The 288,358-nt window shown below is 40.0% G+C and overlaps 1 protein-coding gene across 1 annotated transcript; it reads right to left on the reverse strand.

Moving 5' to 3' along the window:
* Positions 1–32,417: 32,417 nt before the first annotated feature.
* Positions 32,418–181,902, reverse strand: SLC35F1 (solute carrier family 35 member F1). Its single transcript, XM_053973294.1, has 8 exons — positions 181,796–181,902; positions 130,103–130,278; positions 81,393–81,520; positions 68,623–68,782; positions 63,180–63,336; positions 58,877–58,929; positions 54,185–54,339; positions 32,418–36,503 (listed from the first exon to the last, which is right to left on the reverse strand). Exons 1-8 carry the CDS (start codon positions 181,900–181,902, stop codon positions 36,279–36,281), a joined length of 1,161 nt encoding a protein of 386 aa, XP_053829269.1. The 3' UTR covers positions 32,418–36,278.
* Between the last annotated feature and the right edge of the window lie 106,456 nt (positions 181,903–288,358).

Raw genomic sequence — 288,358 nt, forward strand, 5'->3', positions numbered from 1 at the left:
CCTGTGTCTCTTACTCTATTTTAGGGTCCAGTCTTTAGTTGTGGCAGATGAAGAATTCTATCCCTGTTATAAGCTAGACTTCCTGCACTCCCCATCTAAATGGTGTCTGGTGCACCTCAGCAGCAGCAGAGGCTCCCATGCATCAGTGATTCCTCATGGTGCAGGAGCATCATGAAGACAAGGGTTTGGCCTCAGTGCAGGCAGGTGACACCACTCATCTTAGTCCAACAGCCACAGTGAAAATACTCCTCAGCCATGACCCAAAGATTTTTATTACTACTTAGTAATGCTTTTCCTAAGCATTGGCACCCTTCCTCTGACTCCATGCCCTTGCAATACAACTGAGCGCAGCCAAGCCTGAGTGCACATCCCACGTCTCACTGCTGCCATCCTCCCCGGTGCCTGCCAGGCCCTGGGGGTGCACACCAGTGTGACCATTACCTCTGCTGTACCCACTACAGGAGCTATGGGGAGAAAGAAAGGAACATTTGACTCGATCTGGCTTGAGCCAAGGAGTGGAAAAAAGCTGTGTGAGCCCTCAATTCCCATACTTGGCACAGACAAACTGAAAGCAAGGGTTGAAACCAATCCTGACTTAAATCCCTGTGCATTTTGCTCTCATGCACCTTTTTCTTGTCCTATCAATCACTCTTCCCATCACTTGACATTTTGCTAGCTAATGAAAAATATGTCTGGCCTTCTCCCAAGGCAGACTCAACAGCACAACCCTTTCCATTTACCATATGCAGAGGGAAAAGGTGACACTCATTTTAGAAACATCCAAGTGTCTCTGGCTGAAGTGTCCCTTCACAGAAGGGTAACCTTGAGGAGAACACCTTTTATTGGCCAATCTAGCCATGAACTGCATCTTCAAAATGGAGATTTTTATTTTTGAATGCTTTCAGTTCAGCATTCAGCATGGCACTCTTCACTGTGCTGCCCAGCAAGAGTCTGTCCTGACTGCAGACCACACTTCTACCACTGCTTGTTAAAATGGTGTCAATACTGACCAGGAAGAAGAAAAATTCCTCAGTAAGTGAACTATCAAGTTATTGCAAAACAGAACCTGGAGAAATGACTATTAAGTCTTGAAGACTCATGTCAATTTGTTAGCATGTAAGCATCTGTAACTAACATGATCTTTATGAGCTGGTGGTACTGCTCTTTCAATCACTACTACAAAGTTTCTTTAAAGCAAAACAAACTAAATTAGACTGGAGAAAAATGTTGAAGAGTACTACTAATAAAATACTGGATTGGATTCAAGAGGAAATAAATCAAATTCACCTGAGGAATAAAGACTATCCAGTCATGCCAAGACAATCCTGCGCAGTACAGATTCCTCATTCAAGATGCAGGCAGTACATTTCTAACGAGCAGATCCTGTTCTTTCACCAAAGGGAGAATGGAGAAGCCTACAGACATTTCAACAAACACATCACCAACACAGATATTGCTGGTTCAGTGCATGTCAGAATTGCTCATGCCTTGGTGCCTCAGTATGGCTCATGGAGAGCTTTGAAGCACAAGGGACCTTCTTGAGATGTCCTCTGTTCAGGGAGTTGTCACCCGCAAATGAGCACACTTCAGGACAGAAAGGGAGATTAAACAAAGGGAAGAAAACCCCAAAACACCCAATTTCAAGAGGAACCTTGAAAATTAAAAACCTGGATATTATAAGTCTGATGTTTGGAAAACCCCAGACTAAGGCTGAATGTCTATATGTAGCTTCCTTTCTGCCTGGCAATTTTCTTTGAGTACCCAGTAAAAGTGTTCAGAGTCCTGGACTTTGCAGTAAGAAAAAGAGGGATTGGATCATCCCAATGGCTTTTATTGTTTTTACTTAGTCTTAGTTTTCTGTTTTTAGAATTTCATTTCTTCTATTAGTTCTCCCATCTCCTTTCTTACCTGATTTTGGAATTTTAGTGGGAAAAATTTTGGCAAATTTTGGTCCTTTTCACTGTATCTCATTTCATCTCAGTACATTTGGTTGTAGTCAGTCCATTTGCAAATTTTCTGTGATTTTTAAATTGAATTTCATTTGATCATATCTCCTTGCCAGAGAGTTTGTTCCACTTTGTTGTTACTTGTCCAATTTGGAAGAATTTCCTGTCAGAAAAGGGAATGAAATCTTGCCATTTCAATGAGGATCAGTTGGGATCACCTTTTATCTTGAGTGAACATTTCTCTTTATTAGGGATTTATAACCAGTCACAGTTTAATCACCAACAACATTTACCCTACCAATGGGCACATCAGTTACTTCATAAATTTGGGAAGAAATTTGGTTCCCCCACCCGCTATTCTCTTTCTCTTGCAAAGACAAGAAAAAGTGTTTAAACCCAGTCTTTTGTCTTTATTTATCTCCATAACAACAGCTGGAAACTTATTTACCCTGGCAGCAGAGGGGGGTGCAGGGTGCAGCTGGCCAGGCTGGTGTGCCCTGTGCAGCTCCCAGGCACCTGCTTGTGTCTGATGCAGAGAGGGGATACACAACTAAAGCTTTTTCATGGTGACAGAAAATCAGCACTTCAGGCTGGGAATTTCTCTTGGTTGAAGATGGGCAACACAAAAAGTTAGTATATTTCACTAAATCATATATAGGAGAATGGTCCCATCTCAGTCCTCCATGAGGTGCAGTAGCTTCTAGAGATGTTTGGCATCAACTACCATCCATTCCCACCACACACACCACAACCTGTTTTCTGCAAGCGTCTTCAGGGACTGCTATTGTTTAGCAGTGCTGTAAAAAAAAAAGAATCCACATTTAATTGCAGCAGGCTATTTATAAACCTGTACTTTCAAAGCCAGGTGCGCAGCAAAACAAATTATGGTGGTCACTGCTTGTTCCTGGGAGGGTTCAGTCTCTCCTACATTACACTTCTGCAGACAAATACTGGAAAGAAAGCCACACCAGCCTCGGGAGACCTTGGAGACGGCAGGAGCTGAACATCCCACCTATGACTTCTGCAGCTTCTCCTCATGCTGCCCTATTCCCCATTGTCCCAGCCATCCTGCCCACCCCTGGGCTGAAGGGCAGAGCCCAAGTCCCCATCACTCCACCCACACCACCAATGGGCTCTAGGAGACCTGGTTCTGGCAACAGCCTGCCTTTTAGTTTTTGTCAGGAGGGAGTGCAAGAAGGGAAGAGAAGCAGCTTGTGAGGGGTAAGCACAGCTCATACACATTAGTATAGCGAACAGCATTTCTCCCTCACTCAATTTTTGACCCCTCTGATGAGGCAGGGGATGAAGAAGGATGATGAAGGACAGAAAGTTGTTCCTTCCATGGGGGCAAACACAATGCTTTCTCTAAAAAAAAAAAAAAAAAAAAAAAAAAAATTTCAACATTTGTGCAGGATGACCCAAATTTCTCTTTTAAAATATGCATGAAGCTTTAATCTTGTTCTTTCCCCTGACATATCATTTAAATTCAGAGCAATGAAGGTGTCTATATCCTGGCAGACACTCAGCCCATTTCACTTCAAGTATTCATAAAATATTTCACACACTAAGGATGGCTGACACTACAAAGAGCAATTCCTACATAACTCTAGAAGGCATGATGATAGCATTGACATTTGTATATTATTTGGCAATAATCTTTTTTTACTGCCAGGGCAGAAAATGATAAAAGGAAAAAAATAGTATCAAACACGAATACAAACAAGTTCATGTGAAGTGCCTAAGCCTTCACCCTGTAAGCTACTGACACAATATAATCTGTGTGTTTGCTCTACACATTCGTGACTGACATTTCTCTTTTTCAGGCACCACTTGACTAACCCTACTGGGGTCGCACTAGCCCAACACTGCCTGTCTCAAATCACCACCAAAGCCACAGAAAGAACTTGCCATAAGATAAGCCACAGCGGGACCATGAGATAAGCACAGAAGGGAGGAATTTGCAAGAGGAAGGTGCTGATTCCAGGCCTGATGGTGAGATCTGAGGTGAGAACATGAGGCTCTCCATCACTCCTCATAGCTTTCAGGAACTCTTAAATTTTTCCACGTACTACACACATTACCTGGGCAGCATCCACATTTTTAAAGCAGAGGAGAGAGGAGCTCTGAACTGGTATGACTGTCTTGACAGGTCTAAATCCAGTCCATCCAGGCCCCATAACCATGATCAAAAAGGCATCTGAAATCCATTAATTAAAAATCTGCTCTCTTGCATCAGTGCCATTGAAATGCAAATCTCAGCAAAACATGGAGGCTAAACTGATGATTTCCCCTCTCAATGACACAATGATGCCATTCTTAGAGAACAATTTGTTTGACACAATGCACCCAGGCTCTGGAGACCTCAAAATCTACCAGTGCTTAAGCTTATGAATGTTAAAATTGTCACATCAAAACATGAGAAATTAATTGCTACTAACTGCAGGACTTGTCTGATGTACTCAATTTAAATATCATTAATTGCTCATTTAAGAAAGTTTTATGTGGGGCACCATTGTAGCAACACCTTTATGATGTCAAATATTCTCAAGAGCTTCAGTAAAAAACACACCACTGCTGAAATAATGTTTGGGACAGCACAGAATTCGTGAGATGGGATAATCTTAAACCTAATTTCCAGTCCAAACAGAACCAGAAATAGCCAACTATTTCATTTTTCAACGCATGACACCAAAAGCTGAAATGTCTGAATTGCTAAATATCAGCATTTCAAAAAGTCCACTGCAAATAAGAATAAAAAATCTGGCATAGATAATACATTTACAATTGTAATATATTATTTACAAATACGTAACCTAAGTGCATGTATATGTGCACATATATAAGTAATTATGTAGGCATAAAAATGTCTAATTTAAAAAAAAAAAACAAACCAACAAACCAACCACTTGGGACATGATTTAGAGATTCCTGGCAAAAAATATAAATATGCTTCAGTACCTGTACAAAAAGCACATTCCAATTTGATCTTTGATCATTCTGTATTTATCTATATGCTTATATCTAATAGACTTTTTCTTATTTTAAGGACAGGATTTCTAAAGTTCTTGAGTTTCTCCAATGCAAGTTCTTTGCACTTTATCTTACAGAGGACTGAACTACATGAATCAAAAAACTGAGAACAAGGGCCCTAACCCAGTGTGCTTCTTATCAGTTTGGGCCTTGGAGTTTCAATAAGCTATTAAAGTGTTAGGAAGCACCACAATGTGTCCTACAAGCAGGTTTCTGCTTGACCTAATGCTCACAGTCACTTTTTGTGAGGACAGGGATGAAGCAAACAGATATCAGTAATTCCAACCTTTCAGAAACAACCTGCCACAGCAACAGAGAGCTTCTGGGTGGAACTCTGACCATGCGAAAGAAATACAGAACAAGACCAGTGAAAAGTTGCCACGGAGTTCCCAGCCTACACCACCTCTGTTCCAAGAAAAATAGTACAGCTGTCAATCTCTGACTGATGACATCTCACATCAGAAGCACAGTGTAATTCTTTAAATTCTACTTCAAAACTTCTGGGACTTTTTTTGACTTCTGAAAAGCAGGAAGTAGATCAGGGCAAATTCACCTGTGGAGTAAACCTATTTATTTCACTCGATTTAGATTAGATATGAAATTGGTTCCTACTAGGATTTTAAATTATGATTAGATTTGAAATGTCACTATCAGGCTTCAGAAAAGCGAGTAGAAAGGAAGTGGTGCTGAGCCACCTGGAGAGCAGCCATCTGTCTTCCTGAAAGAAAATCATTAAATTCTTCGACCAGAAACCTATCAAGGTAGAAGACTTCTAACAGAAGGACTTCTAAACTTCTGGGTGTCATACTTTCTCTCCCTGAGAGTGGCAGGACTTGCCAAATTTCATTCTGGCCAGCATACAAAAGTTGGACTGTGTGTCCAAAGATCTGTGGCATCTGTATAAGACCTGTAACAGCCACTGCTTGGAGGAGGGCAGTAATTTCTCTCTTCAGTGCTGCAGCTGGCTGAAAAGTTTGTGACACCATTCCAGCTGTTCAGCAGCTCTCCAGGTAGTATAAAATGTGAAGAGGTTCTTGTGGCTTGAACAACTAAAGCCCTGACACCAACCTTTGTCCAGTCTCAGCCAGGTAGCTCTCACCACTCCAGTGGTGCTCATCAGCGGCACTGGTGGGAAGGAAATGCAGTTTTGACTTATTTAGAAAGTTGCTCAGCATGATCTAGACTTCTTTGCATTGTAAATGAATCATTGTGGGGAGGAGGAAAATATTAAGACCTAGTGACTGTCTCCCTGAACCTTGTCTGGAAACATGTTCTACTTTAACAGCAAACAAAAACAATGATAAATCTTTAAAAAATTGATAAAACTCCTACCTTTAAAGCCTTATGAAACCACTACACACCCTAAGCTTTTCTGACAGGCAGTATTGGAAACCTGATTTCAGCAACTCCTTTGACAAAAATCAAAATTAATTGCTTTTCTTGTGCCAGCAGACTGTTACAGTTCCCTCCCACACTGATGAAGATTAGAGGTGCTTTGGTGTGGATACCTCCCCCAGGTGATGTCATTGTGGATTTGTGCTAAGCTCCATGTTTCATTAGCAGTGCCCAGCCTCACTCGCAGCACTAAATACTCCAGTGCCCAGCCATGATCCACCTTCCCTTTCCCACAAAAGGGCAGTGTGTGCTGCACAGCAGGTTAATGAACTGTGGATTCAGATCTAAGCTTACTCACAGCTGGCTTGTGAGCAACAACAGAGATGCTTTTCTTGCCTGAATTCTATTTTAACCTTGAAGAGTGCTGTTCAGTGGGTGCATCTTCTCCGAGTGCTGCGTGGATGGTAACGAAATGTTTTGGAGGCACAAATGCCCCAGAAGGCCCCCAGTGCAAAATGGATTGTCTGGGAAAGAGTGCACAGTGGGCATGTGGGAATGCTGGGAGAATAGCAGTAAAAGGGGAAACACTGTTCCATCAAAGTTTGGGTGAGTAAGTTCTCAAAACATATTTAGGGACTGACAAATTACAGGATCAATATTTGGGCCAGAGGTTTTTAAAAATTACTTCAAAGTTTTTCTAATTTGGCCCTCATAAAAATGAAAGCTTTCCCATAACTCATGATAGGAGAAAATTTTGAGGTTAGTGCTTAGATCTCTTTTGAAACAGCTTAGTGGTGTTTTGAAACAGTCCAGCAATGATATCTGGTACACTGAAACAGTATTATCACACTCTCTCAAAGAGAGTTATGAGGTAGGTAAGAGCAGGGATAAATTAATATCTGGAGTATTATGCAGCATTCCAGGGTGGCAAGGAGAGCAGTGGAAAAGTTAAAATCAAATCCACAGACAAAAGACTCATTCTACCTCATTACACTTAAATTTAAAGGGTTAGAATAACAATATTTACCCAAAGAGTCAATCTTGTCAGTAAAATACAGTAAAATAAAAAACCTTATCGCCTCCTCTAGGCATTTGCTTCTAAAAGCAGGAAACCTGGCTATATGTGTCTTTGTTCTTTCTGGCCAAGAAAAGAGTCTCTGATTAGTCTAGCAAACAGGAAGAAAAGTACAGACCTGTCCTAAGAAGAAAATTAGAAGATGCTAGGTCAAGTTAAAGAAATCTTTTATCCAAGTGCAAGACAGAAGTTCGTATTGCACCTGGGTATGAAACACCATGTAGGCAGTTTCTGTTTGCTTTTAATCTGATCAATTTTCATCTTTCACTTTGGAGTCTCAAAGCCATTATTAAATTTCAGACAGGGTGCTAATCACTGGAAGCAAGCACCTGTGAACTTTTTTCCCCAAAAGAGATCAGAAAGAAGCACAGAGAAGGCTAGAAGTTGAGATGTATTAGTCTTTCCAGTGGCAGCCTTATCCAGAAGATGTCACCAAAGCACAAGTAGTGCTCATAATCCCTAGAACAATGAACATAAATGGAAGGACTTCGGACTTATACAAAACCCACTGAAAAATCAAGAAGGATGTTGAGAGAACACCTCAAAATGTGTGATAACTGACCCCAAGTCACAGCAAAAACCAGGTGGCTGGGCAAGGTGAAACCAGTGCCTGGAGTAAAGGCTCTCAGTGCTTTAGAGAGCTTATTCTAGATTGGCAGCAATGTGAACACTGCTGCAACCTCAAGCAGATCAGCAATTACCAGATGATATCTGAGAGGTTTAATATCATTTCACTTCTTTGTGACAGCTGAGCGCAGGTATGAGCCAGCATGACTCATCCTGATTAATGCACCGTGGCTCAAAGCAGATCCTATTGCGGGAAAAAGTTCAACATAAAGAACACAGACCAGGACATCAGCCAGGAGGAATTGTCCTGAGTCTTGAGCTTCATGTTTAAGGGTTTTCTTGATCCTCTCTGGTAGCAGGAGATGAGCTGCATTCCATCACTTTTATCCTTCTCTAAGAAGAAACCAAAACAAATCCACCTGATAATGGTAAAATCCACAGGTGCTCTAGGACTGACAGTGTGTTGGAGTGCATCACCACCTGAGTACCTCTCTCCACAGACCTCCCTGACAAACGTGTTCTAGGAGCAATTAGAGCATGAATAACCCAGCTTTTAAACTCAACAGACCTCTATCCAGATCTTGTTTATGACTGCCCAATTTACACCATTTTGAACAGAGGGTTAAAAGTGAGACTTGCTTCAGTGGTATTTGCGCTATTATGGGAAAAGATTTTGTAAGAGGTACTCCTAGGAAATTGTGCATAATAGTTACATAGTATGAGAAATCACATTCTCTTATCATTTGGCAGGTTTAGCCTTATTTCTAGGAAACAGGCTAATGGAAATAGTGTCCTTTCAGATTCTGTATTCATCAAAACAATGTAATGAGACCAGGTCTACACTAAAAAGTAATCAGAAGGTATATCTATATGGATTTCCAGTGTTCTGAAGCAAACTGTAGTCTAAATAAATTTTGTTATATGCATCTATACTATATATATATACACACACACACTTTAGCAACAATCCATATCCATAATTAGATTTTCAGTCTACCCAATGCTGTAAGGAAGTCTTCCATAAAAATTAATGCTACTTTAAAGTCTGTACATCTAGCCCCTGCATCAAAAACATTTTTCAGTTTCTAAAAATTTACAAAAAATAAATCAACAAGGAATGAGGCAAAAAGAGAACTTCTTTAAAAGCAGAATTAATTTGGGTTTCAAAAAATGAATAGCATGCTTCTTGGCTGAAGGAATTCAAATTACAGAGAGGGATCTTAAAAAAAAATCAATTCGTGGCATCTAGCCTTGCTGCTCATGTCTGAACAATCAAGCCACTGCTTCGTTTCAGACAAAAAGAAACAGTTTTCTTAACAATCTCAGAAAGTTAAAAAACACAGCAACAGAAGAAGAGGTTTAGTTGCATGCACATGCTTAAAGCAGTAACAAAACTCCTTTTCTACTGCTGTATCAGATCCCAAGTCATGACAAACAGACAAAATCAGCATCTTAGACACCATATAGTCTTGAAGTGCCCTACAGGGTTTAGTCTCAACAAGGTAAGAGGGTCTGGGAGTTAAAAGCACTCCTGGGAGAAGTTAGCTGTCTGGTGATTCTCCAGTCTTGTGGTAAGGACCTGCCTGCTTCAGAGAATCCTTTCCAGAAAGCTACTCTGATTTGCCTCTCTCTGAAAAAAAGGGATTTGCTTTCTATTTCTCTAAGTGAGAATAAGCAGAAATGGAAGGAGTGGAGCAAGTTGATTTTTCTAGCATAAGCTAAAACTGGATATCAGGTCTGGTTATGAATAAAGATCCTTCTCTTTGTCACACATTAAGAAGGTCATAAAGCTTTGCATAAGGGTAAATTGACATCAAAAGCAATTCCTGATTAGACATCATTTGGGAGATTAGGCAATGTAAAGAGGCATCCAGCCTTTCTGTGTAGAGCAAAATCAGAATTTCAGCCTCTGGGAATCTCTGTCTGCAGGTCTACCAGGCAATAACTCACTGGAAAAGCACAGACTTTTTTATGACAACAATCCTCCTCCATTACATAAACTCATTTCTTGCTCTCTTTGTCATAAACTAAAAGAGGATGCTTAGCAATAAACACTCACAATTCTCATTTATTTTCTGCTGTTTGTGCAAAACCTCCCTTGTTACACATAGACCTGGGCAACTAGGATGATTAAGGAGTAAGATGATATTAACCAGGCAGATCCAGCATGATTCAACTAGGTAACTGAGGAGATATTTACAGTTTTCAATTTGAATAAAATTTCATTGTATACTTCTGTGAGCAAGGATACCTACAGAAAAATTAAAACAAGTCAAGTGATGCTGAAATCCACTTTTCCCTCTTTTGGTAATTTGCAAGTAGATCCAGAGCCTATTCTGTGTAGACATCACAGATAGTAGACCCCAAGAATAACTTTTTTTTAAGTACTTCCAAATGCAGCTGGGAGCTATGAAACTACGTGCAACTGCAAAGTCCCATTTTATTTCACATGCTGATCAATTACTCTACTGCATTTTCAACCTGTGCTTAGCAGAGTTTGCAGGTTGTCACACATATAACAATTAAAAAGAAGTCCTAATTAAGAGAAAATTATTAGTTCTTTACAGCCAGTTTTATATTCTGTTCTATGCTATTGTCTATATTCCTAGAGGATATGACATTACATACTGCTCCTTTATGATGTTTTATCATACATAGCTGCTTGTTCAGATTTCTCATAGTCTAAGGAGTTTGTACAGTCTTGGAGTTTCTGTAGCTGGTGTAGCCACAGGACAGACTGCTTAAAAATGGCATGGGAAATGGAAGTAAATAAGTGTACCTTTGATTTAACTCAGAGCCTTCCTTCTTGAGGAGGATGCATTGGAGCTGATCTCAGTTTCTTTTCTGAGTGCAATTGAAATCTCATTGCAGGCAACAAAAGAGACACTTTAGTTCAGAAGCCACACTATCATGGTGATGGTGATCTACTGCCAAATTTGGCACTGGTGCCAGGAACAGAGATTTGAGCTGACACTAAGTCACAATGCCTTTTAAATTAATTTGGCATCAAACATCAGGAAGGTTTGTCATCACTTTCACAAGTACAGCAGTCTGATAGACACAGTAAAGGCTGTGGCATTTTTCTCTGTCAACCTGGCTTCTCAGTGTTCATTTTTTCAAACATACCTCCATTATCTATGTTGCTCCATTGGAGCTCTTGGAGGGTGCAGAGACAGTTCCTACTCAAAACACAGTGGGTATGAGACTGGGTGAGCTCTGCCTCCTGGTCCTGGCTGTACAGTGTGCTCCCTTAGCTGAGACATCATAGCAGTGATCAGAAATAGCAGAACTGAGGGTGATATGAGAAGAATCTGTCTTTCGCTGGTGAAGAACATTGGCCATGTCTCTGATGAGATGTGGCTCTGACAATTGTCACCCCAGCAGCAGTAGCACACCCCAGCAGTACTTCTTACTCCAGCCTTTTGTCCCTAAATCAGGAATTTCTCGGGGACAGGTAGGTATTTTCTCTCAAAGTGCAGCGAGGAAAAAGAATTCTGAGCAGCACCATAACTAATTAGAGACTACTATTAGGAAAAATGGAAAAGAAGGTTAACTGAGTTCCTGTGACCATTCAGGTGCTTAAGGAGTGGTAATTAGGATAGGCTGTGGATAACTCACAGGCTTAACCTGAAGTATATAGTTAAGTACATGACTGCATGGAAGCCTGTATTGTCAGCCACTGAGACACTGGAGCATTTTGGTATTTAAAACATTTTGTGGTACAGAATCCTGTCTACTAAAAACTGGAGTTTTTATGGGTCGGAACCCATAATTTATAAGCAAATTTATGAAAAAATTTATTTGCTTTATAAGCAAAACAATGAAGAAATTTAGATTTCCATAATTTTCTCTTAGCATGAGTGTAGGATGGTTTGAAATAAATCATGGTAAGCAGGAACATACTAGACAACCTATAGACTTTGACATCTCAACTTACACATCTGTCTTTTAAAAAAACCAAACAATGAAGCAGAAATATGCATGATTGTTACTTTTTTATTTGGTAAATGACAGCATCGTTTCATATAAAACAGATAAAGAACCATGCTGATCAGCCACCCACACACTTTCCTTAAAGCTCTCATGAATTGGATCAACATTTAGAAAGCACAGCAAGTACTGGCATTTAAGTGATATTATACAAACAGTCAAGCTGTGATAGTGAATGCATACCCAACCCTTGTACATTAGCTTCCCTATGCGCACACAATGTTATGAAACACCACTCAGAAATACAGGAATATGATTTTCATGGGAATTTCACAATTAGAAATCACCTCTTCCTTTACATACATGAGCAAGACAGTTAAGCTCCCCCTCTCCCCAGCACCAGCTATTCATGGAGCTGCTCCCTCATCCTGTCTCTGATTACACAGTTGTGCTCCAAGCCCACCATCTGCATCTTCCAATGCAAAAAGCTGGCCCCAAGCTCCTGTGCATAGTCTGCTTGGTCCTTCCACACCTGAATTTAAACTGAATTCAATCCTGACATAACTTGGGAATAGCTACAGCTGTTGCCATGCTGTATCCCTGCCTCCGCCAAGGTTCATTTCTTTTTAGGTGATATCCTCTGCTTATAGAAAATGACAAATTAAATACTATAAATGCTTTGTAGGATTTGCTCAACACCAAAACATAGAGTTGCCATTTCATTCTTTTTCATATAAAAGGCAGCTGCATGAAAACAAGCTTGTGTTAGTTTTGTATTCCAGGTATCTCCAGAGCCACTGTCGGTTTCTTTTTCTGCTGATCTGGCTCTTGTTTAAAGTTTGTGCAGTGTTTACATTCTTCTACACTGTTTTTAAATGTAGTTTTAGCTTGAAACACATACATACACACAAACTCAGCTTTTAGGCTAGTTGAGATGCATTGTTATCCTTTGCAAGAACCTCAAGTGTTTAATGTTTACCCTTTTTATTGCCAATTCCTCTTTAGCACCAGTCTGATCTTCTCCATTCGATGGGATGTTGTGGAAGTGAAGGGGAGGAGGTTTTGCCTTGAATTTTCAGTAAAGATTAAATTTAGTAAGTCATTGTGATATTGTTACTGGTCCAGCTGGACCTCTCCGAGCCAGCGTGGGTAACCCTTGTGAGATGCATTGCCCAGGAGTGTGAGCTGGCTTGCCTGCTTCTGAAGCACCCCAAGGAGGGCACAATCTTCCCAAGAAGTCACTTCATGCCTGGCCCAAAACCTGAGCAGCAAAGCATAACACACACACACCAGCATTAGCATATGCAATCAACTTGAGTCTTCAGCTCCCTCATATTTCAAAGCTGGGATACTCACCCTAAAAAACTGGACCTACTGCAATTGTTTGAGTGGTCAGCTTCCCACTGACATCCTTGTGCTCCCCTCTGGAACACATTGGCTCCTAATACAAGGTAACTACCGGGCTTTTCAGTGAAATCAACCTTACTTTCAGTTTGCATCCCAGCATCATGAGCATCAGAGCTGTTGTTGAGCTGTTATTCTGATTTCTTTGATCTGTATTGTTTGCCTGCATAACCGAGAGACAGGCAAACACATGCTTGGTGAATGAGCAATTGCAACATACAACTTTTTTTTTTTTTATTCCTTCAGGGAATGCCATGGCATGAAGCAAGTTCTTTGTAGCCCTTCATGCCTCCAGGATGTGGGAATAGCACAACCTTGGCTGGCTGAGGAAGGAAGATGAACCCGCCTGATGCTGAGGCTGGGAGGAGAATGCCCAGGACTGCAAGGCTTCCCAGGGGACAGAAGGAACCCCCTCTCCACACTCCCCAAGGGTGGCCAGTGGGTCTGAGCAAGAATATTTTTGCTCCCCAACACCCAAAGAGGTGCACAAAGTCTTACATGTCTTACAAAACACATCTCATGGGAGTTAGGGAATGGCTGTGGCCATGGCACATTCTCTCTTTAAACAGAGGTGGTGATGCCTTCAGTGGGACACCAGATCCTATCATCTGCACTCAGGGCAACATCCATCCACTCATTAGGTGACCCAACAGGTTTGATCTACTTGGGCTAAGCAGGGACCATGCAATTCCTTTTGCTCAGAAGCTGAATTTAAAGTAGAGTTTAAAATTTGCAGACCCAGAAAATTGATCTTAAAAACCACTCAGCTCTGTGAAGAGCTCATAAACCTAAAATTAAAGCTTTAAAATAAATGCAAAAGCCATCATCTACCGCATTATGTTTCTCAGTTATACCAATTTAAAATTTTCACACCAAGATAATCCGAGTAGCCCAATTCCATGTCGGTAATATCACCTACACTAACACCCTGCAAGCACAGCAGCAAACTCTCCCAGGCAGGAGGCCAGGTGCCAGCACCAGCCACTGAACTTGAAATCAATTTTGTCTCTCAAGTGTAACTTTATTCTTGTACTCCATGAATATATCACTGTGTTCAGGGACAGCTATACACACATTTCCAGAGATAAGTAAGATGAAACCACTGACTTAATAAATCCATTTTTATAGACATACTGTACTTCTGTGCAGCTGTGTAACATGGAGTGGGACTGAAGCAAAGTACTGCAAAGCAGGAAGAAAGAAAAGATGAGGAGATCTTTAAGATCTTTTAGAGTTTCTCTGAAAAGGAAATCTCATTTCTATCATGTGAGCTTTATTATCTCATTGAGGGGTTGCTTTGAGGGTTTTAACCAGTGCTGCCTGAAGGGGATGGCTACAGGCTTCATTTCTCATCTGTCCCCTTTGCAGGTAAACCATTATTTGCATCCCTGGTTCTTCCATGTCACAAAAGTTTAGATTTACCTTCTTCAAAGTGTCCTAAGATAAGCTGAACTTGGAATAAGTACTCTTTGCAGCTTCCACAAATAGGGGAAATGACATTATCCTCCTCTGAGTTAATAGATGTAACTAATTGCTTCTAATACTGAACAATGGCATATAAATTCACTTAAATATTTACTTGGAATTGAAAAAGAAGACAATAAGGAATTAAAACAATTTTCAGAATTAAGATAAGAAGCCAGAAGGTACTACTCAGGTGGAAGCAGGCTGAGGTATCTGCATTTATTTTAAAAACTAGCAAAATGGGAACTGCGAGTTTAACATAACACTGAAGTAGTGGAAAATGCCCGCTTGCAGTCTTCTGTTTACAGTCACGCTGTTAATAATCTGAACACCGCTTTTCCCCCCCATATTAGACATTTTCTAATTCACCACGAGAGTTGGTTAATGGCTCCCTCTAACCCTGGGGTCACACATCCCAGCTCGAGATCATGCTTTCAGCAGAGGCATCCCCCACACGAGGCAGATCCCTCAGCATTTGCTGTGACCATTTGATGCTTTTAGAGCAAGCAGAGGCGTTGTTCAGGCAGAGGTGCTGTGGCCATCCTGCTCTAATGGCGCCGTTATCTGGCACCGTGCCTGGCATCTTTTGATGCCTCGTTATCTTGTAAAAGCAGAGCAGCCGCACACGTGGTGCAGTTTTTCCAATGAACAAGTCACAAGACTTTCAGAGGTACAACTGGTGAAAGGCTGTTGAAATGCTCTTAGAATTATAATGACAACTTATCAATGCTTGGAACAAAATCATCCTTTTACTGATTAATTTGCAGGCTCCAGGAAGAGTGTTTGCTTGTGAAATCTCTTCTGTTTTTTTAGTGTAATTTTTTCTTTATTTTCTACTGGTGGTCTCTAAATGAGGGATCTTAATTACAGCAGAGTGCAGACTCTTCTCAATTTAGCTTGTTATCAGATAGCTTTCTTGGGAGACTAACAGATAAGAGCAAAGCATGACTTTTCTCACCAAATAACAACTGCTTTGACATGCACAGTTTGAGAGATAAACTGCCTGTGCATGTCATCATCTGCAGACCTGTGATCTGCCCAGCGGGTAGCCAAGTCTAAAATGTGGGTGTCAGCCCTCCTGTGACCATGCAGAAAAGGAAGCTCTTTAGGTATCTTCAGCTGAGTGGATATTACTTCATGTGAGAGCTGGTAATAAAGGAGAACTCTACATAAAACTGCACCCAGCTTTTATCCGCAAGGAAAAGGGAGAGTCTGTATTTCAACCAGTAGCCATCAATTAGAGATCCCTTACTCAGTGCAGCTCAACCTCAGGAAAAAAATAAGGTCTGACTTGTGCTGCTTGTTAGCAGATGCTCAGCTGATGGACTACTACCTCTAAAAATCACATGCTAAACAAAAAGACATGATGAGCAGAGAACACTCAATATTAGATAAATTTACACAAGGAAAAGAACTTTTCTGACAGGCCTGAGTCACACTGTCTGAGGACAAACAACTCCACGTCTTTTCCAAATAATCTGCAACACAGCTTGCTTCAAGCAGAGGAATGACACAGAGGGTGCCACTGTCACCACGTCTGGCTGTAAGTCCTTCAGAAGTCACAGTGATACCCTCCCTGGCTTTGAACTCTGGATGTTGAAAGCCAGAGTGAACTTCACACTTCAGGGTGCTGGACAGCAGGCAATTTTCATATGCATTTAACCCAAGAGGTACAACAACAGGATTTATATATGGTAATTAAAGGGTCCTCTATGGTAAACCAAAAAATGCCCAGAAACCACTCCTCTCTGTTCAAAACCCAGGATAGGGAGTTGTTGCAGAAGAACTCCCTTGTTAGAAAAATCCTGTATGCTGAGACCTGGCCAGTGCCCAGGCTTGTTCTATTTGCAAACAAATCATTGACAGAAGGAAAGGACACAATGACATGTTTCTTGGAAGTCAGATTAGAGTCCAGGAGCACTGAACCAACATTTGCCTTGGCTGGAAGAGGAGGCGTGCCCTAAAGACAAGTTGCCAAGTTTTATCTGGGGCACTCGTGTCCTGCTAGGGGAAGACCTTCAGGCCCACACTTTATGACAACACCATGGTGGCCATGAGGTTATCAGAAGTTTCTTGTTTTCAGGAGTGCTTTTCTCTCCAGGTCTGGCTACAAGGCAGGGTGAGGGCTGGCAAGAGATCATAGCATCTAGAGGAACTCACTTCTTTGAGGAAAGAAGCCCAGGACACAGTTTGCCAGCCTTTTGAAAATGCATTTCTAGAGCGGGACAGAAAGCAGTTTGCACTGTCTCCCCAGGACAGGGATGAGCATGTCTCAGTGTTGAAACCTTTGGATCACTCACTGCTCTGGTTACAACTTTCCACCTTTTACCGTATCTGAATCTGAAATCATCTCTCATCTTCACTTGTCCTTCCAGTTACAAATATTGAACCTTATATTGTGGTTTCTTTGCAGAATACACTCTGCTTACTGAACATTATTTATCAATGGTAAATTGTCTGCAGATGCCCAATATGTGATTATGAAAGATTAAGCAGTATGGGTGCAGCTTGCAGAATCCCAAATACCAATGCTGATGATGCACACAGTCATGGTTTACCATTGAAGAGGGCACATCAATAATGCAGCTGGTACTACTCAAAAATTCTCTGGTAATTAACAAATCCTGGAAATATCTTGGAAGTTTTGGAAAAAAAAAATCTCTAAAGATCTTTCTTGATGATATCGTTCCCTAAATTTAAAGGTTTCTTTAATTTCTAAATTCCCACAAATCTTAAATAAAGTCAGCGTCTTTCTCAAAATCCAAACCTTGTCACTAAGACTTGAATAACACTCTCAAAAAAAAAAAATCTCCACTCATATATAAAAATAAGCAAGCAAGCAACTCTTCCATCTCTAGGATGAAGGACAGGAGTTTCTCCCTAACTGGTTTGAACATTATCTTTCCTGGCAGCCACGTAGCATGGGAAGCACAACCAGTGCTGCTTTGTGCTGAGCTCTGCAGCAGGTGTGTTTTGACCCACTGCTCACCTTCCACTGGTTTCTTTGACATTTTGGCCAAGTGGATTTTATGGAGTTGTCTGCAGCTTTTTTTTTTTTTTTTTTTTTTTTTCTGCCTCCCTCCTCCTTTACCTTCCTTATGCAGCCTTTGAAAAGGCTATGATAGAATGATGCCATACTGGTAACAACTGTTCTGTGGTTGTTAGCTGTAGTGAGCTCTTTCATCTCAAACTTGTTTCAAAGAACTGAGGTACATATTGATTAAGAACATAAATTGTACACTCTCATTTGAACACTGACTGTGCAGTTGAGAAGACAAAGGATGTACTTTATATAGTGAAGATTGATTTTGTTTGCTCACACTACAAAATACTTCACTCAGAAGGATGTCTTGCCAGTACCAGTAGGATACTTAGACTTTTAGTCCCATTAGATCAGGCACTGGCTTCTTTCTAAAGAGAGAATGTTGGAAGAGTCCAGAATGAAAGGACTCAGGTGTGTAGTTCCAGAAGCAGCTCCACATGTTGGACAGATTCTTACTAGAGTCTTTTTCTTTTTAGTGATAATTGACCTCAATTAACTGCAAGAGTTTTCCAACTTGGTAAAACCCAGAAAGAGTGAGGTAGCATTACTAATGCAGGAAGGCAAATATTACATTAGGATATGAAATACGGTGAGCACCATACTCATAATCCGAAAATCACAGCTCAGTGCTGACTTCCAATGAGATTTTGTAATTATGCCAGAAGAGGCTTCCCCAACAAGGGAGTAAAAACCTGAGCTGTTTATCATTTACTAATGCATTCTACAACAGTTAGAGACAGCTTCTTCAAAATCTAATATTGCCATATCTATTTTGACAGCTGTAATCTTAGGTAAACAACACTGAACATAATGTGATTAGCAGTTATAATTTCTGTTTGATGTGAATGTAATAGCCCTAATTCAAATCTAAACCAGAAAATGAGGAACTGTGAAATTTTCACCCTGACAGCCCTGGAAATAAAGTTAAAGAGGCAACCCATCTCCATGGTAGGAACTGTCTAGGGCTCCTGAGACTGGATCACTTGAACCTCAAGAAATACCACTTCCAATAAGGCCAATATAAGCATCTAATATAAATTTGACTGTAAATTACAAAAGGCGCCTGTGTTAACACAATAATGAATTTTTTTACACCGCATTAATTAGCATAGAAAGAACTGTATTTCCCAAGTAACAAATGTGTTATTATTGCCAAGCACCACTATTGGAAATCAGAAACATCAGGTAGGTTATTGACAGTGTGGTCTAATCAAAAATATTTTCTTATTCTTTCTTTCATTCCAATTTCTATTTTTGATGGTTTTTCTTGTGTTGCTTTAAACAACCTACCTAAGTAATGCAGCTTCTTCATCATGTTTTTGGAAACCATTCTAATTTGATAGGTAATAATTACAAATTTACCTGAAGGCTAATTTTTTTGCAAATTAGTTTACTGCTGCTGTTTTCAGAATCTCTCCCCTCTTTGACAGTCAAGCCTTTCAGACACAGTTATGGGCAGATAATGTTATATTACCTACTTGTATAAAGACTTTTTTTTTCACAGAATCAATTTTTCTACATTTTAGACATTCCTGACAATCCCTCAGAACTTCTTACTCTTCCTGCAATTACACAAATTTTCCAGAATCAGTTCTTTATAAGTCAGAGATCAGAGCCCAGTCTTAGTACAGTAGTAAATAAACCAGCCCTGGCTGAACTTTTCCTAATCACAGAAGGCAGCACACATCTGAGGAAGACAAAAACCTTTTCAGAGATTTTTTTATTAGTATTCTTTTTCCAAAGTGAATAACATTTTCCCTCCCTGTTTTTTCAAACAATCTGAAGTTAAAGAGCAAATTTTACTCTCTGAAAGAAGTAGTTGCTATTGGAGAGTGAAATAAAATAAGCTCAAAAACTGAACGATGTGTACTGGAAAAGAAGATAAAAGGTATATGCAGAGGTTTTCCAGTGGTCTTTGATTCATTATGCATGTAATATAAGATTGTAGATAGAAGTTCAACCCTCAACTTCAGAGGTCCTGTGAGAGCATCAGCAAAAGATAACTCCTCCATGTTCTGAATATGCACTGGGGGAAAGTGACAGTAATGGCTATGACAAATTGTTATCTGAGGAGACTGTAAAAAAACCTGACTCAGGACAAAAGCCCTACACAACCCTGCAAGATACTCTGTACACATAGGATAAATTAATCTTTATTTAATAAAGTCAAGCAGACAGCTCCACTAACACCTCATTCCTACATGTCAGTCATTGACCTTTGCAGCAAGCCACAAGCATAGTTAATTAAAATAAAAAGAGCAGCATAAAAATTTAGGAAGAATTCCACTGAGAGCTCAGGGAGCAGATGTGATGTTCTCGCTCCTGCCACTGTTCCCAGAGCTCACTCTTGCTAACAGTGGTATGCATGTGCCTACAACTTCTGCATTGCACATTGTGTCCAGTTCCTTCTCTTGCTTGTAGGGGCTCATTGTACTGTGCTTTGCATATCCCATTCCCTGTGACTCAGGAGCACTTGGAATATGATATGTGGAAACCACAGCCAGAGAAAACTGGTGCATCCCACATCTTACATTGGTGTGCAGTTGATGTGTAGGAAGGGCATAAATGCAGCCAAAGTCCTTCTGACTCCCAGGTCAGATGTAGCCTCTATACTTTCCACAGCTTCTTCCCTTCCATCTCTTTTTCCACAGCAGGCATCCCTTCTCTCCTCCTGTTGTTGTTCCTGCCCCTTCATAAACAGCTTTGTGGTGTTTAAAGTGTCCATGCTGAGCATGTGGGCTGCCACACATCCTTGCATGACTGCAGTGAAGGAAGGGAGATCCATATACACACACTCTTTTGTATAAAGAATATACTTATCTTACAAGAACCAGGTTAAAAGCTGCACAGGAGACCTTGCATCACATATAAATGCAAGAGGCTACATTTTCAAGAGGTGCTGCGTAGGTCTCAGGTTTTCATACAACACTTAAAATCAGTCAGTCTTTTGACACTTATCAAATGTCAGTTGTCAGAAAGGCTCTAGCCAGAAATGATTCTGCATCTCAGTATTTCAGTTTTTTGTTGCATTTCTATTAAAACCAAGTCATGTCTATAGGGCACGAAGGCACTCGTTCATGAACTTCTTAAGGAACAAATCCTCTGTTTGAATAATTGCAAATGAAAAGTTAAATCCTGAAATTCAATTGCAATCTGAGTTTTCACTGCAGGCCACTATGTCCTAATAACCTAAACATTAGAAAAATGGAAAATCTACATAGCAATATAATCTCCATGGAGAAAGAAAACTCCAGATTCAGAATAAGTGCTTTTCTCTTAATACTGAGCACAACTTATTGGAATTTGTAATCCCCCATTGTAACCCTATGTTAATTATTTTGACAGAATGAATAGTGTTTTCAAGCCATATAATTTTGATATTAAAACAAAACTATTCAACAACTGCAACAAACAGAAAGCAGATGAAAAGCCACCATTTGATTTCATAGTGAAGAATGGTGTACTCTCAGCCGCTGTGAGGTAAACAATTAGAAGTGAACAGACATTAATGCAGATTTAACCCTCACTTGCCTGCCTTTAATCACAGGCAATGTGAAAATGCTTCAGGCTGAACAGCTGATGGAGAGAAGACTACAGAATGCTTTAATTAACCCACAATAATGTCCTCAAACTACATGCTTTCCCAAAGTGAGGTAAGGAAATTAATAGATATTACAGTAAGGGAACTGAAAGCTATTGTTTCATAGCAGAAGCAAGAAAAATGTTTTGGATGGAGTAACTGCAAGAAATTTAAAAACTCAGTGTTGCTGTAGAAAATAGCCAAAGAGTAACTGCACAGTAACAGCCCCACATATTATGGCAATTTCTCCCTTTTTGTTGTTTGTTTGTTTGTTTTTGTTTTGGTTTTTTGTGGTTTTTTTGTTGTGGTTTTTTGTCTGTTTTGGTTTATTGTTTGGGGGTTTTTTTGTTTGTTTTTTTTTGTTTGTTTGTTTTTTTTTGTTTGTTTTATTTTTAAACCCCAAGCTGTTAGTTTGGGTAGAAATAGAGAGTTCTGGAAGAGACATAAACATGAAGAAATTTCCTGTATTAACGACTTTTGTTTTTTAACTGTTGGAGTCTAAAATGAAGATGTTTTATTGCTGTTGGGACTGGAACCCAATTCTTTCACTGTTTCAAAACCAATGCAGATAGCTGTAAGTTTGTTGTTTGTTAGTTTGAATTTGTAACCCCCAAATCAGTCTAGTAGAAAGGGGCAGAGAGTACTCTAAACTGATTAGGTGAAGGTGTAAAGGACTTGTGATGCAAGAGACCTTAAATGCTTATGCTTTTAATATTTCACTTATTTTTTGCTGTTGTGTTAATAGCAGGAACTTCACTAAAGGTTTGAACTTCAGTACAAGGTAAGGGTAAAATAATCAGGTCTTAAGACCTGATGCAAACAAAATTCTTCTAAGTCTTGGAACATTTAGAACTAAGGCACACAGGAATGAGGGCTTTAAATGATCTTTCAATCACTATGCTTTTCATATCTTGAAATGCATACTGATATGTATTGATATTGATATATAATATATATTGATTGATCTTTCCATCAATATGCTTTTCATATCTAAAGAGCAATATTAGAAGTTTTGGGTCTGAGAGGAAGACTGTACTGTCCTTGGAGAAGGACAGCTTAAGGAAGCCAAGGTGGAGAGAGACCCAGAATATATATTTTCCACCAAAGGCAGCAATCAAATGATTTGTTTATTGTGGAAAATAATGTCAGAACCAGACTTTGTTGGAGGGAATGGGGGAGTAACCCCGCACAGAACAGGACACTGGGTAAGGAACATCTTCCTCTTTGCCGGGAACGAATGCCTGTGATACAAAGTTCTCTTTTTTTTGGTGGCACTTACTTTGTCTATTTGAAACAATACAGCAAAAAACTTCACCGATTTGAAACAAAACAGTCAAAAAAGGCAGTTCGTGGGGGACCCATCCTCTGCTCAGCACTAAGAGTATGGTCCTCTTCTCCAGGCAGACTCAGTGTTGTGCAACTCCTGTATACAAGAGATACCAAGCACTTCATTTTCAAACTAGCTATCTACATAAATGCCTCTCTGCTTTTATATTTCAGGAAAGAAAAAAAATAGTTGTATTGGAAAATTGTAAAACAAATGTTATAATTATTTCTGCTCAATATATAACTTCCAGCATTTCAACTTTCTTGGCTGTGGTGATTTTTTTCATGTTCATGTTTCCATCTTCCAATTTTTTATAGGTCTTTGCAACAGGGGAAGTATAATCCAGTCATGTAAAAACCCAAACAGAAAGGAAGCTCTGTACATCTGGTTTATGTCCTATGGTTTAAATATTCATAGACCAGCAAAGGGCTAAATGACCAAAATAAATTATCATAATTGCAAAATTCAGCTCTATTTCTCCATTCAGACTTTAGGTACAGAAATATTTGTAGCAGAAATACCAAGATTTTTCTGAATGTGTCAGCCCATGTGAGGGCACCAGAAGAAAATGAAGGGTTAAAACAACAGGACACAGCACTCAATAACCAAGTACACAGACACACACAGAGCAGTCAGTCTTGTAAACACAGAGAAATGTGTTGCTGTCGGGATACAGGTCTTCTCATCTATGTATAAACAAAATGATGGCAACAAGGCTGCATCACATGTGCTATTCCCACTCCTCTCACACAACCAGAAATCAAGTTACAGCCAGAAAGACAATCAAAATAAAGGCAATTGGTAGCAACAGTGCCTAAGACAAGATAAACAAGGTTCAGAGGCAAAAGCTGATCCCATAGTCATTGTTGAGTTCTCAGAGGCACATCAAGGCTATCCAGAAATGAGTTTTATTTCTTGAGAGATCTGTTGAGGAAACTGAAATCCTAGTTTTTGGTGTTGCTCTGTTACGATTGTGGGCAGCTTGTGAACATCTGGGTGTGAATAAGTGCAGCCCATGAGACAGTGAGTGAGACTGGTGACAGTTTTTATTTAAGGTACTTACACAGACTTCTCTTCCATTAATTTACTACAGGATTTCAAGTACTAGAGGATTGCTCAATTTGAAAGGAAATAAATGACTAGCTTCCTTTAAAAAGAGCCCCAAAACAACATCCATTTGTCTGATGCCAGTTGAATACACAACACTTCAGTGATACACAGCGAAGAGCCACTGCTGCTGGAGACATTTGTGCTAATTACTTTCCCCCTTTCTTATCTGCAGTGGAAGTGAAAAAGAAGTGGAATTGATCACTTAAATGCTGTGCCCAAAGAACAACCTTTAAGGAGAAACTACCTTAATTAAAACAAGATGAGCAGCAGCACTTCAGGACAAAGCTGCACAGCCATCAAACAGCGGCTTCAGGACTGCAGAGTTTGCAGTAATTAAGAACAGAGATGAGCAGCTCCAGTGGGAAGAGCCTGAGCAAGGCTTAAGTCACATTGTCCCCCACAAAATGATGTTAGTGAGACACACAGACAGTTTAGTCTGGACAAACAAAGCTGATCAGCACTTGAGAGAAAGGATTGGGAGTATTAACTTGGCAGACAGTATATGAACAAGTTTACTCATGGACAAGATGCAGAAGGAAGAGAGAAAGTGACCAAGAATTTAAATTCTCCCAGATTCAGAGGCGAGCTGAAGGAAGAACAATTAAGAGCATTCAGAGGATAAGTTGTAAAGCTGAGATGGGTCAAACCAGAAAGACAGATTTCTAGATCTCAGGGGAGCATACAACTGCTGGGCTGATAGATTTTCAAGGTGTGTGCCAGTTAAATCAGAGATGTGTTCACAAAGATCTTCCCAAGGGCTGAGCAAGAGCCATCCTGAAGCTTCAGCAACATTTGGCAGCTGGGAAGAAGGCAAGGGGATTTGCTACTGCCCAGCAAACATTTGCACACCATACCTCCAGAAAAGGTCAGCATTTGAAGCTGTTATCAGTAGTTTCCTGTAGAAGTTCTTCTAGGTGTACAGATGCCTGAAGGCATCGTCCATCAGGGGATTGAAATGGGATGGAGGCATCCAAAATGAGAGAGCTCATTTAAAGAGAAATATTACTTGAAAGCTCAAGAGAGCAATGCATTTCAAGAATAATTTGTCTGTGCATATTTGCCACAGTTCTCTTTTATGCTTAAATGTAGAATCTATCAGGTTGCTCCTATTTTTAAATACAACACACAGAACACCATATATTCATTGGAGAAATGGGTATAAATGTGGAAATGTCAGTAAGAGCAATACAGCACTTTTAGCATTAGTTTGTACCTCAACAGCATGTTTAAATTTTAAAGCCTATGTCATTTAAAATAAAGAAAAGGACAAATATATTTCAAATACTTACTCCCTTTGACATTTTCAGTTGTGTCCTTTAGGGGCTTTTAAAAGTGTAGGACTTTCAAATCTCAAGTATATTCCAAGCAGAGATGTAAATATACAGAAAAAAAAAAAAAATGGTTGTTAAATCATGGCAGGTTAAATTATTAAATCATCTCAGTGACAAGACCCAGAAACAAGACTTGGCCCTGCCATCACCCAGAATTAAAACTGATCACTTGCATCAGCAAAAAGATGTATGAAGGCCAAATAGGGACACTACAAATGCCACCCAAAAGATACATGGAGCAGCACTTTATATACAGCTCTGCAAGCATAATAGAAGCATTCAGCTCTAGTTATGTGTTTCTCCATGTGAAAATTCAAAGTCTTAGCCTTTATAAGAAACAAAGAAAATATTTTCTCTCTTGAAGCCCTGCTGGAAAGCCCAAACATCTGCAGAATGCAAATCAGCACCACCTGCTGCAGCCTCATCAGGCTGAAAAAAAATCTGCTTATCTCTAGATAATATAAATACAAATAGTTGTATGTTAAACTGATAAAGTGAAAATCACTTTTGCATATAGAAAAGCCAGGTTCAGGTCACCAGCTGTATGCAAGAGCCCTACAGAAAGATTTGTTCTGTGGGGCTGTGAATAAAGGCCATTGCCTCAGAACTGCTGCAGCTCCCAAGGAAGATGTGTTATCCCAGCAGGTGCTATTGCAACCTGAGGACAGTTCTGCATAAACATCTCCCTTTGGTGATTACACTTTCTGCCCTCTTCAGTGGATGGTGAGATCATCTGGGTCATTTTCTGTGCACCACACCTTTCATTTTAATGGAAATCAGAATGCCCGAGCATTTCAGCTGCACTATTTTTTCAAAATGCATTAGTGACATTTGCTGATTGGAGTAGTTCTTGGTTAGTGGCTAAAAGCTTTTGTTCACTGTGCTCTAATATGTTTTCCTTCACTCTTTTTTCTTTATTTGCATTATCAAATATGAGCATCCTTAGGCTCTGGTGTTAAACACTCTGATGCATCACTAGGCAAATGGAGAGGAACAGATCAGAGCAATTGAGGCTTTACTGCTTTATGAACTCACAATTATAGAGTTTAAGCCATCATACAAGATGCTCAGAGAGCCCCAACAGTTTTTTTTCCCTTTATTTCTCTCCCCCCATCTTTTCTCCTTCCTGATAAATGAGCAGTGAAAGAAGTGACATGTTTATTTCCTAGCTCTGATGCAAGCAAAGTATGAGGCAAGCAGGGGAGAAAACTCTGAGCATAAGATCTGTGAGTTGTTTTTGTTCAGAAATGTTGATGTAACAGGACTGATTTATTTTATAAGTCTTAAAATTCTTCCAAACAAAATATTTTAAAATAATCAACAGAAGGTCCCTGGCATTTCTCATTAGATTAAAGTGTCAGTGTAAAACTCCAGACCCTGCTCTTACACTACCTCAAACACACTTAGCAATTGCCATTCAGCTTGTGCAAAAAACAGTCAGAACACAGCCAGTATCAACACTGGGAAATACATTAAAAAAACAAACTAGGATGGGTTATTTTCTCTCTGCTCCGACAAATTAACCATCTTTCATGTTCAGAGATTGCAAACTCCCCATGCAGCAATAATGTATGAGGATACATTGATAGACTTTTTAAAAGTCAGTGTGGTGTGGCGGCTATTTGGGGGAAAAAAAACCCCAAAAAGTACGATAACAGCAATATCTTGTCTGACAACAAAAATGAAGCCCTTTTTCACACTATTGTTCTTGCTTGAAGAGTTTTTCTTCCATCTTGAATATCTGGGCATGGCTGATCATTAATGGGCTTTAGCAGTGTCTGCTTTAGGTTCACACACCCAACACGAGCACCCCAAGGTGCAGCTCCTAAGGAGAAGCCGCCTATTCTATTTTCACTGTGCTGTCAAAGCACATCTCCCTTGCAGACCCTGGTGATCAGGAGGAGAACTAAAGCCTTGGACTTGGCAGTGTTTTGGCAGCAGATGAGGTGATGAACCCCTCTCCCACTCACCTCTAACCTCTTAAATAACCCTGGGTTCAGGCCATGGTCCCCCTATCCCAGCCTTTCTTTCCTTCACAACTCATGCTCCGTCTCCATCCCAAAAGACTTCCCTCTGTTTCTCTCCCTTTGTCCAAAATCACCACTTTCCTCTCTTTCCCATTGCCACATCTTTATCTTTCACAACTGTGAGTCTTCTCCCTCAGAAGGGATATAGGAGACTGGACCTGGCCTTGCAGACACCTTCCTGCTTAGGACACTTCCATGTGAGCAGGGTGTAAGGTGAATTTCATGTGACTGAAAATCTTTTGGGCTGCCAAAGCCTTTCTTTGGCTTTTCTGTATCTGCATTTTGCTGCAAGTCTCAAATGCTGATGTGGAAAAAGTGTCCTGGCACCATGTAAGGGCAAAAAGAATGGAAAACTCACATGGAAAATGCACAAGTTTAAATGGGAGTGCTATGGTATTTTTTAATGAATGTGTAACTGCTCCCTGGTATTTCACGATGCGCACACAGAGCGAAATCTATCAGTATTCCCTTGCCATAATGAAACACTCGTGCTGTAGCTGACAGGGATGTTTACCCCTCTACAGCAGCAGAGAGAAGCCTTTGCTAGTGCAGCTGCTGCAATTACTTTCTTCAGATCAGCAGCTTACCACAGTAACTCCAATTAAAGTAAACCTGTGAGAGGTGCCAGGCTGCTGGCTCTGCAGACCATGGCCCTGTATCTAGCAACTAAATCTGAACTCAAGTAGCTGTAGCAGGACAAGCTTTCTTGTGCTGTCTTGAGCACACATCTTTCCTCTTACACCCAGGGGAAATAAAAGGAGCTCAGCTGAATCTCTCCATCATCTCACAGAAATGAAAGTCTGTGGTAGAAGTGAAGATTGAGGTCTGGGGCTAAGGACTCACAGTCCTCCTCCCAGCCTGTGAAGACAAATGGCCAGTTCAGCCACAGCTCATGTTTGCACCAAATGTAGTTCAAAGGAGGCATTTGTACAAGGAGAAAGAGAAGCAGTTATACTTTGGATAAACACTTCCCTTTATTTTTCTCTCTTTTCTTATATTTTTAGTGGACTTAAGCACTTCCTTGGTCAGACCAGATGCAGAGAAGCTGGAGAGGAAAACATGAGCTGCAGGAGAAGAAGCCAATCTCTGTATATGTAAATGGATCATCAATGCCATCTCTGTTAATAATTTAAATAATTACAAGCTAGAGAGACATTTTGCTTTTTATGTTTGTCTTTTCCATGAGGACAGAATGATGTAGATTACCTTCACTTGCTCAATCCAAATAATACAACTGCTTTTGTTGCTGACTTGTTAAAGCCAATGACCTGAAGGGTACCTGTAGCTCATCCTCCACCAGCCACTCTTCTTTCACCTTCACTGTAAATCAAATGGCAGGCAAATGCACATAGTTTTTTGAATCTCTGGTGATTGGTTTCATACCATACTGGTATGCCATTGCCTGAATATCATATACTAGAAAAGCAAGCATTTTATTTTATTTTTAATAAATACATCCAGGTGTAATGGAGTGGGGCTGGAATCTGACATTTGTACAGAAACTGAAAGAATATTCAGAATAAACTGTTCAAATATTCTGTGACCAGTAGCCTTCGTGTTGAGGCCAGGAGCCCCTTTGGCTGGACTACACCAGCAGTAAAATGTTTGTATGCAAGGTCAGTGAGTAGGCAGAGGACTCATATATGGGCCAGACTGGGAGGGAGAGGCAGGATAGCTAAGGACCTCAAAGCTGTGAATGAATTAATTTAGGTCAGTGATTCAGAAAGGAGTGTGAGTAACTTAGACCAAAAAGGTGGAGATGAGCTTAGTAGTTGTTTTGGCCGCATGGAGATTGGTGGATGGTGACCTGGGGAAAAAGACTGTCAGACAAACTGGATAACGGAGAAGTAGGAAGTTAAGTGCTATCCTCCTCTTTTAATAGATACCTATTTCACTTTAAATCCCTGTTTGCTTTTGTTGTATGTTGTATTAAAGCTCAAGGCTAAAATAAAGACTCAAATTTTGTATTTTCCAAATGCTTCGTTGGCTGGTGTAGCAATACACATCATCCAAAGAGGTGGTGTCACCTGAGGATTCAAAGTCAAAGCAGGTCCTGCAGCACCAATGTTTCTAGTCAACTTAGTTACTAAATCAATCCTGCTGCAACAGTTTTAAATGAACAAAATTGTGGGTACAGTTTTGTGGGTACTCTCCTTTCTGTTTAATTACAGTATAGGCTCGCAGACAGTGTATGGGGACATAAAGACTCATAAAATATGTGGCTGCATACGTGTGTGACCCATTTAGCATCTAGAAATCTCTTTAATGCCAAGAACTACATTAGATAGTTCAAGCCACTGCTCACAGTGAGTCACATAATGAGGTTCTTCAGATTATTGTTGTCATTAGCCCATTCCCTTCCCCCTTCTCACTTAGGAAGTTCATTTAGGCAAGCAGTCATTTTAAGAACATGCAAATGCTGATTGCTGATTTCTACGGATCTGGCAAGCAGCCAGGCTTCTGTGATGCTGGCTACTATAGGCAGTGGGAAGTTAAATATGCATGACCTCACATAATGTTGATCCATGGGCTGGCAGGCATTCTGCACGTGTAAAAATCCCAGCTATTCTGCATGCAAAGTGTCTCTGGTGTTTCATTGAATCACTTTGTGCTTCAGCGCTCAGTGATCAGGTAAATTCAGCACATGTTCATTATCTTTCTCTGCTTTGGTAAGGTCTAGAATAAAAAAAGTCATCATTTAATCGTGGTAAATCCAATATTTTACTCCTGAAAAGCATATACATATTGCACATGGGAAGGAGGAGCTGAATTCATACTGACAACTTTGCAGTTATGTTAAAATATGATGAGGTTGCTGCTATCAAGATGCAGGGAATAAAATGCAATAGTTAATATAAATAATGTATTTAGCAGTAAGGAATTAATAATGCATTATTAAGATCAGGGTAGCACTAGGAAATTGCCTGAGGACATCAAACACAATAAAGAGTCACAAAAAAAGTCAACTATAGCTCAAGGTTATAAATCAGAATCTAAGTAGAATACAATTTATAAATCTAATAAAATCAGCTTCACCTAGTCTCAACCTAAAAATATTTGTATAGCATGTAGGGCTGACAATATCTGTATTTTTAAAGAGATTCCATACATTAGACTATCAATAAAGGGCCAATTTTTTACCTCATGAATACCACAGGAACTTGGGGCATAATTTCCAATTAAAAATGGAACTTCTAGGATAAGGAAAAAAAAATACCCCCAAATAATAGCAAATGTATGGTTTCACAGCAGAAAGGACTGCTGACTTTTCCCTTCAGACCTCAAGATTTGCTTTGAGCCAGTTTCTTTCCTCCACCTGGTTGCTGTATCATAGCAGTGGTAGCAGTGGCTCTTCCTCGTGGAGGGAAATGCCTCTGTGAGAGGCAGCACAATGGTAGTGGTTCCTCCCTGCACCCAGCCAAGTGACATCACTGGGATCATGGGGCACCTGTGGTGTTTTCTAAGGCTGTGGAAGGTGCACTGAGCATCAGAGTGATGTGGCCTGAAGAAACACTGTGGGCCTTTTAGTGAAACTGCAATACCACCAGTGCAAGTCATCTGAGGGTTACCACTGGCTTTTTGTGGCCAATTTGTAGGGTTTTGTCTCCTGTTGGTGGCTCACAGCCAGACCATGACTGATTAGTGATCCCAGCCCTGTAGAATTAATATCTTCCATATAGCAGGATTTTTAATAATAAATACCACAGTGCATGAACCTACACTTCAAACAGGAGAAGTAGGATGACAAGGGCAATGCACTACTCCAATATTGTCATTATTGCTACATTGCTGGCATTTGGTATCCACTTTGCAATTGCTGAGGGAACAGGTCAATGGCTGTGCAAGCAGAGGTGCTCCCTTTCACAACGGTTTGGCTTAGTTATTGTTTATTTGACAATTATTGTGTCTATAATTGCAGAGCAGGCATAACAAAACTTTTCTAACTGTAAAAGTGCTGCTTCCTTGTTTGTATGACACAACATATTGCTGCTAAGCATTCAGCTTTGGGTTTGTAATGTTTTGGAGAACTAGTTCTAAATAAACAAAAACAAAGGAAGACTGGCAGCTTTAAGCTGATTGAGTGTCCTTCAGTGTTAAAACGTGTTTTATTTAAGAACAGAAAGATTCATTAATGTCTATTTATGATCTATTTTTAGTTAATTCCATGCAATTACTATTCATATGACTCAAGCACCCAGGCTGAATTCTAGCCAGGCAATAAAAGGATAATTTTGTAATGCCAGAGAGTCTCTTGAGAAGATTTGGAGGAAAATGCAAATCAAGTGTTAGTATGATAAAGCCATGCACACTAACTCAGTTTCTGGAGCTCTGTATAACTTAGGAGACATTCACAGTGGAATATCAGACATCAACCAGCACATGGGCGCAGCACTACTGGCTTTGTAACATCTGGGCTCTGTGCAGTTGCAGTGCAGGGAGTGGCTGGAAATGAGCTCACCATTCTCCATTCCCTTTTATACTCCCTGCAGTGAAGTATGTGAGAAATACTGCCACAAAGTTTCCCAGGGAGACATCAGGCAAAGAGGGGTGGAGAGGCTTAGAAGGGAATGAATACATGTTTATAAAATGCCTTGCTCTCACACACTAAGGATCTTCCTTTCCTGTCCATGTGAACTTTCAATGAGTCAAAGCCTTATTTTCTTTCTTATCCTAATTCTGCTCCTCCTGACACTCCTTTTCCCCCAGTGTCTAAACTTTGTCTCCATCCTTTCTTCTCAGGACAGCTGGGTGTAGTGCTGCAGCGTAGGGCAGCCTGGGAGGGAGGGCTGGGAAAGGCAGCTGCAGGCACTCCGTAACCTCTGCCAGTGAAGCCTTCAATACCATGCACTTGTCAGATTAATTCTACACTGATTAATTTCCCCAGATTAATTCTAGACTAATTAATATTTTCTGGAAAGCAGTGGAGAGAGTGGTTTTGTCTCCAAATGAGGGCAGTGGCTATCAGGATACCAGAGCTAGCCCTAGGGAAATGACAGGTTAAGACAGAGGGTATGCAGGAGTACTCTTATCCTTCTGGACGAGTGCTCTGGGGCCAGGCAAGATACTTGAGGATGCCTGATGGCATCTATTCTTAGACACCTTGGAAAGAGTTCTGGGTTAACACCTCACAAGGGAAAGAAGCCTTAAGCACAGCAAAAAACTATTCCCTGCAATTCAAGATTTACACTTCTGAAAAATCCTTTTAGGCTAAGATAGCAGAAAGGAACAGTCAATAAACTAACCCTGCTTTCATAAAGCATTTATTTTTTTTTTTTATTTGAAAACATTATACAGGCATTACATTGCCACAGCCAGTCCATATAGGTGCATGCAAATATCAAAATGGAGAAAGATTTATTCAGCTTCTCAATGCAGGATTTGGGGTTGGGATTTTGTTTGCCTGGTTTTGGTTCATATTTCCATCTGCGGTGTCAAGATTAGTGTGCTTTATTATGGCATTTAACAATAAAATCCTACCCATGGGGTAAAATTTATATTTGTAGCTAGCTCAAGAATACTAAATGGTTTTCAAAAAAAAAAAAAAAAAAAAAAAGAAAAGGAAACGATACTACACGCTTGTCAAAATGTTAATAGCACAAGTTAGCAATCTCTACACTATACATGGAAACTTCTTATGACACAGTGGTGCAAAACTTTCAATTGCTTGGTCTATCGTTGTGTGTTTCGAAACTTTATAGCTGGAACAAAGACCAGGTCTGTCTCCCAGTGAGGGTTTTCATCTGGTATCAGAAAATTACATCAGTCTTGCTAAGGGCTGCCCAGAGCCAGCAGTATCAGAGAGTTTCAGTTTGTTCAGGCAAGGAGCTATGCAGAGCTAGAGACGTCCTACGCAACACGGAGAGTAGCTGCCGTTAGATAGCTGAGCCTTTGCTGGTGCTCACTGAGGGCTCCAACTGCAGAACACAAGCAGGCAGAAGGAATGATTTCCTCCACTGAACCTCAGTTTTTCAGTCAACACAGTTATTTGTAAAGCTATACTACTGTTTTCCTTCGAGATCCATCCAGGACTAGCGCACTGGTGTTAATCCGAGCATCCACCTTGTTTATGGGGAAACACAGACAGCGAAATAGCCCTGCTTTGCACATCCAACTCCTCCTGCATGAGAAGCACAGGGGATGGTGGCTGGTCACAGAGTGCTCACTGAAACATTCATAACTTATTCCAGTACAACAGAGCCTTTTAGAATCGCCTGGTGGCACCTCTCAGCTACCCATGGATTGCAACCCCTTGTAAGGAGAAACTCCCAGCCCTGTGACCTGGCCAGGAGCTGCCTCCTGCCCAGCTGTTTTGCAGAAGACTCTAACAAACATCTACAAGTTAGTGTCAGAAAAATGAGGAGGGGGAGGCCGAAGGACTACAAACATTTGGCTTAAAAATAAATACAAATAAGGAAATTAATCAAAACAGTTATGCAAAAAGAAGGAACTGTAAACATGAAACACACACGCAGACGATCCTCAAGGTTCTCAGACCAACACAGGGACTAATGCTCAGAGAAAGGTATTTAATTGGTACAAAAGGTAGCAAAAAAGACTGAGATGACACATGCCCACCAGTGTGCCTCTGGGTACCTGAGAGAGCCATGATTGTAATCAGACCCCTTCTCCTGGGGAATGTACGAAATTCACCTTAAGTCAAAGCTCTCACAGGGCTTGACCCAAGGATCCTACCCTGAAGTGTCAGATGATCTTTCTTGTGTGTTTTTATTTTTTTGATTTAGACTTTCCTTAATATCCCCAGAATACAGACTCTGTTTTTCTGCAGGAATCTAGTGGGGTTTTTTTTGTGGTTTTTTTAATCCTCAATAGTTTAAGAAAAAAAAAAGTTCAGAAACATGAGTGCTAAAAAGATTAAAAAACTGGAAGGGAGAAAAAAAAAAAAAAAAAACAGCAGGGGAAAAAAAATCATACATTTGTTAGTTTAGTACCAAGGCATCTTAACCAAAACTTCTGGGCTAGTTTTGGTTAGTTTTGGGCATGATTTGGCAATACTGCAGAACCTTCCCTTATGTGCTGCAGGGTTGTGGCACACAGCCTAAACACAGTGGGAAAGAAATCACCTCTTCTCCACAGTAAGAATAAGATACAGCATACTTCTGCTGTTCAAGAGCATTTTGACATTTGCTACTTCATGTCTGTTATGCATATATAAACTTCTCTCAGTCTGCTTCAGGGAAGTTCTTTCTGTATTAAAGCAGAACAGGACTATAAAAAATGAATGTTACCTCAGCGGAAATTCATCCTGCTTGGTTGAACTGTGTGACCTTTCTAATCTCCAATGTATAGATGGACTTTTTTCTTCTTTTTTATATAGAAATAGGTAAGTTGTATTTTTCAAACATGAAGGCCTACATTTTTGCTTGAAACAGTCTTTTTCAGAAGAATAACATTCAAATCAAATTCACCTCCTATGCCCACAGGCAAAATATTCATCAACTATGCCGTAAACTCCATTTTCAAATATGATGAATGAATACACACTTTTACAGCACTGGTATGTGCTTCTTAAACTCCTTCTTTCTGAAGATCCTGAAGCGTTTTAAAATAACTTGGTCCCACAGCACCTCTGTGAGGTAGGTAAAATGTCATTATTTCCATATATACTGATTGGAAAACTCAGTCACACAGAAGGTAAGTTATGCCCAAGGATTCATGCAAAGATGTGGCATGATTGGTGAATAAAACCAAGATCTCTCCTAGATTCCTCACCTACTGTTAGACACAGGAACACCTCGTCTTCCTTAATTATAAATTACAATAAGATAAAATATATTGAAACAATGATTTTCTTGTACTGCGCTCTCAGAAGAGCAAATATACAGGTAAAGATGGATTTTTCATGGTGGTGACTAAGACTTTCCCCATTCTGGTAAGGCTCCTGAGGCAGAAGTACAGTTGTATACAGAAGTGTGGAGCAGACCCTTACTATTTTCACACGTCCCCAGGAATGCAAGAAAACTGCTGAATTCTTCTGCTTGCTTCACAGTTAATGAAAAATAATTGGCTGCACCCTGCCAGTAAAATGCCTTTGTGCTACTGCGGCAACACCAGCAGATGGTCCAGTCTTTCTGCTTGTGAAATCCTCCCTTAATCTTCCTGATTTTGGTGAAAAACTGACACATTTCTAAATAGCTATTGTTAGAATAATGAACCATGGGAGACTAAGCAAACTGGAAGAGCAGAAGGCACCCTCAATGCACTGAGTATCTAAAATGAGTGCCCTGATCCACATGATATGTCATCTTTCCGTGGAGAGGTACAATACATAGGAAACTAGAAAATGTATTTTTCTTTCTACAGGTTAAAATTTTAAAAGTAAGAAATCTGTGTTGAGTCACGACTACAGAGAAATTGACTCCCTGTCACCTGATGCAGAACCTTGGCCACTGGGAAATCTGCCATGGATCATAGAGAGGTCAATGCTTGAGTACTTCACTTCTGCAAATATAGAAAGGCTAAAATGCTCGCCTTATACCTATTCCTAGAATAGAGACAGATATTGTAAGTTGTCCCTTCTCTGGATTCATGGATCAGATTACCTAGAAAGGGCAACTAGACAGATAGCACAGAAGAACTCATTGTATTTCCCTTACCAAATCCAAGGTGCTAGCAAAAATGTGTCAGGGTGTTGTTACCACGACTAACCCATCTGTTTTGCGCAAACAAATTTTAGAGAGAAATTAACAGTGACTGCACAAAGTGTATTTGCTGTAAAAAGGTGTTTTTACCACAACTGGTGTGGCTTAGGCATAATATCACTCTGTGTGTGTAAAACACCCTTCTGTGAATTTCTTTTTTGTAATTTCATCTTATGTATTGAATATCTTTCACAGGTAGTGTGACATTAACTGATTCCTACACAGCAGTTTGTATTGCAAACATGCTGCTCATTTCATAAACGAGGGACTGGCATCTCCTTGCGAGGAACACCCTGGAACAATTGATTTGTGTTTGTATGAGCTTTCCTTATTTGCTACCTTGCAGCTCACCAGTGTAACTGCACCCGGTAAATACCTTTCTCTATGTACAATACAGAGATAATGGATATACGAGCTCCACTGTCAATAGGTGATCAACAGCCCTGGGTTTAAGCAACCCTAACGTGAGGCTCCTCTTCTGTCTCCTGCCCCAGGCTGGTGTATGTCACCGAAGGCTCCATCTGGCTGGTGGTTGGGAGGTCTACAACAGGTCCAGAGGGGTTTCGGAACTGCTTGTACACCCGAGGATCCTGGGCTACGTAGGTGGATGTGGAGGAGTAGAGCATCAGCCCAACAAGGATCGTGAAGAATGACAACAAGTAAAGTCCTGAAAACTGAGCAGAAATAACAGGAGAGTCATTAGACACAGCATCAATTACCCTAAGTTCATGAAGACCCAAAGACAGGGTTAGGCACAGATCCTTGTTTTGGCATGCACTGCAGAGAACAAGCTCCCAATCATTTGGATGTTGGATTTTTATGGGAATGGCTCTTTGAAAGTTGATTTACTCCCACCAATTCCCCTGTCCTCCGTAACCAAGAGCTAACTAGTGCCTTCCCCTGGGCCAGGCATGTTAAGTATTGACTATCTGGGACTTGGGAAAGATGAGTTTTGGTCACAGATCCAAAGCTGATTTTTTTCATCCTTTTAGACAAGCCAGCTACTCCTCCAAGTCCATGTTTCTCCAGCTCCATTGTGAGGTACCATCATCTACCCTTGTCAGACAGGTAGTGGACAAATCTGAAGTTAGTTGCAGCTAAACCACATGTCTGTGAAGTTAACATCGTGATGGAAAATATAAAAATATAATTAAATAATAATTTCAATAAGAATTAAAAAATATATATATACACTTGAAAATGTATTTTAATAAAGGCACTTTAAAACTGTCTGCAGCATCTCTTGCTTGTGAACAGAAAGCAGGTGCTAGAAGATCTAATGTGAGTTTGGACAGGATAAACTTCACCTGTGAAATGTGCTCTGGGTCAACATCATGAGGTTTGAAAGTACACACAGAGGGCAGTTAACTGAAAGCTCAAGTATACATTTTGGCACACAGCTTCACTAGATCAGAGATCAGCCTGAATTTTTTGACATATACAGACTTGTGTCTGAACTAAAAATACAACACAAAGAACATTTCTGGCAACTCGTTAGCCCTTGCAGATAAAGCTAGAGGCAAAGACAGGGTTTCAAAAGCACAGACCATTGGGTACTAGCTTTAGATACTAAAGGTTCTGGCCACAGGGGACACAAAAATGGCTTTTAGCCCATATGACTTGTCTGCCGATCCTACAAGTCTGCCGAGACTACAAGTTATTTCTTCATGCATGCTGTGTGTGAGAAACCATGAAGGACAAATTGCATAGCCACCTTGTTGAGGATATAAATGATTTGTATTCAGTGGAACTTCCAGAAGTGCCCGTATTCTGCAGCAGGCAGGAATCTGTACCTGAACACCATCAACTACTAGCAACCTGCTATTAGCTGCTCCATGAGATACTTCAGGATTTTATGTAAAGGCATCTGCAAGTCTGTTAATCCTGACTGACTCTGTTTTAATGGATGCCCCATTTGTTTTCTCTGGATCACCTTAGCACAGCACAAAATAGACAGAATGGACTATATTATCTTGGAAATTTTTGAGCAGTTCTGCTTTTTATGCTTAAAGAAATTATCATTGTGGAGAAAATACATTTTACTTAGGCTAAATTTGTAGTGATGTTAATTTGTTACTGCTTCATAAACCTCCAAAACCTCCATCCAACCTCCTGCCTGAGGAAGCATTTGGACTTTTTACAGAACCCTCAGTATCTCCTGAAAGCTTTGGTCATATAACCCATAGTGATATGTCTGTGCGTGTGTTTCCCACATCCATTATGAATGTTTTACAGGGAAAATAGCATAATGGGGAAAGGTTTTAAAGCATGTTAGAAGGATTAGAGGGTAGGAAGAGTTTTGCTTTTCATCAGCTTTCAATTGTTTTTTAACATGTATGTCACCAGGCCCTCATGTGTTGTCTGGCAGCACAATTTGATGAAACCACCCAGCTGTCCCAGAGTCACAGAGACACTGTTGAGCCTCACCCAGCATCTGCTGTAAGATTCCTTCCATGTGACACAGCTCTGATAGGACTGTTTAAGCTTAGATCTCCCCCATGTGGCAATCAAACACAAGTCAATAATTTCAAACTTCTGATTGATTTTTCCCCCTCAATTTTCAGTACAATTTTGTTCTCAGCACTTTCTTCCCCTCTTTCACTTTGTATTTGAACTTGAGCATCACTTGGCAGCAGTGAAGCTGACTAAGCTCAAGAAAATCTCAGGAGCCAAATGCATCTAGTTCCCCATCCCTAGTTTCCCACTGTCCTTCATTCCCACCTTATGCTTGAATTTCTCACCCAGCCAGCCAATTGGCTTGGCCCTGCATAGCCAGAGTGCCAGCCAGATCCGTGACTGCCTTGTGTCCTGCTGTGAGGAATCTGTGGGGCTTCCAGAAGCTAAATGTGCTTTTTTTTCTTGTTCTAGGAGCTGCCCAGACAAAATCAACTCATTTTTGCTTTGGCTCATGGCTCCAGCTCTACCATATCCCCTTTCTCCTGGCCACACCTCTCATTCCTCTCTCAGGGGCTTCCTGCCAGTTCTTTAGGCTGACAATATTCTTTCCATGGTATTGTCCTCCCTCGTGGCAGCTCTCCAGTCTGGGAGAAAGGATTTGAGCATAGCTTGGGGAAATCTAAGCAAAGGTCTGTGAAACATTCATCTTTGGTATCTGTGCACAGCTAACTGAAAGAGACCTGGACTCTGACAGTCCTATGACAATTCTTTCCTTTTTACCTTCCTTAGAAACAAGGTTTCATTTGTGCAACAGCTCTGTGCAACACTGAAGTAAAAGGGTAGTTAGTGAGGTTAATATAGGAATATATACTGAAGTACATGGCAAATCTCTGTTTTTTGTCAATACCCTGTCAGGCTGATCCAAACCCCTTTGAAATAAATGGGTGTTTTCCTCCTATTAAAACAGCAGTGAATCAATCAGTGCAAAGGGAAGATGCAGACTTAGTTCCCAAAATACAAAATTTGCTGTTCACTGTACTATTCTACTCAGACTCCAGCTGAAACCTGCAATTTATGGAAGATAAGATTTCCAGGCACACTTCACTGCTATGTAGGTTTTGGAGGTTTTTTAAATCTTCATCTGCAAACCTCATCTACTGAGATTTGCTATTAATAGACAGGAAAAAAAAAAAAAAAAAAAAAAACCACCACATTCAAAACCAGAAAGAGCCATTCCTAAGAAACGAAGTGAGGGAGGATCACTTTTCATTGTCATTCTCTATGCAACTGCAGTACCAAGATGTAGGTTCTTGGGAAGTATGTAATTCCTGTCTCTAAAAAAGCTACTTGAGAATGATATTGTGCTTCATTTTACTGAATAATCTCTTTCTACAGAAATATATTTCCTCTAAGAAATAATATTTTTTAAATATACAGATTTCTATGCCTCTCCAAATCCTTCCCTCCATGCTGAGCAGGATAACTGTAAGTTGTTCAAAGAGTAACATGGTGAAGAGAAACTGGTTAGCTCAAATTAGCTAATGAGTGTCACACACCCTAAACAGACTAAAAGTCAGCTCATGTTTCTGTATCATTAAACAGTTTTACTATGGATTTCGTATGTACATTTATAAGTACATATGTATTACATATGTAAACTTGCTCATCCATGAAGCTTATTGAGAGACCAGCTGACTTTGTGGTGGGGTCAATGATCTAACAGTCTTGAGTCCCTGGATTTGATTTTCAACCTGTGAATTTATTTTGTGAATCACAATGATTTCAGATCATCCTCAGTTTCTTACCCATTTAAAAGAGATAATAACACTTGGTTATTGAATAAAGATGAGTTTACAGAATAAAAATGGGGAATAGAGATCCTCTGAGGAGAAGGCAGAGAGCTCCTTTGCAGGGAAAGTGCCTTACTTACAATATTTCAGATTTCATCACTGACATGCAAAGCATCTGCCAAAGCTTTTTTGCCAGTCAAATCAGATAGTTAAATCAGCTGTGATCTGATCATGTCTGCTCTGCTCTGACTCGGTGTGTCTATAAATGCTTCCCCAATCAATAGTATTCAATATGGATCATACAATGATAATTGTAAATGTTAAAAAATTATGAAAACACACAAAAAAAAATCTTCTCTAGACACCATTTTGTGTCTGTGGTAAAAATAGCCTACATTAAACTAACATTTCAACATGTAAAAGGTGCCTGTCTTTGGTGCCTGTCAATTTGAAGATAAACACACAAAACAAAACCTAGACAAATATAACGATAACATGCTTAACAAGATTTGGTCAGCCTATCAAAACAAGCACAGATTCTGGTGCATGAACATTTCTGGTATTTATCTGAGTTGTTCATTAGGAACCCAGTACTTGAATGGATCTGTTCAGTCAGGTTCAGCAGATGAGCTTATGGAACCTGGTGGCTTGGCTGCAGGAATAGGGGTCTCATGCCAGAATGTGCAACTGCAGAGCCCCATCAGGAAAACCACTGCAGCAGCAAGGTCCAGCTGATCACAGCAAATATAAGGTGAAATTACTCTTTCTGTTATCTATGCACAAAGTCCATGATGTTAAAAAAGAAAAGAAGCCAAACATATCTGCAGTGCTACATACAAGTGTAGAGGAAGTTCACAAAACAAAATTTAGCTTATATATATAGCATTTTTATTGCAAGCAAATCAAAATTTTGAGTAAGTCAAGCATAACAAAGTTCTTAAAATAGAGAAGATGAGTATAAAGTCACCTGGAAATTTAGTATTTTTAAAAATCCAGAATAAACTATTAAACCTTTCAAAATTTACTCCCTACTAGTTTTTATCTTCTACTTTTTAATGTCTGTCCACGTGAAACTTGTCTTTCATATACCTTGAAATCACTACGGGTAAAACGTTTCTACTGTTTTCTCTTGAGACTCATGCTTTAAAGTAATCCACTTGGAAAGGTGGGAGAAAAGGAAGCTTCTCAATGGGGAAAGGAGTGCATCTGATTTCATTGTCTTGAACAGTGATTAGACAGTAACAGGAGAAGAAAAAAATAGAAAGAAAAACTATTTAGAAGGTATTAGATTCATGCCTTGGTCTGGAGAGAACAAGCCATTCTTCAGTACACAGGTCATGAATTTAGAAGGGAAAACCCAAAGAAAAATGCATGGAAAAATCACATGGAAGAATCAGCATGTAAAAATCTCCTCTAGGAAAGGCTGTGCTGACTGACTCCTGCTGAGGGAATCTGCAGACAAGTAGTTCTGGCTGTCACAGATGTCCATGTCCCTGTTACCACTGACACCACGGCAAGACAGTATCCAGAGTGACAAAATGAGACAGATGTGAGTCTACAGAAAAGCCCACACACACAAAGAAATTAAACGATTTGCTAATTTTGGGTTTTCGCTCAGCCATCATGATAATGATCTTGAACATTATTGCAATGGTTATGAAAATGCTAATTCTGTTTTACTCAGTCCATTGAACTGGAAATAGTTGCAGGAGCAGACTATTTGAGCTGCAGCGCTCCAGCACTCCATTTGTATTTCAAAACAGCAACCACACACTGAATCTCTTGGTAGGTAGCATGAACCCCAGCTCCTAGCCTATAGCAACTCAACTGCGCTTTTCAAGTCTTTAAAAAGGTTTTTTTGTTAAAGTACTAACTGGAAATTTATAATTGTCATGTTTCACATATTCAGTGATAAAGTATGAAATGGAATAACTACCTTTTTCTCTACCTCATCTGGCAGTTCTTCACATTTTGGTATAAATGAATAAAGAAATCAGGTCCATTAATTCAAGTTTTAGATCTCATAGAAAAGTAACCTCCTCAGAATCATACTGATGAAGAGGGGTAAAAATGTACGTATCAGGTGGAATTCATCTAGCTCCATATTTCTGCTGGCACAATCCATGCTCTCCAGACAGGGAGCTCTCCTTCCCATCAGTGGGTCTGTGCAGTGCAGTGAACTCTGCTTTCCAGACTAATTCAGTTTGTAGCATACGCTGCACAGCCCATCAAAGCTAGGGCCAATAGGTGTTCTTTCACTGACTTATGGCTTTTTCCCCTGAGTAATTTCACACATGAATACCTGAGCACGCTGAGTGAAGGGAGTTAAAACCAAATTTCTCTCATTATCTTTTATATAGCAAACAGACATTTCCACTCTGTTTGATAAATTGATCGAGAGGCTGAGCTTCTTTCCACAATTTTCTATTTTCGCCTCCAACATAGCAAATTAAGCTCACTGTGACCAAGTGCAGAAGTTGCACTGTGGGATGCACACACTCTGCAGCCAGCAGCAGTACCAGAAGGCTGAGGGCTCTGAGAGCTAGGAATTCACACAGTGCTTTCACTTGCGTGGCTGGATGCTACAGCCATATTACTTTATTAATAGTAACAGGAGCCAGCATCCTAGTCATAGCTCGCAGTGCTCTTTGGTGACGGCCTTGGATCACATCCATGAGGATCTGACTGAGTCTGTCTTGGATCAGCTCTGTGACTTAAACTACTGCTGACTATTTTCATCCCAGCCTACGAGGAAGATACCTCTTTGGGATTCAGAGCTTGATCTGCTCGTCAGCAGAAACTGAAGCAACCGCCAAGAGTGAAACACCGAATTTTGTAATCCCAAATGGCACCACACACCAGAAGGGTTGCATGAGTTTTCCAGACTGCATTGAAACAGAAAAAACAAATCCACCTGAACCTTTATGTGTCCTGCCAGATCTCCCGGTTTTTAAGAAATCTCCAAAGGGACCCAAACCACGTTGGTATGGTTTAGAGCGCCCTCCCTGCTCATCAACTGCAGAAGCTGGAATGTCTAAGCAGAAATGTTGGTTCTCTTGCTGAGAAAGGCACCAAGGGGCGCTGGACAGCTTCGGTAGTGATAACTTCTGGACAGCAAGTCGGTCCACTACCAGCAGGGTTGCATTATCTTCACACTTTAATGACCTCCAGCTATTTCTTAGGTAAATCATGAGGATAAAGTCTTAAGTGATGACTTAAAGCCATATCTTACCCTCTGAACACAGGTGGGATGAAAAGTGAAGTGTGTAGCTAGTTACTGCACATCTTTGATCATCACTGAATGAAGGAGGTTTGTCTCAACACATCACTCATGCCAGCAGAACCCAAAGCAAGAAGTTTCTGGTTTGCCTAAGTGACAATGAAAACCTGACACTGCCCTTGTTTCCATTTGGTGAAAACAAAGAAGCCAAAGGAGGTTTTTCCTGTCATTTCATGCATGGCAGGAAGGCCATATTTCTCAAATCCTGATGCTTGCTTGCACCCTCAATATGACCTAACTGAGATGAAATGCTGTCCATTACTATGGCTTATGCTGAATTGCAAATGTTGCATAGAATCCATGATGACAAGGAACCAGATGACACATTTTCTGTATTTTCCAGTTGATTCTCTTCTACTGTTAGCATGTTTTACTCCATGTAAAACATACTGATCTATTCTTTCTGTCATACAGCAGCACCCTCTTTTTCAGTCCTTGAATGATATTTGCTGGTGGGCACAGTTTAACTGGGAAGACAGTGGTCAGTGGGAAACACCTAAGCTTTCTTACCTTTCAGATGCTGAGGTTATCTATAAGGGAGAAAAATGAGGAGGGTTTACTGGAAAACTGTCACCATGAATTCTATTAAAATTTAGGAAACTTAATAGATTTCCTGGAATTCATAGGTAGAATGAAACAATCTTATGAAGAAAACTAATAGCATTTTGGGAAAAATCTCTGAGCTTGACATAGGAGCTGTAAGGCAAATACTGATTTTGCACAAAGCTGCATGATTTCGTGCTTCTCAAATGGCATCCTTAGAAAAAATTAATAATAGCCTGTCCTCTCTAAATACATGCCTGATAGGGCAAAATGTTTGTGTGAAATGGCTTGTCTTCGTTTCCTGAGTGCCAGGAGAGATGGGAACGCTGCTTTCTCTTCTCTTTCCCTTTGTTGCCTCTGACATCAGACGTAGAGAAAAAAGGAGCCTGTGTTCAGTACCCCTGCTGTACCAGCAGTCTGTCTAATTAAAAAGTGCAAGGTAGAGTGAATCCTGCAATCTGTTTTAATCTTATCTATGTAGGAAAGAGATTTTTATGTGTAGTTAAAACACTTCTATTACATTTCTCTAATTTCCTGTGAGCATCCTTACTATGGCATAAGGGGGCTTCATTTCTGGTTATTTTATACCAATTACTTGGCAAGAAAGTGGTAAAGGACCTATCCTTTCAGATATTCTTAATACAAAAAGGAGGACCAAAACAGAAAAGCTTATAAAATCAATTTTCCCTCCCCACTTTTACCTTTCAGTATTCTTTGTTGGTTTGCTCTATCAGCTGCCAGTTGCCACGTGTCTCTTTGGGTTTGTGTGCAAGTATTTAATATAGCAGCAGCTGTCTGCTGTAACTGATTCGCTATTACTGTACATGAGGCTAATTGTGCTCAGTGTGTTCAAAACCACAGTTACAATAACTGATTCATCTTGGATTCTTTGTTTATATTTTTCTCCTGAATCTAACAATACATTCCAGTAGAAATTCCTTCCCAAACTGTGTTCTTTTCTCCTGGCAATGCAAATGGAGAGCACTCCTACCCTGAGAAACAAGGACTATGCATCTGCAGCTACTCTTACCATGAGTGACCACACCAGCTGTCTGGAGGGAGTGTGACATGGCTGTTTCATGTCAGGGTTCTCTGTAGTGTGACACATTTGCTGCTGGCAATGATAGGCCAAACTTCAGGAGCTTCAAGAGCTCTCAACTGAGTTGACTCTCAAGGCAGGTGCCTTGAGGGAATCAGAAAGGAGAGCATGTCCTAAGCTGTCGAGTCCAACCCCTCATTACTTCTTGCAATCAGATGACATATTCCATGTCAAATCCCCCTCATGCAAGCATTATTAAGGATTTTTTCACTTCCCACTAACCTATTTGAAATTATCCTGGAAACTCCCTGCTATGATAGCCAAAAAATCCCCCTAATTTCTATACATTCTCAGTTTCCACTCATATATTCTCGTATCATTAAATCAAATAATTCTCATTTTCTCCCTGTGAATTTATAGATTAATTCATATATGTTAAGGTTCCATAGTCCGTCCCAGCCCACCAAAGCTATGTTACATACAATAAAGATTTTTTTAGGGGTCTGCATATTCAGTACATTGTTAGGGGCCATATGGTTACTCTGTCAAGGCTTTGGAGCACATAAGAGAGAAGCTTTTTTGGTGCTCTTGAGCTGACAGAAAAAAACCCTATAGCTACAGATAGAAAAGTGCTGTCCCTGAGATGGTAAGTTGTCCTGTCCTATAGCATTAGCACTTCTCCATGAATACCAGAAATACCTAGACAGACTCGTTTGGAAACAGCTTTGTCACAACCGTGCTCAAATTCTTCCCATCTGTTGCCACAGACACTGCCTCGCACTTTGTGCTTCACAGCATTTCTCAATGTCAGCCAGTTCTAGTTGCCTGATTATTCTAATTCTTCTTCCTATTGAGGGTGCCAAATCTATTACTACAGTCACTACACAAGACTGGTCTTCAGACCAACTCTTTGGGACCTCCATCACTGAGTTCCTTCGAGCATGCTGTTTCTCTCTCAGCACATTGCCTTGTCCTTTATCCTCCTTAGCCAGTTTCTCACCTGGGTTCCAATCTTTACATCACTAATCCTGTTCTTTAGCTTAACTAAACATTAGCTTAACACATTTTCTGTGCTGCACTGTACTAAAGCCTTGCACATTAGATCTACCATTTGCCTTTTCCCAATAAAAATCTGTTAAATTATCGGACAGACATCAGATTTATAGACAGGATTATCTGTCTTGTGTGAACAAGCTTGCATTGCATCCAATTTTCCATTTATCTCCATGTTCCTAATTATGTCTACTTCCAATTTTATTGCCTACTCCATATCAAATTTGAAGTATTCAGATTACTGTGTTCTGTTTCTACTTCTGACATAGATATTTCCATTTCTATTAAAGATGGTGAATTGTCTTCACATTAACTCTCATCCTTACTGAATATGACAGAAGGTCCCAATTTTGTTTTGGCGCCAAGTGAAAGGTTGTTCAATTTTTGCCTCCACTGTCCTTGCACAGCAAAACTATTTCTTCTCTTAATAATACAAGAATTTTTTGCTGCTTGTTTCACTTTCTTCTTCATTGCCAAGCTTGGTTTATCTTTTACAGTAATTAGACTTCACTCCTTCCCTTTTTCTCCTTCTCTTTTTTACCTTTTAGGTTTTTTTGTGATTCCTTGTTTTCTGTTTATTTCTAACAATTTTTTAAACAGATGGTTTGTCCAGGTGCATCTGGAGTACTCCCCTACAAGTTGTCCTCTTGTACTTACGGTATAAAATTCAGATTAGTATAAGTTAAAGCTATTAAAAATCTCCTTCAGATCCATTATGAGCCTTTTTAACAGTGTTCTTTGCTAAACTTAACTCATGTAGGTGGTGGGAATAATTCCAGAAGTTTAGTCCAGCTAATAAAATTGCTCATCAGGAGTGCTGATGTCAAGCATCTATCCCATATCATGGCTTTGAAAGCTTCCAGTTTAGTGGGAAGGGGGAGTTTAGACAAAAAGAAGATGCTTTTGTAGATGTTATAGAAGCTAATAAAATACTCCACTGCTTAGATTGAAAGCATGTAAAAGTGATGCTTTCTAACTGATGTTTTGTTTGTGTGTTGATCCATTCCTGCATTCTGGTAAGAAAGAGAAGCTGATGTGGATGCTTTAACCCGGTATGTCAGTAGCATTCACTGATTTGGCTGGTAGGAGGCACAATTGGAATGAGCACTTCAATCCATTTGTATACCAAAACAGATTTTATGTGTATTCCTTTCTGGCAGCTTGTAGACCATAGCATGATGTGTAGGCCATACATAATTCTCTGCATACTTCCTAAATATTCTACCTTCTTTTCTGGTCACTTCTTGAAACAAAGTTTACTCAGTTCTATAACAAATCTCCAAATTTATAATGAAATTATTGCATTTAACCCTTAGCATTTTCTTTCAAAGATGATTCTGTCTACATCTCTGAGGAACTTCTAGTCTTTGTTTCCCTATGCAAAGGTGAAAATAGCATTCAATTAAAAAAAAAATCATAATTTCAAAATCTTGTAGATTTTCAGTAGATGAACCTTGTTTAAGTTTTTGAATGCAACTGCTGCCTTGCTAATTCATGACTTTTTTTTTTTGGCTTTCTCTCCTGGGTTGCAAATTATTGCTGAGATATGTAACTCAACACATTCATTGTACTCCCTTGTCTTCAAAAATATGCTTGTCTTGGGAAATGCTGAGGTTTTTATTTATGCTGATTTTTTCCTCCACAAGTAATTACAAAATTTAGCCTCTTGGTCTTTGCTTTCATATTCATTGAGCATCATTTAGAAAAAGTATGTTGTCAGTAAGATCCATCTCTTTAGATAGGATGACTTCATTATGCTTTTTCTGTCTGCACTTTTTCCTGTGACAAAGAAAAAGATTGTTATTTGCTACAATATTTTTTGCTCTCTGCAGTTTGCAATCCATTTGCTGGTTCTTTGATATTATGCATCTTTATTCCTGCGATCCCCCAGCTTTCCTTTTCCAGCCCATATTCACCAGCACCTTTAAAATCAATATGGTTTTGTTGAAGATTTATCATTCAAGAGTTAATTCCAGTAACAGGAAGAGTTCCCCTAATACGTTTGAGCTCTCATACTAGGTAGGAATTAAAAGCTATTTACTTCCTTCAGATTGTAAAAACTACGCTTCACAATGTACTCTTCTGGTACACTTAAGAGATCTCTGAACAATTCCCTAATAATTTCTTCACTAGTTCCATAAATTTTACATTTTAACACTTGAGGTATGCCACTAAGAGATAGAAAGATGTGATTCAGAAGTAACCCACAATAAAAAGGCATGGTGTTTGTTTTGGAGTATTCCAAGACCAAGATGTATTCTTAGCATTTCTGTTTTGATAATTAGGCATTTTCAACAAAAATGTGTTTTCCTTCAAATCAGCTTCAAATCAGTTCTGTTGTGTGCAGTCTTTTAACATGAGACCAAATGAAAAATCCCAAGATAAAAGCATTGAAAACAAGCTAAAAAACTTTACATTTATGATGAGCTAGTATCTGAAAAATATATTTGAAATCAAAGCTTTTATCATAACTTCTGCAATATGAATGCCACATCATTTAGACCCTTCTTGATGCCTTCCAAAGAGAGAGTATCCATGTTTCACTATTCATGCTCTGCAACTAATGAATCTATTGCAAGATAGCACTGTGAAAGGAAGACATCCTTTTACAAATGCAGTATTTTGAAAAAGCTTCCATATCCATGCTGTGTTGTTAAAAATCTGTCAGACTGTGCAACATCTTGGTGGGAGGCACTTTGTTTTCCAGCTTCTACTCTCTTCTGTCATTTTACTTCATAGGTTTTTTAATGTATGCCATCCTGCACCATCTCAAAAAGGGTGAGTGGATGGGGCCCTTTCTGTCACAGCAATTCATGTGACCAAAGACACACTTAACTCTTTTCCACCTCAAGGCAGCTCTTTAAATATAGATACCTAATTATTTTCTAATTGACTAGAATTTGGAGGAAATTCAAATAGCTAACCAATGAAATAAATAAATTTAAAGAAATTTGAAAACTATGCTGCTTAGATGAAAGGCATGTAAACAGTACAGCTTCATGGGAGCAGAGCTGTTGAGAGGGACTCCCACTGCAAGAAATTTAGTACTTTGGAAAAGAAAAGGAAACATGAACATAGTTTTTTTTTTTTTTTTTCACATTACCAATGACATAAAGAATTAACTAGCAATATGACTTACCCTCATTATTATCACAGGCTTAGAAGTATTCACAAGGATAAAAGCCCTGTGTGATTAAATTCCATTAAAAGAGAAAGTTTATGGATCAAGCAGCTTGTATACCCAATTTCATCAGGAAAATGCCTTTAAGTATATGACTGAGAAAGTGATAGTGTAGAAAACAGCTTTTTAGCCTGCACTGCCTGCTTCCCTAGAAATAATGATGCACCACTGACAGCACCACTGACAACACCACTGTCAAAGTTTAAAATAGGTGGGTGTTAGCTCCCTAACAAGTGCAAGCAAAGAATAGGATCTTAGTGACTTCAGCTTATACTTTCAGGGAAGTTCAAAAAAAAGGGTGAGAATATAAACTGAAGTATTTTCTCAGTTAGGTCAGAGGTCTCAGAAAAGTTTCTCAGATGTTTATGAATGGCTGCCAAATAAAAATCAAAGTAATAAACAATTCTCCCACAAACCAAACCAATTTTATTTAACTCCTGCTATCAAACCACAGATTTTTCATCCATCATGCCCCAAGAAAATCCAGGACTGCCTGAAGCATATAGAGTCAAGGTCAAAAAGAAAGGTTTAATCTGCATAATCATGAAACTGTGAATTTTTTTAAAGATTATTCCTTGAGTGGCAGGCTTTCCTAATTTAGGAAAATGAAATGTAGCACACCAAGGACAGCAGAAAAATTCACACTGGCTTCATTCAATACATATTTCTAGCAAGGGTCAAATTTTCATTACAGTGAAGACTATGTAAATCCCAAATTCACAGGCATTGCTCAGGATCTATGCTAACAACAAAAAAAAAAAAACAAAAAAAAAAAAAAAACAAAAAAAAAAACAAAAAAAAAAACCAGGAACCCCCTTCCCCCAGCCTTCACCCTCTCTTCTCCACCTGGAAAAAACCCAGTCTTCATGGCTTGTTTCTTGATGCAATGGGAAGATTCTCTTCCCCTTGGATGGATACTTTTAGAATTACATTGAAAAGTGATTTTTAGAAACATCACTTAGTATCAGCAAATGAGGTTTCAGCTAGCATAATTTCAGATTTCTGATCCTGGAAGGTTTTGAGTATCATGTTTATCTGTCTATCCAAGTCTTTTGTCACAGATACTCTCTGAGATTCTAAATCAAGATACATGACTTCCCTGATTCACTATGAAATACATGCATTTTCTTCATTTGGAAATTGCTACTATATCCAGAAATTCTGAATTTTTATAGCTGTATCTTGGATAAAGTCATGAATGAATTTGCCAAGGCATAATGTAATTGTTTGTACTTGGCTTGCTAGGTAATGATATAATATAGTGTGACTCAACCTGCTGGTCCAGAACACAATCAGTATTCATGCTCTAGCTGCTGGAAAGTATAAAATAAACTGCTTAGATTATTTAGTGAGAACCTAATTTGCTTAGAATGACTAAAGACAACATAGAGCTTACAAAGAAAAGTAACAAGTCTAAAAGTTCACACAACAAAAGAGCTAAGGCCAAGACTAAAATGTAAAAAAATACTCCTACAAAAAAAATGCCCCCATATTTATATAAAAGTTCTAACTCTGTGCACCACTCATTTTCATGTATCCATAACAAAGAATAGCCAAGGACAGTCCTGTTACTTGTGCTAAAAAAGAAGGTAAAATGAGAACAAACCAGCTAGGAAGGTTTTGAAGATAAAAATTGTATAACACATCTCAATATGGTGAGAATTAAAAAAAAAAAAAAAAAAAAAGAAGATATGGTTTTGTATACTTAAATGCTAAGGCAATAGTGGATATTCAGCTAGCAAAGAGGCCAGACACATTTCTCCATCCACTGGAATATTTGAAATAAATTTTTGATTACAGAAGAACTAAAAAGACATCTTTTATTTGGGGGATTCAAGAACTTTTAAGAATGATGCATTACAATCTAGTAATCTATCTCCAATTGAAAGCGATATATTTTTACATTTTAATACAATAAAATCTTGGAAAATTAACATCTTGAATTACACATATATCATTAGAATTGTGTCATGTTAACAGGCTGAATTTCCAGCTTCCATTGGCCTGGAAAGTGTTCAGTGTGCTAAGAAGATGCCTGCATGTGGGGTAAGACTGGAGATGCAGCTGTTTATAAACTCACTCATGTCCTGCGTGCAATGATGTTGCAAGGCTGTATTATATAAAAATGAAATGCTAATAAATCAAAACATTTCAAAGACAATCTTCTCTTCAGTTTGGTTTCAAAAGCTCTAAATTTCAAAAGCTCAGTTAAACTAATTTCCTGCATTTTCCATGGATTTTCATAGATCTACTGCTATAAGTGCAATAAACCTGTCTGGTGACAAAAGTAGCAGCATAGGGAAAAATCACAACTGTTTTTGAAAGCCTCATAAAGTGGTATTCTGCAAGGGACTCTAAATCACTCAGTTGATCGTACTTGAGCATAAACCCATTTGCTTCCTAGTGAAGTGGGGCTGTGCCCATTGCTCAGTGCAGAAAAAAGCAGAAGGAGCTGCAGGAGATGTACAGCTGGGCTAGGAACAAAACAGCACTTTAAAAGCTAGGAAACAAGCAAGTGTACACAGTCCTAGGAGGGGAATTAATTCAGATCACTTCATGCCAACATATTAGACTTCATTATTGAATGCAAGTCACACATTTCACAGTTCCGCTTCCTCAGATAAAATGATACATGATAGCAAACCATAAAGAAAAGGAGGAGTTCATCTGACTACGACTAAAAACATGGTAACTAAAGATGAAACCAAATAACTAAGTGGACTTTTAAATCTACATGATTTTTGCATATAGTCTCTCTCTTCAAATTTCATCTGCAATGTTAGTTTGAAGTGTGTGAAAGGAGACACTGACAGCTTGAGAAATTGATGCTGCATTTCAGGTAAAGGGCCTTTCAAAAAGCCCTTATAAAGGTCTTCTCCTTTTCAACACTTCAGCTGGGAAGAAGAAAGGAGAGACATGTGAGTTGTATGGAGTGCAGGATGAAAATAAATTACAAAAGAAATGCAGTGATGAAAAATGCCAGTGCTGTTTTCCTATCTATGAGGTAACTGTCTTCCTGGAGAAACAGAGTAAAAAGCATTGTACCAAGTGCTGGAGGAACCAGGACCTCGAGCTGAAGGGGCTGGCTCAGGGAAGATAAAATCCAACCAGGTGAGGTGCAGAGAACAGCTTGCTCTGATTAGTGAACTAAGGGCTGAGAGACAATATGATGCCTCTCTATTGATGTACCAATGGAGTAAAATGCCATGGAGATGGGCATTCTTGCTGCTAATGGATACTCTTTGTAGAAAGATGAATGGACCAAAACCAGGCACAAGTAAATTTATGCTGGAAATAAGGAGGTTTGTGACTGTCAGAGATGTAATGTTCTGAAAGTCTTCCAAGGACAGCAGTGGAGGTAAAAAACCCGGGTAGGTTTAAGTAATTGTCTGGTAAGTGTTTATGAAAGCAACAGCATGATACATACAGTAACCACAGGAGGACGAGACTTTCAGTTTTCTAATAATTAGAGCAAGGGGTAGAGGGGACCATCAGTTACTTCAGATGTGGACCTCAACCAGTTTACCAGGACACAGATGGATGCTTTCAACCATAAAACCTTTCCCTTCTGAGCCTTCTACTCTTGAGCACTTTTTCCATACAGTTCTTGGAGGGACACAAAGATGCCATTATGGATGGGAGCTGACATGCACTTACTGTAGAAAGATGGGGGTCAGTAAAACTGAAAAGTCTGCCTTCCTGGCTCTGCTAATGTATCCAACAATTCGACACAGGGAAGAAATTAAACCTTTAACTTACCTTTTAGCTTTCAAGTGTCCGAACTTTAAAGTTTGTGTTTGCAAAATTGCTTTTTTTGTTAGGTTTGAGCAATGCTGAGCACAGAGCTGTTCACCCTCTGCTTCCTTTTGAGTCTTTCCCTCTATTGGAGTTTGATTTTTCTAGTACACCACCACCACTGTTTTCAGAATAACATTTGTCTTCCACTGTGTAATTTAGTAATTTTTTTTTAGAAACAGTGGACTAACACCACTAAATGTATTTGTCTGTGTGTATCAAGTAATATAATTTACAGGAGATAGTTTTCAGATAACACCTAATGTCAAACACTTTGGGTTCGAAGTATGAGGCAGAAAGAAGGAGACATGGTATCACCATGAGACAGAGCTGCAAAGCAGCTGACAACCCCTACATTGTGTTTTCAGTCAAATTTTTGTTTCTAGTCTTGCTTTTCTTGTGCCTGCAAAATTCTCAAAGCCACAAAATCAAATTAAAAGACAGTGACAACTTTGTGTTGAACTCTGAATATTTGAACTTTCACTGTCACATTCAGAGTCATGCAGGTACTATTACTGTAACGAAATCTTATTTAAGTTGATTAGATATTCAGAATTTTAAGGCTTTCTTTCACCTAACACTTCTAACACAATTTGGCTATCAAGTAACCTGCCTCCTATGAATAAATGATGGTAGAAAGCAATTGCTTCCAGCACTGCAATGTTATTTTCACAGGATGGACACTGGCAGGGGATACTTGTGGATAATGAAGCACCATTCCTCGTAACTGGAGGTCAAATGTGGTCCTGTACCACATGGTGTTTTAAATATTAGGGGACCTAGGAGGTCAAAGTTTAACTTCAACACAAATATGCTGCACATTTTGACATTTACAATAAGAGGCAAGCCACTGGTATGGCCAAGAGAAAGGTGCAATTTATGAACAATTTAATTATGAATTCAGAATCAGTATGAATGAAACAACCTTGTTCCCAGGCAAAAAATGTCTGTGGGAATTTTGGAAGAGTCTTTCCCTTCATGCTGCCACCTTAGGTCTGTTCACAGCAGTTGAAAATAACCTTTGAAAGGTAAGATGAAATTAATGATACAGTGGCTGATAAAACTTGCAACAAAAAGACCAAATGAGCTCTCTTAGAAAATAAGAAATCATAAAATAAAATTGGTTTTAGTGTAGGAAGCCTGAAGTAAAAAATCAGCTTGCACTTTTACCTTTTAGATCTAGCAAAGCTTGGCAGCTTCTTTTGTTTCCTCATTCTTAGCTGACGTTTCTTGAGGCATACTGCTATTACCCAAACACATCTCTCATTTCCACATACCTTGTAGTGGAAGAGGAATAATCCACAGAAGAGGCTGTACAGGTCAGCCGTGAGCAAGGAGAGGTTGACGGCAGTAGCACTGGTTTTCTTTATGACCACTGGCATAAAGCTGTAGAGGCCAAACATACAGGCACTAAAGCCAACGTACAGCAAGCCTGCAGAAGAGAAACAAGAAGCAAAGTGACCTTACAGCCTGCAGAAATGACTCTGTTGAGAGGAAGAAGGTTGTGTTTTTAGGAAAAGAAAGAATAATGCTTTTTCGAAGAAAAATTCTAATTAATAATATACACGTATGTAGAGAGTGAAAACCATATCAACACTGGGCATGAAGTCCTTTGGGATCTTCCTAATAGCAGAGTTGTTTCAAATTGGTGTCTTATACTACCAGTGACTACCTCATGTCCAACATAGATTTGGACATAATGATGCATTTGAATATATCAAATCTAGCTCTGCAGGAGCTGAATGTTCCCAGCACCAAGCGAGTTCAGCTGAGTGGGATGGACACAGTATTTTCTGGGAATGGACCCAAAATATGAATGCAAAATTATTTGCAGAGGAGTTAATGAGCAAATGGATGAATGCATGAGGACAGCACTCAGAGGTCCTAGTGTCAGAGGTCCTAGTCCTATTTTGCCACTAAAACTGACAAATCACTTCACAGTTTTGCACCTCTGTTCCTCTACTCCTTTTTTTCTGCCTTCCTCAATAAAACTTTTGTGAGCTGAAGTTCTTTCCTGCTACATATTTACAAAGTGCCTCACACAAATTAGATTGTTACACACTAATAGAATAAAAATACATTACAGTGAAAATCTAAATTAATTTAAAAACCTAAATAACTTATAGGGAAAGAATTCATTGCTTCAGTTATTGCTTGATAAATCCCAAGGCAAATTAATCAATATGAAGTTTAAAAAACCAGCAAACACTTTACTCATCTATTCTCATGCAGATGATATTTCTTAGGCTGCCATATGCTGCAGAATTCCCAGCTGATATGTGCATAAGCCTAAATTTAGACTCATGCCAGCTCTTCAGAACATGTTATTGACTAAAAGTTTTAGAAAATCTGATTGCCAACGTCCTGAAAGGGATTATAAAAGATAAAAAAAAGGGCATATAATGGCCATATATCTGCATGTGGATCCATTTAGTTAAAAAATCTTTAGAAAAGCTGTCTAAAGGACAAAATCAGCTGTGACAGATTGGTTCCTTTGGAAGCATATGAACTGAAGTGTACATGCAACTGAAAAAGATGTAGCAGACACAAACTATCAGCATCCATACATGTTATGGCATGATAAGGAATTTGAATTTATATCCAGAATATAGACAATCATGGTAAAAATTGCTTTTACCCATAGGTAGCAAATTTATAAGCTGTACACTGTATATTGGTAAAAGAACTAAGTTTTAGGCAGTGCTTGAAAGCTGCTGTATTTAAACTCTGTGACTCTTCTGTAGTGGGCAAATGATTGCACCATATGGAGTGTAGTTTTGGTCAGTGGGAAATTATTTTGCATACAGGAGCATTAATCCAGCTTTTCTTCCAAGCTTAAGAATAACAAGTCAGGCACTAAAGCCATTCTGGATCAGAAGTCAGCATTGTCAAAGTACAGTCTGCAAATCACCAGCTGGTCCACCAAGCTTCTGGTTGTCTGGATTTAACACAGCTTTGCTGGTTTATGCACTCAACTTACAGTATAATTTTATGGTACTGCCTTGGTGTTCATGTTATTTGACAGTCAGCTTCACAGGTTGCTTTTCCAAAGGGCATTTCAGTTCCAGGGGAAAATTGCTTAAACTGCAGCTGTCCTAGCAGAGGTGAATATAAAGTGGCATTTCATTTACAGCTTCAAAATGTATGTAATATCCACCAGCTGGGTGGCATTTAGTGGTGACAATAAACAAGTGAAATTAACATCATATGATTTTCAAATATTGCTTCTTAAAGGGCCAATTTTGAGACTGAAAATATATTTTAAGTCAACAGCTTGTAGCCTCAGCCTCCTCAGGTACCCATGCAGTGCAAATAGCAGCCTTGGGAATTGCCTCTGGTGCTGCAATCCCAGCAGACTCCAGAACCTCTCTGGGCAACCTGCTCTGATGCCTGCCTGCCCTCAGTGTGGAGAAGATTTTCCTTATATCCAGTCTGAATCTGTCATTTGAGCTTCTGTCTGTTGTCTCTCATCCTCCTGCCATGCACCTCTGTGAGGACCCCGGCTCTGTCCTTTTGGTAACCTCCTTGTAGGTAACTTCTTTTCCACAGGCTGAACGAGCCCCAGTCCCTCAGTATTTCTCCTTTTCTCTTTACACTTGGTGTCTTCACACAAATGGGCAGGATCTGTCCCTAGGGACCACTCCAACACAGCCCAAGTAGGACAGAGACCAACATGACTTAAGAACTTCTGGTCTTGTTCCTGAAGAAGCTGGTGGAATGTTGCATGATGCAATGATGCACAAATGTTGCCTTTGTGCTTTTACTCCAAAAGCAAATGTTTAATTGGCATGAAATTGAATCAGTTATGATCTTCCATACTGCCTTGGAATAAAGACCATTCAGAAATATTCAAACCCCCAGTACAAAGGACATTTCCTTGGAGCTACAAACTGGCTTTTCTCTTAAATAAAATTGATGTGAGTTTATTTGTTAGTATTTCATCTATCGCTATAAAACTTGTCATGGTCTCATATGAAACCACTCTCTCAAAACTCTAAAATCATCCTCCTTTCAGTCTGGTTGTCAGCAAGTATTAATACTTAAACCTTCAAGGATACAAATAGAGCTACAGTGATTCACACTAAGTGTAAAGATGATGAGATGTATCAGGGCAATTTCCAAAATTAACACCAGGAGGGCCACAGCCTGTTTTAAACATGATAGACATAACAGATTGGCTTTAGATCTTTATATTCAAAAATCATTTGCATCAGTTAAAAGGTAGTTCATTTGATCTTAAAAGCACAATTATGGCAGATGGCAACAGGCCACCTTGATTTATTTATTAGGTTGCCTGCTGCGACTTTATCACCGCCATTCAAAAGGCTGATGATTTAACTCTGCTGGACTGCAGGCTTGAGTCTGTCACAGTGGATAACTACTCAGGACAAGGCTGTGAACTCCCTGATACAGATTTGTCAATCACTTTTTGACAATCTTGTATCACTGCCAATGCAATGGAAAGTACACCAGGTGCAGTGGAAGCCAGGGAAGAACTACAGAACTGTCACCATTTAATCCATGCTCAACTACACCACATTTCCAATTATTGCTCTAACAAAACAAGTACATATCTATGATGCTTTTGCTAAGATGATCTCAGCCTTGTGAAGCATAAGGACTCTTCAGAATAAGTAATCAACTTTCAGGGACATTTTGGCAGCATCACAGATGAAGTAAGACCTTATTTTAATAGCACATTTCACTGATACTGAGTTTGAACAGAAATCTCATGGAAGTATATATGACATTTACATGGACAGTAGATTAATTCACTATGACCGCTGGTACCATCAGTACCAGATTAATTATGTCCCTAAGCTCCTTCTCATGAAATATAAACAAACACTGATGCAATTATGCTAACTATCTCAGATTAAAGAAGGCCAATACACTTATAGTACACAGTTGAGTGTGTTTCTCCATGGATACTTTAAATTGATTTGTCACATAGTTTTACAGCTCAACCATCAAATTTCCAAGATTTCTAGGTGCAAAGTTTTGTGAAAAATGTGCTGTATTTATCAAGGTTTAAGATGATGAAAGGAAATTGCTAACCAAGTTTAAAGAAACCAACCATATTCCACAGTTTGTATCCCCTCCCCTCAGGGATTCCCCACATAATCAGTTGTTTCTGCACACTTCTGAGTTGTCATTTTGATGTTCAGTCTGAAACTAGGCAAAGCGCCATTGTCAATGGATTGCCAAAGCCTGAATCCTCTGCAATCGATCAGCTCTATGCTACTAGTATTCTTTTATTTCTTCTATTGTCATAAATGGTGAAGGAGAGATTACAGCGACTCCCCTAAGTATTGATTTACTTTTAAACCAAATAATTCATTGGACTAATTAGAAGGGAGTCATAAACTCAGCTTCCAAACTGAAATGGGAAAATGCAATCCCCTGCTTGGCAGAACACCATAACTGCTTCATTGGGCACGATGCTCCCAAAACTTGTCTAAAGGACACATCTGCTTTATTCCACCAAGACTATTTGGAAAGCAATTAAAACACTTCCACACAGAAATGCTCCTCCTGGAATTGAATTTATGAGGCTATAATAGACACTGCGAGTACTTTTTTAGGTTATTTTGTTAGGTTCCATTTTCTTTCTTTGGCTTTCATTGAAAAGGTTTGGCTCTTAATGACTGCCTCATTTATTGCCCCAGTGTTGCATTGAATCTCAGAACTGGAACCCCGTTATTGTTTTACTTCACAGCTGTCCGAATGGTTATCTTACAGCATTCATGTGCTTAACCTAATTGTGCAAGGAAGGCACAACACAGCAACGGAGGACAGATCATTTAAGAACAGTTATGAGGCATGTAGCTCAACCTTTGGTAGTAACCAGTGGAAAAGTCACAAACATTGGCTCCCCTGAAACTCTCTGCCTGCTTCCCCAAACACTGGCTGGCTGTCTCCACGCCTCCTTCAGCAACCATCTTCCATGAGGTAAAGCGTGTTCTTACCTATTTGCCAATCCCAGGGGACTTTCAACAGCTCTTTGTGCTCCATGATTGCACTAGAAGAGACGAGAAGGTAAAATTTGATGGAAGAGAACACAAATTACTTCCACTCATTGAATTCAAATGCTGGACAAAACAACATAAATAACATTAACAAAAAAAATCTCTGTAGGAACCAAATGCAATCAAGAGTTTGCTAATCTACTCTGGCATTATCCCTGTGCCTGTGTATTTGAAAGATCTTCAGGGCAATAATCAGATGTGATAGCATACAATTTCCCCTGGTTTATTTCCAGCTCTCTATATACCTGCTCTACATGCCCATTCCCCTAAATGTTCAATCCTCTTGTATTTTTCTGACTTAATATTCTGAAAGATTTTGAATGCTAATTATTAATAAGGTATCTATCTGAGTTATTCACACTTCAGAGTAGCTCTGCAGTATAAAAAAAAATAGATATCACAGGCTGGTTTGAGAAGCATACGCTGATTTGTTACACACTGAGAGAAACCAAATAGTCACAGCAGTGAAAGTCAGGATAATAAGCAAAGGATGGGCAAACCTGCAAAAGTCCACTCTCAGTATCTTGCAAATCTTGTACTGTACATTAACATCAAAGTCACAGATCCATAAAATTCTAAGGTGGCAACAAGTCAGCTCTTCCCAATCCAGGTCAAATAGACCCTTGGAGATAAGATATCTCCCAAGCTAGGTCTTTGCTCATATAACTGCTTTCCCTGTCTGTGTGATTTTCAGATAAATCTGGCTGTGCACAATTCTGCGTGCTGGTCTGGACACTATTTTAAACAAGTATAAAACATGGAATTATACAGATTGAAAAACAAAGTATGTAGTAGGAAAGGTGGCATGTGGAAGAGCAAATCTAATAGTAAAACTACAGGAGCTCAGCACCTTCCAGATTAATCTAGTCTAAAGACTTGCATCCTGGAAATTCTAATTTGCTTGCTGCTGATGTGAGGCAAACCTAATACTGTGTACAGAATAATAAGACTATAATCTCTGCAAAATAACTAAATTATAGGTGTCTTTGCATGCATAAGGTATATGTTTCTTTTATCAGTAATTCCTGAAGAATATAATGAAAACAAACTGCAACGGCTCTTGGTCTGGAAAAAAAAAAATCACATAACTTAAACCTAGGAACATTGCATTCGTATTATTGCTTAGCCAGTACAAAAGATGTATAAAACAATATGTTATGGCTTGTGATTCCTTATGATCTGTAAAAAGAGTGGGGTGAGAGAAACCTTGCCAGAAATGGCCATTTAGTGATGCCAGGGGCACTAAAGAATTGGAATCACAATGACTTTGAAAGGTTGTGGTAGTTGGAGGAGGTCTCTGATGACTGAAAAGAGACAAATGCAACATTCAGTTTAACACAGAACAAAAAGCATAGCCTGACCAGCCAGGTTATGCTAACCTTTGGGAAGATTATGGAACAAATCTACCTAGAAGCCATTCGCAGGAAATGAAGAAGATGATGTCACTGGGAACAGCCAGCACAGTGCTCTCAAGAGCAAACCTGACCCAAATGACTGCCTTCTATGATGAGGTGACTGGATCAGTGAATAAAGGAGAAGGAATGGATGAGAGGATGTGGTGGAACCTACTGTTACTTTAGCAAGGTTTCCAACATGATTTCCTTAAAGATCTTCAGAGACTCAAGAGGTATGGACTAGATGGGTGGACTATGTACAATGTCATCTAAAGAAAAGGGTGAGAAGAAACCTCATGAAATTCAAGAAAAGCAAGTATTAACTCCTGCACCTGGGGTGGAGTGATGCTGGGAAACAGTACAGGCTGGGAGCTGACTGGATAGAAGGTTGTTTTCCAGCAGTAAACCTTGTCCACCCTGGTGGACATCAACCTGGACACAAGTCAGCAATGTGTCCCTGGAGCAGAGGAGGGCAACAGCAACCTCAGCTGTATCAGTAAAAGTCTGGCCAGAAAGCTGAAGGATGTGATTCGTGAGACAGCAGCTAGAGTCCTATATCCAATTATGGGCTGTCCAGAACAAGACAGACAATAACAAATTGAAGGGAGTACAGTGGAATTCCATCACAATGGTCAGGCAGGTTGAGGACAGGATGTAAGAGGAGATGCTGAAACAGCAGGGTTTACTTAGCATGAAGAAGAGAAGGCTAAGCTGGGGGAAAGGAGGACACAACAATACATTTTCCATCTTAACTATGCAATGGGTAGTTATAGACAAGATAGTCATACTTTTCTTGGAGGTGCACAACAAAAGAATGAATGACAATGGACACAGTTGTAATGTGGAAAACTGATTAAATATCAAGGGAAAAAAATTGTCAAACACTGGAACAGGTTGCCCAGCATGACTAGCAGTTCCATTCTTGGAGATACCAAGAAATCGACTGAACAAGTTCCTAAGCAACCTAATGTAACTTTGAAGTTAGCTTTGAGTAGGAGCTTGAACCAGATGACCTTCAGGGGGCCATTAGAAAGTAGGCCATGTTATGATTATGTGATTCCATCAGATAACCTTATCTCCATTTGCTGCATAATTGTGACATCCCCAGCTCTTGTAAACTAATTTCTTATTCTTCCTCTCTGCTTTAATCATACTCAACATACTAAACTTCTCTTTCCACCATGTCTGGGTAATCAGCCAACTCATTAATTCACTATTTCCCCTGACACCTTAGGTATTCCTCCTTTGCTGCACAACAGGCATTATGTGTGTTTATTTTATGTTACAGTCTTAGACTCCTTCAGTTTAGAGGATCTAAAGGTTCTATATTGCACCACAGTGGCCTGTAGCTTTTCAAAGAAAGAGCCTGCAAATTTAACATGAGGAACTGGCTTCTCTTTGAAGTAAGTGTTATATTTAGTTAGATTAAATTTCTGTGAACACATAACTGCAACTTCTGCTGTTCATTACAGGTAAAGGCAAGAAAAAGACACAAGTATGAACTAAGTGTGTGTGGGTTTCCAGAAGGTGCCCAAAAAGCATCATCAGCAAAAAGCTGCAGAGGCTGGTGGAGAAAAACCTGTTGGAGTGAACTTATGGGCCAAAGGTTGAATAGAAAAACCTTAGGGCTTTCAGCAAAGAAATGGTTTCTTATTGTTTCCTTCCAGTTGTGTCTTCTTTATACAAGGATGCCTTATTCCAAAACCAGATTCTCACCAGCGGAACAGCTCACAGACCCTGAATTGTGACTAACTGCTTGGGTTGACGATTGAATTCTGGAATACGAGACATTTACATGACAGTTTACACACACAGAGCAAGACAAGGGCACTGCTTTGATGTCCTCAGAATGTTAGTATCTACTTAATGACAAACACATAAAAAATGCTTTAGCCAAATATACTAGGCACATTTATATGCTCTTAAATTCCATATTATTAAAAGGTAACTTCTTGTATGGCAGCTACTTAATATAAATAATTTTAAGACACTTGTTCAGATCCCAAATAAATATATGAAGCTTTCTAGCTAAAAATAATAGAACTATTGAAGTAGGAATTGATGGGCTGTGTTTTTTTGATCAGTCTCTGTTCTTAGAAGCAGAGTAGTTTAGATCTGTAGAGAAGCAACTTGTTTTGGAGTTATAATCAAAAGTCATTCTGTGTTACAAGCACCAGTGACAGACCTGCGCAAAATGCAGCAATCTTGCAGAGCTACTTTTACATCAGTCACAGTACTGCAACACTGGAAAACACCTTCCAACTAGGCTTGCAGTTGAGATGCTCATTAGGTACATGTGGATAGACCAGCCTCCGTAGATCCTGAAATCCATGCAGCAAACCCCTATGTGCTAAATATTTTTGAAGTGAAAAGGCTATTTTCTTAAAGGCTTTTTCATGATTTCTACCATATCATAATGTAGTTACACAGAACAAAGTGAACAAGTAAAACACCTTCTGCCTGATGTGCTTTCTACCGCTTTAGAAATCAAAGCAACTTTTTAAAACTATGAAACAAAACTAGAAGAAGCTGTAGATTGTGTTATTCACAGTTCAGACTAACACATGGAACATACACTTGTCCTCCAGCAGCAAGATGGTGCAAGATGTCTTCTCCCTCTTCATGTGACTACTCAAGGACACTGGCTCTTGAATTACAGTACTTGGGGAAAAAGTTGTGTTATTACACAAATCATCAATTTGAAATACGAAAACCAATGCAAATTCCAAGATTGGAGGACACCTACTCTCCACAGGAAAGGGCTAATTTTGAAGGAGTGGTTGGTATATCTCAATGGAGCCCATAGCTGCCCTTATTTGAGCCTTAGTGGTCTCAAACTGCCCACTTACAGCTGAATTCCACTGAAGAAGGAGCCAAAGAGTCCGATCATGCCCAGGAATTCCACGCGACTCAGATTTCGGACGATGTACTCCTCACAGACGTTCGAGATGCCGTACAGTGTTGCTCCACCAAGTACTAAGAGGTCCCCTATCAGTTTATTTTCACCTAGGGATAAATAGAAAAAAATCAGAATGCCTCAAAACAACCACCTTTTGTCCAAAACCATTGCATGTTCTTCCCTACAGATTTCATTCCTCAGTCACTACGTAGCACTTATCTGGGTTAATAAAATGAATGCAAATATTCCATCATTCATTCGAAGAGTTTTCATTCAATAAATACACCAGCCTCAGACAGACAGAGGGAGAGCATATTCCTTGCTGTAGAAAAAAAGGACCCAAAAAATTCCGAAAAACTTGTAAAAAAGAAGTATAGAATCCAAGCGGCACTCTTCAGAGACTGATCCTTTTTACTTTATTATGACTACATTTTTTTTTTACTTTGCAGAGAGAATGTGACTCAGCTCTGTAGAGCAGTTTGCATCTCATCTTGAAATTTAACCAGTCTAAAACATGCTCAGTACTTAGATCTGAGGACAACTGAAAAATTCTCTGTACCTGTGAAATGAGTGAAGAAATCATTACAACCTAATATTGACCTCATTCTCACATGGAGCTATTTGACAAGAAAAAGAGGAGGAAGGATGGGGTGTAGACAGGGTGATGATAAGGACAGATTTTTAAAAGAGGTTCAATTAACATAGCAGTACCTAATGCATGCAAAGAACAACAAGATGTATTTTCAATACCTCCAGGTACACAGAATTACTAAAACACTTTGTTATCATAGACTGCTTGAAATCTTTTTAAGTCTTGGAAGATTTTATCATTGAGTGTTGGGGAGAGCTGAAGAGACATTTGATCAAGATCAAGTTCCAGCTTGAAAACTGAGGCCCTAGTTTTGCAAACTGGTGCATGCAATTCCCTCTGCACATATGGCTTGTTAAATTATTTCTACAAGAGCTACAGCTTCACAAAGCTGTCAGATATTGCTGCAGAACCATATTCTGAAATGCTGGATTATAATGGATTTTTCTTTGAAAAGTTTCAGCAGAAATGCTGAAGTACTACAAAAAGAGAAAAGAGAAATCCCATTTTCTTTTAAAATGCCATGGTTTAATTTTTATGTCTCTTTCTTTTAAAATTTTATTTCAATTGATTTCTAAAATATACACTGCAATAAATAAAAATGGAAACTAAATATTCTAATTGGTTCAAAATTATCTTTTCAATATTTTTCTTTAAGGAGTTCTTTTAAGCCTTCAGTTATCATTCAAAACTGTAGTGCTGAAGTTTCTATGGAGAAGAAATTTATGATAATAAAAACAGTCATAAGAGGACAGATCAAGGGTTCATTAATCCTGTCTCCAACACTGGCTATAAACATCAGAAAAGTATAAGTTGTTTAAAGACGATAGGAATGGAGCAAAGTGTAAAATATTCCCAGTAATACCCTCTTAGTTTCCAACATTTTTCAGCTCAGATGAGATGTGGCTTTTGTGTATTTAGCCAATACTACTAGATTTGTTTTTCACACACTCATCCAGCCTTTCCCTGAATTTTTGTTTTGAATGTTCCTTGACTGGCAAATGTTTATATTTGACCATTTGTCTTTTTATGATTTGGTTGTTTTGTTGTTGGGTTTTTTTTTTTTCTTATTTTAGTCTTCTTTTGCAATCAGTAATGGAAGATGTTCTTGATTTAAAATAACTATCATGACTTTACAAAACTTCTTTATACCCCTGATGCATTTCATATTTCACAGTGGCTCCATTGATTCCTCACTGAGCTCACTTTTTTGGTATTTATTGCAGCTACTCATTGACACTTCAGGGAAGGACTGCTGAAAAAGCTTTTGACCTTAGAGCTTCTGCTGGGACAAAAATATCTTCCTTTTGCATCTGTGAAACAAAAGGAGCTCAGAGGCTGAGCGTTTTCACACAGATGGGATGGCCTCAAGCATCACACCCTGATAGCTCTTCCCAAAGTGCTCTCATGCTGAGCATGAGCCTCAACCTTCAGGGCCTTCCCAAAAGAGGGAGCTGAAATCTGTTCAGAGCACCAGACTCTGACGCTGGATCCTCCTCTGGTACTCAACAGCACAGGGTGGCTGAGGAGAACATAAACAAATAGGGAAGTACAGAGGGACCTCTATCAGCCAGTTCTCAGTAGATTAGGCATTTTCTGAGCTAGAAGTTGCATTAGGCCATCAAATTAATAAACCTTGAGGCATTCTTCATCAATTTGTGTAAAATCCATATATTTTTGGCCTAAAATTAAGTATTTCACGCTTTTAACTTTTACCCTAAATACCTCAAAATCATATTAGTCATCATATAATTTTCTGAGAAATATTTAAAAATCACTCTGTATTGACCCTCTCCATATCACTGAAGACTTCATACACCTTTACAGTATCGGTCTCTTTCTTGCCTTTTCTGAGAGATGGAATGTCCCAGTCTGGCTACAGTCTTTTCATCTGAATCCATTGTATGTCCTTGAACAGCTTTCTCACCTTTCTCCATAGCTTACACAGGCTTATTTTCTGGTGACTTCTTTTAGAGATGCAGTGACTACAGTAATACACGGTACCCAAGGAGTTAGTGCACCAAAACTTTATATACTGGTGTAAAAATATTGTAAAATATGTTTTTTCTTTGTTTCTTAGAAATTACTTTTCTGGTTGTCAAATGCCTTATCTTTGCTTTCTCAAGAGGCTAAGAATTTGTAACTTTCCTCCAAGACTGACATATCCCTATAGACTTCTTTTCATGGATGTAGTATCCACAGGCATCTACTGGTTTCACTGCTAAGGAAACCTGTGTCAACTAACTAGAGGCATTCTAAAGACTTTTAGGATAATAAAGTTATATTTCACCAGTTTAATGGTGTAGGTCATTCTTCAGAAGGCACACAAGGCATAGCCTAGCAGAACAAGCTTTACATTAATGATTGCTACCACATTTAATATTCTGTGGAGAAGTCATATGGGCCAGAGCGGAGTTAGTGTTTTGGGAACTAGTTATAGCATTATAGTGTAACACAAATCTTTTAAATGTGAATTGTGTTCTGACACAATTTCTTTTCACACTCCCAACAGGCCTCTTTGTCACATTTTTGCCCTAGCCCCTGCCATTAAGAGGCGTTTCTCTTTGCTTTTGATTGTAGTTACTGATGAACATGATACCTAAAAATCACTCTCAATGTGTCCCATTTTAAATTGAACACTGATATATGTATTAGCAGGATTGATGTGACTGGTTTTCAGAGACTGTTGTAAGTTAAAGCAATGAAGTGCTTTGAAAAACCTGGATGAAACACCTAGACCTGTGTGGCTTAGACCTCTGTGTATGGCAGGAGCAGAAGTATGAAAGTAACTCATGGGTGTTAGTTCAGAATAATGTTATTTTCAGGTATACTTGGCACGTATCATGATAGAGCTCTAAATACTTAATAGTAATTGTTTTCTCATTGAGTAATGTGCAAAATATCAGTGAGGATACAATTGAAAATTGAAAGCATGTGGGCACATTATACCTAATTCCTGCAGATAGTTTGCAAAATACCTATTAATCTCTCAGTGATACATTTTAAATTCGTGCTCACTTATGATAAGAATTGGCAGGTTAAATTCTCTTATGCTGTGGGTACCTAGCAGAGCCTTATGGCTCTTCTAATACAGTAAGCAGTGTGGTCAACAGGGGCACACAGGTATCAATAGTCCTTGTCCCCTAAAATATAAGTTAAACAGAGACATTTACTGAGGACTAATGAAGCATCATTGCTTTTGGTGCCTTCCTTACTTTAGTTTGTCCAGTCCTAGGAAACATCCTATGAATGGTGTACAACTTCTTAATGAAGAGTTTCAATAATTTTGTTCTTTTCTTCCTGCCATTAATTCTTTTTATTTGTACATTCTAATGTGTAGTTTTAGCCTTTCAAAGAAATTAACTAGATGATCTATTTTATGCTGTTAAAGACAGAATCATTAATAACATCATTACACCACTAAAAAAGTAAAAAAGCTGCAGTCTCTCTGCATAGCAATAAGCATGGACACAGTTTTTCATGTGTAGGTCCAAATGAAAAGGCAATAATGCATGTTAACAGATTCTTCTGGACACATTTACTTAACAGCTATACCCATGCTTCAGTAATGAACATAGCAAATAACATCTAATTACTGCAGTTGGATGGCAAAGTGTCAGTGCTCTTCAGTCTGTTCCTTGTCTGCTTCCACTGCCCCACATGCTCCTGCTGATCCACAGCTCACCCGCTCAAGTGTGTTACTCTCTAGACCGCTGGGACACAGGCTGTTTCTTCTGGAACCTGGTTTGGAATCTCAATCCCTCTGAAATCAGCCATTCCCATCACAGCCTTGGCTGGCTGGTTACATAGTACAGAGTATATTATTTCTTTTTTAGCTGGGGAAAGGATACTTCTGGAGGAGACCATTAACTAAAAGTCTCCTTTCAGGATTAAGGACAGAGATAAAAGGGGGCAGGGAGATATGGCGAGCACTGTCACAAACTCCATTGTTTTATTTAGTAGCATTCTGGCAAATGCAGTTTTTACAACACTTGCATTTGTATTCAGAAAGCTGAGTCAAGAATTTTAAATCCCAGTGTATTATGCTCTGCTCACAATTCAGTGCTTTTAATTAAGAATGAAAACTGTGCCTAATTGACAATCTCTGAAAAGAATTTCCAGCCTTCCCACATCATTTGGCTTGGCACTAGAGAAATCAATGTGACAGGGGAAGTTGATAGATGAAATCTAACTCTGTCTAGTCTGCATTAATAGATACACACACATTATTCATATGATGCCACACGTAAAAAAAGAACATTTTACACACAAGGAGGTTCTTTTCAAACATGTTACAGTCAAGTCCCAATGCTTTAGGATGAGACTGTGTGCAAAATCCAACCGGTAGTATACAGGTTTGATGCCTTTTAGCACCTACCAAATGACCCCACCTCTGTAGAAAAACAAGCAAAGCTAAGGAGAAGTAAGAGCACACAGTGGACATGAGAGGTGCTTACAATTTAGAAATGTATCCAATTTGGAAAGGCAGCTATTGAGGTTTGCAGTCCAACAGCTAAGCCAAAAGAGAACAAAACTACAAATATTTAGCTTGTCCCCCTAGCTTGCAGAGGGTCATAAGACATAGAGCCCAAGAAAACTGTTTGCAGGACTGCTGACTTGTAAGTGATGACCCCTTTTTGCCCTTCTGACAAAGAGACAACTCTGAATAGTGCAGTGCTTTGGATCCACGAAGGTACAGTTTCTTGCCAAATTTCTCCCTTTTTTTTGGTCCCAGTCTGACACACACTGGTCAATGGCTTCTCTGAACAAAACTTGGCCATACAACCCATTCATTCTTACTTACCAGCTCCTTGCTGTCTCCCAACGAGGACATCTGCTCCTGCCATGCAGCCCATGCCCAGAATGCAGACCACAATCCCAATGAAATGAACTGCCTTGTATCGTACCAGTAAGAAGAACCAGGAGAGGAGTATCACCACTGGGATGACGAAACAGTCTAGGAGCTGTCAAAAGAGAGAAGAAAAATCAAAACACATCAACCTGCAAGTACTTTGACCTGAAGTACTAGGACAGATTCCAGCAGAGGGAAGCAGGGTTATTTAGTTTGTGATAGCACTTTCTACCAAGAGAAAGTGTATTCAGACACACGGTAAGACTTCCATGACAATTCCACAAATTCAGGAGAGCTGTTGCTCTGTGAGAACACTCAAACACACTGCTCTTAGATTCAGATGCATATTTCAAAGTCATGGGAAGAAAAACTGGGCCAAAAGAGAGTAACACCACTCCATCTGGTCCTCACCTCCAGTGATTAATGGACAAGGACTGAAGGTAGTTTTCTTGCAGTCTAGACATACACTTTAATTTAGTCATTTCAGGTTGAGATATTAGGAATGTTCATAACACACAAGTTGACCGTATTTATGAAATCTCTATATAAATCAGGGGTTTTCTGCATGCAGAATGCTTGTGAAATATCTGGCCCCTGTGGCCACTGTTCTCTCTATGAAAATAGAGTCCCATATGCCTTTGAAGGGAAAAAAACCCCAAAACCCCATCATGTGTGCAGTGCAAGAAACAGTCTTCTTGCCAATGCACCCTTGGAAAGAACTTTCTCAAATAAATGCTATGAAACACAATTCTTAATTGTTTGTTTTTTTTCAGAGACATCAAGCAACAGACCCAGAGAAGATGTCATAAAAAAAGAAATGCACCAAATGTTTGTGAGACGATCTTCAGATTTTCAAATTAAAATATATTTTAGAAACTAAACTGCATGTCACTAGGAAACAAAAATCCTGTGTAAGAAACACCCAAAGAAACTTGATTTTAATCCCACTTCCTAAAAGGATACAGGTAATGAAGAGTTGCAATTCTGTGGACTAATGATGGGATTTAACAAATTGTGCAGGATACACTACTGTTCAATGCCTATTGATATAGCATTCACCAAATCTATATGACATGCATCTTCTTCCTAATGAAATTGTCTGGGACAACCAAAGAAGGAGAACCATGAACTGTGTCCATAGTTCTGGAAAAACAACTTCAGATATTGTTACCTTTATTTCAGATTATGTTGCTTGATTTTTCCTTCCTTTGAACCCATCACATGTTATTTGCTTTCTCAGTGTGATTTAGCACTAAGGACACTGTTATCAAATAAAGATCAAACCCCTTTTAACTAAAGTTTTAACATCTCTGTCCTTCCATGTTTTATTTGAAGAAATAAAAAATTTTGGATTATTCCAAGAATTTTACTGCTTAGAAAACTATTTTTTGCACGTGGCATACATATGTAACATTGTATTTGTGGGATCAGCAAAAATATAAAAACCAATTTTTGGACTGAGAGTAATTTCCCTGAAGCTTCCTTTGAAAAAAAACAGGAGTGAAAGCCCATCCATTTCAAAGATTTCCCAGACAGTGAGAGGCAAAAGCTTCAGAGGAAAACCAGTGTATCAGTGGGACCATGCTGCTCTTGGCAGGCTTAAACAGTCCCAAAGAGCTGCAGAACACATGAGGGAAATTACAAATGGGAACAGTCGATGCTAAAAGCAGGTTCTGCATTTAAAGTGAGAGCTAATAATCTAAAAATCATGGTCAGGCCTCTTTATAGTGAAAACTTTCTGCAGCAGTCCTCAAAACACCATCCTTCACTGACAGAACACAAAAAGGGACAAAGTCTGAAAGAACTGGAACAAGCTTCTTTGCCTGCATGGAGCCTCTGCTCTGCCCTGTAGCACACCCAGCACATACTCAGCTCACACTCAGCAGCTGGGCTGGGCAGAGACACACACATGCAACACTCCACATCCACAGGAACAGCTCCAGAAGCTGTGCTGCTGGGAGCAGCCATCTCCTGGGGCAGGGAGGGCTGCTGGCAGGAGTACTGAGCTCACACATTAAATCCTGGGCATCTGAGGGAAGGGCACCCTTCGCTGTACCCTATGGGATGTGGGCACAGCTCAACAGCTCCTGTCTCACTCCACACTCAGTCATCATGCCTGCACTCGCTGCATGTCTGTCCATCAGCAGCTGCACTGGCACTACACACTACACCCATCTCCTCTGCCAAAGGTGGTACCAAACAGCAAGGAGGCAGGCACTTCTCACCCTGCTCACAGCTACCCCTGAAGGTTTGAAGGCCTCTGCCACATTCCCTCCCAGTGAAGCATTGAACAGGTGACTTTAACTTACCATTTTCTGACCTCACCACAGTTTTCCATCACTTAATGTGTGGCTACAAAGAAGATGGAAGCTCTTACTTTAACAGAAATCACATGGAGAAACATAGAATCATAAAATTATAGAAGGATTTGGATTGGAAGGGACCTTGAAGAAGACCTGGTTCCAAGTGCCCTGCCATGGGCAGAAACAGCTTCCACTAGACCAGGTTGTTCAAAGCTCCATCCAGCCTAGCCTGGAACACTTCCAGGGATGGAGCATCCATAGCTTCTCTGAGCAACCTGCCTTGCCACTTTCACAGGGAAGAATTTTTTCCTGCTATCTGATCTAATCGTGCACTCCTCCAGTTTTAAAACCCTTACCCCTTGTCCTGTCACTACATGCCCTTATGCAAAGTTCCTCTCCAGCTCTCCTGTAGACCTCTTTAGGCACTGAAATGCTGCTACAAGGTCAGCCCAGAGCTTTCTCTTCTCCATCCTGAGCAAACCCATTTTTATCAGCCTTTCTTCAGAGGAGAGGTGTTTCATCCCTCTAATCATCTTTGTGGCCTCCTCTGGACTTGCTTCAACAATTCTATGGACTTACTGTGATGGGGGCCCCAGAGCTGGATTCAGTAGTGACTGGGTGCTGAATAATCTCATCTAGGCTCCCTTTCCCGCAAAAGGCTGGACCAGTTTGGAGGGCTCTCCTAAGCAGGGCTGTTCTATGAGCCCAAATTGCTCCATGAGTTTAAAAATTGCTTATACCTGCTGCATGTGTACTTCAACAGGCAAATTCCCACTAACAGTCTTCTAGAGAAAGATTTTAAAAATTCCTCTCATTCCATAAATATTTAAACATACCTATGCTTTCAAGTATGTGAATGAGTGTCTTTTAAGCAGTAACATGAAAGGATATGTGAGCAGAACCTTTCACAAATAAACAATGCTGATAACAGCTAGAAAACACCTCCTTGGGCTGGCAGTCCAAAGTCTAATTCACAAATTGTTATTTGGAATGCTGCAGTGTCAATAGATACAAACATGAAATGTAGGTAATGTTCACTGACATTACGTAGTTCTTAAATTTTGCTTAGTTCATACCTTTACTTAAAGAATGAGGTAGAAATAAATTAAGTTACTATAATGTAAGCAGTAAGATAACCTAACTTATTAACTCTTTTTCAGTGATTGCTTCGAATTCCATTTCTCCAGGACTAAATTCACCCTGCCTTTCTTTTTTTTTTCTCAGACAAACCTGTCTAGTAGAAGAAAAAATGCACATGTATTCCACAGACAAAAGATGTGAGATTGAGGATTACCTCATTGGCAACTGGGCTTTTTTACTGATGGTGGGGTTTTGCCTTTTTTCTTTGTTTGTTATTATTTCAGCTATTAAGAAAAAATATGATACCAAATTGTAATTTTTCTGTCTATTACAGTAACAAAGACAGATTATGATTAGCTGAATTTCATTTATAGTACATAAAGGTCAGTTGTTTATCAATATTTCTCAAATAATTATCTCAAATATTTTCCTTCCTTTTAATTGTTTATTTAAAAGGTATTAACTATACCCTGTCATTAAGGCAAATTAATGAGTGGTCTGATTTTAATCAGCATTCCTGTTAATCACAGAAGTTATTATATCTCACCTAAAAGAAAACATATTTCCTATGTTGCCATGGGGTGGTGCAGACCATGTTCTTTGACATTGCTGTGTTTGTCTGTGGCTTTCTTCAGTCACAGCTCTGAATGAGGCTGCTTTAGAAGGCATGATACAAAAATATGTAATCAATCTATTGATATACTGTCCTATAGAAACTTCTTTTCATTATAAGAATGTTACGTTGTTGTAGAAATTGAAGATTATTATTTGACTCTAAAAGATACCACACTGCATCTAAGTCTGTTGATGAAACACACTGTTGACATCTATTTCCTCTGATTACTTGTTTGTTAAATTATTATACTTGTGAATCAAAGACAAATACTCTCTTCCTAACAGTAAAAATCCAGTCTCTGTTCTCATGAATTCAGCATGTCTCTGCATATCTACAGTAAGAATGTTCTGTTAAATCATTGGAGAGAGAGCTGGCAAGCTTTAGAAGAAAGGCCTGTAATACAGAGTGTGAACTGCTGATCTGCAGTGATATCAAAAAGAAAAAAGCTGGTCAGCAAACTCCCTATGGGAACAGCTGAGCTGAATCTTCCTTTTTAAACATTCATTGGATTTTTGTCCCCCCAGTTAAAAGCCCTTTTTTTTCACATTAGGGGTTTCTCATTAGCGCTGCCCTCCAGCAAATCATGCGGAGAATCAGCTGCAGTCTCTACTTCCCCTGCTCTCCAGAGCAGGGGGATCAGTAAAACCAGCGTCGCATCCGTCAAACATTGCATGGTCAAGCACACATGATGGCCACAGAATTTCAGCATGTGACCTGGAAATTTTAATACAACAGCAAGTGCTATAGCCAGTGAGAGACACAGCTTCTGTTATTTACTTTGGTTTTTTCAAAGGAAAAAAAGGGTTTGCTGCCCATTCAAGGGCTTTTTCTTCTCCAGTTTTCAGACCACCTTCACAATATAAGACACACTTGATTCAACAGAAGCAGATGAGATGTGAACCCTCACAGAGCTGGATGCCAGCTGCCAGGGGAGCTGCATTGTAATTATGCTGCCCTGCAACCAAAATCTTCTGCAGGAAAGGTGTGGATGCTGGCAGCATCTCTGGCAGGGTTATTTCAAACAATTCAAATAAAAAGGAGCACTGTTTTTATCTTTCATGTTTCTATTTGCTACCTCATCACAACTTCACCACTTTCTTGCATGGCTTTTATTTAATCACAGAATTAATGTGAAACCATTAACTTTTCATTCAGTCAAAATGTACAGTACTTCAGGTATGGAGACTGGTGAAAGAACCAGTGATGTAATTTGTTTTCAAAAAATGTAAAAATGTGTATTTCCATGATGTGGAGAAAACAAAAAAACAGAAGACTGCTTCCAGTCTTCTGTCAAGGAGAGAGAGATGTTTCCAAATAGCAATTTATCTGGTAATCTGTTCCTTGGGCAATCAAGCCTTTGATTGGCATGATGAAAACAAAGGTAGTAAAAGCTGGGATTTATAGACACCAGGAGACAGGCTATAAAACTATGACTGCTCCCAGTCTTCTCCACTTTGCCCACAAGATCTCCAATTCTTTTCTTAATGCTTCTAGAACTGTTCCTATCAGTTTCTTTAATCTTTAATTCTTTAATCTGGTCTCAGTGTTTTCTTTTTCCCTGTGGACACAGAAACTCACTTAAAACTTTGACTAATGAAAGACCTTCACCTCTATTTGACTTATATGTATCAAAACCTGAGATGAGGAAACTCACAGCTTCAGCTTTCTGTGCACAAAGGAGTTTAGTGGCTTCTTGAAGTTATGTTAAATGAAAGGTGGTGGTCACATCCAACCCACAGTTCCTCTGCTCAAAACTCTCTACACAAGGACATGTTTTACTACCAACATGAATAATCAAATCTTGACTCCTTTAAAAAAAATACCTCTTCATGATTCCATACATGAACTCCAGCTGTGCTTATACAAATCTGCACAGACAGCAGGAAAACTTACCAACCACTTGACGATGGAAATGGTCTTTCCTTTAATTGACTTCTTCCTCTGATTCCACATACCATTGTCAGAAAAAGATAATTGTAAGACAGTTCTGCCAGCAGGCATGTGTTTCTGCAGAATCACCCCCCACCCCCATTTTCTGCTTAGCTTCTCTCAAAGTAAGCTGACTGGATAAGAGCTTGGCAGATCATTTTCTCAAGGTTACTCGTTAGAAACTTCTCCATGTCACCATGGAGAGGTGGATGAGATCCCAGCCTAAGAAAATTAATGGATCTCTCCTACAGGAAAACCTCTGCTTTTGCATGGCACCTGCCAGAATGTGCAAAATGGGCACAGGAGGCCAAAACCTCTGCTCTTGTAATGGGCACAGCTCTACTGAATTTAATGAGATTTTGCATATTTATGTTAGTAAAAAGTTTGGCTGTGGGTGAATTTTGCCAGTAGAGGCAGGAGATCTGGATATTGAGAGCTCTGTTGACTTCAACCCCACATACAGAGGCTGTGGATACTGTAGGACCTGGTTTGCACACCACAGATATGTAAGAAGTTAAAAGACAGAACAGTAATTCAAAGTCTGATAATAAATCAGATACAAGATAGCCTCTCACAGTATAAATGCACAATATGCAACACTTCTGCAAAATGCTGATCTGAACATTTTATTAACATTGCACTATTTCCTCACTGCCCTGAAGCGGAACAGGAAAGTATGGTCAATCTTACATTCATAGGATGGGAGAAGGAAGGGAAGGAGTGGAATTTATCTCTGCTTTTGGGATAATTCACATTAGCAGCCACCAGAAAAAGTAGATCAACAACTTCAACATTGCACATCCCCTGCTCCCTGCCTCCCAGATTTGCTTCAAAACCATTTCAAATCTTTTGCCTCAATGTACTTTGAGTCCACAGGGACCAAGAACAAAGTAAAGACTATTGCCATCCAGCTCTCCTATAATAAGCACTTACTGCTGACTCCTTTCCTTTTCTGGTGGCTGTTGTTGAGATATGAAAACTGCCAGAGGTAATTGGAAGCGTGATGTACTGCTGAGCCTCACAGTGATCTAAGAGTAGTTGAGAACATCAGCATCATAGCTTTATAGCCTGTCTCCTGGTGTCTATAAATCCCAGCTTTTACTACCTTTGTTTTCATCATGCCAATCAAAGGCTTGATTGCCCAAGGAACAAATTACCAGATAAATTGCTATTTGGAAACATCTCTCTCTCTTTGACAGTGCCTCTCTTCTTGTGACTTTGTATGTATACTCTGCAGTAACATTATGCAAGGTGTTGCAGAAATAATCCAGATTTCTGTGTGATGTCATAATATGAAAAAGGATAACCTCTAGAAAGTGCAACATGAGTGTAATATGGAGATGGATAGAACAATGCATTGGAGTAAGGAGAGCTAAATCATTTGTGGAGAAACGTGAGGGAAATCTGCCTCATAACACAGCTTGATATGATGAGAAAGCAAGTACTGTCAGAAAAGGTTACAACTGCTAGTATATAACAGACTTAGTGGAAGACATTGTGGATTTGGGTGGATGTGTGTATGTGGTACACTGGAAATGAAGTACAGGCAAGTTGAAGTTAAAACATAGTTTCAAGGAAATTTAATATCTAGATCTAAGTAACTGCAATAACTTCAGAATCTTTTAATTCCCTCTGGGCAACACAATTTTATCTGCTGTGTAAAACTGTCTCTAACAGTATTTAAAACATCCTTCTTGAATAGTTATTAAACCTTCCACAGGCCGACACCAGGGTTGCTTTAAAACCCATCAGGATACATATGACATGCATTACCACATTAACAATCCTGAAAGTTAAGTACCTAGCTTTTGAAACAAGTCCAGGGGACCAGGTGCTAGCCTACAAGGGATTGCTTAGTGTACATTCTGTATCTGGTATAGCTGACATGCAAGAAGGCTGCAGAATGTACTGCAAGTCAGAGTAAGACAACAAACAGAAACTAAAGATCATTTCACAAGTTTGGGCCATCTGGGAATCAGTACATGTATGTCTGATAACATTAAGTGTGACTGATCTCTGGTACTTCTTGAAATAGGTGGGTTTGGATATCAAATTGATCCACATATAAAATCCTGTGTCTTTTACTTGACTCAGTTTTTTAAGAGTACCCTCTAGGGAACAGTTTTCATGTACTAGCCTGAGCATTTTCATGGCCACAGAAAGTTTGAGCTGCCATGCCCTCAGCTGAGATGGAGTTAAGTCAAGCCCTTTCTGTGGGCCACTGCTTTAAAAGCTATGACTTAATGAAAAAGGTGGCTCCACACTTAAAATTTGGAGAGCAATGCAAGCTTTCTGCAAGCACTTGGGGTGTGCTAAGATCATATCTAACAAATTGATTTCACTGGGGTACTTTGATGTAGGAATACTTAAATTTTGAGTTTTTTAGTGGAGGCAGGTATTTAGGCATCTATCTGCATCTATACTGAATCACTCTGGGCATGCAAAGAACCAGAGCTTAAAGTTACCAAAGAAGAAGCAACCTGATAGGCTAAAACATGTTTTCATGCCCCAAGATCGTGCTCTGACCAGCAAGGGAAGGGATAATAGATGTCCATGACATTTTAGATTTGTAGACAATTAGATGTGAGTTTCTTGCATTGTTCCATTGAACTGAGCTGTCTTTGGATTGCACTGCTGGTCCTGAAAAGGGGTAACTTGGACTTTATCCTTAGCAAATGACCTACACTGAAATGACTGAAACATAAATAGCGCATTGATTTTCAATCTAAATTCTATGTCACCTAATTTGTAAAGGAGGTGTTTTAGTTGTTTGTTGGGGTTTTTTTAAAGAGGAAAATTATGTGTTTCTGGGCTTCACAGTACTTTGGCTTCATCTTATGATGAAACTGACTGCCACATTCTCTGATAGTAATTATAGAGTACATGAGGATTTGAAATAATCAGAAGCATGTCCAAATGTAAAGGTTAGGTACCACATTCATTTCTGATTTGTGCCTACGTGTTCTCATTCACTGTGATTCTGAAGGCATTTGGAGAAAGATATGTAGGAAGGTATATTAGAAAATCCTGTTTTCCCAGATCAAAGCCAAAAGAGAATCTTAAAATATAGGAAAATTTGGGTGTGAAACACTGAGCAAAAGTAGGGCACCATTTTCAGTCCATTCGTGGAAGCATAATGAAATAATACTGAATATTAAAAAACAAAAGTATGGAGCAAAAACTAGAAACTCTGACAGTCCTAAGAGTTTAAAGCTACTTGGCAAACAAAGCTGTTGAATGCTAAGAGTTTTTTGGTGAAGCTGAAATCAAAGAATTTGCAATAAAGGTGTATTTTTACTGTTAAGCTTTGGCTTTCTGCTGAGACCAGTATAATGGGTTTTTTGCCTAAAAGCACCATAAGCACTGCACACTTGCATGTTAGTTTTGCATGACAGAGCAGACATGTCATGTGAAAAAAAGGATATGCTGTAAAACTGACATCCTACCAAAATGGTCCATGTACCACCACTATAAAAATACTGCAAAATTTCTCGTTTACTCAAGTGACAATTTCAAAAACTCTTACATTTTCTCTATCAAAAAAAAGCCTTGATGTACATCCTGCTGAGCATAAAATCCCCCAGAATTAACTTGAAGGGCTCAATTCTCAGACCAATGTGTACACAGGCATAGCTCTCACAGCCTTCAGTCAAAGCCATGCTGATTTGTGGCAGGTAACAATAGCTTCTTGGTCTCAGTTCTGAAAGGATTTGAACATTTTTTGCTATGTGCCAGCAAGCATTTATGCCCTCACAGGTAGAGCTCCTGCAGGATCAGGAGAGTTCCTTTCTCTTGAGAGTCATTTCCTTCTTCAAAAATCAAAACTAGGAAAAGTTTTCTTCATCTTCTATTTTCCACTTTTTCAGTCTTCATTTCATACAACGACACTTAGACCAATGCTGAATAATTCCCTGAGCTGCTCCTGTTTCATCTTTAAATGAAACAGGGTGTTTGGCTACATTTCAGAAAATGTGTCATTTGATTCAACATCTTAATGCATTACGTCATACTTGTCCCATTCTCATCGCATCTTTGGGCTTGTCTCTCAGAAGCTCATTCATATTAGGGCATGAAATTAATATAAAATGCAGCAGGTATCCCCAGTCACTCCACATGTATCCCAGCAAACAAGGAAAACTATGGGAAAAGGTGACCCTGTGGCTCCATGCCTGGAAAAAAGCTTGACAACATTTGAGTTCCTACCTGTTCCTGCTTTCAAGCTACATGGGAAAGAAACCTGAGCTCTGTTGTAATTTTGATGTAGAAGAGGTCTAAAAATGGACATGACATTGTCTGTGCCCTCTGACAGCTCTCCTGATCCACCACTCCTCTCTCTCTCCCTCAGTTTAAAATGAGAACATCGATGATTTCAGCTAACAAATTCCCTGTCAAGGCACAGGCAATGCCCTTGAACTCTCCTGCCTGCTTCCCTATCACACTGTAACTTTTCATCTCTTGACACAATACACTAAAGGCCATGCTCATTGCATTGCTGGCTTGAGGATCTGCATCTTCTGGAAGTGGGGGGTGTCACAGGTCTGGCCAGATGAACCTTTGATATGTGCTTGTTGGTGGCTTTGGGAGATGGAATTTAATGATCCGAATCATCCTGCTCAGTCCACTATTTATACTTGCTGTGAGTGAATCACACCAAAGAAGCAATTCAGTTTGCTTTTCTCTTTGAGGCTGTTAGTGGCTGTAAAATCAAAGAATATGAGGTTTATGTGGATTTAAGCTTTATTCTATACTAAGTAATCAGATTTGGAAAAGTGTTAAAAACAATATTACATTGTCTGGGCATGATTCAAAGAATCCTCAAACCCGGATTTTGATGCCAGAGGCACTTGTGAATATTTAGCATAAGCTTCACATTCAGATTCCTTGAATTCATAGTTTTCTTCTATTTTCGCTTCTTATTCAGCTAAAGAAGCTCAGGATTTTCCAATACTGTTTTTCAGCTATGGAAGAAATATACTCTTAACTAGCTTTGATTCTGCAAAACATTAACTGGTGCTCCTTTTTTTTATTAACTCTAATGCAAACTTCAGGCAAGTAAGGTGTAAAATACATTAAATGTTACCTAGCACTGTTCAGTTTTTTAAAAATAATGTAAAGAGGACCTAGACTTGTTTTAGAACAAGTACCAATGAAGTGTTCAAGGATTTCCCAAGACAGACAATTTTCAGTATCTTAAAAATGTTTCTATTATTCACTTTTCCACTTACTTTGGAAGGAACCTGATTGTGTTTTTATATATATTTATGTTTTATATAGAAAATATCCAGATTGTATCTTTGAAGAAATTGATACCCTAGCTTTTGTCCACCGCACAGATAATTTTTCAGCAGGGACTATACTTTTCAATAGCTGCAGTTAAGCTGTTATATAACACATCTAATGGCTTGCATTGAAGTTGGACTTCTTCATAAAAACTGCGTTCATTTTACCTAATGACAACTTTTGCACTCTGATCTAATTATGGGATCCTAAACATCCCCTATTTGGTTTGCTTGGCAAGGCTGTGACAGCAGTGGGGGCTACAGGGGGGCTACTTCTCTGAGAAGCAGCTAGAAGTTGACAGAGCCAATGCCAGTTGTCTCCAAGATGGACCCGCTGCTGGCCAAGGCTGAGCCCATCAATGACAGTGGTAGCACCTCTGGGATAACACAGGTAAGCAGGGAGAAAAAAAAGCAACCCTGTGAGCTGGAGAGTGGAGTGAGAACACAAAGAGCAGTGCAGAAGGAAAGGGAGGATGTGCTTCACGTGCCAGAGCAGAGATTCCCTTGCAGCCCATGGTGCAGACCATGATGAGACAGAATGTCCCTCTGCAGCCCATGGAAGTTCATGGTAGAGCAGAGATTCACCTGCAGGCTGTGCAGAACCCCATGCTGGAGCACTGCCCAAAGGAGGCTGTGATCCCATGGAAACCCTGCTTTAGAGCAGGCTCCTGGCAGGACCTGTGGACCCATGGAAAAGGAATCCCATGCTGGAGCAGGTTTGCTGGCACGACCTGTAACCCCGGAGGGGACCCACACTGAAGCTGCCTATTCCTGAAGGGCTGCACCCCAGGAAAGGGACCCGTGCTGGGGCAGTTTGTGAAGAACCACAAGTCTGTAGAAAGGACTTACAGTGGAGAAGTTGATGGAGAAGTGTCTCCTGTGGGAGGGATCCCACACTGGAGTAGGGGAAGAATGTGAGTGATTTGACTGGTAATAAATTAAACTAATTTGCCCGAGTTGAGTGTGTTTTGCTTGTGATGGTGACTGGTGAATGATCTATCCCCATCCTTATCTTGACCCACAAAAGTTCCCTTATATTCCTTCTCCCCTAGTCCAGCTGTGGAGGAGAATAATAGAGTGACTTTGGTGGACACCTGGTGTCCAGACAGAGTCAGCCCACCCTTGACTTTAGAAACTCAGATCTAATTAAGAAATCCTAAAAGAAGTGCTTGAATTTTCTCAAAGTACAATACAAAGCGAGAAAAATATTTCAGCCAATCTGAAAATATTTTCTCAAAGGACTAAATTACGTAGATAATGACAAAAATGTGGTTATGAATGGTTTAGCACAGAGAAATAAAATGAAAGTCAGAATGTTTTGGTACAGTTTGGAAAATATTGAGTAACAAAAATAGGCCAATATGAAAAAATGTGTCTTACGAGTCAGCATTAAAAAGTACACAGAAGTCAGAGGCAGCAATTAGCTATTGGTTCACTAAAGCCAGTGGATACTACACCACTGACCCCACTGGACCTATTATCTTGCCTCAAAAGAGAAATCCTTTGAGTCCTTACCTGTACACTGGTAAGAGTTGTGTATTGATAAGCTTTGACTACCAGGTAGTTGGCTTCTATATCTATTATCCCCAGGATCATGTACTTCCACCATCTCCTCTTCAAAATTGCCAGCAAGTTTTCTTCTCCTGTGGTAGCAAACAAGAACAATTATGTAAGAGTTAGGTTTACATGCCCCAAATACCTGCCTGTCCAGAAAAATTATCTAGGTCTCTCACATTTACCCTAAGCAGTTGAAAGCCACCATATACAAAGAGGTACTGCAAGGAAGTGAAAACTAACACACCCTATTTGTCTAGCAGATATTAAAAAAGCTAGCCTGGCAAAGTAATATGTGAGGGTCAGACTGACACTTCACTTAAGATGTAAACACAAGCAAGAAAAACAAGTGCAGCTTGAGCAGAACCAGGTATGTGTCCTTACCTTTAGTTTTATATATACACATACATGTGCACATATAAAGTGCAGAAGAATAGAGCAGTTTATACATTTATACTTTCCATACACACTGATAAAATGTTGTATGCTGCACATATGATGCAACAGGTTTTTGCCAGGGTGGGAGGTTATCAGTATTTTTAAATATGTTGGAATACTGAGCAGGAATATGGCTGAAATATTAAATATGATGGAATATTGAGATGGAATATGATGGAATAATGAGCAGGAGAGTAACAGTATCACACTGGAGCATATGACAGATCCTGTTCAGAGGATGATTATTCTGATCGTAGAGGTTCAAAGTATCAGCCTTGTTTTGAGAAAGGCTGCACTGACACATATTTTGGGTGGCAGTTGCTCTGCTCTCAGAGTGTTTTTTCTAAAGCAGGCAGGTTTGCTGCCTTCTATGGGAACCCTGTCAATCACCCAGTATTTAATCTTCAGGACTTGAAAACTGACACTACAATACAGCCTGCAGATCAAACCCACAACTTTCAAAAGGTCAAAGCATTCCTCATGGTAGACTAGGGATTATTGTTCTCCATTCAAAAGCAAACAGCTCATTAATGAGGGTGGGCAAACCTGTGACTTATTTGCATTACAGTAAATTCCACAGATGATGAGACTTCACTGTGAAAGGGGCAGACTGTGACTGAACACTGTACAACTTTCAGAGTCTGTAGCCTAAAAAGGAATCTAAGTAGTGCCAAAGTACTATAAATGGTATTTGAACTGTCTTGAAACTTTCAAAGCACACCCCAGTATTCTGAGACTTTTTCAGATTGCTGTAGCTTTTCTAAGTGCCTGTGATCATCAAAATGGGTGATGGAAAATACAGAAGAAAAGGATCATTATTGTCCATTGCCACCAAAACTTGCTCAGGCTTCCCAATTCTCCTTCATAATTTTCCTTCATCACAAGTGTATTCACTCTCTGGTTCAAATGGACCCGGTGATATATGGGCTGCTATAACATGGCAGAAACAGCAGGCTCTCTATAGCAGGCATCTCAGATCTTATAAGACTCAAACACAGAAAAACAGATGATTACTTCAAAAGTTAATTCAAAAATCATAGCTGTTAAAGCTCGGCACTGATGAGTGACTTGGATGGGTATTTACCTGAATGAAGCAGCTGAATAATTTCACATTTGTTCATTAACAGGTGCTCACCCATACCCTCTTTCAGTGGTATATTATTAGGCAACAGCCTAATTATTTGTTATAGTGATAATGACATTGAGTGCAAAACTGTAAATGCTTGAAGTCTTCTTTCCCTTTCCTTCCTCCTTCCCCTCCTTCCTTGTCTCTCTCCTTTCTCCTCTTTCCCTCTCTTTCTTTCAATAAGCATCAGAAAAATAGCAGAAACAAGATGGTGAGTAGAGTAATACTTAAGACAATGAATAATGAGTAAGTACATTTCATCATACCACACTTCCCTGTTACACTTACTAAATCCCATCCTTCAGACATAATTATGACTACATCTATGTACTTTTATGATTATTTGAGCATGTAGAATTATTTCCATTATTTTAAAAATATATTTAGGGAGAGGTTTTAAAAGGGAATTTGAGATTAGGTGTCCTAATTTCTACTGAAATCAGTGTAAACCACACAGATAAATCCTTTACAGATATTGAAACTGTATCTCAAGATTTTATGCTGCCCAGACAGTGCTTTTAAAGCATCAACTGGAAAACAACAATGGAAAGATGTGGTTAACATGGCAGAGTGATTTTTCATTTTAATTGTAAAGATAAAGCTAAAAAACCGAAGATATCAAACTGCAGTCTCTGTTCCAATAGTGGAAATCCCACCTTATAGTAATTGTGGTGTCTGACCGGTGGGAATGCCGATGTGTAGAACTCTATGATTTTAGAAGGTTAATTAATCATATTATTATATTAAAACTATATTATATTATATTATATTATATTATATTATATTATATTATATTATATTATATTATATTATATTATATTATATTATATTATATTATATTATATTATATTATATTATATTATATTATATTTTATATTAATAAGAACTATTATTAATTAATTAGAAAATTTGTGATTTTTTTGTTGAGAGTTTTGATATAGTTGTGATTTAATTGGTTAATTAATTTAAAACACTATTACTAGTATTTAATTAAGAAATCAGCTTGGGTAAACAATCTCTATAACCCATTCCACATGTGCACAAACACAGGAGGAGTAAATGAGATAAGAATTGTTTTGATTCTCTTTTTTCTGCTTCTCTCACAGCTTCTCTCAGGAGAAATCCTGAGAAAGTTAAGTATCTCTCTGTTAGAGGACATGTGAATACCACACCACCTGAATCCCTTTTTGTTATGATAGGACTTTGATGATACGTACAAAAGGAGAGAGAAGCAGCAGGCTCAAGAACTGCACTGGCAATAGGTTGCCTGAGCTAAGACTATGGACACAACTTAAGGCCTCTTGGTGCCTTTGGTTTGCCTGTGCTTTCTTCAATTTCCAGCCACAGATCACTGTATGGCTCAGATGTGGCCAACTAAGTTAGCTTTAAAAATAAATATATGGCTATGACTTCTGGCTAATGGGCAAAGTTAAGAGTTTCCAGAGATGGTAATTAAATCTTCTACAATTTAAACTGGCACACACACAGTTCTCTCTTTTTGCTTTCCTGATTCTTTCTTTGCTTTTGATGAAAATAAAAAAAATATTTGATACGTAGTAGCGTATCTTTGATTTAGGTCTCTGGGATATTCCAAACTGCAAAAGAGCAGCTTCTGCTGTGAATGCTGGGTAGAGCAAAAAGCTCAGGAATCACTTCCAAAGGGGGAGACCTTTTTGGGAGATGGGCAGTAGGAAGATGATCATCTGCAGTGACTGTCAGTCCAACGCTATGGACAAATCAAGGCAGAGGCACTGGAGTCCTGGTTTTGACAGGTGGCTGAAATGAAGTCACCATACTCAAATGTCCCAGTTTAGTGAAAAATACCCAATAAAAGGCAACAGTGGAAGATCACCTGGAGAAGGTGTGGGGCTGCCAGCAGGACAGGACCTCTGAATAGCAATCCCAGATTGCATCCTCAGTGAATTCAGAAAACAAAGAGAATGGAAAGGGGAGTTAAAGAGATAAGTGGGAAGCCTTGACTTGTGAAGATTAAAAGAAGCAGAGACAAAAAAGAGCTTTATTCTAAGATTCACATCCTGAATAGAAATAAACATTGCCTTTGCGTAAAAACAATGATGGGAACAAAACCATCACACTTCATTAAAAACAAAGCAAAAAGAGACAATCTGAGTTTTTTTTTAATTTATTTCCCTTGATGACAACTCAAAGCAAACTAATTATTCATGTCTTTTGAGTTGTAAGCATAGTAGACCAGAAGGACCAAATGTAGATGCCTACACCTGAACCAACAGGTAAAGCATTTTAAAGGGTTTTTTTCAGCTTTTTTTTAAACATGATTTGATTAGAATGATATACAGTAGGAAGAGACATTATTTCAGATCATGTCTTTTTGTTATTACTGCAATACATCTGTGACTAGGAGTTTCAGCCAGCCATATAAACAAATATTAAACCATAAAGTGTGCAGGTTAGCTTAAGGGCAACATTTCCCGGGAGACAAAGCACATATTGATGCCAGTGAACATGCATTTATGTAAGTGCACATAGTAATGCCATCTTTAGACACTGCCTTCTTTTGATGGAGGTCCTCCTTCAAAAAACAACCCCCTAACTTCTTTTAGCACTTGAACTTCTGAAAATGTAAGTCTTCATATTCAGTCTAATCCAAATGTAATGTAGATTTAAAAGTAAGCTGCCTGTTAAGAATGTTTCGAGATTCAGAAGTCTAGCATAGTCTTATTGCAGAGAAATAAAAACCTTCTCTTCTTGCTTTTTCTAGAATGATATTTTAAGTTTTAATTTTTTTACTAATTTTGCAGTGAGACACACTTGACAGCTATATATACAAAGGAGGTCTCAGTGTTTAGAAAAAAGCTACAGCTTTGCATCTGCTGGCTTGAATTAAAAATCAACAAATAAGCTCCTTTGTAGAAGAGATGGTTTTACATCTTGTAATAAGGATTTACCTCTGGGGGGGCTACAAAATTAAAAATAAATTAGAGAGAAAATTGAAAGAGGTTTTAGCTGTGCAGTGTCTACCAAATATACAAATATACATGTACAAAACCCTTTTTACATTCACCCACACAGCCACAGAGGTACAATAAAAAAACCCAACAACCATTAAGGCAGCAAATTCCCAATTATTTGTATATGGTCTTGGGACACAGCACTGTTAGACCAGAAAAATCAGCATATTGCTTCTCTCATCCACTGCAGTCTCTCTTTTTTACTTTAGATGACAACTTGCTTTTTAGATCAAGATCATCAAAGGAGCTGTGCTCTCCTTCTTCCTTACAGAGTTTAGCAGAGAGATCTAAATGAGTGCAGGAGACTTGCAGGGGGGAAGGCAGACTGGGGAGGGCTGCCAGGCACTCTGGTCCTCCCCTGCCTCTCACAAGAGTGCCAGAGTCAAGTGCTGCACGGTAAAGAAGCAAAAGTCTCACAAAGGATGAAGATTATACCAGGATTTACTTATTACCTCCCTGTTTGAGAGAAAGAATCTCAATTGTTTGAAAAAGAATCTCAATTACAAATCAAAATTATAGGATAATTGTTTCCTTTTAATTTTTGCCCATTATAGCCAGTCTTGCAGACGCAGAGCTTCACCATACGAATGTTGTTTCTCTACAGACTTTGTAGACATCCAGCCCCGCCCAGGACCAGGGGAAGGAGACAGTCAAATGGGGTTACATGGTGTAGGGGTAACACAGATTTTTTTTACAAAGCCAAAAGGCTCCCATGCATGAACAATAAAACTTTGCTTGTCTTCTACTTGGTCAAGTAGCTGGTTCAGGAGACTGAAGGACTGCTGTAGGAGACTTTCATCTCTGCACAAAAGCTCAAAAGAACTGTTCCTCTTCTGTGTGACTTTATATCCTCTGACCCAAAAAGGTTTCTTATTTCCTCATATCCACTTGTATTACTGATGACTACTTTATGGGAATACTGAGGCCTAAAGACAAAACACCAACACTGCTAAATTATCTACACAGCAGAGAAAATGCAGTCCTACAGGAATACTTCACTAGTCTGGCTTCCCAAAACACCTGAAAATACTCTGTTCCTCTCACAGATGACTGCTTGCAGGCTGCACTGCTTTTGTCCTTTACCTCGTTTTCAGCAAGCCTTTGGGAGACTAGATGGCATCATTTCCCTTCGCCTCCTCAGAACGTCTGATCTTATCCATCCTGCTCTTACTCACAGCTCCCTCCTGCTTCCTCTCTCACAGTGGGGAAACTGCGTTGGTGTAACAGCCCTGAGCTGCTGCTGCAAGTGGCTCTCACATGTTCCTGCTCCTTGCCCTGTGCCAGCTGGTGCTTGTGGAGCTGTACAGTGAGCCAGGGCAAAGACCTGCCTAAAACCAAAGATTTGGGACTTTCTGATTAATTTCTACACTGTGTCCTGAGCAGCCTGTGACCAAATTCATATTACTCTTGTAGGAGGCGAGCACCAAGTAAGCAGATCCAGGCAAAGGACAAGTTTCTCCTTCTCTGACACAGGGCAGGCTTAGCCTATTGACACGACACAACACAGCGTTCCCTTTACCAAATTATGAGCTCATCTGAAGTGTTTTGACTTGTTATTTCCTTTTAGAGATTTTGCAGAACAGTCTGTTTTGACCATGGATGTAGATCATAATAGTTGAAGTCAGATCTAGGAATTTGAACATGCATTTTCATAAAACATGAAAGGATCAATTTTTGGTGCCTTGATTTTGATCCAGCCTAAACTCTATTTTTAGATCTTATAATCTTCAGATGTCTCATTTAATGAGATTACTGGTCATTACTTCAAGGCGTAAATTACAATTTAAGCTACACAAATAAAGTAGCTGATCATGCCTCAGTTTCTCTCCTCCTGCCCACCCACTAGACTACATATGGTTTTCCCTTTGGTGGCAGACACAATGCTTGGTGTCACTACCACAGGTTACTGCAAAGAACAGCCCATGTCCAGAACCATGTAAGACCTGAAGAAAGCTTGGAACAGTACAGTTTCAAAAAACAAACTGCTAAACTCCCAGCCTTTTAACGTGTCAAGATAAAAACCACTGTGCTATTTCTAATACACAATTTTTTAATTCAAGTTGGTCTATCTCCTAGCCTAAACTTAGGTAAGCACTTTCCCTTGAATGGCGGAGTGTGTCTCACTCTGTAATGCCGAGGGACATGAGCACACTGAGAAGCTGAAGCCTTCCCTCAGAGTTGATTATATCCCCCCTGAGAGCTGATTATATCTTTCTGCATGAAATCTCCAAAATTCATTTCTGATCTACAATACTCTCAGTCTTAAGTTACCTCTGAGCTAACACTTTAGTCTGTCAGCTTTTGGCTCACTCTCACACAGAACTACTTCAAAACAGGCTGCTGGACAGATGACCATTGTAGATCCCTTCCAACTGTAATCCCTTCCCTTCCCTTCCCTTCCCTTCCCTTCCCTTCCCTTCCCTTCCCTTCCCTTCCCTTCCCTTCCCTTCCCTTCCCTTCCCTTCCCTTCCCTTCCCTTCCCTTCCCTTCCCTTCCCTTCCCTTCCCTTCCCTTCCCTTCCCTTCCCTTCCCTTCCCTTCCCTTCCCTTCCCTTCCCTTCCCTTATTTTCAAACTTACTAGAGTGTAAGTCAAATGATCAAATGAAAGAAATCTGTATATATATATCTCTGTATATAATTTATAAATGTGTAATTTGCATTAATAATTTATCCTTCTGGATAAACTTGGGCATCTTAATCATATTCACAAGATGAATTAAAGTCAAATAATCTTAAAAGAAATAATATTAATTGTTGAAGGCTGAGGAATCAGTTAGAATGCATGAGTTTTCTTTTTTTTCCTCACCTTTCAGAGACTCATTACAAAATGTTGGTCTAGCCACCTACCCACTCTGTGACATTTTTTCCCAGCAGACAGATATGAATAATGAATTACCTACTTGTTATTCATGATTCCTACAAATTTTATTTCCCAAAGCATGAGATTTGACTGAGATAGTAAAAAAAAAAGACCTGATGTGAATTGTCATTACTATTAACCATTCATAGATCAAGCAGACCCAGCTGAAATTGAATATGTAGCCTTTCTTTAAAAGACAGTAAGAAAAGAATAAGGAAGTCAAGGAGCGTATCTTTCTCCATTCTCCATCAGTAATGTAAGAACACACTGATCCAATTTAAATCTTATCTGACAGAGAGTGCAAATATATTACTTCCTATAGATTTTATAGTTAACTGAATAGAAGAAAGAAAACTTAACATTGCCAGCACTATGTACAGGCTTGGAGGTACTCACTCTACTTACTAGGCACCAAAGTTGTGACTCTGCATCTTCTTACACACCAGTGCATTCCACACCAGCCACAAATCCCTAAGAGATCAGGGAATGCCCATTCTGGGGATCACCTAATAGCAGGCACTGGCATGAAATATGTGTAAAGACTCTATCCAGGATATGGCACACATGAAGGAGAACCAGTTTTTTTTACAGGCTATGAAACCTAGAGATATCTACTAAAAAAGAAACCTCTCTGCTGATGACTACCAAGAGGCCTGTACTAGTAAGAGGATTACTATTAATAAGGCTATTGGTTGTTTTTTCTTGTGGTACATACACATTCCAACCCTGAAAATTCTTTTTAGTTTTGCAACAAATTAATTGACATTTAAACGAGCATTTTCAAGTAGAATAGGATGGGAAGATGATGATAAAGAAGCAATGCTGGCAGAATTAAAACTTCATCTGGAGTCAATAATTTTAACCAAAAATATGTAAAATCCTAATAGCCAGCACTCTTTGATGTCATTACCCAGGGCCAAGGGGAGAACTGAAGAGTTCAGAATACATTATGGCTGTAGACATATATGGTTTTACAGATGCACCATAATCAACAGAGGTATTCCAGCATTCTTCTGCATCAGAAGTCTGCAGATGCTCTCTTTTTGTAGTATTTAGTTGAGGTACAGCATCTGGGAGAATTATTTCCCTTCTGGAACTTTCCTGACACCACTGTTGGTGAACTGGAATAAAGTTTGCTAAACTTCCAAATTACATATTAAATATTATCCCTGGAGGAATATAGAAGCTTTGGGAACTTCTCATCACCATGGGTAAACCCCGCACTTTAGAGCAACCACAGATTATACAAAAAGTGCCACTAATTACATACAAAGCAGAAAATGTAGGAGCTGCCACTAGTTAAAGCAATTGTGAGGCCAGTCCAGGTCTCCAAGGTGACCAGCAGCAGAGGCCCAAGAGAAGCATGCAAGACACACCAATCCATCGTGGTTCCTTCATTGTTGGCCACAGCATGAGCACCTTGTTTTATGCATGGCAGTAATTCCAAAAGGCTTATTCAAAATGAGTAAACCCAGTAAAGTAGAGAAAATGCAGGCATGAGCATAAAGAAATATGTGAAACACAATGGCTTCAAACAACCGTGAGAGCTCATGCATTTATTTGCCTATGCCATGATACTTCCAGTAGTCATACACACCAGAAGTCTCAATGTTCCATCTGTAATGATCAAAACTACTAAAAACCCCCATTATTTATATCCTTTGCAGCATGACTAGTGAAATATGATACCAAAAGCATAAAAAATCACTGAACCATGCTAATTAATTGGCACAAAGCATCACATTGCCACCATGACAACTACAGGCAATTCTGCTGAAGAAACTTGCTATTCTTTATCATCAAATCCTGAATGAGTTCTCAAAATGACCATTAAGATTAGATAAGAAACCAGATATATTTTTAGATGACATGTTGATTGGAGCAGGTGATATTTTGTTGCATACCTATTGTGTACCTACATCAACAGGGTCTTGATGTGACCCTTGAAGATCTAGCAGTCTTAGTATCAGATAAACAAATCAGAATTATACATCCATATGTCTACATAAAGGAGAAAGAGATGGGGGAGGCATCAGGAACCATGGACAGCAGCCCTCCATCCTGCACTTCTTGCCTCCTGAGCTGGCAGAACCGGACTAGAAAAACTTTACAATGGGGTCGGGACTGTAACATTGCTCACAAGAAAAATACAAATTTTCCACAATTCAGACTCTACAAAAATACAGCTTAGTAGGTTTACAAAGTTGAAAGGTAAGAGGTGCATAATCTCTAAGAGGTGCATAAACAGAGTAGTCAACTTTTGTGTATTTTTTGCCATCTTTCACAAGCATGGTGGTCATGACCAGCATGTAAGTGCAATCATTCCCAAAAGGTGGTGAAAATTGATGCAATACAGTTCAGGCATTGTTTTGCGTTAGCTAGAACATTAAATGTTAATTGAATGACCAGTGTGTACCAGTTTACCTTCAGTAAATTGGTCAAAGCAGCTTTGTATTGGGGATCAAAACTCCCCTAGTCCTGGTCTTGCATAAAATTATGGCTGGAATACAAAGCAAAACCCAAATCTACAGACAAAAGAAGTGTTGTGTCCCTGCCTAGTGCAGTCTTGAAGTCTGAAAAATACAGAATCTAATCACTGTAGATGTACTACTGAAACAATGAAGAGTTTGAGAGTGAGACTGATAAGATGATGCACTAGCAAGCTGGAGGTCTACAGTCCTTTAAAGTCTGACAAAAGAGTACCTGCAGTGTGATGTGCAAACTGAGAGATATTCCATCAGTGCTATTATAAAGTGAACTATGCATCTGATAGTGCTACTGATGACTGAAGATTGTGCTCATGCTTAAGGTATCAAAACAGCAATTAACTGAAGATAGCACGCATTATCCTTCCGAGGAAGAAAGTGATAGCCAATAAAAGTCTGATGGAGAAATCCAGGAGCTCATAAAATATATACCATAAAGTTTGGATCCAAGTATCATAGTAGGAGAGCTAATGTCACTCCGCTGCTGCCTTATCAGCGAAAGACTAGTATTACATTTGGTACTTGTTATCCTACTGCAATAAGAGAAACTCCACTAATTCATCCAGAAACTGAGCTGTGCATCTTGGAAAAGCCAAGCATGGTTTTAGGAAGAGCTGGTTCTAGGGGCAGAATCTGGAGCCAGCACATAAGCTGGTACTTCTCAGAATGGTGGTCTGGTGCCCACTGGAGTTCCGATCCCAGGAAAATCAGCAGTTCTGGGAGGGCAAAAAGAGATCAGTGTGGGAGGCAGCTACTGCAAGATGCAGACAATACCCCCATTTTGGTTTCAGAATAAATGCAAATAGATCACCATGGTATTAAGAACACTCTGAAATAATCAGCTCTTGGTATCTGTCATCCCTGGAAATCGCAGTTGCTTTCTGCACACTCTTCTGTAATGTGTGTTACTGAATCATGCAGTGCTCAGCAGGGTGCACTGAAAATTAAACATCTCCCACTCCTCCTCACCAAGAATTCAAGAGAATGTGCATCTGAAAACACTGCTGAGAAGTATAGAAACTTGACATAGCAGCTGTGAGGAGTGATTGCGCCGCTCTTGATTCCAGCTGATTGCTACAAAGCTTAAAAAATCTTCAGTAATAAAAAAGTGGTGATACTTACAATGAAGAAACTTATAAAAAACTGTTTCCTTTACCTGAATCCTGATTTATAAGCAAATTGCTGAATGCCTCACTGGCATTTATCCTGTCTTGCCCATGTTTTACAGGTATTGACCCTGTAGCCATTCCACATTAATGAGAAGTAACACCTAACTAGAAATACGTCCAATTCATTTATAGGAAAGGAAATATTAATGTGCTAGGAAGATATTCTGGCTGATAAGAGCAACATCAAAGTCTATAATGTGAAACTCAAGGTTAGAATAAAAGGAACTTGCATCCTATGCAATTAACATCCAAGCAGAAATTCATCAACTGATCGGGTAGCCAACCATTAATGTGTGAATTATGGCCAGGTATCACAAGTAAGGGATACCTCCTTACACTTCTGGCTGGTTACTTACACACCAACACGTTTACCATCTTGTCATCTACCATTTTATTCAGGAGCACATCTTTCTATGCTTGCAAGCATGCATATCTGACTCAGACAGACATCCTTTGACATCAATCCAGTTGTGTAGGAGTCGTGATTTTTCTTCCTTTCTCCATTCCACAGTTGAAGCCCAGTGGCAGTTCCATCACACAACAATTGTTCAGCACATGAAAGAAGGGAATCAATGCACCTTCCTTGCACAAGCTGCTAATAAAAGTTACAGAGCGCTGAGAGCTGGGAAGCACAGACAGAGCATTAGCTCAGTTGGTTAGAGCTTGGTGCCAATAATTCCAAGATTCTGGGTTAGATCCCTGGATGAACCATTCACTTAAGAGCTGGACTCAATAATCCTTCTAGCTGGGAATATTCTGTGATGTTGTGTCTGACTTTTTATATTCTATATATGAGTGATGTATCCAATGCTGAGAAATGCATAAGCAAAATGATTCAAGAGAAGGAAACCATTCCAGATGTAGCGGTCACTTTAGCAATCCCATCTCTCAGAAAACCCATCAGCACAGGCAGAATGAAGGTATATCACACAAGATCAGGCAGCCAAAAAGGGTGAACAGGCTGTCTGACCCTCTCAGAGAAAAGATGTGTCAGTGTGGAAGACTCAAATTTCATCATAAAGGCCATGACAGGTAAGTATGAAATCTCATTTGTCAGCAACAGTAAAACATAATCTGTGAGAAAAGTAGAATAATAACCTTTCAGGAAATGCAGTTAATAAAATAATTCCTATAAAACACTGAGTGGTATGTAGCATCAAGAAAAGCTTCTTATAAAAACAATGGATGGAATTTTTTATGGAAGAATATTTAAAACTGAGAGTTCTGTAATCCATCAAACAAGAGTGAAGATGCCATTAAACATCTCATAACTATTCCCATTCTTTGACACTCAAATATGCATTCATTTTTTTTTAATCATGGCCCTTATTTTCTGCAGCCTTGTGCCCATGGAGTGTAATATGGGTGAGGATGAGTTACACCAGCTTTGTTCAGTGTGGCAATGGCTCCCCAAAGTGCACAACAGCAGAGTTGGGGCTTTCTGTGATGTGGCAGCAGCACTGGGTGTCCACAGTTTACATCTTTTACACTAAAATGTACTCCTATGTGAAGGCTCAGCCCTTTCAGCCATCTTTACCACTGACAGTAAGACAAGCCATACACATAAAATGTGAGCAGGGATTTCAGGTGAAATTTGTGCAGGGCAGCCCAGGTGAATAAGATCATTTGAGTTTTTCACACATTTGTGTGTGTTGCAACTAGAAAGTTGCAAACACCAGGCTGAGCTCATATGAAACTCTGAAGAAGCAATTAATGTTTGAAGGCATAAAATTCAAGATGCCAGCCAGATGGCAAAGGAAGAGGGAGAGAATGAAGGTAGCATGTGGACATAACTGTGCTGCTTGGACACACGCCTTCACCTGTTAAAACTACACATTCAGTACCTGCATAGGAATGGTTGCTTATCTACTTTGCTAGAGCTGATATTAGGCTTATGGAAGTAGAAACATCTCCAAAAGATCTGGGATCCACCACAATTTATTGGCTGGTCATGAGATCTCTACTGATCTCCCAGCAAGTACTGCTGTTGACTAGAACCACAAGTGCACCAGTAGGAGTTCGAAAAGCCCTACTTTTTATTTTGTTTTCCTGCTCTCCGTTTCACTCTCTCTCTCCATCTTAAGATTTTCATGGGAAACCAAAGTCAGCCTTTCCATGGTCTGATGGACTGCATCAATTTATTATCCTGCTCTTTACCGTCTTCCATGCATGTGTAGTAACACTCACATATTCTCAATAATTTCGTCCTGGTAATATTCAGCTTTTGCATAGAAGATCTTTGCTACTCCTAAGTGAGCTAGAAGACAACTCAGGTTGTTTATGGGGTTAATAACAATTTGGCTTGGTTTTAGGCATATAGATTTAAATTTGTTTTCTAGATAGGGAAAAGTAACAAGCCATTTTTAGTTCAAAAAACAGAAACCATCAATGTTATCTTATGTTCTGACAGCAAAAGACTACAGAGTTTTCCTGACAACCTCTCTATTTTTTGGTCTCTTCTTATGCCTTGCTCTATTTAATGTTGCTGAAGAGGAATGCATAATATCTAGTCATAAAAATACAACATTTCTTATTTAGGAGAAAGAATGGGCTAATATAGTTCATCTGTATGATACATACATCATCCTTAGAATTGTATCCAAGACAGATAACATCCAGGAAAAATAGCTTTAAATAAACAAAGAAACAGACAAAATCCTTCAATATGTAGGTCGAGGAAAGCATATGCTTTAGCATATGTGTAGTCAAGATATTGAACTACATAGGCTCATTTACTGCCAAATTCTGAGTTTCTTAAATGCACAAGATCCATAATAACTATTCAGGTCTGCCATGATCTGTCTTATGCATCTCCCCTAAAAAGTTCCCACTTCAAAATAAATGATTGCATTTATAACTGCTTTCTTGTTTACATAATTTGCAAATAGGAAAGGCTAAAAAAATCTTCCTGAGATTCAGACTTCTGCATCAATTTCACCAGTAAAAAAGCAATAAAATTTGCTTAGACAAAATGAACATATTTTTATGAAAATTGATTACTAACACCAGTGACAAGAATGTGTAAACATTTTTGCATTAGCATTCTGATTTGTTTTACAAGCTTGAGATTTCATTTTGATTTTTAGCTGATTGATTTTGTATGGTTTTATTTTATTTATATACTTTTTAATAATTTCAGAGAAGATCAGAAGAAGCAATGTGAACTGATGGACTCATGGTCTGATATTTGTAACATAAAACCTGTCAATAGAACAGTTGAAATACTTAGTATTTTTATCACATTATTTTAATAAACCATATAATAAATAGAGATTCTTTGATTTCAAAAAGAAGGTAAGATGTATCAAAATAAAATAAATAATATTGCAACTAATCACTAGTCAGAATATATACAGAATATATCCTGAGATGTGGCTTCATGTTCTCAGTTCTTGCTTCAAACCTGCCTTCCAACATGCAGTCCTTTGTCAGAGAAGAGGGCTAAGGCAGATGGATGGCTTCACCCAGGCAGGAAGGATATAATTCATGCACTATTCTTTATCATCTTATAGGTATCATATCTACATTTGCCTATTGCAAGTACAGTGTTAGGTAGAGAATTTAGACTAAATACTGGAATGGAGTCTCTTTTGAAGGAGAGTTTGATACCAACAGGCTTTTAATAGCTCTTGCAATCAGTATTTTGTGAGCTGGAAACACATGCAGATGCTTCCAAGTCTTGGTTTGATCTGCGATCTGAAAAATTCCAGCATTCAAATGCAAAATACTCCCCAAAATAATTACACTCTCTCCTTTTTCCAGTTCACCTTGCATATTACTCCCCCATTTGTACTTTTTTCCCTACACGCCCACTGCAGCTTTACCTTTGCTTTTTCAAACTATTCTGCTACATTCAAATATGAATATATCCCATATTCACATGCCTACCCTTGTAGTTAGCCTGCAGCAACTGAGGCTTACGTCTTCCACCACATCACTATTTGACTGTTTGGCAAGTGGCATCAGCCTTGAGCCTACTATTTCACCTTTTGTGTCAGAAGCTGTCACTTGCCTTCATGGTCATGCTCAGCAAGTCAGCAGTTTTACCTGCCCCCAGTAGAAAAGAGCTGTGCCCAGATTCTACATGAGAGCAGCAAATCCCCTCTTCTCTGACAGTTTAATTGCCAAGCATCTAGGACCCTTTCCAACAATTATATAAAGTTTTCCAGCCAGCAGAAGTTATGTGGGCATGTCTCTGAACAACTTGAAGATGTCCCTGATCATTGCAGGGGGGCTGGACTAGAGGGACCTTTAAGGCCCCTTCCAACCTGGACTGTTTGGTGGTTCTAGGATTCCAAATGACTCAGCTGTTCATAATATCCTCAGCACCTGGAGCATTGCAAAGGCTCCGGCTACCTCTTGCCACCCCCAACTGCCTCACCAATGCTGCTGCTCTCACAAGCCAGAGAAAGCTGCTCAGCCCCAGCAATAAACACAACAAAAAAATTGGAATTTTGGTACATAATTCTAAGAGCTGCTTTACTGATACACTCACCTCACTGCAAAATACCAGTAGGTGCTTAAAGAGCAAGACACAGGACCAGACAATATCCCTTCCATCACAAGCCTGCCTCTCCCTTGTCTGTTGCAAAGAAAACGTATGCTGAGAAAGAAACTGCAAGACCAAGGAGTTGGGGTTGGGACTGGACTTGGGAAGCATCAAGGGGAAAAGCAAGTTCCTGCACAACTACAGGACTACTGAAATGCTAATCTGGCATGCTTTCAGTATTTTTATTCTTTACATTTCTATTCCAGTTAAAGATAGTGGGTTTTCCTTTTCCCTTAATCACTGCTTCATACTGTAGCAAGAAAATCTGGAAACCTGGGGTTTCACACATAAACTTACTTTAGATGGGAGTGAAAAGAAGTGAAGGGTACTGCCTGTCATCTGAAACGTGAGTGGAGTGGTAATTATACAGAGAGAACTGAAGACCCACATATTAAACACCACAGTGCATTAGGTACCGCCACCTTCAGCTGAACCACACTATAATTTCATCACATGAGATGAATGCAAGCTTTCCTATCCAGTTATTCCTGTTTTGCAGTCCTGTTTTCTTTGAGGACAGTCTGGATATGAGGAAATCAAGCAAGGGGGAGCCCAAATTCCCAGGCTTCTGGACTAAAAAGGAAAAAAATTGCTTGTTATACGTGTTATATGGAAAATCCAGATTGAGAAGATGCAGGTAATGAATGTTTTGCCAGGTGAATTTCTCAGGTCATCAGTCTTCTAAATATGTGAAAAAACATATTTCAATTTCCCCTTTGTGTCTCCTTGCACAACAGCTCTTCCTGTGGAAGTGTGTCACGCCTTTCCGCAGAGCCTGTATATAAAGGACATCAAAGCCCAAAGCCTTGCACTCACCCAGAAAAGATTTTCTATTTCCTGCAATAAGTGGAACTTCTGATGCCAGGTTGTCAGCCTAGTGCGTACTCTGACAAGGGTTTACTCTACAAAGTCTTCTGCTCTTCCTCCAACAGGTCCCACTGTCACCTGTCTGCTGGAGCTGCCTGGCTCCATGCCCTGCAAGACACCATTCCTGACAGCTCCTCCATCCAACCATTCCCTGATTTTATAAATGACACCTCAAACAAAGTCCTATGCTCATATTCATGTTTAATTCCTCCTCCTTAGACAAGCCAGGCAGCTCATGGGAGCTCCCACTGACATCCCCTGAGCTCTCATTTCTTGTCCACTCCATGTCTAGCACTTCAACACAAGGCAGAGACTGAGAAAAGGAAGAAGTGTCTACCCAAATATTGCTATGCCTCCTTTATAGTTTTACTTTCTATGTATCTGCTTGACCATCAGCCTGAGCAGCAAGGTGCAATTTAAATGAACTGTTGTCATTTATACATGAGCTGCCATTTAGCTGCTCATTAGAGGAACACCAGCTTTAAAAGATTATGATGAGTCTGTTAGCTTCACTTAATAACATCTTTCAAAACCAGCAGTGATATTGTTCTAAAAAAAAATGCTTTTGTACTTCAAATTCTCATCAACTCTATCAGTCCTAAGAGTATTAGCCAAGGTTTGAGCTGCTCATCATCTCTATTACATTCATTTAAATGCTATTGTGCTTGACACTGGATAATAAGGGCTTATTCAGCAATACTTCATTTTTTTGATCTGGTAAATTTACTAGAGGCCTTATTCTTTAAATTGATTTTACTTTATGCTTATTTTTTTCCCATCACTTGCCTTCTTTTCTTGCAGCTTACGGCAGCACAGACCTTTGAATGTAAAATAGTTGGGGTATCATTGATCTTCCAGTTATTATACTTCCTGCTCTCGTTCTCTTGACCAAAGGCCCCCACTCCAATAACAAAAGGACTTTCCTTCAGACATGGTGTGAAAGCTTTTATACATAGACACCATTTACTGGATGACAGACATCAATCATATTTCTAGTGTTGGGTCTATTGCCACCAAACACAGAAAACTGGCAGTGGGATCGGAAAAGATAATGTTTTCCCACTGAGATTCACACCTATATATGGTCCAATTTAGCAGCATGAACTTGCCATGACACATGGGTCCCCTCTGGAAAATGTTCATCTTAACCCTTGGAAATGTTTGTGATCTGCTTGTTGTTTAGCAGCTGCCTGCACTGTGGCCATCACCAGCCTTTGGGGGTACTACAGGCAATTGTTTAGGCTCTGTAAATTAATTTGGTAGAGAAGGACATTGGTTTAGGCATATGGCTGATATTCTCTTCTCCTCTCAAGATAAATAACCCAGTAACTATGCAAAAGGCAGTTAATAGCTTCCCTTTGGGTTTTATGGAAAACAAACTTATTTTAACATTACCATAACTATGGTAAAACCTTTCCATAAAATGCACACCAGTGTATTTAATTAAAACAGGTCATTCAAGTGCTAGCTTCTACAGAATAAATATATGCAGAACACTGAGCCTGGGTAGGGGCAGTAATTATTTTTTCTGCAGTGCCATGCATGTGACCAAGAAGTGGCTTTTGAGGCACCTTCATCCTATTTCCCTACAGGTATGTTTGAAGATGGGAGTGATCCCACACTTGTTACATGCTAGAATGTGAGACTGAATGGGGAAGAAGATTACCTGGTCTTTATGATTACCTCCTCTTTTACAGCCAAGAATTAAAAACACATTTAGATTACTTCACATTTGGAACGGTCCTACTACAAAAAATAAAGGCAAATGAATTGCATCTGCTAGGTCAAGCTTCCTATCCCCCGTCCCTGAAAATCACCAACCCAAATGTCACTTGTCTGTGTTGGTTCTCACAGAAGGCAAACCGTATGTTACATTCCCAGTGTCCGTACACTGCTGCAGCTCCTAAATAGCCGACTCCCCCGAATGGCTGTTGGCCAGACTTTGGTTCTCTTCCAGCGCTGAAAGGCAGAGAGGGTAGGAGATGTCCTGCTGCTACTCTCCTTTCATTTAGAAAATGGAGAGGCTGTCTGGCTGCCAACTTGTCAGTGCAAATAAGTCCCCTCTGCAGACTTTATCAGATGAATCCCAATGTGAAAACTTTTTACATATGAATTGTGTTGCAAGGAAGGCTCCACTCTTTTCAGAACAAATGAGGAAAAGAACAACATAAAGGAAGTGAAAAAGTAAAGAACCTGCACTGAAAGGTCACTTCAAAGGAACAAAAGTCCACATAGCTTCTTTCTCCTGCTCTCTTTCTTTCTTTTTTCACAATTGGCTCTCCAGCATCTACATGCTGCTCACCTAACTGCAGCATCTTAGTCACCATAAGCCTCATCAGTGTACAATTAATTACTCCTGTTAATCAAAGCTGAAAGGTTGAAGGAACTACAATGCCCAGCAGATCAGTAATGGCCAGAAGCCCACCGACAGCCCACTAGGTGAGCAAAGACAAGAAGAGCTCATAGCTATCCAATTTTCAGAAGCCTAGGCAGAATGGCCAGCTGAAAGGAGTATCAGTCTGTAAAAGACAAACACTTGTCCTGGAAAACCACCAGCACTGCAAATGGTAGCCAAGACTGTGGTTATATTAAATCAATATTGTCAGTTACATTATTAAATATTAATCTAAGATATTAAAAAAGGGAGCATCCCTCTGTCTCTGCCAGAGACAGCTTGTGTAATCACACGCAAATCACTTAATTTCAGTTCTACTCAAATTCCCATCTGTAAAACACATAACAATATTTTCAACCACTTTAAGCAAGCTCAGACCTCTAGGCAGGCTCCCTGGCCACCTCTCATAATGCACATCCACATCCTCACAGAGAGAGGCACCTCCAGAAGCCACTGTCATGTTACAGACGAGACACAGCACAGAAGCTCCAGGGTCTCACCAGCTCTTGCTGGTTGCAAAGGGGGAAGAGCTTGGGCTAGAAGAGTAAAAGGGTAGATTGGAGTGTTTTAGGTAATTTTTTTTGTCTTAAAATAAGCTGACTCCAAAAAAGCACTGTCCTCAGCCACTGAAAACAGCTGTTGAGACAGACCATGAAGTGTTACTAGCTCTCTTGGAGGATTCACAGTGCTTAGGGAATGCAATGCAAGAATAGGTGACAGTGACACAGAGTTGTCAAAAAAAACCCATGCAGGAGCACACTTATTTCTGTCACAGAAAAAGGAGTGTTAAGGACAGGAGAGAGGCACCAGATATCACATTTAGAGGTTCCCTGCTCAAGCAGGGTCTTGTTAGAGTATGTTGCCCAGGACTGCATCTAGATGGGTCTTGAGTGATATTCTGACCTAATAACAGGTATATATGAAAGAACATAGATAACAAATGCACATAAACCACAGAAATGCCATCTCAGCACATACATCCTATTTCTGTCAACAGCGTTTTAGCACCCCAGAATACTGCTGAAGCCTAAACTCCTTATAAAAGTTAAGCACTTGCCTAAATTGCCTGCTGAATTGACATGAGCTGATGAAATGCGATCCCAGAATATAATAATTGAAGGACAAGGAAACTTTGAGCCTAGGCAGTCATGGAGAAATCATGATCTTTATGTTCTTGAGAAATTCCTGTACCATATTTATTTCTGTCTTCCTAAGAACATGCTGTGGATAGAAAGCCAGGTGAAGTGACAGTGGCTCAACAGAAGGACACTGGGTGAGGTGGTGCCCAGGCCTCACTGCACATGACCCAAGCAGAGTTAAGCTTGCATATCAGTGCATAGAATAACTCCACAATAATGCTTGTTTGAGGTGATAATCAGAGTTCTCTAGGACAGGAGTCTGTGTTTTCCAAGATTTTGTGATATTATGGTGGATTCTTAGCCATATATTAAGAATTTGTAGAGAAAGAAAACACGAGGAAAAAGGGGCACTGTTGATGGGTTACTGCTACTTTCATTACTATGGCTGATCCTGTCCATTAAAATAAACTTGAAGCTGAACAGAAACAAGCAAGCTAATGTCTGTAATACAGTAATTGCCAGCAGGGCATCTACTTCATAAATCTGCATGTGAGAGATCTGACTCATAAAAGACAGATTAGTTTTCATTACTTCTCTCCTAACATGACAATTTCAATGGCCAGTTATTTTCTAATGAGTTTGCCATAGGCATTGCACAGAATTTATGTCACTTCTTTAAGCCAAGAGTCTCACAAACACAGATGTCAAGGTTTGTATATGTTACTACGTCTCATCTGAAGGCCAGGATCAGGATGAATAAAGCTTTCAGAAAGAGCTATTTATGTGTGGTGCTAAAGCACTCAGAAATAAAGAGATGCATAGTTGCAGGTCAGTGAAAGAAAATTTTGGCCACTAATACAATTAGTTGAACAAAAAGGCCTGAGTGCAAGATCTGAACTTCAACTGGAAAGTCTCAGCAGTTAACGATTCCACATCAGACAGGGTCAGACTGTTCCCCGTCTCTCTCAGAGGGAGAATGGACTTGTTTTCTTTGAGGGGCTTCTGTAAAGACATGTCGAGGTGCAGGACTGATCTCCCATCCTGGGGAAAGACAGCAGAAATGAGAAGGGCTGTGGGATGCCTATGCTGCTTTGAAACCATGGATCTGGTATTCCAACCCATGGTGCAGACCACTAACTGGAAAAACACTCATGCCACTGTCTTCATAGGTGGATTGTGTCATAAAGACACATCACCCTCCAGCAAAGAGCAGCTCAGCTGGTGCTGCCCAAACACAGCTGCTTACACAGCTCTGCACCCCTGCTGTCACTGTCACTCTGCAGCCCCTCGCCTGGCTGAGGCGAGACTTTCACCACTTCTGGGACACTACAGCAGGAAAGGAGAAGACATCTATTTTCTTTTGTGAGGGACTGGCTGGAGAACTAGAGAGGAAGAGAGCAGGGAGCACCAGCTGAAACACCTTCACATCCAGACATCAGCTAGCAGCCAGCCAGATTCTGCTCTGGTTTTGTGAGTGAACCTCCCCACAGTTGCTTCATCTGTACTTCTTTCACTGCCCATTTGGCTGATCCCAGCATTGCTTCCCAGACTTGCTGCCCATCACTGAGGCCCAGAGGACTGTGATGGGAAGGCACCAGCCTAAAGGGGTTTTATTGAATTGAACAGAATTACAATGGAGGTTCCAGAGGTGAGTAAGCTGGCACTACTCTTATTTCTACCATCTACTCTATTTTTATTTTTTCAGTTTGTCTTTGTCCTACCTGTAACTGTAACTACTAAGATACACCTACAAATGCTGGTCCAGACTTTGAGCCAGCCCTTTAAGACCTAAAGGATTATTCCAACCTAATAAAATACTCCTTTCTCTGCAGAAAATGGCAACCTTCTACCTGCTCGCCTGACAGTGGCACCATAAGCCACTGTAATCAAAGTCCAGGAGCAAGCCCGAGAGAGAGATTGGGCTGTGGTTTTTTTTTTTTTTTTTTTTTTTTTTTTTTTTTTTTGTTTTGTTTTGTTTTGTTTTGTTTTTGGTTTTTTTTTTTTTTTTTTATTTTTTTTTTTTTTTTTGCTGCTCCCTATCAAAACAAACAACAGAACCAGAGACAGATTTTGCTGCTAAGAACTAGTGTAATTTACCCACAGGTTCTTTTGTTCTGTTCAGTGCTATGTTTCCTAAACCTCAATTAAATTGTTCAACAGACTTCTGTCTTCTTTGAGTGGTATCTGGCAGGTAACTGCTGCCCAGACCAAACTTCTCCCCAGCCCATAATGACAGCATATCATTGGTTCTAGAACCCAAAATTAGGTAAAATTCTGAAATTAGGGAAACCTTATGAATGTTCTGCATTGAAATTAAGTGGTGAGATCCAGCAACTATTGTGCAGTTTTTCCTTCCACATTGTGTTATTCCCAACCTGGAATGCTATGAAAGGCAATAGCCAAATTGGTCTCCTGTGGGACTTGCAGTCTTTAATTGGGAATGGGACTGATTTCCTTCATGGCTGTTCTCAGAGGAGGGGAAGCCCCAATTCAACTCTTGCTTTTCCCTAAGGGAGCAAAAAAAAGAAGGGAGCCAGGGTAAACAATAGCTTCAATCAGCCACGCACACATGAAACAAAGGGAATTTTTTTTTTTGCTGCACAGCCAGAAGAGGAGGGGTCTGACTGGCATTCAGACTTTGCAGCATCTCACTGTGGGAGAGAGGTCTTCTGCAGTCATTACTCTCCTATGGTGCTTGTTATTGACAGCGCTTTCAGCTGATTCTGGCAGAGAATAAAAGTATCCCTCTCAATAATATCATTCACTTTCCGTGCTTGCCGTTCCCCCTCTCTGTGCCTCTTCCAGAGCACATGTGCAGCTGACACCAAGTGTACATGGTGACCTCGTCTGAATATGCATAAATGCTAAGGATTGGCTGATATTTTTTTTCTCTGCTGCCATGGCTGGCTGAAGCAATAGCCTGGCCAGCATTTTTCTGATGAAAGAATGCACCAGTTTGCAATGTTAGTCCACAGATGGCCAGCTCATAAGTCTGGCATCCAGGCTCGTATTTAGTCTCATAAGCAATTTAGAAAGCATATAGTTAAAACTGATGAGACATTGATGGTCAAATAATGTGCATCTACTTTTATTTTCCTAAAACAGTTGACAGATACATAAATGAGGTGAGCATGGACTAGATAGCAGGGAGAAGAAAATTAATGTTACCAAATTATTTTTTAGAATTTAGCTCTGTAGTGCTTGGCAGTCAGAGTGTGCACAACTGAAGTATATTGGCTGTAAATGCAGATTAAAAAACAGGCTTTATTCCCACTAGAGCTATGTAGATCCAACACTGCTGAACTTCTGTAGGTTATACACATGAGAAGGCAGATTCACCATCAGCATTCTTTTAAAATCAAAATGGAGGTGCTCTCCCAATGATAAGAGTAAACACAATTAATTTTGCTCTTGATTGTTGAGCATAATGCTCCTTAGTCGCTTTCTGCTTTTCAGCACTTCAGATTATTATCTGAAAGCATTTTCTTTACCCATGAAACTACAGTGCCCAGCAGATCAGTAATGGCCAGAAGCCCACCGACAGCCCACTAGGTGAGCAAAGACAAGAAGAGCTCATAGCTATCTAATTTGCAGGAGCCTAGGCAGAATGGCCAGCTGAAAGGAGTATCAGTCTGTAAAAGACAAACACTTGTCCTGGAAAATCACCAGCACTGCATGAAAAGTTAAAGGCTCACTTTTTAGTTTTAATAGAAAATGATTATTATATTATTTACACTTTAAGACCAGAATATCTAAAATAAACATAAAACTGATTAAAATACCAGAAGAAACAGTATTGAGGTCTGCTGAGGCTTATTTGCTCTTCGGATAGTCATTGTCAAGAGGAAGACAAAGAAAATGAACAGTGCCATTGCCTGATGAGTGCATTGACACTGGATTTGCTTCAAGGACTTTATAGCACAAAAGTAAAGGTTCAATTAATCACAGACAAAATTTTAAGAAATCAATAAGTCAGTGAAGTATTTGGGGATGTCACTGTACATTCATTACTCATGGTCTGCCTCCCTTGTAGGATAAAGTCATTCTTAAGTCATCTTTATATTGCCCTCCTCCCACTTTTATCAGTGAAACTTGAACAGTTCTTATATTCCTTTCATTTGTTCCTACTAGAGGCTCACACAATCTGTTTGCCACTGACTCCTTGGCTGTTCCAGCTGGAATAATACTTCCAAATGACTGTAACCACCAGTGCCACCAACAAAGAGACCTGCAACAACTTCAGTCTTCTTGGGCCTGTCACTTGCAACAGGTCTCCTGTAAAGCCCACCAAACACCCAGTTCTCATCTGATACAAACTGTTGTAGCTAAATTAGAGTAACTGTTGATTTATACTATGTAATTCATATCTGTCCTTAAATCCTGAACACAAATCTTGAAAGCAGCCAGAGTAATAACAAAATTTTCCATGCAAAAGCTTAAAAATAATCTAGGTTTCCATTATAGGTTGCTTGCCATTACTGTTGATTAAAGTCTTGGAGCTTTCATAATAAGAAGGTAGTTTAACAGAGTCAAACACAAGAATATCATGGCAGGGATGAAGGATCAGAAATCATCTTTGGTGGTCAGTATTACTGCTAATAACTGCCATGTGTTAAGCAAATGAAAGTAGTTCATTGCCCCAGAGAAAGCAGATGAAGCAGGCAGCTGGAGAATGGGAGGAAAAGAGGCAAAAAAATGAGCATTTATAAGGACTTGTGGCAGGAAACAGAGGTAAAGAATTCATCAGAACTGAGGTTTTTAGTAAGCTTTCAGCAAACTTGCTATTATACCATAGCTAGTTAGATAAGGTGAAAAAAACCCAGCTGAAAAAACCCCACCAAGTTTGTTTGTTCTACTAACAGTACAGTGAAAGAAGAGTCACTGGCACAGCTTTGTTGTCCAGGAAGAAGTGAGCATCTGAAATTCCCCTGTGACCCAAGAGAGACTTGTCCTCTTAGAGTCTGTACTGCAAGGTCCAGATAAGATGCTTGAAGTGTTGGCCATGAAAGAAAGAAAAGAAAGACTGAAAGACTGGGGAGTTAAAAGTAAATTAAAAGTAACAGTCAAAATCTTATGAGAGTGTTCATTACCAAGGCTAAAAGTTATTGAAAACTTTAATAGATAATTCAGCATGCAATCTTTAACTGTTAAGCTGCCTTAAAAATTTGTGCGCCATAGCAGACATGTAGCTATTCCTCTGTTTTGTGGCAAATACATACAAGAAGTGTTAGTGCCAAGTTCTGTAAATACTCCTTGAGTAGTGGTAGGAAATAAAATAAATCATGCTTTATTCCACAATTAGACATGTAATCCAAGGGCATGAGATGTCATATCATGCATGGCTGCATAGTATGTGACTTGAAAGAACCTACACCCAGTTTATTTTGATGTAAAAATTATGTATTGCAATTCACATATAAACTCAAACAGTTTCATGTTGGAAATTATTGAAAGGGTAATCTTGGACTTTTAAATAATGAAACAATGTGAAACGTTCGAGAAAAACAAGAAGTTCCTAAAACCTTTCACTGCCGCTGATCAGTATTTTCTTTGTAAAACAGTGCATGCACAAAGCCATCCCTTAATTTTACTTACAGTATCTGATATTTTCCTCAAGGTTCAGTTTTTGGCATACGTTAATTTTATTTTTATTGGAACCTCCATCAAAACCTGAACCCAAGAATTCACTTCATACACCAATATTTGAAAATGTGGCTTATATGTATCATAAAAGTTAAAACTTGTCATGAGTGAAAAGGTATCCTTTTTCTTATTTGTAGCTTGTTCTTAGAATTATTTTTTTTTTTTATTTTTTTCTTTGATATTATTTTTTTTAAGATCAGTTTCACAGTGTTTGAGAACTTCAGGCTGAAAAATCTGGTACCATAAACACAACAGAAATACAAATCCTGTTTCCTCGGGCTATAAATAAGAATTACTGCATCCACGAATTACCCTGAAATTTGTAAGAGAAACAAAAATAAGCATTGCTTTCCTAGAAATCATGTCATTTGGGAACATTGAGAATTATCACTAACATATTGACAAACTTTCTGTACAATAAGAGTATTTTCAGGGGAAATAAACTCTGTTCAAACCCAAATACCTTTGAACTGAGGCAAAGCTAGAGTTCAGAGTTTGTTTTTCAATTCATATTTTAATTAAAGAACTCAACAAAATATAGAGAAATTTAAAACAATTTATATTTTTAGCAATAACATTTCAAAAGTAACCTAGAAAACAATGCAAATCAGCCAGATCTATAAAATACATCTTCTCCTATAGAACTGCAAAGGCAATTTTGGGTTTCATCAGAGGAAGATGAAGGAGCTGCTATTTAACACAACAGCTGCTTATATCTTTAAGTGCAATTTTTAATTTGAATTGTTTCTAGTAACAGCTGATTGAATTCAAGCACACAGCAGTAAATTAAACAGGTGAAAAGAAGGCACTGAGCCTTCAAAAATCAGTATGTGCAAATTGTCCTTTTAATTAGTGTTAACTGAAGACAAAAAGAAAGTTTGGCTGAGGTTGATTTTTAAATCAAGGGTCAAGTCTAGTTGTTGCCCAATGACAAAACAATCCTTATAGGATAACTTATCCTATAGGATAAACTGTTATCGCTTCCATGATGAACATCTCTAAGCCAAAACTCTACGTGATCTCTGAGGACAGAGCAACTACAGAAAACTGGTATTAGTAATAGCTTTTAGTGAGACTGGTAAAATCCCAACCAAACCAAACAAACAAATGTAATGTTCTTTTGTTTTTCTTGCACTGCCTAAAAGGGACAGTTTTCTCTGCTGAACAGGTGATTAATGGACTCCCACTAGAAGGCAAAGGATGCATTTTAACAGAGGATGTGTGAAACCAGACCTGATCCAGCCTTGGGCTGTCTTCCCTGCTTTCACACTGCAGGATCCTGCTCACACATATATCAGATAGAAGATGAAGCTTCTTCTTGATAAGAATAACCTTAGCTGATCCCAGACTTCACGTGGGAATAAAAGCGCAAGAAAAAGGAAAAATAGAGCAATACTGAATCTGACGTGGGACAGATTATACTGCAAGGAAGGCACCTTTCTGTCCTCTTATGCTGGGAAGCTGTAGGAACAGCTAGAAAGTTCTGAGAAACTCCTTTAATGTGAAATTTTGGATTCAAACACCTACTGCCTTAAAACCCTCTTGTTGAACACTCTGTTGCCTGATTGATGTTATGTGTTTTATAGCTCAAGGTGTGAAGGACTATATTGTGCATGATTTTCTTATATAATTACATTATATAAATCTGCACTGCACTAACACAGAAGTCAAATGGTTTCGCAGCGTTATTTGAATAGGCCTCTTTGTATTTCAGACATACTTGCATTCCCTGTCTGTTAGATTATGACATAATAATCTATTTTTAATAGGGTGGTTCCAGTTTCTTGGTCAAAGAAGCGCTTTTAACATCCATTACATAAATAAATGCACTTTAAAAACAAATTTAGTATTTATCTATTGGTAGGCAACATTTCTTAGATGCCTATGTTCTAAATTTTAAATGAGGATAGCAATTTTTATTGCTTTCATCTCAAAGAGCTTTAACTGATGAGACAGCTGTGAATGGAAACCTATCCATAGAACCTTATGTTGAGCCAAGTATGTTCAACAATCTACTACACAGATGAACAGAAAATCCTTCTCTCTGCTCATAAAAAATTCATTGAATATTAAGCAGCTATTCTACAACCAAACTCCAAAAAGAAGCTGCCAAACTGCAAACCCCTAATAATCTTCAAGGAAAGTTTCAGAATATTCTTTGCAATGCAAATATGGATGAACCATAAGTGAGGAGTAACTGTCTTTTGGAGTCTGTCACTTCTTGAATGTACCTTTATAACTAACATGGTTCAATTACAGCTGTTGCTTTCACAGAATACCTGTCTGAGAGACTTGGCCAGTTTTAATAAGGATTTTGTCCTGGAAAACTTCAATGGGCTGCTCTATTTTCTTCTTTGTTTAATTTCCTCTCCTACATTATTTTTTAATGTCTCATCTTAGACTAACTGCATCACAAAAGAACCTCATGGGCAGAAGTGACTGTCTCTCAACCACAATTTGTTGACTTTTGTATTGGAGGACACCAGGAAACCACTCAAGATGTTCTTAAAAGCAATTAGGGTATTGGCTATATTGGGAGGCCCTCAGGGTTTACAAGCTCTCTTAGCATGAGACCAATTTATGGATGCTTAAGTTGTAATGAAGCAGAAAAGTATAGAAAAATAAACAATTTAAAAATATTTAAGTCTCTGGAGCATGCTTCTGACATATTTTCCAAGTAGCAGAGTACTCTATGATTTAATAATAGGCTTTTTTCTTGAGAAACACAAAAAACTTCTTTAAAATTAAACAGTAGCATGTAAAAGCTGAAAAGGCAGGATGATATTAAGAGAAAACAGCAAGGGACTTGACCCTTCATCCAGCCCAGAAGCAATAATCATTAAGAGCTAAGAACTCTATGTAATAGAGATGAAGTCCAAAATCTGATCTTTAGAGAAGCTGTCAAACAAAATCTCATTAAATCCACAAGCGTTGAAAGTTCTTGAATAGTAGACATGATGCTATAATTTCAAGTATTTCAAAAATGTGATGAAGTCAAAAGTTCAACCTTTCCTTACAAATTCTGCTGTGATAATTCTCATTATGGTGCTCAGAAGAATAGTAGTTTTCTGGACAAATATATATGTTTTTTACAAGAGTAGCAAATCATGAAGACACAATGCTTTTAAGAAACATCCATTAGTAGTTTCACGTACCCAAACAACAGATTGGAGAGTTCTGAAAGACCCTCAAGAATGGAAGATATCAGGCATAAGAAGTGTTGAGAAAGCATTTCTGTAACTAAGCTGTAACCTTGGAGTCAGAAATCTAAAAGGTAGTAATTATGTTCTTTGATATTAATGTCTATCACAGCTTTGTGCAAAATGTTGCAAAGGTGGCACTAATAAGTATAACAGAAATTGAATTCTCACACAGATATGAGTTTGTTTGGGGTCTTTTTTTCTGGAAGGCATAGAAGCAGTCCTGAGGAAACTGCTAAAAAGATGACCAAAGACAAAAGCCAACTGCTGGGGCAGCACTGTCACCTGAGCTGCAGCAGGGGTGGCTGTAAGGGTTGGTACAACAGGCTGGGTCATTCCCTGCCTCTCACTTTCTACTTTGTTTAAAACATGCTTTTAAATTCCTTTTGAATCGAGTGATCAGTACTGACTTCTTTTCCCTCCCTAGTGCATTTAGATTATTAATGTGGGAAGAATGCCCAAGACTGATACACATTCATTCTAGGCCATTTAATTAAATTTCATTTTATTCTGGTTGGATGATGAGTATTGACCAATTTGCTTGCAGTTAGCTCCTGGCCTATTTAATTCCTTTCAAAATCCTGCTCACCAGCACAGTGAATCTCCTTCTGGCTATTAACACTACAAGGAAGTATCCCATTTTGGTTTTGTGAACACTCTATTCTCATCAGAGTTAAACTGCAGAATTGATGTTGTACCAGCTGACTTGCACCAGAGATCCAGAAATAGCAGAAATACCATTAGATGATGTTATAGGCCAACTGGGAGGGAAGCTGGAGATGTGGAGTGATGCACAACAGGAATAGCCATCCAGTCTCCTTTACAGGGCACTGAACAAGCCTAGCAGCAAGTTGCAAAGCCAAATGGACTATGCTTTCTATTCAAGAAGGTACTACAAATTAAAAGTTGCATCTCTCTTCTCCAAAATATTGCCCTATTTATGGACTAATACTAATTCTATAAACCAGCACAAACCACAAGACAAGAAGAAGCTCATTTGAATAATGTACTATTAAGGACACCATAACACACCTCTGATTTGCTGAAATGGTCCCCAAACTCTTTGAATCCAGTTCTTTCTTCCTATGTATTGTCTACTCTATAGCTAGCACAGAAATCAGCAGAGTCAGATTACTGAAAAGAACAGAAGTTTTACAATCTTATTTTGCACTAGAGGACCCTCTAAAGAGAGCATGGAAACAAGTACCCACAAGAGAGGAAAAGCTGTAGGATCCCCTCCTTTTGTTCGCAAAGAGGACTCACTAGAGAGACTAAAATGCTTGCATTTATACAGTGCCCTTAAGTGTTATTACTTATTACCATTTATGTGATTACAGGCTGTGTTCATAGCAATAAAATAAGGCTAAGCTTGGGTAGTACTAATAGCCCAACTAATTACACTGCTATAAAAGTTTTATGGGTGGTATAAATTTCAATATTATTACTACCATGGCATGACATTCACAGGTTTTGTCTAAAGGAAGGTGTTGGAAAGCCAATCTCCATGTGCTCTATTTTTACTTTAATTCATAAGCAATTTGTGAAGACAACAGGATACAGGATTGTTCCCACCTGGCTGCAGGACCAGCTTAAGTCATATCTAATCCCACAGCTACAGTAGAAAAGCATTATCATTATGGATTCCTGTTTAGAGATGGAAAAGATCAAAAGGGTTTTTTTTTTTTCATTTCTATGGTCATTTCAAATGCCAGCAGTCTTCCTTTAGCTGTGCCCAGCCTTGTCAGACATCAAGAGCAATATGCAATATTCAACTGGAAAATTAAAAACTCTCTCATCTTCTACTTTGTGAATTTGCTCTTATTAATAAAGAGACATGACCCTACTTTTATCTACACTCAGAAATGGCAGAAGATCTATTTAGGAAGGATACACACCACAAATGATATTGCTTTGTAGAATACTTCACAGGTTCTAAGTCATATTACAGATAAATTCAAAAGTGTCAGAATGATGCTATTTGGTGTTAGAAAATAAAGAAATCTTCCCAGAGATTATTTCAACTCCTTGAGTAAAAGTAGGCAGTTGAAGGCAGAAAATATAATGGAACTCCAAATTTCTAGAGGGTACAAGAAAGAAGAACCTGAATTCCTTCTACACTATTCTACCTCCTGTAACAAAACAGACCTGCCAAAAGTGGATCATTGCTGTTTCATCAGTAGGGGAAGGAATCTTCTAACAGGATAGCTAGAGCTGCCACTGGGGCATTTGAACCAAGCAGGAAGTGTGAAAAGGAAACACAGGAGAGCTTCTCGATCAGGTGGCTTTTCTTGCATGTTACCACAGAAATCGATCTTTCTAATATGATGGATTTAACTAGGCAACTGGGAACAGCAGGGAAGGAGGAGCTGCTCACTTACTGGAGCCAGAAGACAAAAGGCAGTCTGCCAAGGCCAGACAAAAAAATATTGACAGTGATCCTCCAGAGTCAGGAAATGAGAATTCACTGTTACTGGAAGGAACACACTGCCACATACTGTTGCTGAGTGGGAGGGTGAGATGGCAAAGTCATTACAACTGGTTTTAGAATGAACAACTGGGGCCATTGCTGGGGCATCAGGCCACCAAGACTGAAAAGGATCTTATAAATTGGATTGGAAATGCATGTCACCCATTACATAGCTGTACCTACATTATCTCTTGCAAGACTAAAGCTGCAAGACCTGCAGGATATTCCAATACTGGATTCCAGCTGCAATGCCTTGTGACCCATAGTGGGCACGTAGGTAAACACAATTACTTCAGTACATTCTTAAGAGCTCGTTTTACAAGGTAACTGTCAAAAGTGGCAAATAGCATCTTGTCCTCCTTCACTAGATGCACCTGCTGCTAGTAGATTTTCTTCCTTTTACAAGCAGTGGAAGCAGGCAGCCATATCAACAACACTTCAGCAGTCTGTGTGCTTTTGGTGGCATGGGACACTTCTGCACTCAGTGAAGGCTCTACACTCTATTATCTTTCTAGAAGCTTGGATCAGTGGACAAACTGCATGCATTGGGCATAACATCAGCAGCACTGTTCAGTCTTTTCACTTGTTTGCCATTATTTTACCTTCCTCTTGTCAAAAAGAGCATAGGCATGTGTAGTCTCCTTTTCAGAGAGCCAGCTACAAAACCTATCAATCAGGCAGGCACCCTTCTCACTACAGTCAACCACAAACACTCAAAAATTTCTTCAAATGAAATATCTCATTTGAAATATGAGAGAGAGCTTACAGAATCTCATTATACTGAACACAGTAAACTTGATATTATAAGAAGAAATTGAGATTCCATGTTTGAAAACTTTTCTTTGCTACCATGTAAGAAACATAGATCTTATGAAACTCAGAGGAGGTATTTTCAGTTGACAAAACTAAACAAGGGTTTTAAGAAAAAAACAGACATATTTATTACCATGAATCTCTTTAAAACAGTGTTCTATAAAAGCTGGCAGCGCTGTTCTGTACAAAGCACAATGTTTGGCAGTTTGCTTCACTGCCTCTGCTGATTTTCTTTCCTGTTCACAGCAGAGAAACAAGAATAAGATTATACTTTAAACAACTTGTTCAGTGTTACACACTGAATCAAAGCTAGAAATAGAATTCTGACACTTTAAACTTGTTCTGTGATGCATTTGAACATACGGCATCCAGAATAAAACAGCTTTTAAAGGCACTCAGCAACCACAGTAATGGACAGATGGACAGATAGATAATCTGTGTACTTCTGGTGTGATTTACTGCCTTGTAGGAACCTATGCTGTACAGAACTGAACCTACAAATTCCTTAAGACTGTGCTTGACTGAACGCTAACCACAAGGGGCACACCTTTCAAACATAACTTCATTGGTTTTATTTCCATGGCAGCAGCTGTGAAAAGGTTATCCTGCTCAGAATAACTGCACCAGTATTTGTGATGAAATGTTGAATCATCAAATCCCTATCAGATACTATTAATATTTACTATATTTCAAAAAGATAGAAATGCAAATTTGTCTGTGTTACTAGAGCATATAACTCAAAAGCTGATTGGACTCTTCTGAGTTAATAAAATGCCTGACTTCAAAATAGTCTACGTTTCCTCAAAAGTCATCTATATGAAAAATTCTCATTACAGCTTATACATAAATAAAATCCTTGTGAAATTTAATTCAATTTCTATCTGTATTTTGGATATGGATGCTATCTATTACTGACATAGTGAAAATGCAACTCTATGACAGAGAAAACATTCTAAAAGGCAGGTACTTTTCTTTTTTCTCTTGCTCTGTGGTACATATTTCACCTTTATACATTTGATTATTTCAGACAAAGGCCCTGAGAAATTACCTCATAATTTGATCTTATTGTATCATTTATTTTGATAACATCATGCCTTGTATGACCCGATATTGCTGCTTTGATGTTCATTTCCTTTCTCCTCCTAAAAATAGTAAACAAATTTTATCCACATGAAAGTGTATTGGAATAAAAATTGTTCCTAACATATTAATGTGGAGTAAGTACAAAAGAAGCTAATGCCTCATTTGGAATCAAATGCATCATCTGAGGATAATTTCAAAGATGTGATCAGTTAAGAAGAATTTCCCATCTATAGGTAATATCTGGAATAAATTACAGAAATGCTTATAGGATGAAGACAGGGAAGCAGGGAGCGGAGTCTAACACAAATGAAAGGACTTTAAAAGACAAAATCAAAACTAAGAAGAGAAATAAAGCTTTGGATGGCACTGACAGTAGGACAAGCAGCATAAAAATTATTTTGGTATGACAAGGATAAATGGAGTCAGCAGGGAATTCCTCTGATCACAGATGTGACACAGGGCTCTCAAATTACACAGAGGATGTGAACTGCCGTTCTCCAGGCATGTTGACTCACTCAGCTTTCTGCAAGCCTACATCACTGTTTTGGTCTCAGCTCCCATGGCTCTTTACAGCTTTGTTTCCTTGATTTACATGTCTGTTTGTCTGTTCAGGCAATCTCTTCACAGATTTCATTGTATGCAACCTCCAAAATTTTCCAGAAGGCTACAGAAAGATCATAATATATTATGTTCTGAAGTTAAAATGAAAAATTGGTTTCTGCTGCACTTTGCTTTTTGCCAGCTTCAACCAAATCCTAAACATAAATTCCTTGTTGTCTTGTGGCTATCTCTATTTCAGCCTCAATGTCATCCAGTCTTTTCAACCAGAACTGGACAAAATCAAAAGACAATTTTTCTCTGCACAATTATTCCCTGAGGGAGTCAAGGACTTAGAAATGGGTACCATCAACTCTTGTCCATAAACAGCCAAACCCCCCCACAAATTTGCAATTTGGATATGGTTGGTCTGGTTAGTAATAATATAAAACCCAAACCTGACTGCCCAAACAGCCAGCCATCATGCAACCATCTGGAGACAGTGCCATCTGCAATTTCAGGCATCTAGAGCATTTGGTTTTGCAGCCTGTGCCTGCTTTTGAGTTTGATAGAAGCAAACCACAGATTTCTATTTCCACATGCAGAAACTGAAATCCCTTTTGCTGCTCTCAGTCATCTCACCACTGGAAACAGGGCAGTTTGAGCATTCACAAGAGATGATCACTGAGCAATGTCACTTTGTGACTCCGGGCCATTCAGAGTTAGGAAACCAGAGATCAGTTCTTCAGGAAATAGTCCTTGAGAAACTATTCTGTTTATGTGCTCCTGTCTGCAGTCCCTTTCCCCAGCAGTTCCCTCACAGAGTCCTTTTGTCAATCAAACTAGCAAAACCAGAGTTCCAGCAGTGCTATTTCAAATCCTTTCTGCAGTGACACAGGGCTAATTGAGTACTACTTTCCCATGCTGGGAACACTTGACCACTAGAGGGGAAGAATGACCTAGGCAGGTCTCAGGAAGGAATCTGGGCAATGCTGATGGAAACACTTCTGTGTATTCTCTACTAAGAAAAGGCTGACTGCAATCTTTGGAGGGTCTGTTTGGCGTCTGTACAGTTCTGCCACACACCCACTGCCTTGGTGCTTAGGGCACAGTTAATGGACCGATACAACAAAAATAATCCTCTTGCTAAGGATGCTGCTGGGCTGCAAGGGTGGTTTCCAGAGCAAATATCTGTGTTTTCTGAGCTTTCCCATCTTGCAGATGTCTGACAATGTTCCTAAGAACTTTTTCTCTGACCATGTCTCCCTGAAGCCTCACCAAACTTAATTTCTCATGTTAATATTTTCCTTACCTACTAGATGGTACCCACAATTGAGAGGAAGCATTGGTTGTGCTTGGCAAAAGATTTACAGAAATATAAAGCTCCTAACTGAAATCCTTGCAACATGATTTCTTGTATCTATATATCATCTCTAGAAGATACTTTTCTAATACTGGTTCTTAAATTTTGTAGGTGACTGCTGTGCAGTGAGAGGTTCAACTGGGTCACAAAATCTCCTCTTCAAATTTAACTTAGGAGGTCTTAGTACTTTTTATGATCCTATAATCATCACTAGGCAATATAATTTTGGAAGAAAGTGAATAAAAAAACCTTTCTCACTATCATTTAAAGCTCTGAAATGCTTATTACCAGTGTATCTATTAAAATACTTATTGTCCTTGTTTGAAGTTAGCAATGTTAATAGGTAATAAAATTAAGTTGTAATGAAGAAATTTAGTTTACTAAATTCCTTGAAGGGGAATGCTTTATTCATGAATGGCACTGTTGATAGGGAATATGATTTTCAGTTGAAAATCACTATCAGTAATTTGTTCATAGATCTTCACTGAAGATATAAATTTTGGCTTCTACAACTAATTAATTCCAATTAACAAATATCAATCTTTGTCTATGAGATTGCAAAAGGCAATGACAAACATCACTGCTATTGATCCCGTCACCTGCTACTTCCTTAATTCTACAGCTTTTTATACTTGCCAATAATCTCTCTCTCAATACCCAGAGAGATAATTTTTTCAGTGAAAAATTCTGCTTCTTTAAGTGTTGCTTACATCTATAACCAATAATTGGTCAAGTCCATTAAATACACCTCTGTACATTTATAAATTAAACATTAAACAGAGCTCATGAAATAAAAACAACAGTGGAAAATACTAATAGTATGATAGATAATTTTTGAAAAAACATACTCAAGCAGTTTATCTCTCAATATTGTCATTAACAGAAGACAGACTGTTCCCTCACCAAAGCAGGATTCATTAAAATTATGGAAATAAACAAAAGCTTCACCAAACGCATATGAAGAAATGTCTCTGTAATGCACACAGGGACAGCTGACAGTTTCTATTTTTATATCACTGTTCAAAATATTAAGAAAAATGGAGATGCCATTTTGTCAGGTTACTGAAAAAATCTGAAAGATTGGACTAAAAAAAACCTGATTCTTTTGTGAAAAGATAGAGAAGGAATGTTGATAGAACCCGAAAATTTGCAGTAAGCAGCTTCCAATCTGGAATGAGTTGCTGCGGTACTATCAGGTGGGCATGTAGAGAAAAATGAAGGTAATTGTGGAAATTTCAAGCAGAAAGATCCTGAGTAAATTTGAGGATGGGATTTTCTTTCTTGTGGCAGTTGGCTTGTGCTTATTTGACTGTTTAAGTTTGTATTTCTGATGAACATACTTAGAAATTATTTTTTAAATACTTTGTGTGTATGTATGCTTATAAATACCTATTGATAGAAAGCACTTTGTGCTTTTCAATACAAGTTCATTGACACAGCACCTCTACATTTTAGACTCCCTCCTTTCTCTACGAAGAGGGCTATCAGTGTCTTCACTGCTTGACAACTGAAACAAGTACCTTGCTTTTAAATCAAGATTGTTTTTACAAAGGTGGTTTTAAAGAGAGATTAATCAGCCATAAAGATGACATGTCTTCATTCAGCTTTAGGCAGGGATACAATCTTTATAGACAGAGACACTGAAATACAGCCTATGTATGAAATGAGTCAGCCCTGCTAAAAATGTTTCTATCATCAAGGCATAGCAATGGTGCTACTCTTCCACAGACACTCTGGGAACTCTTCCTTGCAATCACACACTTTTGTTAATACAAAAGTAAATGTATACAAAGGGAAGTAGTATGTATACGTGCCCAAACTTCTGTGTTGTCTTGAATCTTATGATTATTTCAACAGGCTCCTGAAAGATCTTGGTGAGTGTGCTCTTTGTTTTGAAAAAGGAGTCTACTGAGCAGTCATTATATTCTGGCAAGAAATACTATTGTAAATACCACCATCATTTGTCTTCTTAGAGGCAGGTTGTTCTGAGATATGACTCGAGTTCTCTCACCTTGAAGCAGCAACACATTTCTTTTCTGCAGTGTGCCATATCCTTCAATGAAAAAAGAACTCTGTGTTCTTTTTTTATTGGTTTTATTTTACTCCATGCTTTAGAGAAATAGTCTTCTGATAAAAACAGACTATTTTATATTTTCTAGGCAAACAACAATAGAAGGAACACATCCAAAACCCTTACTAAATGAAAAGTGGCTGGATTCCCACATTTCTAATACTCATTTCACCAGAGAAAAAGTAGGTGGGTTTGAGTGCACAGATCTCAGACAATCATGCACTGAAGACTCAAGCATTCCCAAGTATTATTATCCATGCAATTTCAGTGCCACAGGTGCAGTGTGAGGGGAAATGTTTAGTCCTGTTTCTGCTCGGTAACTTCTAGTGATTATTACTTTCCCTATAGATCCTCAGGAGAGCACTTTCCCAGAGAGAGAGGCCGTCTGCCATAGGTAGGAAACACTATTGGGAGGAGGAACATGTCACTTGGGACATGACAGTGGTACATGCCAGTCATGCTACCATCAAAAGAGGAACTAAAATATCAGGGCATATGGTTTTTGATGCAAAGTGCTTGGCCCTTGGCAGGGTTTCTCCACCTTGTCCATCTGACATGCTGTGGCTCCTCACACAACATGTCCAACATCCACTTACACTTCCTACCGTAAAGCTGTTTCTGTAACTTCAGCTCCTGCCAGCCTACCACTCCCTGAGCTACCTGGGTTTCTCAGAAAGCACTCAACCCAATGACCTCAACCCAGTGACCACTGGCTGCCTGATTCAATTGCCAAGTTCATGCACACCTCTTATCTCCAGCTTTAGCAGCAACCAGTTCCCAAAAAGCATTTCTACATCAGGTTTGACTCAGTCATGACAGCATCAGAAGTTCATCGGAATCCTTCAAGTGTTTTTGATGCTCTCTTCAGCTTTGGAATACAATCTTAACACAAGACATTTTGTCTTAAGACAAAATTTAACCCAATTTACTTTTAGCACACTATTGCAAAAGACTCCATAGGGTCCTTCACCAGCATCCATGCATTCTGGAATTCACATCCATGGCTGGGAAGAGCTCACTGGTGACTTGGTTTTCCCATGGAAATCTTGGCAATTGGCAAGCTTCTGTTCCTCTTGTGGCATTTCATCTCTTTGAATTGCTATAAAAGCTGTGAATGGACATGAAATGTTCCTAGTCATGCTGTGGCCAGTTTCTTATCATATGCCTGCCCAAATGAGCATGAAGCCTAGCTCAGGAAAACATGAAGTTCTGGGATCTTGAGATGATAAGCAATACAAAATAATTCCAAAAATAAATTCTACCAAAAATACATACTTTGAGGTTTTTCATATGTACACATGCATATAATTAGATGTGTGTGCATGGTAAAAACTCCATCAATATAAACCACCTTAGGTCCTTTTAAATGGCAACAAAACTTTTACATGCCAAACTTAATAAATAAAGGCACTAGTTGCTCTTTTTCTACACCAAGCTGTTGAAATCTTAATAGGACTCTTGAAAGCACATTCAAACCAAAGATTCTGACTAGCAATGAAAACAAACAGCATATATCAAAATTTATGCTGATGAGCATGCCACTCCCTCCCTTATGTCATCCGTGATGCAAATCAGTGCAGATCCATTTTATTAAAATAGTGACAGTCCACCTCTACTCTGGGATATTAAAACCTCCTTCAGAATTAGGAAAAACAAAACCAAGTATCAGATTGCACACAGATAATCAGAACAGCATAGACAAGTGATATTGTGTAAACATTCTAGTAGTTGAACAGAAGCAAGTTCATTAATATTTAACTCCAAAAAGGCACAGATGCATAATTTTCCTTTGAAACCTTATTTGCTATATTTCTGTAACAGTTACAAAAATATCCCTGTGAACTGACTGTCACTGCAATATAACTGAAAACTAAGGGGTAAGTAAGTGCTCCTTTGAGACATGCATATGGCCTCTCCCTCCTCCCCTGTGTATTTGGAGCACTCACTACTGCTGTCAGCAAAGCTCCCACTTTTACCTCAAAGCTCCCTCCTCTCAGGGAAATGTGTGCAAGAAATGGAGGAGGCTGATAGACAGCATATATTATCCTTTTGTCTTTAATGTTAAATCAGGAAAGATAATAAGAGGGGGAGGTTCTAACAGAGTTGGTTGCTAATGACCTTGACCTTGACCTGTTCTGTAGTGAATTGGGTCTAAAGCATCCTCAAGGTTTGTGAAGCAACGTTGCAGCCAAAGGGACTAAGAGGTGAGTCACCAGGTCCCTCATCCCCAGCACCTTCCAGAAGTGACTTGGTGTCCTGTGACCTGTGCTTGGCAGCTCATGAGAAGAAGGGAGAGCACACAGCACAACTGCAACTTGAATACTGAGTGCCACATTTATAAACATTCTTTCAGATGAAGCTGCAATTATTATTACAACACTATCATCCAGAAATGTAACAGGAATTCAAAGTGACTAGATGCCAATACCTAACAGTTCAGCCAAACACAAAAGAAAAAAATGCTTTCAAAGTGGTAGATAAACTTACAGGATATTTGTACATTTTCGCCTCAAAGATGTATTTAGTTGTAAAAATAAATATATGTATTACCTTGGTAGTAAGGAACATTAAAGAAGGCAAAATCACTGCTTGTGTTAGGACTAAGTATTAAGTGTGAGGCAGAAGAATAAGTTGAGACTACAGCTTTATCCTACTGACATAACTTTTTATTCCTTTGATTCATGCTGTCTTATAGTCCTTATTTTAGAAAATGTAGCACTTCCAAACCTTCAGAAAGGATGTGATCTTCACAGGGATTTTGCTGCAAGTCTTGTGTACAGTTTACAACTGGGCTCTGCAAAACGGGATGCTATTGAGTCTTTGATTTAATGAAAATTCAGGAAGTCAATTCAATTCACTGCAGGGACGGCTTTGTTCTTTCATTATGATTCTTTTTTAATGAGAAAGACGATCGCAAGGATAAACTCTATTCCTCTGAATTTTTATACTAATTACATACAAAGCACCATTCTGGCAGAGTGGGACTTATCTCCTTCAGGCAATACAGTTATCATCTTGTAACCACACTTCAAATATCCCATATGAGCGCTGGAGCTACGTGTGCTGAATGTGGATCCTGCTACCCTGGCTCGCTGTTTGGCCTGATGAATGTTTAAATATTCCATAAATCACAGGGAAATACTGATACTGCATGAAGTGGCAGAGACAACCCTTGCATTCTGCTTACAGCTGTAGGATCAAGGGTGCACTATTTTATCAGAACCATTAACTTTCCTCATTGAAGTGGGAAGGGATGGTTGGTTTTGCAAACAGTACTTGAGATGTTTATGTATTAACAAGAGCCAGACACATATACTACCTCTACAAAGGACAGTTATCCCTTAATTCTACCAAAAAATCAAGTGTTTGTGATTCAGCTCACATCCTTATGAGACCATTTATTATTTGACATACTGTGAGGCAATCTGGGCTACATAGGGAGCTTCATTACCCTCAAATAAAATTACTGAGAACAACATTCAGCCCTCTGCAATACCCTGATACTGTGGAGTAAGTTTCAAAGCTCAATTTGTGCTCATAGCCATGGTATCTCAGAACTTTCAAGGCTGTGCCACCTTGTTTTCTACCTTGTTTTCTAGCCTTGATTCTTTCACCTGCAACATCTGTGCTCCTATCTGAGCCCGTGGTACAAAATACATGTAATGGCATCTGCAGAGATGGGGACAAAAACCAAGCAGCAAGATGCATGAGTGGTAGGCACAAACTGCACTTCCTCAGAGCTTCCTCGAGCCTGCCCACTCATCCTTCTAGTGATGAGGTTTATCTTCTCAAACAGGAACTCACAGACTTTTGTTCAGATTGGCACTGTCTTCGAAAGACTGGCAGGGCTCCTGGAAAAGTAAGCAAGGAGGAATCTTTCCAGGCTCAGCAACAAAATCTAAATCCTTATCCAAACATAGATGCTTGCAAATATATGTTGAAGATTTGCCTCTCAGACTTAGGTGCTGGCATCCCTAAGAAAAGCATGACAGTATGAAATGCCACATTGAGATGATTTTTTGATTCTGCTAAATTCCACTAGCTACCTGTGATTTTGTAGCTGTGAGCTGAGTAACTGCAATGTTTCCCATTTTATTGCATCTGTGGTTTCTATTTATGGACTTACTGGCATGAAATGGCCACAGCTGGCTAAATGCTCCTAAAATGAATGTACATTTACCTCCAGGGTAAAACTGCTTTTTTCTCAAGTAGTATACTCAGTATAGACATTGCCTCACAGCAATGATGCAGCATCTTGATGCAAACATGGTTCATCACTCAGAACTTTGGCCAGCCTAAAGCTCAGTGTCCCTTTCATGCTCACTGCACTCAGTGCCTGCAAGGTTTTGCTCTCATAAAATATGCACCAGTCTTTGAACCATGGTGCAAATCTGAATGCTGTGTCTGGAAGGTACTGGCTGAGGGCATAAACTTGGCAGCCAGAAAGATGACCAGGTCTGAGCTTCCCGAAGTGAGGGTGATCTGAACTGCATGATTTGAATCTTCCAGGGGCTTTTTTACAAGGAGAGTGCAGCTTTAGAACAAATTGTGTTCCCATTCCCTCATTTAGGTCAAGAGAATGGTTAGAGCAATCCCTTTGTTTCCTGTGCTCTTGTCTGCATCAGCAGGCACAGGAAAAATGAGGTGTTCCCATCCTTTCACACAATGCCCTCTTGCAGTTTTTGTCTCTGATGGCACAAAGGACACTTCCTTGAGCACCAAAGCTATTTTGAATGCAACCTAGTAACAAGAGGTCTCTCAGAGTTGAACGAGCTGCATCAGGGATCAAGGGATACTACTACAGAGAATGCTACAGCACAGATGCTTGATTAGGCCAGGCCTTTATTGCTTTGGGGTTACCATGATTGTATTAGTGATTGCATCATTAAACCAGGACATACAGTGCTCGTGCCTAACTGCTGCCACCTCCATCCTAGAGGAACAGTGCTTTCCAATTTTCAGCTTGTATGTGCTATGGGATGTACATGTTTTATTCCAATGATACCATGCAGGAGAATATAATGTGCTACTTTGGCTGGGGTTAAAAATAGGAAAGATATTTTGTCATGCACGATGCATGCTGTGGGTTTGGATAGCAAGTGCCTTACCTAATGATCAGGAGCACCTCATTGAGAGAAATAACTCTAGAAGGAAAAAGCTGAGGGCTTTTTGAGCCTTTACCTGCCATTTTATTTACCTTAGGTTTGGGGCCAGGATTCCTCTCTGTAAGTGTTTATTTGTACCTTGTTAAACAGCTGGCAAAGCAAAACACACATGATGGAAATGAAAATTGACTAAGCCCTGAGATGCCTGGTCCTTTGTGTGGGTGGAAAGGAGCAGCAGCGCCAAAGCAGAAAGCATCTGTTTGCTGGTCAGTGTAACAAGAACAGCTGAAAGTGAAAAACAACCCCTGAGGATTAAAAAATACCATCCAACCTCTCTGCTAGGAATAGCCAAACAAATCAAAACAAAAGACAGAGGTCAAGTCTATTGGTTTTAACCCTGTCTTTGTCTATCTTTTTTTTTTTTTTTTTCCCTGCCTTTCCAGCTATGTGGAATAATCATACTGTGCTGAAATTGCATCTGTTTTAGTATTATGGCTAAGAATGCAAGACAACTTCACTGGACTGGGAAGGGAAATTCTACGGTTTAGAGCAACTATCATAAAGAAAAACTACCAAGGTTCTGTATGAAAACTTTACATACCTAAAAAGTTTGACACCTCACTGAATTGTTATCACCTACAGAGTAAAAAAGTGAAGGCTCATTCAGCAGCAGCAGCAGTCAACATTTTATAGCAGGAAATTTAAAAAACTCAATTGGAAGTAGAATGAAAATTCAAACACAATTATTATGTAAATAGAACTGAACAGAAATCTGGCTCTAGTCACATTGCTTTTTTTCCAGCTAGCTTGCTGTGGTGTCCATGATATGATAGGCAAATCCCAAATACATAACGTATCATAATCCTTGCTCCTCTGAGCATGCTATCCAAAACTGAAAATTGCACATTACAAAAAAAGATCTCTGCAATTTGAAGTGTCTGTAAATAGGCAGCATTCTAGTTTCATTTCTCCTAACGTACAGAATTCCCTCTGAATATGAAAAGGGCTCTTCAGATCCCAAACAAAGGGACTATTTGGCTGACCATTTTCATAATAAACATATCCCACACGGTTTGGCATCCCTAATTAGAAGCCCAGAGTAATTAGGAGAAAGTACATTGCAGACAGCAATGTGTAACACAGCAGGGAGATTCTGCAGCGCTGCTATGAGAATACCAAAGACCTGAAGGTCATTATTTTTCACTGGTTCCAAGCCATACTTGCTGCTGTGTTTCATTTTTACAACCCAGAATGACCATGGCCCCTTGCACTGGGAGGGCCGTGAGAATCACAGAATCAGAGAATGGTTTGGGTTGAAAAAGACCTTGAAGATCATTCAGTTCCAACACGCCTGCCATGAGCAAGGACACCTTCCACTAGACCAGATTGCTCAGACCCCCATCCAACCTAGTCTGGAACACTTTCAGGGATGGGGCATCTAAACCTACTTTCCGTCTAAAGCCATTTCCCCCCTGTCCTATTTCTACATACCTTTGTCAAATGGAAAGATGGGCCATCTGGACTTGCCCTTCCCTGTGCTTCAAGGGCAATGTCACATCTTGCAATGTCTGCCACATGTTTGCAGGCCATAGTGTGGGCTGAATTGTTGCCTTGACAATCCAAGGACCCCTTCTATCACAGGTAGAAGCTGCAGCTTTGAACATTTTATTTGACTGGAGGGATAACCAAGCTCTTTGTTTTACAGCAGTGGCATGAGCATGCTTAGGAAACTGAATAGTGATGAAATGGATCTCTTCTAACCAAAATCACTCCCTGTCATCCTCAGTGAAGAGGAAATTCTGACAGGATCAATGCCTTTCCAGAAGACATTTCATCTCAGTGGTACAACATATATTGCTCAAAGTACATGATATCTAATATCGTTTGATCAGCTTAAATAATATACTTGTTTCCCAGACAAACAAGATTGTTCTTACTGGCAATTGACAAAAAAAGGTGTTGGTTTAAAAGAAATTCTGTTATGTCTACCTAAGTTAAGTCCATAATACTAGCTTTGAATTAATATACATTTACTAGCGGAATGGAATTAAGTAAAAAGAGACATTTACCCTTTCTATCATTCAATAAATACCTGACAAGCACTGCAGCGAAAAAAAGCAACTCCTATATAGTGCTCTATCTTCCTTCAATTAGCTGGTTTTGGTCAACTTTGGTGAAGTAGGAGTGATGCTGGGGAAGGGTGCCACTACCTAAATGGAAGTACATGGATAGCAGATATATCAGGAAATTACATATGGCTGAGATACTAATGGCATAAACCATCCTGAGATAAAAATGCTTAAAAAAATGATATGCCAGTAAGAGGTCTGCAATCTTACCAGTCTCACAGGACTCTCTGGCTTACTCAGGGGCACAGATCACCTTTAATTATATGTCAAATCTAAGATATTACAGTTACCTTAGGGAAAACTCTATTTTTATTGACAGATGCTATAACCTCATCACTCGGCCTAGAAGCAGAATTCATCCAGACATACATAAAAAATGTTTCTGAACTAGCAAATTGTTGTGCCCCTTAGTACTGGCGGGCTGAAAATACTTGTTGCACAAAAATTCAAGGAACAGGTTGCAATGTGGAGCCCTACTCACGCAGAATCTGGCCCTCAAGGCTTTATGGCTCCTGTCTGTTCAGAAGACACTTCCATTGCTCCCTCATTTCTTGTTTTCCAGAATAACAGGAAAATAGCAGTTTCGTATTTTTTTCTGGTTTTAATGATGTCTAGTAGAAGTGTTGTTTTCATTTGTAGCATATGTGACGTGGCTTTTAGAAGTAATTTATTTTTGGTGGCAAGCTGCTGATGTTGCTCCCATGTTGGCTGTTAGCAATTAACACCTTCTGGTCCACTATGGACAATTTCCCACTTACTGCTTTTTAAGGTGATAAAACTAATCTTACCAGCTCTATCTCTCATAGCTCCATTTCATCCAGTAGAGGCTTTTCTTACTGATAGCCAAGGTTTTTCTTTTCCTCCACTAATAATGACATAGGACCCAGAGGATATAGAGAAGTATCCCTACATGTTTTTCTTAAGAAGAGTCCTCTGCTAACAAGAAGACTGAGGTGATATAATAAGTGTTAAAACCTTCTCAGAGGTGTTACCATGGACAAACACAAGTTTTGGCTGTGAAAACAACAGGCGTGAGAGGAAGCTACCTCAAGAGAAGGAACTGAGGATGACCTTGTTACCTGTTAAATATTTGGCAGATTTATTTTTCATCAGAAAAATCCAAATTTAGACAAATTCTTTCACTTTTTCATGATCTTTTCCTGAGTGGTATCCATGTTTTAAGGCCTGTATGAAAATCTCACAAGAACAGATCTTCTTCAATGCTTTTGTCACTTTTTATTTCTGGTCAGGAGAACAAAGTTGCAATGATGAGGAAATGCCTTACTTACATGGACTTCGCTGCTTAAAAATATTGAGTTCCTATTGAGTCTACTCTTACTCCTTGAAACTTTTCTTTTTTGGAGGTTTGGTTTTGTTTTCTGGGTTTTGTTTTGTTGAGGGTTTTTTGGTTTTTTTCAACATGGAAATGAAGTTTTAAAAATTCAGAGATTCTGACACCTGCAGGACTGTGCCTCTCCACCGTCTGATGATATGCTGGCAAGGTGACAGTCCTAATATTTGTATCCATTAGAGTGAGCACTGTGGTAAAATTATTTTGGAAAACAATCTCAACTCACAATATAAAAATGTAGTGGATGCTGCTGCTGCTGGGCTAACTTTAGCTGCTGGAAGCTGAGCATTCAAGGCTTTAGTCAGAAAAGCTCAGGAGCTTTAATTATCTGCTAATGATGATTTTCAGAGACCAGTGCAAATTCTACCTTTTCATTATCACTCAGGGAGTATAGAAGAACAGTGAGGGACAGCTAAGTCAAAGGGCATCCAGAGTAAATCAAAATTTGGAAGAAGCCTCTAAAGAAAGAGGAACTCTTAATGTCTTGAGAAAAATTATAGCTATCAGTCCTAGAGTGAATTCAGGGTTTTCTGGCTACCTCAAGTGACACCTCCTTAAACAGGACATTTCTGCAAAAAATCCCAAGGATTAATAAAGCAAGGAAAGAAAAAGGCAAAGGGATGCAATTATTTTTTACTACAAATCAATTTATGGTTTGATTTCTGAAGGAGAAAGAGAATATTTTAAAAATTTTTCAGTCTTTCACAAAGAACTATACTTGAAAAAAAAAGTTTTTTGATGATGTCAGCACTCAGAACAGAATCATCATTATAATTATTATGTGATTTCCATCTGTTAATGAAGCCACATGATTAGAGCTGCTAGAGAAACGGCCTTAATGGAACAAACACACATAATGCATTTGAATAAATACACAAGCAAAAAGACAATGTCAGGCTCAGTCAGCTGGCAACATTAAATGCCGAGTGAATAAATAGGCTGTGTGGTGCTATATCATCCAGCAGGAATGTTATGCTGAATGCCTGGATCACTGCTTTCATAGCTTCTGTAGCCAATTTTATTTTGGATTTTTTTGGATGAAACCATCTTTTTGGGGTTTTCTGACAGCTCCTTTTCCAGACAATTCCATTGGTACCCTTTACATGTACTCTAGTTTTTCGTATGGTCTGTAATCAACCACAGGCTTTTTCAAACACCTTCCCCAGCCCTTTTCACTTGTCCAGAAAACATTTTCCACATATTCCTAACACTTTACCACTTAGTTCCCAAATCTATCATATTGGCACAACAGATGTTTCTGACAAACTCCCTTTAGTCCACCACTATATTTTTAAACAGAGTCAGAAAATTATTTATAAAGTACCTTTTTAAAACATATTTATATATGAGTAAAGCGGAGTGTTTGATAGCATTTTTTCAATGTCAATATACACCAGGCATCAAACATTATTCCAAATTAGCCTCCGTAATGCATAGCAGAATGCAGTATCTATATGGGTATACTCTCTCACAATCCAGCATTTTCAAAAAAGTAAAATCTATTTAAGAGTCCATATAGGGACTTGCCTTCCACAGTATCTAAATCAGTCCAGAGAAGGACATTTTTGGGACAGAACTTGTGAACATCTAGGCAATCCCACACTCAGAATAATTATTTTTAAACACAGTTCTCGAGAAAGCTGCTACTAATAACACACTTGAAACCTTTGGTAGAGCAAAGTATGTGGTGCTGTTTCCCCCTACACAAACTGAAATACCAAGACAGTGAAACAGTGCCTGAGTAATCTTTCCTTATATAAGAGTCAACATTTCCTTTGCACATTGGCTTTTATCACGTCTGCAAAATGGGGACCAATGTTTATAAAACTTATGTTGTAATATGCTTAAGTGCTTTGTGCTGGAGTACAGATGTATTTTTTTGACTGTTCATTTTTTGCATAGAAATTAAGTCCTTGCTGCTTTGGAACACTTTCAGCATTGTATCACAAGATTGTACTATGACTGAAGAACTTAAGCTTCAGGATTGCTCCCAAAACATTAAAAGATGCAACATCAAAGAACGATCCAAAAATCATTGTTCCTGTAAGAAAACATGAGCTTTTCAGTAGGCTGATAAATGTACCACAGCCTAATACATTTTGTAGTTGTTACTCTCCACAGAGCCCTACCCTCCTTATGTCAGGAGAACACATATTTTTTCTCTTTTATTTAGCTTCCAATCTACGTGTTCTGTGATGGTGAATAAATAAAATTATTACAATAAGGAAGATGGCTGAGAACCGTACTTAAATGCATTCACTTCCCATACCTCATCTAGAAACGAAATCTCAAAGAAGGGAAGGGTTGTGCAGGAAAGGCACAACCCCCCCATAGTATATATAGACTGTCAAAGAGAGCATCATTAGATAAACAGTACCAAAGCATACTGCAATGCATTTCTCATTTTGGAGGTCAGATTGGTTACATGGGCCCCGTGGCAAAGCAGTGATAGGGCCATGGAGCTGCTCTGCCCAAACCTCCCCCCAGAGAGAGAGCACCCTGAAATCTCTCCCTTCATCCCTGACTTCCCAATAGCTAAAAATTGGCTGCTATTTCTTTCCGTCTAGTAAGTGAACTACTGAATTGCCATGATCAGCATCTAGAACTAGCAAGTTCTTCTTTGCTTGTATCTGAGCTCTCCTTAGTCTACATAAGATGTAAAGCATACTTGAAATATTTCCCAGAAAGGCAAGAACAATCAGAATTCAAAAGTACGGATGTTTATTTTAGCTTTTAGGTAGCACCCCAGTCCTTCAGGTCTAATGATTCATTCTTTGCTAATGAAGATTTGTTGGCGTTTTTTTCAGTTCATTCAATATAAATTTCCAGGTAATGTAAATATAGAACAAATGTTAGTGGGATAGGTGTCTGAATCATATTGTTTGTTGTTGTTCTGCAAAAGCCTTTATCCCCACTGTTTTCTATAAAACAGTTTCAGAGAGACACTTACCTTGTCTGACGGCTAGCGTTGTTGTGTAAACCAAGAACAGAAGGATATAATTGAGGAAGCTCTGAAAAACAGGTGTGTTGGCATGGAAGTCTTCTGACAGATACTTGCTTGTGAGACCAATGCCACAGATAAGGAGGGAGAGTACCTGGCCAAGTGCCACAGACAGCAAGAGATCCCTGAAAGGAATGAGAATAACAGACATAAAACATTCAGCCTCCTCACTAAGGAGGAAATGCTCATCCTCCTCCAGGAATCATGTTCAACATTTCTGGGACATTGAAGAAACATGATGCTTCAGTCAATGGGGGGACCTGCTGGGTATAGCCAACATAACATTTCCATTATTCCTGCTCTTATCATGAGCATAAACATTGTGCCAACATAGTAGCTTTTATTCACATGTTAAACAACAGCAGACGGCACGTCCCTACCATTTAATTTTGCATTTCACATTTCACAAAGGATAAATGATAGTTTAAATCAACCAAAACACAATACTGCATCCTTTGAGCATCCTCCTTAACAGAAAGACCCAGGGTTATCACTCAGACACAGTGGGAAACACAGCTTTTTCAAGACTTAGCAGCCAAAGAGAAAAAGAAGATTAAGCATCATGTTTCATCACCAAGATGAATATACATTTCATCATATAAACTATTCTTTCCATCTACTATGCAAATATAAATACATTTTCTTTCACCTTTCCAACTGCTTACTTTCTCTTCTGCTTGATGGCAACAGGAGATTACAGTTTTCCCCTTCCTGTCTCCTTCTGGTTGTTAGAAATATATTTTCTGGTTAGGCTTTTTGCTTTAATCTGTTTTTCTTATTTTTCATCTCCAATATCTTCTGCGTTCTCCTATTACAACCCCATTCTCTTTCCCCACAGGTCTCAAATAGCTTCTTCTTTTGTGCACGTTCTCTGTCTTCCTATAATTTTCTCTTTACTGCAAAAATTGCTATATTTGAAAGACTTTTTCCCTCCAAGTCTTTTACTCTTCTTGTAGTAGTCTTTTACTTTTCCCTCCATCTCTTTTACTCTTCTTGTAGAATTTATTATCTAACCACACAGCCCAACTGAGTCCAAACAATCCTCCTTTTCCAAATTTTGTCACAGCATCTCCTATGCCCACAACACAGGAATATCTGTATTTTTTAAATTACCCTTAGGAGTTTTCCCAGATCCCCCATGTGTCAATACTCTCATGCTGACCAGGCCTGCTCTACAGATACACCTTCCCATGCAGAAGAATGAGATGCAAGAAGTGCTGGTCTGGTAGAGAAGCAAGCAAAAACAATGCCAGGGAGAGAAAAAGGGCAGTCAAAGGGGACATCTAGTCTGAGCCCTGCCCACTGCTACTGTTGCTGTCATCAGCCCCCAGAACAGAGGGGCTGAGCTCCCTAGGGGAAGACATGAAGGAGAGGAGCATGATCTGCAATGTCTCATTTGAGTCTGGAATGAGGAAAGGGAACTAGGCAATCCTAAGGGAGTAGAGGAGGGCAGCACCCTGCTCAGCTATAACAGTATTTCATGTGTGTTCTCTGCCAGACAGTAAAAAAAAAATATTGCTTCAAGGCTGCTTTGCTTTCCCTGACAAATTTCCCTGACCTCGGCTCTGCGTGTTTGGCAGTGATGAGTATCTGTGCTCCCACAATTTGGTAAACTCAAATGTCAAGCTTGTTTCCCTTTTTCTCCTAAACAATCCTCCCACTAAATGTGTCGTGTTGCCAGTCATGGCACCATTTAACCAAAGAGACACTGGAAGGCTGGGTAGTTATATTCAGCTAACATACCTCACTGACAAACAGCCTGACACACAGAGTAAAGAACAAACTTTAATTGTGCTAAACCCTGTGTTTTGATGGGAGACTGCTGGAGAAGTAGCAAGTAAGACTCTATTACTGCTACCTCTGCTTTTACGTTACTCACTCTACTGTGAAACACAACCAAGGGAAACAAACACACTCGACAGAGGTGACATCCAAGACCATGATGCAAATGCTGCCTACACTATGGATCCTCAGTTCCTGCTGTTACCTGCTCTGCTGTTGACATGGAACAGAAAATTTGAATAGTGACTGCAATTTAAATCCATATATTAATCTTGCACACTTGTTTACAGTCCTTCATTTAGCTGGATATTGTTTCCTACATCCTTCTGTAATTAAGTTTCATGCGGGGGTGTCCTCTTGCCTACTGCCATTTCTATAGTTTCATTTCATTAGTAAATTAGATGTTTGCAAATCGGTTGCTGGCTTTACATGAAATGCAGGTGCGTCCCTGTATTTTGGCCGTGCCTGTGAGTGAAAGTTGTATTACATTCGCTGGGGGACTGCACCTGCTCTGAAGAGAAGCATCCTGGATCCTGCTTAGATTTACATAAAGCTGAACACACCCTCTCTGAGGAAAGGATTTTCACAATAACCTATTTCTTGCTCCCCTAGGGCTGTTAGCTTTTGGGAATCACACTAATCATTACATTTTTTTCAGACTGCTGGGAAGTTTGATGAGGTCTTACAAAAGGCATATTTTTTAGCTCAGCTCTCTATATTAAGGTGTGTCACCAGGTCTAACCAGTCTGTACTGATATTTGTATTAAAAATCCAACCAACAAAACCTGAAAAACACCAGGTAAATTTCAAAGCTGTGTTTGATAGCTGTTTTGATTCTCTCATTGTTATTTTGAAGTTTCTGAAACAACCATATTTTTTCATAGTTGATTCTTTGTCAAGTCATTCAGCCTCATCTACAAGTGAAAGTTTTCCTAAAGAGTCAGTGTTGACAGCGTACACATACACACACACAGACACACAGACACACATGCAGCCTGCCCTCAGCTTCTGTATTTACATTTCATAAACTTATAAAAAAGAAGGTAATTCAAATGTTATGGTCTTATTCCTGAAAAGTCATTGAGAATACCTTTCTATGTCTTCTGTCAATTACAAAATATGCCCAAAAATCCATTTGCTATTTTGTTATTGAAGTTATCAATGAACACAAAGGGCAATCGGAGTGCAGTAAATATAGACATGGACAAAAATCAAGACTGTGAACTTAAATACCTCCAAGTCTGTAGGTAAAGGCTGAATCCTTATAATCTCTGTAATTTGAAAGAACTTTTGAGTAAAAACTGTCTTTTAGACAAAAACTGAATGTAAAAACTGCAGAAAACTACTTTGTGGGGGGGAGTCCGAGTGCAAGTAGTACCATCAATTACACTGTCTTTCAAAACACTGACTGATAAATGATACTGAGTGCACACATACCACTTCTCTCTGATTTCTGCACACATTTGGTATTTCTAATTATGTAAGAAAACTCCTTCTGAAATCAAGCTGTTTTGCTTCTCTTCCAGTCAGGACTTAGTTAAACATTACACAGTTGATGGATGACACAGAAAGATAAAAATATTTTATTCTTATTTCATCAATTCGAAGAGTAGCACGTTAGATGTTTAAGCAGAACTAATTCAAGTGCCCATTAAATGCTCAGTCTTGAAGCAAAGGTGATCTATTTTACAAAATGTGACTCTTCATGCCCATATTAAACTCTCCTGCCACACCCAGTAATATGCCCATTACAGACATAAATGATAAGCAGTGGCACAGAAGATTTTGTGTCCTCCCCTTCTCTCACCACTGTAGGCTCTGTCACACTAACCATTATCATGGAAAACAGTAATGAAATTAAAATTAAGTAAGTGAAAGCAAATCACAAGATCAGTAAAATGCTCATTTTTGCCTTGGCTGAATGGAAGAGAATAACTCATCTCTCTCCAAACAGAAAAGCAGAAGCAAATCTTAATTTTTTTTAATTGGTGACAATGTCAGCAGCTATACAGAAAAATACAATTTTTTGCTAAACCTAATAACCAATGTAAGATACCTGAATTAAAAAAAAAATGCTGGTAGCATTAACTGTATTTAATTTTTTTTTCCTGCAAACGATGAACTAATAATACAAGAGTCTTAGCTCCTGAGCCTTTAATACCTGGAGAAGAATAATAACATACCCATTCTTTTTTAAGAAGAAGCAGCAAGCAAACACTGAAAAGATTTCAATAGCTGTGGAAAGCCTACTATTTCCTTTAGACAAAGTAAAAAGACACTAACTCAGTGCTGTCATGTCTGGCACTCATAAGTATCTTCCCCAAAAATCATAAGACTGTTGAAATATGCAACATGGCTCCTATCTGCAACACTTTCTGTGTTGCTTTTCATATGCTCCACCACTCAGAGACTGGCACAAAGGATGATTCCTTCCCTAAGCCTTTGGTCTATCGTGCTGGCTTCAGTAGCACATTCATTCACTGAGGAAGCAATATTCATTCATATCTTGAAGAAAGGCTGTGCAGTTTGATGGCCTTCAAACAGTACACCAAAAAGAGAGTCTTGCCACAAAAAGCTTCAAAAAAGTGAGGGTTTCTGCCTTTCAGGATGCAATTTCTCTTTAGCTGAGTGCTATTCTATTTCTCTACTTGTATTCTATTTAAATCAAAACAAAGTAATTCTTCAAAAATCCCATTTTCCCTCAGTAACACCAACAGTACCTTTTCAAACCAAGTTAAAACAGGGAAAGATCTGCAGCTTGTAGTTAAGCTTTGATCTCATAAATGCATAGAATCACTGAATCATTTAGGCTGGAAAAGGTCATTTAGTCCAACCATTAACCTAGGATCAGATGGGTATTTTGAAGTGAGAAGTAGGTCAGAATTACTCCTAAACCTCCAGATGTTGCTAAGTAGGTTTTTCACAGCATACTAACAGAATTTTAAAAAATACTTCTTTATTGTCTCTTTAGGAGAGGAGCCATTAGACAAAGCCTCATCTTTAGGTTGGGAGCCATTTAATTCTGTTTAAATGTCTGGGCTGGTAGCTGCTGTGCATCTTTTTACCTGTTCCTCCAGGTTTATGGCAATTTCTGTCACTTGAGTATCTCCTTTATCAGCCATGACAAAGCTAGACTTCTGAAGGCAGACATTCTCATTTCAAAGAACTCTGGAGCTAGTGCTTGGTTCCTTGCACATACACACTGGTGTAATAAAGTGTACTAAACAGCTATCTGCAGGTTATCCTGTAATTATTTTACATGAAGTTAATAAAACATTTAGCTCTGAATAGTACTTAATTCCCAGAACATAGAAACACTCTTCACAACACAAAATCAAGGCAGTGCAACATTGAGAAGGAGCCACACAATCACAGCTGCTGTATGCTGGAGAATCAGTGACATTCAGGGGGTGGCCAAGTGATTTAAACATTCAGGCTTATTTAATTGACACAAAATCCTGTTTTAAAGCACTCTCCATGTCAGTTTAATTTAACTGCTTTCCCTCCTCTCTTTTGTACTTTATTTGTTATCTTTCCACTGGTAAGTCTCCAGTGCATCAGTTTTAGAGTATCTCAGATGGTAAAGAACAGAGGCTACCACTACTTTTAATCTCTAGCATGAGGTGTGTTAATCCTTCAGCATGCCACAGGCTCCAGCAGACAAGAGATTGGCAGTCTGTTTTCTGAGCCAAAATTTCACTAGAGGAGCACATCTGTAAAGGCTGCTTTATGGCACTGTTAGAAAGGGCCTGCAGGCAGGATCGTGTTTTCTCCAGGATGGTAATGACTGCAACACAAAGTTACCACTCCAAATGTTCCAAGCGTGTATTTAAAAAAAGAAAAAACAGATACACTTCATTCTGAGACTGACAACTGCTATGCCATAGTGATGTTGATGATGTCTGTCACAGCACTGGGATTTTGCCAAGCTTCTTCACTTGAGTGCATTTTACTGTGTTTCTATAAAAGCGTGAGGAGAAATAAAACAAGATCTTAAAAACTTCCCACTGATTCAAAGTAAGCTGAAGTTATGCCCCTGTATCCTGTAGAAATCCAGTCAAGTTTATTTAAATGCTTACAGGTGGATGTGAAAACTTATTTTAAGATTCTAGTTATCTTGTCGGAATGTTGATGCATATTACCATAGAAAACACAGGAACAGCACATGTCAAAAATCACAAATACTAACTACCATCACCAGCATTGAATGTGACTCTTTTCACTGCAGCTGAGTTCCAAAGCTCCCACACCACCCCCCACTTGAATAGCTGCTTAATGAGGACACGGACATTACTTCCATATTTTGTGGTTCACACTTAACACTGACACAGGCAGCTTGTGAAAGAATAAATTAACAAGATTTGTTCTGGACAATCAACTGAGCTCTCACTGAAAGCTAAAGCTGGAGATTTTATAATAGCTTTGAAGTATATGAAGTGTCCTATTAGTCCTGCATTGCTCTGAAATTGATTGCATCTAGAGAACAAGATTCTACACTAATTTTGCATGGAAACTCTTCTTTTCTTATTTTCCCCTTATTCTGACATGCCTGTTACACAGGGGAGAAATTTTACAAGTTGGCACAGGCAACCCTTCCCTCCTCTCTGCCTCTCTCAATAAGATAAGGATTGCAGCAAGCATCTTCAGTTAATGCATCAAAGCTGCTGTACACTGCTTTAGAGGAATTTACAGAAGCATTCCCAGTATTCTACAATTAAATGTTCACAGCACTAATAGCAAGCACATCACCCAACAATATACTGATAATAACATCATGGGCTGCTGTGCCACAATATTATGCTGGTAAACTACTCCCATAGTCTACACTCCCTGCAATCATTCTAGATGACATCTCAAGAAAATACAGTGGATTTGTAGGTCTAAATAAAAGACACCTTTACTATTTCTGGCAAGCAAGAACAAATCAATGTAAAATATTTTCAGAATACAGGTATCAAGCCATGGCTGAACAGTGAAATGCCAAAGTCTGGATCCCAACTAAAGCCATACAGTGCATTAGAATACAAACAACAAATATTAACCGACAAATCAGAGAAAGAAACACCAAGCCTATCCATCACTTAATTTCTAGTGAGTCATTATTTTGAAATATTTATTGCATTTATGTGATGTACAGGCTTTGTACTGGATCTCAGCACAAAGGGTGGGTTTTCTACACAGTGAGTTGCAGACTACCTCAAGCTCCCACTGAGGCTTGAAAGAAATACTCTGTGCCATAAGCTGGGGGTAAGAGGGGAGCTCTGCACCTCCTTGTTCTCATCATCTTCTCTTGCCACCTCCCCAGCAACTTGTCACTTGCACTGCAGCTCTGCATCAACTCCACAGCTTCTTTCCTCAGCTGGGCCCAGCATCTCATTGCAGCATCCAAGGGACAGCCCTGAGGGGCAGCGAAAGGACAGCCAGACCTGGACACACAGCCAGCACTTCCCTAGAGCTGAAGAAGCCCCAGCAGCCACTGCCTCATCTGGAAGGACACCCTGGGCATGGGGAGAGCTGCCCAGGCTTCTTATCCTTTGCTTTTTGGCTTTCCTAGTTGCTTTGAAGTTTTTCTATTCAAGACATTAAGGTTCTAATTTGTATTCAAATACAACTGGGCTTGATTTTAAGAGCCTTTTGGGGATGTCACTTAAAATCAAGGTGTAGGTACATCTGCCTCAAAGCTGTGGCAGACTCAGGCTCTGCTGCTTTTCAGTAATAGCTTGAGGACCAGCCCAGATTGTTGACTTTGGATGAAAACAAAGCAGAATCACATTTAGAAAGCCTTGGGAGTCTCTGAAGCAGTATCTTAAGATCAGCTTTTACCTAACAAATTTCCCAATTCTTGTATATTGCCAGTTACAGCAATTCTTAAAAATAGGTTTAATTTACCATACACTTATAACCCCAACTTCACACACAAACATGGTCATAGTTATGTGTGTTTTCCAACACTTTAGTAACTGGAATTTTTTAAGACTATTCTTACACAGATAAAACACATCCCTGCACTTAATAGTTAACTATATACGGTTGAGACACTTGCTGCACTGACTCTAAATGCAAAGAAGGCACTCCTTTTTAAATTATTCTTATTGAATAAGATACATGTTTAAAGATAGCAAAGAAAAGTGTGGTGACAAAACTTCCATGCTATTATCTTGATGGAGTCCAGTGCTAAATCCTTACAAGCAAATTGGAGGCATGGGGCGTGTGTGTGTGTGTTTTGGTGCAATTTTCTTATAGTCATCCTACCAGTGAGCTAACAAAGAAAGAAAACATGCTTATCCTAAAAACATGCCTAGGTTTTCAAAAAGCCATCTGCCTTCCAATCAGCAATTTCCTGATTCCTTTTCAGGTAAAAATCACCAGACTTGGAGCCCCAGAGGCTTTTTCTCTTTAAGAATGATGGTCTCTCTGTATAAAGTTCTTGGCAACTTCTCAGCCTATACTGGATAGACTGAAAATATTTCAATCTTTGTGATGAAATCAGAAGTATAATTATAGATGACCATGAGATAAAAGAATTGTATTTCAGGTTATTTTAGTCAAATAAATTGACTGAAGCTAGCTGCAGTCCATATATTTTTATAAATTTCACTGTCCAGCCAAGTATGACTAGAGAAATTAAGATATATAAATATATAAATATGTAAATATTTGATCTAAATTGGAATAATAAATGACAGAATTAACTTTCCATACAAGAGCTTACAAAACTAGTTACAAACACCAACTGCCAAATACGGTACTTTTGAAAAAGTAACTTCTTCCATCATTATCCAAAAATTAATTCAAAAGTGGTATTTCCAGTCTTAGAAATAGAGTGAGAGACTCAATAATGTATTAAGAGTGAGCTGTAATTTCTCAAGCTAGAAATCCATGTGACAGCCACTGAAAATACCACATTTTTGCCATTGAAATCTAGGCAGTCATTGGGCTGCTGATCAGTTATTTTTATCATTCAAGAATAAAGCACACAAATAGATGTGGTTTTGAGATTGATATTTATCTTTACTCCCTTCCAAATGCACCAGTCTGAGCTTTCAGATGTTGAAAGTAATGAGGATGTGGAAGGACCGATGGCTCTCTGTTTCTTGTAGAAAAGTAATTCACTGTCAAATTGCATTAGCTCATCTCACTTGCAGTGGTTTTTATGCCTAAGGCTCAGGACATTATAAATACAGTGACGAATATCTTTAGATAATATGAGAAAGAGTTATAAAGTTTCAGTTCAGTTAAGATCATCATCAGCTCCCAGTTTTCTCAGAGGAGCTGAAAGCCTACAGTAATAGACCTGGATGATTCCCAGCATCAAGAAAAATAGCTCACCAGTGCCCAAAGTAGTACAACATCACTTCTTACTGCTCTCTTGCCATTACTGTACATTGCTAATACAGTTTAAAATGATGGGGGTTTATGGACTCTTACAGCTATTGAGAGACAGTTGATAAAGGAGGAGATGAAAAGCACTACAGCTCCTGCTATACCCCTGCCACTGATAAGCCAATCTTGATTGAATGGTCTGATGGAACACAAGTTCATATGACTCAAGATTCCTCAAGTGATAGATGCTACTGTGACTTAATTCAGTGTTGTCAGAAACATGGAAGTACGGGCTTGGAGTTCCTAGAAAATAGTATGAATGTGAGTCAAGATGATGGATGATTTCGGATTTTTTCTGATGCTCCCAAAAGTGGCAAAAATAGTTTCTGAATTTCTGTCCGTATAAAATTCATAACTCTAAGCATATGCATATGTGTTCACTGACTGTTCATCTACAATTAGGCAACTAAAAAAATTATAGTTTACTTGTAAAACTGGAGGACAAAAAAAGACAGGTGTTAATATTGGAAATGCAAAATTGAACGTGTGAATATCATGGCTGGCTTTTGGAGAACTAAAGCTACTAATCCAATTATTACAAGAGGTAGAATTTTTTTTCTTTTTTTAATATCAGTGCATTTGCAAAATAACATTTTTTTTCATTCTAGAGAGCACTTAATATCTATTGTAAATATTTAATTTAAAAATCAAATTTATCTGCCTGAATTATGCAAAATCTTTTGCTTGGATAAAACTAACTACACTTAAAACTTCAGAACAAAACAGATACTTTTTTTCCCCTGCAACTCTTGAAAATTGTTCCAGAATTCAAAAAAAACCCTGCTTCTGTGGACATTTTCTCCCCAAGTAGGCATATGCAATTCCCAGAAGTTTGCATCGTTTTTACAGTGAGTTTCTACTCCATAATCTATATGCTTGAAGCATGTAAAAGAAACCTTAAGAAAAATGTCCTTAAATTGGCCCCTGAATATTGGCCTCTTAATTGCACCCCTGGTACAGAAAGACAAAGGATACCCACATTAGCATTTCATCAAGGACAGCACTAAGCCATTGCACACTTTTGCATATCTCCATCTGCTTCAAAGGAGAGATGCTCATGTGCCTGTGGCTCATTCTAACTTCACTTCTTTAAGGCTCTGACCTTCTTTTGCTTTTTCCCATGTGTAGGTTGTATTGCTGCTACCTCACTCTGTAGCCCCTCAAGCAGGAGTAATGCTCAAAGTTGCTTGCTCATGGATATTATGACAAATACAAGGACATGAAAGTTTTATGCATTTTTTTTCCAAACAGTTTTTAATGCATGGAGGACAGGATTTTCTCTCTTTGGCTGAGTGTCTGTCTCTATCCTATTCTTGCCTGTGAAGCCTGCATACTGAGTTTCAGGGTGGCACAACTTCATTATGGAGAAATAGAAAACACCGTCAATAGATCTACCACTAATCTGGTGGCTGATACACCACAGGAAGCAGAATATGTCAGTGCAAGTCCTCAGAACAAGACCCCTGAAGCCACTTAGGCAAACAATTTAAGAGTTTGGCTGCTTTACTGAACTGGGTGTCACCTTCTGGAAGAGAAGTTTGTGGTCTGGCTCTAGAGAAATTGCAGAGGCACAGCTGGAGAGTGAATTCCTGGTTTGAGTCAGTAACTACCCCAGGGCTACAGTAATGATGGGTTTCAGCAGGCAACACCTTTCCTGGCCGGCAGGATCAGTTCTGAGGGCCCTACTTGCAGGACTTGAAAGGTGTTGAGTTTTCTTCTCTGTCTGCTACCGGTCCTTTCTGAAAGCAAGGTCCCTCTAAGGCATTTTGAGTTGGGTGCCCAGAATTGATTCAGCAATAACCCAGAGGTGCTCTCACAGGTCCTCTCTGCCGTCCTACTTCTAAGACACAGAAGGGTCTTGCAGGAAAGGAAGCACTTGGTGAAAGGGGGCACGACAAAACCAGCCTTACAGAGAGGTGGAGTGCAAGTACTTCTCCTTCTCCTTTTCCTTGCTTTTGCTGTTTGCTCAATACACAGCAGTGATAAAATCATTACTCAGCCAAAACTACACAAGAGGTCCAAACTTCTGCAGCTGTATTCTTCTGCATACTGCTTACAATTCAAAAAGAAAAAAAGTAATTTTAAATGGAAATTACAGCTGGTGAAAATTCAATTCCTGCTAAATGAAAAGTCCAACAACACTAAGTTCTTCATTTTTAGGAGTGAGTGTGGTGGTTCTGGTTTACTGCTCTACCCTTAGGCTCCAAGATAAATCTCTCCCTTCCTATCTTCCTTTCAGTTCTGTGAAACAGCACAACTGCCTCTGTCAACACTGTAAATTTACTACAGACCTGACACACAATGATGGAACAGGCTCAGCTGAAAAAACATAAGGCCACTGATCTAATTTTTCCTGTTTTATTAGAATTCAGAACTGCAAGGTGTTTGAAATAAATAAAAATAAATAAACTGTAAGTGGTCTGGGAAGTCGCCAGCTGCAGACTTTTAGAGGGTCAAGACAGAGAAATTCCTGGTCTCTAGGAACCTGCTGCAGTGCCGAACGTATGACTGAAATCACTGATGACCTAAAGAAGGAGAGTGATGAATCACTTTAATTAAAATGAAAACTGAAAAAACGGGAGCTGTAAAGTCCTCTTGAAGAAAACAAACCAAGTGACATTTGCCAGAGCATTGCTCCCTGCCTTCCAGATTGCTTTATTGCAATTTCTTCACAATAGTAGTATCTAAATTTCAGATATGCAAAAAAGGAAGAGAAAACTCAATCATGTAAAAGATTTTCTGAGTGGGTACAATTTTGCCTTGCCAGCACTGAACTGTAGAGTCATGCAAAGGCAATGAGCAGGCTGTAACCAGGCCACTGAGGGTGTCCTCAATGTGTGCAGCTGATGTGCCATCTCCTTCCCATATACAGGGCAACAGCATGCCAAAACACACCCTGACCCAGGAGAACCAGAGGACCCAGAGGACCTTTTGCCTCCCAGCCATATACAAGTGTGGTCACAACCTTCAGGTGGCAAGTTTATTTTATTTCCCCTCCCAGAGTGATTCACATCTGTGCTTGCAGCACAGAGAGCAGGGGGTCAATCTGACAGTTGAAAAGTGTGAGGAAAAATCAGGGATGAAATCATATTCTGTGTAAGCATGACATTTGAGACACTGCTCTAAAGCTTTAGACTGCTGCTGTTACAAAAATACATGCATAAACCTATCATTAGCATTAAAAATATTAGGAAGAATTTCTATGCTATTCAATAGCATTTGCTCTGCAGAAATCACCCTTCTGAAAGGCATCTGAGGCTGTAGTTGTAACTGAAGGACAAAATCCCAGTCATAGTTCTCTGTTTCCTTGCCTTTTGGAATTGAAGTTAGCCATTAAATCAGATTTCACTGTAAGGATATGCATTATATTTCCCATTGATGTTTTTTTATTCTTCCTAGTAAGAAATAAGAAAAGTCAAAAAAAGCCAGAAATTCTCTCATAGCTGCATAAGTGAATCCAGTGACACACCAATCATGTACAGTGCACAGCTGGGCTAAGTGCTTATGTTCATGTGGGTCATTCTCCAATATGACTGCAGATAACTTAACATGTTGCTTTTGAGCAACATGCACTGCTTTATTTATGTGTGGAAAGGATTATCTGACAAGGGCCATGCAGGGCTGTAAAGTACCTAAATACTTCAGAGATGTAACAAACTACCTTATAATTTACTGCCTTCATTTACTTATGTAATAAACCAAAATTTAATTCAGTTTGAATTGAATTAGTAGAAGTCAAATGCTCTTTCACCAGTTTGAACACATGGATCATCCTTGGTTATATCCGAGTTAAGCAAGCCATGACAGGGCTTGCTGGAGTGAGAAGTGAGGACTTTGGACTGAGCTTTCCTAAGGCCACTGACCTCAGCCCTGTTTCCCCCATGAAAATTTTGCTGCAGGTCTAACATCCCAGTGGCCTGCCCAAGTGGGAGCAGGGAAATCCAGACAAGACTGAAAAGCTGGTGATACTTGTGAAATATCGTACCGCGATTTACCAAACAGGATCTCATTCTGCTTCTTCAGATTCTGTCTGAAAGGAATAAGGTGAACGTGTCTTTACAAACAGACTGTGTGAATCTGCTTGAAGTAGCAGAAGAAATTATTAGAAAATTATTAGAAATTATTAGTTCTAGAAAATGTTACTAATCAACATGGACTGTTGCTTAGTCAAGCCCATGTTAAATCCCTGAACCTAGAGAACAAGAACAATTACTTACTAGAATTATTAATAGCTTTTTTTCTTTCTTTCTTTTAGATAAAAGAGGGGTGCATATTAGAGGGGAGCACAGAGTAGGCAATTTGGGAAGTCTGTGCCTTCTGAGTACCTCAGCCAATGGGGAAAAGGAACAGGGTGATAGGGCTGGGAACATAGGATAAAACTGGGACTGTGTCACCCAACAATTTCAGAGACCCCATGAGAAATGCTCCATGGCCCCTCCCTTTATTCAAATAAAGTTACAGGGCTCCTCTGTCTCCTTTTTGGAGTTAAACCTCTGGCATTGTGGATTAATTTTCCTGATATATTCTTTGTCAAGATTTATTTTCTTGGTAAGAAAATAAAGGACATCATAGAAGACTGTTTGCAGATACAAAAATATCTTTACCAACCAAAACCAAATTTGGGAGGACAATGGCCCTTCAAATGTTCAAATGAAATTGATGAGGATGATTCTTCTCCTAGTGAATATTTTCCATTGCTCCCTAAGTCTGATTATTAGGCCACGTGCCTGGACAGACATCAGAGGGCCTGACAGGGGAAACTATCTGAACAAAACAGCAGCAGTCAATGAGAAAATTCTGGTATCAAATCATGCCACATTGCTGCTACAGCTTCCTTACTGCATGCACAGGTGGGCAGTATATGGCCCTTCAAACAGGACAGCAATCTGAGACCCAGACACTGTTTTTTGCTCACAGTTCACAGTTTACGCTGTTGGGAAGTATCACACTTTACCTGTGTGCACTGTGCAACTACATGAGGTACAGAACATCATCAGTATCATGTTAAGGTTATATATAAATATATTTATTTTAAAATAATTTTAAGCTGAACTAACATGATTATGAATATGCAGGAATACCTGAGAGATATCATGGGACCAGATAAGGACAGATTAATCTTGTAATTAATTGTGTGCTTGAATTTCATTTATATGCTTTTATTATTTAGTACCTGTGTCAACCACTTAATCTGCCTGCAAATCACTTCTTTATATAATATTAATGAAACATTCTGTATTGAAATTCATCAAACTATGGAAATCAGATATTAGGAAGACTCATTATATCATCAATTTATTCTCTTCTAGTTTAAAACAGTTCAAGACCTGTGGCTTCAGAAACTGCTCCTTCAAGAAGAGTATTTCAGTTCAAGAAAGAGCATTCATAGCAGAATGAACAATGTCTTTTCATAGTCAGAGATCAGAATTAAAAACCCAAATGACACTGTGGAACAAACTACAACAAGACTTTGAGAAGGAGGAAATAACAGTAACATTAATTTCAACACAAACCTTGTACAAAGGTCATTGACTTCACAGCTCTGTGCAGATGACATTCTGAGAAAATGAAAATTAATACAGATTTATGCAATAAGAGACCTACTAATTTGTCTTCACAGCCTGCTCAAAACATTTCATGCCCAAAGATGGAGATGGGACTGCTTGGGGTGTTGAGGAGCTGCTGACTGAGCACAGGGAGAGATCAAATCAATGAGAAACATCAAAGTAATCACTTGTTTAATCTTTGCTAAATTGCTTGCTTAATCTTTGTGTTAGTCTAATGAATGTTTAGGGCATTCCTGAACTACTCAGTTGGGAGGGTGCACTGCTGTATTTCAGAAGAAATGTCTGGAAATGAGAATAGTTGGAAATTGGTGCTGTTGTGAGAAGGGGAAGAAATATCTAAGATGAGAACAACCTGCCTACAGGGTCCTTGGGAGTTATCCTGGGTCTGGCTGGGATCAATTACATACCTTTGTCTCAACCCATGAATTTTTTATCCCACTTTCTCCCCTTCAACTGCTGAAGAGAAGGAGTGAGAGAGCAGCTTGGTAGGCACCTGTCAGCTAGACAAAGTCAATCCACCACAGGAATGGAGAAGATCTTGTTGTACCTCTTGTCTCACCTTAAGACACTTTTGCCTTCCCTCTGCCTGTGCCCAACACCAGGGACATGGAAGTTGTAGCTGCAGCAACCATGCTGAGTCCATGCTGTCTGCTGAGCTTGTCTCATACCAGAGTCAAGCAAGTTAAAAAAACCCAGCAACCCTGCACCTTCTGACCCTGTGGCAAATACTTGTTAGACTTTCTATTGTGTCTGATTATTTCTGAAAGGTCAGACAGATGAAGCACTTCGGTAATCCAGGATGGCTTGTGAGATGGAAACTACGGTCCTTGGTCCAGAGGTCTTACCTACCCTTGCAGTGGGGATCAGGAAAAGCAGGCAGAGGTCTATAACTGTGGGATTTTTTTCAGCACACCTAGCCCCAGTTCTACCACAGACCTCCCATGGATATCTTCAGCTCTCTCTGCCTCAATTTACTCTCCACTGTTGTGTCTGTTCAGGTCAAAAAAACTCAGGGAAAGGACCTCTTTCTATATTAAATGAGCCTTTATTAAATAAGCCTACCAGAAAGCCTTTATGTAAGAAGCAGAATAGGAACAGAGGGGCAACACAAAAATAGTATCCATAAGAAAACCCAGTGGAAGATGCCTTCCAGTGTTGGAGGTTTCACCCCTGCTAACTCCTTGAAGGCAAGACCTTCTTATCCTGCAAAAAGTATATTGTATTGTCTATTTGTAACTGCAATTTATTTTTTACTTGGGAAAGCTGACGCCTTACACTTTCCTCTTTTCCACTTTCAGCAAACCTTTTGTTGTGTGACACCTTTTGGTTCTTTGTAATAAAAATGCTTTCATTGCCTGGATATATTGATTTTCAGTTTCCTGAAGCTTTGTGCTTTTCTTCTACAGTTTCGCTGACACAGCTTAGGCTGAACCTCACAATCCCATTCCCCCTTGCTCCTGACTGAAGAAACAGCTCTCATCAAACTGTATGAAGATCATCAGGCATTTAAAACTTATGTCCATTCAGCTGCAGCCTCCTCTTTTGTCCATTCTTTTTATCTCTTCCATCCTCCTCCCAGTGTTGCAGGACAGAAATTGAATACAATTTAGACTGGTTTTGTTTCAAAAGGAAACCTCTACCTTGCTATACTTCTTCTTCAGATAACTGGCCTGTTGAGATAGGACAATGGATAATGGTTTTAAACTAAAATGGAGGACATTCAGACTAAACACTGGAACAAGCTACCCAGAAAGGTGGTACCAGCTTCATCCCTGGAAACGTTCAAGATCAGGCTGGATGTGGCTCTGAGCAGCCTGGTCTAGTTGAAGATTGCCCTGCTAATTGCAGGTGGGTTGGACTAGATAAGATTTAAAGTTCCCTTCCAACCCGAACCATACTATGATTCTATTTTGTGATGCGAGTATGACAGTTATAATTGTGATCTATACACATAGGATTTTATAGGCAATTTTTTTTTCCTTACAAATATACAGGTACTGGAGTCAGAATGTAACTTGTGGGAAACTCAGTGATGGCATCTCCAGTCTCACTAGAAGTGAACTTTATTTCTTACTTCAATCAATTGAAAAAGGGCACAGAGAAAAACAGATTCTTTAAAGTGAAATCTGAGTCAGTTTGAAAGTCTCAGCAGCAAAACATTTTTCTTGTCATTGTGAATACTCTGGAGAAAATGGTGACACAGGCTGCCAGGGTAAGTGCTTTTTTGTTTCATTATCAAGCAAACAAAAATCAGGTGTAATTTCCTACCCAGAGTATACAAGGTTCACAATTTGAGAGGAAACTCCCACAGAAAATAAAAGTTCTTCATACATCTTTTAACTCTAGATCTATTAATAAAACCTAACATTATTATATTTTCATATCTCAGAAGATTTCCCTGGCTACCTGCTAAGTGAATGCCTTAAAACTCACCTCACCACACCTATTATCTCAAAACTTTTAATGTTCAATATTTAATGCTTAGATCACTTTAGAGAAGAGTAAACCGTCACAGCATAGATGAAGACAAGACAGAAGGCAACCTCCACTTGTTTTTTTCTTCATAAAAAAAACTGTTTCCTCCTTAAGAAATCTGTTTGAGTTTCTGAATTTTTTCCAACAAAATTCTTTTGATCTCAGTTCTAAAATTCGGGCAGCTCCACATCAAACAGTTAACTCGAGCAGTACAAGGTATTTTGAAAAATACACAGCTCGATACTTTACATGCTATGACATTATAACTAAAATGGAAACAATCTGTTCATGCAATCTAACCTTGGATATCACACACCAAAATATTCTACAGAGCAACTCTAGAACTGAAATCACCACGTCTTGCACAAAATCCTCTTTCAGAAAGACATCCAGTTTTATTTGACTTCAGGGCATGGGAACCCATCACGTTCCTAATTAAGTTGTTTCAAGGAAAGCTTATTTGAACCTTATTGAACCTAGCATGAATTTTCGTAGTTCAACTTTCTACAATCAGGTCATATTATGGCTTTTGTCAGCTACCTGCTGTATGAAAAGAAGTTAAAATGGGAAAAAGAAAAAACAATTATCCACAAACTACAGGTTTAGCTGATAAATCAGAACTAAAGCTCAAAATACACTGAATAAAAATCACTTTATCAGAAGAGCTTTATGAGAGACCAGCAGCTGTCTGACCCTGTAACCAGTTGTGCTTGGCATGACCTGGCAACCTGGCTAAGCTGCTTCTGGTTAGGAAGCTACTGCAGAACAATTTTTTTGCAAATAAAGGTTTTTCCAGTGAAGCTGTCTGTTACAGTGACAGCTAACATGTTTGAAATGAAAATTAAAATTAATACGATTATTGCAGTATTCATTCTGTTTTCTTTTTTCTTCCTTTTATACTTTTTTTTTTTTTTTGCATTAGGCTAGGTTGAGGTGTGTGTAAGTTCCAACAAAAGAACACACATATAATAAGCTATAATGTGATCAAGGATCCACATGTCCATTTACTTTTACCTCCAGCATAAGACAGACCACAGTACATCTCAAAATTAATGCCTGTTTGAATCAGAGTATGTATTTTATAAAGGTATCAAATACTGTCCATTGTTCTGCAATTGAGAGATTTCGGAGTCTTGACAAGTTACTCCAGAGATTAATTACCTAACTACTAAAATCTGAGTCTATTATTTTAAAGAGGAATTTAGGTAGCATCAGCTTTCACTCCACTACTGCTTCTTGATGCTCTACTACCAATTTTTGTTTAACACATACAAAATTCTATCAAGTCACTTTCTAATCTTATTTTTGTTTAATTAAGCAGGCCAAGCCTTCACTATAAAACAGTCTTTCTCTTAGCACTCTTATGGCTCTCACTTAAAACTTCTCTAGTTATCAGTATTCTTCAGTCTTGAGCAATGCAATGGGACAGTGTCCCAAAGCCAGCCATACAATAACCAAGACCTCCTCAACCTTCCCTTGTTCACATATCAAAAATCTTATTTTCCCTTTTGCATCACACAGTCACAGTAGAGGTCATACCCTGCTAATTCCACAGTGTCCCAACCTTTTCTGATACTGCTTTCTAGGACAGAGAGAACAATTCTATCAGCACAGTCCACAGTATTTACTCCTATATCTAGTCCTTTTACTTGGCCTCATACAGACTCCTACTGCTTTCTTGCATTTTGTCCATACCAATCAGAGCAGACCACTCTGTACAACAGCTTGTTCTGTTAACTATTACCACACACCCGTACCTTTGTGTCATCTGCAAATTTTATGTGGAATAATTTTCTCTCTTCTTTCATGTCCACTGATAATAATGTAAAATAGCATGCAATTCATCATCCTCTGTGCTCAAGAAACACTTTTAGGTTTAGAAACTGCCACTATGCCAGTTTTAATGCCACCTAATGTGTGTACAGTGTTGACTTTGTATCATTCTATTTTCTTAATCAAAACATTGTGTATTAGCAACTTGAAAAAGGTTGAGAGTTGAAACAGATGATTTCAAGTCTGTCCCTAAATTAGCAACAACCTCAGAAAAGGAACAAAGCTATTTTGACAAAAGGTATTCACCATAAACCCACACTGATTAAAACTAATTACTTTAACCTTTCCTTTATATTTGATTAATCAGATGCCAGATCATGCTGCATTGTCAGATCAGTAGTAAGGTGATAGGGCAATGAATATTTGAATCACCTCTTTGGTCTTTAATAAACCAGTATAAGAGTAACTTATTTCCTCTCCTCTGCAGCTTCTCACTGCCAGCCAGCACCCAGAGCACTCCTCTGGATGCAGATTGTAAAATCTTGCTTATTTCCAGGTATCCAGCTTCTGGATGATATCTTCCTTAGCTACTGCTGGAACAGAAAGTGTTTTGTTGTTGCCATACAATACAGCACCTGGATTTTTCAGAGAATCCTGCTTCTTCAATTTCTCTCTTGACTCAAAAGGACCAAACAACTTCCCCCTCTTCCCTGCAAAGACAGCATAGCCACCTACCCCCAAGTAAAGCACAACCACTTCTCCTTGTGCTTTCTGCCACTCCTAGCCTCACATGCTTCCTACAGCCCTCACCTTTGCTGCACATCAATTCCCATCTGCTCTCCTTTTCTATCATTGGTTATACATTCTAAGTCTTTTTGTTCATTTTTTAATGTAGTCATGAAAGCACAACTGACTGGAAGGTAGAATATTTTGGGTGTTCTTTTAAGAAAAGCTATGAAACACTTTTCAGAAAAACTAAAAAGAAGACATGAGAAATAGCTAAAGAATGTGCTCAGTCAGAGAAATCCATTCAAGTGCAAGTAATGTCAAGACTGGTGGCATTTCTCAGCTCCATCAAATGTTGGGAAGCTTTCAAGCCCAAGAACACTTCACTGTAGTTCAAATCAAATTTGTTTTACTGTTCTACCTCTGTCACAATTTTTCACTATATGGACTGAATACTGTTTTCCAAAACATAATTTGCATAGGGATGAATACTCTGCTATGCTGGTCCACAGAGACTGTGCTTTTATAGTTCAGACTTTGAAGTTTTTCAAGATAGGTAAGAATAACTCTTTTTAAATAATTCCTCACAGCAGGTAAAGGATGTTATAACTGTAAGAAGGGTTATTAGAGTTACAGGAGTCTAACTGATCTGTCCTGGTAATAAAAGACTCATTTTCTTTTAGCAAACTGGAGATTTTGCACTTGAACGTGAAGGAATTCTATACTTTTTAAATTTTAATGCAAATTGTAAAAATCATCTTTGAAGAAAGAATGAGCAAAATTAATTTGAAAATACTGCTTGAGCCATCAGAGAAGGACTTAAAAGGAAATTAATTGCTAGAAAGTTCTTGTGAGGCTCTTCATGTCATAGAATGAAATCTTGGTTTCCCTAAGATCAATAAGAGAGAGATCAATGCTGACTATTGAATCACAGGGTTTTAGCTCCTTATTATGGCCTTTTGAATTTCATTGTAACAACAGTTGGATTCAAATTAAAATCATTCTCCCTATTGCTCCACTGAAATAATAGTTGTCTTGCTCTTTAGTGATCCAAGGGAACAAACCTTATTGTCACTGTTAAAAATAATGGCCCTTTACCAGTAAAAATGTGAGTTGGTTCTGGTTATCTCTAAAAATAATGGTTTATACTTTGATTTTGAGAAAGAGCATGTAGTGAAAATAAAAACCTAATTTATACGTATTTTACTGAGAGAGCCACAGAACTGTAGAAATGTTGATTCAAAGGGGTGCCTGGATGTCATCTAATCCAACTTTCTGCCCTATCACCACAGCAGATTAGATCAGATTTAGTTTTGCTTATCCTAGACTTAAAAACCTCCATGGATGGATAATCTATATGTTCTCGAGATAACCTGTTCCTGTACTACAGTACCCTCCTAGCAAAGAATTATTCCCTAATGTCAAGTCCAAACATGCCAAGCCACCATTTGTTATACTGTGGCTTTTCTGTTGGAGTGAATCAATGTACTGGGACCAAATATAAGGTCCAATGTCACAGGACACTGCTTGCCATACCCTCCCACATAAGTGAATGAGAATTAAAAAGCACTCAGGCTGTCAACAGAGAGTAGCTGGCTTCCCAGGGGCTTTTTCCATGATTCAGCAGTATGTATTTAACATGAATAATGCAAAGGCCATCAGTCCATATTTCCACAACAGCCAAGTCAAAGCACTACATTCCCCTGTCAATGCAAGTCAAGGCTGCACTTTGGGCAGGGTGAAGAACTGGGCTCTGTTTTTGTTCTAAAATGGCTCAAAAGGCTGACAGCTGTTTTCTTTCATTCATATTTCCATGAATAATACCAATTATTTTCATGTGCAAGGCAGAATGTTACAGATGTGTCATCTTTTGAAACACAGGTGTGTGCTGTTCATAGTTACAAATGCAACTTATATCTCACTTGCCCCACTCATGTAAATAAATGTTCTTGATGTAAGTGAATAAATATGGCCTTATACATGCCTTATTCTCTGCTTTCATCACTCTTAGCTCAGTTTGCTGGCATGCACTAAAGGAAAGAAATAGTATGCCAAGATGTGGAAACCCATAATCGTGATAAAGAGGATGTTGTTCAGCTTCTATGGGAAGTTTAGCTGATGGAAAGAGATGAGAAAAAAGCTTCTTTATTCCCACTTTTTTTTTTTTTAAGAACTGTGCCCGCTACATAGATAGACAAGACTAGCAGTAAAGAGTGAAAAAAAAAAATAGAAAAATAGCAAGGAGATGAAACAAAGCATGACCATGCAACTCTTATAGAGCTATCATTTAGAATGTAATTATTTGTATTCCTGATTTCAGCAGTCCCAGGAAGCAAATTTCCCCTCCTGACACTGTCAGCTTTTTGAAAGACTACACAAACACGCAAAGAATGTGTCACTGCATTCTGGGTTGATAGGCCTTCCCCAGCCATTACTGTCTTTTGTCCTCTATTTGCACTCAGTGTACTTATCTGGTCAGCCCTGGGCTGAACTACAACCACAAAACCAGATATGCTTGTAGGGCAACTTAAATAAATATTAAAGCTTTATTTTTCTTAGGAAAAGGTGCTGAAAATGAAGCCAACAAACATTATGAAAGGGTATAAAAACGGGTGTGACAAAGGGGGACTCAATCATCTGTGCCTCATCACTTTCAGGAAAAATCTCCAGCACTACGGGAGGATGAAGCCTAAATGGGCATACCACTGTCCTCTTGGGTTATCATTTTTTTTAATTCACAAACTTTATCCTCCACTTCATGAGCATCATTGTGAAAGGGGCCATGATCCACATTTTCTAAAGACAAGTAACACATTCCTGCCTTTCTTTATCCTCTTGACACTGGGTCTGTTTCTAAAGGCAAACATGAAGTGGCTTGGCAGACTTAGTGAAAAAGATAATTGATTAACCATGTCCTGGATGAAACCCACCTGCATGTAAAAAGTCTATAACATGGCTGGACTTTTTAAGTGTGATTTGAATGGTGCCTAAGCTTTCTTTATTTATCTTTTCAAATGGATGCTCTAGTCCACCTTAGAAAAAGTGAACAAAGAATTTTGGAGAAAATTGCCAGTTGGCACCTTGAGAGAATTTGATAATTAGTAATTGAAACTGAAATACTCCCTAAATTATGTGAATCCTACGCAGCCATAAAGTCCTCATCTTTTGGGGAGCAACAATAGCTCTTTTTGTGGAATGCAGCAATACTTCAATGAACAAAACTATGAATTTTCCTTTTGCTCTTGGTGAAAGGTAATGATTTTCCGGCATGAATAAGCTTTTGACATTTTAATGCTTAAGAGAAGGAAGTATTTGCATATAGTGTTCTGCCCCCATTTTCTCCCTGGTTGATGCTAAGCTCTGGCTGTCCCCCTCCTCAGGCTTTTCTCAGTGCTCTCCTCTTGCTTCACCAAAGTCAGTTTTCCCATGTTGTGATCAGCTCAAAGCACAGCTTTCTGGTCTGAAAAGGAAATCTTTCCACTTAGGAAAAAGGATGGTAATTATGTTAAATGAATGTTAACGTCTTGCTAATGAATGCATTGCATCTCTCCTAAACATTTCTGGAAAAAGAAGCAAGCAAAGAAACAAAAAATAATCAGACATGCCATTCATTTACCAGAAGTATTAATTACAAGTAATTAGAAAAAGTGACTCATTTTTGAAGTATACAGGATTCCTAAAAGGAAATACAAAGATTTCAGCAAGAGCTGAAGAGATATATCTGTATCAAGTGGATAATCATGTGCAAAATTACAATATTACATACACAAAGGTTTTAATTTTGAAGGAAAAAAAAAATCCAGTTATGACTTTTAGATTTCCACTGATGGTAATTTATTAGTATCAGATTCTTTTCACTGTCCAAGATCTAGTTTGCTTTTACCTTGACTCATTTACTATTGAATCTTGTCTGCCCTTGTTAGACTAAAGATTTCTCCACCATTATTTCCTGCAGTTTAGGTCTCCATTTACACATAGCCCCTAGGAGAATTATCTTTTCTAAGGCTTCTTCCTTCCAGCAAGCATCAGGTACAGTATTGAATTTAAAAAAAACTTTTTTTTTTTTTTCCCCTTTTTTCCCTGCTCAAAACTCTCTCAGAATTTTAGTAACATCTCTTACATTGAGACTATGAATTTCTACAGTCGTTGAATCTAGGTAAAAGTTAAACTGAATGGAACAAATCCATCAAACCTCTCCCTTTAATATTTTCCAGTCTCTCTTTTGATTCTTTTCTGAGTCACCTCCATGGTATCAAAAGCCTGGCTGAGCTGTGGCTCCACTCCTAGCAGATCAGTGTGGCTCTGGGACACACAGCTTGACCTGTTTTACCAATACCATCATATGCCCCAGAAAGATCCAGATCTGCCCATCCCCTATGGTGTTCAATCATCAGGCACAACTCATCTCCTTTTTACTGCTGGATCTCCCTAATAATAAGGCCCACGTAATTTCCCAGTTTGCAAGTATAACATTTTTTAATCCACTGGAACACAAAATACTTTCAGCAACAGCAGACAAAAACATAAGTATATATTAATCACTTCATCTTGTTAGAACCCTTTCACCTTAACCATCTATATTGTGAAAATTCACAGCTATTGAACAGCACTGGGCAGCACTACAAAATCAGGCAGGAGAGAAGATGTCTGACCATGCACAGCAGGAACTATGGGGGAGAACTCAGCTGGAGAAGCTGCTGTGCAGGATGGGACACTCCTGCCTGCTTCAGCCCACGTGTCTTTTTCAGAAACAGAGGTGGGTGCAGCATCCCAAAAGGTGGCACTGAGGTGCCCCTACTTAAACATTCCAATGAATGTTTAATGGCTATTCTCCCTTTACTGAATCTTTAATGCCAATATGTATACCATAAACCAGAGAGCAGGAGCAAAGCTGTCAGGTACTTTAATCTTTGCTGCATGTGAGTTTTTTCAATACCCACCAAAAAAATAAAAGTTTATGTTCTAATGCTGTTGTACTTAAATTTCTATCCAGAGGAGAGAAAAATAAATGAGGGGACTAGGGGCGAAAATGCACTAACAGAACAAATTGGATACTCAGTTATTTTGCTATAATACATAGTTACAGCATCATTTTACTCTGAATGTGATACGAACTGAAAAAATCACTGCCTGGCATAGCAAAGGGGAAAGGGGAGATCTCTTATTTTTTCTGTATTTCCTTGGGGCTTTATTCACTATGTGAAGGACTTGAAATGGGATTGGTCTTCTCTTCAGAGGTCCTGGTGGGAATAGTAAGGCTTTTTTTACAGAATTGCAGGATGAATTCCCAGAAGTGTTAGAGAGAGCTCAGAAAATGCAGTAGGGTTCTTAAAATACACATTTTAAGTAGCACAACTATACAGCAATTCATTGCACATTCATATGCACAAACATGGAAATGTGGAAAATAGTGAATAATGTCAAATGCAAAAAGGAGGGAAATGCAAAAATTAGTATTTCCTTTCACTGCTACCTAGTTTAAGCTCACTATTTATTTCATAGAGATATTTTGTATTTTAAATCCAGCATGTTCTTCCAAACCAGATTATATTGAGATGTATGAGAGCCAGCCAACCACGTAATGGATAGCATTGCTGGACTTGGCACTGTGACTTCCATTTGGAAATATTTATTCTGCCATGACTGCTCAGACAGAATGGAAAGACATTATCTGACATGAAAAAATATATCTGCAATTGATCCTCAATAAATTTGAAGGAATAGGGTTTCTCTTCATGGTTCATCACCTTTATCTGGGAGGTTGATTTTCCTACATAAAGTTTTATTTGTTCAGCAGTTTAGGATGAAAGGAACATGTTAAACCATCACTAGAGAAGGATTGCACATAGTCCCTGAAAGGCTTCTTCTGTCAAATGCTCTGTCCCAGAAGAAGAATGAAGTGTGCATAATGATTATTTGCTTTTAAGTCTCACTGCATACAGCAACTCTTCTTTGATAAGTTAACAGTATCAAACTACATGCTTTAAAATAATTTCCAAAACCCACATATTTTTGATGAGCAATCAAAAAAGTTTATTCTTTTATTAATAAACTTGCTCCCATCTTCCTACAACCATCCCTATGTATTGCACAGGGATGGTGTTTTGAGATCACATAAACATCCCTGGGCTTTTGTCAGCTAAAACACCACTTGTTTCTATCTTTCTACCCCTCAGCTTACTTGTCTTCCCCACTATCAGTTACTGTCACAGCTTGGCTGCTTTGAAGTTCTGTACTCAAAAGCCTGGAGACATGAACTACATGCGTATGCTATCAATAAAATTAAATTCTACCTTTTTGACCATTATTTATCAAGTTCTCTCCATTATGCTAACATAATCTCCCTGCTACTGTTGCTGTGAGGTTTTTTTCCCCAGTCTTTTACAATCTCTGGATTTGTTTGGTCACGTCTCTCTCTGCTTGATATAAAAAATAATATATAGGTTTGTGTATTTATATACATATATATAAATCCAATTTATTTGCCCATGTTTTGCAGTCCAAATCTTATTATTAAAAAGAAACAAATCTCTATTCATACTGAGATCACAAAAAAGACACAAAACCAACTAAGCATAGAAGAAAAAATAACTCTTAGCTGAAATATACCAATAGGCCAAACTATGATTTGAAAAATTCACCTTAAAAATTAGAACTATTTATAGACAAAAAAAAAAAAAAAAAAAAAACCAAAAAAAAAAAAAAAAGAAAAAAGAAAAAAAAGCCAAAAAAACCCATTAATTTCAGACTCTGGAGAAAATGATCGTGATACATCTTACGTGTAGTTCACACATTGAAAAAATATTGCTTTTCCCCATGGCACCCTCAGGACTGTTCAGAGATGGATTTCAATGGACAACTACAGTCCAAGGACATTTCAATGGACAACAGCACTCGTGTTGTTGGCTAGCACAGCTCTGAAAGATTTGGTGCTTTTTTCCACAATTTATAAACTCTAACACTGTAGGCTAGATTGTTAAGCTTCATGTGTAAGTGATCCACTCCATTAGGTCCACTGAGATATCTCAATTTCAACCAACTTGAAAATTGTACCTTCTTACTTTTGTTGACATAGTAATTGACCTTGAGAGGCATCTTTTATACCCTGAGCACAGAACAGATGAGCGTAATGACTCTTCTTTCATGCACTGCAAATGTGTGTGTGACCTGAAGGATTCTAAGGTGGCTGTGGACCTTAGCAAGTGTAGATTTCCAGAGGTCCACATCCAATCCCTATTTGTTAAGGACAACCTTTGTGTCCCTGGTGTCATCCACTTCTGTTTAAAATGGAAAAGCTTGAACAAAATCAGAGATTGGGTTTTTTTTTTTTTCTGTAAGAAGGGAGAACAATTTCCCTGGTGTCCTGTTCTATCAGCAAGTGTTGAAACTCTGCATTAAGCCATAGAGGCTCTGCTGTTATCATGGGGCAGACATTGTCTAACAAAGCAGGAGTAATGCCCTCAGCAGGGCAGCTGAGGGTCTTGGGAGAAATGTGTGGGTCAGAAAGTATAAGGTGCTAGTGAATGCAGTAAAGATGCTGCAGGGCCTCCAGATCAGCTGTAAGGAATTATATTTGTATGTCTAACAAGCAGGATGAGTCACAACTGACTGGTTTTATTCAACCTACTTGAGCCCTAGTCTACTTCCTGCTCCGCTCATGCGAAATTGGTCACCCATCTCCTTGTCAGTCTTCAAAGCTCTCTCAGGCAACCCAAGTTCTGCATTTAGGTATTCCCTGATTTACTAGTTGCCCACCTGCATTCTCAAAGTTAAAGGTTGGAACCTGCACCTGTGATGTGACAGACTGGAGTATGATCCCTCATCAGATTTGCTGAACCTTCTTTCCTGAGCATGGGCTTCTACTATGACCTGTTGATGCTGCAATCAAAGGCACACAGAGCAAAAACTAGAGTGTGAATGGATGTTTGGGTATTCCTTTGGGTACATTAACATTTCAGTCACGTGTAGGGTTGGAGGATTACTAATTTCACATTTTTAAGATTCATTTTAATGTGATCATTATAACTCTTCCTCTCCCCAGGTGGCATTGCATGTACTGCTCTGTTCTTAGAAAAAAATTTTTTTTTCTCCTTCTTTGTAAATACATATTTCAACCTGACACATACTCTGGGAAATAGAACTGCCTTTTTATTATCTACCCTCCAAAACAATGTGCTTTCTCCTTCTTCTTACTAATGAAACTTGGAAATAAGACTTAAGAGATTATATGGAAGAATAACATAAAAGAGGAATTGAATAGCAAGAGATTTAAGATTTTGTCATGTATAGCTGGCATATTACACAATATACATATTACACTATGCAAATTACAATATACAATATATAATATTACACAATTCTATTTGTATATCCAGGGTACTACACTGAGTGACACAAAAAAATCTGCAGCTTGACATATATTTGAAAAGCAAAAAGTAAGATGAAACATTTGAAATTTAGTGTTCTGATTACAGTGCGTAGTAGCCTCATTTAACTCACATTTTAATTACCATTTTGAAGTCTCTGCCCTTTATTTTCAGTGTGAGCGGTCAGCCTGCCTTAGAAGAAGCTAAGCACCAACATTATTCTTTCCTCTATCCCTTTATACATCTAACTTGAGAATTAATTCTATGTCCATTCAGCTGCTTTTTTTGACTGATTCATAACTGATATAATTAAGCAATAATACATGGCAGAAAAATACCTGTGGGTATCAATATCATACCACAAATAGCAGGATAAGATATTAAATTTTAACCACCCAATAATTGCTGCAATTGTCCAGAGATAGTTTGAATTTCCTGCGCTATTATTAAGAAGAGGAATCTATCAGACATTGAAAAAGTTAGGAAGACTGGAAGGTTTGTGTCATGTACTTTCACAATGAGTAGAGATGGTTGGGTCAGCTTTAATGGGAGGCAATGGGTGGTCTGCTTTTCAGCTGTGCCCAGCTTAGCCTCTCAGAAATTCCTGCTGAAATCCTCTGCTTCCACTTTCTCTGAGAAGCTTGCTAGAAAGCCTCAAACTGAGCAGATGAGGCTGAAGGCATCCATGAAGTCCAGCACTAAACTCCAACCATCTACTTGAGCGAGAGCATTAATGATGAGAAGTAAACAGCGTCACAGGACACAGTGCTGCAGTTAACCTTTTGTTAAAGGCTCACCCCACTCTTCCCTCATTGTCCCCAACCGCAGGATTGCAGATTTATCACTAGACAACACTAAGGATGCTGTGGGCACAGAGTCCTGGCTCACAGCCAAGGGACTATGAACTATTAGTCCAGGAATTATTTGCAACTGTGGAGAGAAAACTAGCGGGGCTTGGATCCAAGCTAAAGATGGTGGGAGGCATGTCAGTGCTGAACAGGAGCTCCACATGCACCTATGGACTGCTAGGCTTGTATTTCTGTGGGCTGTTGCCAGGTGGGAGGGAGGATAGGAGTGCTGCTCAGGGGCACCAGGAGTCCCCACAGGCAGACGGCAGGCAGGCTTGTGTGTGGACAAACAGGAGCATTCCTGCCTGTGATGGGCTGCCAGGCAATAACACAACTTTACGAAAAGGAAATCAGGTGAGAAAATTTCCCTTTGCCCAGCTCATGGTGACAGCAAGGCCAGAGTGATTTGGCTTAAAGAAAGGAAAGAGGTGGGTGAGCAAGAGAGGCCTGGGGTGCGTGGCCTGACCTCTGTTATTTGTAGGAGAACAAATATTCATTTCAGTCCATGAACTGCTCTCATTTTCAGAGCACAACCATTGAGCAACCCTAAAACATGCCACTGTACAAGTAACTACAGAGAGCAGGCATTTGTCACTGGTCATTTATTTTATGACTAACTAAAACACAGCAACAACAGAGAAGCACAGGCACCAGGTCTTGTCAGACCAAAATTTTATTACATTTATTTTCATACAAAACCCTTACTCCTCCCCTTTGCTTAAGTTCCTTCTGGAAGCAGCTCCTTTTCACAAATACCACCCTACTTCTAGTTTAGCATTACACCCAGTTTTTTATTGCCTTTTAAACATATCTACTGTTAAATTTCTAAAGCCCAAACTAACCAAGGTCCTGAAACTCAAGGCCAATACACATTCAGAAAGAACTTCAAAAATTGCCCTCTTATTTATTGCCCATTTATTTCCATGGTTGTGTTGCACAGGTGTGCAATGAAAGGGACTCACTCCCCATCCAGCAGTCTTCAATGCACCTACAGCAGGCTCTGACACTTGCAACTTGACAGCTGCATCTACCCACTGAGACAGCTGGATTTTCTTTTTTCAAAAGAAAAATTTTGCACAGAAGATGGCATTTGTCAACACCAAGATAAAACATCCTGATGATGAGCCAGATTGTGCTTAGGCATTCATACGAACCAGAAGAAAAGAAATGAGGGGAGAAAAAAAAAACCCAACAAACCACTCAAGAGACATTCTTTTTCAGGATCTCACAGCCAAAGCAACCTACAGTAGTCACCGCTGCAGAAATGCCTGCTCTTGGCATGAAGGCAGGCATGGGGGAGGGCCAACTTCTACTAAAATTTTTAAAATAAACAGCAAATACTGCTTAGCCATTAAACAAGAGAAGTACAATTTTCAGTCTTGGGGGAGGACATTGTCCATTCAAATTTAGGAAGCAAAACTCATTTTTTCTCAAATACAATAGGAGCTGGCCAAATATACTTGCATAAGGACTACCAAACTGATCATTTGCAACATGTGGACCAAAAGGAAACCCTGAGCTGCAGGCATGCTAAGCTTTGTTTCAGCTGAATCCTGAAAACACACTTGCCATCCTTCCATATTACATATGAGTTAACACTATATATATGCCAAAATATATGCAATGCATGGTATTTTATATTTGGCAATTTGGCATAATTATCCCACCACACAAAGAAAAACTAGTAAGGGAAAAGAAAGAAGAAGGAAAAAAGGCAGCCCTGGTTGTTTTCAACAGGGTTAGCCGGAGAGAAAAAGAAAGGGAAAATTAGGGGAAAAGAAGATTAGAAAGAAGCCTTACAAACGTGTCATGGTGTCTTCCCACTATTTTAGCGATGATGCAAACAGTTCTGCTTCCAGCAGTAGCACAGTCCTATGAGCCATGGAGCTACAAGTTAGCTCTATAGCACTATACCAGCATCCAACAGAAGAGCAGATGTCATGTACTGTGTAAAAAATTCAACAGTCACCAACTGACAGAAAACAGCAGGGGTACAATGTCTAGCACAAGGACAGTGAAGTCAAGATGAACTAGAAAAGGAACACCCTGGGCTTCTGAGAGGGGATTAGTCCTAACTGACTGGACACACTGATCCTGAGAGTCATAGCAGGCTGTCACCAGGCACACCAAAAGCTATAATATTTGCAGGTGTACAAATATTTGCAGGTACCATCAGTCAAGTAAACAACAAACAGAGACAAAGAAATCGCAGGTGACAACACAGCCATCAGGCACTGAGCACACCCCTAGCAAAACTCCTGCTGTGCCATCACATGTTAGAGCTCTGTGGTACAGCAGCTGAACCTTTCTTTCAAGACTGTACTGTGAACAATGCACATTGCTGGCTTACTGAAAGGAGAATTGCATGAACTGTGCTTCTGTCCTGCCCTATCCTCTTACCTAAATAACTGCTGACTCAAGCTGCCATGCTCTTTGCTCCCACAGTGCTTCTTAGGTCAACTAGGTTCAGGCTAGTGATGTCTGCTCTGTTCTTAATTCAATCCAATCCACACAACAGCTACAGTAGATTTGTGAGTAGACACCTCACTACTCTTCTGGTGTCTTTATGTTGCTCTGATGGTGACCAGGTACCATCTCAGCTGCACATCTCTGCCAGAGCGCTCCTTAAGAACAGAAGATTTCTCTGCCCAGTGCTACTCTACTGGCTCTTGACCTCTGCCTCTGTCTCCACCAGTGTCAATACAGGCTGTTCAAACCCACTGGCTCTCCACTCCCTTGTGTTATCACATTACTGTCACTTCATTAATGCTTAAAGACTTTGTCCAAGTTTTCATAAACAAAAGCCAGGGGACACTTATGGATTAAATAATAGAGAGCATAAATGGCATTATATATCCAACAACATTGGAGAAGTATCAGATCTTCATATGAAATTTTCTCATGACTGTAACACATCTCATCTGTCCATATTTTAGGAAGCTATGATTTGGAGTTTCATTCATCATATAAACACACAGCACTATAATCTGCAACCTCCTTACAGCTCAAATCCTAATTTTCCAGACATAGAAGATTAATTCCACAGAAGTCAGAAAAATGTACTTTCTGAGCACTCCTGTCTCACACCTTTTCTTTTTTTAGACACTATTTAAACAGCCATTTAATCTACCCTGAAATCTGCAATGCCTTTACAAAGTGAAGAAGAGTACTAGGAAAAGTGATTAAAATAGCCAAGTAAGAAGGCATTTAAAAGGAAACCTGAAAGTCATCAGGCAATGCACATTCAGAAAGACAATATAAAACTGTTGCACTTTTACTACCCAAGACGGGGTCTTCTCCCACCCCTCTCAGATTCCCTTGACGTGTAACCTCTTCTCTTAGGTGCTATTTTCCCATCTCAGCAAGCACCTTTGACTTGAGCTCTGCCTTTTTCTGCTGGTGCAGTGCACACTGCAGCCCTACCTTACATCTGCCCATCTCAGACTTGCCAATAGCTGAGGCAGATGGAATAAAAAATTACCATAATTAGACTGCTTCCTTATTGAAACTATGAATGGGTTATTATTAAGAAAAGCATATTGGTTTGGTTTTTTTTAATTATGAAAACTTACTTCATCTTACTTAATGAGAGAAATATGTCTGTGGTAGACACAAGAAATGGAAAGGAGGTGCAGGATGTGTGCTGCTTACACCGGAAGGCAGCAGGAAAAGTTTTGCACGTAATAAATTTAGCATCCAGCACCATTAAGTTTTTTCATCCTAGCTAACTGCAGTCAAAAGCAATGTACAGGCAGCTGCAGATGCTTCAAGTACAGGCTTCAGATAGAAAAGATAGCTATGAAGTGAAGCTGTGCTAACTCTGAAAACAATTTCTCCAAGAGCTATTGATAACTGAGTTCTTCTTGCAGCACTGTGGCTGTTTTTCTGAGAAATTGAAGGATTTTACCTTTGATCTCAAGCAGAGCTTTAAAAAAAATTCAATTCACAACCACTGTAACTTTTAAAATTTGTTTCCACCAGATAAGCAACTGTGCAGCTAGTATCATCAAATATTTTTCCATCTTATAAATAAATACTTACTGCGATGCTATTGCAACACCCAATCTGACGATAGCCAAAGGAATTATAAAGAACTCAAAAGAAATCCGTCATTTACTATAAAATCCGCTTTTCTTTTTTTCTTTTTTCTTTTTAAAATAATCCTTTAATACAAAAACAAAGAAAGAAAACAAACTGGTTCTTATCTCCTCTGCTTCCAGAAGCAAAGCATACCTTCAAGTCCATCTTACCCAGCCTGGATGAAGAGGCACTTCCCCAAAGCACCCACCGCATCCCCCTTCCATCTAGAAATTCTCCCATGGATCACCTGTGATCAGATGAATGAGATGTGTACAGACAAGAGAAACAGATGTGGGTAATCTTTAGAGCATTCTCTGTCTTGAGAAAACAGATTCTTAACTATATATTACAGCTCAGGGAAATAACACTTTAAAAGCAATATTCAGTTTGGCCTCCATTTTTTTTTACTCCTGTCAGAAAGGAAGGAAGGCCATGTACATCAGGGTGGATGAAAACTGGGTTTGCAGGAACAGAGTGAAAGGGTCAGAAATGTTTAAGTAGCTTGGTAGATAAAGCGGTATTTTAAAACTAAGAGACATTTGGACAAGTCTCATCATGGAGAGTAAAGAATTCATTAAATTTCTAAAATAACACTATCTGGCAAATTATTCCAATAGAATAAATGTACCATTTTGTGACATATGAAGCTAAGTTTTTCACAAACTTATTATTCCCTTCCTCTTCAGTGTTAGGCAGCTCTGATTTGCATGCTTAAGAATCTTGAGTCTTCAGACCCAGAATCAATAGGATTGGAAGGCTTCATCCAGTCCCTACAAGCTGTACATATGTGCTAATACTCAGCAAAGGAAAATGAATAAGGATGTGGTTGATTTTCCATGCTGCTAGGAGGGCACTTCGACTCCCACTTCTTTAGGGCAAAATCCAAGAGTTTCCAGTACTTCCATAAAAGTTTTCTTGACCTATTGTCATTAATGGGAGATCATTTCGAAACTGAAGGTTTCTAGGGTCAATGCTGCTTAGACCACTACAATGGAAGGATTACCATTGACTTCAGTAAGAGCAAAATTAAGTCTTCCATTGATAAAAATGTATTTATTCTATGGTAAACTTTTTCTTTCACATTTCTATGCTTATTTAGAACATTCACATACATTTTATATATGAAAAACCTCCCAACAACAAAACAGTTCTTGGTATTAATAAGATATGACCTGTACTTTGCTATGAAAATTCAATACAGCATACACACAACACAGCACATGTGTGCACATGTATGTACGTACATTTTTGCTGCTCAAAATGAGCACACAAGGTCCCTACACAAATAAACACATTGTGACACCCACCAGGATTACTTCACAATGCAAGAACCAAAATAAAACTGGAAATAGACTTTCACTTGTACCTAACAGTGACTCATCACATTTCTTATTTGCATCACTGTCCTTTTTGGTGTCTCCTTGCTCAAGAATGCTGACCCAGGACTGCTCATTGCCATTTTACATGCTGATTTTGTTTTGGTATGTGAAAAAAAGAGTAGAATGTGGCATTGCACTGGCTTTTGTGGCCAGACTCATGCCAGACTCTGTGACATGCCTATTCGGCACACAGTGCATTTCAGTTCAAGAAGGGACAGCACATGCTGCTGCTGTGACTGAGATTCTGCATGCCTGGACATTAATCCCCTGTCTGTTAAAACACCTACAACTTCTTTGGCTCATCAGCAGCTCCTGCCACCAGGAACACTGACAATACCCACTCTTCTCTGCACATGCCTGAACTAGATGATCCTTTTTTTTTTTTTAACCCTACACCAGAATCTTGCATTTGAATGACTGAGTGCTCATAAGCAAAAGACATCAGCAGCTTGCTGTGCTCTGAGCTGCCCTAAAACTTGAGGCCCCCTGCTCCACTCAGGAGAACAGAGAAGGAGAGGAACAGATACACTCCCAGCTCCAGAGATTCCTCAAAAGGCAGCCTACAGTCCTCCCTCAGTGACACCCAGCTCAGCTGGGGGGCTGCTGGACATCTGTAATTCTGCCCACTGTGCACTAGATGCCACTGCACTGGTTGTTTTTAGCCGGCGAAGAGCCATTGCCTTTCCTCTGGCTGCCACACTCTACCTTTTAGGAGGCTACTGATTACCTCTGACTTGGAAGTTTGACATAGTCTAGCAAAACTCCCAGCACTCAGGACAGGGCTACCTTTGCTTTGCAGGTGACAAACCGGGGTACAGAGACTACAGCATGATTTAGCCGTGGGTTGCGTATGCAAGGCTGACAGTGCATGGACTGAGGCGGCAGTCACCTGCACTCACCACCAGCCTGAAGTCCCAGACAGATCAGATTTCTGCCTCTCTCCCTCTGCCACTGTTGAAACCAGGTACAGACAGATCAACAAGGAGGCAGGGTGAGGCAGATGGAGCATAATGGTCACATAACGGTACCAGCAATGTAACCAGCTAATTGCAAATAGATTCCACACTGCATAGAGGTTCCCACAGCTGATCTCAGTTTTTCAACCTCCTATTGCCTGCTCAAACCCCTAGACATCTTCCCAGGAACCACCTCCACAGGTCTCACAGCCAGGCATCCTCTTGCCTCTGGGCACATCTCCATGTTCTTGCAACAGCAAAACCTTCTGGTGATGAGGAAGGAGAGGCATCAGAAGAGATTTCCTAGGAAGGCTAGAAAATCTGCTTCACTCAAGGTTTTTAAGAGGCAGCAGAAGATGGTGTTTCCAGATTGTGACACATTCCACAACCCTAACTCCCCACTCCCTCCCTTCTTCCCCTGCTTCCAATGTCAAAGCAGCTATATGGTCTGGGATAAGGAAGAGCTACTGCAACTGCTAGTGGCTCCACAAAGCAGCTGAGGTGCAGGGAACCTCTGTAGTACATGATCTCTTTCAGCCTCACTTTCCTTTGATTCTGAGAAGGGATAAATAGATCATGGAGGGACATCAGTTGTTCCTCCTCTACGGATTTCCTGACAGGACGCTGTCTGACCCAGATACAGCAGCTTCTCACAGATGCCACACAGCAATCCCAGATGCCTTCCACACTCTCCTTCCCACCTGCCACATTGGGCTTTTACATGAAGCTACTCAGGAAAGATAAAATAAGCCTTGTGAATCATCTTGTCCCATGTCTGACACAGACAGTGATGGAGCATGTTCACCACCTGCTATGGGATGTGCAACATCTAATTAATAACCTGTCATGTAGCTCACTGGAAACAGCTGTTTACAGCTCTGGTGACAGGGTGCCAATGGTATTTTGAGGGCATCTCCTTCAGCAAGAGTGGGTGAGCCCTGGCTGAAGGGGGCACAGCTTTCCATATGTTAAATCCTGCCTTCTACTTTGCCCCTCCCAAGACAAACTAAATTCTTGGTTTAGGGACAGGCCAGAAAACACTGCTGTGCGTTACCTCAGTGCCAAGAAATACAGCAGCAGTCCAGCATCAGCTGAGAGCGTTTGCACACCTGCAAGGCTTTTTTATATTTGCTCTGCCAACTGAGTTCACTTGCAAATTCTGTTTCTACAGCACATTTTGCTGTCTTGCGGGTGCTGAGAAAATGAAATTAAGGACTCTGACAGAAGTAGGTTTCATCTCTAGGCTAAGCTGTATGAAGTAGGAAACAACCAAAGTCTCAATTGAGGTCTTCCTCTAGGTCTAAATCAATTAACCACAAGATCTGTCAAACTTAGAGCTATGTTAAAAAAAGATTCAGTAATGATAAGTACTTGAATCAGCTGTTTCTTGCCCCAACAGTGAGATTTTAAGACATACTTTTATGGCCATGGTAATCTGCAGCTCTGTTTTTGTTCTTTTTTCTTTCTGTTCAACATCTGTGAAGTCTTGATTTTCTTTGCTGCGTCAATTTTAAAGTTTACCCTCTCTTGGGCAGCCACTGGGCAGGTCGCCATAGTAGAAAGAAGGCTGGTCCAAGAGGTTTCCAAAAGCTGAGGGACAGTGTAACACAGCCATCCATGTTAGCCTAGACCTGGGCAGCCACAAGACCTAGGACTGTATTGCAGGTGGGTGAACGAGCCTGGCTGCTAATGGGACTGGGTCTAGCAGCCCCTCCTTATGATGCCCAGAGTTCTTCAGTGTGGTGTAATCAGCAACTCCTGCAACTGCATTGCCCTCACCACTGCATTTCCCCACAGATCCTGCACAAAGCTTCTTCCCATGGGGCTTCCCAAACTTCCCCCTTCCCTCCTGAGCCCACTGGAGCCAGCAACCATGTGCTGGAGCCAAGCTGGCTGTTGGGACATGTGCCCATCCAGCCCAGCAGTGAGAACAGCCACGGCAGGTGCAGCTGCAGGACCACCAAGTTGTCACTTTCAGCCCACACTGGCTTGGGCTGTGCAACAACTTCCATTAGTGTTATAAAGAACTACAGAATTAATTAGGTTGGAAAAGACCTTTAAGATCATTAAGTCCAACTTTAAATCAGCATTGCCAAGTCGACCACTAAACCATGTCCCTAAGCTCCATACCTACATATTTTTTAAATATCTTCAGGGAGGTACACTTCCCTGGGCAGCCTTTTCCAATGCTCGATGACTCTTTCCACGAAGAAATCTTTCCTAATATCCAATCTAAACCTTCCGTGGTGCAAGTTGAATTTCCTTTCAGGTGGCTGTACAGAGTGATAAGGTTGTCCTTTTCTTCAGGCTAAACAATATCAGCTCCCTCAGCTGCTTCTAAGAACAGTGCTCCAGACCCCTCACTAGCTTTGTTGCTCTTTTTTTGGGCACTCTCAGTGTCTTCCTTGTCGTAAGGGGCCAAAACCTCCAAACTGTCACAACAGGATATACATTTGCACTCTGGAATAACTACTGTGCAAAAGGTATTTTTTAATTATGATTCTTAAAGCTTTTACATGGGTGATATTGGTTTGTTTTATGAATTAGCATATTTTGCATAGCTGATGCCAAGCATTGCTGTCACAGGCTTGCCATCTATCACTTGCTGCCAGGTACATAATTCTGTAAATGAGATTTATATAAACTCTCCCACAGAGTAAGCATATGCATGCAAGTGTCACTCCATGAAAACTCTCTCTTGCTCTTTGCTTGTAGGTAAAACTGTGTGTGCACACCCATCTGACATTCAGGCCATAAACAGCCCTGGCTGCTGAACAGGGAATTGTAGAAAAAATATAAAGCAGCCTGCGGGAATGCATGTAGCATTTTGTAATCTGTAGAAGAAAGAAGGCAAAGAAAACTGGGAAAGCCAGTAGGCAAATGTTCTTAAATGATACAGAGCGAGAGAGAGTAATTATTAGAACAATAAGGCTTTTCTTGTATTTCAACAGTATCTCTAACACCAGCATTCAATTTATGAATTTTACCACCCAAAACCAGAATGACACATTTAGTGGCTCATTGCTTTGAGCCCTCCCGTAAAATTTACAATTCCAAATACAAATCACTCTCATCTTGCATTCCAGAGCTCAAAATTCATTCAATCCAAGATTTCCAATGGCAGTACACCAGTGCTGCCCTAAATATCTGAGATGATTCAGTTCTTTTGTAGTGCAACCAACTCTTACACAAGTTTTACTGCACTGCAATGATTTTAGCCAATGTGCCTTATCCAAGTGCTGGCATCAGCACATTCGCCACAATTATTAAAAAAAACAAAAAAGCTACAAAGGCCAACTGGCTTTGTATAAACCTTTGGTTACAGGTTGTAATGTATTTTAGGCATGGAAATTATTTGGAGCCCAGGCCAAACAGAATAGCCTCCCACCTTTTTCTCAATCACCATTTCAACCACAGAGCAAGCACTAGGAAATGCTGCAAGCACTTTTGTGCTATTTCAAACCTGGCCCAGCTTCTAACAGCTCAATTAGGACCAGAAAGCCAGTACCAATCAACCAGAAGAAATACCAGCATGGACTTTGATTGGTCCCTCCAGCAGGTCTCTGGTTTATTGTACTTTGGTTTCTTCACATTCTGTAGTCCAGCAAGGGCATGGAAAGTATCATGTATGAATCCATATCGAAATGCAGGCTTGGGATCACCTTCTAATATTTGTCCTTATATTTTTGCTCTGGTTGTGGGCAGAACAGGGTTATTTTTTGCAGTAGCTAGGAGTGGGCATGGCCAGGTTACTCTGTCACCTCATGTCATTGCTTGGGGCAGGGGAAAAAGATTTTCTTTGGGGAAGAAAGGTTTCCTCTCAGTTGAGTAGGTGTGGTGGAGGGACCTGGACCAAGCATGAGTGTGATGCAGAAGAGACACAAAGTCCTCTCAGATGAGACATCTGCAGTGGCCAGATCACAGGGCAATGTAATACTACTTTGCAAAAACACTTCTGAAAAAGAGACTAATTTTCTAAGCTACAGCCTGCAATGCCCACAGCTTCAACAAACTTTTGAGGTACTGCAAGAACAGTTTTGACAATTCCATCACTCACTGTAATTTTATTTGCTGATTGATCCATTTAGAGCCTAGAGTTACTTCTCTAAGGACTGGCTGTACTGTGGTCTTCTCTTTTTAAATATCCTTATAGATGTCTCTTGCTTCTTTTTCCTGTCATCATTAAGTGCACACACCTGAAGAACAAGCCTTCTAGGCTGCTGGCCATGAAGAAGGCTTTTGCATAATCATTTCACTTAAAAGAAAGGAAAGACAAGGACTGACAACATAAAAAAAAAAAAAAAAACCAAACCCATCATATACCAAATAGAAAACCTGACACCTGATGACATCAGTGAAATCCAGCTGAGAGCTTTAAAAATCCTAGATGTCATCTGTCAGTGCTCTTCTGAACTCAGGGCAATGCAGACATATATTATTAAAATGTGCTTGTTTTAGTCACATGGGCCAAAAGTGAACTGGAAGTCATCTTTCCAACTAAGACTTATACAGTAAGAAAAAAAAAATTAAGTTACATCAAAATTATAAACATTGTAGAACAATTTCACTTCTGCTCTGTGAAATACAACACAGGTCTTTTCTTTAGGCTAAGTATGTTGTGTAAAGAAGAAATGCATGTCTGCATGTAGGCCCCACTTCACCATGATATGCTTAAAGAGATTATATTACATTAGAAAATCTCCTAATTAACAGTTCAGAGGCTTCATGCAACCCAGCACAAAACTAAATGAATATGTGGTATGAATGTACACGCACACACACAAACACAAATACTCTATTAGTCGGTGTTCACCTGCCAATGCTCTTTGCACACCTGATTATAGCATTAGTCATCTTAAGGTTTTTCATTACTCTTTCTAATTCATACTGGGCTGCAGTCATCTAAGTCATACAGCTCCTATAGGAAAAATGTGTTTTATGGAACCACTGTCTCCAGTGTACAGTTTAATAATGCTAAAAAGATATCAACATAAAATTAATGACTAAATTTTTCATGAAGGGAGCATTACATTCCCACCTAATTCTGGTTTAAGCAGTTATTTTTCTATTACTACTATAGTGCTGAAACTAATGTTCAGTAGCCCATTGTATAATCCGATGGAGAATCCAAATTACTCTTGGTGCTAATGACAAATATCCTTAGAGAATAAATATCTTCTGGACACTCTGCCAGTTCTAATTTGATTGCATTTCAGCTAGTGCAATGAAATCTTTTTCTGGTGGTGTTTGAAAAAAAAAAACAATTAAATAAGACTTCAGTTACTTTTCTGTTGAAGGAAGTATTTTCAGGCTCTGTAACTTCAAGTCACTACAAAGCAGAAACTTCCTAACGGGTGCTGGGCTTCAATGTCAACATACTTGGCATCAAAAATCCAGCACATTTACCCTCATGCAACTGCACAAGAAGTCAAGAGCAGTATGCTGCCCTGAACCATGGCTGGCTTTGCTGCAGTTCTCCCTTCCCCTAAAGGGCACAGCAGTCTGTTCTCAGCACAATACAGAAAAACCAGAATGGTCTAACCAAGAAAACAGTGTTTTAACTTCTTCTGAAATGCACATGGCAAGTGTTTTACATTTCTTCTCTGTTTAATCTAATTAATTTGAAGGTATTTCAGACACTTCTATTACCTATGTTCTGTCATGCATAATCCAACAGTGAGTATTTGTTATATAAAGGGAGAAAACATTTTGCTTTTCTTTCTCTTGTCTCCCATTCCCTTCCATAAAGTGCAGGAAGAGCTGACCCAAGAGTCTGAAGAAACAGTTTTTGCATCTCTCAAGAGAAGGCACAGCTTGGAGAGCACGTGCACAGCCTCCCCCACACAGTCAGACCAGGTGCTTCTGCTCCAGAGGGATGCAGACACCTCCTTTTCACCTCCTCATCCTTTCCCAGGAAAGCAGTTTTCAATCTCCTTAGACACTGCAGTTTCAGTTCCTTCATATATCCTTACCTATGTCTTATTTTTACTGATCATTCCTGTATGTCTAAAACCTACCCTTCTCTTCCTCCACTGCTCACATAGCATATGCTCCCATTTATGCCTCTTTCCAAATGTGATTTCTGTGAACTTGTAGCCTTTCTAATTCCACATTTTACCTCATTTATACATAAAAATAGATTTTCTTCATAGACATCTTACTTGCCTTTTGCTATGCTCACATTACCTCCTCATTCTTCATTGATCGCACTCCTCACCTTAAAATACTCTCCTCAAGATATTAAACATATCTTCTAAACACTCATTTTTCCACAGAAGCTATTTTGTTCCCTGCCACAGAGATGGATGCTGTCTTACAGCTTTGTTTTGCACATTTGGCCCACTGCAATCAGTGTCTTTGGTGCTGCACAAGTTACTTTAAGCCACTATCTGTTTTCTCCTAGAACTGCTCAACCTCCACCTTCCCTAATGATTGCTAAGTCCTAGGTGACTGGCAGATCAATCATCCTGTTCTAGCTTCTCTAGTTCTAGTACAAAAAAATGCAGAAAAATCTATTCCTACACATGAATTTGCAAAGATTTACCACCTAATTTACCAGGTACAAAGCCTGTGATTTCCCACTTAAATTTATAAACAGCCCAAATGTTTTTCAGGACAATATGACAAATATTTCCTGCAAATTTGCATTGTGTATGATGACTTAGAGATGATTTTGAACACAGTGACACCTCCCACTCTTTTTGTTAAATATTTGCTTTTATGTGACTCATTTTAATTCATCACATTTCTCCACATGGATATTTACACTTTTTCCATCATTATATTAAGCACAATAATTTATTTCTAAGGTTTGGCCCAACTTAACATTGTCTGTGATCCAGTCCTGCAAGAATACAGAAAGCCTTTACCTGATGGGCTCCCCAGGGAGATGGTGGTGTTATTGACTCTGGAGGTGTTTAAGAAAAGACTGGATGTGGCACTTAGTCAGCCATGGTCTGGTTGACAAGGTGGTGTTAGGTCATAGGTTGGACTCTATTATCTCCAAGGTCTTTCCAACCTAGTTAATTCTGTGATTTTTTTTTCCCCAAATGGGCAGAACTGTACCAATTAATAGCTACCCATTCATATACAGATTTATGTACTTGTGTCATTAGGAACAAAACAGAATGTTTTTAACTGAATAAAGTGAGCTGATTTATTTTATCAAAAAAGTGCCAGAGTTATCAACAGTGCCCTTAAACTGGCAAAGAGACACACACCATAACCATGCTCAGGAAAAGCTGACAGAAACAGCAAAAAGTTCTTTTCCCTCCAGTTTAAGTTGAACTCTTTCCACGGACTTGACTGTACTGGGCTGGACTGTACAGCTCCCTGGAGGCTGAAGAAAGAAGGGGTCTATCATGCCTGACATGTACAGTTTGAAACCTAAGGAGGGAAACAGGCAGTGATATTTTACTGAGTGTATGGTCCCATTCAACAAATGGGCTGAAGTCTTGCTTCATATTATTCACTTTTCAAAATTAACATGTTTATATAAGAATCCCCAAGGCACTGGAGAAATTAGCCATTGTTCATTTTTTAAAATTATATTAGAAACACAAATAAAAATATTTTTGTGGCCAATTCAGGATGCTTCAGCCAGGCTGTAAAACAAAGGGTGCCGTGAGCTATTCCTTTGTCTAAGAGATAATTTGCTTTGTGTAGGATGCTTCTTCACAGCCGGGAGCATGCAGCCCAGATCCCCTTTAATTCTTCTTGACTAAACCCAAAGACAGAGCTACAGAAAGTAATAATCATTGCAGAACACAAGTGATAATGATCTAGCAGCTTAGTTAGTGGTAGAGATGTCAAATTGCAACCCACTCTCCAAATGTCCCTCTGCCACTTGCTATAAGCATGCATTCCTGTAATAAAATCAAAGACTTTTAAGTCCCATCAGAGCACTTGGAAGAGTGGCAAAAGCTGGTAAACCATGCAAGACTACCCACAAAGTTTATGGGGTCTACAGGACAAACGGGGGCTGTAAGGTGATAGTTAAAATACCAATAAGGAATAAGGACAAGGATTTCCCCTGTAAATCATATGTACACGCTGCTAGCCTGGTCTGAGTTCTTACCTAATGGTCAGGTTTTTGGGAGTGGTTTAGGACCACAACACAGTTCTTCCACCGAGACAAAAGAACAAAGTCTACAGTGATCAATGTTCCCACACTACCTACCACGAGGTTACTTAACTGCTGAGGACTTAAGGACTTAAGTAAAGTAGAATAAGAAAGCCTCTTGGATTTCTGACAGACTTGTGCCCATGAATGCTGGAAACAGCTTAGCCATGGACCTTAAATCAAGCAAAATGAGAAAACAAAAAATTAATGAAAACCAGAGATGGGGGAAGCAACCAGAAGATGTTAAAGGGTGTTTACTGACAGTGTGAATCAGCTCTGAATTTTAAAAAATATACATTTAAAAAAAAAATTCCCCCCAAACCTTAAACTTTCAAGACTTCCACTTATGTTCTGGATATTGAAGGCAATTCAAAACATTTCCTACATTTCCCATCACTCCTTGCAGGTATTTCCCATCCAGTCCTTAGAGCATTGCAATAGGAAACCAGGACAACCATATGCCCTGTCAGGCTAAAAAATATTTTTTTCCAAATCAGATGGCAGCAGCCCTGGTGAGATTAGTTTTTCTCCATCTTATGCCATACAATCTCTGCTCCTATAAGTTCAGACAGCAACTACAAATTTTCTTTGCCACACATCCTAGCAAGCCTCCACCAGCAATGCCTGTCTGATCCAAAAGGGTACCACAATTAATCAGAACAAAAGTACATCAGGCCAGCTGACAGCAAGGCAGGAAGAAAGAGTAATGTCCCAACCATGAAATAACACAGCAACAAATTTTATGTATGGTTTCATTTGTTAAAGTCCCTTTTCTTGCTGACATTTAGACCTTTTTCTCTAGCTTAATTTCTTATAACATAAGAGTATGTCTTGAAATTTCAAGGTCAAGTGCAGTGTCATCTATGCATATTCCTTGTGCTGGGTTCAACTTGCAAGATCTCTCTACTGAAAAATACAATTAAATCAATACAAGTTATCCCTTTTTTTTTGAATGCTTAAGTACATAACCCATTCTTTTAGTGGTGTAGCTGAACTCACACAAAGGCGACAAAAAGATTTTAATTGTATCCATATTATATATTATTGCCATGAACTTCATTTTGCAATCACAATGTAAAAGAAAAAATGGTAACTTTTTTTAAACCCAAACTGTTTACATGGTTAGACAAACCTCTCAAAGCAGTTAGCTATATGGGAAAGAACTGGATTATTAGTTTGAAAAAAATACTTCCAAACCAAACTGTTGTGTACATTAACTTCTCTTCCAAAATTATGAGAAAGATGGGAAAGGGAGAAGCTGAGTGGACACTGCTTCTAGATGTGGCTTGTCTCCTGTGCTGCACCAGCCAAGGGTAAAATGAGCTTCAGAGAAGTGACTTGGAAGAAAATCATCCTTAGGCTTCCTGTTTCTAAGGGCCAAATAATGCCAGATTTCCTGCTGGGGGTAAATTCTGCTGAGCTCTGACACAGTTTTGCTCAAGGCCAAGTGTCTGACTGCCCAGGAAGTACCAGCACACACGTGGGGCCAGCACAGACCAGTGCTCCCAGCACAGACCAGTGCTCCCAGCACCTCTTCTCTGCAGCCCCACAGCCAGACCCCTCCAGGAGCACAGGCCTTACATTCGTAAAACACATATCCTGATGTGATGCTAGGGCACTTACAAGGTAACAAACACAAATTGCTATCCAAGGGAAGTTTTTCCAAAGTTTTCCTTTTCTGCAAATAATGTCTTTGAGATTTTATTTGCACGTGTCTTCATGTTAAAGTAATTTTCCTGTAGAACTGTGCCTGTTCACTCCTTGGTGATTTTTTTTTTTTTAATCTCAAGTTAATTGACTGCCAATTAACTGAAGCTATTTAGAAAAACAAGTCAGAACTCTCCCCAAACATGTGTAATGGACTGCAAATATTTGTAGTCTGGCTTAATCTGATCCCTAAGGTAAACTAGAAATGTTTGTAGTATATGTTTTAAGATTGCTGTAATTCATGGTTGACAGACAGGTTTTCACTTTCTGGAGAAGCTCAGCATTGAGTTGGTTTACCCTGTGGCTTTTTAAACTGTGGGTTTTTTTGTAAAAACACCAGAAACAACTTCTGAAGCTACAGCTCTGGGCCTACTTCTTTATTTATTCAGCTTCCTCTGATAAATTTTTCATTTAAAAACTTTTGGAATTTAACTATAATAGATCCCATAAGCACCCAAAAATAATTATGAGGATCTTAAATTCTAAAAAAAAATAATCAAAAATTAAAAAAAAAAAATTAAAAAAATGTACACCTGAGTAGTGTGAGATACAGGGAACAATTTTAGGATTACTCATAAACCAGAATACATTATGTATATAAACAATCACACAAGTGTTCTGTAATTGTGTTACTTGATTATATGCAACCTCTAGTTGCATATAACCTAGAGTTTGAACCCCGATCCCAGTGCTTTCTACAATTTATTAATTTCAAAGCATGGATATATACAATGTTTTGTTTCACCAGCATAAATACTCAGTTTACATGTATGTTCACTTACATGGCTGGGGAGAGACATTGTGTATGCTGCAGTAATCAACTTTTCTCAAGTTACAGACCAGAATTGCAAGAAATTCTTTCTCCATCCTCATATGAACCTTTTGTCAAGAAGGTAAATCTAAAAGGGTTCACACCGATTTTTGTTTTCTTTTTTTAATCAAAAGTCTCTCTCTTCAACTCTACCTAATGTATAAAGTAGCCTTTTTCAAGCCAAGAAACACAACTGCCTTCTTGAACACAGTAAGTGGACAATAATCAGAGTTAACTGTGACTTTTCTATGTGGGTGGAATCTATCTTTGTAATATTTAAATGTAGTAATTTACAACTTCAGTACCTAGTTAAAGATTGCTGCTTAGGTGCTTTTGCTTTCTACAGACACACATATACGTCCCCATCCATATAAAGTAGTTGATGAGATGGATCATGAAGCAAACACAGAAGAATTTTCCAAGAACAAATAGTTACTCACCTTTGCATATGATTGTTTCCCTGACTCTCAAGACTGTGATGCACACTGTGATTAAATTAGGATTATTTCCAGTAACTTCCAAGGTAGCAATAAAGAAATCTCTGTATTTACAGGGAAGTTCACCAAAATGCAGCTATATTTAATATACAGTTTAGATTAACCTACTACTCTTGCTTTGAGATGGTGAAGTGATAGAAACACACAACACTAAGAATAGTACATCTAAGATTAATTAGACCAAGTTGCTTAATGGGTATAATCTAAGCATCTGCACTCCCAAATATTTTGGTTTTAAATTTCCTACTAATTCTAGCCTTATGCTGTTACTGATATGCTCTTACACAGAATGATCAGAGGATATATTTAAAACATGAAAACTATTAGTAAAACATTCATTTCAAGCCCAATTAGTCTTCTCAACAAAAGATTATACATTTTCCCCTCACATTTCATTTACTGTAGTCACCTGACAATTAAATCATATAAGCTCCTCAGGGCTTTTTAATATTTACATTCATATGTATCTTATAAATGTGTTACCCATTATAGCCAATAATGTACAGGAATGACTCTTCAGAGTCTGGAATATTTTCTTGCTGGCCCATCTGATTGCAACAACCCATAACCAAAATTCTCGCGTTCTGACAATCCAGGCTTTCTGTTAGCAAAGCCTTGGAGTTCCATAAAAAACAGCCCCAGCAGCTGAAAATGGTGGTGGAATGTGCTTTCCACAAACCAAAAGATAGACAGAGAAACCAGAAACCAGATGCCACAGCTGGTGATAAGTATCTTTCTCTTATGATGAAATAACTGCTCGCTATATTGCATATGACCTTTACAACAGTAGAGAGAACCTCAGAGATGGGTGGTTGGAAGAAACAGGCAGACTAAGGTGTTCAACACCTGCTGCACAGCGGCGTTTAATCCTACAATACATCCTGGAGGATTTAGGCTATGTGTTTTGGGACCATGGCTTTGATGAGACCGATGCTGTGATAGTCTCTGGAGTTTTCAGGGTAACACCCACAGAGCTGACAAGATTCCAGAATTCATAATCAAGTTCTTCTCTGTTGGCAGCTTAGACAATAATGACAGCTGTGGCTCTACCCACATGCACTCACACCTATTGTAGCAGCCATGGAGCCTGAAAGTACTCTTGGGGTCCTATAACAAAGCTTTTTTGGCTCTGCAGAAAAAGTCATGAGAACCCATGGCAGAGAAGTTTGCTTCAAGCTACTCCAGTATCTGGAAAGACCACAGCAGTGTCAACTGTGAGTTGTAAAAGCAATACAGACATGCCATTTTTTAAAAATGAGAACATCTGGAGATGTCCAATACAATTATGTTTTTCCTGGTGATGAAGCACAAGGTTAAGTGGCACAGCTTTAACTGTTGATGTGAGCGATTTGTGCAGCCTGTCAGAATTGTGCATCCAGTTGGACAATAGATAATGGGTGGGGAAGGGCTTCTTAAATGCTATTGTGAAACAAGTAAGATGTAAAAGGTGTATTTAAGAAGCTATTCTTTGTGCAACCCCCAAATGCTCTTCTCCCAGAAGACCTCCACAAGTGAACCTCAGCTGCTGGGTGATGTCAGGAAAGGCTGTCCCATTGACTCCCAGTTGTGGGTGCCACCCCAGTAGTAAGCACACAAGCAAGGAAGTGCCATCCATCCAAAATAAGCCACCAAAACAAAGAACAAACAGCAAGCAGGAAAATGAAGGAGCCAGCAGACTCACAACAGCTTTGTCAGGAAGGAGATGTGTGACAGTAGTTGTAGATGAACAATTCCTATTTCTAAATCAGGGTGGAAAAATCCATTTTTGTGAACCTAGGAAGAGGAAACCCAATACAAAATAACTTGAGGAAACCTGTAACAAATTTTGAGGGCACGTGAGCTCATGATTTAAAAGAACTAAACTCATTAAAAAAAAAAAGAAAAAAAAAGGCAGTTCATGAAAACACAAACACTGCTCCACAGCTCCAATGAAAAAAACAGGTTGCACCATCCATTACCCTAAAAAAAAAATAAACAGAAGGGCTGTCAGCATGTCTAAGATATCAGCAGCTTCCCTTCCTTAACTCTAATTGCTGTGCATTAGTGATTCTAGGTGATGCACAGATGATGGAGCTTTCAGTCAGGCTGGAACAGAGGTGGATTCCAGGCACCTACCTAAACTCCCCTTTGATCATTGTTAACATCAGTCTTACCCCGTACAAACCATACTGGTGGCAAATAGAATTTCTGTGTGTTCTTTGAATTTTAAGATGCAAACACCCTTCACCAATGCTTGGCCAATGGAGCAACTGGAGATGTTTTCATAGCTGCTGGTTGACAGCTCACAAATTGATCAGGTGAGTAGATGAGACAACACTTCTTTCTGAGTTTGTAAGTATGGGGTGGGTTTGAAGACTTTGCACACTCATGTACAGACAACAAATTTACCTCTGAAACAGTATTAATTAACTTAGGTTAAAATATTTATCAGGAATCAACCCACACTGATGAACAACACACAGCAAAGAACTGCTTGTCTTAGATTTTGATTCTGCTCCTTTGAGCATCTGGAGAATATTAGTACAGGAAATTATTCCAGCACATGATTAAATCTCTCTGAAGTGAAAAGACTATACGTGTAAGCTTAAAGTTAAGTGGATACTTATGTAGCCTTCCTAGACAAGGGAGTGCAACTGGGGCCACAATCTTTAACTGTATATTATGAGCCTATATTCCTCCAGTGTTGTGACATTTCTTAAAGGCTGATAAGCATCTATATCACATGCACTCTTTGGCTGGAGTCAAGCATAACTCATGAAAGTAATCTCGTTTCACACTAAATTTTACTTGCAGGTCCTTCTCTAAATTAATCAGAATTAAAGTGTCAGTGCAGGTTGGTTGCACACAGAGCCCATTTTGGCTCATATCCCCTGAATTATCATGGCATTACAGGGAGGATTCTAAGACCTAACTGTCAGCCCCTCTGAACTGGGGAATTCTGCTGTCAAAAGACGTGTGGATACCTCACCCTCAAAAGCAATGGCAACTGGATCCACACTGCAACAGCTTGTGTAGTACCAGTGCTTCTTCCCAGAGATTGCAAACATTTTTCTGTAACCTACCCTTTTTTCACAGTAGTTTTTGATCACTCCTACCTCACCAATGGCACATATCTCTTCTGGCCTCTGTTTTAGAAAGCTGATTTCCATTCTCTTTCACTCCAACCTCTTAACATATCAGAATCAATGATCTTGCTCAGAACAACAGTATCCTGCAAGACCTCTATTTGTGCATATATGTACACACACACATATTAAAAAAAAAAAAAAATCACGCAAGACCCAAAAGATGCCACTCAAATGGATCAGTGCTATTCTTGTATCTGCCTTTTGTACAGAAAGATGATTAATTTCTATTTGTGGAATCAAAGCAACTGTCTGCTTAACAAAGAAACTCAGTACCTTAAGGGAAGAGGAAACCATACAAGTAAGTCCTTAAACTTGGCTTGTTGTTGCTGTGACCAGCCAAGAGGAATGGTGGGATGCTTCTAGGTCTACCCAGTGGTCACTAAGATACATTCCACTGTTATTCAGATTGGAGGCAGCAGGATTGCCAAGTGTGGTATGGCTTTTAGGCCAGCAGGGATGCTTTCCTAGGAAGGCATATTGACCACTGGTGGGTTCACAAGAAAAGACACCTTTCTTGAGCATCTGACTTAAACTTTACTTCTTTGTCTGAAGCTATTTAAAGACCAAAGAAAATAAAGAAAGATGAGAAAAGAACATGCCCTGCCACTATTCATGGAGGCACTCCTACTCTGAAGCTACTATCAGGCTTAAGTAACAAGCATCATCAGCTCCAAACATTAACTTCTCTATCTTCCAGCAAGAGCTTTTAACTGCTCATAAGATGGAGGCAGAGTACAGGTTATTTGTAAAGAATCCTTCCCTGAGGCACCCCCTTCTCACCTCCAAGCAGGTCTTGGACCAGACCCAAGCAAGAGCGGGACTAGTTTGGGGTTGCTCTTTTATGCTGCAGCCATGCATGAATAGGGGCCAGCCACAAAGGCAGCATTGTATCAGCTTTGCTGGGGAGGTTGTAGCCTCTCTTTCCTCCTCCAAGTCATCCTCCTGAGGCAGGCAGCTCGCGTAGGAACACCGTGTTACGGATGGAGTATTTTTAAAGTTCTAAAAATAATTCCTGTGAAGAGTGAGAAATTGCATTTGAATCCCGACAGAGCAACAGACAGGCTGAAGCTGGGTGGAGGGCATGTAGATCAGAGACAGAGCAGTCACGACAATGCTACTGAATATCAGAGGAGCCAGACAAGGTAGAATATCTGCAGTCTGGGGGAGAAGGAGACTTTTTTTTTAATTTCTTTCTTTCCTACACAAGGCTAAAGAAGAGGGAAAAAAAATAGCAGAGGAGTCTTGATAATCACAGATTTCTGAGTTATATCTGCACTGAAAGCACACTGAACAAGTGCTAACTTTTTTGATGAAGTCTTCAAAGCCTGCTTCTAAAGAGGCTTGATGACAAAGAACACTGCTGTTAAAATCAAGCCTATCAGAGAGGCACACCCAATGCATTTCATATAAACATCCCAAAAGGCATCTACTCAAAACTTAAAAGATCACTTTGGACAATTCTTGAAAAATGTGACTCACACTTGAGCAGATAAATAGGAGAGCTGCAGACCATGCTCTAAAGAGCTGCAAGGCTTCGATCTCCATTGCTGTCTCAAGAGTTGGTTGCAGGTTTGGTAATGTTGACAGCAACTTTTCTCAAATTGCACATTCTGGAGTTCATCCTCCCATTATATTTTCATTGCAGAAATTAAATTAAAACTGATCAAACAATAGCTGAGGATTACAGAATATTTAAAGAGGATGTTCTTTCACTTTGAGCTAAAATGAAACATTGCCAAGGGCTGGCAGAAAAACAGCAAAGAAGGAACATGATTAAAAAGGAAAGCACTATTACAAAGACAAATGGCACATTCTGAACGTTGGCTATTTAAGATACTTACAGACCGTATAAAAATAAAACACTGAGCTACTGAAATGGTGGTTTTGGGCAGGCACATGAGATTGCAAAAAGGCACTGGGGCTGTTGAAGTGGGAAAACCCTTCTCTTCTAGGCAAGGAAAATCAGAGAAAAGCTTTGTAACATGCACTGCTGCCAATCCATCAGGGCAGAGAAAGAAACCATCCCAAACAGCAGCTCTCACCGAGGTGTCAGGGGCAACATGTCTTCACGCTTCACTCCCTCTCTTAATTCTCGCTGGCGTGACCCATATGCCGAGTCCCCATCTGTGCTACACAAGCAACATCCCATTTCCCCTGTACTGGGTGGGAAGTGAGGAAAAAAAAACAAGAGCTGGTCCAAAGGGCTAGAAACCTCTCTCACTGCACAAAGTAACAAGCAGAAGCAGCTTGTTTTATTTCCCTGCTTTTTTGAAGGACTGTGAAAATTTTAAAAGTGTATTAAAAAGAACATAGGATTTTCCATTAATCCTTTAAAAAAGTTCATTAACACCTTGACTAACAGCTCTGCTCATGTATTTGTTTGAGGGTGACAAATCCTGACAGCATTAAAGTATGATTTTTTTTTTTTTTTTCTGTTTGTTGGTACATTTAAACTTGAAAATCAGAGTGCCATTTGGGTCAGGCAATAGGCATGGTGGAAAATCGTGGAACTAGGCTTTCAAGAGAAAATTTTGCTGAGTGCACCCCCAGTGTTTCTAATGTGATATTCAGATGGCAGCACTAACCTGCCCCTGAGGGGGATATCCAGACAGGCAGTGACACCTCAGCAACCAGCTGGGATGGATGGCAGAGAGCAGAGCTGGAAACCACTGCACCACCATCCAGCACAGCTGTACTGAAGCCAACATCTCATCACTTATTAAGATAAAGAAAACCTATTTAGCTGACATTTGCTTTGTGTGCCATTAAGCCAGACTCTGCCTTTGCCCACAGTTGCCCAGTTGGCACGTATGTTAATGCACAAAAGAGTACAGACAGGCACCCTCACTGCAGCAGCCTTTCCTTTCAAAAAGGAGCTAGGCCTGGCACTGCCACCCCAGGTCCTGCTTTATTCCAACTGTAAATGGCTTTTGCAGTGTGCCCAACTGGCATGTCCTTTAAAGTTGCGACAGGGGGTGGGATGGGGGGGTGTTGGCTTTCCTAACTGAATTAATCGGTTCTGAAGCCAAATTTACAATTCAGAAAGGCAGACTTGCGTTAAACTGCAGGCTGGACAAGGGAAGAGGGAGGAAAGCAGCCTTTCCCACATTTTCTCCCAGCACCATTGCATGCCAGGTGGAGGCATGAGGCCAGCCAGGGCAAACTCTGCTCCTGCCAACCCAGGAGGCAGCTCAGCACCACCCGGGATGACACTTTCTTGTCATACATACAGCTGTCCTGGAGCAACCAGGCTGCTGTCACCTACTTGCTCACCACCAGACCTATAACAGCTGCCTAATAACAGCCTTTGTTGCTCATTACTGCTTTAAACCAGGAATTCAGAGGAGGAGGACAGATTGAATTACTACCTCCCTGAACTAGACTGCCTTCAACTAATACTGTTAAAGGCTTATGTGAAATTATACAGGATGAATTGTGAACCTCTTTATTGGTTTCTGGGTAGGCAGCTTTAAATGCTAATCATAGCAAATTAGATTACTTCATTTGCCTCTGCCAATGGGCCATGTGATAGGGCAACTTTGGAAGACAGTGGTCCTGGAGGCTGTGGCTCTTATACGCTAAACCAGGGCAATGTTAATCACCAGAAAATGCTATTACCTCATTGTTACTATACTCATCTGTAAGAAATAAAAATGAACTCCAGCAACAGGAAGACATGAAATATCCAACTTCTTGAATATTTATATAATCTATTTAATCTCCTCTGAACACTGAAATCTTGGTTAGTAGGTAAAGCTCACTGCAGAAGAGGAACATGTTTATAAACAAATTAATATTTAATATAGTTATTAAGAAGTCTACCATGCATCTCCACATTGCAGAGAAGTATCCAGGTGAACATTTGTTGTTGCCATCTCAAAATTTCAAAAGGTCCTTGCCAAGAACAAACACCAGCTTGGAACTCCTCTGCACAAGACGACTTCTCACACTCCACATTATTGCACAAAATATTTTTCACATCTCTATTCTGTATCTGGACAAGCTGAGGCAGAGACATGAAATCCTTTCTCCATAGCTTTTGATAGAAAAGCTATCAGACTCTGGGCTGAGGTCTCTCATGAGCCCTGTTTTGCTAGCACCTTTCTTCCATGTAACACTGCTTGCTTTCTGCTGATCAACACATGTTCAAAGCCTGAAGGCTACTGTCACTGGCCAGCTGTGCCTGGCAGTTGCTTTTATCTCTTCTACAATTGTGGGGCTGTCATTTGAACTACAACAGCACAGTTGAAGCACCACCACCACCACTCTGCATCAATACTGGTATGAAAATGTTTCTGAAAGATGACTCTCTTGAAATCAGAAATAGGAGTCATGCACACATCATTGGCCAAAAAGTGTAATTTGAAAACACCATGTCAATGGCCACTGAAATTCATCACTCAATTTCCATCTCTGGCAACTGCCTGCTCAGGAAAACTCCCTTCCATTGCCGCCTGGCACATTGACTGTGCCAGTTACAACAGCACAACTTATTATTCACATAGCAGGGGGTTCAGTCCATCCATCTTTGCCAGGGCCATCAGCAGCTCCCCAAGAGTGCCTGCTTTCTCTCTTTACTTTTTGTTTGGTTGGTTGCTTTGGGTTTTTGTTTAACGTGAGCATTTGTTCACACTGCTCCCTTTTCCCAAAAGTGGAATTTTTCACATAGTGGTTTTTCATTCAGCTGTCCTCTCATTGTCTCCAACACACTGCTGAGTGTGACTCCAGCTGGGCTTGATCATTCATTCTGTCTGTCCTGTGTCCATCACAATCACTCTCACCTTCACTGGAATCTCATAGACCCTCTACAGCCCCACCTCTGTTAAACAACTGCCCATCATGTGAAACACTGAGGCCTCGAGCTCTGCAAATGAGATTAGCACCTGTCCCTTCCCACACCAGCAGCAGGATTTGTGACACTCTGACTCCATTGGCTTAAGAACATGATATAGAACCCCCCCTGCTACTTTCTACTAACCCATCTAAATCCAGCACCTAATAACAACTCTACATCACATGGCAGCTGGGAAAGGAAGTGCACACTTCCAGGTAATTTAAGATGGAGAAAACTTGTGCAGAAAACAAGCAACACCCTCCATTGGCACAGCCTGGGACTCTCACCAGTTACTGCACAGCAGTGGGGTTTTGTCGTAGTCTGCAAGTGACGGCCTGGCAGTGACATTTCTGAAGCACATGAAAACACTATCCCCTGAAAATTAATATATATATGTATGTATGTATGTATGTATGTATCTATCTATCTATCTATCTATCTATCTATCTACGTGTATAATCCCTAGCTTTCCCTTTCAGCCATTTTAGGAGGGCATGGAATTTTCACAATGCCTTTTGTGTGGAGGGAAACAGGAAAAACGTTGAAGAGTTGTTACTTTGTGGTATCTTATTAGCCAAGAATATAGTGAAAGAACCTCTTTCTGAAAATATGTCACCATGAGACACTTTTAATCAAGAGCAAACTGACGAAAATGTTCAGCCTGGATTAAAAAAATACTCTTTTGCCTTAAATATGCAATCAATCAAAGCGACACAATTACCTGGCCTGAATTAAAACACTTGGTGATTTGTACCTCAAACGCAGATAACTCCAGAAATACAATTATCCTGTTAATATTCAGAACTGAAGCAAAATGCTTCTGAGCACTTAATAAATCTTCAGATGGAAAATTTAACATTCAGTAACATGTTTTATTGGTTTTGCTCCCAGATGTATAAGTACCAATTTGTCTTTTCAAAACGAAAGGTAAGACTGACAGCATTTCTTAATTGAGTTGGCAACTTTGCCAAAGGACTCCACGCCACTTCTTGATACAGGGTGAGGGCAGGGGGGGAGCCTTCTTCAAGCAGAAACAGTTGTGCCAGGCCAACTTTGAATGGACAGCCTGCACAGTAGAGGCCCTGGTGAAATCCCAAACTCATTACAATCTGGTGAGGACAGAGCAAAGCCTTGAAGATCATCTGCTATTCTGTTTACATACAAGGATATTGGCCAAAGCACAGTAAGGCACCTTGGCTTGTTTTTCAGTGATATTATCAAGCTGCAGAAGAGAGTTTCACCTATTAAGGTAATAATGAGATACATGCTAATTGTTTAAAATGTGGTACATAGCTTTTTTCTCCATTATTTCTTCTTGTTATGAATTATAAAATACAATAATAACTGTTAGAAATAGTTGCAATTAGGGCAAAAAGACACATTCTTGCTTTCACCACTGAATTAACCAAATGCTATCTCTCTGTCAACTAGAAATGAAAACATGATTATGCAGAATATTAACCAGCATTAATAGAGAGATTAACTGTACTTAAATCACTAAGCTCAATCTAAATGTTAACTTCAGTTACGTGCCATGGACTATACATCACTGTCACAGGAAAACAGCCAGTTTGCAAGCTGCAGATTAGATGATAATGAACCAAATATTATTGTGATCAAATACAACCCTCAGCCAAAACATAGCAATTTTAGATCAGCAGTGGGGTTTTAACTGAGAGCATTTGAGCAAGTTCTTTTTCAAATTTCATAGTGACTTGTGTTGAAAAAGCCTTTAGAGATCATCTAGTTCCAATCTCCCTACCATGGGCAGGAACACATTGTATTACACCCAAAAAAAGTGGCTCAAAGCCCCACCCAGCATGGGTTTGGACACTTCCAGGGATGGGGCATCCACAGCTGTTCTGGGCAACCTGTTCAATTTGTAAAATAAAATTGTAACCCTTGATTGTAGCAGCAATCACACGATGTCTGTACTTCTACAGCAAGACTGTACTTCTGAGGGAGTAACAATCCCAAATGACAAAACATCAAACTAAATTTGTCATATTTTAAAACTTTCTTTAGAGTGAAATCTTAGAAGAAAAGGCTTTGTTCACTGGGGAGTCCATCATCATGCTGCCTCTAATGACTGCACACAAATTCTCAAGTGGTGGCAGGCAGGCAAACCAAAAGGGAAAGTAGAGCATAACACACATGTACATCACATTTGTACCAAACTATTTCTGAGTAAAAGCCAAAACCTCATTTCATTTGCTTCCAGTTCTAGAAAGTGAGAAAGGGGGTAAGAGTCTTTGCTGGAGATGAACATGACTCAACTCCATGCATCAGTCCCAGGGAGCTGGGGACAGATATCACCTTCACCCTGAAGGGATCAAACAAGACACTAGGCTACTTTCTCATGGCAGCAGTTCTGTGACATGATGTACATCATGATGCTGCAGCTGAGAGGAAAAACTGTCTCAGTAGTAGGATGTAAGTCAAACCTAGTAAGCGGTAAAGAGATTTACAAAATGTAAAACATTTGACAAAAGTTGACAGCAAGGATGTGGGGAAGGGGAATCCCAGACTATTTGAAAATATTTTTCTCTGTGTGTACAAAATTTCTAAATAGCTGACAATATGATCAACATATCTTCCTTTAGAAGGATAAGTCGTCATTTACTACACACCACAAAGTTTCATTGGACAGTCTTTGTTATTTTACACACTAAAATATGGCTTTGGATTAGAGTTTAGCTTTGCAATTTGTAATTTAGCTGAGTTGTAGAAAGAACATGATCTTACAGTGCTTAGATAGCAGCTTTAGAGCTGTGTCAAAGTCTTTTCACACAAAAGAGTTTTTGGTGTTTTGAAATAACATTTATCATGTAAAGAGCTGAATTGATAACCTTTACAGAGGTATAGTCTCTTTAATAAGATATGCTGTAATCCAGTGCTTTTGCACACATACACTTACATAAAGTAATAATCCTCTCCAAATCTAATCCAGAATTATAATAATGTAATCTTTTAATTAGTGGATCTGGGATAAACTAAATGTTTGGCAGGTAGAAATGCAGAAATAATAGCTACCCAAATCACTCAAGTGCTAAATAAATTTAAAAGAAAACCCCAAACAAACAGGAGATAAGAAAAGAGAAGCCAGAACCAGGGCTAACTAAGCATGGGAGGAAAAGTTGATGATGTTTTTGTGAGAGGCAATGCTGTACTTCCTTGTGCTACATATTTTACAATCACAGAATGGTTTGGATTAGAAGGGACGTTAAAGATGATCTATTCCTAACCCTGTGTCGTGGGCAGGGACACTTTTCATTAGACAAGGCTGCTCAAAGCCCCATTCAACCTGGCCTTGAACACTCCCAGGGATGGGGCACCCACAGCTCCTCTGGGCAACCTGTTCCAGTGCCTCACCACCCTCACAGTCAAGAATTCCTTTTTAGTATCTAATCAAAACCTATTTTCTTTCAGTTTAAAGCCATTACCTCTTGTCACAAGTCCCTCTCCAGCTCTCTTGCAGCCCCCTTTAAGTACTTCAAGGTGCTATGAGGTCCCACCAGAGCCTTCTCTTCTCCAGGTTAAACAACCCCAACTCTCTCAGGTTGTCTCCACAGGAGAGGTGTTCCAGTCCTCTGATCATCATGGCTCTCCTATGGACTCACTGAATGGGTCCACATCCTTCTTTTTGCTGGGGGCCCCAGAGCTGGCTGCAGTACTTCCAGGTGGGTTCCCAAAAGAGCAGAAAAGAGGGGCAGAATCACCTCCCTTGACAATGTTTCCCTTGATGCATTCCCTTGACTTCTTCTCCAAAGACTCAGAAAGTGCAGAAAAGGCTGTCTAATAAAAAGCCAGTAAAAGGGCTACAGATCTTGGAAAACACCTCATTGTGAAAGTGTAATTGGTTTAGTATAAAAAAAACCTGATTATGTTCTATAAATGCTCTTATAAAAAATGAGACTATTCCCTGGCAAAGTATTCTTTAATTAAGTTGAGAAAATGGGGAGAAAGGCCAGATAAATTGATCCTAGCTGCTGAGACAAATAGCTGAGGAAGATGCCACATTTTCTGACTGCGCTCTCTTCAAGGCAAAGCTGGGCACCCTTCCGGAAGGCATGCTTGACTCCAAATCAAATTTGTGCTATCACAAAGGGAAAACACAGCAAAGTTGTCTGTCATGAGTTTTCATCTCATGCTTATCAGCATGACTTTCTGGGTTGAGCACCTCTTCATCCTAACAGACACCACAGGTCTGTCTTCCTGAAGACTGGCAGCAGAGACTCCTCCTTGGCTCTCATACTTCTCATCAGCAAAACCACAGAGCAGCCAAGATAGAGTTAATTGAATTACCCAGACTAAGAGAAAACAAACAGAAAACAGCAGCTTTGTAACTTTTCAAAGGCTTTTAAAATGAAAATTTCATTTTTAGTAGCTATGGTATGTCACCTTTTAGAGTAAAAAAAGTCAAGTTCACAACACAAATTGCTTATAATTATGGACCAAGAACTTTAAATCCCACTCTTGGACAAATTCACAGATTCAAAATTTAGCTCAAATACAGGCATCCTTCACATTCTCTGCATATTTTTACTATATAATGGGTATAGATTACCAAAGCAAGTATGGAAAACATTTCCATTCAACTTTTTGAACACATTAAAAGCAAATTTCACCCAAAACACCTGAATACTTTTATTCAAAATTGTTCAGAATTTTTCTTCACAGTCTTCCTCTTACAATTATTTGACTTTTTTTTTTTTAACTACAACCATTATTAGTAATTGCAATAATTTCTATGGATAACGAAGAAGCTGGAAGTCTTAGATTTTAGGCAAGGTAGTTGTTCTGCATCAAAGATATTACAGTCTTATACTGCTGATCTAATTGCCTTCACTCCTTTCTGCTCTGCTCTCTGCTATAATAGCTCTGTGCTTCATTGACCTTCCCTTATTTTCATAAACTGTACCAGCCATTTACCTTTATTTGCTCCTCTATTGCTACATTAAAACAATTCAAGAAGATTAACTATCAAAGTACAGGCTGCCTTTGCATAAGTCATGATATTTTGACCCCATCTTATCATGATTTTCCAGCTGCTAGATAGCAATATTTTATTTTTCAGTTTAATCAGTTTGCCAGATAGCGAGACAGGGCACACTGGTTTATGATAGCCTGGATCACCTTCAGTGCCTATAAAAAATACAAACACAGTGTGCTCCTTGCCAGTGCTCCAATACACCTTGTTTTAATTGGAAATAACACAATTTCATTAGTCAGCAGGAATATTCCTCAAAGTGTATTTTGCCAAATTCAGTGCAGATGCCAGGCTGCTGCTGCTCTGTGTATCTGTAGCAAACAGTACTTCAATAATTATGGCTACAGTGCAGAAAGACAGCATGAAGAAACCAAGGCTGATCCTGACAGAGCACCCAAATCAGGAGCTAGAGCACTGGAAACAGAGCTTGGGCAGGCACCTGCCTGTGGTTGACTGTGCTGTGCTGTGCACAAACCCTCGGGGGACAGCTGGGTGATGCTGCTCTGTGTGGTTCAGGGAGTTAAAGGAATTGTTGCTGTCATGTTTCATAATGTACTTTTCCTTAGAACTGAGCAAGGAGTGTGAGCCACACATAACTAAGCAGGAGTCTTTGGACAGTGGTGCTGCCACACAGATCATGGAAACTTTAGTGTCTTTTCAAAACGTTGGCAGAAAATTCCTATACTGCTTGCCATTTTTAGAAGCTTCTAAAAATAAGCCGTGGGTATTGACGAGTTGGGGATCTACAGAAAGAAGGTCTGCTTGTCAGTCATGACTGAGCCCACCAGACACCACACCATGGCATCTGCTCAGCCCTACCTGCAAAAGGCAATGTGGTAAATCAGTCTGAGCAATTAATACTTGCTAAGTTTGTAAGCGCTTGTCAAGAATGTTAAAGACATCTGCAAAATTTTAAAAAGCTACTACTCTTTTCAACATTAAAAAAAAATACAGGTAAAGCATGGTAGATTAAACTAAACATTTATTGAAAGCCATAGTCTGATGAGAAAACAAAATATAATTCTGTAGCTGACCTGAAATATTTTTGTTTCCAGTTGAGTAAGCTAACTCACAAAAAAAATTAATTATTCATAGAGTATTATATTGAAAAATTTGTGTGTGTCACAACCTTGCCTTGTTTCAAGTCTCTCATCCAGATCCTAGAATTACAAGACATTTTAATAACTTCAAAATATATTTTTTCTAAATCTGTTATAATATATAGCTGAATGGCTTTTGTAGAAGTCTAGCAAGCAGATATGAACTCCCTCTTATACCCAGATTAAGCTCCCACTGACAGAGGCCATCAGATGGAAAAACTTCAGCCCACTTGGTCAGAAGTTACAGCCTAGCAGAGAAAACCAACTTCAAACTGACACCACTAGGTAATATCAGTGACAATTATGATGAACAGTGAGATACTGCACAAACCCACAATGTGCCCCAATGCACTGAACAGCTGAAAGAGATCCCTCATCTGACATATCTGCCACACAGTGTTTCTGCAGTCATTAGAGACTGGCACATTAGCAAATCACCCAAAGATTATTATAAGGTTATGGCAAAATATTTCTGAAAGCAGCTCTTCTTAAAGTTACCAAGTTAATAATTCTTTTATTCCAAAATCCCAAAGAATCTAAATCAACAGACAAACATTATTCTTTCAGGGCACATTCACAGATGGAAGCCATAGAGGCTATGCAAAAAACAACTAACTGATTAATATGGTTAACGAAAATGTCTCATTTACTTTATATTCATAACTTTTAAAGGTGGTCAAATTTATTCTTCCTTCACTTGTTCTTTTTTTAAGACTCCAGAGTAAAATGCTGACCTCCAAGAGATGTGTCATAGCAGGTTTGTTAACACTGTCCTTCATTAAGCCTGTGCAATGCCTGACTGATTTTAGCAGTGTGTACGACTAAACACGCAACAGCTCTGTAAAATCAAATGACAAACAAATGCACATTTACATTGTCGGGTGTCTAATACATAAATGCATTTATTAACTGGACTCCATAATATGCTAATAGTGTGTAGTCATTAATGATGTAATCACTGGGAAAATCACTATGAATCCATTAGATAATAGTCTGTAAAATAATTAGCTGCTTCAGAGCATTTCAAATTACTGCACTCAAACTCCTTTAACACCTTCCAAACAAAAAAAAAAACAAACAAAAAACCCCAAAAACAAACAACCAAACAAAACCCACAAAACCCAAACCTGAATCTCTGTGTGTATATATTTGCCACAGCTTTATTTAATTGAAGCAATGAAGTGATATATATATATTCCGTTAGAGAAAGCCTCATCAACATCTTAACATGAATGAACAGTCTCATTTTGAAAATCATGGGTTTTCAGACACATTTTTTATCCTTTTTATCCGCCTTTTATCTGGACCATTGGTAAGCTACAGGTGTAAAGTGGTGCCATAGCAGACCTGGGAAGAACTGGTGACAAAGTGTTCAGCTGTGCTGATTTGAGCCTACAATTTACACATCAAGTGTAAAGTATCTGTATCAGTAATAGGGGTACAGGCTATAAGCCTGTTTAAATGCCTGCCTACCCTGGAAAACCCTCCTTTCTATACTGCCTGGCTATAAGAGAATAAAACCTCACTACACATCCACAACAAAGCAAGGCACAGAGCAGATACTGACCTTAACTGTCAAAAAAATGGCACTAGTGAGGAGAGTGAAAAGGTCACTGGGGCATTATACCCTCTCCTTGTGGCTCTCCTAATCAATCTAATGGAAATACAGTATGAACAAGTTCAGGATGTACATTTTTTTCAAGGCAGCACCTGGAAAAGTGATGTAATTTTCTCTTTGTAATTACAGCATCTACACTGCAGACTGATAAAAGTTACAACATCAAGCATGGAACTACAGTGAACCTTGTGATTTATGTTCTCATCTGAGTACCAGAAACTGCACAAGCATGTAATTATTTGTCTGCATTGGAGAAACACATGTCAGGGGGCAGGAATGGAGAAAAGAAAGGGTTTTGGGGCAGGAGCGTACATCAACCATCAGAACCTTTCTCCTACTAAGAGAGAAACAAATTTTCTGACAGATTTGAGTGGTAATAGCTAGAACATTTAAAAAAAAAAAAAAATCAGAATCTCCATCCTACAACTTGGATTTATCCTCTCTGGCTTATGCTAACATCTCAGAAGACTGTACTTTGAAAATGTCCTTTGCCACTGCTTATATGAAAATTACTATAAAGATGTTGTGTTCAAGAGACAGGTGAAATTGTTTATTCTCATAACTTGTTTTTACTGCAAATGTGCTTGTTCCGTGCAGAGAACACATGGCTTTGTTTTTTGTAGAGATAAAGCTGATTTCTTGTACATGTTAAGAATCTGCTCCAAGGCAGGAATGCTTTCAGGTGCACTATACAGGAAAGATGACAAAAGTTTCATAATACTGCAGACTGTTTCAAATATTAGGTTTTAAAGCACTAGTGTACTCCTGGCACTCTTTTATTTTGAGCTGGGAAAGTACCAGTATTCATCAAAACACAGCAGGAGTCAGTTCTAAAGCCAGGTACCTGACATTTAATCTGCCAATAAAATGCTGCTGGTCCACAGTGTTTAGGGCAGCCAGGTTAGCTGATAAAGAGCCCTTTTCATCCTCTGCTGTCTGTAATTACTGCATTCCTGTTGGGAGCAAGCAGAGCAGCCCCTGTCCTGCACATGCAGCAGTGCAAATAGAACAGGGTAAATTTAGCAAAGAAAACCCAGTTTAAAAGGAATCACCTACATCAGAAAACCTATTAAGGAAAACAGGTTATTGCTACAGATCAACAAACATCACACCTACTTAAGTGCAACTTTTCATGGCCAGTAATTCAAATCTTTAGCAAAGTAGTTGCTTAATAGCACTTGCCAGCAGACATAGAAAGGGGAATGAGAAGGCAGAAAACAGCACACAGAGAGCCTGGCTATGCTCCAAATGTGGCGTATGAGGAGGATTTTGGCTCTGCTTCCTGAGATGACCACTGCATACCTCCTCCTGCTTTCTGCAGTGTACAAGGTTGGCTGCAGAAGTGAGCTTCATTGAGCCAAGACAAAGAGCAAGAGACTTTAAAATGAAAACACAGAATATAAATAAAAAGGGGGAAAAAAGAAAGACACAACATTCAAGAATTTCATCAATCTTTTACAGCCCTGCCCTCTAAACACAAGATACACAGAATTAGTCTAATGCAGCAAAGAGAAAACAAGTGAAGAATAACCATATATGTCTAATTTTAGTAATTTTTGGACCACTGAATACAGGAGCTTTCAAGGACATAATGAAATGACAGCATTCAACTTATCTAGTGTCATTGCTCTTCACAGAAGGGACCCAGAAATCTACTTTTGAACTGTGCAGTAAAACATGAGTCACTTGACATGCTAACATGAGAGCTCAAGGACCTCTGGACAAACTAGTCTAAAGCATCACCTTGCATAGTGGGCAGAAATCTATGGCACAAAAGCATGTGGAATGTGCCAGTAGTGAAAATCTGGTAAGCTAAAAGATCTAGTTGATCAGCAAACTAAAAAATGTCTGTTGATTCTCCTGTGAATCCTTTTAATATAATACAAAGAAAACTCTTCATCCTATGCCCAGGGAAGGTGTTCCCACCCACAAGGCTCACTAACGCCATCTTCTATATTCTTTCCTATCACCCTCAAGCAAGTTTGAATTCTTGGGTCAGTAGGTCTTTATAGGTTTCAGTCTTGCAAGATGTTGTGGTAGAAGACATGTGCAGGCAGTATTACTCCCAGTCCTGAGAAAATTAGTTTACTAGCTAACCTTTGACAGTCTCTCAAGTTTAATTTTAAAACCAGCTAAATTTTTGTTTAGTCAAAAGAGCCAGATGTATTGAGTTCCTGGGACCTCATGCAGTTTGGCACTCTGCAGAAAACTGAAGGCAGACTCCAGTGGAGGTACAGACACAAATGTATCATCTACTATTTTTCATGAAGACATATATCACAACTTCAGCAATTTTGAATTCAAGGAAGACTGGGTAGTAGGAGAGGAAAAAGATGACCCAAGAAGGAAGGCAGGCAAACAAACAAATGAATATTTTAAACTTTACAGAGAACATGTGCTCAAGTATCCTCACATCACATGAAAATTCTTTCTTCAATGTCCTCATATCACTTTCTTGAAAATTTGTTCTGCCTCTTAGTTACCATCCCAAGTAACAACCTGAACAGCAATCCCTGTAGGCTTTCCATCAAAGCACTACACTCAAGTATTTTCTCCTCCGGTTGACAACATGAGTGACAAGAACAGTAGCAAGGCTCTGCATGTATCAGTAATTTGATTCCTGAGGAGCTAGCAATCCATCACATAACTCTTTGGCTTAGCCCCCCCAAAAAGCTGCATAATCTATTTCTGTGACACCTCATGCTGAACAGCTTAGCAGAGGTTCCAACACAGCACCAGTTGTCTTTGCCAACTTCTATCACGCTTGGCATTTTATGGATGCTCCTCTGAAAATAATCAGTCAAAAAAAAAGTGATAAATAGGTAAGGAGTCTGAGTACAGTAATCAGGGCCCAAAAAATTCATGTAAGTTGTACTTGTGGCCTTCAGGAAGATGTAGCTTCTCAAAAAAAGTTATTTTAAGTGTTTAGCCAGTGAGAGTCAGGAGCTTATAAGGTCATGCAGAATCTGCCACCAGCTGAATACATGCTTTTATGCAAAGAAAAATTGATACTGCCTTAGAATGCAATATATGAAAAAATTACGTGGTAATGGATGGGCCCTGAGAATGAGAAGGCAGAGCAAAAAATTTGTTGCCTGGAGGAGGCCAAAACTGGAAATGCTCTGCTGCTTTGAAAGAGAATGACAAATCTCACAACAAGGACAAGCGCCATCACCTGCTCCAGTGCTCTGCTGTTCTTAACATGAAAACTAATTCTACGCTAGGTCCACTGATAAAAAGAATATATTGCAAAGACATTATTCAACTCTTTCACATGCTTATTTACATCTAGCTAGTCTACAGGAAAAACCATTATGAAGATGATAAATAAAAAGAAAAAAATTCAAAATCCTGAGCTGGATACCAATCCTGCGCAAACTTAACAGTGGATATTTTTTGTTCTCAAGGATTTCACTATGGAAACTTGACATTTTCTTGATAAAGGAAAGGTGTGTTGTTTTTTGGTTTTTTTTACTTTCCTTTAATTCCTTTACTATAGTAACAGACATATACACTATATACAGAAATAAGTGTTTTGAGAATGTCTTATCAGAATTAGAACCTTGATTTCTACTTTTTTTTTTTAATCACTATACCACTTTCCCTATTTCATAGGCAAAAAGAATGTAGTCAAGAGAATGCTTCTAAGTTGTCATTGAAGTTTCTCCATCATGATCCATCAGTTTTACCAGATAATCTCTATTTCCATCACAGCTTCCCTGCAGCTTGGCTGATTTTGTCAGGCACGTAACAGAGACTTCATTTATGCACATTTTTATGTAAAGTGATATCTGTGTACCAATTTAAAGCTTGAAGAACAGAAGCATCCTATAACTTAACAGGTAACAGTGCCACCATCTATGGCTACCCAGACAAAAGAGGGAATTCAAAATTATCTTTCTGATATAGTGTGAGAACGGAAGCTTTCTATTCCAACTGATCTATTGCTAATCTTTGTCTCTTTCAATTTCATCAGAGTGACTGGAATAAAAATGCAAATCAGACTTTCACTAAAACTTTCAGAAGGCATGGCTTTTACAAAGCAATTTCCATTAGGGGGTCCTAGTCATGTACTGATAATTTCAAAAATAAATCCATTTCAGATTTAAAATTTCAATGGTCCATTTCTTCTCAACATTGTATACTTTATTTGAAAATCTAGAGAGAGAAACTGTACAGTTAAGAGGGTGGAGGCTTTTTCAAGCCTTTAATACTTGCTAAATAAACGATAACTATATTTTCAAGCTATCAATCTTGTGACTTCTGACGCCTGGCATACTGAGGCTTTCTCCTCAAAATCAAAGCTGTTAATCTTGCTACAATCATGTGACTGAATGAGGAGTAGGAAGAATCCATACACATCCCCCTCTCCCTGTGTCCTGAGGCTTGCATTGCCTCCACACACCACTGCCAGTCCCTGCCTTATAGCAGCGTCATGGATCCATCTTCTGGTCCCACCCTGATAAAGACAAATGACTGCATCAAATACCAACAACTGTACATTCAAAGAGTTCAAACATCCAAATCACTTGAAAGAATCTGGTTAGGGCCAATATTATCCCTAAAATTAATTAAAAAGGAATAAGGTTGTATGCTATTTTTTTTTCTAATATTCTACTTATCAAATGCAGAATTGACAATATTGAGTTTGGGTTTTTTTTACTGATTAGGAGTTAAATAGAAAAGGAAGTATTAATAGACTCCCATCAATAGTCAGAAGTGTCAGTAAACTTTTAAACAACTGTTCCACTACTGATATTAATTCAGCCTTATTTTGTATATTTAGTATTTTTGTCTTGTTTTTCTCATTAACTGTACATCTTAACATTGTACTACATTTAACACAATTTAAAAATATGCAAAATGAGACAATGTTAACCCTCTTAACACTGTTGCTGGACTCTTACTTTCTGGTGTTTAGTGATCTGTCTTTTTGCCTCAGAGTTACATTTACAGTTTAATATCAGTACTGCTTTGATCCTGAGCAGATCCATCTCCAGCATCTGTTTCTTGTGGAAACAGCCTGATTTCTGATCATTGACTGATGCTGGGCCTTCCTAAGTGAATGCTCAGCCATCAGCACAAAAGACCTTCATCCCAGATTGTGAGGAAATTTACGCATCTAATTTTAAATGTATGTCTTCTTGCACTGGCACTATTCTCATATAAGTAAACATATAAGAGATCAAGGCCAAGAGCAGGAAACTTCACTTCGTTTTTGTGGAAAATCACAAGATAACACCAGCATTAACTACTTATTTCAAGATTTTTTTCAGTAAGCAATGTTTGCACAAAATCCTTAACAGAGCCTTGTGGGAACCAATTTATATTTGAAATATTATTTTCTTATTATTTCTAATATATTTATTGAATTGATTTAAGAATACAGTTAAAAACTAAGCTTTTGAAAACAAGCCACAGCAATAATTTGCAATCAAAAGAGTATGTCAGGCATAAAATGAGAGTTATATGAAGCAGATGCATCAATTTTAGAAGAAATGTATGGATAAAGGAGAACACAGTAGTGCTAGGACAGCATAAAATGCAAATGGTTTATAATGAAAATAGAGTGCAAACTATGTTTCTGAGATTGCACCAAAAAAAAGTCTACTGTATATAAGTGGCTAATAAAAAGAACAAAATCAAGACTATTTCAGATAATGGATTCAATTTTTATAGTCATCTGGTGCCCAGCCTACAGAAGATGTGACATTTTACTTCAAAACCTGAAAAACTTTCAATGGAAAAGATTATTCTGGGAGATATTGAAAAACACCTGGATGAAAAAGAGTCATTGGTCACAGCCAGCACAATTTCATGAGGGGAAGTCCCGCTCATCAAATCTAATTTCCTTCTATGACAGGTAACTCACCTAGTTGGTCAAGGGAACCCAACTGATGTAACCTTTTTGGACTTCAGTAAAGCTTTTGATACTGTCTCTCACAGGATCCTTCTGGACAAAATGTCAGGCACACAGCTGGATAAACACATCATGCCATGGGTGAGCAACTGGCTCACCACTCAGGCACAAAGGGTTTTAGGGAATGGGGTGACACTGGACTGATGACCTGTCACTGATGGGGTTCCACAGGGCTCCATCCTCAGCCCTGTGCTCTTCAACATCTTCATAAATGACTTGGATGCAGGACTGGAAGGGATACTAAGTGAGTGTGCTGATGACATTAAAATGGCAGGAGCTGTTGACTCCCTTGAAGGCAGGGAGGCCCTGAAGAGAGGCCTCGACAAATCAGAGAGGTGGGCAATCACCAACTGTGTGAGGTTTAAGATGGGTAGTGATGGATTCTGCACCTGGGATGAGGCAATCCTGATTGTGTGTCCAGACCGGGGAACAAGATAAACTTTATAATGAGATGGATTCCTACTACCTGCAAGCAACTTTGTTAGTAACATGTATCCCATTTTGAAGAGGGGAGAATAAGGAACAGCCACCAAAATGCAAAGAACAAGAGAAACATCACGGAAGTTGTAGAATCCAGAAGAAAAACTTTCAACTGTCAATGCTGCCAATTAGTGTAAAAAGAGCAAGTCCTCCTCAGTATCCATAGAGATCCTAAGAGCAGTCAGTATCTTGAGAATGAAGTGAGAAGAATAATATTAAGATCAAAAAGGTGCAAAAATTCAATAAAAGTGCTCGGTATTTGACACTGGCTGTCAGTCAGGAAGAAGGAGCCTCGCCACTGTCACAATGGCAGCAAACCCTTCGTGGAAAAGTCGTCCTGTATGAAGGAGTCAGACTCTCAAGAAAGCCACTGCTGCCGGCAGAACAACAAAACCAAGAGCCCTCTTGTCATTCCTTGAAGATTTGCAACAAACATATGGACTCGCATTTGCTCACTTGTATTGCGAATCTTACTTGAATATGTAGATTGAGTGTCTCCAGATTTTTATGAAAGGCCATCATTTTAAGCCTATGAATAAACAATCTGGGCTCTCTTCCAGAAGATTTGAATTGTTTATTTTTTGTAAGAAGGAGAGCCTCCTTCAGTAGAAATCCATCTCAGCTGCCATATCCACAGGCAAACCTTCTTAGGGGAGTTTATGCCAAGCCAAACAACTTTACCCACAATGGTTCCAGGTAATTTACCAGGGAAAATTAGATTTTTCTGGAACTATATTTAATATCTTCACTGGCTAGAAATCATCCAGCATTGAGCAGAGGTTAACAAAAACCAAATCTAAACTTCAGTAAAACTTGTGAATGTCTATAAAAAGTGCAGCCATTCTCACCTGTGACTGAATCATTCCTCTCCAGGAAAGTTTCTTGTGGTCTCAAGCAGATAATTCATGCCCATGAACATGGGTCAGACTCGAGTCACTGTGTTTAAAACAAGACTTTTCCTTCTTTTCACATGAATTGTTTCAGCCTGACAGGCTTGCAACCAGCCACACCACAGTGCTTCCTAACAAGCAGCCAGCCCGGCGAAGCTCTGCATCCACGGCTATTTGGTGCCATCAGCAGGGCTGGTGGCTGGCACCAAACTCCTGCCATTGAAATTGATACCTGCTTCTGAATAACAAATTGCAGATCCATTTGATGTGACTCACTGAATACTTGCTAAGTATTAATGCTTAATACCAGCATTAATGAAAAACAGAGAATAGGGGTGGGTAACTGCTTGTAAGGCTACCCTTCCACTAGGCATCCTTCTTCACTCTGCCAATAAAAGTAGTGGGTAATAAAGCTTCTGGAAACCTGCATGTTGCTTTAAGTCCCATTACCAGAAATAAATTTATTTTACTTTCAAAATCTTCATAATCTCCTTCTCTCTTTTAATTCTTTCCAGTATTGGAAAGGTACTTAACACTACAAGCTTTTAGCAATTTTGAAAGACTACTCAGAAATGCTATTTCATCCTGTATTTCTGTGGCATTAATTTGAACAGTTTTACCAGTAGCCCAGTAAAATACATGAAAGCAAACTTTTTGGGGTTTGCATTTTGTTAGTTCAATCTGATGAACTGTTGGTTTAATTATTTTACCAGTGTCTCCTCCCATAACTACTGATACTCTCTGACTTTGCCTACAAAAGTATGTTGCTAGTTTTCTGTATGTGAAAAAGTTAAAAGAAGAACAACTTTATTAAAAGGGGAGATTATTTGCTCCTCTAGTGAAAGTAGAAAAAAAATAATAAAACCATTTTCCACAAAAAATAATTGAGAACAGCATTAACACTATTAACACTTCGAGAAAACTTGAAGAAAGGTAAAGAAAAATGTATAAAGAAGATCTGAGGATGGTAGAAAAAAATGTATAAAGAAGGTCTGAACATTAGAAGAAAATAACAAAAAAGTTCTTTTCTTTTTCTTCTCCCTACTACTGGGTAGTATGTGTATCATTAAGAGTAGTAGGTGCCTTATGATAAGAGTCCATGAATCTTGCACACAAGATACTCCAATATCCAGAAAATCAAGAAATCATTTATTGTACTTATAGGAAAATGTGGACAGTGACTGTGAGCCATGAGATTTTTGGGGGGGAGCAATATGCTAACTCCTTTATTGACAACACAGTTACTGTATGAAAACTTCTACATGAACTGCAATCATATTTCTAATAAACAGTTAGAAGACAGACATCACTGGGTCGAAGAGTATAAATTTGCTTTACGCAGTCTAAGCTGTAAAGCTGAAAAGCCAAATGCTTAACATCATGTCTCCCCAAAGCAACATTCAGTTCATCATTCCCATCTTCATTTGCTAGCTCCATATGCTGGCTCTCACTTTCCAGATTTCTCACATTCACCACTTCACGAGCAGTGTCTATAAGTGCACGCTAAAATCAAACTGAAGAAAAACCTTGAGTTGTTGCATTTATGGAACTGCTTCTGCCCAAATAGGAGACTAAGTGATGGCTTTGAAACTCAGGAATGCAATGGAAAGGCAGGAGAGCTGAGATGGGTGGCACTGCATTTAGGGAACACAGGTCAGTGTCTACCTAGTGACAACACAGCGATTTCTTCCAAGGTACAGGGTCACCTTCCCATCCTTGAACACTATGTGCTATGTGGGAGAAACCTGTGTCAACTGCAAAGCTCATATCTGGAAAAAATACTTCCAAATCTGACAAAAAAAAAAAGAAAATGTAAAACATTTCTACTAACTGAGATTTGTCGGAGTCCAGGACATCCCTCTGGCTGCCTTGGCTGTCTCGAGACCCTGGCAGGGGGCTCAGAGACCCTGGCATGAAGTCAAAACCACCTGCGGCTTTGATTTTAGCCTGTGGAAAGATGTCAACTCTGGATGAGGAATTGCAAGCAACAAGGGTTTTAGTAGTGTGATATTTGAACTAACTCAGAGTGGAAAAGTAGAATTTTGGGATTTTTAGAATGGGGTTCAAGGGGGTACAAGATGGAGGAATCTGGGCATGCCCTAGCCCTTTTCTCCTTCTTCTTGTCTTCCATGTCTTGGTGTGACACTTTTCTATTGGTTTAAGGTAGAGACACACTGTCCAACATAGATCTTATGTATTGGTACGGGAACTGTAAACATGGTACACGTAGTTTTGAGTATATAATGTGGGAGTCACTCGAGACTCGGCAGAGACTGCTATGGCTTCTGTACTAGGCAGACCACGGCAGGTCAGAGAGAAAGAACATATAGATAAGAAGAAATAAACAACCTTGAAAGCACAATCGGAAGCATTCCAGGCTCCTTCATTTGGCTGCGTTCGGGCTAGGGAAGCAAAGCCTCTTTACAATCTCTTGGGGTCACCCTGACCTTAGGAACCCTGAGAGAAATCCACAGAGATTCAGTGATTTTCAGAGCTAACCAATGAAACCATAATAGTGAGGATATTTTAAAAGGTCGGTTTGTCACTAGCGTCTTTATTTTATTTGGAAGCAAAAAGACACAAGGGTCTCCCCAAAGTTTTTGAGTCCACCTATAGAGTGACTTTCTGATTTTCATTGATGTTCAGTTTCATCCAGGTTCCTGAATTACTTCCACAATTTTGAAGTGTACTCAGAAGACAGAAAAGATTGTATCAATTGAAAAAGGTTGTATCAATTTCAATAATTCCCCCTTTTTTCAGTTTCATCATAAATAAATAAGACACTTAAGCCTTTATGTCGAACAGGAAGATCCCAACTAAAATGAAGTCAAGTCTGATATGCTACAGCAAATAAGCCTGTCTAGTAGCTGCATGAAATAAGACTGGGATGGTTGGGTTTGCCTGATGTTGGATTGCTTACGGAAGGACTCTTAGAAGCAGAGTGACATTGTTGTAATACAACACCTACTTGTCACTTTTCATTTAAAGAAAGTGATTAGACAGCAATTTCATACACCCAGAAGCTGCTTCAAAACTCATTACAATTTTACAAATGCTCTTTTTGCCTAATTATAGCATGTTCTACTTTATTGGGCATCAGTGCTCTTTTTAAATGTTCTATCAATTGAAAGCCCAAGCAATCATAAAGGAAACTCTAATTTTGATTTGTGTGTTGTGGAAGTCACCAGTTTTCATTTTCATTTCAGCCCTTTGACTTAGTGACAAAAAAGAGCAACGTTCTGTAGGAAATACACTAAAATAAAATAAAAACTTGTTAAAAATGACAAGACTCCAAATTCTGTCATACTACAATAAAATGAAGTGATTGTAATGGCGGGGGGGGGGGGGGGAGAAACCCCACCACTAAAGACACAAAGAAAAAAAAAGCCAACTCCATGTAAAAGAAGCAAACTTTGAGAAAAATGTTTTAGATCTGTACCTTAAGATTAAAGATCTGCAGTGAACCTAATTGCCACAGCAATCACGTGCACCAAACTGATGTATCACTCCAGGCAAAGGAGGACCAGTACTGCTATTTAAGCACGGACAGCTGAACACCAAATGCCTGTATTCAAACAGTGTCTGTTAGGCTTCCTTTTTTCCCTGGGGTACATATTCAGGGGTGTTTCAGCATGTTACGCAGCATCCTTTTCCAGTTCCCAGCCCTGTTAGAAAAGAGGAAAGGGCAACCAGTGCTGCTGTCACAATCCAAGCAGTGCAATCATGTTCCAGATCAGCATTGTTATGTGAAAGTCTACCAAACCTGACTCAACTTTAAGGGCAGCCTTAGACCTAGGGTAAGTACAAAATTGCTTTTTCTAAATAACTCACAGCTCACATCTACCTTTTTATTAGTTCTCTTTCATTAAATTTCTCTTTACAAGTTGTAGTTCCTGCTGCATGAGCAAATATATCCAGTGTAATACTACATTTGGATGAGGGATGCTACAGAGTCCTAGGGGCCCTTGGCTACAGCATCTTGCTCAAGGTACTGCTGTAGACAACCCTAAAGATTCAGGGGATTTGTTCAAACTAGTCCCAGTTGCACAAAGTAACATTATGGCTTGTGTAGTAATTAAACGGAATGGAATTCAGTTCAGCAGGGATCTGAAACACTCACAGTTTGGAAGATGTCCGTGCAAACACAAGTGTAACACGTGCATTGAGCACATGCCAGGGAGAAGGAAAGGTCCCCCTTGGGTGGTGAGGGCAGAACTTGCACGGCTGCAAACCTGACAGTCACACTGGTACAAAGCCAAAGCAGCAGCACACTGATCAACCAGCAAAGTAAACTAAACTTCCCTTCCCCCTAAAACTTCAAGGGAGTGATGGAGCACTGCTGCAACCTTGGCTGGCTCTCCTAAAGAAATGAGAAGCAGCCTCTAGGCATCCAGTAATGTGCTGGCAGCAACGTGGGCACCAGCCAAATCAGCCTGAGAGTGAGGAGCCCCTGCCTGGGCACAGGATAGAGTATGAGGGACCACTTTCTGTCCTCCCTAAGCACTCACCTTAGAAATGGGAGTGAAGGGCATGCAGGATATTGCTAGCACAACTGAAAAGGTTCATCTAACAAGTTCATAACATTCCCATTTCCAGCCTTTTTTCTTTTTTTTTTTTAATCTGTCACAACAGCACAATCATCCTTAAGAATCTTTTGCCTTATGAACTCTACAAATTATTTTTAACACTTATTATCTACAAAAGCAAAATGATTCCTTCATGTCTAGTTCCATTTTCTTTTAAAGCGATAAAACCATTCTTAACAGGCTTTCAACACACAATAAATGGAAAAGACAGTCAGACTTAAGTAGTAGCTATTACTCTTTCCTGAAGCATCTGGATCCTGTTTGTTAAGAAAAAAGTCATTCCAAGAAAGGTATTTGAGAGGGAACAACAAGGAACCCCAAAACATACAAAAACACTACTGATGCTTTTCACTTGTTGAAAAATAAGAGGGGTAGCACAAGATCCAATTAGCTGCCCTGAGATCCCAGCTTTATTTCCCTTGGTTCTGAGAAAATTTGGTTAGGCTTTTAAGGATTTTTCTACAGGAGGCAAATCTTTCATATGAATATTGGACTCCTTATATCCGAAAGTAATTCAGCAAGGCATTGCAAGGCTCAATATGCCTTCCTTGGCTGAGCTGAATTCCTGTGAGATGCTTAAAAGAGAAAAACCAAGGGAATAAAATGAGGACACATACTAACAATGCTAACAGGAGTCAGCAGATGGATTAGCTTCACAAGGTGGGACTAGTGTACAACAGTGAAAAGATGAAACATCTTGTTCTCCAGCCTTGAAAATACCTTTCAAGATGGTATGACAGGAACTGTAATAGTAACTTCTCATTTCTATGTGTATATATGAACACAGGAAAAGCCAAAGGAACATGGCTTTATAAACATTTCCAAACCTTGTGTGCGAAAACAGCCTAAAAACAAAGCAAGAAATGGGGAATTATTCAGGAATAACTGAATTCAGGAATAACTGAATGAGACAGCAATGCAGGAAAGACAAGGAAAACAAAGTAGAACTTGTTCTGTGTTCTCTCAACCTTAAAAAAACATGTCATTTCTCAAGACTTTTAACATACCTGTATTTATTCCAAAATTATTTGTATTGTATCTGTCTGCATCAGCTCCATATATCTATATATGTCAAGTGAACAAACGGGCCTTGGTTCACTCAAATAGGCTGCTAAATTAAGAAGGCAGTTCCAAAACTGGCAACTAAAAGCTGCCCTCAGCAAGCAGCTGGCTGGTGCTGCACCGCTGTCTCCCCACTCCTCGCACCCAGCCTTGGCTCGGCAAGCAGCGCTGGAAGTCGAGGTGGTGGCAGCACACCCTGCCTGATCTCCTGCCCACACCACCTTCACTCCAGGCAGCTTGTCCTCCGGACCTGACCCCAAACCCTGGCCATACTGCCATGTCTTCTTTTCCCTCCTAAACCAACTGATATTTGTTTGGCTGGATATCCCTATATTAAGGAGGAGTTTGAAGAAAAATTATTTACTTCCCCCTATTGTAAAAATTTTCACAGCAGCTTAACTTCAACTGCAACCTTTCCCACATTAAGAGGCTGTGGCAGTAAATGAAAGGTTGTGCATGCTTGTGGTCCTGTTACAGGCAGCTATACTCCCCACCTTCAGGAGAGGTTTGGGCTATAAAGAAACAATTACTACCTCTGATCATGTTGAATGACTCTCAGGATAATAAACAGAAGTCATTGCTAGAAATATCAAAGGACCATCCTTACTATTTACTGTGCATATAAACATAGAATGGAAACTGTTCAATACTTAATATCCAGGAGGATATTAAGGGCTTCTGCTGTAGAGACAAAAAGTCAAGATTTTTTTAAAAGAAAACCCCAAAGAGAAAAGAAACAAATGTGAGAGAGAGACAAAGAGAAGATCTTCCAAGGGTGATTCAGAGCAAAACCTTAACTCAAAGCAGGACTTCACCTTGTACTCCATGCAGCACAAGCAGGAGCTGCAGCCAGAAGGGGTGACTCTGCTCCTTCCTCTCACCCTCCTTCCTGCCCCTGGACCTGGCACTCTCACAGCTTTGAAACATCTCAGGCCCCACCAGCTCACCTATCTGAACCCTATGCAGCAAGACAGGGAGCAGGTTTTTCTTCCTGGGGACCTGCTTGCTCCAAAATACTCTGCAATATACAGCTGCTAGATTTACAGTCTTTCACCTAACAAAATATTTTTCTGTTAAGTGTTTAACATTTTTGTTAAGAAAATGTCAGAGAAAGATATTTAAACAACTACTTGGTTTTGCTTTGAAATGAGAAACTTGAAAACAAATCTTCTCCCACAGTTTTGATTTCTGTGAATCAGCAATTTCAGACAGAAAAAAAAACTCTGGCTGGAAAATTCCTGACAAAGTTTATTTCAATTGTGCAGCCATGCAGTTAGTGGCTGCACCAATACTTTATCTGAACTGCAGCACCCAATTTATTTTATAGTTTCTTCAGCCAGCCACATGCTGAGAGGTTGGATAATTTATTACTTGAGCAAAACCCTATTGACTTACGAGTAAGGATTAAGTGGTATTTCAGCATCCTTAGTTGCCAAGGTTACTGTTGTCTTTGCTGTCAGAACTGGAGAGCAGTTGAAGTAGTCTCTCCATCCCCCAAACCAATCCAAAACAAATCTTGCCAAATAAATGAAATGCATCAGTGATCCATGGATAAGCACATGCTTCTCCAATATAGAACCACCTCTTCAGTGCTCCTTGCCCCACTATGAACAAATCTAATTCTAATCAAGTGCTGGTGTCATGAGGCAGCAGAACTCAGTCAAGCAATGAAGTGGAGAAAATTAGTTATATTAACAACTAATGTACACATTCGTTTCATATAATCCTGCACAAACTAGAACTGAAAGGGCACTAGAGCAGAAACAACAATGTTGATGTCTGACCTGGCATATTTAAACAAAGAGAACTACTTTACTGATACCCATACTCTATTATTACTGCATTAAGAAAGTAGAGAAAAGCAAGCCAAAAAATAGCACGAGGTAGAAAAACAGTGTCTCATAAGGCCTTTTTGTGTGCAAAGCCTTGAAAACTTCTATTAAAATCACAAAATCAATATACTATTATTGACAGCATAGTATTGGCAGTTTTATGCTTTGTGTCTAAGAACACTTGACTATATCTTAAACATCCCAGATACTATCCACTACCTTTTATATTGCCTTGGCTGACATGTTCTGCAACAATAAACAGAAATGGCAAGGCTCAGCAAGTCGACAGCTAATGACATACAAGGAAAATGCAGGAGAGAAGCAGCACATTGTGCTCCTCTGATGCCCCAGGAATGCCTGAAAGCAGAGCAGCAGCCCTCTCTGCCCCCTAAACACACATCCTACTTGCACAGAGAGGAAACTAAGACATCAGACAAGGCTGATGAGACTCAGAGAATGCACAGAACACAGCAACTTCTATGCACCATGTATGCAGCAATCCAAACTTGAAGAAAAACAGAAAGAGGGTTGCAGCAATGAAAGAAACTAATATAAACGTGACAATTGAGTAGCTCTCTCCCAGCAGCTCTGTGTAACTTTTGCATGTTGTTGTCTAAGCTAATCTTCTCTGTGATTGCTGCTTAAAACTGTTCTAGCATCACTTACACTGCTGTAATTAGGACTTCTTTTCCAGGTTATCATTTCTGCTCCTTCAGACTCAGCCAGATCCACTTACATCCACTTAGTAACATGTAACTTATGCCACTTCATCTGTCAGCTCTGAATCCTGCACAGTAACTTGCCTACTCATGCATTTAAATTGTGCTTGGCCTTCAATTTTGTAGTGCAAGTAGCCACTTGCTCCTTGCTGTGGGCTCATACATCTCTCATTTCTTCTTAGACTACAACAGCTCCAGCAAAACAGCATAAGAAGGGTTGATTTCAAGCTCTTCAGGCAATGAGTACCTTCTACAGAAGAGCACTAAAAGAACACCACTGGGCTAGAATAACGCTACTTCCACATTAGGGATAACACAAAAAGCCTACTGTTGATGATTTAAATGTAATTAGTAGGAGTTCACAGCGTTTCTTAAATCACTATTATTTAGAAGAACCCTCTATACCTGCAGTTGGGCTTTTGACACGCTCTGAACTTGAGAATCAGCAGTAACCAAAGGAGGAGTGTCCCAGAGGAGCTCACAAGCATCGGATGAAATCAGAGGGATGTCATTAGTGGATCACACACCAGGCCTTGCTGTTGCTGTGAGCTCTGGCAGCCAGCAAGGTATGTTTGTGACCAGAAGCTTTGTAGCATGCTGGGAGGGGAGGAGGGGACAAGGGGAGTTGTGCTCTAAAGGAGTGCTGCAATTTCTGTTCCTGCTTTACACAGCTGTTGAAGAGGTGTTGCTCCACTGCCAGTACGGGCTGGTACCAGGGCAGGTGTCAAATTCCTTCTGGGCCACCTGAGAAGAACACACACGCATCTCTGAGCAGGATTGCTGTTCTTTGTATCTTCTCCAATCTCCTGTTTTTCTGTTTATTGTGATGAAAGCCACAGATGCTGACAAACTTTCCTGACAATTAATTAAAAGTGATAATTATAAAATCTTCAGGAAAGTTCCTGAGCTAAAACTTGATGGTAACCCACAAAGATTCTGCATCCAGAGTTAATGAAAGGTAGCAAGAAAGAAAAAAAAAAAGAATAGTCTCCAAGATAAACAGAAGAACATTCCAGAAATTAGTCATGTAGCCAGACTCATTCTAGCATTTTATTAACCGCACACCTTTGGTAACACAAACACAAATCGTAACTCTAAGTTGCCTTTAAAAGTGAACTAAATACTAGATTTCTTTTATGTCTTCTTGCCATTTATCTGCTTCTGAATCTAATCTTGTCATATTCAAAATGTGCCTCATCTTTCCAATATAGTGCTTCTGAACTGCCAATTACTCTGACATTGATTTTCTATTTTTTTTTTTCCCCCACAAATCTAGGCTGGAATTTTACAGGCCTTTACTTGGTATAAGGAATGCTACTTTGGTTTTTATCTTTCTGGCACATCAGCCTAGTTCTTTTACTTTACTAATTGATCTGCTTCTACTTTACATCACAGCACACATACATTAAAATAAACTCATAACTGAAAACAGAAATTTTGAGGGCTTAGTCCTTACAAAGCAGCGTACAGAATAAAAAATCGTGTTCCCTAAGGAATACAAGTCTGGCAGTTCCAGCACTATTTTGAATATTTTATTTCTTTTTTCTTCCGGGAGTTTATTTTCTATTCTCTTGACACACTGCATACACCCCCCAAAAAAGTCTTCCCTATAACCTTCAAAATTAGAATAAAAGAAATTATGTTATTTCTTTGAGGTTTTTAACAACGTTTGATCCTGTTGGTTATGCAACATTCACATTTTACTCTAGTGGCATATACAGAATAAGAAATATTTCTGCACTCCGCCCGCTTTCCCCAAATAAAGGATTCAGCACAATAAAAAGGTGGAACAGCAGGACAATGGGACAGCACCCACCAGACCCTCCGCTGTTTGCCACCTGCATCAGATCACAAGGGGAAAAAAGTCAGGTTTAGAGCAATGAGCAATACATGTCCTTTTTTTTTTATTAGAACTTGCTGCTTGACTTTCCAAATGTCTTCTTAGGGATCTTGGGCAAAAGACAGTTTATGTGCCAAAGAGATAATGAACCAAGAGAAGGGGCATCTTAGTGGAATAGGGAAACCAACATTAAACACTATTGAAACAGAGAGAGGAAACAGTAAACTTACAAGATTATTGAGTTTGAAATCCTGTTGGCTAGCTCACTATTTCTAAATCTCCAAGCCACAGTGACAGTGTATTTTTTTTTTTTAATTTTGTAACTGAGTAAATTTATACAAAATCTCCAGTTATCACAGCATTTGTAATAGCTCATGAAACAGAGCACTCATACTCTTCTGGTCCTTCCTGCTCTGATAGACGGGTGGGCACTGCAGAGGAACAGTGTGTCAGGAAGGCACAATGAGTCTTTCTTGGATTTCACTGACCACACACCAAAATCCCAGGATAAAGCTGTAAATTCTGCAGTTCAAAAAACCTGGAGGCAAAATTGGTTTTAATTAAACTGACATATTTTAGACATTTATGCAAGGTAAATTGAAACAGTTAGTGGACCTCAAAAAAAGGCCTGCACTTCTTTACTTAAGGCAAATTTAATATGAATTATTTCCATAGCACCCTGAAAGCTCAAACTGTTGACAGGAAAGGTGGTTTTCTGGGAAATTGCATGCAAAAGGATAATTATATGACATATCACCCAATATGACCTTGAGATTCAGGAGCCATGAATCAGTTTAACATTGCCCTGTTCAGTATTCTTTTTAAAGTTCTTTCTGGTATGTCATATATGGAAAAACTGGCACCTGAACAAGCATCAAAGCTCCCAAATTGGGAATTAGAGTGAGCTCATCCCATCATGGTAAGAACTAGTCTTTGTTCTCAGTGTGACATCTTGCATTAATAGAAGATCATTTTCTCACAATCACCACCATTCATCTGGAGTGCAATGGGGTCTGCATGGAACAACTCCTCATTGAATTGCAGAAAACAGGGAAATAACTGCCGAGTTTTCCCGGTTACACTATTGATATTTAAGTGCCGTTCTCTGTGGGGACGTAACAGCTTAACTCCAAAGAGGCTGTGACCTATTTCCATGATTACTGCTGCACTAATGAACAAATGGTTTCTAAAAGGATATAGCCACAACACAAAACACTGGAGAAAGATGGACACCCCCAATAACAGGGGTGGGTTAGACAAAAAACGCAACTCAAAAAAAAGTGTAGCTTTTTTAAATCTGTACTGAACAACAAAGTAGATGTTTGTGTATACAAACAAATACTTTCATATTGATCCTGTGTTTTAGCTCTGAATCTTCTTGGCTTTGAAACTATTCTAGCAGCATCTTAGGTTTGGAGGAGATGAAAGGGCAAAGATCTGAAAACACATATATTGTCCATGTGCCCAGCTCTACCATGGCTGTAGAAAGTGGTAAAAGAAGTCTCTACTAATGTCAAATATATCCTTTTCACATGACAATGTCTTCAGTGCTGTATCTGTTTCACTAATGAAAGCTTAAATCACAGACAAAAATCTCATTTTCATTGAGAATCTGGCTTTTCATACTGTTTGGCACCAGGGATGTCAGGACTAAAAGGTCAACAAGATCATGGAAGCCTATGAAAGGGCTTAAAATAGCACTTGAGGTCATTCAGGCTCTGAGACCCTAGTTTTACATGAAACAAGCATCCAACTTGCTTTATTCATGAAAGCACAGTTACATGATGGAGTTCTTCATCCCTACAGAAATCATGCTCAGTCTCTCACGGCTGTGGATTGCATTTGAGCAGTACTAGGTGGGAATCCAGTTCAATCATGTATGTGAAAACCCACTCTCTCTCTCTCAAACACATATATGAAAAAACTCTTTGATTACTAAAAATTTGCATGTTTTACTTGAGGGAGCAGAGGCCTCTGTGCTTCTAACCATGGGCTGGGATAAACAGGTGACAGACAAGACATTGCTACATGAAAATTTGCTCAGAACACAGAAGTGGATCTACCTCTGTATTTGACAGCAATTAAATGTTCTCCATAGGGTCCTCAATGATCATTTGCCAGGTGAATGTCACAAAAGTGCAACCAAGTCCAGCTGTTCCCTCCCTAGGGAGGGGAACTCTTGACAACACATGATTTTTAAGAAGCTCATTATATCAATTTCTTTCCTTTCCCTATAATTTTGCCATGTAGTTTTCCAAAGCAATTTACATCCACAAAACATTTAAAGGAATAGACACTAACCATTAAATATATGACAAAAAAAGAATTCAACCTTTTTGACTTCAGCCCTGCAGAAGTTAAGTGTCTCACCTAAGATTTGCATCTGTGCATACTCTATAGTTCATGGACAGGCATCTTCTAGGGGTTTATTAATCTCATGTCTTGCACAGCTGTATCCACCACTACGGGGGAAAATTCTGGTTCCCCACAGATCTCATTGACTTGACCACATAGTCCAGCAGCACTTTAAAAGCCTTTCCTGGGGAAAGCATTACTAGGACTGCTGTGTTCCCCAAGATGATGAGATCCTGTTGAATCAGTACTTTCAAAGAAAAAGTAGTTTGTGAAAATACAAAACCAGCTCCCCTCACTTAGGGCTTTCTTGACAAGGAACGAAATCAGCTAATCTCTACAAATAGTTTTTTTCAAGTAAAACAATTTTTAAAGGATATTAGCAGTTCAGAGACAATTCCATCTAGTCACAAATTTCAACCACCAGCCTGCATTCATTGCTGGTCTTTTCTGCATCCCAAACAAAAAAGTCTTGCTCAAAAAGCAGCAGCAACCTCTTTGCAAAGTGGCCTGCAACAATTCCCAGACTGTGGATTAATACATTTACAGGTTATTCTGCACAGCTAACCAAAATGCACCTTGGGTCATTTCCAGGCTAAAAAGTTGGAGAGTTTGGAAGCAAGTCCTTAGCAACTTTCTCTTGATGGTAATGGATTACTTCCAAAGAAAACCAAAGAATATGCAATTTCTATGTTAATTAGTGGAGGTCTGTAGCTGGCAAACCCTGGAACAAGGTGTCCCAAGAAGCTGTGGATTCTCTTGAGACCTTTTGATGTGAACTACACCAGGCCATGAGCTTTGAAGTTAGTCTGACTTTGAGCAGGAGACTGGACTAAAGACTGTCAGAGATCCCTTTCAACATTATGCTTAAATGATCCTATAAGATGTTCCAAAATGGGTTTATATTTTTTGATACACATTCTCCAAACTGAGTTTGTCATGGTGGATGAAGCAGCTAACATTAAGTATAAAAGTGCTTGCTTAAGTTAACTGCTTTGCCTTCACCTCTATTTACATTTAAAATTTTTCATTGCTAAAGGGTGGTGGTGGTTTTACAGAAAACAGCCTTTTAATATATAAGAATTGGAACTTTTAATTTTTTTAACCCATAGAACTTCATAAATATGCAAGAAAATATATTTCTTTGAGCTTTTATGTTTGAATATAACATTCAACTCAAGGATAGAGAGCTTAAATAAGTAAATATACATCAGAGAAATGTATATATACTGTAAATTTTCTGAGATAGGTCTGTTTTGTCTGCATTTGTACTATGAAGCCATTTTCTGGGCCCTACAGGAGTGATTGTAACACAAGAGTTAAATAACATTCTAAATATTCCACCCCGGTCACACTGAAGCTGACAGTTTTCAGCAAGGGTTGCAGAAGGCTTCAAGATTTCTGATTTGTAGTAAGTCTATTCAGAGCTGTGTATGATCTCACCTCTTTGTGCTCTTTTTTCTGCAATCAAGATGAAAAGCAGGCACATACCTGTTCTACAGCCAAGAGTAAGTCAGTGAAGCTGAGCAGTTCAAGCTTTCTCCCTTGTTTTTTAAGCAACCAAAAATCAACAGTTAGGCATTGTTCCTGGGTACTCTTTTGGGCTCCCATGATCTGGGATGTTTCCTTGCTAAATGTCAGATAAGGGATAGACAACTACACATGAGCTATTTCAAAACAACCTTAAAATTCAGTGGTGATAAAGAATTATTTTAAAGAAACAATTTTTAATTTTTTTTTCCTTCCCATTTGTAGCGGGTTGACACTAGCTGGATGAAATGCATCAATCCCACAGATGCCTGCTCTGCATGAGCTTGGGTTTAGGTGTCTACCTCTATGCTGATCTTTCCCAGCACTTCTGCTAGTCTTAAACCATGCATTACCTCTCCCAACAGATTTTTCTAACATATCAACTGTTTCTCAGCTCAGAAATATGATGAAATAAGATCTTCCAAGAATGGCTGGGCAGAGAAACTTTGGATGATTTTGCAGTACACTGGCATACAAGAGCACAATTTTCCTTATTTATTGACACTTATTCCCATGCTGCCTGAACTTGCAATTGATTGTACTTTCTAGAAATCATCTGCCACACAGAAAAGAAAGAAAGAAAAACTTGAAATCATAAATGGTTTGACAACACCAATGCCTCAATGTCATTAAGTGGGAATCCCTTAAGCATTTTCTGACCCAGTTTTCCTATTTCTGTTGTGAATTACCAGACTGCAGACAACCTTTGTGACCCTGGACTCAGAATCAAGGGATAATCCCTAAATGTTACCAAAAGACTGGTGCTTCTGCTTGACACATGGAAACAGGGACAGACTTTCATGAACCATAAAAATTGAGGTCTGAAATCACTGTTTTTTTCTGAAACCTTAGAGCATAGCCAGCTTACCTTCTTGGCACATTTGCATGCCAAAATTTCCTCATTGTACCAAACAGAAAGTTATCTTGATTCTATTCCCTTTTACATTTGTGTTCTGTGCTACAGCAGTGCAGTACAGCTAAGAGGACCACTATAGCAAAAAAAAAAAAAAATACTCTTGCCACTTCCTTTGATCAAACCCTTGCTCTCAAAACACCACCACTCATTGTGGGTTTGCTCAAAATCCATCCATGGAGTTTGAAAAAAGGTTACAGCCACTTTCAGTGCAGCACACAAACAGAAATTACACAGATTACCTATATGTTCAAAATCCTACAATAACAAAACTCTTTGTGACAGAGAAATTCTCCCCTTCCAGAATAGATTTAACAGACTGGTGCAATTAAGATTAAAAAAAGGACTATGTAGCAAGAAGAAAATAATTTCCACCTTTCTTAATTCCGTCACAGTGGCAAGGTTTGTGTTATTCATCTCTGCCTCGAAGGCATCTCTGTCAGAGCAGAGGGATGCCTTTCCCTTGTCCTTTCTGGGCCCAGTCTCCTGAGACACAGACTTCAATAAAAGCTATTGACACTCAGCAGGAATGGACTTTTGTTAACAAGTGGTGGAGAAATACAATCCTAAAACTAGTAACTTTGCTGCCAGCTAAGTGAAGGCATTAGCAGACTGATTCAATATATCCAGAGGAGCTGCATTTAAAGTGCCAGTCTGCTGGGACCTCCTACCTTCCCAAAAACCCTGCATTTGATCCTAATCACCCTTCTTAGCTGCTTCTCAGATTTCTTCCTCCAGTCATTTGTAAGGTAAATTAGTGGAAAAACTACATTTCACTCCTCGGATTTCATCTGCTGTTCCCAGCAATTTCATGGATGTCCCTTTTATCGTTTTTGCTGCCACTGAAGTCTCCAGCAATTCCTTCAAATTCCCTTGGCCCATTTATGACTTCCAACAGTTCCCACTCAACACAACATCCAAATTCACACCATCTACTCTCCTCCAGCTACTTCAAGGCCAGAGTCTTGCCTAATGATTCTTGGTACACTTCTCTGTAAGGCACCACAACTTCTCCAATGCTTCCTCCCTTTCCATTCATCTCAGTAAGTCTGGGACGAATGCTATCAGTTTTATGTATTTAGTTTCTTGAGGGAGTACATTATAAGGTTGCTCTGTTCTGTGCAAGTGGGATGCAGGAAGGGAGGGTTCCTGCCTGCCTGTTCCCAGCTGTGCATGCTGCAGAGGGTGGAAGTCACTACTGGGAGCAGAAAACTGTTCCTTCCCCAAAAGCAGTGGGCTATGCTAACCTGGGAAAAGCCTTTCAAGCCACAGGGCATGCAAAAGACACATGGGAAGGACAGAGGAAGCCAGGAGAGCATCCTAAAGCAATGTTCAGCCTGGCCTTAAATACTTGCAGGGATGAGGCATCTACAGCTTCTCATGGCAACCTGTTCTAGTGCCTCACCACCCTCACACACATCCTTAGAACAGACTAGATTATGTCCTTCTATTTAATGTGTTCCTGATCAGAAGTCTGTGTTAACAGAGGTAACTGTGCCCTGGTCACTTTCACCATCCCTCAGTCAGTACTTGGGAAACCTCCACATTCTAACATTCCCGGACCCATCGCATGGAGGCTGTATCCAAACATTACCCTATTTCTCTCTGAAAGATTAATTCTATCCATGGAGACCCTCTGACACAAATTTCAGCAAACACCACTCTCTCTCCTCGACTCCAGAACCCCCTTCTAGCATGAATAAATTAAAATGTCACAGGTGTGATAACGCACACGTACCGATCTCAATCCTTCCCTACATTGCCCTGCAGACCTGGAGGTGGGCAGGCAGCAAGATGCCCCCATTTAGGGGTCTATGCATAGGTGTCCAGGGATGCCCCAGCTGTGTACACTACCATTATGATCCATGCAGGTCCAGTCAATACAATCAGTGGACAATGATTCAATTAATGTTTAAGTCAACACCTAAGGCACAGCCCACTTGTCACCCACATTGCACACAGACAAGTCACTAGTCAGAATTATCTAGTGTCATATTCCCTAGAATACCCCTCCCAGCTCCCAGCTGCCTGTCCAGAAGGGCATGGAGCAGGTCTTCTGCAAGCCTGTACAGCACCTACCTGTCAATGAAGATGTCCCAGATCCTCTACAGCACATCTCAAATGCCATTATATGTTTAGGCAATTGAACTGAGCCCATACTGGTAAACAGCTGAACCATTGCTCCCAAGGCTTTGCTGACCACACAGGCTGAAAGCTCTGGCCCAGCACAAACTGTTACACCCAGGGTGGGTGTCTTCACCTCAGCCCACGTCACACCTGCTGCATCCAGGACGCACTGGCAGCACTTGGTGTCTGTCAAAATAATTCAGCAAGTAACAACAGCAAAAAACACCTGACCTTCTTTCATTTCACTATACAAATATTTACCTGCTAATCTAAGAATCGAGATGGACGTTTTCTAAGGATCCATCCCGCATCTTGCTCATTAGATGAACAGAATGTGGAGTTTTGCCCTCAATGGCAACAAACATCTGAAGCTGCCTGTAGAAAAGGAGAAATTCTTGCAAATCTAGCATGATAAATAAGTCACTTATCTTTCTTTGCATGAATGGATTCATTATGTGCAGATGTTCAGTGCACATCTACAAGGTTTTATGGATGAAAAAGTCACATCATTATTGTGTTATCTGACCAGAAATAAAGCATGGACTAATGCCATCAAGGAAATAAATTAATTAATTAAAGCTTCCTGTGTTTTTGAGTTAGAACCCCAGGTGAATCTCAAAGATACATGCAAAATGAGCAAGAATATACCTGGAGATTCTAAATGACTCCTGTGATGAATAACAATTCACGAGAAAATAAAACTGAATTTTTCATCACACTGCTGTCTCTATAATATACTTTAATCTGCTTTGGCAATTTTACTACAACATCCAGAAAATCACTTTAAGCTGTACCCTAGTAGATATTCTCCAAGACAAAGGAAAAAAAAGAAAACCAGCACAAACTATTTCATTATAGCAAACAAGGAAACTAAGCATCCATGGCAATTTTCTGATTTCATTTATGTCTTGGATTAAAAAAAAGGACTCATGTGAGTACTTGCACTGGCAACTACAGAAAAAAAGCTAATTATAAATTGTATCTCAATACTTTTTTTGCGTTTTATGACAAAGGGCTCCTTATTTCACATCTTATTGCAGCAGAGTACAAAAGTTGTCTTTCAGATACTACTGACATCCGTGCAAGTTAGACAGAACAGTAGCTCAGAGGCATATCCATGTACAAGCAAGGACTCAGACCACCATCACAACCATGAGTTTTCTAATTTCTTCAACAACAGACATGGTCTAAATAACAAAATATTCCCTGGGGCAAAAAATACCTCAAACACTGCAAAAGTGGTGCTACGGCAAGGTAGCTAATGGAAAAAAAAGTGCTTTATGGCCTGTAAGACTACTTAATCAGTAAGTTGTTTCTTAGGAGAGTCATACTTCAGGGAATGCAGCAGCATATTCTCCCTACTGTCATGGCACAGTGGGAGCCAGGACGGCTGGGAGTCCCCCACCAGGGCAGGCCTACTTCCTCAGACTTTCTTTGATTAGTCTATTATGCTATTTCCTGTTGAAATACACGATTTCCGAGGGAGAGTGAGTAGGAGATACTTTTTCTGCTAACAATAGACTGAACCTGGCAAAACTGGGAACTCCAGTTAATAAATGGCATATACAAAGCAAAAAAAAAAAAAAACCCATTCTTTAAAAAATGCTTTAGCAAGAGTATAATGCCACATTATCACATTTGTACAGAGTTGTGTGCATCCTGTATCTGAAGCTTAGGCGCCTCAGCAAAAGACAAAGAACATAAATAGAAAAATACTCCATTAGAGGTACCCAGCTCTGGCTTGCAGCAGGGCATTTGGGTTTGCAATTCTTCTATTCCTTTGTTTATTTTGGCATGTGATTCATGGTCAGACTCAAAGCACAGACATGGTGATAGCGCACAACAGGGTAAGGAAAGGTGCTAAGTGGTCAGCCTTTAACTACAGCACAGGAAGAAGAGCCACCAAATTTATCCCCAAATCCATGAACACTGTACATAGCAAACTAGCCATACCTACACCCTGGCCACCCTGGTGTTTACAAGATTTGCAGGACTTACTCATTCTAGCGATTGCCTCCCAATTGCATGCAACAGGTACGCTGCCTATCTACCAAATACTCCAGTTAACCCAGGCTCAATCTAGGAAAGCACCAAAACAGTAATTCTACTGAAGGCAACAGATCCAGTAACAATGCTTAAAATTAAGATGGTGTCTAAAAGGGCTTTTGGATTCCTTCCTATTAGAGCTTCCTATCATCAGCTAAAAAAAAAACCCTCAAACAACTGCTAAATCAAAGTATCCAATGTGAACAGAATTCTACTACACAGTATTTTGTTTCCATAACACAAGCCGTGGCTGAAAGAGATACTAATTATGGCACTAGTACAGCTGTATTAATTACAGCTGCATTAATTAGACCAAATTCCTGTAATTTAACTAGGTTGGCACTTAGAAGTGCTTGTTCAATTATGATACATTTCAGACCTTTGTCCTTTTTTTCTCAACACGTTGGTGAACTTTTAAGTTAGTGCTGTGGGGCTCACACAGGTACCCATTCCAAGGATGTGATGTTTCCAAAATGTTATGTCTTCAGCTGCCCTTAGAGTTATCAAGGGAACTAATAAAACTGGATAGAGGGCAGAGCTCAACCTCTTTCTACCTATTATCTGCTGCAGCCCAGGATTTTGTCTCTCCTTTTGGGCCTGCCCTGACAAATGTCAGTCTACAACATTCCGAATTGCTAAAAAATTTTTTGAACTCAAAGTGATAATTTCAATAGCCAGTAAAAAATCCGAGAACTTCCCTTTACAAGTTACATGAAAAAAGGTAGGAGAAAGAAAACCTCTGGGTCAAGATTTCTCGAATCCTCGAGATCTGCCAAGCTTTGAATTAGCCAATGCTCTTATTAGAAAAACTGAACGCTGCAAGACATTTCCTATGCAAGAATGGGGTAAAGTGAGCAGGAGCCAGATCTCAGCACTTAGCTCCTCATCTACGGTCAGCATCTTTTCAAGATTTTTATGTTTCAATATATTTGCCAGATGATCCCAGTTCTAAGCTAGCAAGCTGCTAACAGGCTTCTCTTAGCAACTGGAGACTTTGGTATATACCTGAAGCATTTAAGGTCTAGTAACACTCTATTATCTTAATGAGGAACTGCATATAACGTCTTCAGAAATATAATTAAAAATTTAAACCTTTGAATGTATAAATAATAGCAACATATGCAATCATACTGTTTCATTAGAATCAGTGTTGAACATAGGTGTCTATTCAGAAAACTGTAGACACTCACTTTTAAATGGCACATAGCCATAACCTAATCTAACCAGATTTTGGGAAGTTGTGATATCTAATTAAGTGTCACTGTCTACAAAAACACACATTAACAGAAAACTTTGCATGAGTATATATGTATATATGTCCATGTGCAAACCCCAAATTCATTTAACGGGTCTCTGCTAAAATACATCTATACAAGAGAAAGCTAAACAAAAACACAATCTCAGGCTTGACTTAAGAGGCAGAAAAGAGGTCAAAGCTGTAGAAACAGAATGACAACACAGAAAATTATTTTACCTCCAAGTAAGTAAATTGTCAGGCAAGGAAAACTCACTAATAAATATTGTTACTGATAACACTAGACAAACTTTGCTTAACAAAATAATGACATAAATGTGAAGAAAAGTATGCTGTCTCAAGATACTACTGGCCTGAGAGAAAATATTGGTTGTAGTGAAGTTTGAGACATAAATTGCCCATGTGGCACACAGCCTACATGCACGTTGATTAACCTCCTATTAAAAAAAAAATCCAAAAATGCATTTCCCGCACTTCAGCCAAAATGCACGTAACAGGACATTGAGAACAGCATCAGGAATCCATGTAACCATTTACATGCATCTCAATAGGCATTAGGTACCCTACTCCTTTACATTATAAACCACTCATAACAATGTACATTAACCAGTGGACAACTTAACACAGACATCTGTCTACTGTACCCCTGACAGTCAGCTTAAAGTACAGCACTTAATATACCACAGATGATATGCTGTCTGAGCCACCAAGAGCAGCTGTTAACTGCTGGCATGGCAATGAAGCAGCAGTTATGGATATACCACCTGCTGTTCTGCTCCAGTTTAAACACAGGTAAAATTGTCATTATCTCCTGAAGAATGACCCAGAGATATTATTCACCTGTGCTACCTGATAGCTTAGCACTGCTTTAGATTTGAGCTGCATTGTACTAAAGAGAAGATAAGAATAGAACTCCCTGTGCCACTAGATATAGGCAAAAACTAATCACTAGTTTACACTACTGTAACCCACATAAGTTAAGTGACCAGGCTCCCTACCAAAATTCACTTCTGGCATCTTCTGAATTGGCAGCACAAGCCACTTGTTTCTTCTATGCTGTAAATCACAGTCAACTACACAAAAGCCTTCAGGTCACTCTAGCTTGCCCAAAACCACACAAAACTTCAGCTATTATAACACTCTTCCCCTAACAAAGCCTAAATGTAGCACAGTCATTACTTAAAGCAGAAATGGGGCAAAATTTAATCGACCAGAATCTGTTCAGGGATAAAGTCTGTGCAAATAAACATGATTAATGCTCTTCGATCTTAATATAAATTGGAGGCCCACAACTCCAGGAGCCAAAATAACCCACATTAATTGTTTGCAAAGGAGAGCTGGCTAGGTGATTTATCTTCTGTGATCAAAACAATACACTGACTTTTTGCTTTGTTATAATCATTAAGTTTCCTTCATTCAACATTCTGAACTGCCTAGTGCTAATTCTGCCCTTTCCTGTGCATGTTAGTTCAGTGGCCACCTTCTTTTTTTCTATCTCTTACCTTGTGTTGCTGTTTCTCCTAGAGTCTTGACACACAGGGTCCACATCAAACCTGGTTTGTGTCTGGTTATCTTTCTATTTCCCAGATGGATAGCAATCTCTACTGGTTACTCAAAATGAAATTTCTGCCCAGAACTGATGAAAAGAATGAAGCAGGTTTCAAAGTCCCTAGCTGGGAAATAGGAACAACCCTAGTGTTAAATTTCACCTGCATTCCTCTATAGAGAAAGCACACAGATCGTATTATGGTGGTGACATTTTCTGCATCATAAAGGAACAAATCTTTGCAAAACAATCACGGAGATTCAAGCAGAAGGGGTAGTTTCACCTAGTGGCACCACCAGTGCATGCTGTACTTCCAAAAGTGCACACCCAGGCCTACAGAGATTAAACCCCAAAGCAGAGACTGTGAGCTGCTGCTCATGAGCAGTCTCCAGCTGATCAAAACTGCCCCTAGTAAAACAAGAGCAAGTGTGAGGAAAAGATGAGGCTGACTCCAGTCAGGAAAGGGGCGAGGTCAGGTTACTGCAGGTAAGGAGGTTTCAAGAAGCCAAAAAGAGGTGTCTCTCAGATAACTGTGAGTAATAATCACAGCACTCAGATTCTTCCTGGGAAAAAAAAAAAATTCTGATGAACTGGAATTTATTTGCAACACAAGACCAGTCAGGTTTTTCATCTCATATCCAGATCTCATAGACTAACTATGGACACATTTTCATTCTGTGTTCCTGGCACTTGTTGATTGATACAGAAAAAAAAAAAAGAACTGAATATTAGCACATGCTGTCTCCCTCCTGCAAAAATGAGAAGAATACAGCCCACTCCTGCTTCCCCAGAAACCCAGCAGCCACAGCACAAAATTATGGGTCAGTACAATGGAGTGTGCAAAAACTCTTTATAATCCTGTCACCACTGAGACTCCAGAGAAATTTAATCTCAAATCTGAGATTAAATTAAAGAAAGTCTGAAGAACAGATAACCATACCAACAAATAATTTCCTATCAGCATCACTGTAGTTACTGCCTTGCATCCCAGACATTTATTACCAAAAAGAAAAAACTTGCAGATTTGGATTTCTAAAATTTTTTCTCTGCATCTGTAAACAGCACTAATTAAATGAAAATAGAAGAAAAGTTTTAAAGGATAATGTTCTCCTTTTTTTGTCTTCAGTATAAATGCCAGCAATTCATTAAAGAACATGTGCAGCGAACCAGAGCCAAAGCATTCCTACAATGGGAGTAAGTGAACAGGAGCTAAGGTCTAGTAATTATATAGGACAAGGAACCCTTTCACCTTTCCATTTTATGGACCATTTTATGACTTTGGCATTACATGGGATCCTGCTAAAAGGAAAAGAGAAGTACACAATACTTAAGCCCTTATTTTCTCTCTGCTTATTATCCTCTGGTGACTAAAACTCTCCTGTTCTGAATTCCCCCCAGGGTGTTTGCATGAAGCTGTATACAGAAAAATTAAGCCACTGCATACTGCACAGACTTCCAAACAATACTAAGAGATCACTTTATGAACTCTTGCTTCAGCTGAAAAAACTGACAGGACACACTGAAACTTTTAGTGACAGAAGATGTGCTGCCCTGCAGCACAGGTAGCATCAAAGCCTTCTTCCCCCAGTGACTGGCCAAAACTCCCCTAAAAAGAGTACTATGGGCCACTTCTGTTGGGTGAAAGTATTGCAGATTTTTAACCTTTTCATTCATGCCTTCACGTCTCAACATCAAATTCTAGATTACAGCAAGCCAGCTCACATTACCTCATCAGCAGGTAACCAAACCAGCTCACTGCACATGAGGTACTAATAATTTTAATTGGTTTTTTACATTTTACTATTTAGTTTAGTATACCATTTATCTTGGGAAGCAAACTATGAAATATCTCCATTTCTAAAGATTTCAGTACCATGAAGAAGGGAAAGAAAGATACTTAACACAGGATTCCTCTCTGAGAGCATCAAACAAAGCAAAGAACTGAGACAGGTCAGAAATTAAATATATGATACTCTTCTCATCCAGATATTACTGGAAGGCTTTTTTTTTTTGCTCTAGAGACTAGCCTCAATTGTCACAGCAAAAGCACCACCGCTGAATATATCGGTGACACTTGATTTTATACTGCTACATGCCTAAAAAAAGACTCCAAAAAGCTATTTCTAACCAGTGTACCACCGTAACTGATGGAACCGAATAAACCAAATATAACCAGAGATGCATCACTGAAAACTATTACTATCAAAGTAATAACTACCAAATAACCCTTAGGTAGTTCAGACATAGCTTTCAACCACGTTTCAGTAGATGACATCAAGCTTATTGTCCAAGCTGCTGTTTCACACCACACTGGATGTCTGGAAATTTCATTGTTAAAAATTGCCCACTGGAAAAACACAGAGCTGTAACACTAACTGTTATTAAAAGTTATTGTTATTGAAAGCATGATGTTGATTTTCACAGATGAAAATTTTATTTTACTTGTCCCACATTTTGGAGGTTTTTTAGTTGAAGCTAAGCCCAAATCAGGAGCTAACATGACACCAAGGATCCATGCTCTGTTATAAGAGCAGCTCAGAATAAAATGAGGTAGTTGATGATGTTTCTGCTCATTGCAGGAGGGTTGGACCAGATGGTGCCTTTAGAGGCCCCTTCTGACCCAAACTATTCTTTGAAAATGCAAGCTTATACATCTTAAGTTTGTTATTTAGATAGGGATTAAGTACACTAATTTATAACCTTCCAAAACTTTATGACCTGTACAAATTAACATATCCTCAATTAAGAGGCCAAAGTTCAAATGAAAAGTCTCTTTGAGACATAAGAAAGATAAAAACTTTGGGAAGTTATCTTTTCTCATCCCTTGCAGGTACTAATACTTTTAGGAAAACTGAAATACATACTGAAAGATTAATTCTCTGCAAGAACATGACCTTTGAATAAAGAGTAAAATTTTCAAATTCAGAAAAGACATCAAGATGCCTGACTCTCAGCGAAAGTCAACAGGAACTCAGTGCCAGATTGTCATTTATGTTTTATTCTAATGAAAAGTAAGACCTTAATTATAGGCCATCTTGGAGCATCCTCAACATTCAAACTGACTTTAATGAGGGGAGGAAGAGAACAGGGTGATTGGGCTTTTTAGTTAGAACTGCCACGCCCAAAGCAAAACAAAAAACCACCCAGAAAAGTGTTGTGTACAATGCAAACTAATTACTTTCATGGGAAATTTAATTATTGTGACCCCCAACTGGTAACAACTGTCACTGATCAGAGGGACTCTGCCCTCCCCAAATCGATTGAGCCCATGAACACTAAATTGAATTCTAGCGGCTGCAGTGTGCAACTGATCTCCCACTCATGAGGAATCGTGCTATAACCAAGTGTCTGCAGTTAAGTACTGCTGTGAGAGTATCAAAGTCCTATATTCACAGGAAAAAACATATTACTGAACTTGGTTTTCAACACCCACTGGCTCTCTCTGCAAGCAAGCAAGCAAAAGTGGGCAACATCAGACCTTTGTCACTGTCTTTTCTTTTTTCTGACATGCTATGAGCAAACCACAAAGCCTGAGTTCCTGCACTAACACAGAGCTGGCAGCACTAGCTCTCAACTCCAGTCAATAGGCAGGCAGGCTGCTCTAAAGTCCCCGCACCAACCAATTTGAGATGCATGAGCTCCTGGCAGCAAAATAATTATTTCCTCAGAGGTTCTTATTGTCTCCAGCACGCCATGAATTCTGTTCAAGTTCAATGTCAATTTATCACTCTACATTACCAGCAGCAGCTGACATCATGGGTGCAATTGTTAAAGAAAAGGGAAATTATTTCTGCCCTCATACATTTAGATTCCCTTCCCCTCAATAAGTGCAGTGAAGGGAAAAAGCTTTGAGCAATCTGAAATCGCAGAATGACTCTTTCTATAAAAGCATTGCACTTGCCCAGCAAACCTCTCTATCTACCACCACTGAATAATATCAGGTACCAGAGAGACCTGAAAGGGAATAGGGAGAGGAAATATGACCTGCAAAAAGGTAGTATTTTTAGAGTACAATGTCGTTTTTTCCCCCTCTAATATGCAGCACATTCTTGGCTCAATACAGCGGGGTGCTGAGTGTCCGGCCTCTCTCAAGCAAAGCATGGCAGTGTGTGCTATTTACTAATCACAGCCTGGCACAAAATAAAGTGCTCTGCTGAGGGAAGACCTAAGTGCCAGCACCTCACAGGATGGAGTCCACCTGCCTTCATGTCATGACTCTGATACACTGCATGACACATGACTTTGCTTGGAAATAAATCTTTGTTTGTGTTTTTTTTTTTTAATTAAGTGGACTAGTAGTTGGCTTAAAGTTAATGAGATCTTCCCAAAAAACACCAAGACTTCTTACACAGGCTATGTCAACCTGTGTCAGTACAAAATTATTTTACCTTTGTATACCATCAATATTCAACTCCAAAAAACAACTCAAAAAGCCACCACTTCAAAAGAAAACTACAACACTGAAAGACAGAAGTCCTTTAAAATAGTAATTCTAAAAGTTGGTATTACTATATTTTTTTTTCAAAGGAATCAAGTAACTTTTCAGATGTTCAGATTAAATGAGTATTAAACCAGTGCTTTTTCATGGAATCCAAAAATTCTGTACCTGCCCTTGAAATCTTGTAACCTGTTTGACAATATGGAAACCTTTCCAAAAGGTGTAAGCATTCCCTGGCAATACAGGAGATGGAGGGTCACTTGTTAAAAGTGACTTGACTGAATCTGAATCACCACTGAAAGGGGAAACAGCAGCACCTATTAAATTCAGTGTGCTGAAACCTGCAGCGTGAATGGCACAATCCCACTGGAAAGCAGCTGCAGGCCAGCTCTTCTCCCTGGTGCCCACTGGCAGGAAAAGGGGTGGTGGACACCTACTGAAACATCTTAAGACAACTTTACTGCAAGAGAGGTCAAACACTGGAATAGGTTTCCCAGAGAGGTTCTGGAGACCTGGCAGTATAACAGGCTTATGTGCCAACCCATAGTATTATTAAAATTTGATCAAAGGATAAAAGGTTCTCTTAAACATTATCTTGCAATACCAGATGTTGTCACAAGAGGCACAGAAATTCTCTTCTGTTAGGAAATAAATCTCCATGGTTTTAGAAACTTCAAAGATGCTTCATTATTGATTGCCTAAGCTAACTTTCCATGTCTTTAAGGCATTTTTTTTCTTTTTTTCATGATCACTCTGGCCAGATTCTTAAGCAGCAGCTTTGCCTGAACACAGCAAGTTTTGATAGCCTAACAGATGTCCACCCTGACTCTGTATTTAACATTACAAGCTAAAACACTAAATCCATAAGTACTTGAATGCTTGTCATTTTGAATCCTGCATGACTCATCCTTCAAGGCAGCCTGTGACAGTCCAAACTGCCAAGCATTCCTCTGCCACCCTGAAATTCCCTCCTTTGCTGCATGTTTTCCAGTTTCTGATACTTGGACTGGGTTGAAAAGGCAGCAGCCACCACAAAGCTGTAGCACAGTACCCAAATTGGTCCTGAGCAAATCCTTCTGCTTACTTATGGGGTGGGGAATTTGCAGCACATGTCTGTATTATCAGAAGCTCTCCTCTAGAAAGGGGAAGTAAATTCAGCATTTACAGATCACTCATTCTGGCAACTGAGATATCCTTCATATATAACCCTAGCATGTGAAGTTCCCTCTTCATGTGTTTGCAATTAATCATTTAGATTTCCAGTAACAAATTGCAAGCCCAAAATGTCCTCACTGACCATCCTGCTATGCTGCTGAGGTTCACTGGCACAGTGAGAACTTACTCATCTGCTATCTGGGCTAATGAAATTATCGAAATTGTCATTCTCTTGGTGGATCACCACAGCAAAGAGAAGATGCTCTCTGCCATGAGATTTCAAGTTAGATAGAAGCTCAGCAGCAATGAGATCCAGAAAAATCACGTCCTCTTCCAGACCTGGACAACAGTACTGCTATGCCAATGTATGCTTACTGTCCACATCTGGAAAACATAACTCCTCCTACACTCTTACCTTTGCCCTGTGCCCAGTCTCCACCTCCTCCTTCCTGTTGTTGGATTGCTCTCCTTTCCCATGTCCACCCATATTTTCTGATTTCTCATTTTCACACAAATCTCCCTGACAAATTAGCATCCTTGAGCACCACAGTCTGTCTCAGACTTGCCCTCATCTTCCAGAAAACCAGCTTCTTCCAGTCCTCTACATCCTCTCTTACATGTGAAGGGGGGCTGCTGGGAAAGACATCACCTCAGGGCAGAATTGAGCATCATGGCAAGGGGACAAGTGCCAGGCCCCCACCACAGGCAGAGGCAGCAGCCCCAACCAACACACCTTCAGAGTCATTCCAAAGTACTTTCAGGCTCATGGAAGCTCTGCCTGCTAAAAAAACACCCTTATTTTCCCCTCTTCTTCCTTTTCACGCTCTGTGCTAGTCAGAGCAAACAGAGCTTGAGTTGAAGGAGTGGAGCAAAGTTCAAATATTATGGGCATCCACAGGAAGAGTGTGATGGGGAGCTAAAGGACAGCTTTAACGTCAGGGATTCTTAGGCACACCTGGTGGCATCATAAAGGAGATTTACCTGAATTTCTAAAAGTAAATGGATAATCCCTTACTATGAAGGGGGGTGCTATGCACTCATCAAAACCAGACCAGGATTTTGTATTGCTATAGAAAAGCAAATCAATCTCCTCAACTTTTTTGTTTTCAGTATTTGCAAAATTAGCCATTAGCACTACAGTTAATTAAAAACAAGAAGTAAAATGAAATGCAGACCAAACCAAAATTCATATATACTGTTGTAGTATTTATTCTTGAAGCAGTTAGTAAGGCCATTTCTCAATTGACATAAAGAAGCTGGGAAATACCCAAATTCCCACAAAATCAAGGCTTTTTCTGCATCACTTTAGTCATAGCCAGGCCTAAAATTTGCAAAGAGATAACCATGTAACAAAGCAAATATATGTCACAGGTAAGTTAATTTGTAGTTGCATGTTATGGAAGAATTTTATCCGGCAGATGAAAATAAAATTAAAAATACATCATCATTCTGAGTCAGCAAGACCTTATGAAAGAAAAGCAAAGACAATCCAAGTATTTAGACTGAAATCTAGCAGCTTTCTGAAGAATAAAAATTTGTACTTCTACTACATTAAAAAAAATTGATCACTTAAAAAAGTTTATTTGAAGATATGAGGCTTGACCTAGGTGCTGCTTTTACTGTTTGCCAAGCCAGGGCAATGCAAAGGTACAAAGGTGACTCCACTGCAGATAAAAGAAGTTAAACTGGTTCTCCATCAAATACTAGCTTTTGTCTCTATTATTTATATATACACACACTGCACTTCTCCAGCTTTTTTTCATCCAAATAAGCCTAAAAAAGACAGGAAGAAAAAATAAAATATAAGATATACAATAAATCCCCATAACTGCAAGATGGAAGATGTATAAACCTGTAACCCTGAAAAATCTATTGTTTCTCCTTCTCACCTCAGTCTTTGACAGAAAGTTGATGCGCATTTGAAACATGCATCAATGAAACATCTTGGTAGTAAAAGGAAGTCAAGCCAAAGCAAACGCTGTAGGAACACACACTTAATATACCATTTTCACCTCCAGGTTAAAAATAACAGCAGAGGTTCACAAGCAACTTGTATCAATGTAAAAACAGCTTTGCATTGTGGTTCATGCAACACTTTAGTGTGTATTTAGGAGAAAAAAAAAAATCCAATTTTTTCTACCACATAGCCCCTAAAACAGAGTATAAGACAGTTAGGAGATTAAAGACACTGAAGTCTTTACATATGCTATTGACAGGTGGTGTTTTGGTTTTGTTTTGGTTTTTTTAATGTGCAGAAAAACCCTCCAGCCAGCGAGGCATCCATGCAGCTGGAAAGGCTGCGTTCTTCTAAGCTGGATTATGTGACAGTTTGTTACACCTATTTCTAACACTTGCCTCCGAGATAAAATGCAAATACAAAATCTCCCAATTACTTATGATCATTAAAGAAACCATACAATTTTGGGATTCAGTAGTCTATTGGCTTGGAGTCCTGGCCAAAAGCCAGCATCAGTAAGTACATTGAGATGCATCCTGTTACCCTTAAGCTGCATTCAGCAATATTAACTTGTTTTCATTTTCCTTCCTACAGTTACAGAGAAAATCATGTTGATGTTGCCTGTCTGAGCACTGTGGAGGGAATTTTAGTGAAGTTCTACAATTGTATGGAGAGACCCTCCTTCAAAAACCTTTCCATCAAATCCATAAATCACAAACAATAAAATCTTGAGTAACCCTACTTCATATCAATGATTAAAAATATAATCAGTCTTAAACACAGCAAAGGAACACAAGCTGGGAAACAGCTGCAGCTACTGCTGGTGGCCTCCAAATGTTCCCAAATGGACAGGACTTATATTTATCACCAGGATAAATGAAAAAAAGTATTTATTGTTCACACCTGCAGAGTTAGAAGCTACATCCTTCAAAAACAGACAGTGTAGCATAGAATACCTCTGTGTGCATTTTAAATGCACTGAAGTCATGGGAAATCTGCAAGAGACTGATTGTTCTTTGGTTTTTATTTAGAAATTATTATTATTCTTCTTAAAACAGCCTGGTTTTGGTAAAGAGATGTGTAGAAGTATGAGAGCAACAAGATATGAGAAACTCATTAATTGAAAGGAGAGAAGCATGAAGATAACAAGGTCATTAAAAAGCATTGACAGAAAGGACCAGAGAACCTAGGGAGAGGTAGAGAGCCAGGCACAAAGACGGGGGAAAAAAAAAACCACACATAGAAAGCAGGTCAGGACCAGGAGTTCACAGGGCAGCCAAAAGGTACAACATTTGAAAGAAAATCAGAGATGGAACATGATGCTCCATATAACATTCACCCTTCGGCTGAGCAGGGAAGAACCCCAGGGAATGTTCTCCTCACCAACCACTAGAAAATCTTCTCTCTCAGCAGGTGGGGTTTTCTCTGACAAAGCAAGAGCCTAAGTGACTGACCCACTCTTATTTAGTAGCATCCTGACAAAGGGACATCCAGCACCTGCAACATGTCCTGGCTAGACGCTGGGCACAGAATCACTTCTTCCTATGCTTCAATCACCACTGAAAGGAAATCACACTGTACCTGATCCCAACCCCACTAAAGCCAAGGAAAAGGCTGCTGCTTCAAATGACAATTAATAAAATCTGAAATGCACAAAGGAACACAAGATACTGACTCAGACCCTGCCCTGGGCTACTATCCAGGTGATGGGACCTGCGCCCCTTCACAGCTGCCTGCCCCACAGCACAGGTTGTGCTGCCTCTGCAAGTCTCTGCAGGTCTCTCAAGTCTCTTCTGAAACTGTGAGCACTTTAAACTCTTACACTGCATAAAAAATAAGACATAAATACTTTAAATTCATTTTGCTTTAAAAGAGAACTGCAGGGCATTTTATAATTAGCTACTAACCCAGGGAGCCAATGCTGCTGTGTATCTAGACATTTTTTATGAAATGGCTAACTATTCAGAAAATGGATCAATGAGAATATATCACTGTTTCCCATTGGTGCACGCTGACTTTCCTGATGCCCCAAGATTTATAGCAGCCTGAAGACCTGCATTAGCTACAGACCAAACAACCTCAATGCCTAGCAGCTTTAATGCCAAATAAAAGCATTCAGCATAACTTCAGCCACAGCAAAATATGTCTTTGGAGAATTCACTGGACAAAAAAGTAATGGAATTATACTGGATAGGCAAAGAAGCATCCAGTTGATAAAGGTTTCTAGGAATACTGTATTTATTACTGACAACTACTGCAATTATGACAATTACTGCAATTACTGACAACTTCCTGCATAAATGGCCCTTGCTTGCAAAGCTCATGTTCTATCTTCTTTGGTACAAAACACATAACTGAACAGAAAATTAAACACAAGAAGAAACAAGAAGGGGAAGAAAATTGTTCTTTCAGATCACAGGTTTTGATGTGGTCATCTATTGTATTTTAATAGCATCAAAGTGAGTAAATCACTTCTATAAAAAATCCACAAATATATACTTTGGAGTCTATAATATTTCTTGGAAGTATTATTTGTTTTTTAATCCTCTGTCAGCATGCATATCACTTCACCCAGCCTCCCTCCTATTTCCTTTCTCTCTGGAAAAGAACACTTCCTGCCTTGCCCTAGAAAGTATGGAACCTTTGGAACAGAAAAGCTCATTTTTCCACTTCATCAGAGGCTGCCCCTGTTCAAACTCATCTCAAGAAATACTCCCTGTGTTAGCGGTCTGCACACTCTCTTATTTTCCCATGCCAAGAAGTCAGCTAATAATGCCAGAGACAGAATTTCTTCCTGCTTCTGTCCAGTTCACGTGAAAGTCAGCTGTGGTTGTTGTATAAAATCACGTAGAAAAGCAGGGGGAAAAGGGTGATGCCAACTTCAGTAAAAAGAATCTCTGTTCTTCTGTGCAGCCCTTCGAGACTTAAAAAGGGACCAAAAAAAAAAAAGCAACTGTAGCAACGTTATTTTAAATTGAAAGCACAAATCAGATTCAGAATCCAATATAGCCCATAGCCCATCTGTGTCTAACATCAGAAGCTCAGGCCACTGTTATTTTACTGCTTTTGCTATGGATGCTGCCCACAGCATTTTCACAGGTGCCCACCATTGGTTTGCTCTATCAGTACCAGTGCAGGCCTGCTCACATGCCAGCATCAACCCCTGACTGCCACTGCAGGTACCAGCACTGACAGCTCTCCTGAACAGTGCTGGAGGTGGCGTTTGTTTGGCAGGAATTGGACCTCATACACCAGCACTGAAGCCTGGCAGCATGGAACTCCCAAACTTTGAACCATGTGTTTATTCACAGAGTTGAAACCAAAGGAGAGAAAGAGCAGGGGAGTAGTTCAAAGTCACATCTGGCTGCCACTTGGAGAGATCAGCCTGGAGAAGGCACTCTAAAACACATGCACATAGAATGCAGATGGAAGCAGCAGCCAGTTTCATCTTGTAAAATCTTCTCTGGGGAATGCTGATCCCCAAAATGATACAGTGGATTATTTAGGCTTGCTGTGTGATCTTTACAGTACCAAAATTTGTATGCAGGCACACAGAGACATGTTTAGTCACGCACTCAGTACATCCAGGTGTCTACAGTTCACCAGTTACTCCCTTCAGAGAAATGTGTTTATAATAAATGACAACTTCCCTTTCAGTAAGATTTACACCATATGATCTGTATTCAGTGGAGAAGAGCCAACAAGTGGGTTGAGTTACAGTTCCCCTCCTTGGGGGAGGAGTGTGGAGGGGGAAATCACAACTTTTAGTTCGAACATTTTGAAAATGTAGAAAATAGCCTGATCTGTTATCCCTCTTTTCTCAAAACATGCAACAAGCACCCCACATTAGAGAAGTTCCTTTGAAAGGTTTCAAAGCTGTTGGTAGCAGCACACCCCTCTGGAGACTAAATAGTACTCAATCTTAAAGATAGAAACTGCTGCTCTAAATATTCTGGAGGGTAACAACTACATTTTACAGGACCACTGTGGAAATTTTTAAACGAGGCTTTAACTTCCTCATTGAATTTCATGTTTGTTTTTTTTTTAGCATTGTCATTTCTGTGGCTGGTTGGTGTTTGGTTTTATTTTAAGACAATGATTAAAGAAAAGCCCATTTGTAAACCTGGAAAACTTGTAATGGGACATAATAAAGAGTCCAGAGAATGCAAAATTTCTCAAGATCTAAAACGATCATAATTACCAACCCACAGATCAGTTTTTGTACTGTTGGTTTCTTTTAAGCTATCAGCATTTGCAGCTACTACAGTGCCAGAGAGCAGAAAACCCAACCTCTCTCTACGACTGACGGATTAATTTGATTAACTTATCGATTTGATGTTTTATATTCTTCAGAGATTGTGAATATTCTTTTTTTCTTGTAGGGACATTAAACTATTAGAAAAATCTTTTGCTAAACGTATTTGGCGAGATAAAAAACCGTTATTAGAATTAGCTACATTATTGCAGCTAAAGACAAGGGAGATCTTTCCTCTCCCAAATTTATAGTTTTATAATTGAGTATGTCAATTAAGATCTAACCAAGATTTAGCAGGCAGTAGCTGAGGGTAATTACTGCAAAGTCATTGAGGTAAAGATATGTGCCTTATTTTTCTAGTAGCTGAATTAATTTTATCTAGCCATTTTGTACAGTACCCATCTTCTTTATGCCACTTTGCTGCTTATTTGCAAGATACTAGACTTTACATTAGCAGGCCAGTGGATGGTACTTTCACATTATGGAAAATTTTATCATATGTGTTGTTAAAAATCCCCCCCTTTTATTTACCTATGGGAAATCTGAATGTATTTTCCTTTCTGTACTCTCGTGATGTTATTTATGGTACCACACTTCCAAGTAGAAGATAGAGCTGTGTGTTACTGGATGGACACTTAAGTCTGGCACAGTGTCAGACACAAGCTGTATTGTAGCACATCTCATTGTGATTTGTGGTTATTTAGACATGTGAATCTTGGCCAAATTAGAACAAGTTTTCACCAACAAAAAGTGGATGGTGTCACTCAGCCTCCACACCAACTCAGTATAAAGGTCTCACTGAAAGCTCTAAAAAGGGCTCTATTGATGGGAGATCCCCATTAAAACTACAAGAATTTAGTGACGTAAGTCTAATACTCATTGCTGCGTCTCCGTAACACAGACATTCACCTAAACTTACCTAAAACTGATAAAAATTAAATCTGAATGAACATATTACCTATTAGCAACAAGGATTAGGTCTGCCAGCTTTCCCCAGTAACTCACTCACCAGCACAGGAAAGATCCACATCTGTCTCCAAGTATGAGGCAAAACATGAGTTTATTTTTGCTGTTCAGAGCAGTAAGATTGTATTAGCTGTACAACAGCCCAATATTATCACACAGCAAGGCAGCATGAAATATAGCAGAAGTACAGGGGCTGAAAGAGGGAAATCAATGGGTATTTAAAACACCATTTAGTTGATTTACCTATGGCATAAAGCACTGTCGTTTAAAAATCTCTCATGGAGATGTCTCTTCTCCAAATAAATGCCTGTACTGAGGAGATTATTTACTAAAAGGCTTTTAAATGCTGCCATTAAAAGCAACACATTAAAATCAATTAAAAGGTTTTATAAAAACACCAATCTTCTTTTTCGTTTCCTATGCTCTTGCCATCATCATTTCACCCTTTCATACTGCTGCTAAAGCCAACAAGGTGCTTTTCCCTAATTCAAATAGCACAGAAGGAACCATATTCTAGCTATTACAACAAAACCTTTTTCTAGGCATCACTCAGTTGTTCCCAGAGGGGGGGGTGGTGTATGTGGGAGCACTTTCATTTAACTTTAGGGCTCTCTTGCATAACATAAGTTTACCTTGTCTATGTGTTGGGGAGGAAGTAGACTGAGTCTCATCAAGTAGAATTTGTCAAAGATTTTTGACTTCCCTTAAAAGACAAGTGCAACCTATTAATTTGGGAGTGGAATGCATCCCCTCTAACTTAAGCCATAAAAAAAAGACGTCTCAGGTCACTTCTCATTCTTCCACAAAGAAGATGGGAAGGCACACATGTTTATTAAAAATGCACCTAAACTTGGAGTTTAGAGTACACAAATTTAAAACAAACAAACAAAAAAAAAATCCCACTGGCGATTCATCAATGAAAATTATTCAGCTGTCAGCACTTTCCAGCTTACAGGAATAACTCATGTTCCTGATTCTACTCCTTCAGGTAGCTGAACTTGCTTAGGTGAAAAACACAACACTGCACCAAGAAGAAAGGATGGTAAAACTGATGGCTGCACTACAGCTAGCATCTTGAAATAACAACAAAAAAAAGGACCTTCCTTTACACTTATTTCTTCTCCACCTTTTTTTGCTTTGGCTAACCTTTGGGGAACTAAAGTGTTCCTCTTCTCTTCCAGCGTGAAGATGTATACTCTGGGCAGCAGTTCTATATCTACAACAACAAAAATATGTCTGCAAGGAAAACTTCCCAAGCCTCCTCTATTCATCAGCACCACAAGGCTGAAGGTCAATGCATCATGGATTCAGGCCCTACAACAGTGGGGGGAAAAAAGAAAGAATAAAAAGGGAAGAAAAAACAAAAAGGTGCAAGCTCTGTGCTATTTTTCTGTGTAGCACATGATGAAGAAGCAGCCAGAGAAGGCTCAAAGGAATAAAACTTAAAATTCCATTTAAATCTCAAACTAATTTAAGAGTTCCACTTGTGAATCTCAGAAAGTCATCATGTGTTGAGAGTTCGTGTGGTAATTTGGAAGACATGCAATTCTCCATTCATAGCCAAGCAGTTGGATTATCTGCCTTGGAAGAAAAATTCCACTCATTCACAGCTTTGGAGCACAACTGGGGCTTCCATAAGAAATAATAATTAGAGTGGGGAAAGTGAGACCTCAAAACGGTGCTTCTCTGCTAATTCAGTCAAATTTCACCTGTTTGTTCTAGATGCAATATTTGCTCTCAGGCTGGCAGGCAAATAAACACGTACCTCACACTCAGTTCATTTACTGTTTGGCTACTAGGACATTTCCATTGTTTCGCACTTGTGTTTGGGGGTAAAAAATCCCAAACAACACACTACTTTTTGTCTGGTAGGTTGCTGAGATCTTTTTTAATCTTTCAAAGCAGCCACAAAATGCTGTTTCACTTCTTCATGCAGCAGGTCTCTGCTATGTTTCTGCCTCCCAACTCTATGGAAAAGTCCTCAAGGGCCCCTGAGTTCATGCAGTGTTTTGTGAGGATACATTACTTTAACACAAGAGAATTAAAATCCTAAAGCGAGTCCGAAGAGGCGACTTCCCAGCGGCTCAGATTAAGCGGCAGAGGGCCGGGGCAGCGGAATCTGGCGGCGGCAGCCTGCGGCAGAGGCCTGGCTGCACTCGCACAAAGGCATCAGCGCTCTTTCAGGCGGGGGTTTTATCAATGAACCGAGCGCATTCCTGGCGCCCTTCCCCGCGTTGCCTAGCGGAGGGGCGCTCATTGAGGCTTTCATCGCAGTTTAGGTGCCACAAAGGAGGGGACCGGGGGACCGCGCCGCTCGCAGCAGCCCAGCAGCACATCAAAGGAGGGCAGCTGCAGCCCTGCCCGCTCCCATGTGCGCTGTCCCAGCCGGCAGCAGCCCTGCAGGGCAGCCCCGCTCCGCTCCCCGACACGGCAAAGCCCTGCAGGGGAGGCCAGCCCGGGCTGGGATGACACCCCGGTCCCCATCACTGCTCCAGGGGAAAGGGGACAACCAGAGCCCGCAGCTCAGGGTCTTGCACCTGCCCGTGCACAGGGAGGATGCCTGTGACAAACTATATTCCTGTGCCACGGGAAACAGAAAACAGCACGCCACAGTCACATTTAGACCCGCTGCTTCTTCTACAGATCCTTCATCCCTCTCTTTAATAACTCTAAAATGCCAGTTCTGACAAAGAGCTATCGATATCAGAGCTACAAAGGATGTTTTATATCATCTGTACCCCTCTCTTCCTCCCATCAGCAGAGAATTATTTCCTCCAAATGGGTTTGCGAGGGTTTTCTATGATTTAGTTTGGATGATACCTCTTCTTCTGAAAGATTAGTCCACATACAAATAAGACACCTCCATCGAATCCTGCTTTTTCCTACCTAGTTTTTGTATCTATCCTACTAGTTCTAATTATGTCTTTTTTGAGAGGCCCCAAAAGCCTTCTGCTACAGCACAGAAAGAAGTAAGACTTTCAGATTTCGTCCCTTAAAAATAAGTAGCACATAAGGTTGGTTAGTACATGTTCTTTCACATCTGTCAATATCCCTACCAGAAAATAAATATAACCTTTTTTTTTCTAAGAACACACAGAGCTAGGGCTTCACAGAAAAAGATGATATCACAAAAACTTCTAGTGAAGGGAGGAAGGAAAAAAGTTAATTAAAAACTAAGGAGCTTTGGGGGGCTAAATCAATCTTTGACATACTGGAGGGTACAAATCTCTTTCAATGCATTTTGGGGCTAATTTTTATTCTAGATCAGCCACCAAAATTCAACTCAAAATATAGAGAAGTAATATTTTATTTAGGAAGTTAATAAATCTTGTGTTAAGCTTATTACTATAGCACATAGTGAACAGGCAAATTTTGTGGTGAAGCTAGTTTTCATGAGTATGCCACACCACCCCACACAGAAACCAAGACACTTGGGAATTGTAGTCTGATTTTTACTTTCTTCAGACCCCACATAAGATGGAAGTGCTGATTTTTCCAAGCTCTGTAGGGACAAACACTGGAAGTTTCACTACAAAATACGTTTTTTCTAACATGCTCCACAATGATCTTTATTTTCTATATGCTGAAGACAACCTTTTTCAAATATTTAAAACAAAAATTTCAGGTTCATTGACTGCAGTTAATATGAATTTGCCAACTCTTGTCTACTTGTTCAAACAACAGTCTGCAGAAATTTTCTGTAACCTGAAATCTGAATCCCAATCTAGTTTATCTGGGCTTATGAATACACATATTAGTCTTCATATCACGGCCAGACCACTGCATTTGTAGATGGTTATTTCCCTCTGACAAGGGAGAAAATTGTGTTCCATCTCTGAAGCAGTAAAGATAACAATGCCTCAGAGATGTGGAGCTGAAGCATGGAACAGAGGTTTCCACAAGTTAAGGAGGATCTGGATGTGTTGCAAAAAAATGCTCTTGCAGACATATCTGGATTTGAGGCTGGACAAAAAACTTCTGTCCAGGTTTGTTTTACTGTTACCGGGTCAACTTTAAAATGTCAAAGCTCTAGAAGTACTATGTTTATAGAATACTCTCAATTTTACTTCTGTTGAGAGGGTACCTTCTACTTAAAACCGTGGAGGTCATTATTATTGTGGCTAGCAATTCCAGTGGTAAGAAAACTGAAGGAAGGCAGTGAAGCTGTCAGCAGAATGGCTTTTCCTGGTTTTGGGGTTGAACCATGTGCACTTATGTGGTCAGTTAAAGCAATGAATATTTCAGATGAAATCCTAGAATACCTACCCAGCTGAGCCCACTACTAATTTAAAAAGTCATAGCAGTCAAGGGATAATTGTATATAATCAGGCCATGCAAGTAAACAAGGAGGCAGCTTATTTACAGAGACTATTCTGTTGGCAAGAAAGAAAGCATTACCAAAATTAAACTGATAGAGAACTTGATGCCAGTATTATGCATAATTCAACAGCATCCCAATTACATTGCCCTTTCATGTTTTTCTGAGCTTGCAGTGAGAGATAGAAGAGACTCTTCAATATCTGTGCCATGGCCTTTCTAGCCTCTTGCTCTCCTTGCCAGCCAGTATTTACAATACAAATTAGAAGCATCTATAAATATATTTCCTGTTGTTTTATTAAATAGTCCAAGTCTCCTGATGAAGGGCTAGTGCTTGCACCCAAGGGGGAAAACCAGAAGCAAACCTGGAAAATGCCTTGCTCAAAAGGCAGGGACTGCATGTCAGAACATGGGTTAAAACTAAAGCTTTTTTCCTTTGTTCATACTACTGTGTTGTAATTATCCCATTACAGCATTAATCTTTCAAGCTACATATAGCTGATTTTATGTATACCCTTGTTATGTTAAAACTGCTCTTCCACAAGAGCAGATGCTGTGCCTCACCTGATTTTCTCTGCAGCTGGAAGCTCCACAGTGCTGAGCAGACGATGCCAGGACAGGACTGCAAAGCCCTGCACGTGATGACAAGTGAGGCTGCTGCCACAAAGACATCATTTGCAATCCAATGGTTGCCACATCAAACAATTTCAATCACAAAAAAATCAAATCTTAATATAAGTTTGCTTTTATTTTTAATTAGACACATTGCTTTTATAAGACATTCTAAACAGATTAAAGCCATGGGAAAAGAGACCCAGCTCACTTCTGCTTTTCAGAGCCCCTTCAAGCCTACACATTTAAGTGGGACCGAACAACTCCATGAGAGCCCAAAGAAGTTGGGGGAAGAGGACACAGGCTAGTGACTCCTGCCAGCAGGCACCAAAAGCCACTGTGTTATTTCTGTCTCAGAACCCTGAAGTACTTTCCCCAAGAGACCTGAGCATCTGACCCTTGCCTAAGAATATCCTCCTCTGTGAGAAGGGCAAGAAAAAGAGGCAGCCAGGCTGGGGAGAAGAAAGAAGGGGAAGCTGTGGGTGAAGGGGTGAAGGGAACAGCAGCCACACAGGGAGCAGGGGAAAAGGGACAACTAAATAATGGTTCACAAAAGTCAAAGAATTAAAAGGACAAAGATAAAATAAAAGTGTTTCCCAGGGCAGATGGAGCTGACACAATGCTGCAGGGCTCTGTGCTAAAGCCACCCTGCAGGAGCAGGGCAGGGCTGTGGCTGGCAGCAATGACACAAGTGGTGGCAGCAGCTCCTGCCATGCACCATGGTGGCTCCTGTCAGACCTCTGGTGGCCCTAAAGTGTCGAGAACCCAGCGATTTTAGTAGTGACAACTCAGGGAGTATCAAACAAGAGCAAGTTTCTTCTTGTACTGCCAGCAGAGGTAAAGAAGCAGCTGTCATTCTGCTGGACTTCAAGGTCCTGCAGCTGGAGAGCATGCTCAGCTTTCTGCCATGGCAGCAGGCTATCTCCTCCCCACCTCCATCAGCCTCCCAGTACAGTCCCACTGGGACCTGGTGGAACGTCACCCAAGAAAAGCCTCAAGAACCTGGCCCACCATTTCCACAAAGGGGAGTCCTGGCACTGCAGTGGATGCAGGAGAGGAAAAGAAGTTTCAGGCCTCCTGTAAGGATACACAGTGATGGCTGAACAGCATTCACTGCACACCAGGGCCTGTGTAATCACAGTGATGTGTTCAAGGCAAGCACTGTTCACATATGCATGGCTGCTGAAGCAAGAACCCCATTGTACCCCATTGTACGTTGCATTAAAGGGGAAAAAACCCAAACAAACACTGTATTGGAAAAAGAAATAAAATATACTGGCTTGAACGGAGTTTCATGGGAAAAATGGAGCAAGAGGCTAATAGTTTCATAGTACTAGCAGCAGTATGGATGTGGGCACACACAAGTTCAGGTCTTTGTCTGGATCACAATCACCATGATGCAGAGCGACTACACGTATGACAGGAACTGAAACCTATTCTGTCTCACATGCCCTGCAAGCCAGTTCTGGATGCCAAGATGGGCTCTGACTGTCAATGGCAAGGCAAGGCCAGATGATGTTATTTTCTTCTCTGAATAGTACCTCCAGGGCTATTAGTAAGTTGAACAGGTACTACCTCAAAAACACCACCTGTCTGGGGCCTTTCACAGTCCTCTGCTGACCAGGAATAATGTAGACTTGAGAAAGGGTTTTTCACAGGCACCATGAAAAGGAAGGAAGGGAGTGTACTGCTATTTAACTGGTTCTTTTTCTTCCACACAGGAAAGCTGATCCTGGAGGATACAAACTGAATAAACAAGACCTTAGCCTACAGGCCTTGAGCAGCAATCCTGCACACTTCCAGTTTAAAACTCTTTGATAAGGGAAAGAAATAATGGCTGCAGAGCCATAGACTGGGGGTTGGGTCCATTTTGATTGCTTCTCCTGTAGCTGCTCCAGCTTGACCAATTCTGAAAGATCATACATATTTGCCATACACAAGATGGAACACAACTATTTCTTCAGCCATGGCTTAATTATCAACTCAAGTACTCAAATTACAAATGAAAAGCAAGCCAGTATTATACACCTATGATGGCAGATGGCACATTCATGTCTCTGTGACCAGTGGGACAAAATTAGTCACCCAAAACTAGGATATGTAGCATGCACTGAGTGCACACAGCTAATAATATTTCTGATAATCAAAGTTACCTAATCTATTTTAGCACATTTGACCCTGATGTGACATACCAAACAACACCAACATCTTGCCCACTGTCTCCAGTAAAAGCAATTTTAAGTTTCCTCAGACATATGTTGTGCACACGAATATGTTTGTATCAAGGTGACATTCATTAAAAAAGGAGAGACTGTGCTGAATTGCACCTCTCTTTTTGTTTAAGGTTGAGAGAGAATATTGTGCATTTGATAAGTTATCCCTTTAAACTTGTTTCCCTTCATGGAGTTTGGTTTTGGTGGTTTTTTTTCTTCCCTGAAAAGCAATATTAAAGGTAACAGAGACTTTAGTGCCTTCAAGGAAGAAAAAAGAACTTCTCAAACTTCTGGACATATTTTTCCAACCATTCTAATAATGTACTAAGTTAGGACTGCCTTTCCAATGAACAGGGCTTTAACCTACAGAAAGACTTTTAAGAATATTTGCATTCACTGTGTTCAGGTTTCTGGACTAATGACATGGGAAACATCTATTTCTCGCCCATTACCTTGGCAAACAGGCAAATACAGAGTACGGTCTTGCTGTAGGTTGAGACACCACAGTAATTCCCTGCTGCTCTCTTTTAAAGTACAAAGAAAAGCCAAAGACATACACATTAATGGCCTAGTGCAAACCTTCCAATAAAACAAACACACACAAAATAATCCACGCACACCTCTTGAAGACTGTACTACTTACATTTTCCAGGCACGCCCAATCTGCTGGTCACATAAAGATTACATGCACAGAGCTAGAAGGCACCACATCCCTGTCTATTTTACAGTTGTTCTTCAGAAAAAAATTCATGTCTCATCATGCTCAGGAAAGTGAAAGCCAGTCTAAAAGCATATACCAAGTTACTCTGGCTTTTTTTTTACAAGTAGGAAGCAGAAAACCTCTCCATCCCATTTTTTTGGGGGTAAAAGCAAATAGAGGTGCCTGAGGAGCAGCTTTAACTAGTCTTTCAGGCAATTTACAGGGATCTGTAGTCGGCACCAGCCCTTAAAAGACGCGATTAATTGTCATAGCAACCAGGGCATCGAACCACACACACTTGGGCTGGGATACAGGGACAGCAGTGTGCCCTCTTACCCACACACGCATCTCAAAAGGGTAACGGGCTCCTCGAGGGGCTTCATTGTTTGGGCACAGTTAATCCTCTATAATAGAGCCTCTTAACCAGGCATGAGGGACTCTCCCCTTACTCCCCCTTCCTTTACAGGAAATATTTTTTGAAACCATGGTGCTGCTGTGGCTGTGGAGGGAGGCTGCATGTCATGTCGGGGTAGGAGGAGGAAAGGAGAGAGTTGGACAAGCAAAGGAAACAAAACTGGGGATTATCATGAACTGTGGGGTCCAGCTAGGAATTCATCATAAGAACTGACATGCCACTTTTCCCTGCATTAATAATGTATTTTCTTTATTCACACCATAAATCTTTTGTCTTCTTTCCCTCTTTCAGGACATCACCATCACTGAGTTTATAAAAACAGCCAATGTGGTGATACCACAGCACACCTGCAAGCTAGTTCATTGGCCATCTCTGCCTACTTAAGATCAGAGCAGAGCCACGGTCATCAGGAGACACCAAAACAACAAGAAGCAGGTCCTTCCCTCCATGATAATTTATTTCTATACCACAGAAGCATACTTGAACACAGACAGGCAATGTAAGGTTTTCATTGTTTTGCATTTCTCTACTCCCAACAAATGGGATTCAAGCACTGGCAGAATTTACCTGAAAACTTCTTCCCTTTCCCTTCCCTTCCCTTCCTCTTAACTCATTTTGGTTATCAAAACACAAATCGCTGTATAATGCCCTGCAGCAAGGTTGCTGGGTTTGGTGGTATTTCGTTGTGTGGTTTTGCTTTTTTGCTTTTTTGTTGTTTGTTCTTTTTTTTCCTGGGGGTGAGAAGGGTGAGGTGTTGTTATTTTGTCTTTAAAAATCAACAGAGCCTGTACTCCTTCTAATAGTTACCTTCTCAGTCTGAAGACGATAATTTTTCCCTTTTCCTCCTTACATGTGCTTTTGGTGCTCTAAATATAAAAACTTTGCTTCCTGCAGGAGAGAAGTTGTTGTGAACTGATCCATTGGAACTGTGCAGCACCTCTATACAACACTACTGCAAGTGAAAATACAACAGCTAGGAGGATACAGGATTGATTTGGGAAGCAGGAATAACAGAAATGCTTCCAGAAAATTATCTATAACAGTACAATCTCGTGACCATCCCCAAGGTGGCCAAATTGGTGGATATTTTGCTCTTAAAGAATTATTTTGGTAACTGAAGTTACAGGATTGCAGATCAGAGGCACGGTTTTGGGAAAGCTTGTGCATGGCTGCTGGCTCCAGGAAGAAAGAGGCCAGGGAATGGCAATAAGCTTCCAAGATCACATCAACAGGGAAACACAGAGCATGCGTACACTAAGCTTTTTCACAAATGCCTATCTTCACAGAATTCAGGCTTGCCTAAAAATAAATAATTTTATCCTGTAACAAAGAAGACTACTGTCAATTTAGGGCTGCATCACACCTCCAGCAGCAAGTACAGGTCTGACAGCATACATTTTTCCACCACCCCATCCAGAATCACACTACCAGGTACCTGGCAACCTTCTTTTTCCTCTCTGCGTATATTCACACTACTTCCCCCCTACCTGAGGGAAGAATTGGCTACAGCTGATTGTTTAGCAGCTGTCAATAGCCAACAGGTCTCACATGTGTTCATTTTATCAGGAACATCACACTAAGGTTTGTACCAAGAAGGCAGGAGGAAGCTGAGGACTTTGGCAATAAGTAGTTAACTCAGGCATGGTATTACAATATAGATGAGCCAAACAAAAAGTTTTGAGACCATAGAAAGATATACTTTCCCTTCCTTCTTTCCAATTTCTTTTACTTCTCATCCCTGTTTTCTCCACTTCCTCTGCCCTTGCTCCTCTCTGCTCCTTGTTCACAGCCTCCTTTCTTTCATCATCAATCCAGGCACTAGTTTAATAAAAAGTTAACTAAAACCCAGCTACAACAGCAACTTCTTTCAGGTGGTTTAATGATCTGTGATTTTAGTGATCTGCCTCTGACAGAAACCAGACCTGGCTTAGCAAAAGCAGAAGGAGTAATTTGGCCAGGAGCAGGGAAGAGACAGAAGTGGAACCTCCTTTTGGCAGTTCATGATATTCTGTTAAGAAAAATTCACTCCTCAGCCTTAGCTCATGTTCATCTTACCTAGCTCTGTAAAATGACTGAGAAGTTGAATCTTCACATGAGGTAACTTGTGACCCTCTCTTAATAATTTCTAGGTATCAGTGAAGGAATGATGGATTTGGAAATGGTTTCTTCCCTCCGTCACTGCTTCTATTTTTTTTAACAGTCTCCTATTAAACCAAATCAATATGTGTATGTATGTGCATTATTCATATAGTGCACATATTCACATTGTAAGTATCTCAAATAATAGTCAAGATGCAAATCTCAGAAACTATTACAAGCTTTTCTCTAGCACATTCTGTCCCTTTTGTTAGCAGAGTTTCACACACCATGTGATGAGCTTCAGCCAGGATCAGCTCTTCACCAAATGACTGCTCTCTGCTGCCATACACATTTCCAATAAAATAAGTATAACTTTTCTTTGGAGGCAGGAAAAAGGCAGGCTCACTAACACGCCTTCTAAGCTCTGTGATGGCAACACCTTTTGTGTCTAGGTAACATGGTTTGTGGGATCATCTCCAGTGTCAGGAAAATTTCAACTGCCCCAGACTCCACTATGTACCAGCCTCAGAGTCCATCTGTGTATAGCCACGTGAAAAAGTACACTGGAGATAAGATCCATGTGGAAACACATCCAACAGTGGCAGAAAATTTTCCCACTTGTATCCCATTTTTTTTCCCATTGGAATCAAACCACCATTGTTTTTTGATAGTACCATGCAAACAGTTCCAGAAGAACTAAGAAACTAGGCAGGGTCAAGAATAAGAACAAGAAGATAGGAGTGGAGTAAGAAGCTCTTCTGCCACCTGCCAGAGCCTCATTCTGCAGCTCCAAATTCACCTGACACTGCTTTCAGTCCCAGGCCACTTCAGGTGCTCTTGGGAAACCTCTTGTATTTTGAGAGAATGTACCTGAGGAAAGTTAGAGGCTTTTGAAAAGCTGTTTGTCCCTCATCTCCCAATGCCTACATGTATTGCACACATTAATCATTTTGTTTCTTGGCAAAGTTTGCCCATAAAGTTTCAGAGAAGCACTATAGTAACTGCAAACCAGATGTTTCTGAGTACTATGCTCTGTTTTATAGCACTGTGTAGCATTTTACAAGCATTAACTAATCAACAACTCTTCCAGGTAGTTAAGTTTAATTGTCCCCATTTTACAGGTGCTGAACCAGACCCAGCGAGGTTGAGAGATTCACCCAGGGCCAAAAAAATCAATTGGTGTCCAATTCTGGACTGTAAATCAGAAGCTACTGTATATAACTTCTCTCCAAGTCCTTTAAAACACAGTATTTCCCCTCATCAGCTGCTGCAATACAGCTTCTCCTGAAAACAAAACAAACAACCCCTCCCTGTCCTGCACTGCACACGTTGGTAAAGCTGCATTTTGTCCACCAGCTGTCCTGTAACTTTTAGTCTTGCACAGTAAGGATGACACAAATCACCCTGCTCTGGCTTTGGTCACAAACCCCATAGCTGGGTCAGGCAGACAGTATTCATGGGGCAACTCACCATTTTTTAAACTCTGATGCCTACTTCTGCACCATACTTATATATGATATTTTTGTGTTTTTTTTTTTTTTCCCTCAGTTTCCATTTTTCACCTGGCTGATCCTTTTGTGCATGCTATATTTGGTTTATCTAGCTTGAGCTTTTAATGTCCAGTAACTGCAGTGGTGCACAAGCAGCAGCTACAGCAGCAGGAGTTAAATACAAGCCAAAAATTGGTCAGGTAAGAAGCATACTCAGTGAATATAGCAACTTTTACTGGAAAACAAGAAAGAAGGACTGTCCAGAGAAGAGTGAGTTTTACAGAGTTTCACCTTTCAGACCACTGGATGAAACATCTCTGTGCATATGCAGCTGCTGGAGATTTCTCCACATAAATGTCTGGTGAGCTGCTTAGAATTGCATTTAAGGGCTGGGCTGAGACCAAACAGTCCCTGCAATTGTCTTCCTGAGAGTTACAGAACATTTCTGGTCCGTCCAGAGGAAGGAAGGACATTATCCCCAAACCCCAAACTGGAGCTGTGATGGGAGTAGGAATGCCAGTGTTAGGACTGTCTGAAGACTTGTCTCTCCCTGCCATCAGTGCTGTCTACCAGTCTTGAATTGCAGCAGAGGCGGAAGTGATCAAACAGCTTTCTTACCCCATATTTCTTCTGGACCCCACTTCTTTTACTTCCCACCATGAGCTTTCAACAGCTCAAGCTCTGGAAGCAAGTGAATGAGCTCCACATCAGTAACCTATTTCAGCTGGTCTTTGCCACTGCTCCTCAGCCAAACACTGCTGCTTCTGAAAGAGAAATGCACGCATGGCCGCTGCTCAAAGGAAAACATGCAAATACACCACATTTGGAAGGCAACTTAGGCGAAGTTACATTTGTACTTTTGTTCCCTCTCCCACTTTGGGCCTGCCACACAGAACAGTAGCCAAAACGCATCTCAAAAATTAGGTCTGGTCTCAGAGCCCTAATTTTGCACACCTAAATTACTGCTAGACCCAATGACTGGAGTATGAGCATGACTCATTTGAATCTTGATGCATGGCATTTTGTTCAAACAAGTGCCCAGATAAATGGAAAAAATAATCATTAAAGGACAAAGAAAAATGACAAATTTAAAATTGTTGGAGTGTAATGCTTCACAATAAATGGCAGCTAAATGCTCTTGAGTATAACAGCATTTTGGATGTTAGTGAGAACATTCATAAATGAGGAAAGAAATTGGTATTGATTCTGTGGGCTCATGTCTCAATACATCTAAAGGTTGTAATGTAGGGATAAATCTAATAAATTAATCTAGCTGAGTAATAATAAGTTCCATTAACACAATAATGCATACCAAATCAATACTTATGGACAATTTCAAACATCAAATTTAACAGAAATTCTTCTACAAGTTAGAATGTGCTGGAATTTATTTATTTATAATGGGAAGTTGATTTTAGGTAACTAAAAGATATCACACGCTTACACACAGTCACAGACAGAATTTTTCAAGTGAATTACTAGGGAATTACTTGGTGTCTTAAACTCAAGTAACCTGTCTAGAGCAGGACCAACTCTCAATCCCAGAGATTTTGCTTGGATAACACAAATCCAGTGTAACTATTTTATTTCTGGCAACCCTTCAACCACCATCATGGCACTGCATCTTACCTTGACCACTCTGCCTCAGTCCTTGAGTGCATTTCTGCTACTGAACAGTTGTTCTGCTGTTACCATTATGTTTAAATGTGAGAAAACTTGGAATTTTCCTTTTCAGTGCCAGTAAGAGGTGCCTTCATGCATGTATGATAACCATCACACCACCTTGACCCTGTGCTTCTAGATTAAATCCTCCAAATGTTCTGGAATCTACTGGATGTCACTGAAGACATGATTCCCCCACCACAGACTGGACCAAAAAAGAAACCCCTTAAGTATACTGTCAAAAAAGTTCTGGTGAGCAGCAGCAAAAAGCAAAGCAGCTTTAGCAGAAGAATGTGAGGAGGCAGCAATGGAACAAGGTCTCCAGGGCTACCCACAGGTGCTGTCTGCTCTGGGACAAGCTGGACAGCACCTCTGCAAATGTTGAAAGTCCTTTTTTTTACAGTGTTCCACTAAGCACATCAGATACCTGACAGCAGAGGTCAGGTATCAAAATATGACTGGAAGTTACCTGTGCATGTCTGGTAGATTATGCAGGAAAAGGAGTGTCCTGGGGTGACTTTTTGATGCTGAATTGTATCCCCATTCATCTGTTTAGCCCAGAAATAAGTTTTGTGCCTTTAAAACTAGATCCGAGAGTGAAGGGGAGAAAAAGGAGAAGAGGTGGAATTTTTTCATGATGTTTTCAAAAACACAGAGGTAAGAACTTCAGCTTTCTTTCTCACAGACTGTGCTGTCTGCAGCATGTTTGGACAGCCGGAGAGACCTCTCCTTTGCTTTTAGTTAGATTTTGTTAGCTAGCTGTGGCAGTGAAGTTCTCTGGACTGTGGCTTTTTCTTTTCCGGGAACTGTTCATACCTGCTCTGGAGCAAAAACCCAGAAAAAATATTGGAAACTCACACTTGTGGCCACCGGGAACCAGGACACTGCATTCCAGCGCCAGAGGGACTGAGAGACACTCAGTGAGCTGAGAAACACCCTGTCCCAGATTGAGAAGCAAGATGTTTTCTATTATCATCTGTGTAGCAGTTGTCTTCTGGGCAGTTTTCCTTATCTCCTGTTAATGGGCCCATCAATGTCTTGCCACATGGCTCAGAGAAGTCACTCCAGGAGCCCTTTCTGTTTAACAGGTGATCAAGGACCCACCCATGACTCAGAATGACATCAGCCCATTGTGAGATGCTCCGCCAGGGGGGAGGAGCTAAGCATTCCCACCTAGATATATTCTGGGATTTGAGACAGAACAGTCAGCCTTCCCACAGATTCCCAAGAGGACACAGCTGGGGTTTTCCACTGCACCGACTACACCTTTTCTACAGGACCCCTGCTCCAACAGAACCACATCTGCCACTCCAGGAGGACTGCAGCCACTCCAATTTGGACTGCTACCAGCACGCTGGCCAAAGGAGTGTCAGGTTGTATTCTGACTTTGTCAGTGCTTTTCCTTTTGTATCATTGTATGTGTTTTGTCCCTTTTCCCTTTTCCCAATAAATTGTATTTCTGACTGGGAGTCTCACTGGTTTTGCTTTCAAACCAGAACACACCCACAGAGAAACACCTCTGAACTACAGAAGGACTTTCTGAATTTGCCATCTTTTCAGAACAGCAAGAGGTTTTATTGTTTAATAGTATTCATTTTCTTTTGCTTGTGAATACTTTGCTCGTTAAATAAACAGTTTTTTCCACTTTTCTTGCAGGAGGTTTATCTCCCGAAGAAGTGGGCAGAAGAGCCACTGAATTTTGCCCTTTAGGGAATCTTCCCTTTGGAAGTTCCCTTCCAAATTTGTCCCAAACCAGGACAAGGAGGCACTTCAGTTGATCATTACTTTTATTTGGGTGATAGCTTTTTCCCCACTATATGGGATGAAGCTTGGAAACTTTTTCTGCCTAAGGGTACTTAATCCTCATACCCAGCCTGATGAAAATTATATCTACAACATTAAAGTTTTACTTCCTTAAAGTATCAAATCCCATATCCATTAAAATATTTTCCAGCTCACTGCTCAACTATATCCATCCTACTTGTTATTTTCTGTCCTTTCTCACTTTCAACCTGTCCAGGACAATCGCTAGAGACCTCAATATACTAGCAGGAGGGAGTTAAAAAAATATATTCAAAAGCATTTCATGTCTGTAGCAGCAGCAGCAGAGAGAGAAAAGGAAAGCAGCAAGAGGAAAGAAACCCTTAGTTTCATTACACTACTTAGCTTCAAGTAAGAAGAGATTTCAGAAGGCAAATGGCCCAGATCAGGCTGCAGAAGCCACCAGAAATTCAGAGCCGTTTAAGTTTAAACTCCATAACATACCAGGACTTAAAATAATCACAAGGTCATTAATTTAATTTTAATAAGTATTGTCTAGCATTTGTCTCACCATCATAGGAAAAAAAAAAAAAAAGAAGATCCATGCAGAATAATATTGCACCCTGGGAAAGCCACAGAGGCACCTGGGTAGACAAAGTCTGAAATCTTGGTTAAAAACCAGAAAGCATCAGACAGGGTACAGTTTATGCCTTACCCCTTCTTGAAGCATTTGGCCCCTACCTTTCAGTGACTCACTTCAGGTCCCCTCTTGAAGAGTTAGACATCTACCTCCTCTCTTCAAAAAAAGGGAGAGACGATTCCCCCTGCTTCTACCTTGCAGCCACCACTCTTACTCAGCCCAGCCCAGCTCCCTCAAACTTGCCCTTCCCCTGAAAAGCTCTGGGATAGCTACCTCAAGGCTACATTAAGGATCAGAATTTTAGTTATTAGGCTGGAGAGATCCAGTAGTGGAGCTGTGGAGCTCTCTTCTGCTTTGAAGAGTTGATAAAGAGGTATCAGAGCAGGAACAGATTCTTGCATCTCTGTCCCACAATGTCAATGGCTTCTCTATGTCACTAATTAGGGGGAAAGATTTACACCCCTCTTAACTCATATTCCATTTCTACCGAATGGAAAGCAGAAAAAGCCAACTCCCATCAAAAAACACTTGCCAGATGAGAAAAGTAATGAGAATACATGTGGCACAGAAGACAGCACCCTTTTTAAAATCTATGCAGCCAAATTATATACAGTGAAGCTTCTGGACATATGCACAACAGCTCCTTAGACAAATGAACACCAAAGAGGACTAAGTAAACTAATGACCATCACTAAAAATGTTTCAAATTTTGTTTTCAATCCATTATCAGCTAATACTGGCTTACAGGTTGAAATTAACACTAGGGTTATGGTCTTGTTATTGGACATAAATTACTTCATTTATCTGTATTAGAGATGCAGCAATCTGTTTCAAGCATAGCGTGCTTTTGTAAATGAACACCTTGAAGCCTGAAATGCCTTCGAAGATGGGGGGGGGGGCAGGGGGACAGGGAAGCATCTTCCAGTTGTAAGCTTTTAGTTTTCAAAGTTTCTTGTGTTTTGCATCAATACAAAACCATGATCTTTTGAGGTTCTTCATACCAAGGGAACCTCACAGTACATGTGCTCACAGCAGCCTCCAGGGATGCAGCAAAGCAGCGTTTATCATGGTCTCCTACATAAGCACTCCCATCACCAGATTACCATGAAGTCTTACTTGCTCTCCAACCCAAACAATCTAGTCTGGATATAAGAAACCTTACTAAACACACAGTCTCTAGAAAGACCAATCCTGCTTGAGAAGGTTTTGACTCGTCTACATTTTCTGTTAGGAAAAAAAGTTATAGCAAATGAGAAGATTCACTATCCAGCTCCAAAGTTCCTGCAGGTTGCCACAGGTCAGACCTGTCTGAAGGTGGAGTGTGACCTCTCATATTACACAGGGAACAGGCAGTGTAAGGAAGCAAAGGTGACCACCACACCAAAGGGAACATTATGGACTGGAGTTACTGTATCAGCTATAAACAGAAGACTGGTTTAATAAGCTTCCCTATTTTTCACCATAGAGCCTGCATGGCATCATTTGTGGACAGACCTTTCTGGTGAGATCAAGGGTCACCCCCCTCCTCTAGGAAATTATTTGGTCATCCCCGTGTGCCATGGCACATTCCAAAAAGCCAGCACACTCCCTGCAGATGTAGGGCATTGAGTACGGGTGTGCTCACCCAGCACGGCCAGGCTGTGGGGCTGCTCCCTCCTGCACTGAGGAAAAGGTGGTGCATGGGAGTCAAACTTGCTACTCAATCGTTTGGTGTCTCCAATAAAAATGACCGAGAGTGAATATGTATTGAAGAAATGTTTTCTTAAATCACGAGAGAAACCAAGCTGGAGAAAGCTGAAAGACGAACTTCAAAACTTGAAGTGTTTTCAGTAAAAATTTCAGCTAGATGGATGACAGACATAAATAAGCACAGACAGGTAGAGTAGGCAGTTCACAACATGAATCTCAGAACTACCAATACTTACACACTTTACAGTCATAGCAATTTATGAGTCCCCATACAGCTGTTCTTGCAACAGGTGATTTCAGATGAGTTTGAGCTCTGCTCACAAGCGTTTGAGCATGAGACTTCTGTTGTTGTTGGGCTTGGGGGCTAATTTTTTGTAGTTTTTAATGTCAAGCTTCTTCAGCAACTTCTTTTTCCTAAGTAATTAGCCCTAATCAGTATTCAAGTGCTAATCTGTAAGGCTATCTGCTGACTTAAAGGAAGGGAACACCTCACTAATAGCCCCAGTGTTTCCCTCTGCCTACAGAAACAACCCCGATAAGGACAGAGACTCCAGCCATCTCCAGAGAGACAGAGTCACAAAGAGCCCTTCTGATCGCTGTTGGCATCTGGCCTTCCCCTCATTAGCACATTAAAGCTGCTCTGTCCATCCCATAAGAGCCACTCTGTCCATTCCTCCCGCTTTCTCTATGGAGCCATTTATGGTGCTGCTCCTTTGAAACCCCCCTGGTTCAAGAGGCAGTAACCCCTTCCCAAAGCCCACAGCACAGCCACTGTCAAAAATTCCCACTTACAGACAGGCACCCAGTAAGTAGCGGCATTTTGAATGTCATAAGTAGACAGGAGATACCCACATATTCTGCCTTACCGAATTGCCCCTCCTAGGGAAAGTCTTTTCCCACTCCGTATGGGAGCTGTCAGGTTTGGATTGCAGTGCATTTAGGATATCACATCTCTTCAAACAATTCCTACTTCAGAACACGACCAGCAAGACTTGTATTTCCTAAAGGGCAAATTCTCAGGAGCAAAAACAAGGCAAGAGGGACAAAGCTTCCCAATCCTGGCTTCTACACCTGTTAGGAAATGACACTGACACTTTGAAACCAAACTTGTACAGATTTCCAGGGCATGCTACATCAAAAACATGGAAGCTTTTTGTACTTTAGCTGATCTTCACTCCTAAATCAAAGCATTTTGGGTGTGCTATGGCATGCCAATAAGTAAGTGTGCATTCACTGAAATAAGTTGTTTGGAGAAGAGGAAGAGCATCTTTTTCTCCCATTTTACAGGTATTTCCCTTATGCACCCTAATAATTGGGAACACAGCTAGTTTCCAGAAGTGGTTTGCTTACAAAATGGCGATTACAAGCAAACTAATGAGAAAAGGAAAGAATGGACAATTTTTCATCACTTCATTTCTTTATCCTCTGCCAGGATGCTTTCCTATGGGCAGGTATGACCTTCCCATTTCCTCAACCAAAAAGAATAATACTAACAGGCACAAGAAAGCCAACCTAGTTGCTTTATTTATGCTCTGATCTCATTTTCTTTGACTTACTTCAGAATGGTATAAATATTTTTACCTAAAAGGAGAACTGTGGCTAACTGAATTGAGCTCACGCTCATTTTTCTACAGTCGCTGTTATTCTGGGTGGACTTTGAGGCGCTATTTGTACTTTTTAAGAATAAAAATCCTAAAGGAAGCAAATTCTTTTGTTTTGAAGAAGAAAGCAAAGCAACTGAAGGTCACGAATACTCTCTCTTTTTTTGGATTCATAAATTATATGTTTGATCCTTGACTTGCTTTTCATTAAGGAAAAATGCCATAAATTATTTGCTTTGTTTGCCACTCTGATCAGTCAACTGAAAGACATTTTTGCTTTGAGGCAATGAAACATATAATCTCAATTTTATTATTATTCAGCTCCAAGTTCTTTTTAGTACATAAAATCCCTATGTCTGATTTATTATGCAGGTGCATGTTATTAGAAAAAAAAATCACATTGGGCTACAGCTTTCGATACTTGCAGTGCCATTTAAACAGCTCCCATCTCTGAAGAGTTAGTGGCTTTGACACACAGCTCAAGTTTAAAGGTAGTCAGCTAGTGGGCCAAACTCTTCCTCAACTCCAGTATCAGGGAAGAACTGGGCCTGTAACACACTAAAAAATCAAAAGTTTTACTCATACTGAACCCAAACAGAGGCACTTTCTTTCAAAAAGAATCTAAATTGCTCTTCTTCAGATAATTTTGCTCAATACATCACAGCCTAATTTAATAGATTATACTTATTAGAAACACTTTTTTCTTCCTGTTCCTAAGACAGGAATTAGACCATGCAGTGGCTTTTACATAAGGCTGACATTTATTTGACAAAGTAAATAAGTGAGCAAAGAAGCGGAGAAAGTCACACTGCTCCATAGATAACTTTTGCAATTCACTAGTGCAGAGAACATAACTACAAAGCTATTTAAAAGATGAGATGGGACTGAATGGCTGAAATAACTCATTCCATTTTCTGATTCAAGTTGAGTATGTCTCTAATATTCTGATATGATTTTTAGGAAACTTCTGAGAAATACAAAGTGCCATTCAGCAACTGCCAGCAAGCAAAAGCCCATGAAGACAACCTTGAAACAGCAAGATAAGGCACAGCCAGACTTTATAACTGGTATTCCTTAAGGAAGCTCTAAAAGATAGAAGTGGGTAAACCCAGAGAAATGCATGTGCATCTAGCTGTCCTTGTCAAGGAAAGCAATACAATAGCAGTGCCTTAGACATTTCTCTGGAGATGTGGATTCACCGACACGGCTATGGTATTTTTTGTTTCCAGGAATAATCTCATTTACTTAGCTAAAAAAAACTTTGTCATAGTACCTAAAGATATTAACTCATTTTGCTTGCAGAAACTTCCTTTTCCCTCCCTATCCTGTGCCCAGGACTACAGAGATAATGCCCATGTATAAGCATCTCGCTTGTTGGCTTTCATTTAGAGACAATTTGCAAGAATCCCCCAAAGAGATTACTTGGCAACTTTCTCCCCCTGTGTTTCAGCATGTCTGTCCAGTTCCTCTCTAGAGGTGACAACCACACTTCCCAACACTTGAGATTAACCTGTAAATTAGTTAAAAAGGTTTCCCCGGCCACAGGAGAATCTGCCAGGTGAGTCTCTGCCCTTCAGATCACCCAGGGAGACAAGCTGCCTCTTGTGCTGGAATACAGCCAGATGGAGTGAGCTGGGACCCACCAATAGGTATCTGAAATCTGTAGGTGCTTGCTGGAGCAGAGGCAGAGAGAACCACAGAACTCCAAACCACATAATTTATTTTCTATCTTCCTACTAGGTGGAGTCAATGAGGAGCAAGTAAGTCACTGCTTATTAAGTGCTTATTAAGCAGAGAGTTTGTGGAGTCCAGTTTTGGCTTCACAGAAGTTTGGGGAAGCAAGCAATCAATCAAGCAAGCAGCCATCGTTATTCTTGCTCTCCCCTGCAACATAGCAAGGCACAGTCAGTCAGGGACACCTGCTCAGCAAATGTCACAAGGCAGGTACCAGGCAGATGGGATTTATGGACCATGGGTGTGAGTCACAGGTCCAGGAACATATCTGCAGCACAACATTTCCCCTTTGAGTTGCTACAGCAACTCAAAGCCATCCTCTCCCAACTCAGAACCATAGCATCATTAAGGTTGGAAAAGACCTCCAAGATCCTGGAGTCCAACCATTAACCTAGCACTAGCAGGTCCACCATTAAACCACATCCCTAAGCACCACAACCACTTCAAGGATAACATCAAGTTTGATCCTGTTGCAGCAGGTCCTGTTCACCAGCACTGGCAGCCAGAATTTATACACATGCTATTCCAGTAAATCCCATAATTGTGCTAAGCATCTCCAGTCCTTCATAATTCCAACCATTCACTTTTGTGTTTTAATTTCTTTCTTCTTTCTTGTTATGGACAACTTTTTTCAGAGTGCAGTGTTTGCTGTGATCACTGAAATAGACTTTTACAGGCTTTCTCTGTAAAAGCTTTCTCTGCTTTGAGTGTGTTCTCTCCCAAATACCCTGCAGGGGTTGTTCCAGTGTTTCTCTATTACCTTGGGATCTACTGAGGGAACAGAAAGAAGGGCTTGGATGGTGAAGTTAAAATAAGCTTCCATAGCTTGTAAAACAATTTTAATTTGTTTTAATTGTTTAATTTTAATTCCTGAATTGCAATGGAAGGCAATTCAGGAATCAGGAAGTGCCTGGGTAACTGAACTGCTACAAAGGAAGTGAGAAAGAAACAATGATCAGTTTCTGCCAGTGTCTATGTCCTTTCTCCTGATGTTTTGTTTCCTCCTTGACCACACCAGAGTCTGTCCCCTCCCTGGGCACAGACTTCTTAGCAGGGCCTCCTGTGACAGGACAAGCGTTTTAAATTAAAAGATTTGCTATAAGGAAGAAATTTTTTATCATGAGGTTGGTGAAACTGTGACAGAGGTTTGTTGGGTTGTTTGGTTTGTTGGGGTCCCCTACTTCTTTAGGGATATGGCATATATATTTCTTTCTTTCCCACATGTATTTTCAGACTATTGTTTCCACAGAGAATGAAAATATAAGCATCATGTCAGAATTCATTTCACTGTATCAACAGAAATACTGAGGAAAGCTGTGAGACATCAGTTCCCATGTAAAGTTGAAAGAAACTTAAGGTAATCTAACTTCTGAAAAATTTCCATTGATACACAATGTGGGACTGGCTAAGAATTAAAACATTTCAGCAACATGTCTTCTTCTCCATAAACCACATAAATTTGAAAAAAATTTACTCTTATTTCATGTTTTAGGAGGAGATAAGAATACAATCATGAAAAAGCAACTGACTCCTGTTCTTTAGGCTGCTCTTCTGAGCTATGGGAGATCTCATTTCTAGGTTCAAGTTTATGAATCAGAACAGATTTGAACTTTGGTCACCAGAGCAAATTTCTACCTTTCCCCCCCCTTAAAAAAAAAAAAAAAAAAGAAAAGAAAATTTAAAAAAACGCAACAAAACAAAACAAAAACCCACCACAACCTAGGTATTCTCATTTCAATTATACAATCATATATAAAGAACAACAAATATTGATTTGACGTGTTATCTACAGCTCAGTCATGTACATGCATAAGCATGGTGACTGTTTAAAATGTATGAATTACGCCAACACCTCCATGAAGACTGTGGTCAATTTGCTGACTCCCCAAAGGTCATTATTACCACCTTTGCACAGGAGAGCCTATTGCTTTTGTATCTGATCTCTTCACCACATCTTCATGTTTCTCTTGGTGCCCCTGGGAAAACATCTTGTCTCTAGTGTCTTGTTTCAGGACTGACACACACCTCAGGATGACCAAGCAGAAGGAGGGAGGGATCTTGCAAGCACAGGACGCCTAAGATGACACAGACTGTCGGGTTGAGGAATTGAGTCAATCTTTCAATACGGAGAGTTGCAAAATGCATGTGGTACAAGAAAATGTGCAACTGAGTTGAAGCAGCTCTTACTTCTTTCAACTTTTTTTCAACCCTTGTCATGCTCAAATAACAAGATAAGTATTTCCTCTGTCACTGAAGCTTTGGGGAATTCTCCTGGAATGGTAACAATTAATTGCGTGTAATAGGGTGTTCTAAGAGCAAATAGCTTCGTGTATTTTTAACAATGTAACACTTGTAGGAATTGTAATTTTTTAATAGCTTCATCTTCAAACCTAATAGACCCATTTAGGAAAGCTGAGTTCAGTAGCTTGTCCATGTTACATGAATCTGAAACTAAAGCCGGGACAATGAGGCCAAGGCTGGTCCGCACCATCCCACTGCTGCAACCAGTCTGTTTAGCACGTAAGAGTCATTAGGGAGAAGTGATGGCTCCAGCTGCCTTTTCAGACAGGAGCTTCTTCTGGAGAAGAGCAACCAGTTAGGCATTGGATGGACTCTGTTTTGTAGTAAAGCCCTCTGCTCTAATCAAATGCAATGCAAAAGAAACAACCGGCAGAGAGGGGAGCGTAAAGGATTAACTAAGATGGTTCCAGCGTTTTCTTGTGCCTTCGGTGAAATAATTTACTCCGAGTACCCTGCAGTTTTCCCATCTTTGCACTGACCACTCTGAGCCACACGCAGAGGCGAACCGAGCGGCTCGCCTCTCGCCAGCAGGCACGCGAGCTGCTCGGAACCGGGCAGGGATCCCACACGACGCCACCCGGCACCCCGGGGCATCAGGCCGCGCCTGGCCGCTGCCGCCGGACTCCGGCCGGGAGCCCCAGGGGCCGCCCCTTCCCCGCCGCCCGAGCTCCAACTTCCCCGGCGGCGCCTCCGCCGCCGGCCGGGCTGCGGCAGCGGGGATGTCTGCTCCCTCCTCCCGCCGCCCCGCGCCTGTCCGTGACGGGCCAGGAAAGCCGGAGCCGGCGGGAGTCGCGGGGGCTCCGCTGCGGAGGCTGTGCCTCTGGACACGGCAGGTGCGATCGGCACCGGCGGGGAGGGCGCGGGCTGGCGGCTCACGCCGCCGCCTCGGAGGCAACAATGGGCTGGGGGAGGCTCCGCGCCGTCGCTCCCTGCCCGCCCGGGGCTTCTGTGCCTGCGCAGCCCAGCCCAGCCCGGCCGAGCCGGGCCGGGCCGGGTCGGGGCCCCTCCGACGGCTGGCCCTCGGGACCTGCGCGCCCCAGGGCGAGCGGCACCGTGCCGTGTAGCCAGAGCCCCGCTCCATTCCCTGGCCTCACCTGTTCAGCACTTTCCTGATCCTCTGGCGCACGCTGGAGGAGGGCGCGGAGATGCCGCTCCTGCCGCCGCCACTGCCGCCCTCCGCCGGCAGGTTCTCGATGGTGGCCACGACATGGCTGGGCTGCGGCGGGTGGTGCGGCGGCGGCGGCGGCTGCGGCGGCGGGGGGTGGCGGTGGTGGCGGTGGCGCTCGGGGGAGAGCATCGCGGCGGGGCTGCGCCTCAGCGGAGAGCGGGGCGCATCCCGGCGGGAGGGCGGCGGGCGCTGCTGCCGCCGGCGCTGGCTCCCTCGGCTTCCAGGCAGCTCCCGACCCTCGCCCGCTCCTCCCTCACTGGGCTGCCATGCAGCGAGGGGCGGGATGCTGCCGCCGCCGCCAGCGAGTGCCGCTCACGGCCGACGAAGTGGCAGCAGTTTGGCGACCCTCCTCCTCCTCCTCCTCCCACACCCCCCGCGCCCAGCCGGTGCCTCCCCCCGGCGGAGCCGCCGCTGCTGCGCCGCCTCGATCCCCTTTGTTCCCGCTCGCCACCGCCCCGCGCTCCCCTGGCGAGCGGCTGCTGCCGCGGCACGGCCCGGCCCGGCTCGGCACGGCGCGGAGCCCCTCGGAGCCCCTCGGAGCCCGGCGCGGCGGCGGCGGAGCCCTGCGCGCCGCGGGGCCGCCGGCCGAGCGCGGCCGGCGCCGCCAGGGGGAGCCCGCGGCGGCGGCAGCGCCTCCGCACCCCGCGGGCGAGCGCGCCGGGACCCCGGGGCAGCGCGGCCGGGGCCGGTCCCGCGGGGGTCCCGTCCTCCCGAGAGCTCTGCCGGCGTCCAGCTGAGCTCCGCGCTGTGGGGAGAGGGGGAGCAGCGTCGGCAGGGCCCCCAGCTTTGCCCCATTAAATGCTCATCGGTTTTCTTCGCGGTGTTTAGTTGTCTTTTTGGGGTGGGTCTTCTGGGGATGTTAAGTTGTTTCTTTGGGTTGGGGATGCTCACAGCTGGGCGGCACGGCACTTCGTTCGCTGGCCGGTGCTGTGTGAACACCCGGGAGCTGCCGTGCATTTGTCTTCTGAAACGCGGCACGGCCGGTGTCGTCCTCAGCCAGCTGGGAAAAGTGTAAAGAAAAAATCGCCTCTGAACGACGCCCTGGCTCTTATACTGCCAGAGGCACGTTAGGGACTGAGGGAGGCATGGCAGTCGTTGTAAAGTTCAGAGCTCCATACATTTTTCATAGAGACAGTGCACTTGAAGTTCATGCCTGGGCGAGCCTTGTTAAAGTGTTGTGTTTCTCTCTTTCAAATACTGTGAGACTCCCCAAAGAGAAATGGAATGAACATGGGTTCAATATTTCTTACCCTAAAGATAAAGATATTTCACTTCAAAAATTGAATTAGTCTCAGAGGAGGTGTCTTTTTAATTGATCATGTCTCTCTGAAACATATTACGTTATAATTTTGCTAGGTCCTTTAAGTGACATATATTTGAAATTTCACCTTCATTCTATTGTTCCCCTCTGCTTTTTGTTTTTTGTCATGGATTCTTTCCCTATATTTCTGTTTGTGTGAACCTTACACAAAGCTGTGAAGATGAGATGAACATTCATGGTAAGCAGGGAAATGTGGTTGTAAAGCCATGCAGTGTCTCCCAGGGAAATCAGATTGATGTGATATTCAAAACTATATTTGCCCCTTTTTTTTCTTCTTCTTTTTTTTTTTTTTTTTTTAATTTTTAGGTTTCAGGTCGGTAATGTGTGTTTATAGGAACTCTTCCTTTTGCCAATATCAATGTTTAATGTATCAGTTTACTCTGAGTACCTGAACAGCCTCCGTCTAACAGGTCTTCAGATGAGATCCAGTGGAGCATGTTGCTTTACCAGAGGCATGCTTTTGAAGATGGGGCTCACTCACTCGAAATCCTGTAAAGTTCGTTCTCTGTTCTGGGCAAACAGCCAGCTGTTTTCAGCGCGACCCGAATCTCAGTTGAATCGGATTATGCTACTGAGAGATTCTCTTCTCTCCTATTCCCCCCATGGCAACCACATGCTTCCATAAGTGGAGAGAAGATGAGGTTCATTCTCCCTGGCAGCTCTTGGAAGTGGAAGGGACAGAGGCTCGGGAGCTGCAGTGCCCTGCAGCCGGGCAGTACAAGGCTAGCTGCGGGGCTGCCAGCCCCGTGCTGCCGTCTGTGCTGAGAGCTGGCACCGCCTGGGTGCAGCTGTAGCATCTCCCAAGTCGCACACTCATCTGTGTCCTACGTACCTCTCGCACCTGCTTGTTAATGTTTCCATGCCCTTTGTTAAACAGGCTGTTTCTCCACACTGCGGCTGGATGAGTATTCTGGAAGCACTCGCTGTGAGGGTGGAAGAGATGTGTTAGCTTCTGAGTGCTCAGTGGCCATTTCAGAATAATCTGACAGCTGAGCAGATCAGACCAACAGTGTTTGTGTAACTTTATTCCCGCTGATTAAACCAAATGAATGCATACCTGAAGTCCAATTTGGGATCTGCCCATAAACGGGGGGGGGTGGGGGGGGAGCTATAGGGAGGTCCTGTCCTCAGAGCAGCCTCCTTATTTGGCAGCCCCCTTTCTGGCACTGCAGAGAAAAACTGTAGGTCTGTGCACACAGCCCTACTGCCATTGTGACAAATTGATTTCTTGCACATGCAGGTCCATCATAAATACGATGCCAAACTTTTTGCTGTGTCCAATGAAATTATTTCCAATTACTTTTCACTTTGTCTCACCACCACACCATACCACACACAGAGCATTACACCATCCCATGGTTTCATGCTTTTAATATTGCAGCTTAGCCATGCAGGGTTTTTCCATGGTTAGACAAAAGTACTGGGAGGAGCAATTATACAGGATCCATTCTGTTTTAATATCAGCAGTGGACTGCATCATACAATCAGTAGGCACTGATTGAGAACAGCATTTTTTTTAACATTTTAATAGTTGGTCAAGATGCTGTTCCTATGGCTCAGTATCCCTCAGTCTTAGCATTCCTGGCATGATTTCAAACAAAGCACTAAGCATGCTCTGCTCCCTTGTAATTGTTACTTCCCATGTTGACATTCAACTATGGCACAGCTGACATTTTCATTCACGTAACACCCAACTGGAGTACTTTTACCAGAATATAAGCATAGAATCCATATAATTGTGAAAATTTATTTTTTGTTAAGCATTTCACCCCCCAGATGAACATGCTAGAGGTTAGTCCGATGACTCCTTTTTGTCATTTACCCCGAAGAAGCAATTCACCTTCTAGCACTGAATCTGGTTTCAAGTGTAGGTTTTCCAGTACTGTCACATGAGCTTAAACACAGACTCTCAAGACACTGAACTGTCTCAGCCTTTTTGTTCTCCAACAGTATCCATGAATAAAAGGGAAAAAACCTCTCCATGGCCACCAGAGTTCACAGGGGATCAAGTCCTTTTAACTTTTGAGTTTCTGTCAATAAAGATATACAAAGCTGTTATAACAGCAACCTCAGTGACTGCCTAACACACTGCCCAGGGGTCTGGCCTAAGCCTAAATCCTTGTGCCTGAAGCACAATCCTTAAACTAGATGGGGAAGTCCTCTCCTGGGGCTCCAATCTTGCAGCTGTGCTCTGATCCCACCTGAGACCTGGAAGGACTTGTGGCAGGACCAGAGGCTAACCAGTAACAAGAGGGACAACACAGTACCAGTAAAACTTGTAAGTAGGGCAGCAGTACTAACAAAGAAGAAATTTTTGTAAAGGCATGCCCCTATACCTCCAAGTAGGTTGAACAGTTTCCCTGGATGAGAGGACTTGGGCTCTCACCTCTGATTAGCCAAATTTTAGAGATTTTAAACTCATTTTTTTCCTTTTCCAGCTGAGTCTCCTGGAACTGCCAAAGTTGCTTTTTCTGTTGTCATCCCTTGGTTCCCAGCTTCAAGAAAAGAACCCCAAATTTCAATGGTTGCAGATCTGTGGAAAAACTCTGGGTGTTGTACTCTCACTGTTTGTCTTATTGCGGGGATTCAGCCAGACAAACTAGACTCTTCTGTCACATTTTTTCAAGGACAGGAAAACTGAGGTACTGAAGCAGCTCTAGCCAAGACAGGACATGCACTGTCATTTCTCAATCAACCACCAAGGATGCCAAGAGGAACAATCATGATCTCTTTTTCATCCCTCTGAATGACTATTATATGTTTCCTGTTTGATTTTTATTGAATATATAAATTTTATGTTGATATGTCAATTTTAATATTTGATGTAACATTTTGTTTATCTTACCTTTTTATTTTATTAAAACATTACTTGATTATGACTAAGAAATCAAATATTACTTTTTTTTCTTTACCCCTGGAATGAAATAGTTGCAGCTGGAGGGAATGAGATCTTTCATTAACACACTCTGCTGCAACACCAGATGGATCAACATTAGCTCATCCCACTTATTCCTGCATGATGCTCCAGAGAGGGTTTAGTCATATTTCTGGTGAGTTTGGGTTGAGCACTGTCCTGAAGCTGTAGTGCTTCTGTCTAGCTTATTTGAAAGAAACCCAGGTATCTCTAAAGGCAGAACTGCATTAGGAAATGCTGTCAGCCTTTTTTATGGTGCTTTTGGGGGACAAACAACAGCCATGGAGGCAAAGTGTTGGTGTGTGCACAAAAGTCCTTTGCTGAAAATCCTTCCCAGCCTCCTCTTGGGCAGAGTTTATTAGGAGAGTCCAACCACTCCAACCACCTCCCAACACACATGAGAAAGACTCACAGAAGTGAGAGGCTGACTATGACAAAAAAAATTGAAGGGTAGAACACAGCAGCACAACCTTCATGTTATTCCTCAGCCTCCATGTACCACTGTCCCACTTTGGCACCATTGCTACAGATAATCATGGCCTCACAAGACAAGTGGTTACAAGATGAGAAGTCATCAGTCATGAATGATGAGCGTAGTGTGTCTATTCATACACATTAGTGGATGAACATCTATGGAAAGGCAACATAGCTGTGGGGAGTATCAACACACAGCTCATGTACAGTTCCCAGCCAAGAGCTCTGCATCTCATGAAACAAGAGGAGAGGAGCATGGAGGCACAGACAGAGCTGCTCTCCCCACTGGTTCTCTCTTCCTTGCCTTGCATGCAATGTGAGACACCCCACCTGCATCGCAGAGAGAGTGAGGAAGGTTGTGGGTGGTGATGTCTATTATTTGCATCCATCATAAAAATACTTTATATTTTTCATTAGCTGCAGAAGGGAATGTAACAACTGACTAATAATTTTCTTTCTTGTACAGGAATATTCACACACATGCACAGAGACAGGGAGAATTGCATTGCAATGCCTTTGGAGCCTAAGACCAAGCAGCTGCATCCATATAAAGAAGATAGATTATACAATACAGAAAAGGTAAAATTAAATAGAATTTATTCAATTCCATCACCTTCGGTGAGCAGCAAAGGCACAATAAAAAGTACAATAAATAATCTGTGAATGCCTGAACTTACAATAGTACAAGGTTCACAAGCAGTTCAGAAGCAGAACATCTGGAATAGCTCAGTTTCTCTAAGAAGGAGAATGGGGAGAGCTCCTGCCTCACATGTGATTGCCTCTTCTTTGAGATTTCCTTGCTTCACTGTTGCAGCAATCATTTCAGCATTTTATCACAGCCGTGCAATCACCGGCAGCTTTTTGACAGTTGCAGACGTTTACCTACTTGTCCTCTTCCTAATTTGCATAAACATAAATGAATCCTGCAGAGATTAATTAAGAACAGTATTAACTTTCCTGCTTTGCTTGTAGCATAGGTCACTCACAGACTCAAAACCTCAGACTGGAAAGAGAGCTGAATCTCGAGCGCAACAGCTCATCAGCTCATCAGCTCAGGAAGCTGCGGGGAGGCAGACTGCTATTTCCCTTGCTGATATTCAGTACTGAAAAAGCAAGTGGGAAGAAGTCCCTAACCTGGTAGGAAAAGAGAAATGAGCTTACAATAAATCGTGTATTGCTGGTTTTGTGCAGCTCAGTAGCATTTTCAATCTACTTGTTCTTTTCACAAAAACACGTTAAGATTAATTTCTTTGATTGTGTGATTCCTGTCCTTCTTCATTGCATTATTAAATGTTAGCCTACAGCATGGCCTGATTTAAATGTCTCTAGTTGTCCAGAAATAACAAGTTTTTTAAATAATCCTGTTTTTTCTATGGAAAAACCATAACTCTTTTCAATGTCACTGTTCGTCAGTCAGAAAATGTGATACACAGATGAGAAAAATCAAACCAATTCCTTTTGATTTTGAGGAAGCAAGTCTTGAAAAGTCCATTTCAGGAGAAATATGACAATTTGATATTGCTTTATTTCCTTACTTATCTGTATTTTATGGAAAACTCACCAGTCCTGCAGGATCTTCTCTGCCTGGGCAATTCAGGGAGCAGGTTGGAGGCATGCTTCAACACACAACTTAGGAAATATTTTTGGAAATTACACATCTCACAGCAGAGGTGGTTTATTAATCCATTTGCAAGCCAGATAATTAACAATCTGTCAAGGAGAGGCCTGGGTTTCCAAGAATTAAGTTGCTCTTGGACTGAGAGTCATTTCACTGCCCTGGTTTCAGCACACCATCTCCATATAACAGTAGCTCAGTGGAATGTAGAGGCCTGTGATGTACATGAGATCATTTAAGGTGATCTCGAGGTCCTCCTGGCCATGCCCTCTCTGGGTAAGCAATGTCCAAACAAACACTCAAGGTGAGAGGTGAGAGATGCAGAATGACAGAATCATTTCAGTCGGAAAGGACCTTGAAGATCACCAAGTCCAGCCATTAACTCAGCACTGCCAAGGCCACCACTAAACCATGGCCTCAAGCACCACATGTATGTGTTTTTTAAAAGCCTCCAGGGCTGGTAACTCAACCACTTCCCTCTTTCAACCTCTTTCAATGCTGAACAACCCTTTCAGTGATTAAATCGTTTTTAATATCCAATCTAAATCGCCCCTGGTGCAACCTGTCCTGTCAGCCTGGTGCTTATTGTGTGTGAGAAGAGACTAACCCCCACCTTGCTGCAACCTCTTTTCAGGCAGCTATAGACAGCAATAAGGTCTCTCCTGAGCCTCCTCCTGTCCAGGCTAAACAACCCCAGTTCCATTGGTTGTTCCTTGTAAGACTTGTTCTCCAGACCCTTCACCAGCTCCACTGCCCTTCTCTGGCCATGCTCTAGCACCTCAATATCCCTATTAGTGAGGGGCCCAGAACTGAACACAAGATTCAAGGTGTGGCCTCACCAGTGCCAAGTACAGAGGTACAATCACTGGTCCTGCTGACCGTACTGCTTCTGATACAGGCCAGGACTGCCAGATTCCAGGGCAAAGTCACACAGCAGTTTTGCTGGACAAGAATCCATCTGGAAAAAGGATTTCAACGTTTAAAGCAAACCACCTCAGGAGAAAAATGAGAGTTCATTTTGTAAGGGAGAAAAGCCATTAGATGGACAGTGGAGAAATTAAAGGGGGTTCCCAAACATTAAATGTGTTAACCTCTGGAGAAAACCAACCATACATATTGTATGCCTTAGCAGTATTGTAATATATCTCATTGACAGACTTTTGTCCTAGTTAATAACACCAGAGGCCTCCAGGTTTCTAATTATTGCTGTCATATCTCCCATGGGGAAACAAAATGGTGGGGTTGAAACTGAAATTAAACCTACTGGAGATGCAAGTAAGGTCCCAGGGACTGAGTGCAGGTGCAGTGTGGTGCTCCCTCCTACCCCTGAGCCATAGGGAGAGGGGTCCAACTGAGGACAGGCTGCAGAAGACAGGAACAGAACGGTTGTGCTTTCAAGCAGTGGTCATGACAGTGATGCAGGTTTAGCTTTTCCCTCTTCATTTCACCTGCACACACCATTTGAAATGGTGCTGCTGTGACCACAGCTGTGTCTTTGCTGACAGTGCCTACCCTTCATCATCTATTCAAACTTCTCATGTCGTCTCTCTCTGGCCTTGTGTACATCTAGTCCCACCTGTGTCACCTCCCCTGCACAGTCCCACCTTCTCAGATCCAAAAATCTGTGACAGACAGCACAGCAACACTTAAGTTAATGTTACAGGGGAGGAGAATGATTGACCTTTGCACTGCCTTTCCTCCTTTCTATCATTTCTAACTTCCTGAGACTTCCCAGGACTGTCAGAATCCTGGTTACACCTTGAGGCTGTCCTAGAGTGTGGGAAATACAAGAACAAACTTGCTCTTTTTCTAGCATGACAATGCTCTAAAGACAGCAAATCAGAGCATCTTTAGCATAGAGATTACAACAAGCCAGGTGCTTTATTAACTCCATCAAGTAATGGCACAGACTGCCCTGGATGGAAAGTCTCCATCCTTGGAGATTTTCAAGATCCAGCTAGTGAAATCACAAGGTACCTGGTTTCTCAGGAGGTTGGACCAGAGTCTTTCTGTGTTCCCTTCCAAGGAAAGTTATCCTACAGTCCAGCAAATTAGGATTTTAGTTGTGTCAGGCTATATTTCAGCAGTATGTGTATGTGTAACTGTGGGGTCAGAAAAACCCAGAAGGGAAAAGAGATGGAAAGAGTAACCTTTTCACTACTTCTCATTTTATTAGGGTAAAGTTACAGAAAAACACAAAAGGATGAGGATCTATGAAGTGACTTACTCCCACATTCTTCAAGAATGAAAATAAAATGTATGTGAATAAAGGAACAACAAAGCACTTGACAAATGCAAATTCTTAATTACTCATATTTATTGGAAGGAGTAGCAGAAATTCAGCTCTCTTGCCATATTCCTTGAGGGACTGGAGAGAGGAGCACCTCTTAAAATTATTGTCTCAGTAAGATTCAGTATGTATGTGACTGACTGGCTGTTTTAGTGTATCCATCAACAGAGGCAACAACTAAAAAAACCAGATAAAAATCAGAATACTTCCTTTGGAAGCAGCACTCTTTAGGGATATTTATTATTGGTTTCTGGTGATTCTTTATATCTGGTACATTTTTGTGAGATGCCTTAATCTTTCAAAAATAAAGATTGATCTCCAGGTATTAACAAGTTCTCCTTTCAAAGTGTAAAGTGCCTTTCCATGTTATCTTTTTTTTTTCATGCATCAATTTGTTTTGCAGGCCTTGTTGGCAAGACATAACTGAGAGGAGGAATTGTTGTTAAGCCAAGTCCAAAAGCTAGTGTGCTGAAGGAATTAAAGATTCAATACATAGCATTTTGGGAGAAGAAAATCACACCTGCCAGTCACACTTTGCAAATAGGTGAACTCTTCGGGTGATTAATGAAAGTTACTGTCAGGTTCAAGGCTTTATTAAATTATTATTTATTATAATAGTTCTGAATTACTGAAATAGCAGCAGCAGACATGATTAACAGGATGACTCGTTCTTAGGAAGGTAACACCTAAGAAGGTCATTATGTCAGCATCATCAGCAGTGTTCAAGATGAAGAAGGATGCATAGAAAGTGGAATTATTTCCATGGCTAACCCTGATTCATTCCAGAAGTTAGATTTGATGATTAGAGAGTCATGTCCCACATATAGTCTGAGAACATGCTAATGGTTAATAAAGGATTATCTGAATGAACACTGAATTTTGAAAAAAGATATGGAAGCCAGAGTCTATGGGCAAAAGTGTTGGACCAAATTCAGCTCTTTTTGCTGACTGGAATGTTAACTTCTTTTGACTTGGTCATTTTGACTTATCCTCAGAGCATATTCAACCTAGCTCCCACGCTAAACAGCTGATGCAGAACTTGGGTGGAAATTTTATTTGGTTTAAGACTTTTGCTGCAGGTGCATAAACTGCTCTTATATACACAGATCTTCTGATTTCTACACACATTTGTACCAAACTGCAGAGCTGGAGCCTCTGCACTTAGGATGGAGAGCAAGGAAACAGGATGAATAATGTGCTTGTCCTGGTGTACAAGCAGCCAGGATTTGCTTCTTCCTACACTGGGATTAATGAACATGTCTATCATATTCTGAAAAGTATTTGACTGTCATGCCAACAGAAGCAAGAGCTCTTCTCAATGATAAGAACTACTTAGCAGACAGATATAATGTCCGTGTTGAAGTAAAAGCAAATAAATCCCACCATAATGTGCTCCTATACATACTGTGAAATCCTTCTTAAGGAAGCACAGCCTGGGTAACAGAGTTTAAATTCAGCTGAGATGTCTGGGACTGCTTTTTCAGCTTTCTCTGACTCAGTAACCCAGCACAGAACTGGAGAGAAAGTACCAGAAGGATAGTAACATGCAAAATATTTCACAGCATCACTTGAAAACTGACTTGCACCCATTAAAATGTATTGCCTGTAAACTACTGCTTACTGCCCCATGAAAAGCCTGCCAGATAATGCCAGCCTTTCTGTTTACTCCCCTTCTTTGGACAAGCACAGACTGCATATGAAGTTTGAGATTCAACTCCCTCCACCTCAATATTTCCAAAGAATTTACCAGAAACTAAAATGGGCAGCAAAGTTAATGTTACTGAAGGGGAAGTGTCCCTTCAAAATCTATGAAATGCACAAAGACATTTCAAATTTTACATCCAAGACTTCTAGTAAAGGGTGGAAATCTGTGATACAATAAACATAACCCACCTTGTGCTTGAATCCCTCTGGATTTGAATCTGAGTCCTTTTGAAATTACAAGGAAGAGCAGATGGGTTGATGCAAGATGCAACCTCAGTACTGTGGTCCAGGAGCAAAGAAACCACAAGCCCCCGGTAGCACAGCATCTGCCATTCAGTGAGTGTCAGCAGTTCAGTGCTTTGTAGATTAAAAGAGAGATTCTTCTGTTCTTCAAAATGCCATAAGTGGTCAGTACGATACCTGCACATGGGATATTTATTTACTTCAGATGAGGAACTCCTGTATGACAAAAGTCTGCCATGTGTCCAAGCCACATGTCATGACAAAATAGCAACTTGTTCATTCACATTGAATCGAGAGTGTACAAAAGTGTACAAAATCTGTACCGAAAGCAATTCAAAGAATTTGGTGGATGGGAGGCTAGACATGACTGGGCAATGTGCATTTGCAGTCCAGAGGACCAGCTGTGTCCTGGGCTGAATCAAAGGCAGTGTGGCCAGCAGGGCAATGGAAGTGATTCTGCACCTCTGCTGTGCTCTGCTGTACTGTGCTCTGCTCTGCTCTGCTCTGGTGAGACCCCATCTGCAGTGCTGCATCCAGCTCCGGGGTCCCAGCACAGGAAGGACATGGACCTGTTGGAACATTTCCAGAGGAAAGACATCAAGATATTTAGAGGGATGGAGCATCTCTCATACAAGGAAAGGCAGAAAGAATTGGGTTTGTTCACCCTGGAAAAAAGACAGCTTGGGTGACCGAACTGCAGCCTTCCAGTACCTGAAGGGACCCTGAAAGGAGGATGGAGGAGACTTTTGACAAGAGCATGTAGTGACAGGAAAAGGGAGAATGGATTCAGATTAGAAGAGAGATTCAGAGATATTAGGTGGGTTTTTGTTGTGAGGGCGATGAGAAAGAACAAGTTCCCAGAGAAGTTGTGGTTCCCCATCCCTGGAAATGTTCAGGACCAGGTTGGATGGGACTTTGAGCAACTTAGTCTAGATGAAGGTAGTATCCCTGCACTACTATGTCAGTAGTGCTGGAACTAGATCATCTTTAAGGCCCTTTCCAACTCAGACCATTCTATGATTCTATGAATAATACCATAATTGATTATGACATTTCCACCTGCTGGACCAGCTGCTGGGTTAGGAGTCCCTGTGGGTGACATACATCCCTGTATTAGGGGATGAGTACAAGAGTCATTGACAGGAGTCACCTCCAGTCATTTTACTTAAAGTAAAAGAATTTTACAAGTAAAATAAAAGCTATGTGCCTGTCCTTCCCAAGGGACTGGATTTCAGACAGAGTGAGACGTTGTCTTCTTGCTTTGTAGACTATTTCAGGACTGCGGTACCCAGAGGAAGTGTTTGCAATGAGTAGCTGTACATGAGCTCTGGAGCTGTGTCCAATAGTAATTCAGCAGTAATCTGTGCAGAGAGCAAGACAGAAATCTTGGTAAGCCCCTTACAAGCTGCGAGGTTATGTCACAGTAAGCAGTGCAAGCAGCTGCAGTAGCTTTCTCAAAGGTCTGGAGGGTTTAACTACAGTATAGCAACAAAACATACCCAGAAAATGTCAGTGTGACAATTTTGTAGGCTTTCAGCATATAGCTTGGAGACACCCTGAGCATACTCTGGAAGCCAAACCTTTTTTTTTTTTTTTTTTTTTTACAATCCCTACCACATGCCTGAAGGTCAGTACTGCTGTTTCTGACACAGAGAGCTCTTCAGGAGTCTCTTGTGGTGTTTTAGAATGATTTTGCAGCAGGTGAAAAGGTTTTTTCAGCATAGGGTATTGCCTATGTACAGCAAAAATTAAAAATGAGAAATGATGACTAAATGGGATGGAAAATGTAGGCTTATGACCATCAACGCTGTCCTGAAATTTTCCTACTCCCCAAACCCTGCCTAACTGTGTCTGTTTTGCCCATTTCTATGCCTCTGTGCCATCTTCTTTCCCTTCTTCCACCATTTTACTACTTTTTGCAACACACAAGGTGGTATCAACGAGATACCACACACAGGGTGGTATCAACGAGATCCATTTTTCTCCTGCAAAGGAAGAAAACCTAAGCTTTGGCTTTTTTTCCTTTACCTTGTGATTTTGCCAGTCTGAGTGCACTGGTTAAAAAAGAATCATGATTGGCATTCATGACAGGAGCAGAACTGATGCAAGATAAATCAATAGCAACATAGGCTAGACCAGCTTCAGTACATCTATCATAGTAATTTAACTAAGTTTAAATCAATTTAATTAAACGGACTCACTTTTCTGCTAGAGACAAGGCTTTACAGCGTGCCAACTTTAATCCATTGACTGAATTAAAATAATAAAAAAGGGGTGGCTGGCAACTTTAAGGTTCAATATGATGAGTGACTGGTAGTGTCATGCAGAAGGAACCTTACAAAGGTATCTGGATGTGATCTTAAAAGAAGAAAATTATTCAGAATGAAGAAATTTCTCTTAGAGTGAAGTGTTGTATACTAAACAACAATTGTTTCCTGAATTGTTAACCCTGTGCGTTATCAATATCCTTGTAACCCTTGCCTCTGGTGGACAATCACGTCTTAGCAGAGTAAAAAGCCTTGCATGCTGACAGAAACAGCATAGCTGATCATTGCATATTAATAGCTGGCCACTTTACAAAATAAAACTTACTGGTTTAAATCGCTTTCCCTTAAAACCACTTGTTTCTAGGGTAAGTCACAGCCCTGGCGAAGGTGGAATAATACAGCTATGAGTTTTACTTAAAAATTTATATTAGTTTGGGCACCTGGAGATTTAGTTAGCTCAGATTGTTAGTGAGAACTTCCTAAATTGTAGTTTGAGTCTCCTAAACTCTCGAGGCCAGCCTAGACTTTGCTGCCTCTCTGCAATACTTTCAAGAAGACTGTTATGCGCAATTACTGTATCATGGGATATTTTGGCACGCAACACCAGAGATCTCTGGTTGAAAATGCTCACAGGCATGGTAGGCTATGAAGCCCTGCCCTTTCCATGGAGAACATTTTGTTTATGGCTGGGGCCATTTTTACCAGACCCAGTTTTGTAGAGCTCATCAGTTGCAATAAGACAAAGAATGACTTCATGTGAGAACTCTTCATCATCCTTCCTCTCCAGCTGACAGATGACCTCCAAGCAAACATCATTTTCAAGCCCCTCCATTACAGCGAAGTTGACTTATTGTCATGTCATTGTTGCTGGCAGCTCCTCCGCCTGCATGGTGGCCACTCAGAGGCTCCCATTAGACACTGAGATGATGTTTCCAACTTAAAATTTTCCCCTGTAGAAGGGTTGGAAATTTTGTGTACAGACCATAAATGATACAAACCTATTTGCTTTATTGTTCCCTAGCTCCCAAAATAACATCTCCTTCTTCTCTAGTGCACTTTGAAAGCACAGATAATTGGTATGAACCTGATGGAATGTGTTACCTAGATGTGTCTTTCTGTTGCTTGTCTGTCCTTCCTTCCTTGCCCTAAAATCATGAGGGGAATTTAGGTGCCTTGATGACTGATGTTTCTTTTAAGACAAACTATTGAAGATGGTTTACATTCTGCAGTTTCTCATTCTGGATGAGACTAAATTAATTTCAAAAGGGTCTTATTTCCCTGAAAAAAACCCCAAACTATTCTAAACTCAATGATAACAAGTCCTAAAAAAAAAAATTAAATCAGGGTTTTGTCTCTAAGATCATGTAAGATTCCACTTTAACCCAGAAATGTTCTCATACAACTACTTCTTTTTTTTCTGAGGACTGATTTTATTTGGTTGACTTCTTCCTGTCTGGTTTCTGACTTTTTTTTTCTCCAGAGTCTGTCTGATGTCTAAGGAGCAAATCACAGCAAATAGTTCGTGCCTTGTCCAGCTAATTGCTACGCTGACACTATGAGCAACAGCAAAAGGAGTAAGATGGGAATTTGAGCAACAACAAAGTGAAATGCTTGGTAAAACAGGCAAAAAAAAGAAAAAGGCAAGACTAAGAAACCATCAGTATTGCACTCAAATCCCTCCTACCATGTTTATCTTTTTTTTCTCCTAGTAATAGAATTGATCATCAGAGTGCTCCCTCAGGTCTGCTTGCTATCTTGTATGCCACAAATAAGTACTTTTTGATAGTGTTAGACTCCTTAATTACTGGTCACTACTATTGTAATAGTAGCATGATACATTTGTCCATCCTCTTCTAGGAAATGTTTTTCTTGTGTCCTATTTTTTTCTCTTACCCTTTTTGGCAATATGCAGTTTAGGATAAAATTATTTTGTCTATCATAGCAAAGTCACATGTAACTGCTGCCAGCTTTAGTTTTGTGTGGAATGCATTTTAAAAGTTCACCAAGCTTTTGCCTTGATTGGCAAAAAATGAGAGGTTCACACTGAGTGTTTTCCATTATTGAAAAACAATCCTCAAAAGAGCTCCATCTCTTGTAACAGTATGGATAGTTACAGCACAGGCTCAGATATTAGGACTCTTGGTAATAGTTAAGAAAATACATCTGGAGTGTTGTTCAGCTGGGCTCTAAAAATTTAGACTGCTGAACGCAACCCCAAATTTGGGTATCCTGGATGAGTAAGCTCAATTGCATTGAAAATTTTGTTTCCAAATGAGGGAGGGGCTTCTAAAAGTTGGACTATGATTTTGTGTCTTTGTAAGATAAGATCCTTGGTGGCAGTACCAGCCTGAGGAATTGGTGGCCTCCCTTTCCTCTTCCTCACCACCCCATGTCTTCCTAATGTTCTGCTCAAACAGATTTCTGCCTGAGGCACTGTTGTTCCACTGTGAATGTGATGAAGGAATCAACAGAGCTGGTCCAACAATGTTTTCAGTTGGTCATTTTTAGGCTGGGCCAGTTCTGTGCTAGGTTTGCATGAAGGTCTGGTGAGGAGAGCTGGGCAAGCAGCAGCAATGGGGCAGCAGCCCCTTAGCACCACTGGTCATGCTGCAGTGTGGAGACTTTGTGTCATGAAAGCAAAGATGAGGAGAGGATTGCCAAAGGGCTGGGTGCCACTAGACTGCCAAGAGAGCCCCCATCACTTGTGGTTTTCAGATTTCTACTCATTCAGTTGACATAGAGTGGCACTAAAATACTTAAGGTCAATTAAGTGACCTCATTTGCAGAAGTGTAGCTCCCACGTGTGTCACATTCAGGGTTAGAAGCCAAATTTCTGGAGTTACTTTCCTAACACATGAGGCCAGGCTTACCTTCTCACAGAATGACACCTGGCAGAAAGAGCCTTTGTATCTGCCTCAGGAAAATCCTGCCTGCTGCCTGAGGCTTGAGTAAGGAGATTATCTCTGCTTCGTCACCTGTAAAAAGATAATTATACTGCCCAGCTTTCTAAAGAACCTTTGCATCTCCAGAAAAAATATACTACAGAGAAGCCGTGCTACATGAATTATTCAAGCTAAATTAAATTAATGAAGACTGTGGAAACTCAGTTGCTTTTGTTTCTTTTTTTAATGTGCTAAGTTCAGATTCTGCAGTGGCCTTTGTGGTCTCAAAATATTCTGAAAGCAGAGCACTACTAGCTCACAGCTCTGCTGAAAATATTTTCCTCATTGTCTGAAAATATATTAATTTAATTATTGACAAGTCCATTTGTGAGAGAGCTATTGAAGCGTGACCAGCTCACCACAGTGTTTTCTCTAACCACAGAATGCCACAGGGAGTGAAAAATGAAAAGTCAATGCAATCTCTGTGAGACAGCGAGACGGATTTATGAGGAATTACAGGCTGGTTTATAAGGAAAAAATTCTCATTTGGACAACAATGTAGGATTATAAGGACAGGTCTTGCAGTGTCCAGGACCTGGACAGAACATGTACAATGTCACTCAGGATGCCTTAAATCCTTTGCACCAGTGCTTTTGGGTTAGCTGTGCTACCGTCCCTGCTGTGGGCATCTCTAAGATCCCCTCTCCCTTTCTGTGTCCCCAAGAAGCCAGGAAATACCTCCAGCATGAAATTCTGCAATTCTCACACCATAATTTGGGATGTGGGGCTGCCAGCACTAGTTTGCTGGTAGCCTACAATAGCAGCTTAACTGAAATAAAATTATTATTTATTTTGCCAGAAAGTTGCACAGCTTTTGGTAGAATAGATTTAAGAGAGGTGCCTTACACATTATATTTATATTCATCCTTAATTTTCCTTGATGGAACGTATGCAGACATGGTATTTTTCCCCAACATGGAGAACTGGAAGCTGGCTATCAGGCTTGCAGCCTATTTCCTGAGATTAATTTTTTTTTTTTTCAAACATATCTTTTGCCTGTCAGCTTTTTCTGTTTCACATAATTCCTGCCCTTTTTTGGAATCTTGGAGGTGAAAGCAGGCTGGAATACTGTAGGAGTCTCCCAGCCCGTCTGAGTAGAGACAAGACATTGTTATCCTCATTCCTTTGAAGCTGAGTACCTGAGCCTTGCTTAACCAGGTCATTATTTTACTTTTCCTTGCTCAGATCTGTAAAAATCCCATTATTGCCTGCTTTCAATTAATTCTATGAATTCAAACAAAGCAGTAGGAAATGTGGGGAGGGGGCAGGAGGAGCAATACAGCATTAATCAAAGGGTCGTGCAGGCATTTTCCCAGTTTGCCTCACTTTGTTACCACAGAATTCCACGTGATCCTGAAAACATGGATTCTTGCCTAGAGCCTATAATAAACAACCTGTCATCACTGTGTTTCTGTTTATTTAAATTAACAAAGGGATCATTTCTGTCTGGCATGCAGCAGAGTGGAAAGGCGGGAGGGGAGCGGGCTTGGCCATGCCACCCACTTCCTGCTGCTTAGGCAAGGCTGGGCTGAGTCCCAGTGCCAGTCCCAGCCCCTGCTGCCCCTAAACTGTGCCTGAGGCTGTGGACACAGTTTGGAGAAGGCCTCTGTCCCAGGGAAGGGCAGGGGCTTTGTAATTGACTGCAAAGTACCTGCCTGCCTACCAGCCAAGCCAACAGGTTTGTTTTTCCCAGAGGCAGACCTCAGACCCAGACGTCAGACCCAGACTCACACTGCACTGCTGGGACAGAGGAAGGGAGGGAGGGAGGGAGGGAGCATCATCTGCTCAAGGTGAGGTTTTGGCAGCTGCTGAGAGCATCCACTGGCATGAAAGTAGAGCTGGCATGAAAGTAGAGCTGAATGCAGCCTACCTGAAATCTGAAGGGAAAGAATAAGGTTCAGGGAGACCCAGCTACCTATTCTCACTGCCTTATCCCCTTCCTTTTCTGGGTGTGCTTCAGGTTAAAAGCAGCTGTGGTTTGGAGTAACTGTACTGAACCACTAGAAAGAGGCACACTGCCAGGGGAGGACTGTGGAGGAGCCCAGCTCAGGTAGGTCTGCTGTGTTTCCATGGCAGAGTAACACGGGGCTGTGGCCCAGGGGTAGTAAGACTCTGGGTTGTGCTGTGAAGACGAGCCATGTCTTCCCCTTTTAAGGGCTTCACAGCATACAGCTTCTTGGCTGAGGCCAGGCTGTGGCCTGACTCCCAGCATTTGGAGCCAGCTGCTAGCTACAGGGGTGCATGGGCTGTGCTGTGGCTCTCTAGCTGCTGAATGCCCACAGGGGAACCTTTATATTAGGGTGCAATTAGAATACGTGTTTTCCTGTGGTCTGGTCCATGGTGGACATCTCTGAATCTGCCCAACACCTCAGCCACACACAGCGAACCACAACACGAAGGCGTTACATTTTGGGAAACACCATGATTTTTTTATCCCCAAAAAAATAAATCTCAATCATTAGGAATGTGTCTCTAAAACCTATTTGATATTTCAGTTTTATTGAGGTGAAATATGAACACAGTGGTGAGTGTATATGGATGTTTCTGGTTAACTAGCTGGTGAGGAAAGGGTGTTTTTTACTCTCCTTTTTCCCCATGCAGTGAGCACAACAGAGTTCCTCACACTCATTATTTGATCACCTCCAAAAATAGATTCCTGCATATTTCATCCACCAGAAACTTGCAGAGAGAGAAAAGACCTACTTTTCTTTTTTCTTCCTGCCAGTTGTGCCTGAAGCAATGTCACACTCTGAGCAACTACTGGACAGCTTTCTTACTTTCTTCTCTTCACAGGGAGATGGCTACACAAATGTCAGGGCCCTGAGGGCACCAGAGGCCCTACTGCTCCTTCCCAGCCTTTGCTGGATCCCCCTGGAGCCAGAAGCCCCATTTCAGCCCAGCCTAGGGTCAGGCCCTGCCCCACTGACACCACAGCAGAGCTGGCTCTGTGTGGGGATCCCTTGGTTGTACATCTCAGCCTTGTCTCTATCCTGTCTCCTGTGCCCTCCCCTTCAGCTCCTGATGGGAGCTCCTGGGTGGTCCTTGGCCCTTATCACTTCCCATGTCAGGGGCCATTGGTGGACTTTGTTACAGCCATTGTCTCTGCCCACCACAGCCAGGGCCTGGGGGGCAGCATCCACTGGAGAGGACATGGCCTGCGCTGGAGTCGCCTGCAGGTCCCAGCTCGTGTCCCTTTGGGAAGAGCTGTCCCTCACTGAGGAAACCAGCTCTGACAATACAAGTGTGCAAAAGTGATGGCAATGAGCCACCTTCATTGCGCAGCGTTTCTGTGTTCAGGCAGTAAGGGACATCACTGACTGTGCTACATGGACAGGAAAGGTCTGCAGCCTGAGTCGTGTGTGTGGTGGTGGCTTTGCACAGGAGCAAGGGGGAAGGGATGGCGCTCAGACTCCAAGGTCGTCCTGCTTTGGAGCCATCTAAAAGTCTTTAAAGCACTCATTCAACCATCTGTAATTTTAGTTCTATACCTCACCAGTTATCTGTCTTGTGATAATGCCTGGTTTTAAGCAAATAAAGTCCACTCAAGCCTTTCCTCAGTGGTAAAGGTTTCCCTGACCTTCCCAGACAATCCTCTCCTGTTTGTCAATCTCTCTCTCATACTGGAGGACACAGCACTCCAGCCTTGGCCTTGCAATTGCCCAGCCGTGAGGAGACGCTGCTCCCCTCAGCCTGTGGTTTCCCTCTGTATAGCACAGCCCAGCCCAGCTGCCAACAAGCCTGTATGAGTGAGGCCAAATGAGATGTTCCTGTTTTCTCTGCCCATTCACACCCTCTCCTCTGAACTGTCTCCAGCTGATCCCATCTTTCTTGAGGATGCTTAAAAATAACAGCAATGCCCACCTGTGGAGCAGATATGCATTTCTGTGAGCTGATCACAAAATGGACACAAAGCTCAAAAACAGCTTGTGGAATACAAACAAGATAGTTATAGCGATGACAGATCTTGTGACAAGTCACCTTGTTGTTTCTCATTTTTCCCAAATATAGAAACACTGACATTTCTATCTTTTCTTTAAAAAAGGATTGTATACCTTATGAACAGGAGAGCTGAAGCCAGACCTTCATACCTTTCTTAGATTTTATTACTTTGTCAAAATAGCATTTGGTAGCAGCCAGACTGTGACAGAACACAGGTTTTTTTATAAATATTTCCTAAACTGTGCCCCTAACTTCCTCACCTTTCTTTCAGCTTCATCCCTATTTCTTATTTTCTTTCTTTCATCATAGTAATTTCCTTCAGACTCTTTCTTTTATTTCTCAAAATCACTGGTCCTTCTCCTGGTTAATTTAAGCTTCTAAAATAACTATGAAAAAGCTTATTTTCCCAAAGAAAAAATAAAATGCTGATATCAGACAATAAATCACTTCTAAGAATACTACTACTAGTATTTCATATTCAGCAATAAAAGACAGACAAATGACAAAGAGAAGTTAACTTTTTAAAAGTTACTAATAGAAGCATGGCTTAAGAAAAATACAAAACACACACACATATATGTATAGATAAACAAACAAGTAACTGCAAAATATCTACTAACTCTAACTGGGAAACAGACATCAGGAGCATCCAATTCTTAGTCTAGTTCTTCTTTCTGCTTATGTGAGATAATTTTTTCTTCAAAAAGTAATTATCAAGCACAAAGCAGATATTCAATTTGTCTTTGATTGCCCAAAGTTTTCCCCACTGATAAATTGAGACTATGCGAGCAATTATGACTGAAATATTAGGACTTATGTTTTATATTTGCAAAATTTTGTATTTTCCGAGTTTTACTCCAAGGGCAAGATTCTTGTGACTTAACTGTAGCCATGCAGGGCTGTCTCAATTGCTATAAAGCATCACACCAGTCCCCAGGTGTTGGTCCAAGCTGTGTGGCAGGTTTTGTGCCATGGCTTTCAGCCTTGTGCAGATGTTTCATGTGCCTGAAATGGCATGAGTTTCCTCTTTTCAGGCACTAGAATTGCAAAAATATCAATGACAGCCCCACTCACTCCCTGTGTCAAAAAGGATTGATAAAGACCAAGATACTTTCAGGCATGTGTCTCTCAGCTTACTTTCTGTATCAGCAAATTACTTCAGTAGTGCCGTGAAGTGCAAGAGGAGATGGATGCATTAGGGATAAGCATGTGAAAGGCAGTCCCAGCAACTGTGCACAGCCAAGAACAGGTCCTAACCTCAGCCCAGTCCTAAACAGGTCCTAAACCCAGCCCCTCTGAAGAAGAGGAAGGTCACACTATTCCTGCAATAGCATAAGCCATGCCAGCCTATTAAGCACTACACACAGTTCCAGAGAGGCAGGTCAACACAACAAGGAAATGCAACCCAGATACCTTGTTTATCTACCAGGGAGTGAGAAAAGATGCTGCTGTTGGTTTCAAATTAAAATGTGTTTTAGTACTCCACTGCTCTCTGGAGAGTTTATTGTATCCATCTGTCATTGTTGGTTAGCTACATGTCCTGACATATATTGCATGTGCTTTAGAAAACTGAGATTCTCGGCATTTCCCCAATTCCTAACATTTAAAACTATCTGATCCCCCATGGGATATCTGGATTTGCAATGCTATGAGCACAAGTATTCCTCCTCAGCATTTCATGTAATACTGAGAGGATGAGCTACCATAAAGAAATGAAATATAATGTTAGCAATATTAAGAAATCACAGGAAGATGGGGCTTTCTTGCCGAACACTTATCTGCTTGATTTTGGAATCCCACAACTTCAAGGAGACTGAGTAGGAATAACAAACTGGAAATATCCTTTGCTATAAAAGGGAGGGACATACCTATATTTCATAAGCCATTAGAACCCAGATTGTGAATGCCAAGAGAAATAAAGGTTGTGCACTCTGCTAATTACAGATTAAGTTTACTGACACAACACTCTTAGCTGGGAATACTTACATCTCCAACAGATTAATGATGTCTTTAGCAACCTAACTTACAAGCTGCCAGTTTTGACTATAATCTGCAAAGTGGCTGTGTGTCCAAAGGTTTGCCTGCCTCATGTGGCTGCTTGCTGGATGAGTAACTCCGAAGTGGAAAGAAAAAAGAGGAGAAAGGAAATTTTCAAGGGATCTGCTCAGTAATGAATTTATTCATGATGCCAAAACCCACAGTAATCTGCCTTGTCCCCAGTGTGCCTTTACTTGGTTCAAGTCCAGGTGGTACATGGAGCCCAACAGAAGAGGACTCTTGCCTTACCAAGTTCACCACCCTTGGTTTAGGCTGTTGTTTACTTCAAACAGCCTTTTTCCATAGAGGGGGACCATAGCATCCAATGTCAGAGAAGCAGCACAATCCACTTTCTCTGGAAGAACCTCACAAAGAAAAAGCAAATAAAATCCAGAGACCCATGGGCAGAGATTAATATCAGTCCTTGCCCGTCTCAGTGAAGCCTAATGGAGATGGCCACAGATTGAAAGGTGTTACGGAGGCACTTTTGGTCTGTTTACTTTCTGGAAAACTTCATTTTCCTTTCCTCTATGTAAATTTGCTTGTGAGTTGTTAAATCTTCCTTGGCAGCTTTTTGTGGAGGTGAGGGTCAGGGGATGGAGGGCTCCTGGCACTCTAAGTGGGATGGTGCATCCTGCCTAGTGGAGGGATTGATGCTGAAGGCAGCACACCTCGCACAGCCCAGCATAGAAAACAGAGGCAGCAGAAATTAATTTCAACCTGAAGAAGAAATTCTGGGTACCAGAAATTTCAGCTTTACTTTGGCCAAAATTGTTTTTGCAGTTTTGATGGCTTACCTCCATACCATAGGGTGCACTGTAACAGCAGCACCTGGGGCTGCCAGCTATGCAAATCTTACAACTTACAACTGGGAAGAAGTTGCTTCCCAGGATAGAAAACTAGTATTTCTTCTGTTCAAAAGAATTCAAAACACTGTGTGACCACATTAACAGTTTTATTTCCTTTGTCTTTTCTTCCTCTGAGTGCCGGCACCAGTTTCTTTATAGCAAGGCATTGTGCATTTATCTTCAGGCTTCACTGGGCTGCTTCGGGGCATAACCAACCTCCTCCCTACTGCATCTTCTTTCTTTAGTTTTAACACATTTTGGGAATGATCAGTGTCTGTTGCTCCTCTCTCACTCTTTTTTTCTCCTCTTCTGAGTATGCAACCCTCTTTTTTCCTTTTTTTTCTTTTTTTTTATTATTTTGCATTTGTCTTTTGAGAAGGTACAAAAATCCATGGATTTGTGAAGCAGTCATGTGAACCCATTGATTGGTGAAGCAAAACTGTTCTTTTCTGAACAGTTTTGAGAGGTATGACATAAGCAAAATAATTACTTTCGCAAGTAAAATTGGCTCAGTTCTCTCTGATTACTCTTTTGAAACTACATTTCAATACACTTCTGATCAGATCAACTGTTTTCCATTGCAGTATTTTTTTCCTGTGTTATTTTAAGCTTACCATGGGACTTGAATTCATTTGGAACTCATTAATAATCAGTATAATTCCCTTTCATTAGAAATCTCTTATTGGAGTAACTGCTTGTTGTGACAATTCCCACAAAGTCACCATCTTTGTAGAGATGCAGCTAGTGACAATTAAATAATATATAACTTTGTAGTAAACTAATATTCCCCAAAATAATAAAATGCCTTAATATATTCCATGCATAGTTAATAGGGGATCAGAAGGATGAAAGATACAGATAAGATCATTTTCTTGAATATCAGAATTCCCCTTTTTTAGTGTGGCACAGTGGAGGGATTTTGTGTTGCATATATATGCATCTTTCCCTGCACAGTGTATTTTTTTTTTCTATGCCATGTATAATGGAACTCACAACATGAAATGCTGACAAAGCTGATGAAGACAGTGTCTTTCCCAACAATAACACAATGGCTTGGCAGTTCATCATGTCTGAAGAGAAGATTTTGTAGTCAAAGACATTGGAAGCTTGTGAAAGAGAGGCTTAATTAAAAAAAAAAAAAAAAAAAAAAAAGCATTTCTTTCTTGAAGCATGGACTGCAATTTCTGGCTTTCTCTAAACTTCCACTGGGCAAATGTATCTGTATTTTGACCCTCTTTACAAGTCAGTGTTTTTGTAGAAATACTTGTACCAGGCTAACAAAGCTGTGCACAAGTATTCATGCAAGGGGTGTCAGTGTGTCACATTTCTCAGAACAATAATAGGCTGTAGAGTGGGAAGAAATTTTAAGCAGCTTTGAAAGAACATGGAATAATTCCTTTGTTTTGCATGTCTTCCATGTGTATAACTGCTCTGCCATGTGCCAGAAAACTAACACAATTGTTCAGCTAAATTTGGTGAGACTAAGAATTAAGAAAGAGCCTTTTCTATGGCCACACTTCTGCTGATAACTTTTGAATTCTTTTCTGGAAGAAAGGAAGGAGGAAAAGGGTAGTCAGCTCAAGTGGGTCTAGAAGCAAATCCCCTTATTTAAAGGAGAATGAGGACAGGAACAAGGACATGTCCTGTGAGCAATTAATTGTCTGTCTTGCTGTCCAGCCTTGATCAAATGTCAAAGATGGCAAGTGTCTTGGGGCAAAAGTTTCTTTCAAATGTGTGCAATTACTGGTGGCATTTCTGTTGCTACAGACCAGAAACTCTTGACTGTCTGTAATAGTATTTGAAGGGTCCACTTTCAAAGTAGTTCCCTCAATTCTTCTATCTCTGTGACTGGATGCAGTAGAAGGCTGCTGTTCAGGATGCAACAGGAGGTTGTCTTTAAATGTTGGCTTGATCCACAGGAAAATAAGATTTACTGTACCTGTGGCTGGATTAAAGTGGCAATAACTGTGTCAGGCAGAAGGGTTGTGACTCATCTGCCCAAGGCTAATATGAACAATTCTCTACAAACTGGTGGTCTAAACCACTCTTTGGCTCATAGCAATGAGTCTTCTCTTTCCACATGGGGCATTTTTACTGAGTTCATCTCAACTAACTGGAAGTTCCAGCTCCTCTCTCTGTACCTTAGTGAAAACCTTGCTGACACCTTGGGTGCAGACAGCTGCCCTATGAGAGGCACTGCCTATGAGAATTCAGTCCCATCCCCGATGATGGTGCCCTGGGACCTCCCTTGGGTTTTCAGCATGAGAAGACAAAGCTCCTGGTAAAGCAAAGAGTTTCCTTAAACTCTTTCACAGCTCAGATGCATTGTGAAAAAAGAGACCTTCATGCTCCTAATGAGCAAATGTGTTCAGAGTAAATGCACTCCTTGAAGGGCGTTAATGCTTTCATCACCACTGGCTAATGAGCCTGAACTTGCACCTTGTACTAGATACTAATCAGATACCTCTTGCTGTAGTCTCTAAAGCACTGCAATTCGAGCTGCCAGCAGCCAATGATGCTATTTAAAAATAACCGCACATGGGTGTTCTTATTAAATATTTCTGTCACAGGAACTGGCAAAGGTCTAGTCCCAGGCAAGACTGGGGCTCATTTTAATATGCATTGCATTCTTAATTTCTTTTAAAGTTATTATTAACTTATTCCATTTACAAAATCAAATAAAAAGACCTTTAACTGAAGAGCTACTATTTCTTGTATAATGTAATTTGATTTTTTTCCCTTCCAAATTTCAGATTACTTTATTCCTGGTCTTTTATTTTGTTAATCATTTGCATAATCTACAACTCTTTCAGGACTTTCTTACTTTGCATAAATCAATTTTACTTCTTGTTCACTTCATCACTTTCAAGGGGATTCTTTTCTGCTTTACTGGACTTAAATTAATCCTCTGGAGAAAGTAGTGTCATGACACGGCCAGCATCAAAATCTGCATAATGAAAGCAATTTTTTCCATTTAAATTGGCACTCAAGAATATCACTGCTCATTAGCAGACTTTAGATCTTTTATTTCATTTTAAGTGAGAACGACAAGCATTCTTTCCCTAATATGAGTTTCTTGCATAAGAATTTGTTCAAAGACCTTTAAATTTATTGCAGGGTAAGTTAGGTGCCTAAATACCTTAAATAAAGCCAGCCTGTGTGATTTGTAGAGTATTAACATTGCTAGAAAGACTACCAGAATTTTCGGGCTTGATCAGAGTGGTGGTTTGTCTCATCTGGCTTCTCTCTGGGTTTAAAACTGATCTGAGAAGACAGTTGAATAATGGATGGTTGTGGAATCACTCACGATGAAAGGGGAATTTCTGACTAATTCCAGGCACTCAGCAAATGCTTTTGCTGGTGATGATCTTAGATGAAGCTTAATATGAAATCTGTACTGAAACTTTGAACTGAGAAAAGTGCTCAGTATAACAGAAGGAAAGCTTCAGAGAAAAAAAAAACACTCTTAGCCTGGAAAGGGGTGAAATTCAAAATCTGTGTTCCTTGCCTCTTCAGAACCAGCACACAGCTGCAAAGCAGCCACATCTGTTTTGCTAGAAGTCTCCAGGGCTAGTTAGCCTTCCAGGGTAGATGCCCTCACACTTTCCCCAAAGTCTGCAGGCTTTATCATGAATAATTCTGTATTTATCTTTCACAGTTCCAAAAGAAATATCTGTGTTTGGGGGAGGAAGGGCCCTTCCTGCCCTTGGGCTTGTAACACAGCTGCAGGATGGTGCAGGCTGAGCATCTCATGTGCCTGGAGCCATGCTCAAGCTCCATGCTCAAGCTCCAAAGCCCGGGGTTGCCCATGGCTGGCTGGGCTCTGTGGCCTCGCTTCAGGCTCCGACATGCCTGTCGTGCTCCGCTCAGCTCACTCCTCCCCAGACAATGCTGCTTTTCAATGATTGCAGGCAATCTCCACACTGACCTTTTCCATTCTGCCCTGTCACAGCTCCTCGCAAAATGAATGTATCACTAGGTTTGGTCCAGTTGTCAAAAATAGCGTTCTCGTTCTTTTTAAGATGAACATTATTTTCCTTACTTCACCTGCAACTCATTGTTTCCATTTGAATATTTTACAGGATCAAGTAGCAATGATATCTGCTTTCCTTTTGTTAAGTTTCCTGTGTTATGAATGAGATGTTGCTTTTGTCTGCTAAATGCATCGATAAAAAGCATTTAAAGACTCAGAAGAAAGTGTTGATGCACCTATTTCTCCCACATAAATGTATATTTTCCAGTCATTGACTATTTCATTGTCATCGCTATGATGTAAAAGGAACACAACAGAATAAATTGAGCAAAGGGAGTCTCTGATAAGAAAATATGTGTTTCAGAAATAGCATTGAAGGTTATATTCAATTTGGTAACATTTGTGACAGACTTTTTAAAAATTATTTTCCTGGTTAGTATGTATTTGCCTTTGATTTTAGAAATTGTCAGAGGAAATGAATAATTTTCCCATAATTTTAAAATGTCTTGTCTGTCTTACACATTCAGTGCCAAATAAAAGATTCCATTTATGCAAAATTTATTTATGCTAAAATCTGAAAATGGTTTGCATGCTAGAAAAGTGGAAGACATGGTGATCTTTTTTATTGCTAGACATTAAAAACAAAACTTCTGTCTGACATATTTCAAGGTACACACTTCTGTTTTTTCTTCCATCAGTCTTCCCTTAATTCCCTGATCTGCTGTGAAATAAGCATAAGAGCAAGAAACTGCTTTTGACTCTGGATCAGCATTATTTTCTTGTTCATTTATCAATGTTTTTCAAATTAGATACCTTGGTTGTTCAGATGTATAACTGCATAGAATTACTTCTTTTGGAAAATGTATCCTATTTATCCCAGTGTCTTTTGAGAGCTGCATTTGTGAAAGCACTCACATTTTCTGCACTCATTCATGGACAAGATGCCTAGAGCTGAGTCAACAGGAGAAGAGTGGGCATGGCGACAGTCCATGATTTGGACATTGGGATGGTGGAGAGGGGGAAGAAGCTGAGTTTGCTTCCTTCACCCTGCCTTGTTTCAAAGCTTAGGTTACAGTTACTGGATTAAATGGATGGTGCATGGTGTAACTTGGACCTAAATCTTCCATTTCCTGGGTGACTGCGCCAAGCCCTTAGCAAGAGGGGAGTAGCCATTCCATTGACAGGCAGCAACCTTGCTCAGCCCTTCAGACAAATGTTGGTAAAGAATTTCATATGCTGCATAGCACTGACCTGTGGATTGAGCCACCTGGGAAGGAGAGGTTGCTCTCTGAGCAGCATTTTCTTTCTGTCAGCCTCGAGCACCCTCCTGCTGACAGGATTATCACTAGGTGCTCTGGGTCCAGGCTGCTGTTTCCTTAGCCCCTAACCCTCTCCAAGCCTTGTACAACAGGGCTGGTACTTGAAGTATTGAATGTCTCTGGCCAGGGACTTATTTTCCTTCTACCAGCCCTTAGGTTTTCAGCCAGAAGCAAACCACTTAACCATTTTATGCCATTATGAAGACCAGAACCTTTGGAGTGCAGGAAGGACATTATACTGCAAACCATTAAAAATCCTACTGCAAAAAAGTTACAGACCTAGTAGAGCTGGAGATCCTCTGGTCAGGATGGAAACTCCTGTCTCCCTGAGGCCAGCTGATCATAGCAGCTGGAAGCCAGAGAAGGATCCTGCTACACAGCAGTCAACTATGTCAGACTCCAAAATTGTTTTCCTGCTTCTATTTGTATTAGGTTTTCAAATACAAACAGCAAGCATGCTCTTTATCCCAGGAGTTTTTACTCTAATGGGTTGTTAATGAGCTATCAATTACTTATGCAAAAGGAAATACACGAATACAAGCACATATAATACCATTTCCTAACTGAAGGTTTTCTGTGTTTAAATGTTGGGGGCTTTACCTTCCTCACCTGGGTCTCTAGCCCTCCATATATCTTCATCTGCAATCACTCTATTACAAGGTCTAGCATGTAACACTTCAAGAAAGACTGTATATTTGAGGATCATGGGCTCACGCTCTAATCTTATGCAGCACTGGCAGTTCCCTGGGTAAGTTGATATGTAGCACTTCTATGCTATCGAGCAGTCCCGGTGTATTAATCAATCCTCAAGCCCTCTTGTGAAGCTCACTAGCTGTTAATCTTATTTCTAGAGGCACCGTCTCCTTCTTGACTGAGGATTCTTGAATTACAATGGCTAAAAAGCATCTCTGTCCATTCACAACAGGACCAGAAGCTAAACTTTTTCACATCCAGCCTTTGTCATTCATACAGTGAGGACTGATCATTGTCATGAGCTTGACCTCATAATGAAATCAGTGACCTTGAAGGTGGCACAGGCAATACAAATCCTCTTGTTCATCCCAAGTTTAGAAGCTGTTTGCCTGACTCCTTTGATCAGCTTCCTCATGAATGAGGAGCCCCCAGCAAGACCTGCCTGAACCACTTAAGTCGCTCCCTCCCATATGGTGCAGAGGAATCATTTGTGTGGCCCAGGAGGATCAGGACACAGATCACTAAGCTCAGTCAGTCCTTGGGCTGCTATGGATCCTTTTCTTTCCTCAGGCTCCTCTCCTACATTTCTCTGCATATTCTCCTCCCCATTAACCCTGTAGTTGGCCCCAGGGTAGCCTCCAGCTTGGGGACCAACATTCTCCTACCACCCCATTGCTTTCCCTGGCCCATCTCCTTCACTGCCGCCTGCCAGAGCTCCCTAAGCACAGGCTGGGCTGCCCAAGCAGAGCAGCACACAGAGGTGCTGGTAGTGAAAGTGAAAACCAACAGTAAAACGGGATAGAAAGCAATGTAAAAATGTAAAGAAATGTAAAAGTGTTAAAAGTATAGAATGAGATTTTTATTTTTAAAATGCATTGCTTTTTCCTGTGTGTGCATGTATACATATTCCTGTGTGTGGCTCAACCATGTCCAACAAGCTTAACATGCTGGAATGATCCAGGCTGCTAAGGGTGAAAGTATTTATCAACTTGTTAAGAAATGGGAACATTATGCACTGTTCACAATGTTTAATTTTAACTGCCACGCTAGAGAGAATCTTTGATTACATTATCAGATTATTCTCATTGGATGTTAGTTGTTGTAGTTTTTTTTTTTTTTTTTTTTTTTTTTTTTGACAGCGCTATTTCTGTGTTAGAAAATATATTCCTCCTAATTGACTGGAAATGGAGGATATTAATTAGCCAGGCTTTTCATGCAGAGAATTCCAGCTGC

This window comes from Vidua macroura, chromosome 3, assembly GCF_024509145.1.
Source record: "Vidua macroura isolate BioBank_ID:100142 chromosome 3, ASM2450914v1, whole genome shotgun sequence".
In the NCBI taxonomy this organism is placed as follows: domain Eukaryota; kingdom Metazoa; phylum Chordata; class Aves; order Passeriformes; family Viduidae; genus Vidua; species Vidua macroura.

Coding starts and splice junctions, on each gene's coding strand:
- SLC35F1 (XM_053973294.1), bottom strand. CDS start 181,902: ATGGGATGTTGCTTGTGTAGCACAGATGGGGACTCGGCATATGGGTCA. Junction 130,279..181,795: donor ATGTTGCCCCTGACACCTCG/GTGAGAGCTGCT, acceptor CATTCCTTTCAG/GGATCTCTTGCTGTCTGTGG. Junction 63,337..68,622: donor TGGGAGACAGCAAGGAGCTG/GTAAGTAAGAAT, acceptor ATTTATCCCTAG/GTGAAAATAAACTGATAGGG.